The sequence below is a fragment of the Macaca fascicularis genome, chromosome 11 (genome assembly GCF_037993035.2).
Source record: "Macaca fascicularis isolate 582-1 chromosome 11, T2T-MFA8v1.1".
In the NCBI taxonomy this organism is placed as follows: Eukaryota; Metazoa; Chordata; class Mammalia; order Primates; family Cercopithecidae; genus Macaca; species Macaca fascicularis.
The window spans coordinates 131,660,906-131,936,227 of NC_088385.1; the positions used below are offsets into that span (position 1 = coordinate 131,660,906).

The window sequence follows — 275,322 nt, forward strand, 5'->3', positions numbered from 1 at the left end:
GCTATCAGGGACTGAAAGTGGGAAGCACCTGGATCCAACTGTGCCTGAAGCTTCCCTGAGGTTTTTTAGTTACTTGAACTATTTGTGCTAAATGCAGGAGGCAGAGGGAGTCTGTCCATTGCAACCAAGAGACCTAAGATAGCAACCCTCCTGAAACACAGACTCTCAGACAGGATCTCCCTGGAATCAGATCTCTTCCACCCACTAGGTCTCTCATCCATGTAGGTGAGGACAGGTCCAAAGCCAGCCAACAGGAGGCCAGAGAAATGGAATGGGAGACCCGGGTCAGACTCAGTGTAGGGGCAAGGGCCAGGCAGGAGCCTGGGAGAGGCTGTCCTGTGTCACCCTGAAGGGAGAGTGGGCGGCTCCCAGTCCCTTCCTGAGCGGTCAGTGGCTCTCGCGGGTGAAAGAGCGGCAGCTTTGCAGATAAACGCTGCCCAGCACAGCCCAGCTCTGATCTGGGTCACTTCTCAGAGGCAGGCGCACCCCCCAACGGCCGTCCCCCACAGTAACCTGAGCCTCCGGACCTCGGTTTCCGGAGGAACATCACGGTCTCTCTCGGAGGGAATGCCTGCTAGCCGCACGCAGAACCAAATGTGCTGATAAACCTAGGCCAGGTTGAGCAAGCCCAGGCTGCTCCCGCCAGGCCAGAAAAAAGAGGCATTGTCTGCAGCCAGGAGCCACCACATGGGCTGTACCCATGGGCATGTCTTGGGGCCATCTGTGCTGGGCCTTCAGTTTCCTGGGTTGTAAAACAAGTGGCTGCTCCAGGCCTTGGGGGCGGCCAAGGCTTCAATCTGGAGCAGGTGGCGACCCACTGGAGCAGGTGGCGACCCCAAGCCCCCACCCCCCCCACAGGCACTGATGTACCCCAGCTCCACTTCTCCTCCCGACCTCCATGGGGCCATGTGCTTGTTACAGCTCCCATTTCCCAGGCAGAAGACTGAGGCTCTTTGCACAGGCAGAAGCAGGTCAGTGGGAAGATGAGCAAACGCCACTTCCATCTTCCAGGCTGCCGCCCTGACCAGCCACGGGAGGGGACGCCTCACAGCCACTGGTGCAGCCAGTCCCCAACACAGCACTTGGTGGCACCAGCTCCTTCCATCACAGCGACCCTGTGAGGGATTCTGTTATCATTCCCATTCTACAGCTGGAGAGACTGTTGCACAGAGAGGCTGAGCAACTTGCCCAAGGTCACACAGCCAGCAAGGGCACAGGTTGGATGCAAACCCAGGCGAGCCACCTCCTGTGTCCGGCTCACCCACTGTGTCCTGGGACGCTGTCACCGGCATACCCACGCCTCTTGCTCAGCCTGGAGGAGACTGTAGTCTCTCCCACCAGGCTGGAGCCAGGCCTTGCAGACCTCCCGTCCCATATCCCTGCTCACGAGACCAGGCCAGGTCCTGCCAGCCAGAGGTGCCCATGGGTCGCGCAGACAGGCTGTGGGCATCTCCATGTCCACTTGAGAGTCTGCTGCACACCGTCCACCCTGGGCCCAAGAGGAGAAGAAAGGCCACATCCTCACCTCCCGCACAGCCTCAGCTCCGCGACCTCCCTCATCAGAACCCGGAATCTGGACTCCAACCCTTGCTGCTTCACTTCCTCTCCCCCCACAACCCCGAACACAAGATCCAGGAAGCAAGAGTCATACCTTTGTGTCCCCCAGAGTCCCAGCACACTGCACACGGCAGGCGCTCAATAAATGCTTGCTGAATGCATGAACATCCTAAGAGCAAAATCACAGACGTGGCGCTGAAGCGCAAAGACCAGTTTGCAAACAGAGAGACTGAGGCCGAGAGCACACACGGGGTGTGCTTAAAGCCCAGATTTCAGGGTGCCACCTATACCGGGCCAGGTCCATCAAAGGCAGCCAAGTGTCCCAAATATCAGGTAACTGACCCTAAGTCCACACAGCCGGCCGGCTCCACTCCAGGTCTCCATGTGGCCAAGAACTCTGATCCCCACTCCTGGAAGCCCCAGTGCCAGCCCCAGTGCCAGCCCCCGTGGCGAGACTATAAGGCCGTCACTGCCACTAAGGAATTGTGTGGCCTCCGCCAAGTAGCCTGCCCTCTCTGGGCCTAGTTTCTCCATTTGTCAAGGGCACCTGGCAAACCCGGGGCTTGCTGGGGAATGAGTGCAACCCAGGTTCTGCAGGAGTCACTAGATGTGTGTGAAGAGTGTCCGGGGCCTGGGGCGAAGCCAGGGTAGAACCTGAGAGCCTCCTGCCTCTGGGTCCTGTCCCCTTAGCAAGGCTGTCTGAGGGGACTTCGAACAGCAGGTGGCAGGTGGGGTCTAGGGCCCTGTGGATTTGGTTCTCGGCAAGAAAGGCAGGTTCAAGCAAGGCCTGCTTCCTGGAAAGTCCGGACTCCCTGGATGGGGCTTCCTGCGCTCCCAGGCACAAAGGGGTTCTCGGCCACCCAAACTTGTCCTGCACCCTCAGGCTTGGAGTGGGGAACAGTACCAACCCCCGCCAGGGCCAGGTCCCCCACCTCCAGAGACTGGCGTCGCCAGCTGTGTTCACTTCCCAGGGCTGCCATAAAAATGACCTCAAACCAGGAGGCTTAAAACAACACTGATTTATTTATTTATTTTTTTTTATTATTTTTTGACAGGGTCTCACTCTGTGGTCCAGGCTGGAGTGCAGTGGCACAATCATGGCTCGCTGTAGCCTTGACCTCCCAGGCTCAATTGATCCTCCTGCCTCAGTGTGGGACTACAGCCATGCTGCCACCATGTCCGGCTCATTTTTGTGCTTTTTTGTAGACAGGGTCTCGCCATGTTGCCCAGGCTGATCTTGAAATCCTGGGCTCAAGTGATGCGCCCACCTTGGCCTCCCAAAGTGCTGGGACTGCAGGTGTGAGCCATCAACCAACAGCAATTTATTTTCTAACAGTTCTGGAGGCCAGAAGTCCAAAATCAAGGCGTCAGCAGGGCCCCACTCCCTCCAGAAGCTCAAAGGGAGGCTCCTTCCTGCCTCTTCCAGATGCTGGTGGCTCCAGGCATTCCTTGGCTTGTGGCTTCAGCCCTCCAATCTCTGCCTTCGTCTTCTTGTAGCTCCGGTAGTCTTGCTGTCGCCTCTTCTGTCTCTTCTAAGGACACCGGTCTTTGGATTCAGGGCCCACCTGGGTAACCCAGGATAAGCTCATCTCAGAACACATCTGCACAGACCCTTTTATCAAATACGGTCTCTCTTTGACAGGGGCTGGGTTACCAGGACATGGACCTACTTCTGGGGGGATCACCACTTACCCCACTCCACCAGCCCCCGCCTTCTCTGACATTGTCCTTTTCCTGAAACCTCACTCCCTGCCTAGCTCTGAGTCCAAGCCCCAGCGGAACCCCATGAAGCAGAGGAGGAAACGGAGGCACGGGGAGTTCAGCTGATGCCCAGGGGACAAAGTGGGGACAAGGTTTGAACCTGGCTTTCCGAGTGGCCCCAACACAGTAGCCGCTGGGCATGGGCCTCCCTCCCGTTTACAGGAAACAAGGGACTCTCACGCCCACGCCTCTCAGCTAAGGGCCAAGCTGGCAGTGAGTCACCCCCACTCCACAGGCCAATGAGAGGCTTGAAGCAACTCATCAGGGGGGACCAGACAAACGGTGGGGCCAGGGAGGGCTTCCTGGAGCCTCAGCTTGCTCCAGTGTCAACAGGGGAGCAAATCCCACCTCCCGCTGCTCTCTCGGGAGGATTCAACGAGACCCTGGAAGGAGACAGCTTGGCACATGGGTCCCTGGCAATCACCACCTCCCTGGTTATTAGCAGGCCTGGCCCGACCCACACAGCTGCCCACCCAGCCTCTGACCCCAGCCACAGAAAGGGCCCATTATGACATCACAGGCCAGGAATGATGTTACTGCCCTGGGAAGGAGGCTGGCCCCAGGAACAAAGGGCTCATTGTCATGCAAATGAACGACTCCGGAGGAAGGGGGCGGTTCCTCCACTCTGGGGTGCCCCTCCTGCCCTCTAACTTCTAAGCCACACTGGAAACCAACCCCCCAACCTTCAGAAGTGTGGGCATCTCTGGGCCTCTGCTCTGGGCTAAATGAGGCATTCTCTCAGCCTGGGAAATGGGACCCTCCCAGTTCTGAGCCAGATGCCCAGAAAACAGGACCGCCTCGGAAGACAGGAATAGTATGAGGGACTTCTGGGGATGAGAGAGGGGGATCCCCTTAGCATGCTAGGCATGACCCTGAGCAAAGAAGCAACTGCCTTGGAAATGCCATTCACTTGGTAATACTGCAGGTCTGCAGCTGTGTGTCTTTGAGCAAGCTGCCTACCCTCTCTGTGCCTTATCAGGAGAGGGTGACTCTGCCCACCTTACAAGGCTATGGGAAGGACACAGTGAACTAAGGTATGTGGAATGCTCACCTCGCCTGGGTCCTCAGCACACAAGGCTGAGGCTGTCGGCACCCCTCCCCCACTCCCCGTGCCTACGGCACCCCTGGGTTCCTTCTCATGGCCGTATCTAGGAGGGGTAGGCTCTCTTGGGATGCTTGGTGGGTACCCCAGGGGCAGTCAGAGAAAAAGCGTGAGAACTTTTCCCGGTTTTCCAAATCGTCCCCAAAATGCAGGGCCTCCTTCCCCAGAGAGGCCCCATTTATGGGGAGGGGACAGGCTGAGGCCCCGTGGGGGACACTGAGTCAGGCACAACTGTCTCCTAAGTGCCTGCTACATACCCAGTGCTGGGGACACAGCAGTGACCAAGGTGAACAAAATCCTGGATGGAGGGGTGCTGGAGTGTGAATGTCTATGTCCCCCCAAAATCTGTATGTTGAGACCTAATCATCATGGGACAGTGTCAGAGCACGGGGCCTCTGGGAGGTGACGAGCTGTCACGAGTGGTATTGGTGCCCCCAGAAAGCCACCGTGCCCTCTGCCTGGGAGAAGCCACCACCTATGAACCAGGGAACGGGCCCTCCTCCCATGTGACACCAAATCCGCCAGCCTCTGGGTCTCGGGCGTCCAGCCTCCAAAACTGTGAGCAGTAAAGTTCTCTTGCTTGTGAGCCACCCGGTCCAAATAGACTAAAATAAGGTGGGGACGGGGTGACGGGCAGACAGCAGAACCCGGTGGCGACGGTGTTACACGGAGCAGTGAAGGTGTCACAGGGAGTCACAACCTGACATCAGGCCTCTCTCAGGAGGCACCATTAGCAGAGGCCTAAATCAGGGAGGCTGAAGGTCTCAGGAAAGGGTGTTCCCAGAAGAGGTTACAGCCAGGCCGGGTGTGGTGGCACAGGCCTGTAATCCCAGCACTTTGGGAGGCCGAGGTGGGTGGATCACTTGAGGTCAGGAGTTCAAGACTAGCCTGGCCAACATGGCAAAACCCTGTGTCTACTCAAAATATAAAAATCAGGCATGGTGGTGCACGCCTGTAGTCCCAGCTACTCGGGAGGCTGAGGCAGGAGAATCACTTGAACCTGAAAGAAAGGTGGCCACAGCTCTGCAGTCCAGCCTGGGGGAAAGAGTAAGCCTTTGTCTCAAAAAAAAGAGGTTACAGTCAGTGCAAAGGTCCTGAGGCAGGCTCATGATCAGGGGCCCCAAAGAACAGCAAAGAGGCTCATGAGGCTAGATGCCCCCACACCCTATTCCACCCCTGTCCCTCCAGACCCTAAGCTACGACGGGACACAAGCCTCCACCACGCCACTGTGATGACAGGAACACCCTTACAGCAGCTCAGTCCTGGGGCCCCCACAGGCCCTGCAGGTACCACCTGTCCCCCAGCCTGGGATGCTCTGGAGCCCTCTGTGATCCTCAGGCACAAAGCAAACCCCGCCTGGACCCCCTGGGATGTCCAAGGGACCAAACTCAGTTACAGGCCAGCTTCATGGGGGAGTCCTCTACCAAAAATACAAATATTAGCTGGGCTTGGTCGCATGTGCCTATAGTCCCAGCAACTTGGGAGGCTGTGACAGGAGAATCGCTTGAACCCAGGAGGCAGAGGTTGCAGTGAGCTGAGATCGCGCCACTGCACTGCACTCCAGACTGGGTGATGGAATGAGACTCAGTTTCAAAAAAGGAGAAAAAAAAAAAAATCTCAAGATCCCAGGATCCTGTGTGCCCTTCACCCAGCCTCCCCCAAGAATAACATCCTGAGACAACGACAATTCATCATCCGTATCATAACCGGGAAGGCAGCATGGATACAGCCAGCCATATGCAGATCTGCAGCAGTGTCCAATGCACTCACTTGTGTGTGTGTGTGCGTGTGCATGTGCGCGTGTATCTGTGTGGGTGTCTGCATGAGAGTATGGGTGTGTGTGTGCGAGTGTGAGTGTGCGTATGACTGTGAGTGTGCATGTGAGTATGCGTGTGCATGTTCGCGAGCGTGTGTGTATGCGTGCGCATGTTCGTGTGACTGTGTGTGTATGGTGTGCATGTTCGCGAGTGTGCGTGTGAGTATACGTGCGGGTATGTGCATGTGTGTGTGCATGTGAGTGTGAGTGTGCATGTATTTAGTTCTATGTGTTCTTATCACACGTGCAGACTCCAGTGATCACAACCGGTCCATGCCGAGCTGCCTCGTCACAAAGGCCCTGTGCTGACTTCTGTTCTGAACCTTCCTTACCCAGGACTCTTCTCCACTGGGTAGGAAAATCGAGTCCCTGAGGACTCTGGCAAAGGTCAGGGGCAGCCACAACACAGCTCTGTGGCCAACCCAAGTGGACACCAAGGCCTTGGGGGTGACAAGGGGACACGTATGACCACCCCCCCCTTCAGAGGCCACTCTTGAGGTCCCAGGAGAGGCTCCACGACAATGAGACAACAGGCAGCTGGCACGGGGGGCCTGGACACCCGGGGAACTCCCGCTGGCTCCTGCTGGCCCAAGAGCGGAGGCCCTAAGCCAGTCACTGGCCCAGCATCCGGTGTCACTTACAAACACAGGACGGCTGCCACCTTCCGCAGGAGAACTAGCCCTCCCGCCCCAGCCCCAGGCCATACCACTGTGGGGGTTGCCTGGCCCAGGGCTGGCACGGAGGGGCTCAGGCTGAGTGGGAGATGGGGCAGAACAGGCAGGCATGGGGGGAGACCTGGGGACCCCAAACAAAGGCAGAGCCTGGGAAGCACCCACCCGGCCTACCTCCCATTATCTGGGCCCGGGTTTCTATAAAACAGGAGAGCTCTCTGCAGAGAACAAAAGAAAACTGGACGGAACTCGAACGTAAATCCAACCTTGTGGTTACAATTACAGAGGCCCACCCAGGCCAGCACTGCGCGGACCCCTTCAGGCTTCTCTCGGGCTCTCCCAAGACATACTGGCAGGCTGCAGTGCTACCACTGTGGTAAGGGACAAGGAAACTGAGGCTCGGTGGGATTCCAGGACTTGCCCAAGGTCACACCATCCTTGAGGGGTCGAGCTGGCACTGGAACCTCAATCCGGCCACTACAACTTCATAAACACCATCGCCCTGAGATGCCAAAATCCCAGGGCCGCCCCCGCCCCCAGACCAGGTGCGTGTATTGTTAGCATCGAGAAAACAACTTCAGCGCCAGTGAATTATCGACTGTGAGCCTATTATGAACCAGAAGGCAGGTTTCATTCACTCCCTTAAGCCATACAGCCTATGAGGTGGGGAAAGATGCAACATCCATTTGCCAGATGGGAAAACTGAGGCTCAGAGACAGTAAGTTACTTGCCCAAGGTCACACAGCCAGGAAGCATCCAACCAGGACAGGAACCCAGGCAGTCTGCACCGAGTTCCCCCCAAAACTGCAGCTCCTTCTCCCGTCAGTCTCATGCTTGTGTAGACCCCACTGTTGCCCCATTTTACAGACGAGGAAATTGAGGTCTGCAAAGGGGAGGCGACATGCCCAAGGTCACACAGCACAGAAAGGACGGAACCAGGACTCAAACCCAGGTCTGTGGCAAAGGAGCAACACTGCCTGGAAGCCCAGCCCTCTCCCCTCCCCAGCCTGGGCTCGGAGGTCCCCAGGAGCCATTCCCGCCACCTCCCTGCGGCCGCAGCGCACCCAGACCTCGGGACAAATCGCTCCCTCATTCCCCCAGCTTGCAACTAAAGGCTCCTTGTGAGCTCGGGAAGCCCTTCCAACTTTCCAGTGTTTATCCCGGCTGCTCACTGCCAAGTCCCTGGGCAAGCCTGGGCCGGTGGCGCTGATTTCAAACCAGACACGGGCACCGAGCCAAGCGCCACCTCGGTGGGGAGCCGGGCGCCGGGGCCGGGCTGCAGCACTGCCTGCACCTGGCTCTCCCCTGCCTGAGCCCACCCCGGCGCCCCAGGGCAGAGCCTCGGGAGCACCCACCATCACACACCCTCCTGAAGTCAACTCCGGAACAGAAGCCCCCTGAGTCCCCAAGGCTCGCCATGCTCCCCGGCAGGGACACCGGATGTGCACCGAGGCTCCGGGAGAGGAGCCTGGTGCCCCCCCAGGTCCCCTCCCACGCGGGCTGGCCAAGAAGCCTCTCCCCGGCCGGCCGGGCCAGCGCCTCGGAGCGCTCTTTTCTGTGCCTGCAGCAACTTTGTCCGATAAGACAGCCCTGCCCACCATCCCGCTGAGCTCAGGGCCGACAACACTGTGCTGCCAGGGGAGGGTCCGGCCGCCCCCACTGGCTGACCTGCAGCCACTCGGCCCCCAGCCCTGGCCACCACCTCCAGCGACAGAACTGGGGCTCTTTCCAGATGAATTCCTTGGCCCCCAACTAGCGCCCCCTGCACAGAGCCTGCAGGCCACAGCCCTCCACCCCAGTCTGTGCCCACCTCCCCCGGCCAGAGTGACCCGGCCACACTGTGCCTCCCCTGCGCACACCAAGCCTGGCGACTTCTCTTACCCGAGCACATGACCAACCTCGCTCACGTCAGCTCCAAACACAACTTGAAGTAACTCTCCCACAAGAAAAAAAAAAGAAAAAGAAAAAGAAAAAGTGCCAGCCAGCGGGCCAGCGGAGTCCACACACACAGGCTGTGCTGCCGGCTTCCAGGAGGCACACCGCAGCCAACATCAGACCCATCCTTCCCCCAGGATGACACCCGCAGAGGGGCGGCCCCAGAGGGCGGCCTCACCTTCCCGCGAGACTACAGCTCCCATCCCGGCCCGGGAGGCCCTGCGGGGCCAGGCCAGGCCCCCCAGGCTTCCAGCCCGATGCCCCCCAAACCCGGGCAGGCCAAGGACCACTAGCGACAAGAGCGGGGCCGCCTGACCCCACGGCTGGGACGCGAACGAGACGTCGGGCCTCCAGCGGTCCGTTCTCGCCTCTGCCACTCCGGGCCTATAAACACAGAGAATTACATAAGTCCACTCCTCTTGTTTGGAAGCCAAAAGTACGAGCTTTTTCTCCCAGCCTTGGCAGTAAGTAATAATTCCTCATTGCCATGGTAACCCTGGCGGGCTTCCAGCCGACACTCGGGAGCTGAAACACTGTGAGGCCTTTTTATAGCTCGGCTAGAAAAACCTCTTCACTCTTCGCTCGCTGGCAGGCGAAAGCGAGCTCCAGCCCCGCTTCTCCCCCTTTAACCCGCTTCCTCCCAGCCTGGACTGTCCAGCCTCGGGCCGCACCTGCACCTCCACCCTGCGCGCGGCTCTGGCGCCCTGGCTGAGGCCTGGCTCGGGACCGGCTCGGAACCGGCTCGGAACCCAGGCCTCGGCCCACCCCTCCCCCGTCCTCCGTCCTGAGGGCCAGATGGCCAGAGGGGCAGGCTCTCCCTTGCAAATATTTCTGTCCTTCTTTTAATCCTAGGAAAAGAAAGCTTGACCCCCTCACACTGGCATTCTGATCTAGGGTCATCTCGGTGACAGGCCTAGAAAAGAAGACATGGCCAAATAATACACACACACACAGGCCAACAACGATGGCTTGGTAGTCAGCCAGGAGTCTGAACCTTGGCTGCAATTAGCTGTGTGACTCAGAGACAAGTCTGAGCTTCTCTGGGTGTCAACTTTCCATCCGTAGAAGGGGCAGGCTGAGCTCTGCTTCTCCAAGCACTCTGGAAAGCAGAGACGAGGTGCCAGGGGAAGCTGCTGGAGCTCCCAGGAGGCAGAGGAGGCTCCACGAGGGTCTCCAGATTCACTTCCCTGCCCCTAGCAGCCAAGAGTTGGGCCTAAGAATGTGTCCCTGGACAGCAGCCCAAATGATGACAAGGGTCCCGGGGTGCAGACACGGGGAAGGCACCCCTGGCAGGAGCATGGCAGATGTGAAAGTCTGGAGGCTGGACCATGCACGGTGTGTTGTCAAAGCAGAGAAGAGGCTGGCATGGCCAGGGTGCAGGGGCGAGACGGGGAGAGTATGACGATGAGGTCAGGGAGCTAATAGGAGTGGAGCGGAAGTGGTCAGATGGACTCTGGGCCTGGCCTTCGACTCCAACAATAACACTGTCATCCTTTGTACTCTCAGGAGCGTCTTGAGAGTAATAATATTAATAACAATAACAGTGGCCACGCACACAGAGCCCAGCAGCTTTGACTGTGTGCCCAGCACTGTGCTAAGCGGGTCCCCTGGTTCACCAGCTGGCCTCACACCACCGCGGCAAAGGCAGGTATGCCCCTGAGCCGCCATACACAGACGGAGCAGGAGGCAGGCCCAGAGAAGGTAAGGGACTTGCCCAAGGTCAACAGCTAGTAGCTGAGCTGGGACTTGAACTGGGCAAGCCTGGCTTGTCTCCGTCATCCACATGGTAATTCAGCCACAAGGAGTCACAGAAGTGTTTTAGCACCAGATTTGCCTGTGACACGGGCCCGTGGCCACTGGACCGACAGGGGGCCCAGACTGGCCACGAGGGGATGAGTGTGGTGGCTGCGGAGGCCCCTGGAAGCCAGATGTCTCCTGTGAACAGCTGGCCCTCCAGACTTCCCCAGGAAACACCCTGGGGGTTTTCCAGAGACCTGCCCCAAAGCCAAAGGTGGGATTCTGCTACTCTTAAGCCTTCTTTTATAGGTAGGGAAACTGAGGCACAGGAAGGCATGGGCATATTTGTAACCCAAAGATCCAGCACCGTCTTCCCACCCAGACCATCGCCGAGACCAGGCGGAACCATGAAACCCAGGAGCGGCCAAACTGGCCCCATGCAAACACCACCAGGAAGCGGTGCCTGAGAGCAGCCGAGTCAGGCCTCACCACCTCCTTTTGTTCGTTTTTGTTTGTTTTGGACACAGACCTGCATCCAGACCTTTGCCAAAGGCTGGCCCTGGAATCTGCAGTAACTCCTCCCACCCCCTCAGAGCGACTGTGTGCTATGGGCAGGTTTGACACTGGGCCGTGTCTCTTCAGGGCCACTCGTTCTGCTTCCCGTGTCTTCCCCGCCAGATGCTGGGCAGCAAGTCGTTTGTTGAGTGACTTAATGAAGACCACAAATCATCAAACACCAGAAACAGCCACAGGCAGCAACCCCCAGACAGAGCCTGTGGCCAAAACCAAGCTCGTATTCAGAATAAGCCAGCGTTTGGTTATCTGCTCAGCAGGAGAACTCCCTATCACGCAAGCCTCCAACGGCGACCACCCCTCCATACTTTGAAAAGCATCCCCTGGCCAAAATCTGCTGACAGGCCACTTCCTGGAGCCCGTCTGCTGAGCAGAGCTTTGACCGTGGGAAAGACCAGTGAAGACCCCCCAGAATATGATTCACCGCGGGCCACAGGGGCCGGGGCGGTGGGCCAAAGGGGGTCTGGAAAGGGGCAGGGGGCCCTTAAGCTGAGTGGCCCCAGGCAAGGCCCCCAGCCTCTTGAGGCATCAGAAGGCTCGGCTGGCGAATGGGGGAGCTCCTGCCTGCTGCCTCTCTCGGGACCCAGGTCAACAGGAACTACATGTGCAGGGCGCAGGGGGGAAGTGGGGGCCAGAACTCTGAGGGCCAGATTCAGACCCACAGCCGCAGCTACAGTTCAGCATCCAGTTCCAGCTGGAAGAGACCCCCCACTCGCTTCCTCCCCACGCACTGCTGCTTCCTGGCCAGGCACAGAGATACGAGTGGAGCAGGGTGGGGGCAGGAGAAAGAGAGAGCATCGTGAGCCAGACACGTCTGCCTATCTGCACCTCCTCAATCCCGGGCACCAGGGCTCCGTGACCTGGGCAGCCTCAGTTTCCTCATCTGAAAAGCCACCTAGATATCAAATGGTTCTATTGATGTATGCCACACAATGGAATTCCGCCATATAAAGGAATGAAGGACTGACACCATTCAACACGGATCAACCTCAAACACATTGTGCAGAATGAAAGAAGCCAAAACCCACAGTGTATGATTCCGTCCATGAGAAATACCCAAAATAGGTAAGTCCACAGAGGCAGAAGGCAGACTGGTGGCTGCCAGGGGCTGCGGGGAGGCGGCAACGTGGAGTGACCCCACCGGTACGGACTTCCTTTTGGGGTGATGAGGACATTTTCTGGATAGAGGGGGTGGGTGTACAACACTGTGATTGCGCTAAAAACTCATGAACTGTTCACATTAAAATGGCAAATTATATGTGATGTGAAGTTCACCTCAATTAAAAATAAATAGGCCGGGTGCAGTGGATCGCTTGAGGCCAGAAGCTCAAGACCAGCCTGGCTAACACGGCAAAAGCCCTTCTCTACTAAAAATACAAAATTCAGTCAGGCGTGGTGGCGCATGCCCCTAATCCCAGCTACTCAGGAGGCTGAGGTAAGAGAATCGCTTGAATCGGGAGGCAGAGGCTGCAGTGAGCCAAGATCATGCCACTGCACTCCAGCCTGGGCGACAGAGCGAGGCTCCGTCTCAAATAAATAAATAAATTAAAAGATGGTGTTGTTGAATGCACGCCACTCCAGCCCAGTTTACCGACTTCCTGAAAGCCACATCCAACTCCCAGCTGGTAGGAGTTCCTCACCCAGGCCTGGAGCTATCAGGCATTCTAGAAGCATCTGCTGAGCCCCTACTGTATGTGCTGAGCACTGGAAATATGGTAGTGAACAAGACAAAGTCACATTTTACATTTTAATTTTTAAATATATGAGTGACTAAAATAAAATTCACAACTGCATTCGTTTCCTGTGGCTGCTATAACAAATTATTACAAATTGGGTGGCTGAAACCAGTGACCTATCCTCTCACAGTTCTGGAGGCCAGAAGTCCAAGCTCAAGGTGTCACCAGGGCCACACGCCCTCCAAAGACTCTGCAGGGGGAGCCTTCTCTGTGTCTTCCAGTTCCCAGTGGCCCCTGGTGTTCCTTCCGTCTTCACGTGGACTTCTCCGCTGTGTGTCTTCTCTTAGAACACTTGTCATTGGATTGAGGGCCCATCCTATTCCAGGATGACCTCATCTCCAGACCCTTACCTTAGTTACATCTGCGAAGACCTGTGGTCCAAATAAGGCCAAGGTCATATTCACGGTTTCCAAGTGGACCTACGTTTCATGGGCCACAACTCAACCCACTACCAAAGCCACGACCTCAAAGTGGCAGCAATCGCATGCCCAGAAACACCTTTGGTGCCCCTCTCCTTTCCCGCTAGTTCCAGAAAACTGGCTGGAAGCTGCAGAGGAGAGCTCTGGGGATCTCCAGGATGGCCCCAGGGCCCCCATACAGCCCACAGAGCTGGAAACAGACCTGAGAGGTCCCACAGCCACCCTCTCCCCGCCTGAGCCTGCTAAAAACTAACCCTGAGGAACCCAAATCCCCTTCCCTGTGGCAGGCATCCACGAGCCAGCCACTTGTGGGCGGCTTGAGGAAAGGGGCCTGCCTCGTGGATGGCGAGGCCAGACACAGGCCATCACCTCTGCCCCCAAATAAAGACACTCCCCAGACCAAAATGCATCCTATTTCCCCATCCAGGCCCGGGATTCTTCTCCACAAAAGCATCAAAATGAAGCCCTGACCACGCTGGCTAAGGGAAGCCAACGGGACTCCAGGGCTGTTTTTCTGCATGTTGTTTTTATTTTTGAAAGGGGCCGCCCCCACCCACAGCAGCTGTGAGCTGGCAGCTGGCAGAGTTAATTGCTCACTCAAGACTCACTTCCAACTGCAACACCATCCGGCACGCCAGGATAGATACCACGGGCACCCGGCAACTGGCAAGGACGGCTGGGGGCAGGGGGCAGGGGGCAGGTGGCTGCCTGTTCAGGGGCTCCTGGGAACCCACACCCCGGCAGCAGAGGCAGCGGCACAGGAAAGAGGAGTGCCCAGGAATGCTCCAGGCCAGCCGCTGGATCCCAGGGACCCAATCTGGGAAGGACACATCGCACCGGCTGGCATCACTCAAGCTCTCAATGTGCCAGGGTCAGTGGGCTTCACGGGGCCTCCACTGTGCCTTACAACTGGGGTGTCCAGTCTTTTGGCTTCAATGGGCCACACTAAAAGAACTGTCTTGGATCACACATAACACTAACATTAATGATAGCTGATGAACTTAAAAAAAATCAAAAAACAATCTCATGCTTTAAGAAAGTTTACAAATTTGTGTTGGGCTGCATTTAAAACCGTCCTGAGCCGCAGGTTGGACGAGCTTGCCTTACAACAATCCTATGGGGTGCTGTTATACCCATTCCATTAATACATACTGGGAAACTGAGGCAGAGAGCAGTGAAGTGACTTGCCCAAGGGGACGGGGCTAGGAAGTGGCAATGTCGGTATTTGAACCCAGGGAGTGTGAAACCTCAGTCTATGACACTAACCACTAGACTATACTGTCTCCAAGAATGTCAGGCCCCACTGGAGACATGGTATTGTTCTCTGAGAACTGCTGTGGCCGTGGGCCTTGACTTTCAGAAATGGCATCTCCAATGGTGTCAGACATGACTTCTCAAGACTTGGGACCTTCCCGGACAGCCCATGGGACATTCTACCCAGATCACAGTGGGGACAAAATACTTTACAAGTCACTGCTAAGAAGAGGCTATAAAATGGTGACAGCCAGTTGTGGCCATGAAGAAAACTTGTTCTGGCCGATACAATGATTTTTAAAAACTGGGCCATTCTTTATAAAATCCAGATTTCCAGCTTCTCTTGGAAATCCATCAAAATATCTAGCATGCCAGTTAGCCACAATCCCCACCTCTCCCTTTTGACCTGCACTGACTCACTCCTTTCCTCCCTGTGTCTGAGTTTGGGACATCCCCTTATCCCTACTTTGGCCACCTCCTCTTGCTGTTGTAAACAGTGGAACAAATGTTGAAGACCTCACTCAAACAAGAGAAAGGAGTATCCCTCCTGGGATGCCAGGTGACTCTCTTCTCTTTGGCTGGCTGGGCTGGGCTGGTGGCATGATCCTGTCTGAGAACAAGGCCCGCATGGAAGGTGGCACAGCTGAGGCAAAGCCAGCTCCCAGAGGCATTGTCTGAACACCTGGATCCAGCCATGCCTGAACATGTCCTACCCTGGCCACTCTGAGGACCCATCAACTCCCCATCATGGCCTAACTGGACTGGAGTGTGTCTCTGCCACAACTCAGGAGCCCTAACTAACTGCTCCTAATTAATCACCCCCATGTCTCCCCTTGAATGACTTGCCCCTGGACCCCTGGCCTGATGGAAGACTAATTCAGCTCTTGCTTCACCCAGGTGAATGCCTGAACCTCGTCCTCACAACCCTCACCACCCGCGATAGCACTTGCTTGTTTAACTGACACTCTCCCTCTGGATACTAAACTCAAAGGCACAGGCAATGTCCAACTTCTAAACCGTTCTCATCCCAGTGACCCACGTGAGTCCGGAACATGCCACGTGCCCAATACATGTAAATTAAAACCATGTAAATACATGTAAATTAACTGTGGAGCAAAAGAACAAAAGGGAAAGGCAAAAGTCATTAAACTTGACTTCTGCCTTAAATGTGAAAAACAGCCCACCCCCGGAGGTCTGCAGAACAGTCTCAGATCCAGGGAAGCCCTCCTGGGGACCCCCTGCTCTGCTCCAGCCATTAGAGTGGGAAACTGAGGCACAGAGCCCCAATCAGCATGCCCGAAACATGGTGGCCGGAGGGCCTTTGCGCCTGCTGTTCCCTCACCCCCTTCCTTTCACATAGCGGGTGCCTCTTTATTGTCCAGGGCCCAGCTCAGATGTCACCTCCTCAGAAGCTACCCTGGAATTCTCACCTAAAATGAGTTCCCCGAAACTGAAGTCACTCCTACCTCCCCACCCTGTATTATTTCACAGGCAGCATTTTCTTGCCTTGCAAAATCCTGTTTGTTTTTCGGCACTGCCCATCTCCCCATCAGCCTGTGTGATCCACAAGGCAAAGCCCTGCATCTTGTTTGCTGTGTTTGCCATCCCCCCGACCCAGAGGAGGCCGTGGGGACACCGATCTGGCTGCAGGGAGGCAGGAAGCAGATGTCCCACGTCCTGACCATCCCACACTGCCCAGAGCAGCTGCTCGTGCCTGAGGGCCCTACGTGGCACATGGAGGCTGTCCCACAGCTGGCGTGGCCCTGCCAAGAGATCCAGTCTGGCTGTGGCAGTGACTGGCGTACCCACAGGGCAGAGGGAGGGTTGCAGGTGGCAACTGCACTATCCACACAATGAAAAGCAGCTGCCTTGGGGTCAGGCGTTCTGGGTTCACATCCTAGCTCTGCCAGCTGGGCGACCTTCGGCAAGTCCCTTAACCTCTCTTTGCCCTCAGCCCCCTTACCTAGAAAACAGGGCTGATCATAATAGCACCTACCTTCTAAGGCTGCTGCAAAGAGTACATGCGTGTATGTATGGGGTGCATGTTAGAAATTGTAGTTAATGTTAATAATAATAATACTGGCAACTCACACACAGCACTAAGGCAAGAAAAGGATCAGGAAATGTTAGCTTTTATAGTAAATATGGTATTTGCTCTGTGCCAGGTCCCGTATGAAGCACCCCACAACCCTGAAGTCAGCACCAGGGGAATGTGCGAACTCCCACTCCCATCCAAGCCACGGCCCAGAAACGCAGGCCCTGTCTGGCTGCACAAGTACACCATGGAAAGCAAAGGGTGTTCCCTCCCTGGGCCCCCGGGGGCGGCCCAGACATCCCAAGGGTTCAGGCCCCACTGCCTCATACAGGACCTGGAGTCTGGAGATACGGAGAGGCACCACGGAGGGAACAGGTGTGGGCTCTGGCTGGGCACCCTGGGGCTGCGTGGACAGCGGACGAGGACAAGACTGCCCCTAGCCACCCCCATCCTCTGTCCACGCCCGGCACATGCTCAGGTCCTGAGGAGCAACCATGAGGGTGGGGCAGAGCTGGTCTCTTCTCCCCACCGGACAGACAGGACGCTAACCAGTCAGCCACGGCAAGGACCCCAGCAAAGCCAGCCTGGGGTGCACACAGCTCCCTGCACTTCTCGGACAGGACAGGCAGCCCCCTCCACATCAGGGACACGAGGTGGCCCCCGTTCCCCAAACCAGGCAGTAAGAGACAGCTAGAACACTAGCTCCACCACCTCCCAGCTGTGTAGTCTCACTCATGCCCCTCCACCTCCCCGAGCCTCAGTTTCTCCATCTGTACTATGGGTCTAAGGACCATTATCACAGGCAGGACAGAGAGTCTCCCAAGAGCCAGCCAATCAGGGCCCCTGAAAGAGAAAGAGAAGATCTGGAAAGAAGCTATTTTAATTTCAGCAAATGGGCTTGCTTTGTCATTAGTGAAACACGATTTTATTTTACGGTTCAGAATGGCATCTGTTTATGGCAGTCATGGAAGAGATGACGAGATCTTTTCAGCAGTGGAACCTCAGGAGGCCTCGGGCCATCCTGATTCAGCAAATCCCTCAACAGGCCACGCTGAAGGGTAGATGGCAAACACGGCGCCGTGCACAGACGTGGCCACAGCGCACACAGCGTGCCCTGGATAGCGAGGCGGGAAGGACACCGGCTGGGGCAGACGACCTGAGTGCAAAGTTCACTGGCTGTGTGACCTCGGGCAAGACGCGGAACCTCTCTGTGCCTCAGTTTCCTCATATGTAAAGAGGCAATGATGATAACCCCTACTTTACAAGAGCTTTTAGGTGATGAAATAATTACTTTATTTATTTATTTATTTTTTTTTTTTGAGACGCAGTCTCGCTCTGTCGCCCAGGCTGGAGTGCAGTGGCACAATCTCGGCTCACTGCAAGCTCCACCTCCTGGTTTCATGCCATTCTCCTGCCTCGGCCTCCTGAGTAGCTGGGACTACAGGCGCCCACCACCACACCCGGCTAATTTTTTGTATTTTTTTTTTAGTAGAGACAGGGTTTCACTGTGTTAGTCAGGATGGTCTCTATCTCCTGACCTTGTGATCCGCCCGCCTCGGCCTCCCAAAGTGCTAGGATTACAGGCCCAAGCCACCGCGCCCGGCCCTTTTTTTTTTTTTTTTTTTGAGGTGGAGTCTTGCTCCGTTGCCCAGGCTGGAGTGCAGTGGCACGGTCTCACCTCACTGCAGTCTCTGCCTCCTGGGTTCAAACAATTCTCCCCAGTAGTTGGGATTACAGGCGCCCGCCACCACGCCCGGCTAATTCTTCTGTTTTTATTAGAGACGGGGTTTCACCATGTTGGCTAGGCTGGTCTCGAACTCCTGACCTCAGATGATCCTCCTGCCTCAGCCTTCCAAAGTGCTGGGATTACAGACGTGAGCCACTGCGCCCAGTCAATTAAATAAATTATAACATGTAAAGTGTGACACAATGACGATCACAAACCCTGTTAGGACTGTTGCTGTCACTGCCATCAGGTGCTCCCACTTCGAAGCTCCAGTAGGTTTATAAACCCAACGGCAGCGTAAAGACGGGTCCACCTGGATCCCTGGGACTTTGCACTCAGGTTGTCTGCCCTGGCCCGCATCCTCCCCGCCTCGCCCTCTAGGGGGTGCTGTGTGTGCTGTGGCCGCATCTGTGCGGGGCACCGTGTTGGTCATCTACCCTTCAGCGTGGCCTGTTGAGGGATTTGCTGAATCAGGATGGCCCGAGGCCTCCTGAGGTTTCACTGCCGAAAAGACCTCGTCATCCCTTCCATGACTGCCATAAACAGGCAGACTGGGGAAATAACCCACTAGGGACCGACCCCCCCCGACCCCCGTACCACCACCACCACCACCACCACCAAGGCTCTCTGGGAGCCCCTACAGCACGCCTCCCCACCTCCTCCCTCCGGAGACCGCCCCCCGCCCCGCCCCCGTACCACCACCACCACCACCACCACCACCAAGGTTCTCTGGGAGCCCCCAACAGCACACCTCTCCACCTCCTCCCTCCAGAGACCGCCCCCCCTCCTGTACCACCACCACCACCACCAAGGCTCTCTGGGAGCCCCTACAGCACACCTCTCCACCTCCTCCCTCCAGAGACCGCCCCCCCTCCTGTACCACCACCACCACCACCAAGGCTCTCTGGGAGCCCCTACAGCACGCCTCTCCACTTCCTCCCTCCAGCTGGGGTGGGGATGACTATGAGACACATGTCAGAGCCGAAGATTAAAAACAAGTACAATGATCGGGCAGGCATCCATCCACAATGATGAATCTGATGTAATTAGGCACCCCGCTAACTTCATTACTTATTTATTTACGGGATTGCTTATTTAATTTACGGGCCTCCTTCCCCGAAAAGTCATCTTAGCTGACACCCCTCAGGCAAGGAAAAAGGAGAAGGAGGCCCCCTCTTTCATCCCAGCCCATTCCTGGGCTTCCATGTGTCATGCTCCTCCCTTGCCCCAAAATAGCTCCCCGGAAGGCAGGTGTGGTTTTGCCCAAGACAACAGGATTGAGCAAGGAAGACCCTGGGCAGAGCCAACGCCTGACACTCACAGCGCCCAGTGCCCAAGCACAGTGCGTGACCCGGAAGGCACAGCGTCGCCGCCACACCCTCATCTCGCCAGCAGAGGAAACTCCAGGAAAAAGACGGGTGGTCCTGGCCCCAACCAGCCACCAATTCTTGGCATGACCCTCTGGACTGGCAAACACATCACTGCAACAAACGGAGCTGGCGACTCCCAGCCTGAAGGAGGGGAAGGGCATGCGACTCGGAGTCATGAGTTTCATTTCTTGTCGGAATGGAAGTCACCTGACCTGTCAGAGCCTCAGTTTCCTCATCTGTAAGATGAGTGTTAAGAACAACACTGCCAGGCATGGTGGCTCATGCCTGTAATCCCAGCACTTTGGGAGGCCGATTACCTGAGGTCAGGAGTTTGAGACCAGCCTGGCCAACACAGAGAAACCCCGTCTCTACTAAAAATACAAAATTAGCTGGGCGTGATGGCACATGCCTATAATTCCAGCTACTCAGGAGGCTGAGGCAGAAGAATCACTTGAACCTGGGAGGCAGAGGTTGCGCTGAGCCAGGATCGCGCCATTGCACTCCAGCCTGGGCAACAAGAGCGAAACTCCGACTCAAAAAAAAGAGAACAACACTCACTAATCCTAGCACTTTGGGAGGCCAAGGCAAGGGGATGATCTGAGGTCAGGAGTTCAAGAACAGCCTGGCCAACATGGCAAAACCCCATCTCTACTAAAAAAAAAAAAATACAAAAAGTAGCCAGACATGGTGGTGCATGCCTGTAATCCCAGCTACTTGGGAGGCTGAAGCAGGAGAATTGCTTGAACCCAGGAGACAGAGGTTGCAGTGAGTTGAGATGGCACCACTGCACTCCAGCCTGGGCGACACAGCAAGACTCTGCCTCAAAAAAAAAAGACAAAAAAAAAAACAAAACAAAAAAAGAACAACACTCACAGCTAACTAACCCCAAAAACCCCAACTGGTGCTATCCAGCGCTGCACTGTGGTCTCAACCACTGCAATTGGAAGAGAAGCAGTCAGTCAGGAGCATAAAGACTAGAAAGGAAAAGACAAAGCTAGCGCTGGCAGACATGTGATTATCTCCCACCATCCAGGAGATCCCACCAGCTGGCCGAACACATAAAATCAAAACACAGAACCACAGCTTTGCCCAAAAGGCAGCAAAAGCTGAAAAACGTAATCAAAAGTGCATTAGGGTCTCCTGGAACGGCTAACATTAAAAGATTGACAGTAGCAAGTGCTGGCAAGGATGTGGAGCAACTGGAACTCTCATCCACTGCAGGTGGGCATGCAAAATGGGACAGCCACTTTAGAAAACAGCTGGTGGTTTCTTGTAAACTAAAATAACACATTTACCACGTGACCTAGCAACCCAACACTTAGATATTCACACAAGAGAAAAGAAAACATGTTCACACAAAGACTTACACAAGAGTGTTCAGAGCAGCTTTATTCCCAATAGCCAAAAACTGGAAACTTCGATGTCCATCAACTGATTAATGGATAAACTGTAATATATCCACACAATGGAATATTACTTAGCCATAAGAGAGAATGAATTGATACATGAGCAACATGGGTTATGCAGAGTGAAAGAAGCGAGACACAAAGAAGTACATACCTGGTGATAATTTTATTAAAAACTTCTAGAAGAGTTAAAAGCTTCTATAACAGCAGATCGGTGGGTACCTCTAGTCAGGGGCAGGGAGGGGGCGCTCGAGATTTAGTGTCAAGGGACTGGCGGGGATTTAGGGGGGACAGAAACACTTTATTTTGATTGTGGAGGTGATACAAATGTTTACATTTGCCAAAACTCATGCATTGAACCCTTAAAATGGGTGCATCATTATAGGTTAATTACATCTCAATGAAGATGATCCTAAGTGTAACAGGGAAAGAGATGCACATATTAACACTACTCACTCCATTCCCAGTGCCCGGGGACTATTTCCTCCCTTCTAAATCAGTCTGCTGGTTCCTAAACTGGCCCTCAAGTTTCCCAAAGGCCCCTGATGTATGAGCATTGGACAGTTTGGGTCCGGGTTGAACCCCAGCTTTGTCCTATGCTAGCTACGTCATTTAGGGCACTGCGGCCCTTAGGGCAAATCACTTTGCCTCTCTGCCCCTCAGTTTCCCCCTCTACAAAAGCAAGGTGAGAATACCACACTCCTCAGAAAACTGCAAGTAAAATGAACCAAAGTGAACGTACCAAGTGCAGGACCCAGTATACACCAGGGGCTTCATTATTGCTGCTGCCAAGTGACAAATTGTCAAGCACCAGGCCCAGTGTGGACAGAGCTGGCCAGGATTCTTGTAACTATGACAAACACAACACACTTCCCCACCCCACCAGACAAGGCTCAAGGCTCTGGGCACAGATAGCTGCCCCCAGGCCCCGAGGACTCAGGCCGGGGCATTTAACTGATGCCTGCTGTCCACCCAGGACACGGTTCCTGGGCTCCACCCAACCCGCCCCTCCCAGGGAAGCAGGGACAAAAGGATGGGGCCCTGTGGGGACGGCTGGCCCTGAGGACAACATGGGCACATGCGAGGTCATTTCAGAGAAGGGTGTCTGGGAGGCATCCACCAACTCATGCTGAACAAGAGTCCAGCCAGAGCCCACCCATTTATAAAAGAAAATGATAATAATAATAGAAGGACAGGGAGGGGGCTGCAGGGATGGGGGCTCTGCACCAGCTCCCGCGGGCCTGTCCAGGACTCCTGCTCCCCTCTGAGTGATGGCGGGGCAGGCGCCTGGAGCCAACAGCAGGAGGGGCATCCCCCGGGCCCGATTAGCGGGCGGCCGCAGGCACACACGCTCAACTGTCAGCCTCCTCCTCTCAGCCCGCCATCACAGGCACCATTAATTGCTGTCATTTGAGGGTGGCCTGTGGGGAGAAGGAGGGAGGAGGAGAAGGAGGGGTAGGGAGCAGGAAGGAAGGGGGAGGGGAGGAAGGAATTGCAGGGAGCCCCTGCCCAGGGCTGAGCATCCAGGCTGAGAAGGAGAGGGAGGAGGATGGCAGACAGGGAAGGGCGGGGGGACCTCCACTGCTCTCCTCCCCACCCAAGAAGGGCCCAGGGCCCCGTCCAACTGGGGATAAGGCTGGTCCTCTCAGAGCCCCCAAGAGGCAAGATCCCACTGGGCCAGGGCCCTAGAACCTCCCCACACACACCTTTGGTGTCCCTGATCACCCGCCCAGGGTACCCAGAGACCCCAGCCCCCACCCACACCTGACCCCTCACCCCAATGTATAGACGATCCCAGACGCCCACCTCCCCACCCCACTCCCAGCTGAAGAATCACTCACAGAGCTTTGAGTCATGGGGAACCCACTTTCGGGGCCAGGGGCTCCCGCAGCCCCCTTCTAAGGTCCTAGGTCCGCAGGGAAGAGTGCTGCTGGGAGCCTGGGGCCAAGCCCTCCCTCTGCTACTGCACCCTAGCGACACCACATTGCCTCCCTGTGCCTCAGTTTCCTCATCTGGAGGATGGGGATAAGGAGGCTGCCCACCTCCAGGGTCGCTCTGAGATTTAAGGAGGTAATTCCATAAAGTGTTTAACCGGGGGCTGACATACGTGCATGCATAGCCAGTGTTGGCCCCGACGTCTGTCCCCTCTTATCTCCCCCATCCCCCCTTCTACCATCAGGGTTCTTCCGCAGAAAAGGCTGCACCCCCCCCCACGCCCAGCATGGAGGGTCCCAGAGGCACCCCACAGAGCTGCCAAGTGGGTGTGGCGGCGCAGGGCATCCGGGCAGCGTCTGTCCTCTGCGAGGGGAGCACAGAGCATCTGCCTGCCTCAATGTGCCCCCATGGCCCCGCTCCCACTCACCCCTGCTGGCCCCCAGACAGGCCTTGCCTTCAGGCTGAGGAGCCACTTGGGTCCTGCAAGGGGGCTCCTGGGAGCATCAGGTTCCCTCAGCAGGGGAGAAGGAGGCCCCACTCCACCGTCTGTCTGCCTTCCCGGCCTCCCTCAGATGTGATGGATCGCCCCGGCGGAGGAAGCTAAGTGCTTGCAGACAAAAAGCCCTTTTATCGTCCTCGGGTGGGCCACTGGCATGACAAGCAGATAACTCAGCCACAGGAGGAAGGCTCCCCATTAGGCCGGAGATGGAGACGCCGATGGATGGGGGACAGAGAGGCAGAGGAGGAGGAGGCCAGGAAAAACAGCCCAGGCCAGGCCACTTTCCTTCCAACTTCAAAGCCCCCTGAGCCTAGGCAGAAAGCCCTGCTGAGCTCATCACCTTGTGGGGGACAGCCACCATCCCACTCCTCCTTCCGCCTTCCCTCCAAATCCCACTACTCCTTCCCCTACCTCCAAACTCCACTCCTCCTTCCCCCACCTCCAAACTCCACTCCTCCTTCCCCCACCTCCAAACTCCACTCCTCCTTCCCCCACCTCCAAACTCCACTCCTCCTTCCCCCACCTCCAAATCCCACTCCTCCTTCCCCCTTCCCTCCAAATCCCACTCCTCCTTCCCCCATCCCTCCAAATCCCACCACTCCTTCCCCCACCTCCAAATCCCACTCCTCCTTCCCCCCACCTCCAAATCCCACTCCTCCTTCCCCCCACCTCCAAATCCCACTTCTCCTTCCCCCTTCCCTCCAAATCCCACCACTCCTTCCCCTACCTCCAAACCCCACTCCTCCTTCCCCCACCTCCAAACCCCACTCCTCCTTCCCCCACCTCCAAACTCCACTCCTCCTTCCCCCACCTCCAAACCCCACTCCTCCTTCCCCCCACCTCCAAATCCCACTCCTCCTTCCCCCACCTCCAAATCCCACTCCTCCTTCCCCCACCTCCAAATCCCACTCCTGCTTCCCCCTTCCCTCCAAATCCCACCACTCCTTCCCCTACCTCCAAACTCCACTCCTCCTTCCCCCACCTCCAAACCCCACTCCTCCTTCCCCCCACCTCCAAATCCCACTCCTCCTTCCCCCCTCCCTCCAAATCCCACTCCTCCTTCCCCCTTGCCTCCAAATCCCACCACTCCTTCCCCCTTCCCTCCAAATCCCACTCCTCCTTCCCCCACCTCCAAACTCCACTCCTCCTTCCCCCCACCTCCAAATCCCACTCCTCCTTCCCCCACCTCCAAATCCCACTCCTCCTTCCCCCACCTCCAAATCCCACTCCTGCTTCCCCCTTCCCTCCAAATCCCACCACTCCTTCCCCTACCTCCAAACTCCACTCCTCCTTCCCCCACCTCCACACCCCACTCCTCCTTCCCCCCACCTCCAAATCCCACTCCTCCTTCCCCCCTCCCTCCAAATCCCACTCCTCCTTCCCCCTTGCCTCCAAATCCCACTCCTGTTTCCCCACTCCCTCCAAGATGAACCCGGTTGTGAGGCCCAGGGCTTAGGGCCCAAGGCCCAGCCCCAGGAAGCAGATGACCTTCAGGGCTGATCTCCCCTCCTGCCCAGTGGGAGGTCCCCAAAGGCTCAGGACAAAGGAAAGAGGCCTCCCCCAGGTAAACTCCCCCCAGGTAACTCAGAATCCCACAACCCGAGAGGCCCATTCTAAGCCACTTCGGTGCCTTGGCAGGGCTGTTCCCTCGGCCTGAGACACCCTTCCCCCAGATACCTACGTGCTCCCTTCCTCCCCTCCTAGAGGTCTTTGCTCAAGGGCCAGCTTCCCAGGGAGGCCCACCCTGACCCCCACTTTGAAACTGCAACCCCCAGCCCACCCACACGCTCCCCAGACCCCTTCACGGCTTGTTCCTCAGCCCGGTGCTAGACCCGCTAAGCGTCGGACTTACTGACTTTCGGTCATGGTCTGTCTCCGGGCTGCACACCCAGGCTGTGTGGTGTCATCCAAGCTCATCCAACCCCAGCCCAGGACGCCTTTGAATGTGGCCTGACACACATTTGTAAACTTTCTGAAAACATTATGAGACCTTTCTGTGATTTATTTTTTTTTTTTAGCTCATCAGCTATCATTAGTGCTAGTGTATTTTCTGAGTAGCCCAAGACAATTGTTCTTCCAATGTGGCTCAGGGAAGCCAAAAGATTGGACAACGCTGGTGTAGCCTGTGGTTCCCAGGCTACCTGTACGGTGTGCGGCTGGACTGACTCCCACAGGCAGCTGAAACCCAGTGGTACACTGTGTATCCAAAGGAACAGTAATAGAAAGGAATAATTCAAAGGAATAGAAAAGAAACAGTAAAAATGTGGTATTGTCCGGGCATGGTGGCTTACACCTGTTATCCAAGCACTTTGGGAGGCCGAGGCAGGAGGATCACTTGAGGTCAGGAGTTCGAGACCAGCCTGGCCAACATGGCGAAACCCCGTCTCTACTAAAAATACAAAAATTAGCCAGGTATGGTGGCACACACCTGTAATCCCAGCTATTAAGGAGGCTGAGGCAGGAGAATAGCTTGAACCTGGGAGGCAGAGGTTGCAGTGAGCCAAGATCATGCCATTGCACTCCAGCCTGGGCAACAGAGCAATAACTCTGTCTCAAAAAAAAAAAAAAGTGACATTATAATCTTATGGGACCACTGTCATATATGCAGTCCACCATTGACCAAAACATCGTTATGCAGCACATGACTGTATTTGGAACAAGAATGAAATCTCCCGACAGCAGCCTGTGATGAGCCAGAACACGCTGTGTGCCCGCCGTGTGCCCGAGCCTCCACGTGCACGAGCCCGGCAATGCCCTTGGCGACCGTCTGCCTGGCTGGGAAATGAGCACTCCAGGAAAAACCTGCTGGATTCCCTGGGAAGGGTGAGAAGGGGTTCTTTGCTTCTGGCTCTTTGCTTTCAGCTGAAAGATCTGGGACAGGTGACCAAGCTGTGCCTCAGTTTCCTCACGTGTAAAATGAGGCTAAGCACCCATTCTGGAGTGTTGCTGGGAGGGTCACGAAATGGTGTGACATGTGAAAAGCACGACCTGTGATTATGACTCGTGAGGCACCTTCTCGGGCCAGGCACTGCTCTCTATGAGCGTTAATCATCACAGCAACCCTACAAGGGGAAACTGTTATTGCTCTCCAGTCTACAGATGGAGAGACAGAGATACAGAGAGATGAAGCAACCTGGCCCCGGTGCCCAGCACAGAAGTAGCAGTGACAAGACTGGGACCCAGGCCACCTCTTTGCCTGCTGGGTGCTGGGCGCAGGGACCACAGTGGTGGTTCAGCCTGAGGGCTTCCTCCGGCACCCAACACCCAAACACCTGGGCCCATCCACAGGCGCCACCCTGGCCAAACCTGCAGGCCCACCACCAAAGCACAAAAGCAATATGACCGAGAACCCCGGAGCCCAGGGAAACCCACCCTCCTGACACTGACACTGTCAGAGACCCTCCCATCTCTCAGGCGCCATCAAAAAATCACTGCACCAACTCAGCCAGGAAACAGCCTGTCCCCGGGGGACCCCGCAAACTGCCCTAGTTGCTCGCTGCACTGGACAGCTCTGACATGCCAGACCCCACACGCCCCCCGAGGCCCCCACCACACACTCCAGGCCGAACCTGGCTCCGGGTAATTCCAGACCCCCTTCCCACGAGAAGGTCCAGGCAGGATGAACCTCCTGGGGACACCAAGTGGAGACAGACATGAACCTACCAGAAACTGCCTCCAGCAAGGCTGTGTCCTCAAAGACGCAGGGAGACCTGTGGAGAAAACATGGGTTTCGTTACCTGACATCGCATGTATGGGGTTTGGCGTGACGACATCAATGTGCAGGGAAAAAAGACCATGTCTGCCGTCGGGGCCCATGCGTCGTAAGCACCGGGCCAAGTATTTCTCCATGACAACCCTGTGAGGCAGGTACTGCTACCTATTTGACAGAGGGAGGCTGAGGCTCAGACAATCAAATCTCATGCCCAAGTTCTCAGAGCCGGGAAGTGACAAAGCTGTGATTTGATCCCAGATTGTGGATTTAAAGGCAGTCCACACCCTGGCAAGACCACCAAGGGGTCCAGGGCCCCATGGCCAGGCTACTGGGAAACTGCCCCATTACCTACCCAGAGGACCCCACAAACAGGCAGATGGGTCGACCGACACCTGAAGGATGGTGTCGGGGGACGGGGTGTCTACTATTCTCATACAAGAATTTATTTTTGTGTTTGGTTGGTATTTTGGAGTGTTTTTGTTTTTGTTTTGGATACAGTCTTGCTCTGTCACTCAGGCTGGGGTGCAGTGGTGCAATCATGGCTCCCTGCAGCCTCAACCTAAGGCAATCCTCCCACCTACGGCTCCTAAGTAGCTGGGACTACAGGTGCTTGCCACCATGCCCAGCTAATTTTTGTATTTTTTTGTAGAGACAGGGTCTCACCATGTTGCCCAGGCTGGTTTCAAACTCCTGGGCTCAAGCAATCCTCCTGCCTTGGCCTCCCAAAATGCTGGGATTACAGGTGTGAGCCACTGTGCCCAGCCTCATTTAAGAATTTCTGAGTTACCATACAAAGTCAAAAATAGTGAAATGACAGCTAGTATCCAGAATACAGAGGGGACACCCACAAATCAATATGAGCCAGTCAACCCAGCAGCAGACAGGCAAAAGACAACACAGACACTTTCACCAAAGAGTATATACACATGGCCAATGAGACACAAAAAGATGCCCAATGTCATCAGTCCTTAAGAGAGGGCAGTTAACACCACGAAAGACCACTGCTCACCCATGCGGATGGCAAACATGAAACAGACAACATCAAGTGCTGGTGAGAAGAAGGAGCGCCTGGAACCCTCACCCGTTGCCGACGGGATGCAAAATGGAGCAACTACTTTGCAAAAACAGTTTGGCCGTTTCTTATAGTTAAACACATGCTTGCCGTATGACCCAGTAATTCAACTCCTAGGTCTTTATCAGACAGACATGAAAACAGCCACACAGACTCACGCACAAATGTTCACTGAAGCTTTATGCACAATCGCAGAACAACTGAAAACAACCCAACGGTCCATCGACAGGTGAATGGATAAACAAACAGTGGTGCATCCACACCACATGACTCTGCAATCAAGAAGAACAAAGTGCAGATACACAGAACCAAGGGGAGGAATCTGAGACTCAGGCTGTGTCCAAGAAGCCAGATTTAAGGCTGCAGACTCTGTGGTTCCATGATAGGATTCTGGGGAAGACAAAACAACTTTCACATTTGTACAGAGGCCTGCAGAGGTCGTCAAATACAACAAAAAGAATGTCATTCCCACAAAAGTTAGGACGCCAATCACCTCTGGGGAGAAAGCAGCCCGTGGCTACAAGGTGATCCCTTTATAATTGTTCGCTAATTTGCACCGAGGGGTTTATGCATTCTTTATCGTGTTAACTTCTGCATGAAAAGAACAAGTAAAAAATAGTACAGCGGGCAGAGCACTGGACAGGGTCAATCTCAAGTGGGCCTCTGGGAAACCCGTTCTCCACCCCGTGCCGAAGCTGAGGGATGGGGACTGGCGGGGCCAGGGCTGCCCACTCCCACAAGGCCGGGGGCAGTTGTGTGTAGTGCTCAAGCTCTGAAGCCAGGCTCCCCAGGTGCCAATCTGGCCTCTACCCCCTCCTAGCTCCTAGCTGTGCAACTTGGAATGAGCAACTTCACCCCTCTGAGCCTCAGATTGCCCGTCTCTAAAATGGAAATGATGATTTAAACAACGCTGACCCCACAGGAATGCTGTGAGCGTGAAGTGCCCTCAGCGCCAGTGTGTGCCACTTCGAGTGCTCAGCTCTTGCTGGACATGGCTCCTACCCCCACCAGGGGCTGGCAGCCAAGCTCCTAGAGGCCAGCCCTCTCCAGCGCCTGGCAGGCCCTCAGGCCCCAAGGAGGGAGCCTTTGAAAGGGCAGCTGCGGGCAGCTCACAGGGGGACAAGCCAGCGGCTTCTTTCCTGCCCTTTTTTCTTTTTTAAGCGCTTTTTTCACTACGATGCCCCCAGGCTTGGCACTCGGTCCTGCCATCTGCGTCAGCTCCAGAGACTGGCCCTGCGGGAAGGCTGGAAACAGGGAGGGCCCGGGCACATCTTCACAGCCGCCCTCCCCAGCTCCCGGAAGCCTCGGTGGCCAGACACCTGCAGCACGTCCCGTCATGGGCTAGGACAGAGCCAGGCCTGGCAGGCGCTCTCCCCGGGCACCAAGAAGCTCTCAACCTCCACCTGGGAGGGACAGCTGGGAGATCAGACCCCAGCTTCTCCTAACCTGCTCCCAACCCCAGCCAGCTCAGCCTGCAATCCCCAAGAGACAGAGTCCCAGGGTGTCCCGGTGGCATGGGGTCAAGGCCAGTGGCGGCTGGCCCCAGGGTCACATTGTCGAGGGGAAACAGGGAATTTCCCAGCAGTGATGGAGTGACACATAGGTCCAAAGAGAGGTTCCCAATTTAGAAAACTCAGCAGGGACTTCCCAGGAGAGGCAACCTGTCACACTGGCCAGAATCCAGAGAGATGACTGAGGGGCCAAGGGGCAGCGAGCGCTGGGCTGAGGTGGGAAGGAACCCAGGGCCCAGGCTGGAGCAGAGCCCGCGGGAGAGGAAGAGAGGGGAGGGCTGGAGGCAGCAGGGGCGGGTCACGCAGGGTTCTGCAGACGGGTTTTCTCTCCAAAGCAGAGCACCTTAGGAGAGTTATGAAGGCTGCAGAGGGGCAAGGTCCCACTCCAAAGTGGAGATGCATCCGGCTGTGGAGCGCGGGTGAGGGCGGAAGCCACAGCCAAGGGAGAGGTCACTGTGCCAGTCCGGGCGAGTGATGTGGTGGGCAGCCCAGGCTGGGCGCAGCGAGGTGGGAGAGGGGCCGGCAGGGAGAGCATTCCACATTAGAGTCCGAAAGGCAGGCAAGGGATGGTGAGAATCAGAGGCCCGCTCCTCCCCTCCGACCCTGGGCAGAGCTGGTGGGGGAGGGAAGGAGAGGGTGACAACATCCACTTCCTGCACAGGACCCTTTCAGGGACGCGGTCATCCCGTGCTCCTGGCCAGGAAACTGCTGCTCTGAGGGAGGACTCACCCAAGGCTACACGGCAAGGAAGGGAGTGAGCGGGGATCCAAATCCAGGGCCAAGTGCTTGAGCCATGGGGAGCCAGGGCACCAGGGCACCAGGGCACAGGGCTGGCAGCGTGGCCCAGGCTGCCCGCGAGCGGCCAGGGCGTGCGCAGTGTGGGCCGCAGTGTGGACCAGGCCCCGTGCCTCCCTGGCTGCCGCACCTGTCAGGGCTTCCCAGGCCAGGCGTCTCCCAGCTCAGCCCCGCAGCGGTGGGTCTCACTCACTGTCTCACGCTTCCCTGTGCTCACAGCCGCCACTCACTTCAAGGCCACAGTAGAACTTGCTCACTCTGCTGCACTCACATTCACACGTTCACACCTGGTTCACGCTCACCGGCTCGGGGCCACCCACACACATTCCAGCTCAGGCCCAGGTCCACTGGCCAGCTCTGCGGGCCCTCCCCGCGCGGCGTCCCCTCCACCTCCTATACGCTCACTGGCCCCCAGCAAGCTCCCATGCTCCCCCTCACTCACCCTCACCTTCCCAGGCTGGGGGAACCTGGGCACCCACCTTCCTCTGAAGCAGAAGGCTCAGTCCACCCGCAGCTGTAGGAAGGGCCAGGCCTCCATCCTCGCACCCCTGGGGCTGGCCAGGCTCGTCTCCCAGCAAAGCAGATGCATGGGGAGGAGCAAGGACCAGTTCCAAGGCTCTCCTCTGCCAAGCCCACTGTGACCACTCATGGCCCACAGGCTGAGACTTGCCCCCACCTGCCACCGCCCCCCTTGTCAGCTCCCAAACAAGCCCTATAAGGCCCACCTCCTGGCATTGGCTTTTGCCCTCAACTCCACCAAACACACCCTCACCTTGCTCTCTACCCTGCTGGAATCATCGCAAGCACCATCTTTTCCTCCTCCAGGAAGCCTGCCTGGCTCACCCCAGCCACAGAGGCCAACCTGACTCATCCATTCGCCACACTCAGAGATGGGAAGCCACCACTGAAGGCCACACAGCTGCAAGAGACGGAGCCAGCGACATGCAAACCCAGAGGCAGCTTCAACATGCCTCGACCAGGACACCATCAACCTTCAGTCGCTCAACAAACAGAAGGGACAGACCCCCTGTTACCCGCCAGGTACAGGGGCGTGACTGTAAACACAAAAGATGAGGGCCTTAGGGCCCGAGGTCACACATACCCACACCCGAACGCCCTCCAGTACATCCATAAATGAGCAAGATGATTGTAAAGAGTGGCCCCTGGAGTGACGGACACAAACCATGGCAACCCTGCAGTGGTGGGAGGGAGGGCAGGGGGGGGCAGAGGGGGCCTCCTGCAGGAGGAGACCCTGGAGCCAAGCACAGAACAGCTTGGCTGTCCATAAGGAAGGAAAAAAGAGCACTCCAGGCAGAAGGCACAGCTTATGCAAAGGCCCAGGGGCAGGAACCAGCTCAGAGGATTAGAGAAGCTGGGGCAGCCAGAGGGCTGGGGAGTGGAGAGCTGGAGAGGGCTGGGGAGTAGAGCTGGAGGGGGATGGAGGTGGAGAGCTGGAGAGGGATGGGGAGTAGAACTGGAGGGGGATGGAGGTGGAGAGCTGGAGAGGGATGGGGAGTAGAGCTGGAGGAGGATGGGGAGTGGAGATGGAGGGGATGGGGGTGGAGATGGAAGGGGATGGGGTGGACATGGAGGGGGATGGGAAGTGAAGAGCTGGAGGGGGATGGGGAGTGGAGCTGGAGGGGGATGGGGAGTGGAGATGGAAGGGGATGGGGAGTGGAGATGGAAGGGGATGGGGAGTGGAGATGGAGAGGGCGGGGAGTGGAGATGGAGGGGGATGGGGAATGGAGATGGATGGGGATGGGGAGTGGAGATGGAGGGGGATGGGGGAGGAGACATAGGGGGATAGGGAGTGAAGAGATGGAGGGGGATGGGGAGTAGAGAGCTGGAGGGGGATCTGGGGTGAAGAGCTAGAGGAAGATGGGGAGTGGAGATGGAGGGGGATGGGGGTGGAGATGAAAGGGGATGGGGAGTGGAGATGGAGAGGGATGGGGTAGAGAGCTGGAGGGGGATGGGGAGTGGAGCTGGAGGGGAATGCGGAGTGGAACTGGAGGGGGATGGAGGTGGAGATGGAGGGAGATGGGGAGGGGAGATGGGGAGAGGAGATGGAAGGGGCTAGGGATGGAGAGCTGGAGGGGTATGGGGAGTGGAGCTGGAGGGGTATGGGGAGTGGAGATGGAGGGGGATGGAGAGTGGAGATGGAGGGGGATGGGGAGTGGAAAGCTGAAGGGGGAGGGGGTGGAGAGCTAGAGGGGGATGGGGACTGGAGATGGAGGGGGATGGGGACTGGAGATGGAGGGGGATGGGCAGTGGAGATGGAAGGGGATGGGGAGGAGATGGAGGGGGATGGGGGAGGAGATGGAGTGGGGTGGGGAGCAGAGAGCTGGAGAGGGATGGGGAGTAAAGATAGAGAGGGATGGGGAGTGGTGATGGGGGGGTATGGGGAGTGGAGATTGAAGGGGATGGGGAGTGGAGATGGAGCGGGTGGGGAGTGGAGATGGAGGGGAGTGGGGATGGAGCTGGAGGAGGAAGGAGAGTGGAGCTGGAGGGGGATGGGGAGTGGGGAGCTGGAGGGGGAGGCGGTGGAGAGCTGAAGGGGGATGGGGAGTGGAGAGTTAGAGGGGGATGGGGAGTGGAGAGCTAGAGGGGGAGGGGGAGTGGAGAGCTAAAGGGGGAGGGGGTGGAGAGCTGGAGGGGGATGGGTGCTGTGTTCCTGGCCACAGGAGGGGAGCCACGTGCTCCAATGGAACACATAACTGAGTAGGAACAGTGTGGGGCAGGGCCAGCGAGGACGCCTTTGGGTCAATCCCTGAGGGCTCCATGGAGGCATCAACCTCTTGCCCTCTCCAGACCCAGCCTCAACCTCTTCCTGCATGGAGGATCAGAACTGTGGGGCTCCAGCTTGGTGTCTGGACTCTGGCACCTTTCCCACCAGACCTGCGGCAGCCACAGGAACAGGGTGGGCCATTGCCTCGGGGCTCCTGTGCCTCCAGGACCCATGATTACTCAAGCCCAGGGCTCAGTACAAATCCTCCCTTTCAGCCCAGCCTCCCCTGAGCAGTGGCTACACCGGCCATAACAGCCACACCCTCAGCACGGCCACAGGAGGGGCATCTTCCAGAAGGGAGAAGAACCCACAGTGCCCACAGAGACGGGCGAGGTGGGCGACAGCAGCCAGGCTCCACTCCAGGCCACCTCTGTACTGGGCACCGAGGCCAAGATGCTCAGTGCCCGCCCCAGGCCCTAGGAACCTGCCAGGCCAGCATGAGCCAGCCTCAGGGCATGCTCTGCAGAAGCTCTAAACTGGACCCTGCAGACCCACAGATCAGACCCTGGCCCTCAAGGGGCAGGCATGACCCCCAGAAGCCTTCCCTGCAGGGTGGAGTTTGGGAACTTCCGGCACAGCACAACCCCGGTGCCCTGAGACGTGGAGGCGGCTCACCACCCTCCCAGGGCTGGCCAGGGTCCACCAGGTACATCTTCCCACACGGGGTGAACAAGGAGCCTCCCCTGTCCCCTGCAGTGGTGTCACCTGGTCTCCGTTCCTGTGGTAGCCAGCAGCCCAGACAGCCAGAGCGGGAGGGAGGCAGGCTCTGCAGTCCTTCCATTGAGAACCCACGGGGATATTTTGTTTTCCTTCTCCAGTGACAGCCGAGGCAGCCCGCCCCAAGCCAGTTCTCCTGGAAGCTGCGGAGGCAGCCACCCAGAGTTCACCAAGGTCTCAGTCCCCTCTGGACTGCAACAGCCAAGGGCGGGGGAGTGGGCGAAGATGAGGGTCACAGCCTCTCTCCCTCCCATCCCTCCTCCACCAGCCAGGGCAAGGGCCGCCAGACCAAGGCCAAGGGGGCCGGCAGCAAGGATGTGAGTGATCAGGGCCTGCAGTGGGACCAGCAGGGGGGTGGGGATGGGCCGAAGCCCCGTCCAGAGGGGGACTGAGGAGAAATCCTGTGCCCTGCCCGGGAACACATCCCAGTCCCAGGGCCACCTGTCTGCTCCCAACAGGGGAGGCTGCAGTGACACCAAGCACAGCGACTGGGGAGGAGCCACTGCAAAAATCATGACAGCGATCATCACAATAACAAGAACAGCCCTCACTTCCTGCCAGGCCACGTGCATCTCCACTGCCCGGACCCCATTTGAGGGGTGGGGAGACAGACACACACGGGGTCACCTGCTCCAGCTCAAACAGCCAGCGAGGGGCCGGCAGGTAGGACCCCGAGCGTCTGACCCTCTGCTCTGGGCCGCTCCATTCTCCACCCCGACAGCGCCCTGGATTTAGCAGGGCCTAGGCTTCCCAGAAACCTCGCCGCCCATCTCCTCGCTGCGGGGTGTGGGGCCACCTTGGAGACAGCAGCCAGCAGGAGCAATTAGAGGCCAGGAAGCAGCCAGGGTATCGACTGCTTTCGGGAGGGAAGGGGGACGCGGGCTCTGTCGGGGTGGCAGCAGCCTGGCTCACGGCCAAGCACGGGCCACGACATGGCAGGGAGCGCAGCCCAGGCCCGGAGGCCACGGAGGCCCCACGCGGCAGCACAGGGAGGCCATCTGTCCATCCACCTGTCTGTCCAGTCCCATCACCCTCATGGGCACCGACAGCCCCGAGGGGCCTGAAGCTCAGGGTTTCACTGCCTCCTCACAATGCTCAGCCCCTTACGATGATTAGCTCGTTTAAGTATTACAACCGCCCCACATCCTGCCCCTGTGCAGATGGAGGCAGTGAGGCAAGAAAGCCCTCCCAGAGAGTTCCCAGGACGGGGGTCCACACTCAGCGTCAGCCAGCACCAACGACGCCGCCTCTGCCCGGCACCCCCCGCCCGAGGAGCCCCAGCAGGGGGGAGATGAGAAGGGCCTCTATGGCAAGGGTGCACCGGGGACTGCTGGATGAGACGGAAGCTTCGGCCCCACAGTGACCCTGTCTGTAAAAGAGGAACATCACAACACCTGCCTCACAGTATGTTGTAAATTAACTCAGGTTTAGCCCCACAGACAGGCAGAGCAAGTGCCCCAGAATGTCAGTTGCTGGCTTCTCCCAGAGAGGCTGCCCGACCTGGGGGCCCCCGAATCTGCAGCCGAATAGAAAAACCACTGTGGACCCTCCCCAGCCTCTGCCCCAGGCTCCCCACCCAGGAGCAAGGTCTGGCCGTTAGAGGCTCCCTGGAGGGCGGGGGCACCATCCGCCAAGAGCAATTAATTGCTAGGTCAAGAGATGGTGAAAGAGATTTGTTACGAGGGCCTGGGGACATTCAGGGTGGGAGGGTGGCCCACACTGATTCAGTCGCCCCACCTTCCACCTCACAAGCAGGCTCTGCCCCCACCCCCAGGGACATCCTCCTCTGCCTCCACACCAGCCCCGACCCAGGGTAGGTCAAGGACGTAGCCCCAGCACCCGTGACCCGCTCCCAAGAGGGACCTGCTTCCATCATTCAGCCGGTGCCCACACACAGGAGGGGACAGCCAGGCACGAGTGGGGCTGACATACAGTCCCCGGGGGGCCTCAAATGGGCCTGAGACCCAGATCAAATCCCTGAGCCATGGCATCCTGGCAGGAGACCGCGACCCCTGTGTGTGCTGCTTCACTTCTCAGAGGCAGTTTCCTCGGTGGTGAAAGGAGGCGATGACATTAGGCTAAAATCAGGCTGGCTCCCACTCCAGCCCTAGTGCTGTCATTTTTTAAAGCCTGAGGAAGGTGCCTTGCTTCTCGGAACCTCAATGTGCCCATCTGTAAAACGGGGATGATGCCAGGGACTACTCTGAAGAGAAACTTACAGTCTGGCACCCAGCAGTGCTCAGTTGAAGCTCACCATCGGGATTCACCAGGCCACCTCCCCAGGACCCCTTGCCAGCCTGCAACCCTACTGAGACACCAACCAATGCCCCCAGCACCTCGAACACCCAAAAGCAGAGCCCCCTGGAGGCCATGATGAGAGGACTGGATGAATGAGCCCACCTTCCCTGCCTCCCACCTCCACAGCAGGCCCAGGGGAAACATAGGCTTTGGTGACCACGAGGCGGGGGCCAGAGGTCAGTGACAACAGAAGCCCCCAGAGACAAGGCAGCCCCCCACCCAGATCCTCCATGGGCGGGGCTCTGCAGGAGCCTCTGGTCTGGAGGGGTCCGAGGCACAGGTTTCCCCATGAGTCCCCACCAGCTTTCGGCCCCTGGTGTCCACACCCAATCCCTCCACACCAACCCACCGACACACGGGGCCCCTTGAAGCCCCCACCACACAGATGGGAAAACCAAGGCCCAAGGACGCCAGGCAAGGGGAGCTCAGCCCAGGATCTTTCTCACATCCCAGTGAGCTCAGCTCAGCTCAGCAGGTGCTCAGAAGCCCAAGTGGCCCAGCTGGGGTCGGGGCCCTGAGTCAGAGCAAGAAACGCAGCAGAAACTGAAACAGCCCAGTGGCCCCACACGCGCCACAGAGTGAGCCACGCTCATTCCCTGCGCTGCCCCGTGCTGGGAAGTTCCTGCTTCTGTGGCCAGGGTGGGGGTGGGGGATGAGTGGCGTGGAACAGCCTTTCGGCCTGGGGACCCTCTCTGGACCCGGCAGATGAGCCAAGTTCCATGCACACAGGCAGAGCTGTGAACTGGCCCCACCCCAGAGTCTCCGTGTCACCCGGGACACATGCAAAGCCACACACTACCAAGGGCAGCAGTTTAGGGGTATGCGTAGGGACAACACAGAGAGGCAGGAGAGAACCATCCCAGGCATAGGCTGTTTCTGCTCCCTGGCAGGGCTCAGCCTGCAGCAAGGCCACAGAGCGCAGGTCTTGTGATCTCAGGATAGGGTCTGAGACCCGGGTTCAAACCCCAGCTGTGCTGCTTTCTAGCTCTGTGACCCTGAGCATGTGACTTAACCCTTCTGAGCCTGTTTCCTCACCTGTAAAATAGAAACTCAGCTCACAGGGCTGACTCAGAGGCTCAGTGAGCAAATGCCTGCCAACAGTAACAGTGAATGCCCAGCATACAGTAAGGGCTTAATAAATATGTACAGCAGTCCCTGCTTAGCCGCGGGAGCTTTCCGAAGTTTCAGTATGGTGGTCTGAAAACATTAAACGGAAAATTCCACAAGTAAACAACTCATCCATTTTTGGGTTTTGTTTGTTTTTTTTGTGTGTGTGTGTTTTTTTTTCTTGCTCTATTGTATAGGCTGGAATGCAGTGGTGCAATCTTGGCTCACTGCAGCCTCCGTCTCCACCTCCTGGGTTCAAGTGATTCTCCTGCCTCAGCCTCCTGAGTATCTGGGATTACAGGCATCCGCCACCATGCCCAGTTAATTTTTTTATTTTTAGTATAGTCAGGGTTTCACCATGTTGGCCAGGCTGGTCTCAAACTCCTGGCCTCAAGCGATCCACCCACTTTGGCCTCCCAAAGTGCTGGGGTTACAGGCATGAGCCACCACACCTGGCCTTTCCTATTTTATTATTAGTTATGGTTGTTAATCTCTCACTGTGCCTAATTTGTAAAGAAAACCTTGTCACAGGTCTATACATGTAGGAAAAGATGGAGTGTATATAGGGTTCCATACTGTCTGCAGCTTCAGGCATCCACTGGGGATCTTAGAATATATTCCCCAAGATTAAGGGGAGACTAGTCCATCTTTTTCAGTTCCCACATTTTTCAAATGGAGATGAAATTCACATAACATAAAATTAACCACCATAAAGTAGGCAGCTCTGACATTTAGGACATTCCCAGTGCTATGCAACCATCACCTCTATCTAATTACAAAACATTTTTATCACCCTAAAAGGAGACCCCATCAACATGGAGTAGGTTCTCCCCAGGTCCCCTCCTTCCAGCCTCTGGCAACCACCAATCTGCTTTCCGTCTCTGTGGGTTTGCCGGTTCTGGGCATTTCATGAAGGTGGAATCGTACACTATGTGGCCTTGTGTGTCTGGCTTCTTTCACTCAGCATCATGGTTTCAAGGTTCACCCACAGTGTAGCACACATCCGTACTTCATTCCTTTTCATGGCTGAATAATATTCCATTGTGTGGAGAGGCCAATCATATATTTTTATATGAGAAACGTGTGTTATAAAGAATACATATTCATATATAACAACATATATATAAATGCACATACAGAATGAGATTTAATTCTAAAATTTGTAAGGTTATAAAATAACCGTAAGAACTATGATGATTTGGAATCTGGTGAAGGAGCCAGCCAGCGGGAGAGAGCGGCCTGGGGTGGCCAGGCAGGTCCCCTCCTGTGGGAACTCTCCTCCGCTCTAACTCCCCTCCACATCACATCAGGCCTCCTCAACGTGCACTGAGCTGAGACCTGAATGGCAGCAAGGAGCCAGCTGTATCGATATGCAGGGAACAGCATTCCAGGTGGGTGGAACAACAAACACGAAGGCCCAGAGGCAGATGCAGTCGGTGAGGGCTGAGGAACTCCTAGGCAGCCTCTGAATTTATTCTCAGAGCAGTGGGAAGAGAATGGAGAGCATCGGGCCAGAGGCTTAAGAGTCTCATGGTCCTTCTGATGGGATCCCTCTGGCTGCAACTCAGAGACCAGACAAGCGGGACCAGAGTAGACTGGGGACCTGGAAGAGGCTACTGTAGTCATCCAAGCCAGACGGTGACAGGGTGGGGGGTCCATCATGGTGCCTGGTCTGCCATTCTTTTCTTTTTGTCATTATTATTGATATGAAAACAGAGGGTCTCAATGGCAATGCTGTTACCCCCCCAAACATAGTTACCGTTTATTATTATTGTTCCATCTCACAATAACAGCATATTATCTTTACTGTTCCTGTTATTTTTATCTGTGCTGTTAGGGCGGGCTGGGGGAGGGTCTCCATGGCAGGGTCCCTACCCCAGGGATGTTTCTGGCTGCCCCATGACTGGCTCATGGCCTTTGGGACAGTCCCACTCCATAAAAGTCACCCTTCCTACACAATTTTCAAAGACCTGGCCATTCACAAAAACCCGCCAGAACCAGTCCAAATACTAGCTGTTTCTTAAATGTCACTCTCCTCTCCCTCCAGCACCGCAGGGCTCTGATCTGCTTTCTCACGAATCCACGCTTACTCATTCTGAGTGGGAGCCAGCCACTCCTCCCTCTCGTTTCCCCTTACCCGACGGTTGGGGCACCGCACAGATTTTTGCTGTTGTTAATTCTGAGCCGAGTCTGTATTAAGGAAGAATTTCAGTGCCCAGGAGTAGAGGGGATTTTCCAAGTCTATGGGGTAAATATTGTCGGGGTGGTTGGGATGCGGTGTGGCGCTGAGCCAGGGAGCTAACCTCTCTGAGCCTTCGTGCTTGCCTGGCAATGACGACAGCTGCTGGATCACGAGATCACTGAGAGGATCAGATGAATTCACGCGGCATGTGCAGGCACTGAGACGGGCAGCATGCAGCTAAGGGGCTGGCGGTGGGAGGGGCAGGGCCGTGGCTGGAGGAGAAAATCCCACACTCCCCGCTTGGCTGGGTGACCCACTGCCCGCCTGGCTTTTGAGGAGATAAGCTGCCTGCTCAGGTTCATGTTCGGTATCAAATGAACCCACTTAATCCCCTTAGTGATCTCTGCTGCGCTGGCTCCTTGGGGGCCTGGGGAGGAAGGCAACTGAGCCCCCTGGAGTAGAGACCCCACCGCGAGGCCAGGCACAGAGAAGGCGCCAAGGGCTTCTGCCCCAGCACCAGGGCACAGCAGGCTGAGGGAGCCCCAGGACAGAAGTGGGCACACATCATGGGCTCACCATCACAGTCGCAGTGACTCCTGACTCCCCACTGCAACCCAGAAGGTAAATGCTATTATGAACGCCCTTCTCCAGCTGGGGAAACCAAGGCCCAGAAAGAAAACAGCCCACCCGAAGGTGACAGAGCTCCTCGCCGGATCACCAGCAACCCATCAAGATAACCTTATCCCATTTCACAGAGGGAGAGAGGGCGGCAGGAACGGGGCCTTAAGTCACCACCCCATCCCACTGGGAAGGCAGGGGTGGACGGGCAGAGTCACGCCTGCCTAGGGGAAGTACACACTAGGTACTTACGGGAAGTAGTGAGTGAACAAAATCTACACGCTGGGCGCGGGCTCCAAGGAAAACACCTTCACGGGACCTTTCTCCCCTCCCAAGGTCCCTCTCTAAGATCCTGTATCGCAGGGGTCCTGGCGGGAGTGACTGTGACCCCCAGAGGGACAGTAGGCAAAGTCTGGAGGCATTTCTGGCTGTAGCAAAGGGGGCTGAGGTGCCACTGGGGTCTGATGGGTGGAGGCAGGGTGTTGCTAAGCATTCTGCAGCAGCCAGAGCATTCCCTGCAATAGAGAATGACCCAGCCCCCCAAAACTCGAACAGTGCCCAGCCTGAGAACCCTGCCGTCCTTACCAAATGCATGAGAGGGTCAGTTGGGCACCTACTGTGTGCAGGGCCCCCATGCAGGACACAGTCAAGAAGACGAGGTCACAGAGCTCAGAGAGGTAAGGCTTCCTGCCCCACCTAATGGAAGGAAGGCAGAGGCGGGACCTGAACCCAGGTCCCACTGACTCACAGCCCCACCCCAGCTGCCAAATACCTGCCCCATCCTTCAGGAGTCTAACCTACTGGGTCTAGAGTGGGGGCTCCGGAATCTGTATATTTCATAGCCCCTTCCCCCTACAGCCACTGGCAGGGGGAGGATGGTGAACGCGGGAGGACGCTCAACAGGGGGAGGACAGTGAACAGGGCGAGGACAGTGAACAGGGGGAGGACAGTGAACAGGGGGAGGACAGTGAACAGGGGGAGGACAGTGAACAGGGGGAGGACAGTGAACAGGGGGAGGACAGTGAACAGGGGGAGGACAGTGAACAGGGGGAGGACAGTGAACAGGGCGAGGACAGTGAACAGGGCGAGGACAGTGAACAGGGGGAGGACAGTGAACAGGGGGAGGACAGTGAACAGGGGGAGGACAGTGAACAGGGGGAGGACAGTGAACAGGGCGAGGACAGTGAACAGGGGGAGGACAGTGAACAGGGGGAGGACAGTGAACAGGGGGAGGACAGTGAACAGAGTGAGGACAGTGAACAGGGGGAGGACAGTGAACAGGGGGAGGACAGTGAACAGGGGGAGGACAGCTCTGTTCCTTTTCATCAGAATCTACACTGGCCAGGAGGCTGGCAGTCTGTCTCTGGGGGGTAGGAACGTGGTTGTATTTTTTTATGTGCAAGCTTTTCGTTCCTTAATTTTCCAGCTTATAGAGAACATATTTGTTCTGCTTCTAAAAACCAAAAACAGTCTTTTATGTAAAGCAGCTGCCAAACCACATGCCCAGACTGGCCCTGGGTGGCTCCACTAGGACCTGGCAGGGAGGGACCCACACCTCAATGGAGAGAGGACTGACCCAGCAAAGCCCCCATGAAGCACCCCTGGCACCACCAGGAGAAGCCCGGAGCTGGCAAATCCACTCACCACAGCACCCAGGCACCCAGAGGTGCTCGCTAGAAAGTCTCCGGCAGCCCCTTCCCACAGCAAGTACCTGATCAACCCAAGTAGCTTTCCCCAGGAAACACACCAAGCACATGTCACATCCCCATGACAAAATACTATAAGAAGTTAAAATTAGCCAACTGGATCCAACTGCACCAGCACATGGTGAAAACCTGTAATCATACAGATAAAAATAATGATAGCTAAAGCCACAGTTCTGGATGCTGTGTCTATTACCCTTCTAATTCTCAAAACAATCCTAGAAGGTGAGGACTACTTAGGTCCTCATTTCACATATTAGGAAACTGAGGCAGAGTCATGTGATAAGCTGCATGAGAACACAGTGTCTAGAACCACACAGGTCTGCCGCTCGTCTAGCCGAGAAAACTACTGCACCAAATTATATACAAAGCTGTCAATACTCGACTACTTTTGACCTACAAAACTAGCAGTCATACAGCTCCCCCAGTAGCAGAGAGGAGAGCAGCACGCGCAGATCCATGTGTCCACAGACAAGGCAGGTTCCCAGGCCATGCGGCGATACACAGGGGCTCCTGGAAAAGCCCAGGCCCCAGTGAGAGGCGGTGGCCTTCAGGAAGGCGACTCCCGTGATTTGAAAGTCACCTGTCATTTTTTCTCTTTTAACAAAAAGCCACCTTAGCTTACAGCCCCGAGTTTGGCGTCCTGGGCTAAGGCTCGACTGGCCTGGTCTCCCTCTCTCCTCTCTTCCCTGGCCGCCTCTTTGCCCCCAAGACCCCACACAGTCCGTGACAAGCCGGCAGTCCTCCTCAGGGCCTGGAACCTGGAGTCTCTTCCAGCAGCCCAGGAGAACCTCTCCCCACTAAGGATCCAGTTTCACTTAATTGCAGGCTTCAGGTTTCTGCATGCAGGCCCAGAGGCCTGGGGGCAGGAGGCGCAGGCCGTTGTCTTCCTCTTTTTAATAAGCTGGAAGGCAGCAGCATGTGCCCTGCTGTTCTGAGAATCCGGAACACCTGCCCCTTGGGAAAGGCCGAGCTCCAAGAGCCCACGTGGGAGACCCAGCCAGGAGAAATCAACTGTGGTTTGTCATGGGACATGCTGGGGACACATTTTTTTTCTGGACAACCATTGGGACCAGGTACCCCAACTGGATTTAAGGGATTAAAAAAAAGAAAAAGAAAAAAGGGGCTGGGTGCAGTGGTTCACACCTGTAACCACAGCACTCTGGGAGGCCAAGGCAGGAGGATCTCCTGAGCTCAGGAGTTCAAGACCAGCCCGGGAAACATAACGACACCTCATCTTTACTAAAAATCAAAACAATTAGCCTAGCCGAGCGTGTTGACATATGCCTGTAGTCCCGGCTACCCAGGAGGCTGAGATGGGAGGATTGCTTGAGCCTGGCAGGTCAAGACTCCAGTGAGCTGCGATTGCACCACTGGACTCCAACTTGGGCAACAGATTGCAAGACCCTGTCTAAAAAAAAAACAAAACAAAACCATGAAAGAAAAGAAAAGAAAAAAGAAAGCACAAATGTCTCTGTGCCTCTCTGTGTGTTTCTTTTGCATTTTGGTTTTTCCCCAGCACAACCCTTTACAGTTTGCAGGTTTCTCTCTTCACTCTGTGCTCTTCAGCCACAGTCCCCAGGTCAAGGTCAAGAAACTGAGGGTCACTTAATTCCAAGGTCACCCACGGTAGGAAAGCAGCCATTGTCTCCATGGCCACATCACCCACGGCCCTGTTCCCGGTTGCTGGTTCACCCCACAGGCTCTGTGGGGACAGCAAGCGTCCTCTACCCCTGTGACAATGACCACAAACTCGGTGACTTACAACAGAACAAGTTTTTGGGGGGTTTGGGGTTTCTTTTTTTTGGTTTCTTGAGACAGGGTCTCACTTGGTCACCTGGGCTGGAGTGCAGTGGCACGATCACAGCTCATTGCAGCCTCCAACTCCAGAGCTCAAGTGATCCTCCCATCTCAGTCCCCTGATTAGCTGGGACCACAAGTACTAGCTGGGACCTAGCTAGTTTTCTGTATTTTTTGTAGAGACAGGGGGGTCCCACTGTGTTGCCCAGGCTGGTCTTGAACTCCTGGCCTCAAGCGATCTCCCACCTCGGCCTCCCAAAGTGCTGGGACTACAGGCGTGAGCCACCGTGTCCGGCCAGCATGAGTTTATTACTTTACAGTTTTGGAGGTCCGAGGTCTGAAATGGATCTAACAGAGCTAACACCAAGGTATTAGTAGGGCCACGTCCAGTCTGAAGACTCTAGGGGAGAACCTGTCCATCACCCTTTATGGCTTCTAGCAGCTGCCTGCACTCCTTGGCTCATGGCCCCTTCCCCATCCTCAAAGCCAGCAGTGCAGCATCTTCAAATCTCTCTGACTCTGACCTCCTGCCTCCTTGTTATAAAGACCATTGTGATTACATCCAGCCCGAGCAGATAATCTAGGATAATCTCCCATCTCAAGGTCAGCTGGTTAGCAGCCTTAATTCCATCTGCCACCTTAAATCCCCTTTGTGGCATAAAATAATATATTCACAGCTTCTGGGAATTAGGACATCGTGCGGCTTAACACAGGCTTCAAAAACAAAAATCTTTAGGCCTCTAGGGAACTCCCAAGGCCCCACCCCACAGATCCTGAACTCCCACCAGGGTCCACGTGCCTCAGTCTCTCCACTGCTACACAGCATGGGCGAGTATGCCCAGTGCCAGCACCTGTATGTGAATACACGTCCCCAGCAGTGCAGAGTCCAGCGTCTGATGAAAACGTGATCGGACAGAGCGCTGTGGCCTATCACTAGAGACGTCCCTCTCCAGATTAACAACAAAGAATTTATCAATACTTTTTTTTTTTTTTTTTTTTTTTTTTTTTTGAGACGGAGTCTCACGCTGTTGCCCAGGCTGGAGTGCAGTGGCGCGATCTCGGCTCACTGCAAGCTCCGCCTCCCGGGTTCCCGCCATTCTCCTGCCTCAGCCTCCTGAGTAGCTGGGACTACAGGCGCCCGCCACCGCGCCCGGCTAATTTTTTGTATTTTTAGTAGAGACGGGGTTTCACTGTGGTCTCGATCTCCTGACCTTGTGATCCGCCCGCCTCGGCCTCCCAAAGTGCTGGGATTACAGGCTTGAGCCACCGCGCCCGGCCTTATCAATACTTTTGAGCAACGTTTTTTTCCTGACCAGTCACGAATGGCCCGATTGTACAGCCCATGCTCTAGTAAGATCCATAAGAAATCCCCCCACTGCTGAAACCCACGCTTCCCCTGCATGCCAGGTTGCAGAAGGCTTTGCAGGGTACAGCTGAGCTGCTGCGGGGCACCCACAGGAGGAGACGTCCAAGAGCCCGAGCAGCATGTGCCCCCACTGTGCAGGTGGTGTCCCTCCAAATGGGGAGTGGGGGAGCTGGGGAAACAGAGGCCACCCAAAGCTGCTCAGAATGTCCTTGGCATGGTCAGCACCCTCCCCTGCAGCTCCCGGTGACTATGCTCTCACAAACCCCCACTCAGGAGCCAGCGCCCCGGGGCAGGCCAAAAAGGAACAGGGCGAGCCCTGCCCCACAAGCACATAATGGCATGAGCGACATGAACCCTCGAGATGCTTAAAGACGACCGAGGGCACGACAAAACACCTTCCTTGCTTCAAAGCCCTTTTGCGTCTCTTTCCTGCCAGAGGTGCCGCGAGGTGGCATCGCTTCCATTTCACAGGTCCCAGAGACGCTGTGCAAAAAGTCACACAGCAACCCAGCATGGCCCACCTCCCAGTCCGGTGCCCTCCAGGCAGTTCCACATCGTTATGGCCCTCCAGCTTCCCACCGCCCAGCTGGGCATCCAGACAGGAATATCTCCTATGGGAAGCTCCCCTCCCCAGGTTCCCTCGGTGCCCCCTCCCACTCAGCTCCCCTCTCTCCAAGGCAAAAGTCAGGCGCCCCCTTCTCAATGTCAAACCTCATGCTGCGCCCTCCGCACCTCCAAGCACCCAAAGGCACTCCTTACGGCACCGCGAGCACAGAGGCGGCCTGGACTCACGGACAGGGGCTGTGACACAGAGAGGGCAGCGAGAGCCTGAAGGTCACACAGCAAACCAGAAAGCACACACCCGACGCACAGCACGCTTCCACTTCCACGTTCCCACTGAGGGCCGCACAGTTCCGGGAGGCGCTGCGGCAAGGGGGCAGCGCCCAGGGCCCAGGTGCCGGGAGATGCAGCTTCCTGCCCGCCGCTGCAGCTGCTATTTATAGCCGAGCAGGGAGAAGCCAAGACAGCCAGGGTCAGCTTCCTGCACGGCAGAGCCGGCCGCAGCCTGGGAGCCTTCGAGGGTGACCCAGAGGGGAATGGGCTGGGTCAGGGCAGACATGGGCTTTGATGTCCAGGATTGGGCACATGGTGGACCCAGGACTGTCCCCGGTCACTCCCAAGGGCCACAGTCCAGGGCAAAGGGATGAAAGCACAGAATGGACCCTGCCCATGACAGTTGCCCACCAAGCATGGAGCTTAGGAGCTGTGTGTCCTAATCCAATGATATCACCACTCTGTGCCTCAGTGTCCCCATCTGTAAACAGGGAAACTAACAGTTCTGGCCACACTGGGTTATTGTGAAGCTTAGATGAGCTAAGCCAGGTGGTGAAAAGCAAGCTTGCCTGCATCCTGCCAGCTCAGGGCCCTCTCTGGAGCACCCTCACCTCTGCCCCTCCCTGCTCAGACACCAGACAGCAATGCTGGGGCAGGGGGCACCCCTGCACCAGGACACGTGCGAAGCAGCAGCTCTCTCTACTATACCCTCCAGTGTGTGCACAGCTTACAAAGCCCAGGGAGCCCGAGCAAGTGGCAGGCACGGGGGCATCCCAACCAAGCCCCAGGACACAGCGGTGACAACGTCCACAGGATGTGTACATGCACGGGTGTCATCGCCATAGCAGTCCCAAGTGTCCACTCCCCTACACACCGGGGACTGCAGTTACCCCCATTCTACAGATGCGAAACAGTGACAGAAAGAACTACGCTGAAGAAACGCAGAGCGGCCCCCTACCCAGAGTTCGCCGAGGTCTCCTACCTTGGCCGAGGTCTCCTATCTTGGCCGAGGTCTCCTATCTTGGCCGAGGTCTCCTATCTTGCCAAACAGCAGAGAAGTCTTGCTGGCCCTGGGAATCCGCCCAGAAAGCTTGCAGTGGGTTTGGACCCCCCAGAACTTACTTGGTTCCTTGGGGAGAGGAGCAAGGCCAGGAAGGATCCGCCTCAGGCCACCCATCCATGGGAACTCGGGTTTAAAGTCCCTCCCTGGTCCCTGGGGTCGCCTGGTTGTGATGCCTCAACTTCCTCCAAAAATTGGCAAAGGGAACACCCACACGGCAAACTGAAAACAGTAAGCACTAGCCCAGCCCACACGGAAGGCTTCTCTGTGCTCCCAGCGCCAGGCAATAAGCACCTTCATGTAGGACCTCACAAAATGCTCAAGACAACCTTGAGAAACGAGGAATCTGATTATGCCAACTTTATGGATGGCGAAATGGAGGCATGAACGCTGAATTAGGCAAAACTTGGTTCTTCCACACCCTGGCCGCTCTGGGCCTCTCTGGGCTTACGTTCACCCGTGGAGCTCAGGGGCCAAGTGCAGTGCTAGCAAGGGGTGGTCACAGCCACCAAGGGAGGGACAGAGAGGGAATGACCACAGACTCAGTGACTTGGAGGCTCTGCGGGAGCAGAAGGGGGCCACGGGCAAGGGAGGGTACAGGTGTTAGGCACAGGGATGAATGGATGGATGACCTGGGACCCCCGACGGGCACCAGGGCACGAGGTGAGGACATGCCCAGCCACAGCCCAATACTCAACACATCCACGAGGTACACACGATGTACCCAGCACTGCTCTAGTACCTGGGAGACAGACAGACATCCCCACCCTTGTGGAATGTCCATTCTCACAGGGATGACAGACAACAGCAAGATGACAAACGTGTGAAACCATCATCAGAAGATGGCACAATGGGAAACAAGTGAGGGAGGGAGGGGAGAGGGTGCAATTTTCAATATGAAAATATCAGGCCAGGCGTGGTGGCTCATGCCCATAATCCCAGCGCTTTGGGAGGCCAAGGCAGGTGGATCACCTGAGGCAGGTGGATCACCTACTAAAAATACAAAAATTAGCCCTGCGTGGTGGTATGCGCCTATAATCCCAGTTACTCAGGAGGCTGAGGCAGGAGAACTGCTTTAACTCAAGAGGCAGAGGTTGCAGTGTGCAGAGATCACACCACTGCACTCCAGTCTGGGCAACAAAGCAAGACTCTGTCTCAAAAAAACAAACAAACAAACAAACAAAAAATTCAAGAAAAATGTCAAAGGAATGAGACAAGGTCTGCGGACACTGGGAAAGAGTGCTCCAGCAGGGCGAGTGCAAAGGCCTGCCTGGTGCATTTCAGGAGAAACAGCGAGGCCGGTGTGGCTGAAACAGAGTGAGCAAGGGGAGCAGATTGCAGAGGACAGGCCACGCGGGGGCAGAGGGCAGAGCCTCAAGGCCCAGTTAGGGAATCGGCTTTCAGAGCGGCAGCGGGACTGTCCTGCCCTGGGTTTTGCTGCCCTGGATTTTCCAGGCCTGTCCCTGGCTGCCGCGTGGGGTATGGGTCTCAGGGTGACCAGTGAAGAGACAGTTGTGCTGGGAGCCGTGTTCGCTTCTAGAACTGCTATAAACAAAGCCCCACACACCGGGGACTTAAAACAACCCACTGTTACTTTCTCACAGTTCGGGAGGCCAGAGGTTCAGAATCAAAGTGTTGGCAGGGTGGCTCCTTCCGGAGGCTCCGTGGGGGCGTGTCCCGAGCCTCCTCCCAGCGGTCCCTGACACTTCTTGGCATCCAGCCACATCGCTCCAGTCTCTGCCTCCATTGTCGCACAGCCTTCTCCTCTGTGTCTTTTTGTCCTCTTATAAGGACACAGGCCACTGGATTTAGGGCCCAGCCTGCTCCAGGATGACCTCTTCCTAATTAAACGCATCCACAAAGACCTTGTTTCCAAATAAGGTCACAGCCTGAGGTTCCGGGAGGAACATGAATGGGTGGGAAGGTGGCAGGGGCACTGTCCAACACCATGCAGCAGCCTAGGCCAGGACACGATAGTGACAGAGGATGCGAAATGGTTAAAAAATATCCAGGAGGGTGGCAGATGGCGTGGGTGGGTGGCGTGGCAGGTTAAAGCAAGTGTCTCCCAACTTCTCCCGCTTGCCTTCCTCCCCTGGTTTACCCAGCAGTGGGCATCACCCAAGAGCCACTGCCACACAGAATCCCTCCCAAATCCTGACCCTGTGGACCTGGCCAAGCCCCCAGGACCCTGGAAAGGCCCCCTGACTCCTGCCAGGCTCCAGAGGGCAACATCCCCTGCAGGCCCCCATGCTGATAGGCCTGGCCCAGCCTAGAGCTGCATCCTGACCCCACCCTACCCCGCAGGCTCTCCTCTTTAGCCTCAGGAGCAGGGCTGGCACCAGGCAGGTTCCCATGGTCACAGAGACGCTGTAGCCACACTGGGGCCCCAGCTCCCCGAGGGTCTCAGCAGGCACCGCAGAGTTCAGTGTGAGGACAAACAGAGTCCTTCGAGGCCCTCCCCTGTGGGTCTGGCCTCTGGGACTAATGACTTAAGAGCATCCCCAGACAGATCCCCTGGGTCACAAAGAAAAATCAACTGCCCCACCCACCCCGCCTCAGACCTGGCCCGATGTTTCCCCAGCCCCACCATAGAATTGTGGGGAGCGGGCCAGGGAAGGCCACAGGTGGGCAGACGGGGGCATACAGACCTCCCTGGCAGTAAGAAAGATTCTGATTTTTGTTCAAGAAATGGAGGGAAGCCCTGCAGGCTGATGAGGTCAAGTCACTCTAGCTGCTGTGGCTCCACTGGGCTGCCTGCAGAGAGGGGACTGTGGGTACAAGATGGCGGCCAGAGAGCAGGCAGGAGGCGACTGCAGTCCCAGGTGGGCCGTCGAGAGGGGGCTAGGACCACGTCCCTCACTCCAGGAGGATGCCCAGAACAGGGGCCTGAGGGCTGCAGGGGTCAATGGTCCACTTTTGCATAGGTGGGATCCAAGGTCCCTTTGGGACATCCCTGAGCAATGGCAAGGAGACTGCTGGGTCCACCTCCCTGACCCTGGGGTCAGTGCCGTGGGCCCATGAGTGACAGACAGGAAGGGGGGGGCACGACACGGTCTTCAGGGACAACCGCACCCCAACGGACCCCTGAATGCCTTTCACTTCACAGCCTGTGAGGCCATGTGTCGCTCATCACCCCATTTCACCACTATGCAAACTGAGGAACTCTGCATGGAGCCTTTGTTATTGTCCAAGGCCAGGTCACTCAGACCTGTGGGTCCCTCCAGGTCCACTCATCAGCCCTAAAATGCAAACACAGGCCACGGAAAATCAAGTGAACCCTGGGAGACAAGAGACGAGAGGGCCTCCGGACCCCAGAAGAGACTGACCCCCAGGAGCTGCCCAGCCCGCATGCACACACGCACAGACATGTGCAGGCTAGTGGTGACTTGTCACCTAGGTCTGGTCCACAATTCCACCTCCAACAGCCCACCCTTTGACTTACCTTCCCCCCCCCACTTCCTTTCCAGATGCAAAGAAAGGTCAGCAGGAGAAAGCAGGGGGCCTGAAGCATCAGCCACAAATCCAGGTTGGAACCAGATGGCCCAGAGGTCCCTTGACTTCAGACGCACTTGCAATATTGCCTCCTGAGGTCTCTGGGTACCACAGTGCTGAGCTCCCCACCTCCAGGGCATTCCCTCAGGTCAAGCAGTTCTCAAGGCCCCCATGGGCTCTCAAATGGGAAGTCTTTCACCATCCAAGTCACTCACTGTCATCTTCCCAACTCGGACCCCAAAACCGTGCTCAGTTCTCACCCAGGGTCTGACCTTGGTTAAGACACTCCACAGCACCAGCCTTTGGTTTCCTCCTATGGAATGTTGGTGCAGGGGATGGTGCATGAAAGCATCTTGCAAAGTGTTTTCTTTTGCTTTGCTCCTGCCTGACCCATTCTGCCCCTCAAGAACTGAGGCACTTTCAGGAATGTGTAAGGTAAGATAAAAATCAGAAAGCATGGTCAGGGAAAAGGGAAAAAAATCAGAGATAAACAAATCCAAAATCAGGATGAAGTAGATAAAGCCAAAACATAAACCAGTGATTGCAGAAGGCAGGCGGCAAATTTGGCTCTGAGCTTCCTAGTAGCCAAAGCAAAGAAGGAAACAAGATGGATTATGGCTTTGGAAAATTGTGAAAACGATGCCGTGCCACAGAGTAGGTGCTACAGCAACTATATACCACTCTAAAGAAGGCATTACAGTCTCAGTCATCATTTAAGAGGTCAAAAAATTGTGCCAAAAATCAGGCCAACTGCTTGCTGCCTTAACCATCCCCCTTTTCCTATTGCATTCTACAAGAGCAAATTATAACCATGAGCATCAGCGTAACTCAGCAAGAACAGTAGCCCAGGCTAGAAGGAGGGGTTTTAGGGCCTACTTGGAATGACCTTCAAACTCACACCCCTCTCTGGGCCATAGTTTCCTCAACAGGGAAACCATGCAAGGCTACACTGAGGTTCAAAACAGTGAGGTAGCATATTAGGGATTGGCAAACATCTTCTGTAAAGGGCCAGAGAGTAAATATTTTAGGCTCTGTAGGCCTTCCAGCCTCTGTCACAACTACTCAACTTTGCAAACGTTGTACCCAAAAGCAGCCACAGACAACATGTAAATGAGTGAGCGTGGCTGCGTTCCAACAAAACTTTATTTATGGACACCAAAATTTGCATTTCATATGATTTCACATGTCATAAAATATTATTCTTCTTTCGACTTTTTTCAACCATTAAAAAATGGAGAAACCATTCTCAGCTTGTGCACCATTTAGAAACAGGCGGCAGGCTGGCCGGATCTGGCCCAAGGGCCATAGTTTGCCAACTCTTGCTTTCTACGTTCCACAGTCGGCTCCGAGACATAGTATCACATAGGATGTGACTATGACGGCAAAAATCAGACCTGAATATATGGCGTGATACCACTTGCGTGTTTGTTTTTAAAGGGAACGCACACATACAGTCCATTTAAGGCCGACATATGCCGAGAGCATCTCGGAGGAAACTCAGGCGCTGGAAGCTGTGACTGCCTTGGGGAACAGAAACCGGGAGGCCAGGAACCCAGGGAGACTTCTACGCAATGTGTTAATTTTCTTTTTTACAAGTCAATGCATTTTCTTTCATTTAAAAAAATAAGCTTTTATAAAGCCCAAAGCAACTGGCAGAGTTTTGAATGCATTAGTTTTTGTTTTTCTACATTCTTCCCAAGAAGTATAAAAAGCAACATTATCCCCAAAAATGTTAATCAAAGAAGTCCATGATGTATTAACTTGTATCACAAAAAAATAAGTATGATCCTCCTTAGAGAAAGCAGGTGGGTGTCTTCTGTAGGTACCTGCTCGTGCAGACAAGATACCAACAAGGGTGGCCGGGGGATCGTCGCTGCTAACCTAGGATTCCTCTGGGTCCGGCTGGGTCAGCCCCCATGAATCTGCACAAAGCTTTTTCCACATGAGCTCAGCACCGGGAGGTAAGAATTGCCCACACTTCACAGCGACCTGGAGCTGTCTCCTGCGCTCGAGGAGTGACAGCTAAGGAAGGATGTGGGAAGACAGCTCCATATAGTAGGAGTCACTATGGCCACACTGCCCAATAGGGTCAGTGGCCACCAGCCACAAGTGGCTACTCAAATTTATTAAAAACTAAAATTTCATCCCCCGGTTGTGGCACTGGCCTCACTTCAAGCTGTGACTGCCTTGGGGGAACAGAAACCAGGAGGGCTGGAATGGAAGGAGACTCCCCCAACACCTCTGGGCAGTTTTAATGCCCAATGCCCCACATGGTTCTTGGTTATGGTACTGGCATACCTAGAACGTTCTCACCACGGCAAAGTTCTATTGGACTGCCCTACCCCAGAGGCTAGTGGGAGAGGAAGAGGGGGAAGACAGTGAGATGTGGGAAGAGGAAGGGGACCAACCCAGAGGGCACTCCGGGCTAGGTTTGGGAAAAAGGACTGCTGAAAGGGGAAGATCCTCCAGGATGGCACCATGCAGAGAAAACACACATGAAAAGGGAAAACAATCAGGCCGGCCTCAGTGGCTCATGCCTGGAATCCCAGTGCTTTGGGAGGCTGAGGCGGGAGGATCACTTGAGCCCAGGAGTTCAAGACCAGCCCGGGCAACATAGAGAGACCCCACCTTTATAACAAATTTTAAAATTAGCCAGGCATGTTGGTGCACACCTGTCATCTCAGCTACTTGGGAGGCTGAGGCGGGAGGTTCATTTGAGCCCAGGAGTTCATGGCTGCAATGAGCTGTGATGGTACCACTGCACTCCAACCTGGGTGACACTACCTCAAAAAAAGTTGGGGTGCAGGTGGGGCATTGGGGAAGGAATCAGATACCAAGAGCCCAGGCCCTGCTCTGAAACACAGAATATGACTTCACCCACCCCTGTGCCTTCGGGTTAAGTAGCCATTAGCCATAGCCACAGGTGGCTATTTAAATTTAAGTAAATTAAAATTAAATAAAATGGCCAGTTCAGCTGCTCAGTGGCAGGGACCCACTTTTCAAGTGCTCCCGAGTGACAGACACCTAGTGGCTAAAGCACGGGACAGTGCAGCCGCATCATCTCCCATCACCGCAGGAGTTCCCAGACAGCCCGTCTCAGGCTGCCCTCTAAGGCTGGCATTATTTTCTTTCCCTCCCTTTTAAGAATCAGGAAACCAAGGCCACGAGGTCAGAGGCTTCACTCAAGTTCTTAATAAATGGAAGCACGATTCGAACCCTGCTCCTTTCTTGAGTAACCAGGAGCAGAGGGGAAGCTCAGCCCTCCCCCAGGCCGCCTTCCCAGTCCTCCCCACGGCCTTCGCCCACTCTCCAGGCTGCCCATGACCTCGAAGCACTCCGAGTGCCTTACAGACACTAAGTGATTAAAGACTAATGGAAAACCTCAACCTTCAAGGGCAGAGGGAGGGAGCTGAGCACATTTGTGAAACACCAACGACCAACGGGAGAGGAGGCCACCGTCTCCAAAGGGCAACAAGCTGAAGCCTGGGGCTCTGGAAAAGAGACGAGTCCATTAGAGGATCCTTCCCAGCAGCTTTTAACAGGGAGGAATGGGTGATATCGGAGCAGCCTGTAGGTGAGGACCTGGGTTCACACAGCAAATTCTATAGCAAGTCTTTGCTCTCCAAAGGATGAGCCAAAATGGACACAGCAGCTCCTGCGACACACAGGAGCTCATTTTATCTCACAACCATAAAGTCAGAAGCAGCAGCAACATCCCCATTTGAGAGAGGAGCAAACTAAGGCTCACAATAGGTAAGTAACTCATTCACAGTTGGAAGCTGCAGAGCTGAGCAGCAAACTCAATATTCATGCCCTTTGCCCCTGAAGGCTCCCCGCTATGGCACAGCTGGCCAGCAATGTGCCCATTTTGCAGATGAGGGCCCCTAAACCCTGAGAGCAAGGGGCACTCACCTGGACCCACTGCTTGTAAATGGCCAAGCTGGAACTTGCAATGCTAAATCGGCGGCTCCCTGGGATGGCAGATAAAACACTCCCAGATTGTCCTCTAGTATCTGTTTAGGACAATTCTTTCTAGATTTATAAACCAAAAGCTCCTTCCTCAATCAAGGCTAGCGGGAGCCAAGTGGGTAGGGCAGTGTGGAAGTGCCCAGGTTCAAAAGCCTCACTCTGCTCTAAAATAGACATGATAATAACAATGATGCTAAGTTCATTCATCATAAGCACAGGCCCCTCCACTGTGCAACCTCGGGCGAGCCTGGACCTGTGCCCTCATCTGTAAAATGGGAATGAAGCCGCCATCCGCTCCAGGGCCTCGCTGAGCAGAAGCCCTCCGGCTACACAGTACCCCAGGGTGATGCCCGGGCCTACGGGCACTCCAGGCCACAGAGCTCTGCTGCAGCAGCTTTCTGGAGCACCATGCTAAATAATTCAAAACCATGTTTTCATTTCAAAATAAACACAGCAGTGTCGACAAGGCGAATGCCAAATTTGCATGAATGTTTAGGATAAAATGAGACCTCAAAGAAATGCCAGGCCCTATCCTTCTCCCCAAAGCCTGGGGAGAACGAGTTCTCAGTCTCCTGCCCACCCCAGGACAAAGATCCGTAGGTGCTGCTCCAAGAAGAAACATCATTTCTTTCCTCATATCCTCTATGGCAGCTCTGCAAAGCAGGCCTGCAGTAAATTCCTGCTGCACTAACATGACTGTGAATAATCCCGGGTCTTAATTCGTAGTTCCACATCCACGCTGTGTGACCTTGGGCAAGGCACTTAACCTCTCTGTGCCTCAAGTTCACCATCTATAAAATAAGATAATAAAAGCACCAACTCATAGAGGGGTTATGAAGAGTAAACAAGTGGATTTGTGTAGAGCACAGTTCCTGGCACACAGTAGGTGTTGGTGCTTATTACTAGTGTATGATTCATAGCCTTTTCCAGCATGGAGGCTGAGAGTTTCCCAGATGGGTTGTAAAGTCAGTTCCCTGGCTCCAAGCTCCCTCAAAAGATGCCCAGCCGGCCTTTCCCAAGCATCACTTCCCTGGGGACCCCACGCACCCACCTAGGGACAGAGACCTTCTGTCACCCTTGGCCTGGGCCTAAAAAACCTGGCTCTCCCCAGGCAGCAACCCAAGCTTGGGACCCTCCTTGCCCCTCCCCTGGGCACCCCGGGCAGGAGTTACCAGCTCCCACTGGCAGTTCCCCAGTCTCAGAAGTGTCACCTGGGGAGGCTGCTGTTTAGTGTTTGAGATCTGAAGAGGAAACACAGAAGGGAAAACACACACACACAAATAAAAGCTCTCAACCCCCCACCACGGTCAGAGGCAGCATTTGTGGGGCTTTTCAGTTCAGACAGCGTCGGGAGGAAAGGCTGAGAGCCTGTCTCCTCTGCCTTAAAATCTCCCTTCCTACAGACAGGACCCCAGGAGAACCCTCTGGCTGGGTTCTGCGTAGGTACCACCCCCGCCTCCCATCTCAGAGTGAAGCACCAACTTCTCCACCTACACTCTCAGACGGGGGTTGGGAACACAGAACTATGAATGCGCCCCCTCTCAGCCAGGGGGAAACTGGGCCAGGCAGCCTCCACACCTAGCATGAATGGCAGACGCTGGGGGCCAGGACTCCTGGGGCTGCCTTCCAACTCCCTCGGTGGGTGTCTGCGCTGCCAGCGCCCCCTGCCCCCCACCCGCAGGCCCGGAGAACAATCAAGCCCTTCCCAGCCCAGGGCTTCCATGCAGTAAATTCGTGTTTGCAGAGCTCTGGGAAATCTTTAGGAGGTGGCATGAGTATTATTAATTGGGGAAAAAGAACAGATTATGCCAAATAAATCCTTCCCACGTAACCGAACCCTATCCGAGAGGGGGAGGGGGAGCGCGCAGCCCCAGGAGGGGTCTCCATCCCTCACCAGGGCCTGACAGCCACATTACCATTTACATGGATTTATCAATAGTATTGATCCCTAGCAGCGTAAATAGCTCAGTGGGAAGAGGCCAGGGCTGGGGCCCGCTGTGCTCCCGCCCCCATGTCTGGGCACCGGCACCACAGATTCCCCCGGCACCCGCTGGCGGTGGCAGCAGCGAATTTCCAAGCAGGGCCATGGCAGGCGGCTCAGGGAAGCCAGACAGGGCCTGGGATGCCCTCGCAGCCGCGCTGCCGACTCGCCAGTTACCGCTGGCTCCACCCCCCACCCTCCCCCCACCCCCAGCTCTACTGGGCCTGTCTCAGTCTTTGCATCTGTTCAATGGGTGGGGGCACTTGCCCTTCTCCATCCTCTCCGGACAAGCAGAGGGGGGTGGGAAAAGGCCCCCTCCCTCCCCCAGATCTCCCCAGTGTCCAACCCCAGGCAAAGGTAAGGTGGCCCCTTTTCACAGGGCTTCCAGAGCACGTTGGATTAAAGGCCAAATCGTATAACCCAGGAATAATAATACCGACACAGCAGTCATAGTAACACATACAAGTACCAAGGGATTCTTATGGCCGGATGGTCAGCTCTCACAACCACCCTGTGAACTCAGCACCATTTTCACCCTCATTTTGCAGATGGGAAACCTGACAGGCACAGAGAGGTTAAGTATCTGTCCAGGGACACACTGCCAGGAAAGTGGCAAAAGTCAGATTCAAATCCAAGGAGCTGAGGTGCAGAGTGGGCCATCCCACCTCACTGCTGCTTCACATGGCTCGGCCCCTCCCCAGCACTCCCAAAAGAGGCCACCCACGAGGTACACAGAGGGCCGCTGATATCAAAGCTGCCGCAGGGACCCAGACCTGGCTGAAAAGGGGCAAAGTCAAGGCCACCGGTAACACATCTCAACGCGCCCAGAACTCCCCCACCCAGCCCACAGGGTCCTCCCTTTCTCCCCTCCTCCCCTCTTCCCTTCCTCCAAATCTGCAAAAAGGAAAAAAATAATAATAATCATAATAAAACCAGTTCTCACCAACGGGGGAGAGGAGGAGGGGGAGGAAGGGAGGAGGCTGAGCCGACAGAACAGATCCGCCCCCGCTGCCTGCACCAGACCCTCGGAGAGCCGGAGCGCGCGACAGGCGGCGGGAGGACACTCGCTTCCAAAAAAATAAACCTCCAATGTAAAAATAACGCCGGGCGCCCCACGCTAATTGGGCCCGGGCGACAGCAGCTCCCAGGTAGAGCGTGTCTCTCCCTCCCGCCCGCCGTGCCCTCCCACCCTCGGCTTGCTCCTCCCGCAAGTGTCTGGGGCGGGGAGGGCGCACCCCACGGGTGCCCTCACTCCCCGCAGGCCTATGAGGAAGCTGCCCTCAACACAAGGGCCTGGGGCTTCCCAGTCCTGCCCAAGTGGGATCAGCTCTGAATTCCAACTTCGCAAAGTAGTGGCATCCCAAGTATCCGCACAGCCTGGGGGAGGGACCAGGAGGCGGCCCAATGAGGCGTCACCAGCCACGGGAGGCAGGCCCAGACACCAGGAACACCGGCCCGCGGGGGAGGGGGACCAGGGGCACCTCTCCCGAGGGACCCCGCCCAGCGCCCCGTGGCCCCACGCCCAGGAGGGACAAGGCTGGCTCTCCCCCTCGGCTAGTGGGAGACCCCCATGCGCCCCTCCACAACAGCCAGGCCAGGGAGCTAGGGGGGCCATCTCCAAGGGCTTTCAAACCCGCGCTGCCCAATGGAAAATAAGGCACAGTGTCGCCCCCCCAGGTCCGGGGCTGCACCGGGGACAAGGGACGCTTGGCGGCCAAGTACCCAGAGCCGCCGCACACAGTGGGGGGCCGCTCTCTGCATTTCCAGCGCGCCCCCCGCCCACCCCAACGCCACTTCCCTCCTTCCCGCCCCCTCGCTGGGGAGCTGGAGTTCCCCTAAGTTCCCCGGCGCCCCCGAGCACGCGGGCCGCAGTGTCGGCGGGGCGCCTCGCTCCCCAGCAGGCCACCCCCCGAGAGCGCCAACTCGGGAGCGCAGGGGCCCCGCCAACTCAGCCGCGTGCGCCGCCCGATCCTCCCCGGATCCCCCGGAAGCGCGTCCCGCGCCTCCCCCCCGCCCTCCGCGGGGACCCTCGGCCCCAACTCACCTCGCCGAGGTGGCAGCGGTGGCGCCCGGGCTTGGGGCGCGCTCGGGCCGCCGGGGCGCTCAGGCAAGTGGCGGTGCCGATCGGGCTGGGGGCGCGCAGCAGGCCCGGCCTCGGGTCGGGACGCGATCCTCCCGCCGCCGCCTCTTAGGGCGCCGGCCCTGGGTCCCCGGCCCGCAAGTTGGCGCGCATCGCGGAGCGCAGGGCGCGGGCGCAGGGCGCAGGGCTCGGGCGGGGCGCGGGCGGACGCGGGGCTCCGGTGCGGCCCGGCCTGCCCGCGGCTCCGCGCTCCCCGGCGGCCGCGGCGGCGGTGGCGGCGGCGGCGGCGGCGGCGGCGGCGGGAGGGGGAGGAGGGGGCGGGGCGGGAGCCCGGGAGGCGGTGGCTCGGCCTCCCTGCTCCCGGCTCCCCGCCCGCAGCGACGCGCCCCGGCCCGGCCCCCTCTGGCTCCTTAAAGGGCCCGCGCCGCCCCTCCAGGCCCTGCGCGTCCCCACTCGCGCGCCCACGCCGCCACACACACAGACACGCACGCACACACTTGGGCGCGACGCCGAGTTTCTTTTTGGCAGCTCCCCGAGGAGGAAGGAGGGGGGAAGCGCCTCCCAGCCTGCCCCTCCCTCTTCTCCTGCGGGCCCGCGGGCCCTCCTCCTCCTCCCCAGCGCCAGTACCTCCGGAATCGCGTTTCACCTATTAAATTATAACTCTAGAGTGGCCGCTGGATGGGGAGGGGGCGCGCAGGGAGGGCCCCACACAGGGCCTTTTAGGAGCAAGCACGGTGGGGCACTTGGGGATGGGAGTAGACAGTAGTGCACAGAGCCCTCTCCAGGCAGGAACACGCTGGGCCGACCCAGCCGGGGTGAACACACTGCAGACTCACCACCCACCACGGACCTGAGATGTCAGATCTCAGACAGAAAAATACTGGGACACCCACGCGAGTTCACAGCACCCCGGAGGGCACAGACGCTAGAATGCCAGTTTCCTGAGGGCAGAGATCTATTTTGTTCACTGCCCTATCGCAGTAGGGACCCACGAATGTGTTGTTGAGTGAACTCCCACTTGGGGACATTCAGGGACACAAATGCAGAGACAATGCAACGAGCCTGTGTCCCCCACCCCCCCCCCCCCCCACACACACACACAAACAGACACACACTTCCCAGAGCGTGCCCCTGGGAGCCACACATGCCCGGCCTGCACAAGCATGCAGTCACAGCCGGCACACATGTGCTCGCTCCCCCACGCACAGGCAGACACTCTGCTCTAGCAGGAGCCTGGCCCCGCTGGCCGCCCTGACAACCCAGTGTCCTCATTTACCCCCTCCTCCCACCCCCTCCAGGTTTGCCCTCTCCAACCAGGGGAGATCTCTTTGAACAGCAGAGGGCACTGGGAGCCCCGGGGCCTGGAGCCTCCCTCCCTTCCTTCTCTTCTGCTTTCTCCTAAGATGCTGGAGAGTTTGAATTTTTTTTTTTTTTTCAGTTCAACTTTCCTTTTTTGGAGTGACGTCTCAGCAGATTCAGTTCTGCCATCTGGCAACATCTGAGAACCCCCAGGGAGAGCGGGGAATGGCTGCGGTGAGGAGGCAGCCGCGCGGTTTCCAGAGGCCGGCGCGCCTCCCGCCTCCGCCAGGATGCTGGGGTTGCCGGGCTCCCCTGCAGCCAGATCCCTCTCTGCCCCCTCGGGCTTTTAGTTATGGAATTTTGGGGGGCTGGAAGGGGCCTCTGGGGCTGACAATGTCTGGAAAAAGGGAAGTGGGTGTGGAGGGGAGCAGTTTGCAGACTGAAACAGGAGGGGTCACAGGTCAGTGTCCACCCCCTCCTTGTTTTGGCCCCACCAGCTCCAGTTCTGCCCAGCCAGTTCGTCCAAATCCACAGGCAAAAAGCTGGAGCCACAGAAGGAAGGCCTGACCCCCGCCCCACTTCCCCCACCAAGGGTCTGGAAGAGGGAAGCGAGGCAGGGGAGCTACTCTGCCAGCCCCAGGCCGCCTGGCAGCCCTCCTGTCACCTGAAAACCCTCTGTGAATTTGCATTTCCATGAGATTCAACTCTATTTGAAGCTGGAGGTGGGGCATTTGGGGTGTCTTCAGGGGGTCTCCCAGCTTCTGCCTCTCAAGGGCTCTCTGAAGGCATAGAAGCGGGGCAAGTAGGGGGTCTGTCAGCTTTGTAATGTCCCAAGCGTCACCTGAAAACCCCACACAGGAAGCCTGATCAACTCAAGCGCCAATGTGCTCTGGCCCGACCATGTCACAGATGGCAAGACTGAGGCCAGGAGAAGGGGCGGCATTTGTCCGGAAAGGGATTGGCCCTTTCCTGTCTGCTCCTGTTTCCTGGCTGTGGGTTGGGTTATTAATCTCACCCTCCCAGACGGCGGGGAGCAACACTAGCACTGAGCAAGCACTTACCGTGAGGGAAGCGAGGGTCCTGGTCACAAGTAGAGAAACAGGCCTGGAGAGATGAAGAACCTGACTTGCCAGCCTCCAGCAGCAGCCCGTGATTCCAAATGAGTGCTGGGAATCTGCACTTTGGGGAGGTCTCAGCGGAGCCCGCCCCCTCCCCCAATCACAGACTGGCACCCTAGTTTGCTACTCTGCTACTGGGCTCTGAGTGACAGTCCATGAGCGACTAATGGGAACAGTAGCTTTAAAAAACGGCCAAAGAACACTGAACACAAACAACCTCCCCGGGGGCCCCCTGGACTGTGAGTTAGTAACAGTAACAGCTAAGAGCTTCCCAAACATCTCAATTGCCTTTGTGAGTAAAAGACTTTCAAGGTACCTATTTTACAGGAGGGGAGACGGAGGCTGAGTTAGGAAGTCACCATGGACACTGAGAAGTATGTTGTATGTGTGGCAGGCCAGGCTGCAGCTGGCTGGAGCATGCTGTATATACATCCAGGGGGCTCCTGTCCAGTTGGCGCCAAATTCTGCCCCTTGGGCTTTGTCTCTACATTCTCCCATCCAATCATTCAACCATTCCTTCCTAAAGACTCCCTGCAATCATTCAACCATTCCTTTCTAAGTACTTGGCAAAATAGTCCAGCTCATCCCTGCCTCAACACCTTTGCACTTGCTGTGCCATCTGCCTGAGACTGTCATCTTCTGTCTTCAGGTCCCAGCTCCTTAGAGAGTCCCTTGCAGCGGGGCACAGTGGCTCATGCCTGTAATCTCAGCACTTTGGGGGACCGAGGCGGGTGGATCACCTGAGGTCCTTGGCATATTTTAGGATCAAGCCATTGGTTCCTCTGGGTAGATGGGACTCCCAGGAGCTTGAGGTGGCAGTGAGCTGTGATTACACCGTTGCACTCCAGCCTGGATGACAGAGCAAGACCCTGTCTCTAAAATATGTTTCATTTGGGCCAGGCGCAGTGGCTCACGGCTGTAATCCCAGCACTTTGGGAGGCTGAGGTGGGCGAATCACCTGATGTCAGGAGTTTGAGACCAGCCTGGCCAACATGGTGCAACTCCATCTCTACTAAAAGTACAAAAATTACCAGGTGTGGTGATGCATGCCTGTAATCCCAGCTACTCGGGAGGCTGAGACAGGAGAATTGCTTGAACCCAGGAGGCGGAGGTTGCAGTGAGCTGAGATCATGCCACTGCACTCCAGGCTGGGCAACAGAGTGAGACTCCATCAAAAAAAAAAAAAAAGTTGTATTCGTTAGCCTGATACCCAAGAGATGCCCATTCAGGCTAATCAAGTTCACATGGTCAATCATGGTATCAGATCAAATTCCAGCCACTCCTGGAAAAAATTTCCCACCTTCAAGGCAGGCCTAGAGGAACAAGGCATCTATAGGGTCAGGACTGAAGCTGGGGGACACGGTGCCCTGAGCAGCTTTGACGCTGGCTACCCCAAGAGCCCTGAACTGACTGCTGGATCGTACCCAAGGGGCCTATGTCACACTATCTATCAGTAACAACCCAGAAGACACCCAAATGAGTATTCCTGGGGCCAAGCCTCACATGCACACCTAGAACTGTGTCCTTGTAGACAAATCTTATCTATATTTTTCTTACTTTTGACGTGCTTTGAAGCAGAAGTTGCAAACTGGACCGATCACCTGAGGTCAGGAGTTCAAGCCCAGCCTGGCAAACATGGCGAAAACTTGTCTCTACTAAAAATACAAAAATTACCCAGGCATGGTGGTGCATACCTGTAATCCCAGCTACTCAGGAGGGTGAGGCAGGAGAATGGCTTGAACCTGGGAGGTGGTGCTTGCAGTAAGCCGATATCATGCTACTGCCCTCCAGCCTGGGCGACACAGTGAGACTCCATCCCCCCAAAAAAATAGAAAGAAAGAGAGAGAAAAAGAAAAGCCCACAGGACCTGGCAGAACAGCCAGCCCAGAACTGGAGGAGAGGGTGAGATACGCCCGGGCAGGGCCCTTGGCACACCCCGCACCTGTCCCAAGGCATTTTTATCTTATTTTTTAGAGACAGGGTCTCACTCTGTCACCCAGGCTGGAGTACAATGGCATGATCACAGGTCACGGCAACCTCGAGCTCCTGGACTCAAGTGATCCTCCTGCCTTGGCCTCCCAAAGTGTTGGGATTAGGCTCAGCCACCCTTCTTTAAAACACAACAGCCACCAAACCAAATACTAAATGCCTCCTGCAGGGAAGCGGGTGGACAATCAGCTGGAGCAGGCCTGTTTGTGACCCCTGCAAAGCGTTAGTTCTCCAAGCCAGTTTTCCACTCAGCTGTGGGTAGTTCCCACCCAACATGGAAGGATCGGTAGGGGTGGGAAGTTAGAACCTTCCTCAATTGTAAAGGGACCCTCTTCCAAAGATGTAGGCAGGAAGGTGCACTGAAGGCCCTGACTTCACCACAGTGCAATACATCAATGGAGCAAAATGGCACACTGTTGACCCTGCCACCCCAAGAGCACTGGGCTGCCCATCACAGAGGACAAGCAAGGGGCCTGTGTCACACCGTCAGCAACAACCCAAAGGACACCCAAATGAAGAGCGTGCCTGGGGACAAGCTATGCAGGAGGAGAAGCCTGGTTTCAATGATGGCATCACGGTTTTTTGGTTTTTTGCTTTTTGTTCTTTGTTTTTGAGATGGAGTCTGTCTCTGTCACCCAGGATGGAGTGCAGCGGCAAAATCTCAGCTCACTGCGACCTCTGCCTCCCGGGTTCAAGCGACTCCTCTGCCTCAGCCTCCCCAGTAGCTGGGACTATAGGCATGCACCACCACACCCGGCTAATTTTTGTATTTTTAGTAGAGACGGGGTTTCACCATGTTGGCCAGGCTGGTCTCAAACTCCTGACCTCAGGTGATCCACCCACCTCGGCCTCCCAAAGTGCTGAGATTACAGGCATGAGCCACAGTGTCTGGCCCACAGTTTTATTCAATATGTAGTTATTAAGCACTTACTGTATGCTGGGCATGGTGGGATCAAGCAGTGAAGGAGACCACCCTTTATAGCCACAGGGAGATGACGCTCAAAAAGGAAGTTATCATCAATCTCTTGTGCTAAGCAAGGACCCTCCCTGGACATAAAGAACAGGCCCTGAAGCCAGCCCTTTAAAGGCTAAGAAAAACCCCCTGGCATTCAAAGCAAAGTGAAAGTTCAGAACATGGGGGATTGGCAGGGGACAGGATCTCTTGGCCCTTGTCCTTTCTGCACAGAGGAGTCCAGGGGCCCTTCTGATCTCACAGTCCTGCAGAAACCTCACTGAGGATGTCACTCAGAGTCTCCCCAGCCAGCCCCCACTCATGCTTGCTGCGAGAAACTGCAATGTCACCCCCAGCTTCCCCTGCTCCTTTATTGAAGACACTGTTTACATTTCAGAAAGAATGGAGCTGGGAACAAACTCAGGCCCCCCTCTGATAGGCCCGATGATCTCTGAAGATCAGCAGCTCACTTTCTCCCAGGGGCTCCCCCTCGTTTCTGGGGTGTTGTCCCACCAGGGCATCTGCTTGAGTCTTTGCTCTCAGGCACCGTGGGTAGGAACACAGGAGGGCCCCATCTGGGGGGCAATCCAGTGAGGATGATATGGTCCCTGCAGTCTTGCTCTCCTGAATGGCCGCCGTGGGGCTGGCTAGGTGGATCCTGCCATTTCTCCAATGGGACAACCCGCAGCTGTGAACAAGCTTGAGAACAAGCTGTACAGTTCTGTTCCCGTGGAGGCAGACCTGCCAGATACATTGTTTAGCGCAAAAGCACGTGCAGTGCTCGGTGTGCAGTATGGTACCTTTTGTGCAGAAAAGTGGGGAGGAGTAAGTATGCTTAGGCTGCCCAGCTACGCATGATACTTTTTTGCGTGTATTAATGGGGTACTAGTGCAATGTTGCTACATTGTTATATTGCACTGTGGTGAAGGCAAGGTGTTAGGATGCACCCATCACGGGAGCAGTGTGCCTTGTGTCCACCAAGCAACCTCTCACCATCTAACCCCCTCCCATGTCCCCATGCCTCTCAGTCTCCAATTCCATCATTCCACTCTCTGCTTCCATGTGTACACATTGTTTAGCTCCCACTTGTAAGTGAAAACGTGCAGTATTTGTCTTTTTTTTTTTTTTTAAGACAATCTCACTTTGTCACTCAGGCTGGAGTGCAGTAGTGTGATCTCAGCTCACTGCAACCTCTGCCTCCTGGGTTCAAGCAATTCTGCTGCCTCAGCCCCCGGAGTAGCTGGGACATCACCATGCCCAGGTAAGTTTTGTATTTTTAGTAGAGATGCGTTTCACCATGTTGGCCAGGCTGGTCTCAAACTCCTGGCCTCAACCAATCTGCCCGCCTTGGCCTCCCAAAGTGCCTGGGATTCCAGGCATGGCCCACTGCGCCCAGCCAGTATTTGTCTTTCTGTGTCTGAGTCATTTCACTTAAGATAATGGACTCCAGTTCTATCCGCATTGCTGCAAAAGACAGGATTTCATTCTTTCTTACAACTAAATAGTGTTCCATGGTATACAGGTACCACACTTGCTTTATCCAGTCCTTCACTGATGGACACTTAGATTGATTCCGTATCTTATATGCATGAAGACTTCTGCAAGGAGATTAATTCAGGAGTGCCCACTGTGTGTGAGGCACCACACTATGTGTGTGAGATACAGCAGTGAACGAGATAGGCAGTCTCTGCCTCCATGGAGCTGACGTTCTAAAGAGAAGGATGCATAATTAAAACTTAATGAAGTCCAGGCGCGGTGGCTCACGCCTGTAATCCCAGCACTTTGGGAGGCCGAGGCTGGCGGATCACGAGGTCAGGAGATCGAGACCATCCTGGCTAACATGGTGAAACCCCGTCTCTACTAAAAGATACAAAAAACTAGCCGAGCGAGTTGGCGGGCGCCTGTAGTCCCAGCTACTCGGGAGGCTGAGGCAGGAGAATGGCGTAAACCTGGGAGGCGGAGCTTGCAGTGAGCTGAGATCCGGCCACTGCACTCCAGCCTGGGCGACAGAGCGAGACTCCGTCTCAAAAAAAAAAGAAAAAAAAAAATCTCAATGAATATATCATTCCCTGGGCTAGATAAGTGCTCTGCGAGAAATAAATCAGGAAAGGAAGGCCGGGCACTGTGGCTCACGCCTGGAATCCCAGCACTTTGGGAGGCCGAGGTGGGTGGATCACCTGAGGTCAGGAGTTTGAGACCAGCCTGGCCAACATGGTGAAACCACCTGTCTACCAAAAATACAAAAATTAGCTGGACGTGGTAGTAGGCGCCTGTAATTCCAGCTGCTTGGGAGGCTGAGGCAGAAGAATCGCTTCACCCGAGAGGCAGAGGTTGCAGTGAGCTGAGATCGCGCCTCTGTACTCCAGCCTGGGTGACAGAGTGAGACTCAGTCTCAAAAAGATAATGAGTAAATCAGGAAAGGAAGATAGTGTGTACGGGTGTGGGAGGCCAGGGGAGGAATAGTGAAGTATCTGGGAGAAGGTAGAACAGGCAGAGGGAACCACTGGTGCAAAGGCCCTGGGGTGGGAACCTGCCTGGTGTATTCCAGGAACAGCAAAGAGGCCAATATGAGAACAGTGGATGGAGTGGGCAGTTCGGGGAGGGACATGTGGCAGGAGCCAGGAGGAGGTTGGGGAGGACACAGGACAAATTGACAGCAGAAGATGCCTCTGGGTGGGGGCTGGAGGAGGATGTGACAAGGGCGGGTGCAGGGGACGCCCTGGGAAATGGGGGTTGAGGCAGAGGGTCACTTGCTCTGACCATGTCCTGTGTGAAATGTTTACAGATGGAAAATGTTTCTTGCTTTGTTTTTCAGCTTGGACATCTGGTTTTGGACATCCCTGCATGCACTTCTGGAGTCTTTCGAGATTCAAAGAGGTCTCCTTTCCAGCATCTTTGCACCACATTTGCTCCTTCTCAGCCTCCCTGGGAATGTTAGGAACTAGCCCCTGGGTGGCCTCGCCTCCTGCCTGGGCCTGGAAAGCCAACCCCCCCCGCCCCCGCCATCCCTTCTTCCCAGGGCCCAGACGCGCACGGATGCACACACAGATGGTGAAGAGTCTGCACTGCAGCAGTGACCGTCGCTGCATCCGACTCTGAAGCAGCCCTGGCCCAGACTGCCCGGCTCAGACCCGGGCCGAGGAGAGATCAGAACCCAGAGGCCCGTCCACAGCGGGTGAGACCTGAGGTCTTAGAACTGAGCTTGTGTGTGCCTCCTGGCTTCCCCCTGGCTTCTGCCTGACTGAGCCAGTCATACTGGAACTCTCATTTTAAAAATGAATGCTGCTGGTCCCCCTGGCTCAGAAGGGTCCTCCAGGCCTCTCTGGTGCCTGCCAGAATTCCAGAATTATTGTAAGCTGAGCATTGCATGTGAAAAGTTTACAGGACTCTAAAATCCCAGGGGGAGGGTCCCTCTAGCAAATTAAAGTGGAAAGGATCCACAGATTCGAATCCGACAGATCTGGGTTCACCTCCAAACTCAGCTATCTCGTTGAGTCAATCAACAAACATGTATTCTGTTGGTCCTGGGTCCCACAGTGAATGAGACTCAACAAGGAGGCAGCTCTCTGGAGGGCAGAGTGAGAGACACCTGGCTGGGCCTGCTCCATGTGTCTCCCACTCCTCCTGGTCTGTCTTCCTGAACAGCACAAGCCAACAACCATGGCTCTGTATGGATTCTGGGTCCAGCAACCCATTTATCACACTCAAATTCAGGACCAAGTCCACGGGGTGGAGAGAGGGTCTGCAGCAGTCCCTGGGCCGGGTGGACTGCAGCAGGGGGGCAGACACTGTGGGGACAGAGTCTCATTTGGAGGGTGGCTTCCCACATGGGGTGGGGCAGCAGCTCCCTGGCAGCCCAGGCCTGTGACATCACTGAGCATCCTGCCAGGAGGCTCCACCTCAACGGCTCAGGCCCTAGCACCCTGCAGGAAGCCCTCCAAACACCCAGGGCAGATCCTCTTCCCTGCAAGACTGAGGCAGTCACACAAGCAAAGGAAGGAAGCATCGTCAAGGCTGGCGATGGGGGCCCAAAAGGATAGGGGCCAGGAGCGCCGGAGGGCACGGGGAGGAGAGGTTTGAGATTAGGTGATGCAGGAGGGTCTCCCTGAGGAGGTGATATTTAAGATGGAGGCGGCCGGGGATGAGGGAACAGCATTCTAGGTGGGAGAAACAGCAGATGCAAAGGCCACACCATGGGAAGTGACTCGATGTGTCTGAAGAATGGATAGAACGCTGGTGTGGCTGGAGTGTGAGAAGGGGCAAGTCACTCGATCTCTTTGAGCCTCAGTTTTCCTCATCTGTAAAATGGGGCTGGACTCCCTGCCTGGCCGAATGCACAAGAAATCAAATTAATGTGTAATGGTGTGCTGTTGTTTCAGGTGTTGTTGAGAGGAGAGGAAAGCAGAGGGTGGCTGGGGAAGGCCTCTCAGGGGAGGTGACAATGGGGCACAGACCTGAATGAAAGAGAGTGACAGCCACGAGGATGTCCACAGAAAGGACGTTTGGGGCAGGGGGCATGGCAAGTGCAAAGGCCCTCAGGTAGGATGCATGAGCTCGGCAAACACGTGTGTCCTTGCAAGCCACAACACGGAGCCCACCCTTCCCCTGAAAGCACTGGGAGACCCTGACGGGTTTCAGCAGGACCGTGGTCAGGTCTGGGGCATGTTTCAGAATGGGGATCCCTGAGAGGCAGGAAGGCCGGGTGGAAGGTTGTGGCAATGAGAAATGACGAGTGCCAAGGCAGGGGCAGTGCAGTGGGGGGAGGAAATGGGCGCTGTGGAGGGTAGGCAGGCAAGGTGCAGGGAATCCAGTGCCCCAAGCCCCAGGAGGAGGGGCCGGCAGGGGCTGGGCCGAGACAAGCCTGGGCAGGGAAAAGGGAAGGGAGCCCGTTTGTGCCTGTAAATCAATTTGCTCCAGCAGCACTGTGGAAGAAAAATGCCACGCGTGTCCCCATGGGGTGGAAAGGCATACTTCAACCTTGGGGTGCATCCTGGTCTCAAGGCCTCTGGGGGCCAAGTCAAGCCGATGAAGTGTGCACAATGCGGGTGGATCAGGCCTGGCAGGCTCCAAGGCAACCTCTCCAAAGCGGCCCTTCCCACCTTCCCCATACCTCAGTTTCCTTTCTGTTATATGGGTGTCCTATGAGCCCCTTCCTCATGGGGTGGCCGTTAGAATTAAATGGGATCCTGGGTGTAAAGCCCTAGCACGGTGCCAGGTCATATAGATGTCAGCCACAAGGGGAGGTGTGGGCATGGGCCGGGAGAAACCCGGGATGACTTCATGGCAAAGGCAGGACTGGTACTGAGACTGGCTAACCACTGCTAAGGCTGCCTGGGCTATTACAACCTGCCAAGCTCATGCTCGAACTTCTGGAATCTGCAAGAACCTTTGGAGGGAGACACGGTTATCAGCCGCATGGTATTACTCTCCTATCATAGCTATAACGAAGTAAGCCAGACATGGTGGTTGGAAACAGTACAGATTCATTACCTTACAGTTCTGGAGGTCGGCAGTCTGAAGTGGGTCCTGGAGAGAGAGAATCAAGGTGCCAGCAGGGCTGTGTTCCTCTTGGAGGCTCTGAGGGAGAATCTATTTCCTCACCTTTTCCAGCTGCCAGAGACTGGTGGCCTCGCCTCACTCCAATCTCTTCTTCCATCGCTGCATCTCCTCCCCAACTCTGACCTCCTGCCTCCCTCTCACAAGGAAGCTTGTGATTACACTGGGCCCACCCGGATAATCCAGGATCATCTCCCATCTCAAAATCCTTTACTTAATCACATCTGCAAAGCCCCCTTGCCATGTAAGGTAGCAGATTCACAGATTCTAGGGATAGGATGGGGACATCTCTGGGGCTATTACTCCACCCAGCAGATCCATCTCATGCATAAGAAAATAAAGGTGAGAAGCCAGAGGGAAAGCTTGAGATCACCTGACTCAAGAGGGGAGCGCTGGCTTTGAACCCAGTCTGTACAACTTCAAAGCCTGCAGTCACCATCATTTCAGGATTCCCGCTTTTCCGTGCGTATTGTCTGAACTTGCGTTTGGGGGCGTCAGCCACTGCCTCATCAGTTCATCTTAATTAAGCACCTATTGTGTACCAGGCAGTGTTCCAGGCACCAGGGATACAGTGGCCACCAAGCCAGGAGAACTTCCCTGTCTGCACTACGCTCACAGTCACTCAATCATATCCATTATGAGGCAAGTCACAGAAACCTCAGCTCAAATCAGCTTAAGCAATGAGGTTATTTATTATTTCACATAGCAAGACATTAGGAGGAAGGGTGGTTCTGGGTTTGGTTAGATTGAGTGCCATTGTCAGGATCTCCTTGTTCTTTCCATCTTTCTGGTTTCCTCCCCTCAGATTAGTTCTCATCCCAAAATTCTTCATGACCACAAGATAGCTGCCACTGCTCCAGCTAATATATCCAGGCACAACATTCAGTGCATGAAGAACAAGAGCCCTTTCCCTAAAGCCCACTGCAGCCCTTTACTCATATCTCATTGGCCAGAATTGGGTCCCATGCCCACAGCTTTACTAGTCTCTGGCAAAGGAAACAGAATCACATTAATTGCCTGGGACCAATCTGGATATTCCCCTAGAGCTAAAGATGTATCCCCCTTTTCTGAGTCTCCTGGAGAGGCACAAGCCTCTCCCTGAAATCAGGGTTCCCACAGCAAGACAGAAGGGAATAATTGCTTTGGCAGTAAATGGCCTGGGTTCAAATCCTAGCTCTGCCATATTGCCTGTGAGTAGCTCTCTGGGCTTCAGTTTCCTTATCTGTAAAATGCGTATAGTAGCAGGACCTGGTTCATGGGGTTGTGGTGAGAATAAAATGAGTCAACATGTGCAAAGTCCAGTGTGTGCAAAGCCCAGCTGTCAACAAGGCCCAGCTGTCATTATTTTTCCTGGGGTCCTTCTCCGAGGGCAGGGCCCACAGCATGAATTCTCCTTCCATTGCCTGGACTGTAGAAGACTTTTTGTCAGTGTCCCTCCACACCAAAAGGAAAATATGCTCACAACGACCGCATTCCAAGATCCCCATCCTAAAGGCTAGTTGGGGGAGGACTTGGGTGAGCCCTCTGCTCAGTGCCAATGGGGAGTTCCCATAGGTGGCCCAGGAAGGATATGCCCAGAACAACAATAGTTTGGAAGTGCTCACTAGGACTTGGGTGCTGGGCTAAGTGCTTGGCACAAGGGACCTCTCTCAGCCCTGTCCTGTCAGCTGCCATCAACAGTGAGGAAACAGAGACTCAGAAAAATAGAGCAGCATGGCCTGCGTTACCCAGAGCAGGAGTGGAGGAAGCAAGTAGTATCTGAACCCAGGTCTGGTGGGCCCCAAGGTTCAGCTCATGGATGGGTTCATGCACCCCACATGAGGATTTAAACATCAGGCTATAGTAGGTGAACATATATGGCCTCTCCCACATACCGAAGGCCAAGAAGCACATGAAAAGATGTCCAGCTGCTTTAGTTATTAGAGAAATGCAAATCAAAACCCCAGTGAGATAGCACTTCACCCAACTAGGATGACTTTAATTCTATTTATTTATTTATTTATTTATTATTTTTTTTGAGACAGAGTCTTGATCCATCACCAGGTTGGAGTGCAGTGGTGCGATCTCGGCTCACTGCAACCTCTGCCTCCCAGGTTGAAGAGATTCTTCTGCCTCAGCCTCCTGAGTAGCTGGGTCTGCAGGTGCCCGCAACCACACCTGGCTAAATTTTGTTGTATTTTTAGTAGAGATGGGGTTTCACCATGTTGGCCAGGATGGTCTCAATCTCTTAACCTTGTGCTCTGCCTGCCTCAGCCTCCCAAAGTGCTGGGGTTACAGGTGTGAGCGACCGCACCCAGCTTAATTCTTTTTAAAAGGGAAAATAACAAGTGTTGATGAAGATGTGGAGGAACTGGAACGTTTGTGCATTTCTGGTGGGACTGTAAAACTCAGCCACTGTGGGAACAAGTGTGGCTGCTCCTCGAAAATTGAAACATAGAATCACCTTATCCAGGAACTCCACTCTTCCTGGGTATGTACCCAAGAGAACTGATAACAGGGCCTCAAACAGTTACTCATACCTCAACGATCATGGCAGCATTATTCACCATGGCAGAAGGGAAATGTCCATCGAGAAATGAATGGATACACAAATTGGGGTCCATCCACACAATGGGATATGATTCAGCCACAAAAAGAAATGAAATGCTGACCCATGCTACGACACACATGAGCCTCAAAAATATGACGAGTGAAAGAAGCCAGACACAAAGGCCACACCCCGCATGATTCCATGTACATGAAATATGCAGAATAGGTGAACCCATAAAGACAGAAAGGAGATTCACGGCTACCAGCGGCTGGGGATGAGGGAGTGACTGTTAATTGGCACAAGGGCATTTTAGGAAAGTGAAAATGTTCTGGAACTAGATAGCAGTGGTGTTTGCATGGCATCGTGAAGGTACCTAATGTCAGTGAACAGAATACTTTAAAATGGTAAAGTGGTTGATTTTATATTATGTATATTTACCACAATTTATAAAGGAAGGAAGGAAGGAAGGAAGGAAGGAAGGAAGGAAGGAAGGAAGGAAGGAAGGAAGGAGGAGGAGGTAGGAGGGAGGAAAAGAGGGAGGAAGGAAGCAGGGAAGGGAAGGGAAAGTAGACGGAGGTAGGAGGGAGCAAGGGAGGAAAGAAGGAGGCTTCTCTTGCAGGAATCAGGATCTTGCCATGCTGGGCTTTCGCTGATCACAGCAACCCCCGCCCAGCATTTCTGGCCCCAGTAAGCTTCTGGCATTTCCAAAGGTGGCAGGAGACTGGGCAGCTAGCATAGCAGGAGGGAACATCGCACTCTGCCCTCCCCACTCCAAGCCCCCTGGCCTGGCCCTGCCCACAGGATAAAGAGGGAAGCTCCAGGCTGCTGCTGCTGGTGTTGCTGCTGCTGTGGCTGCCATCCCTCCTCCCTAAGCCTGGGCCCCAGGCCCTGGGCACACCTCCCTTCCTCGCTCTGCCAGGGCCCATGACCCCCTTCTGTCCTTTCAGGATTTTGCAGGAAGTGGAAGAGGCATGTAGAAGGTGCCAGAGGACAGACAGGAAGCCAAGTGAGTCTCCCTCAAGGACAGGGAAGAGAGACTGCCCCGAAGGCTCAGTGGGGAGGGGTGACCGAGGCCTGAGGTGGATCCTGCCCTGGGGAGCTGCTGCGGGGGCCTGGGGTTCCTGCTGCGCCCCGGCTTGGATGAATATGCAGCTGGAGGCGTGAACTCAGGTTTCCCTCCCGTCTCCCTGGGCTCCCTTAGCCTCTCTGCCTGCTTCTTGGGCATCTTCCCACCCTGGAAAGGTGGCACCCCAGGGCTCAGGTGTTCTTCCTGACTCCTGTCTGTGCACAGGCGCCCGTCTGTGTCCACGTCTGCGTCCATCCTGGAGCTTAAGTCTCATCATCATGGGGATGGATGATTTTAGAACCCCAGTTGCAGCCCGGGCTCCTCTCGGGAACTCCGGACTCCAGATCCAACCATGGACAGGCCCACTCGCCTTGTCTGGTCAACAGGTGATGTGAACTCACCATGACCCAAATCACCCCTGACCCCTCACAGCCTTCCCTGTCTCAGGGGAGGGCAGCTCCGTCCTTTCTGACAATCAGGCCCAGGACCTGGAGTCGGGAGGGGCCGGTCTGGGAAGCGGGCTTCAGGTCACTCCAGGGACGACATGGGCCAGTAGCAGGCCCTGAGAGGAGCTAGAGAAGGCCAGGCCATTGGCGCATCACGGGACGCAGGGACAGGGCAGGAGAGTCCTCGCCAGGCTCCAGGCCCCTCCATGAGGCCTCTGTAAGCCATCTTCTCACTTTCTTGGATGCACACGAGTTTTTAATCTTGATGCAGTCCAATTTCCCTATTTCTTCTGTATGGTGGATATTGTTGATTCCGTTTCAGAAATGAGGGAACTCAGGGTCAGAAAGGCAAAGGGACTTTTTCCAGGATCACAAAGCTCAAAAGTGATCCACTTGGGATTAGAACCCTCATTTGTCTGTAAAACCCGAGACACCAGGAGCATCAGTGAAGGTGCTTTGGGCTGCAGGTGACAGAAACACCCAGCCCACATGGCTTTAACAATGAGACCTACGCCTCCCCATCAGGAATACCAGGGGCAGGGGGCTCCAGCAGCTCAGTGACATCATCAAGGACCCAGGTTCTTTCCTTCTCTTTGATCTGCCATCTTCAGTGCTGTCCCCACCTGCAGGCCAGGGGGCAAAAGGGAGGAGCATTTCCCGGAGTCACCTCCAGATAGTGAATCCGTGAAATAACAGAGACCCTCCCGGACCATGGCTGTCCCCAGGAGAAAGGCTTATTCAGATGTCCTGCCCAGAAGACTTTCCCCACATCTTACTGGCCTGAATCGAGTCACATGCCCACTCCTGAACCAATCCCAGCACAGGGAGAATGGCTCACTCTCAGACCAATCAGGGCCCTCCCTGGAGTCGGTCGGGGCCCAGGGAGGCTCCCAGCAGGGTGAGAGAGGCCGAAACCCAACAAAATCAGGATCTGTCCTGATTATCTCCTCCTCCAGTCTTTCCAGAAGTGCGACATCCACACTGCTGGTAGCACCTGAGGTGATTGTCAGTGACGAACTTTTTCATAGGTTTTGGATGAATCCTTTTAATAGTCATTAGTTTTTATCATAGTTATTCGGTTGGTGCAAAAGTAATGGCAGTTTTTGCAATTACCTTTTTTTTTTTGAAACCGAGTCTCACTCTGTTACCCAGGCTGGAGTGCAATGGCGAGATCTTGGCTCACTGCAACCTCCATCTCCTGGGTTCAAGAGATTCTCCCGCCTCAGCCTACTGCCTTAGCCTCCCGAGTAACTGTGCCACCATGCCCGGGTAAGTTTTGTATTTTTGTAGAGACGAGGTTTCACTATGTTAGCCAGGCTGGTCTTGAACCCCTGTCTTGAGGTAATCTGCCCACCTCAGCCTCCTAAAATGCTGGGATTACAGGCGTGAGCCACCGTGCCCGGCCGTAATTACTTTTAATGGCAAAAAACCGCAATTACTTTTGCACCAACCTTAATATTATAATCTTTTATTTGTGGCAAGTGGTACTAATTTTCCTTTTTCTCATTTTTCTTTCTTTCTTTTCTGACAGGATTTCATTCCGTCACCCAGGCTGGAGTGCTGTGGCGCCACCATAGCTCACTGCAACCTTGATCTGCTGGGTCAAAGTCATCCTCCTGCCTCAGCCTCCTAAGTAGCTGTGACTACAGATGCAAGCCTGCATGCCCAGCTGATTAATTTTTTTTATTTTTTATTTTTTGGTAGAGATAGTGTTGCCTAGGCTATTCTCGAACTCCTGGGCTCAAGTGATCCTCCTGCCTCAGCCTCCCCAAGCATTAAGATTATAGGCATGAGCCACTGTGCCTAGCCTAATTTTTCTTTAATGATAGCTATATAATTTCCTTTTAAAAATAAGTTTAGGGCAAACAAAGATAAATCCTCACTCACTCACTTGGGAGTGTGAAATGGTCGAACCACTTTGGAAAACTGTGTCTACTATGTCTGAACATATGCCACTCGATGACTGGCCAGTTTCAATCCTGTAATGCTAGCACTTTGGAAGGCCGAGGTGGGCACATTGCTTGAGCCCAAGAGTTCGAAAACAGTCTAGACAACATGGCAGGGTTTTGTAGAACCCCGTTCCTACAAAAAACACAAAACATTAGCTGGGCACCTGTAGTCCTAGCTACTCAGGAGGCTGAGGTGAGAGGATCAGTTGAGCCAGGAGGTTGAGGCTGCAGTGAGCCATGATCGTGCCACTGCACTCAGCCTGGATGACAGAGCAAGACTTTGTCTAAAAACAAACAAACAAACAACAATAACAGCAAAAACCATTGGTAAGGGAGTGGGCACAGGGCTACTCAGAACACTCCAGAATGCAGACTCCCCAGATGCTCATCAACATAGATGGATAGGCTGGATTCGGTGGCTCATGCCTGTAATCCCAGCGCTTTGGGAGGCCAAGGAGGGCATATCACTTGAAGTCAGGAGTTGGAGACCAGCCTGGCCAATATAGAGAATCCCCATCTCTATTAAAAATACAAAAATTAGCCGGGCGTGGTGGTGCACACATGTAATCCCAGCTACTCAGGGGGAGGCTGAGGCAGGAGAATCGCTTGAACCCTGGAGGTGGAGGTTGCAGTGAGCTGAGATAGTACCACTGCACTCCAGCCTGGGTGACGGAGGGAAACTCCATCTAAAAAATAAATAAATAAATAAAAATTTTAAAAAATAGATGGATAAATAAACTGTGTTCTTTATGCCATGGAATCCTATTCAGCAATGAAAAAGAACAAACAACCTCTGCCATAACAACATGGATGAAAGCAGCCACAAGAGTCCAAACTGTAAGAACCTATGGATCTAAATCCCAAAGCAGGCAAAACTGATCTGCAGTTAGAAGTCTTGCTAGTGTTAGCCGGGCACAGTGGCTCACACCTGTAATCCCAGCACTTTGGGAGGCCGAAGCCGGCAGATCACCTGACGTCAGGAGTTTGAGACCAGCCTGGCCAACATGGCGAAACCCCGTCTCTACTAAAAGTATAAAAATTAGCCAGGTATGGTAGTGGACACCTGTAGTCCCAGTTACTCAGGAAGCTGAGGCAGGGAGACTCGCTTGAACCCGGGAGGTGGTGGAGGTTGCAGTGAGTGGGGATCGTGTCACTGCATTTCAGCCTGGGTGACAGAGCAAGACCCAGTCTCAAAAAAAAAAAAAAAAAAAAAAGGCTAGTACTGGCCCTTTGGGGTTAGTGACTGAAAAGCAGTCTAGGTTAGGGGATCTTAAGGGGACATCTGGGAATGTTGTGTTTCTTGAATTGAGTCCTGGTCACACAGGTGTGATCATTTCATGAAAATCCTTTAAGCCATACACTTCAGACCTGTACACTTTTCTGCATGCATACCATACTTTAAGAAAAACTGTTTTAAAGTGAAGTGATTTTGAGAAAAATGCCAGCCAAGCAACAGACCCGGCAGTGCACGGGTGTGTGGACGTGCGAAGGGGCTTCAGGAGTGACTGGAATCGGGACGCTGCCTATCCCATCATTATTGTCATGCCTATTTTTGGTGGTTGGAATCGCATGAGCAGCAGACACCTGTTGTTGATTTTGCAGACTCAGAAGAGGCTTGGAGAGCGGGTGCGGCAAAGAGAGCACTGTTTGCTTAGAGATGATTTCATAGAGTGCTGGATGGAAAGAAATCTGTCCTCAGTTGCTGGGGTGGCCTCTTGACACCCCCGCTCCTTGGAACAGCCTGGAGAAGACCCCACCCAGTCTCAGCAAGTATAAGGTGTGTCTACCCTGCCACTCTCCACCCCAGGAGCAGGCATTGCTATTCCATCCCATTACTCTTGTCCATTGATTCCAGATAAAGGCTTTAATTCTTTGAAACCAAGTGTCTAAGGCAATTGGTGCCAAAGGTTGAAGCTATTACGGTTTTTTTTGTTTTGTTTTGTTTTGTTTTTCTGAGACAGGGTCTCATTCTGTTGTCCAGGTTGGTGTGCAGTGGCGCCATCTCAGCTCACTGCAACCTCTGCCTCCTGGGCTCGAGCAATTCTCCTGCTTCAGCATCCCAAGTAACTGAGACTACAGGCATGTGCCACCATCGCTGGCTAATTTTTATGTTTTTTGTAGAGACAGGGTTTTGCTATGTTGGCCAGGCTGGTTTTGAACTCTTGGACTCAAGCAATCCTCCCACCTCAGCCTCCCCAGGTGCTGGGATTACAGGTGTGAGCCGCCACACCCGGCAGCAGCTAATAATTGATGACACTTGCTTTACATTCCAGACCTAAATGTCTTCACCTGCCTTCATTGGGAGGGTGCTGAGCCATGGGTCCCACCTCTGCCAGAGGCACACCTAGGAGACTCCCCATGTCCAGCTGAGAAGAGGGGACAGCTCCTGTGTGACACCAGCTCACACTGCTGCATGCTTCCTGGACACCATCTCTTTGACCTTGGTCGCACCTGCCTAGCCTGCAGCTGGCTTCTCTGACCTCCAGCTCTTCCTCTCTTTCTCCCCTCGGCAATATCAAAGTCTCAAGAACACAGCCCTCACTTCTAGACAGAAAGGCCTCGCCAGGACCCACCTGTGGCCCAGGTGTGACCTCATGTACAAACACATCTCCCAAAATCACCATCTTGTTGTCATGGATCCTAGTACCATCCATGAGTTAACTCTCATTTCTGTGTTAACGGGGGGTGCAGCACATTTTGGTGCGGATTCATTGTGGCTTTGGGGTGCCATCTGGGACTCTCCTCCATGCACAATGTGTGCATACTTCATCAAATCAGATTAGGCTTGTTTTGGCCTGGCCAGTGTCCGTTCCTTCTTTTCCAGATAATAGCATCTCAGTTTTCCACAGGGAACCTTTCCTCTCCCACTCGCTAAATGAAATCATATCTGACATGACTTGTATGGAGGATATGACCCAACCCAGCAGAAACATGGTAACTGGCATAAGATCCAGTTGGGCTGATCAGAGTTGGCCCAGACAACTGAGCTATCAGTCAGGAGGTGGCCCCTTTCTGCTGTTGCCAAAGTGATAAGAGGTCATCTAAGAGCTGTTGGGACCATCTTTCCTCCATTTGAGGAAATCCAGCCCTAGAATGAAGCCAACACGAGGAAAAGCAGATCCAACATACAACAGGCTACAGGTTCCCAGTGAGCTCATTTAAGCATCTGGATCCAGCCATGCCTGAAATCCTAAACTACCCAACATTTCTACTTAAGACTATTTGAATTGGATTCCTTTCCCCTGCCACCAAAAGATGAAACCAAGTGTCTAAGGCAATTGGTGCCAAAGGTTGAAGCTAATTAATACAAGTTATTAAGATAAGTCTGAGCAGCCTACAAATAGACAAACAATTATTAGGGGAAAATTCCTAAGACATGTGGAATAGGAGTAATAGTGCTGGATAATGCAGACGCTAGCAACACAAGGGAAATAATCAAATAATTGATCACAATTCCCACTCTAAAGATACTGAAACCGGGCGCGGTGGCTCAAGCCTGTAATCCCAGCACTTTGGGAGGCCGAGACGGGTGGATCACAAGGTCAGGAGATCGAGACCATCCTGGCTAACATGGTGAAACACCGTCTCTACTAAAGAATACAAAAAAAAAAAAAAAGATACTGAAACCACAATCCTACTTCTCTTTCAGGAGGGCAGGGTCCTAAGTGGCCATCTGGTCTACCAGGGTGGTCTCCCCATGAAAACAGGAAATTGACATTAGTCGGCATGGGGTAGTTTAGAGAACCTGTGTTAGCTTCTTATGATAATCATATTTTCTTCTAAACAGTCACAAGCCATCTGTGTAATGCTCTGTTCCAGAATTCTGCGAAGAACTCTTGCTGTCAGACATACCCCATCTGGGGTTTCCAGAATCCATATCATTTTCCCTTTTGGAAAATTGGGGCCCTTGCCCATCTTCAGGCTTTACTTACTTTCCAGTAATTTCTCCTGGGTCCTCTTTCACTGTCTCCTGGCCAACCATGAATTCAATTCTCTCTTTAGAACGTCTCTTCCTCCCGTGGGATTTGAAAGAACATTTGTCCTCAGCGGCAAAGGCAGGGCTTCATCAAAGATGAGTGACTCAGTGCTTTTCCTGCTGTCTGGCCACATGATCCACATGCCCGCGAAGGGGACGTGTCTTGAACATGTCGTGATTTCCCCTGAATTTCTTATGTTATTCTTTTAAAATTCATCTGGGGAGCTTACTCCTTTTTTTTTTTTTTTTGACAGCGGCTCTCTCTGTCACCCAGGCTGGCGTGCAGTGTAGTGGTGCCATCCTAGCTCACTGCAGCCTTGACCTTCTGGGTTTCAAGTGATCCTCCCACCTCAGCCTCCCAAATAACTGGGACCCCAGGCACCTGCTACCACACCTGGCTCATTTTAAAATTTTTTTGTAGAGACAGGGTCTCAATATGATGCCCAGGCAGGTCTCCAATCCCTGGGCTCAAGTGATCCTCCCATCCTGGCCTCCCAAAGTGCTGGGATTACAATAGTGAGCCACTTCACCTGGCCCTTATTCCATTTTTAAAGTAATACATGCATAGGACAAAATAAGCCCCAAGATGACCCACACAATATACAATAAGCAAAGTCTCCCTTCCCGATCTCCAGCTGCTAGTTCCCATCACCAAGGACAGCCATAGTTATCAACTTTTCCTTCCAGAGATACTTTGTGCATATAACAGGATACATGTATGTACATATATGTGTTTGTATGCATATATGTACTGCCTTTTGTGTGTGTGTGTGTGTGTGGTATAATACACATAACATAAAATTGATCATTAGTGACGTCTAATACATTCACAATCATCGCCGTATCTAGTTCTAGAACATTTTTTTTTTGAGACAGAGTCTCACTCTGTTGCCCAGGCTGGAGTGCAGTGGTGTGATCTTGGCTCACTGCAACCTCTGCCTTCTGAGTTCAAGTAATTCTCGTGCCTCAGTCTCCTGAGTAGCTAGGACTACAGGCGAATGCCAGCATGCCCAGCTAATTTTTGTATTTTTTGTAGAGACGGGTTTCACCATGTTGTCTGGGCTAGTCTTGAATTCCTGACCTCAGGTGACCCACCCGCCTCGGCCTCCCAAAGTGCTGGGATTACAGGCATGAGCCACTGCGCCCTGGCCTAAAATATTTTCATTACCAAAAAGGAATTTTTCATTCCAAAAAGGAAACCTGTACCCGTTAAGCAGCATCTCCATATCTCCCCAGCCCCTCTCCAGCCCCTGGCAATCACCAGTCTACTTTCTGTCTCTATGGATTTGTCTATTCTATAAATTTTGTAAAAATGGATTCATACAGGCCGGGCGCAGTGGCTCAAGCCTGTAATCCCAGCACTTTGGGAGGCCGAGACGGGCGGATCACGAGGTCAGGAGATCGAGACCATCCTGGCTAACACGATGAAACCCCGTCTCTACTAAAAAATACAAAAAACTAGCCGGGCGCAGTGGCGGGCGCCTGTAGTCCCAGCTACTCTGGAGGCTGAGGCAGGAGAATGGCGTAAACCCGGGAGGCGGAGCTTGCAGTGAGCTGAGATCCGGCCACTGCACTCCAGCCTGGGTGACAGAGCGAGACTCCGTCTCAAAAAAAAAAAAAAAAAAATGGATTCATACAATATTTGTTTTTCTATATGTGGCTTCCTTCATTTAGTGTAATATTTTCAAGGTTCGTCCGTGTTGTAGCTTGCATCAGGGCTTCATTCCTTGTTATGGCCAAAAAATACCCCATTGTATGGATAGAACACATTTTGTTGACCCACTCATCTGTTGATGGACATTTGGGTTGTTCCCACCTTTTGACTATTGTGAGCAGTGTTGCTGTGAACATTTATGTGCAAGTATTTGTTTGAGTACTTGTGTTCAATTCTTCTGGGTATAGCCCCAGGAGCGGAATTGCTAGGTCATAGAGTCATTCTATGTTAACATTTTGAGGAGCCACCAGGCTGTTTTCCACAGCGGCTGCTGCACCATTTATATTCCTACCAGCAATGCATGAAGGTTGCAATTTCTCCACATCCTCACCAACACTTGTTATTTTCTGTGTTTTCTTTTTCTTTTTCTTTTCTTTTTTTCTTTTCTTTCTTTTTTTTTTTTTTTTTTTTTTAGATGGAGTCTTACTCTGTCACCCAGGCTGGAGTGCAGTTGCACGATCTCGGCTCACTGCAAGCTGCTCCTCCCAGGTTCATGTCATTCTCCTGCCTCAGCCTCCCGAATAGCTGGGACTATAGGTGCCCGCCACCACGCCCAGCTAATTTCTTTCTGTACTTTTAGTAGAGATGGGGTTTCACGGTGTTAGCCAGGATGATCTCAATTTCCTGACCTCATGATCCACCTGCCTCAGCCTCCCAAAGTGCTGAGATTAGAGGCGTGAGCCACTGCACCTGGTCTGTTGTTTCAAATTATTATTATAACCATCCTTCCTAATGGGTATGAAGTGGTATCTCATTATCGTTTGATTTGCATTTTCCTGACAATGAATGACATCTACCTTTTTTATACAAACACAACCTACTATACACCCCATTTTGCCTCTTGAATATTCACTAAGCAATCAGTATTGGAGCTTGTTCCATATCAGTTTATGTAGAATCCATACTTTTTTTTTTTTTTGAGACCATTGTAGTCCCCTGGATGGATAGACCCTAACTCAGCAGCTAGCCCTGGACTGATGGTGATGCAGAGTGCACCCGTCTTCTTGTCCCTCTCAATGCTGTAGTGACTATCTCTGTCTTTGTGCACATTCCCCTGATCTGCATTTCTCTCGAGAAGTCAAGGGCAGTCCCCTCTTTGATAATTTCCATCTGTCAGAGGCCTTCATCTCAGTCTCCATGGTTGGCGATAAGAACACAGCCACTACCCCACACAACAAACATCCCTGACATTTCTTTTTTTTTCTTTTCCTTTTTCTTATTCTTTTTTTTTTTTTTTTTTTTTTTTGAGACAGAGTCTTGCTCTGTCACCAAGGCTGGAGTACAGTGGGGCAATCTTGCTCACTGCAGTCTCTGCCTCTTGAGTTCAAGCGATTCTTGTGCCTCAGCCTCCCGAGTAGCTGGGATTACAGGCGTCCACTACAACACCCAGCTAATTTTTGTATTTTTAGTAGAGACGGTGCCCTGAAAAAACTCAGAGCAACTCAGCTCTGCTGCAGAGCAAGCCGGCACCAGTCCTACCACACCCATGTTGGCCAGGCTGGTCTCGAACTCCTGGCCTCAAGTGATCCACCGCCTCGGCCTCCCAAAGTGCTGGGATTACAGTATGAGCCACCGCACCCAGCCCATCCCTGACATTTCTGAGCCCTCACTCTCTTCCAGGCACTTAGGCTTCCTGCTTTATTCCATTCACTTCCCCAAATGATTCTTCGGGGTATCTTTTCTTCCATCTTTCACGGAAGAGTCCCTTGGCCAAAGTTTCTCAGGGCTGGTGGGGGCGGCAGGATTCAGCCCTGGCTTGGCCCGACTCCAAGGCCATATCCTCTGCCTCTGGACTGCTCTCTTGCTTGGGAACTTGGGGTGTCTGCAGACGGGTGACCCATCATCCCAGCTGTTTGCCTAGGACTGAGGGTCTTCCCAGGATACAGAACCTTCAGTGCTAAATCCTGGAAAGTCCCGGGCAATCAGGACGCGTTGGTCACCATGGTCTGGAAAGCCTTCTAGCTTTTGTGTTGGGGATGTGTCACCCTGAGTCATTTCTGCCATCCGTCCTTCCTCTGTTGGCAAAAGTCCCAGCCCAAGGGCCTTGGTGGGACTTGAACTGCCCAACTTGGCCTCCTGTTCCCTCCCCACACTCTGACCTGCGCAACCTCTACCCCCAGTCTCCCCTCTCCTTCCACACCGCCCCAGCGGGGCACCAGAACCAGCAGCCCCTGCCAAAGGCCCGGCCATCAGCAAAGAAAACGTGCATCCAGGCCAAACCACCAAAGCCACTGAGTCAAAAAATTGGAGAAAAAGTCCGCCTCCCGTCTCCTCGGGCACCTCAATTTTCTATAGCTCCTCCTGCGTTTGTCACACATGTCAGGATGGAAGAAAGCATGCAGGGGCCAGGAGTTCAAAGGTATCTGTCTGGGCATTTGTGCCAGGGCAAAGCGACCAGGCAACTCAGCTCTGCCGCAGAGCAAGCCGGCACCAGCTCTACCACACCCGTAATAATTCACGGTTGCTCGTTCAGATGGCACTTGGGGCTCCAATCTGATCTCTCCTCGCACCTCTGATCTTCCAGCGCCATAATTAGCTTCTTACCACCCACCTTGTGCTAACAACCTTCCGCTTTATTACTGCGAAAGACATTCAAGAGAACACATAGACCATAGCCCATCATCCATTTGTAACCTTGAGTATTTTTTTTTTCAGAGCACCCAGCAAAGATGTAAGTCAAGAGAATTCTCACCCCCATCCCTCATCATTCTCACTCTTCCGAGACAAGTGTCGCGATGTGGTGGCTGACACTTCCCTTTTTAACAGGCACGGTCTCAGTTCTGCTGGCTCTCAGGCCAGAAGAAGCCGAGGGCGCCGAGTGGGCAGAAGGGGCCCCAGGAAGCCCCTCAGAGGATGGGAAGTGGCAGGGGACAGGGCCACAGGGCTTGCTGTGGCCCGGTGTGACCTCCTTTTCCTCTTGTCTTGACCAGGACAGCCGTGTTCGGAGGCAGGTTCATCTGGAGGATCAGGCTTGCAGCAGATCCTGCTGTTTCTCCACCCACCCGCCTTTCCCTCTCCTTATTTCCGATGAAGAGCCTGCCTCTCGCCCTGAGGTTGAACATTCCAGCTCCTTACTCTCCCCGGCAGGAAGCCCCAATTCTGCCCTGCACTGGTTGGCTGGGCACCCTCATACCCAGCTGAGCCTGCACCCCCGGGGCCTGGGCCATTCTGCTGCTATGTCTTGCACCCTCAACTTCCTTTGAGGGTTGACTGTGGGCCCCTGTGACTCCTCCCTCCTTGCCTGGAGTTTACCTACCTAGGCCAGCCGCCTGGCAAGGACTGGCTGGTTCGAGGCCCCAAAGCCTGGCCCTCGCTTCACGGTGGGACTGTCTGGGCTGTCACTGATGCCCCAGAGCTCCCGAGGGATCCGTTGCCTGGCTTTTTACCCCCGACCCCGCCCTGCTTCCCCACTCCCTTCCCACCTGTCCCAGACCACTGCCTTCCTAATAAATGGCTTGTACAGAAATCCTTGCCTCAGGCTGTGCCTCGGAGGAGCCTGACCGCATGCATTCTTTGTGTGGAGAGATCCCCTGGGACCTCGTTTTGTGCCATGGGACCTAACAGGAGTCTGGGGAACGTTTTTCTCTCCCTGATTAAAGAGTGAGGCATGCAGGGAAGGTTTTCCCACTTCTTTTTCCAGCCTCAAACACAATCAAATGAAGCAGTTGACCCCGGTGGCCATTTTGGATGAGGAGGGAACATGGCCAGTGACACCAGAGGGAAGGGTCTTGGTCTTTGCTGATGGCATCAAGCAGCCAATCCTGCAGCTGCCTATACATAGGCCTTTGCCTCTGTGAGATGATGGTGATGATGATGATGATGATGATGATGGAGACAGGGTCTCACTCTGTTGCCCAGGCAGAAGGGTAGCGATGCAGTCATAACTCACTGCAGCCTAAACCTCTTGGTCTCTAGTGATCCTCCTGCCTCAGCCTCCTGAGCAGCTGAGACCACAGGTGGCATGCCACCACACTCAGCTAATTTTGATAGAGATGGGGTCTTGCTATATTGCCTAGACTGGTCTCAAGCCTGGGGTCAAGTGATGCTCCCACCTTGACCTCCCAAAGTGCTGGGGTTACAGGCTCGAGCCATGTGCCTTGCCCTTTGTAAGATTATAATGAATCCTTCTTTGGAATCTTCTGATCAGAAAGTTGTGTCTTACTGTGGAACTTTCCTTCCCTAAGAGGCATGGCGTTTAACCAGACTCTCAGGCATGGCTCCTTCCTCCTGGCTGAATTTGATTTGGAGCAGATGTTTACCCTCATTCTGGCCAATGACATGTGAAAGTCATCTCCTGAGGCCTTCTGGTGAAAACGTCTTTGTTCTATAGGACTCTGACCCTGGGTGTGTGACAGCCGCCTCCCCAAGGAGAATGCCACCACTCAGCCTTTGCACAGATGGAGCCAGAGCCCGGCCACCATGCCCGGGACCCACTGGGCCCAGACTTCTTGCCATGTGTGCCAATAATTTGCCTATCAACGAAGCCTATTCGATTTGGGTTTTCCATGACTCCCAACCAAGGCATTTTAGCTGATAAGTGAGGGAGGCTCTGGGTGCCCCTCTGGACCCTTGGGAGAAACACAAAGATGAATGGGAATTTTTCACCTCTTAGAGCATGCTATGTAGCAGCCGCTATCGAGCACCTCATATTCATTGCTGTTCATCTTCACAACAGCCCTGTAAGGTTGGATGAAACAACCCACTTAATAGCTGTGAAGACAAAGGCCCAGAGAGGGTAAGTCACTTGCCCAGGGTCACACAGCTTGTGAGTGGCTGACCTCAGAAACCAGATTCTCAACTGCAAGTCGTGCCCCTGGGGAGCTTCTGGCCTGGCTTAAGAGACTAGTGCATAGAGCAGGATGGAGGGCTTGGAGGAGGGGCCAGAAGGGAGGCAGGGAGATGGCATGTGACGTGCTCCAGGCCCAGAGTCGGATGGGCTTACACTGCTCACTGTGTGACCTTGAGCAAGTGGCTTTACCTCTCTGTGAGACAGCTTCCTTTTGAGTGAAATAGACCAATGGTGCCTGCTGAGCAGGTTAAGCCAAACGAGAAGCCACAGCTGGAGGTGCTCTGCAAGCTGTCAAGGGCTGTGCACAGGTCAGCAGCACCCATCATTGCAGGCCTCCATTGGGAGGCTGAGGTGGGAGGGTTGCTTGAGCCAGCCTGGGTAACATAGCGAGACCCCATCTCTATGAACAATTTTAAAACTTTGCTAGGCTATGGTGGTGCACCTGTACTCCCAGCTACTCAGGAGGGTAAGGTGGGAGGAAAGAAGAAAGGGAGGGAGGGAGGGAAGGAGGGAGGACTGGCCATGGTTTCCACTCCTCTATGACCCTGGGAAAGAAGCCCTCGGGTCTGACATGGCTCCTCTTGGTCTTGTCAGTTTTCACAAGCACTAAGCAACTTCTGCTGGATTGGTTTTGCTTATTACTATCATATTTTAAGCATCCCCCAAGGAACCAAGAATTGCATCAAGATCACTCATGCACCTGCCTCCAAGGTTTACCAAAAGTCTACTCCGCCAGAATAGCCTTGGATACATGTTTAAAGCAACCACACATTACTGATGGCCCCCCGCCTCTGATGCGTCCCCTCCCTCCACAGACATGACCACCATCCTGAGATTCCAGTGTAAATTTCCCTCCAGTGGATGAGGCTTTTGCTCCATTTGAATGCATCCATTTGCAGTCCAAGGCATAATTTCATATGTTTTAAAGCCTGACCTAAATGGTATACTACTGCATAAATTATTTTGTAATTGGTATTTTATGTCTGTTACTGTTTTTGCGGCAAGCGACATTGATAAGCATGGATCGAGTTCATTCATCTCCACTGCTGTATTGTATTCCATTAGCTGAACAAGTCACAATTCATTCACCCATCTGTTGATGGACATGTGAATCACGCTCAATTTTTCCCAATTACAAACAAGGCTACAATGAAAACTTGTGCACGCCTCTTTAGGCACTTCCCGGAGAATTCTCTTCAACTCAATGTTTCTTTCCCTAATGAATGTTTGAAATGTCTCCTCTACTATCCTGAAATGCGATTCGTGACTGATAGGAGCTACTTATACATTGTGCTGCCAAAAAATACACGCACACACACACACACACACTATGATCTATCTGTAATGTTAAAGAAAGTCATTTGTAACACAATAATATAATAATATGTATTGGCTGGGCACGTGATTCATCTCTGCAATCCCAGCACTTTGGGAGGCCCAGGAGGGAGGATCACTTGAGACCAGGAGCTTGAGACCAGCCTGGCCAGCATAGTGAGACTCCATCTTTACAAAAAATTTAAAAATTAGCTGGGTGGGGTGGTGCACACTTGCGGTTCCAGCTACTTGGGAGGCTGAGGTGGGTGGACTACTTGAGCATGGGAGGTCAAGGCTGTAGTGAGCCATGATCACGCCACTGTACTCTAGCCTGGGTGACGGAGCAAGAACCTGTCTCAAAATAATAATGTGTATTTCCGTAAGTATATGCTCAAATGCAACTATTCTGGATAACAAGTCATCAGATGTTTTCATGTTTGCACCTCTGAATAGAATTACCATGAGTGGCACAGATAATGTGCAGACTGGCACAGGTGAGTGTTGTTGGCGGTTCATTGGTGATGTGGTTTGCCCAAATGGTGCCCAGCTCTTGGCATAGCTCTGGGCAAAACTGAGTACATTCCTCTCTCAATTTACACGTTCATTCTATTCCTGGAAAACCCAGTGCTCAACAAATACCTTGTCAAAAAATATTTTTGGTTTATTTATGCAACCGAGCTAGGTTCTAGATCTGGCTTATTACAAACAGTGTCTTCACCAAAAAATGATGAGTGGAGATTTGAAAAATGGCATAAATGATAAGACCATTTTTTATTTTAGGGGAGGTTTAGCACTCCTATCCCCCAGCCACTAAAAGCCCTCAGTGCCACTGGTTATGGCAAAAAACAAAAGCATCCCACAAATTCACAAAATGCTGCTGCTGAGGGGCCTTGCGAAGTTCAGTGCAGCAGGCAATTGCTGGACTGTGGTCCCCATGGTCCTTACATATCCTAAGTCCAGGCTCACGGGGCACAGTTGAGGAGCTGCTTCTGGGGGCTACAAACTCAGGGTCCAGAAGAGTTTCCCAGAGCCCAGTGGAGAGCACAGTGTTGGAGACAACGGCCAGAAAGAGCCTATGCTTTGCCTTCCTCTGGAGAACCTGTGCCAACCCCAGCCAGACTCTCAGGGCCTGGGAGCTGGAACCCACTTTATAGGACGGGACCATATTCAAGGAGCTTTGGATGGAGGGCTTGTTCTGTGAAGCAGAAATTAGTAGTACACAGGCATTTTTAGGAGTCTTTTTTTAAAGTTGGGTTTTGATTTCCATTTCCCTAATGATTGAGCTTTTCTTCATATGCTTGTTGGCTGCATGTATATCTTTTTTTTTTTTTTTTTTTTTTTTTTGAGAAGGGTCTGTTCATGTCCTTTGCCCATTTTTTAGTGGGGGTTGTTTGTTTTTTTGCTTGTTGATTTGTTTAAGCTCCTTATAGATTCTGGATATTAGATCTTTGTCGGATGCAGTTTGTGAATATTTTCTCCCATTCTACTGGTTGTCTGTTTACTCTGTTGATAGTTTCTTTTGCTGTGCAGAAGCTCTTTAGTTTAATTAGGTCCTGCTTGTCAATTATTGTTTGTGTTGCAATTTGAGTCTTCATCAAATACTTTTGAGGCCAGGTGTGGTGGCTGGCACCCGTAATCCCAGCACTTTGGGAGGCTGAGGCCGGCAGATCACTTGGGGCCAGGAGTTTGAGACCAGCCTCGCCAACATGGCGAAACCCGGTCTCTACTGAAAATACAAAAATTAGCCAAGTGTGGTGGTGCATGCCTGTAATCCCAGCTACTCGGGAGGCTGAGGAATGAGAGTCACTTGAATCCAGGAGGTGGAGGTTGCAGTGAGCTGAGATTGCACCATTGCACTCCAGTCTGTGCGACAGAGCAAGGCTCTGTCCAAAAAAAAAAAAAAAAAAAAAGTTAAAAAAAAAAAAAAAGACTTTTGAAGTCTTCATCATGAAGTCTTTGCCAAGTCCAATGTCCACAATGGTATTTCCTGGGTTTCCTTCTAGGGTTTTTATAGTTTTAGGTTTTGCAGAATGGCTATTATTAAAAAGTAAAAAAATAACAGATGTTGGCAAGGTTGCAGAGAAAAGGGAACACTTATACCCTGCTGGTGGGAATGTAAATTAGTTCAGCTACTGTGGAAAGCAGTGTGGAGATTTCTCAAAGAACTTAAAATAGAACTACCATTCAACCCAGCAATTCCATTACTGGGTATATACCCAAAGGAATATAACTTGTTCTACTGTACAGACACATGCCTGTGTATGCTCATCACAGCACCATTCACAATCACAGACATGGCATCAACCTAGATGCCCATCAGTGGTAGACTGGGTAAAGAAAACATGGTACATATACACCATGGAATACCATGCAGCCATAAAAAAGAACAAAATCATGTCCTTTGCAGCAACATGGATGGAGCTGGAGGCCATTATGCTAAGCGAATTAATGTAGGAACAGAAAACCAAATACTGCATGTTCTCACCTGTAAGTGGGGACTAACATTGAGTACACATGGATACAAAGACAGGAACAACTGACCCTGTGGCCTACATGAGGATGTAGGGCAGGAGGAGGGTGAGGATCAAAAAACTACCTATCGGGTTCTATGCTTATTACCTGGGTCACAAAATTATCTGTACACCAAACCCCGAGACACAACATTTACCCATGTAACAAACCTGCGCGTGTACCCCTCGAACCTAAAATAAAAGTTGGAAAGATAAAGAAAAACTGTCTAGCCTGTATAAAGAAAAACACATGAGTCCCTAGTGCATGTGTGGCTTGATAAATTGTTAAAGTTGTGTAATCCCCACTCTAGTCATGATGTGAGCCATTTCTAGCATCCTAGGAGGCTCCCTCCTGCCCCGTGTGGTCTACCCTGCCCTTGCCACAACTCCCAACGACTGATTTCTCATCTGATTTCTCTCTTGATAGCTTAGATTTGTTTGTCTTAGAACGTCACAGAATTGGAACCACCATTGGATTGTTGGGGTAGTATGCATTGCTTTAGATCTGGCTTATTTCACCCAGCATGATGTTTTTGAGATGCATCAAAAACATAATGAATCAGTAGTTCATCACAATAAACTGCTGATACGTGTTGCACATATCAGTAGCTCATTACTTCTGATTGCTGAACAGTATTCTGTGTTATTTGCCACATTGTGGTTATTCATTCACCATTGATGGGAATGTGGGCTGTTTCCAGTTTGGGCAATCATGAGTAATGCTGCTATGAACTTTTGCATCTAATTCTCTCTGTGAGCATATGTTTCCCTTTCTCTTGAATACAGGCCTAGGAGGTGAAGAGCTGGGTCATGTTGTAAGTGTTTGTTTAACAATATAAGAAACTACCATCTTTCAAGGCCGGCTTGGTCATTTGCATCCCACCAGCAGTGTGTGGGATTTGCAGTTGCCCTGCATCCTCCCCAGCACTTAGTATTACCAGCCTTTCTAATGCCAGCCTCTTTCATTGGTGTGTTGTGTTTTCTCGCTGTGCTTTTATTTTCCTTGAGGGATAATGAGATTGACATGCCTGGATTTTAGAGGTGACAAGCTCCCTGCATCATCAGGCCTGTCAGCTAAATCTCTTTAATGCAAGCCTCAGAGGGATCCCTCAGCCCACCCTGAGCTTGGGATGACAAGGCCTTCCTGCTCAGCAAGCCCCCTGAGGCCAGAGAGGAGTCCCTCCTGGCAGCTGGGGCCTGGGCCAGTATACCCCCCACAGTGTTAAGATGGAGGAGGCCATAGGCTGGGGTCTTGCACTGACCCAGGAACCCCATCCCCTGCAGTGGATAGGTGTCACAGTAAGTAGCCTGTGCTTGGGGACCAGCCCTAGGATAGAGTACCCACTGCCATTCCCAAGTGTGGGACTTTGGACAAAGAACATTCTCTCTGACCTCAATTTCCTCATCTGTAAACTAAGGATTATAATAGAACCCATCTCAGTGGGACATGGTACAAAGCATCTACCCTGCTGTGTGGTGCTGAGAGAGTGCTCAAGACATGGAAGCCACATGAATTCCACTCCCTCAACAAATAGCAGCATACCTCTCTGAATATAAGGTGAGCTCTCTGAACCCGTGAAAGTTTCCCTCAGAAAAACAGGATTAACCTGATATTTCAGTCCTTACAAAGCTTCTTTTCTCTTGATTCTCTCATTAACTTATTTTTTAACTTATTTATTATTATTATTATTTTTGGGTGTGGGGGACAGGGTCTCACTCTTTTGCCCAGGCTGGAGTGCAGTGGCACGAACCTGGCTAAGTGCAGCCTTGACCTCCCGGGCTCACGCAGTCCTCTCCCTCAGCCTCCTGAGTAGTTGGGACTACAGGTGCATGCCACAACCCCTGGTTAATTTTTGTATTTTTTGTAAAGACAGGGTTTCACCATGTTGCTCAGGCTGGTCTCAAACTCCTGAGCTCAAGAAATCTGCCCACCTCAGCCTCCCAAAGTGCTGGGATTACAGGTATGAGCCACCACACCTGGGCCATCTTTTTATTTTTAAAAAACATCAAAGCCTGCTTTAGAACAACTTAAACAAGCATTGAATCCCTTGGAGGGCTTATGAAAAGGGACACTGGTGGGCCCCTCTCCTGAGTGTCCGATTCAGCAGGTGTGGGGGGCTGAAAAGTCTCATTTCCAGCAAGTTCCCAGGCATGGCTGATGTTGCTAACTCAGAGACCACACTTTGGGAACAACTGGTTTGTCATATCAAAATTAGCCTTGTGGATCTCAGCCCGCCTCGATAATTTTTAGAAATACAAATGTCTCCCTCTAAGATTTTTGATTTTGCTGATGTAGGGGTGAAACCTAGAACCATCTCTGTATGTTAAAATCTCCCCCAGGTGATTCTAAATATGGCCAGGTGAGAACTCCGGTCTTATCCTGAAACAATCTCAAACTATGCGGCCTGGGATTTCTATATTTCTATAAGTCTCATCTCGGAATCTTTTTTTTTTTTTTTTTTTGAGACAGAGTCTTGCTCTGTTGCCAGCCTGGAGTACAGTGGCGTGATCTCAGCTCACTGCAACCTCCACCTCCCTGGTTCAAGCGATTCTCCTGCCTTAGCCTCCCGATTAGCAGGGATTACAGGCATGTGCCACCACACCCGGCTAATTTTTCTATTTTTAGTAGAGACGGGGTTTCACTATGTTGGCCAGAACGGTCTCGATCTCCTGACCTCGTGACCTGCCCAAGTCGGCCTCCCAAAGTGCTGGGATTACAAGCGTGAGCCACCGCGCCCGGCCTCGGAATTATTTATACAGAGACAGTCAAGAAATGTCCTCAGATTTAGCCATTATTCCGGGGGTGTGACTTCGCGTTCATACGTATTGGATATCACTCTAAACAACCCTTTTAAAGATTGCTTTAAAAAGTAACACAGTATGTGGTTACTTGCTGGAACTCATCAATAATATACACCCACGAAACAAATGAAACAACCGATGTCCTAATTTATGCAAAAGGATATTTGTGGCCTGGGATAAAATTTCCAGTAGCTGCGTCACAGGCAGATTCAAAAAATGCCATGTCTCCAAAGTTCTAGACATGAGGGGAACAGATGGGGCCTACCAAACGCTGTTTGATGACTCAAAGACACCGTGTCAAAGACACAGGCGGAGAGTTGGGAGAACATGATTTTATGAATGTAAGAACGGAACACAAAGAAATGTGTCTTAATGTGCTGTGTTACGTATGTCATATGTGACTTTCTTTTTTTTGAGACGGAGTCTTGCTCTGTTGCCCAGGCTGGAGTGCAGTGGCGTGATCTCAGTCTTGGCTCACTGCAACCTCTGCCTCCCAGGTTCAAGCCTCCCAAGTAGCTGGGATGACAGGCAGGCACCACCACGCCCAGCTAATTTTTGTATTTTTAGTAGAGATGGGGTTTCGCATGTTGGCCAGGCTGGTCTCGAACACCTGACCTCAAGCAATCTGCTAGCCTCAGCCTCCAAAAGTGCTGGGATTACAGGCATGAGCCACTGCACCCGGCTACGTGTGACTTTTTAATTCATTGTTTTTTACAGACAGGGTCTGGCTGTGTTGCCCAGGCTGGAGTGCAGTGAAGATCACAGCTCTGTGAAGCCTCATCCTCCTGTGCTCAAGCAACCTTCCCACCTTAGCCTCTCTGGTATCTGAAACCACAGGTGCACGCTGCCACTACGCCTCCTTTTTTTTTTTTTTTTTTTTTTGGTAGAGATGGAGGGCTCCCTATGTTGCCCAATCTTGTACTCCTGGCCTCAAGCGATCCTCCCACCTCAGCCTCCCAAACTGCTGGGATTACCCGTATGAACCACCGTGCCCAGCCAACATACGACTTTAAATAGGCATAAACAGGCATGTGTAACTCTACCACTACTACAAATGTGCAAGTGAACTCTGGACTGTTTATACGCCCCCACCCAGAGTTTTCTATGTAAGTTTACCAAAAACATTGAGGGAGATACGTTCCCATTGGTGAAAAGGGGGGGCGTTGGCTAACATTTAGGGATACGTCACAGTTCGGGCAGCACAAAGATAAGCAAGACAGGAGAGGTCTCTGCCTCCAGGAAGCTGACGTTAGAGAGAGAGACAGTGAATAAAAAATATGATGCTGAAGGCCACGAGGAAAGATAGAGCCAAAGGAAGAGGGTGAAGGAGCCTCAGGGAGGGGCTGCAACATGGGGACATTTGCAGTATTCGGACAGAGACCAGAATAAGGAGAGGAGCTGAGCCTGTGAGTGTCTTGGAGAAGAGAAGACTACAGAGGTTCCAAGGTCAGAACAAGCTTGCAATGTCCAGGAAACGACAAGGAGGCCCGTGAGGCCAGAGCACAGTGGGAGGTGGGGACAGTGGCAGTGGCCAGGTCTCAGAGGGCCTGGGAGGCTGGACAGGGAGGTGGGTTTTATTTCTTCCCATGGATCTGGTGTGGTACCTTTGGGCTGGGTGGGAGGTAACTGCTCATCATTCTACATCTGGGACCTCTGTCTGTAGCTGGGTCCCATGTGCCCCTCCAGCATTCTTAGGGCCTCCGGGAGGGAAATGTTAATGCTTCCTCTTCTCCATCTGCCTCCTACCCTTCTGTCTCCACTGAGGAGCAGCCAGGGCAGGGAGGGGCCGCAGCAGGCCCCAGAGGATGAGGACATGTCTTCCCAGTGCCATCTGCACAATACAACTCAATTCTGGGAATGAGCATTTATTTAGCACCTCTTGGATGCAAGTCACTGACTGCAGCTTGACACCACAGCCAGCCAGGCACTCAACACTGCTTGTTGAGGCCAAAGTGAAGATCCCCCCAACAATAGTCTTTTGTATTTTTTATTTTTTATTTTTGTATTTTTTCCTGAGCCTGCCACACCAAGGGCCCCAGAGTCAGGGACCACGTTTGATTCGATGCTCTTCTGTTCTCATCTGGAAATTCTTCACCATTTTTGAGCACAGGATTCTGTGTTTCCATTTTGCACCAGGTCCTGCATATTACGTAGGGGCCTTGGCGGGGGCTCCATTCTAGATGCACACCCAGGGGCTCTGGCAGCCGGTGGGGACTGGAAATGGGGCCTCCACTCAAGTCCCAGGTGCTCTGGCCTGCAGACCACCCCAGTCTTGGCCAGAGCCCCTGAAAGCACTCAGGCCCCTCTGTGGCCTGTGGAAGGACCTCTGCAGACACCAGCGCTGCTCGCGGCAGACAGCCGTGAGGAGATGTCTGGTTTTGATTAAATGTCCAGAGCCACTCATTAACTTGCACAGACAGACTCAGAAGCCACTCGCTCTAAAACCTGCCTGCCATGGCAGCCCATCCTGCAGGCCCTTCCGTGCCACCTGCAGTTCCTGCTGGAAACCAGGAGGCCCTGGTTTGGGGGCCGTGGACCCTGAGGCAGGGGGATGGCCAGGGTCACCTAACCCAGTGACTCGAGTCCTCCAAAGCATGTACCTCTTATCATCCATGGTGCGAGGGCTTCCCTGCCCTGCTGTCTCCACTCCCAGCTGGGTTCAGGGGCTGTGGTCTTCCTGGCACAATTTCAAAACATCTAAGAGGGCCTCATTCCCAAAGCACTGTTCCCTGCCTTGGCCTCTGTCTCTGAAATTCCACCATCAGGGCCAGTCTTTTTACTGTACTTTGGGTGAAATTTATAGCTGGAATTACTTTGCATTTATCATGACAGTGTTTGCAGTGATTTATTTCCAAGTCTGTCCCCTCCCCAAGCCACAGCTCTTGAAGGCAAAGTCCATGCCCCGTACATTCATTCTTCAAGAAATCTGTTCCTGGGTGCCCACTGTGTGCCTGGCATCAGCTGGTGTGAGGAATCTCACTGTTTTTCAGTCCCTAACACTAGGCACAGGGCCTACCCTGGCTGGGGCCCTTTGCATATTTGCTGAATGAATGAGTATGTGAGAAAATGAAGAGTATTGCTCACATTTCTTGAGCACTTACTATAGGTGCCAGGCTCTGTTTTAATCAATTTGTGTGTGTTTCCTTTTTTTTTTTTTTTTTTTTTGAGACGGAGTCTCGCTCTGCCGCCCAGGCTGGAGTGCAGTGGCCGGATCTCAGCTCACTGCAAGCTCCGCCTCCCGGGTTCACGCCATTCTCCTGCCTCAGCCTCCCGAGTAGCTGGGACTACAGGCGCCCGCCACCTCGCCCGGCTAGTTTTTTGTATTTTTTTTTTAAGTAGAGACGGGGTTTCACCGTGTTAGCCAGGATGGTCTCGATCTCCTGACCTCGTGATCCGCCCGTCTCGGCCTCCCAAAGTGCTGGGATTACAGGCTTGAGCCACCGCGCCCGGCCTGTGTATTTCCTTGTTCTACTCTCCTAACACCCTTGAGTTGGGTGTTACTGTCATCCCCCTTTTACGGAGGAGGAGACTTCGGCACTCAGTAAGGACACGTAACCAAGAGGGCTGACAAGAAGCATGCCCAGATACACAGGCGTCCCCGTAAGCCAGAAACCAGCACATTCGCAGGCAGGCAGAGCTCAGAGCCAAATTAGTCAAATATCTTGAAATGATGTTTATTTCTCCTCTAGTTCTCGAGTTCTAATGACTGTTTATTCTTACAAACATCTAATTTGTGTGCTCAGCCTCCCAGTTAGAGTGTAGTGCCAAGCGGCTCAGGCTTTCTCTCTTTGGTGGGATATCATACCCCCGCTCCTTGCTTTTTTTTTTAAATAAAAGATTCCTCAGAGCCCGGTATCTTGTTGGCATCTCACAGGTGGGAGGCGCTTTCCTCCACAGCTTCTGGTGCCTTGCCAGGCCAACTGGAGGCCAACTGGAGGAGTGTGAGGGTTGCCTGCAAAGATGGCTGCCAGCAGTGCTCTCCTCTCTGCAGGGGCCTGCAACCCCTCCCATGGGAGGTGGAGTCTGTGTCCCCGCCCCTTGAAACTGGGCAGACTCTGAATCCTCTGACCCCCAGGATGCTGTGGAGGTGACTCCCTGCAGTTCTGGACTAAGCCTTATGAGACCTGGCGACTTCTGTTTTCTCTCTCTTGGAATCCAACTGGCCCGCAAAGTAGCTTAGGCCAGATTCTAGAAGAAGGAGAGACCGCAGGGACAGAGTGAAGCCTGGGAGATGAGTTACAAGGGGAGAGAAAGGAGTGTACCCAGCTCCAGTGCTAAACAATATGGGCGACACCATGCTGGGCCACCCAGCCCCAGCTGAGCCCCCCAGATAACACATGTGGCTGGGGGGGACCACCACACAGCCAGGTCCTGCCCAAATTGCAGAATTCTGAGCAAATAAGTGGCAGCTGTTGTTTTAAGTTGTTAAGTTTGGGTCTGTTTTGTTAAGCAGTGAAAGGCAGCTGGAGTTAGAGCGGCTCCAGAGGTCAGGAAACAGGGGAGAGGTGTGCCTGGCCCCTGCTTCTGCTCTTGCCTTGCCTTGAGGGGCAGGGGGCAGGTGTCAGTCCTACAAACAGCATCTCCCCTCTTCCCTCCTCTTCCCCACCCCCTGGGAGTAGCCTGCTTATTTTCCCAACAGGTGTTAAAATAACGACCTTTGGGCTAAAAAGGAAGCTGTGTGTGTGTGTGATAAGAGGGTCTGGCTGCCTGAACCGGAAGGAGGGAGCGAAGGAAGTGAGGTGGGGACAGAGGTCTTGGGGAGAGTTGGCACTGCGGGGAGAAGGCTTTCAGCTGGATTGGGGTGGGTCAGGGCTTCTTTCTCCCCATGTCCTGCAGAACTTGGCTTCGTTCTTTTCTTTACAAGTAAGGTTTGCAGGAAGAATGCGCCCAAGAGCCACAGCCGTCCCCTGCCCGGGTGCTCGCCCTTTGCCTGTGCCCTCCTCCCCTTCACTTGGCCTGGGGCGCTGTCTCCCTGCTGTCCTGGGTTAAACTGTGTCCCCTCCAAAAAGATAAGTGGAAATCTTAACTCCCAAACCTCACAATGTGACCTGATTTGGAAACAGGGTCATTGTAGATGTAATTTGTTAATATGAGGTCTTGCTGGACTAGGGCGGGCCTAAATCCGGTATGACCAGTGCCCTTATAAAAAGAGGACAGGGACACACGGGAAAGTCACGTGATGACGGCGGCACTGGGAGATGCAGCCACAAGCCAAGGCATGCCAGGGGCTGCTGGCTGCTGTGGGAGGCTGGGAGGGAGGCGAGGAAAGAGCCCACTGGAGTTCAGAGGGTGCACAGCCCTGCCCAGACCTTGATCTTGGACTTCTGGTGAGGGAATAAGACGTCTGTTTTTTGAAGCCACCCAGTTTGTGACGCCCAGTGACAGCAGCCTAAGGACACTAATATATCCCTGTTGTGCCCAGGCCTCATCACTGTGGACTTCAGCAAGTGCTTTTACTTCACCTTCAAAACGGAATACTTCCCAAATCTGCCCTTCTCAGGCCAGGCACGGCGGCTCATGCCTGTGATCCCAGAGCTTTGGGAGGCCGAGGCAGGCAGATCACTTGAGGTCGGGTGTTTGAGACCCGCCTGGGCAATATGGTGAAACCCTGTCTCTACTAAAAATACAAAAATTAGCCAGTTGTGGTGGCGGGCGCCTGCAATCCCAGCTACTCAGGAGGCTGGGGCAGGAGAATCGCTTGAAACCGGGAGGCAGAGTTTGGAATGAGCTGAAATCGTGCCACTACACTCCAGTCTGGGCAACAGAGCAACACTCTGTCTCAAAAAAACACAGTGAAACAAAACCAAATCTGCTCTCCTCTACTCTTCCAGGGAACACCCTGGTCAGAGCCCCTGCCCTCGCTTGCCTAGATGGTTGCAGGTGCCCCCCGCCTAACCCACACAGTTCTCCTAACTCACTGTGCCCCTCTGGCCCCCAGCAGCCAAAGGGGTCTCTTCAAAACCTACATCAGGCCGTCCCCATACCCCTAAAGGTGTCCTATCCTGCTCCCAATAAAACCCCAATTCCTTTGAAGAAGGCCCCCATGACCTGGCCCCTTCCAGCCCCTGTGATCTCTCTCCTACCACCACGTCACTCCAACCCACTGCTTCTCCAACACACCAAAAACAGTCCCACCTCAGGGCCTTGGCACATACTGGTCCCCCAGCCTGGAACCCTCCTCCTCACATTTCCACATGGCTCCAACTCTCTCTTTATTCACGTCTTTGCTCAAAAGTCACCCTCAAAGAAGCCTTCCCTGACCACCCGCAATGAAATCGCCACACCTCGCCTTCCTTCCCCACCCCACGTCATCTCCCTCCACCCACTTTGGAAGATGATCATGTCCGTGGCAGAGTTACCTTACAACCCACACCCTTCTCACAGGCTCTCTTTGAAGCAGCCGTTCCATTTCTAGGAAGCGATTCTGCAGAGGTGCTGGCTTGGGGTGCAGAGGCACGGACAGGCCAGGATGTGCCTGGCAGCGTCACTACCGCAGCAAAAGCCGAAAGCCAAGCTCCGTGTCCATCGCGAGGGCACTGGGTTTGTGGCTATGCAGCCGTGACAAAGGATGAAGCCATCCCGTGGCCAGGGCGCAGAGTGACCTCCCAGATCTACGTTTCATGTGGCATTTCTGCCATGTATTTTTAAACCCAGGGATAATGTGTGTGTAGTAAAGGTCGTGAGGTCATTTGTCTTTGGTGTCTAGCTCGACAGATTTGGAAAAAACTGACCCTTTTAAAAAGCAAACTTTATTTTTCAGAACAGCTTTAGACTCATAAAAAAATTGTGAAGACAGAACAGTCACCCCATACTCCACGCCCAGTTTACCCTATTGTTAGCATCTGACATTAGTATGATACATTGTTTAGAATTTTGTAGGGGAGGAGACAGTGTCTTGTTCTATTACCCAGGCTGGAGTGCAGTGGTGCAAACATGGCTCACTGCAGCCTCAACCTCCCAGGCTCAAGCAATACTTCCGCTCCAGCCTCCCAAGTAGCTGGGACTACAGGTGCATGCCACCATGCCTCACTAATTCTTTTTTTTTTTTTTTTGAGACGGAGTCTCGCTCTGTCGCCCAGGCTGGAGTTCAGTGGCCAGATCTGAGCTCACAGCAAGCTCCGCCTTCCGGGTTCACGCCATTCTCCTGCCTCAGCCTCCCGAGTAACTGGGACTACAGGCGCCCACCACCTTGCCCCGCTAGTTTTTTGTATTTTTTAGTAGAGCTGGGATTTCACCATGTTAGCCAGGATGGTCTCGATCTCCTGACCTCATGATCCACCCGTCTCGGCCTCCCAAAGTGCTGGGATTACAGGCTTGAGCCACCGCGCCCGGCCCACTAATTCTTTTTGTTGTTGTTAGAGACAGGGTTTCATTCTGTTGCCTAAACTGGTCTGGAACTCCTGGGCTCAAGCGATCCTCCCGCCTTGGCCTTCCAAAGTGCTGGTATTACAGGCGTGAGTCACTGCACCTGGCTCATTTTTCACAATTAAGGAACCAGTGTGGATACATTAGTATCAACTGACATCTGCCTGTTTCAATCCCATTTCTTCCCCACGACCCCAGGTGGCATCTGTCCTTGGTCTTCTTGGGGCTCCTCAGGCCTGTGACAGTTTCTCAGACTCCCCTTGGTTTTGATTTGAGGACCTTGAGAGTTTTGAGGCACGTGACCTTGACAGTTTCGAGGCACGTGACCTTGACAGTTTCAAGGCACGTGACCTTGACAGTTTTGAGGCTCGCTGGGCAGGGAGCTCGCAGGATGCGCCTGCATTGGGATTAGTCTGATGTTTTTCTCATGATGAGACTGGGGTGACAGTTTGAGAGAATTTTTCGAGCCCAGTGGGTGCAGGAGACCCAGGAAGCCCCCTCCCGCTGATCTTTTGAGGAATATGTATTTCTATCTGTGCATTTCAGCTTGTGTGTTCCTAAGCCACTCCTGGAAGGACACACAGACACTGGGGACTGAAGATGCTTCTGGGGCAGGCACATGGGCCCCTGAAGACAAAGTAGGAGAGACGCAGGCTTTGCAATGTGTGCCCCATTGGTACCAATTGAAAAAGTTATTTAACCACATGTATATGAGACTGAAATGTGTGTGTACATTTTAAAATAAACCAAAACGTGCTTCCTGTTCTGCGGCCTCTGCCCCTCCCCTCGGCAGCCCTGAGGCTTGGCCGGGTTCCAGGAGGAAGGCACGGGGAACAGGTTGGCCCAGTCAGCTGGCTGGGACTTCAAAGGAAAGCGCCCCTGGGGCCCACCTGGGGGCAGAGGAGCACCTCCCACAGAGGGAAGGAAATGTCAGCCCTGGGGCGACCTCAGAACATCTGCAGGGATAGGGGTGTGTCAGGCCACCTGGGCAAGCGCTTTACCTCTCTGTGCCTCGGTTTGCTCATCTGGGAATTGGGGATGTTGGGAGCACCTGAGTCCCAGCACTGCTGTGAGGGTGAACGTGATGGTGAACGCCAAGGGCTTAGCTGAGCTTTCACGCATGCTCTTCACACCAAGAATAAAATCAAGCCCCACACCCACCCCCAGCCCGCAGAGTCCTATGTGAGTGAGCCCTGCCCACTTCTCAGACCTCATCTCTTTCCCTGCTTCCTCACCACCCAGGTCCAGCCACACTGGGCTCTGAGCTGTTCCCACCCCACGACCATTGCACCAGCTGTGCCCACCACAGGAGCATTTCCCCTGGACACCCACATGGCTTCCTGGCAGGTCTTTTTGGCTGGATAAGGACCCAGTTCCCTACTGAACTGGACATTTCGCCACCTGCGTTCTTGAACCCTGACGAGGTTTAAGGCAGATATGGGCACAGGCAGATGGGGGGCGTCAGTGCATGGGAGTGTGTAAGGGTCTGCCTGGGAGGCTAGCCTCAGAGGCTCCAGGAGACAAATTTTCTCTCCTTGAGGGAGCCCCTGGGGGTGGGAAGGTCCCTGGTCCTTCAGTCCTGAAACTCAGCTGTAGAGTGGGTGAGGACAGGATTGGCAGAGGGATAGGACTGGGGTCCTGGAGGACGGAGGGGAAGACCCCAGACAGGGGGCCACAAGCTAAATCTAGTAGAGGGGCCCAGACCCTGACAACATAAGGTCACAGCTATCCAGGGCCCACCATGGAGTCCCCACTCCCCTCTTACCAGCTCAACCTCTCTACAAAGCCTCAGTTTCCCTCCTCTGTGCCTGGAACAGCTGTTGCAGGAGCTGTGAGGCAGGGATGGGGGGATTGAGGAAGGTACCCAAGGCTGGGAAGTTGAGGCTGGCAGCCGAGACAACTGAGGCGTGAGGAGCACAGCTCCGTGCCCAGGCAGCTGCAGGAAAATAGCAAGGACCATTTGCGGGGAGTCCCCAGTCTGTCTAAGTGACAGATGTTGTTCCGAGAAGAGCCTCTCTACCCAGGATGCTGAGCTCCACAGGATGCCTACAGCAGGGCTGGCCTGGGAAGTTGTGCAGATTCAGCACTGCACAATTTTGGAGACCCAAGGTTCCAGAGAGGCTTCCTGGGAGGGGGGCTCAGGACAAGTCATTTGGCCCCCGCTTTGTCTCCCTTCCATCTGAAAGCTCGGTTGCAACAATGCCAGCCTCCCAAGGCTGACCTGATGCCGCGAAGTGATGCTGAGTTAGCACTGCCGTTGCTGAGGCTCACAGCTAAGTAAAAAAAAGAAAAAGGAAAAAGGCAGAGTTTTTTAAAAGCTGCCATCAGCACAGGGCGCCCAAGCTGCCCCTGCCTCGCCGTGAGCTTTGGAGGGATGGGTGCAGGGCCATAAGCATCATGTCGGGCCATGGCTCGGACTGGCGCCAGCCTCCTGGGTGAATCCCGGCACTGCCACTTCGCAGGTGTGCGGCCCCAGGTAAGTCAGATAACCTCTGTGGTCTCAATTTCTCTTGGTGTAAGTGGGATTAATAACAGAGCTTGCCTCCCCATGGTTTATGTCGGGACTCCTGCTCTCCAGGCCTGTGGGGTGCATCTGGCTGTGTCTGTGTGAGTGCAAATCTGCTAGTGTCTGGGAAGGCGCATGTGAGTTTGGGCATGCCCAGCCATCCCATCTCCTGTCTTCTGGGCAGTCTGGAAGGCTGCCTGGAGGTGGTGGCAGTAGCCAGCTTTCCTGTGGTTCCCAGGAATATGTTGTGTTTGGCTGAGCCAAACAAAGCCAAGGCACTGTCACCTGCCCTTGGGGGGGATTAGGGACCTTCTATAATTTCCAATCTATTTGATTCCTGTGGTTCTGATCACATATAGCAAGGGTTTGTCCCCAAAATGCGTACAGATCTGTTTGGTTCTGGGCTTTGGGCAGTGAGCTGTGCAAACTGCTTAGCAGGTACCAAGTGCTGCGCGAGTGTTGGCGTGGGACCTCCCTGGGAGTTTGCAGGTTGGGCCATGCCTGGTGCCCATTGGGTGTTCCCCTGTGTCTGGCGGCTCCCACCACACTGGCCCTGGCTGCCTGGCAATCTCCCCTCTGCCTCCCATACTGGCCGGCTCTCTTTCCTGGGGCCTCTCTCTAGGTGTTTGCCGGTTATAAACTCTTTGCAGAACATTAAAGCAAATAGGAGCAGCCCAAACCCCACCAGGGAAGAGAAAGTCCCTCCCAGCACCATCCCAGCACCAGCCCAGCGCCACCCCAGCACCATCCCAGCGCCACCCCAGCGTGGTGCTGCCCACGCTGCCCCTGGGGCCTGCCTCTGGGAGGCATGGGGTCTCCTGTGTGTTGGTGAGCTCCAGGACATTCATGTCCAGGCCTGGGGGCCAAGGGCAGGGGTGGGCCCAGAGGGTGCATTGGACTCTCCGAAGTGCTGGGGAGGTCCTGTATCCCCTTCCACAGGCAGGTGACAGTGCCACAGCCTTGGCCTGAAACAGCCCAGCTCCAGTGGAATAGGTCCCTGAGAACCATGGGACAACTGGCTGCTGCCTCCTCCTCCAGGCAGTCCTCCAGCAAGTCTGATGGAGAAGGAAAGGGTGAGGCAGCCTGGGTGTGCCCACACACACACCCTTACACACAACTGTTACACTCACATACCCTCATAGACACTTGCAGAATGGTACAAACTCACACAGACACACCCACATGCACCCCCTCACATTCACACATATAGGTTCACAATCACTTACACACTCCCTTACAGACACACACAGAGTGATACACATCTTTGGAGACACACTCCAGGCAGAGATGCACTCACTCTTACACACACATACAGACACCTTCAGACAGATGCTCACACACAACACCCACTCACACCCAGAGACACATGCTCCCCTGAGCACACACAGCCCACACTCACACCGACTCACAGTCACCGAGACAGACTGTCCCGCGGACCCCCCGGGATGGGTTGCCAGATCTAGCAAATAAAGACATAAGCCCCTTGGGCTGACCCTGACAAATGATTCTTCAGTGTAAGTACATCCCGTGCAGTATCTGGGTGCCCTGCATTTTATCTGCAAGCCCAGCTCAGGGGTGCTAGCGCAGATTCACGCTCAGACACCCACAGACTCACTCTGGCAGCCACACAGACATCACCCTGTGGAGGGACTTAGCACCCAGAGAGCCCTGCCTTCTGACTCCCAGCCCCTCTCCAAGCCCAGGACAGCAACATTCTCTTCACCCGTTCCTGCTTATGAAAATAGCCTATGACGGGGAGAGTGGGGCTCCCCGAGACCTGGGCGTGCTCCTAGTGGAAGAGGTATCCCTGATAGTCGCCTCGCCAGGTGGTTATAAGAGCATCCATTTTCCAGGTAAGAAAACTAAGGCTCAGATGATGATGCAGCCTCTCTGAGGCACACAAAGCAAGGCCATGTTCTTTCCCCAGCTTTCGCCATGGAAACCATTTGGGAGTAAGGACCAAGTTGTCCTTGGAGGGCCCCACTGAATAGCCTGGGCTCAGGGTTGGGGCCTCTTTTTATCGACAGGTGAATTTCACAGTCAGAATTTCTTTTTTTTTTTTTTTTTTTTTTTTTTTTTTTGAGACGGAGTCTCGCTCTGTCACCTGGGCTGGAGTGCAGTGGCCGGATCTCAGCTCACTGCAAGCTCCGCCTCCCGGGTTCACGCCATTCTCCTGCCTCAGCCTCCTGTGTAGCTGGGACTACAGGCGCCCGCCACCTCGCCCGGCTAGCTTTTTGTATTTTTTAGTAGAGACGGGGTTTCACCGTGTTAGCCAGGATGGTCTCGATCTCCTGACCTTGTGATCCGCCCGTCTCAGCCTCCCAAAGTGCTGGGATTACAGGCTTGAGCCACCGCGCCCGGCTCACAGTCAGAATTTCTTGCAGAGTTCTGAAAGTTATCCAACCCTGACTCCCAGCAATTCTGATTCAGAGCAAGGCCAAGAAATGTGCATTTATAAAAACCACACTAGAAGATTCTGATGGATGCTCCTGGTTAAGAGCCACTGTGCTATCTTCAGCCAGAAAACACTAGCTCAAGGACAAAAAATCCACAGCACACGTACCCACACTCCTCACCCATGCCCGTGGCAGACATCACTAATCAATCATGATCATCTTTCTTGCCAAACTCAGGCCCAGCCTCAGAATCTGTCCCAGCTCAGGGCTCCAGGAAGCGAGTAAGTGGAGTGGTTTCTATCCTGGTACTAATCAGCAGGTTTAGGATTTCATCACTGTGTCCCACTCATGAGCTTCTGGACAATGTTACTTGGCAAGGTCCCTCCCTGCCTTCACTTTTTTCAAAAACCAAACATAGTAACAATATAGTAACAGCTAACATTTCCTGCTGGGTTACTATGCACCAGGCATGGTGGCGCATGCCTGTAATCCCAGCTATTTGGGAGGCTGAGGCAGGAGAATCGCTTGAACCCAGGAGGTGGAGCTTGCAGTGAGCCGAGATCATGCCACTGCACTCCAGCCTGGGCGACAGAGCAAGACTCCATCTTAAAAAAAAAAAAAAAAGTCAAGGAATAAAAGAATGGCTACTCTACAGACAGAGCAGCCCAGGGCTGCTGGTTGCCCATTTTTATGATTCTTTCTTTTTATTGTTTTTTGCTTTTTGTTTTGTGTGTTTTTTGAGACCGAGTCTTGCTCTTGTCACCTAGACTGGAGTGCAATGGCTTGATCTCAGCTCCCTGCAACCTCTGCCTCCCAGGTTCAAGCGATTCTCCTGCCTCAGCCTCCCAAGTAGCTGGGATTACAGGCATGCGCCACCATGTCTGGCTAATTTTGTATTTTTAGTAGAGACAGAGTTTCACCATGTAAGTCAAGCTGGTCTGAAACTCCTGATCTCAAGTGATCCATCTGCCTCGGCTTCCCAAAGTGCTGGGATTACAGGTGTGAGCCACCACGCCCGACTTTATGGTTATTTATTGATGATATGCTAAAGAAGGGGTGGATTATTCATGCCTCTCCTTTTTAGCCCACTTCCTGAAGTTGAAACTGGCATTAGTGGGAGTGTAGCAGTGAGGACGACCAGAGGTCACTCTCGTGGCCATGTTGGTTTTGATGGGTTTCCACTGGCTTCTTTTTATTTTTTTATTTTTTTATTTTTTGAGACGGAGTCTTGCTCTGTCCCCCTGGCTGGAGTGCAGTGGTGCCATCTCGGCTCACTACAAGCTCCGCCTCACAGGATCACGCCATTCTCCCGCCTCAGCCTCCTGAGTAGCTGGGACTACAGGTGCCTGCCACTGCGCCCAGCTAATTTTTTGTATTCTTAGTAGAGACGGGGTTTCACCGTGGTCTCGATCTCCTGACCTTGTGATCCGCCCGCCTCGGCCTCCCAAAGTGCTGGGATTACAGGCGTGAGCCACCGCGCCCGGCTTCCACTGGCTTCTTTACTGCAACCTGTTTTATCAGCAACATCTTTATGACCTGTATCTTGCGCTGACCTCCTGTCTCATCCCATTCCTTGGAATGGCTCAGCCATCTGGGAATGCAGCCCAGTAGCTTTCAGCCTCATTTTACCTAGCTCCATTCAAGATAGAGTTGCTCTGGTTCAAACACCTCTGACACATCCTTGGGTAGTTTCCACATCGGGCTATTGAATGATGCTGCTGTAACCATCGGTGCACAGATTGCTGCTTGCATCCAGGGCTGCTGTCAGATTTTGGCTGGGGACCGTAGCCAGGCTGGTGCCGACGGTGCGGGAACATCAATAAGTGGGTGGATGTGTGCTGCTCCTCACACTTTCATTCTCAAGGATGATTCCTTGTCTGTTTCATGAAAGTCATTGATTTGTTCAAAGGAGATCTGTTGAGCCCAGTTTCCCCTTTTGAAATGCAGTTTGTGAAACTGAAACGCACTTATCCGGGCAAGGGCAGACCTTGTCGAATGGGAAGCAGAGCTTACTTCTCCCTTGTTTCAATCCTTCCCGTCCCTTCCCTTTGCTCTTAGAACAAAATCTAGACTCCCCTGGCAGCCTACGTAGCCCTGCATCTCGACCTCCGCCCTCCCCTCCCGCCTCACCCCTACTCACACTTCTTCTACCCCTCCACACCTGCCTTCTTGTTCCTTGAACACGCCAAGCCCATTCCAGCCCTGGAGCCTTTGCACATGTAGTTCCTCTGCCTGCCTCGCTCATCCCCCTGGTTTGCTCATGGCTGCCTTCTCAGAAAGTGCTTCCCAGCACCCCCTGCCCCTGGCGCTAAAGTCACAGTCACCTCTTGCAGTCACTCCTTAGCCCTCGCCTGGGTTTCATGACTGCATAGCACTGCTCACAAATGCAATTCTCATGTCCCTCTCCTCGATGACAGGGAGCACAGGGGCCTTACCTCTTGTCCCCTGCTCTCACCCCAGTACCTGGCCTTTAGTTGGAGGTCAGTGACTTGGTTGAATGAATAAGTGATCCCCTAATGCGAGGTTGCAAGGGAGGTATTAAGATCTGCATGTTTCACATAGAGACACTGAGGCTCAGGGTCACAGCAGGTAAACAGAGGCTCCGGCGTTGAAACCCGGGTCACCTGCCCTCTCCCAGCCCAGTGCTCTCTTGGGGAACAGGGTGAAGCTCAGGAGGAGCCCCCCAACCCCGGCGTGCCCCCATTTTGCCTCCTCAGAAGACCCTGCAGCTGGCCTTTCCTGGGAGGCGCAGAGCCCACAGAGCCCAATTGTGGTGGCAGAAATAGCCTGCCCTTGGGCTGCGCTGGCTCCGATCCCAGCGAGGTGGTGACTGTCACTCTCCATAGAAGAGGATGCCTCTTGCCATGGCAACGGGGATGTCACCAGGGATGTGTTTGCCCGTGCACAAAAGGGGGTGTCGGGGAAACACCCACATTCTGGCGGCAGAAACACAGTGCATGGCGTCGCTCCCCGTCTGGGGACGGCTGCTGGGAGGTGACCGAGCCTCCCTGGGCAGCCAGGGCCCTTCGCAGCCCTCTTGCTTGCCTTCCAAAGAGCTATGGCTGTTTTCTCTCCTCCCCTGCAATGGAGAAGGAAGAGGGCGCATCGCTGGAGGCATCTGCTCTGTGCCTGTGCAGTTCTGGTCGCGTTCACGCCCCTTCGATTCACACCCATTGCACAAATGGGGAGACTGAGGCAATGAGAGGCCCGAGGAGACTTGCCCAAGACCTGCAGGCTCCGTCAGGTGCAGGGTCACCGGTGTGGCTCCAGAGGCAGGGCTGGCTGGGGTTGGAATCCGTGCCTTCCCACTCATCAGCTCTGTGTCCTTGGGCAAGTCACTGTCGCCTCTGAGCCTCAGTGTTCTCGTCTGTAAAACAGGGACAACGGCAGTTTCCAGAGCTGTTGCTCACCTTTTTTTTTGTTGTTATTGTTAAGTATGCCATCCAGGTGTTTTCAAGATATTCAGAAAAATACGATTCGTTGGGATATTGCGCAACTGTCATCACTACCTACTTCCAGATCATCTCCATCACCCCCAAAGGAAACGCCACACGCATTCACAGTCACCCCGTTCCCACCTCCCCCAGCCCCTGGCAACCACCAGCCCACATTCTATCTCTATGAATTTGCGTATTCTGAACATTTCATATAAATAGAATCGTACACGAGACCTTTTGTGTCTGACTTCTTTCGCCTTCATCGTGCTTGAGGTTCCTCCATGCCACAGCGTGAGCCAGGGCTGCGTTCCACCTTCCGGCTGGATCACACTCCACCCCGTGGACAGACCACATGGTATTCACCCATCATCAGCTCATGGGCGCCTGGGTTGCTTTGACCTGTGGCTCCTGCGAACAATGCTGCTGTGAACATGTGTTTGTGAGTTGTTGGCTCTTGCGAACAACGCTGCTGTGAACATGCGTTTGTGAGTTGTTGGCTCTTGCGAACAATGCTGCTGTGAACATGCAAGTTGTGAGTTTCCGTGTGGACATATGTTCCCATTTCTCTTAGGTAGACTCTCTGGAGTGAAATGACTGGATCATACAGTAGGTCTAGGTTAAACTTTTTAAGAAACCGCTGAACTGGCCTGGCACGGTGGCTCACACCTATAATCCCAGCACTTTGGGAGGCCGAAGTGGGTGGATCATTTGGGGTCAGGAGTTCAAGACCAACCTGGCCAACATGGTGAAACCCCGTCTCTACTAAAAATACAAAAATTAGCTGGGCGGTAGTGGGGCACACCTGTAATCACAGCTACTCGGGAGGCTGAGGCAGGAGAATCACTTGAGCCTGGGAGGCAGAGGTTTTGGTGAGCCGAGATTGTGCCACTGCACTCCAGCCTCGGTAACAGAGCGAGATCCTGTCTCAAAAACAAAGAAAAGAAAGAAACTGCTGAACTGTTTTCCAAATCTTGCATCCCCAAGACAGGGGGTGAGAGTTCCAGTAACTCAATATTTTTACCAATATAATGCCCAGCACACCACCGTCGTTCCATCAGAGAAGGTGCTTTTGAAGATGCTGAAAGTCATAAAAGATCCCATACACGATTCACAGCAGCCCACAGATGGATGCAACTCAAGTATCCAGTGATAGACTATGGGTAAACAAAAGGTGGTGTAGCCATACTGTGGAATACGATGCAGCCATGAAAAAGGAAGGAAATTCTGACACAGGCTACAACATGGATCAGCCTTGAGGACACTGTGCTGACTGAAATAAGCCAGCCGCAAAGGGACAAATACTGTACAATTCAATTTATATACAGGTTGGACTAGTCCAACCTTAGACTAGTCAAATCCATAGAGACAGAAAGTAGAATGGTGAGAGCCACGGGGCTGGCGGGAGCCAGGTGGGGAGTTGGTGTTTAATGGAGACATCTTCAGTTTGGGAAGATGAAAAAATTCTGGAAATGGATGGTAGCGGATGCACAACAATGTGACTGTACTTAATGCCGCCAAACTGTATACTTAAAATTGTTAAAATGGTAAATTTTATTATATATATATATTATCACAATAAGAAAATGCGGCATCCTTATTTTCCACTCCAGTGAACTGTTGTTTAGTTCAAACCCCCAGTCTACCACGTAGTGGGAACCACATTCCCCCCTCTGGGCCTAGTAATCCAGGGAAGGCCTGTGATCCACCTCTGGCCAGAAACATGAGGGAAGTATGCTGGCAGCTCCTGGGGAAAAGGTTTCACTAGAAAATGAGAAGGTTACAGGGAGAGAGGTTTGGTCCCTTTTGCCTCCTTCCCACCTCACCTTCCTGCCTGCCTTTGGATGTCATTGTGGGATGAAGTGATGTCTGCAGCTGTGGCAGCCATCATGCCACCATGAGGAGAGGGCCAAGAGAATTGCAGAGATGCTGGCCCTATATCCTGACACTGAGGAACTAGCGAACCCCTCTGGGCACTGTCTGCTTCTCAGTGTCCTCTGAAATAAACAGTGAATGACCTTATGCTTTATGCCACTGTTAGCCAAGGTTTTTGTTACTTGTAACCAAGTGGCTCCCTAATGGATTCAATACACTCCTGCTTCAGGAACACAGGCTTCCTATGACCCTCAGACGTGCCTGCTCAGGCCTTGCCTCAGGGCCTTTGCACCTGCACCTGCTCAGGCCTTGCCTCAGGGCCTTTGCACCTGCACCTGCTCAGGTCCTGCCTCACGGTCTTTGCACCTGCACCTGCTCAGGTCCTGCCTCATGGTCTTTGCACCTGCACCTGCTCAGGTCCTGCCTCACGGTCTTTGCACCTGCACCTGCTCAGGTCCTGCCCCATGGTCTTTGCACTCGCAGTTCTTGCCTGATATGCTCTTCCCCAGCTCTTGGCTTGGCTCCAGTCTGACAGGATCACCAACAGACCAAGTGATATAGGGTTTGGGACAAGAGCTTTTTTTTTTCTTCTTTGACATAGGGCATCACTCTTTCACCCTGGCTGGAGTGCACTGGCACAGTCACAGCTCCCTGCAGCCTCAGACTCCTGGACTCCAGCAGTCCTCCTGCCTCAGCCTCTCAAGTAGCCAGGACCACAGGCACACAACCATGCCTGGCCAATTTTTAAAAATTTTTCTGTAAAGACAGGGTCTCACTATGCTGCCCAGGCTGATATTACATTCCAGGCCTTAAGCAACCCTCCTGCCTCAGGCTCTCAAAGTGCTGAGATTACAGGTGTGAGCCATTGACAACAGGCTTTGGATCCACCATGCCTGGGTTTGTATCTCAGCTCCTGACAGCTGCGTGGCTATGGCCTCTGGCCGCAGGCTTGCTAACTGCCGGATGAAGACAGTAGTGCTCTGTGCTTTGTAAAGTAGATGGTGTGAGGCTAAATGCATTATGGGATGTAGGCATGTGCCTGGGACACAGTAAGAGATTAACCAGTCTCTTTCATGGGACTCAGGATGACCCTTCTGCTGGGGAACAGTGAATCATGGCCTGCTGCGGGGCTCTGTCTGGGTGGAGGCTGGCTGGCCCCGCCACAGTCCCAGGGGCTGTGCCACTTTTCCGGCTGACTGACACGGAGGCTGCAGAGGCCTTGGGCTGCCGTCTGGGGAAGAGACATTGATCCAAGGTTGATTTGGGATTTTACCTTCCCTTTCCTCTTAACAGAAGCGCAGAGTGTTTCCTTCAAGCAGGCTCACCAGTTCTCAGCCCAGGCGCGACCTCCCAGCCGGAGAGGAGTCAAGCGTTCCTCTGCTGAGTTCAAGGTCGGCCCCTCCGCGTCGCCAGCGCTCCGGATCCCCTGGAGTGAACCTGAGTCCCAGCGTTGCAGGAAGGTCGTGGTACGCGGGAGGGAGGCTGCCTGCCAGGAGGACAGGCAGAGGCGGGATTTGGGCAGGATCGCCTACCGAGGTGCCCACTGCCCTCGGGAATCTAAGAGCAAACAGACAAGACAACCTTGCCGGTGGCCACTAGCCTAGGGTCCCCTGAGGGAGTGCAGGGCAGGCGGTGGCAACTTCGATTTCACTAGCAAGGCTGAGCTCTTCTCCCAGCTGTCCAGAAACTGGGCCACCAACCTTAAATCCATTCCCCAGGCACCTCCCAGAGGCCCAGAGAGATTCGGGGAGGATCTTGGAGGCAGTCGCAATGCCCCCACAGAAGTGGGAAGTTCCGGTGGCCTGCTCCGTGAAATCAGGGCAAGTTGGCTCCTTGGCAAGATGGCAAAGCCCTGTGGCAATGAGGACTGTGGGCCCCACCCTGCCTTGTCCACCTGGCCTTCTTCAGTCTCTTCCACTCCCACCCCCAGCCCAGCCACTCTGTGCCGTCCTCTCTTAGGACTTCTAAGACCAACGTCCCTTTCACTCCATCCTCTAGGATGTGATTCTGAGCAACGTTTCCACCCTAAGGAGTGGGGGCCTCTGCTTCTTCTTTAAATAATGAAGTCAAATCCTAATGCAATATGGGGAAAAACAAGGATGTGGGAAATCCTGGGGCCCCCAGAGAACGGAGAGGTGTGGCAGGACCCCCATAGTGGAGGGTATTGAATGCCGAGCAGAAGCCCCTGGATTGAGTTGGGAGGCAGTGGTGAGCCACACACAAGCTTCACCCTCTGCTCTAGGGACACAGGCTTCCTACAACTCTCAGATGTGCCTGCTCAGGCCTTGCCTCAGGGCCTTCGCGCCTGCACCTGCTCGGGTCCTGCCTCACGGTCTTTGTACTCGCAGTTCTTGTGAGTTCTATGCTCTTCCCCAGCTCTTGGCTTGGCTCCAGTCTGACAGGATCACCTCCTCAAACAAGGCATCCCCAGCAGCCTTTCCAAAGTGGCCCTACCCTTCTCCGCTCTTCCTCATCATCTCATTTCACTGAGTTCGTGTCGTCTCTCACTGCCTGGGATGGCCTTGCCTGTCTGTCTCTGCCCTATCTCCTTTCTGTTATAACCCAGCTCGTAGGACAATAGGATGAACAAATGACGGAGTGAATGAATGATGGAGCTGGGTTTGGGGGTTAATCATAGCAACATGCACGGCAATGTCTGGAGCCTGCAGGATGCCCTCCCCTCCCCCAAAGTCCCTGCCTATTCACACCCTGGGGGCCACTCCCCTGAGGCCCCAGTGTCTGCTTCTGCCCACACTCCAGCTGGGCGGTTCGCTGATGGCCCTGTGCCGGGAACTCCCGTTTCTGAGCAAACCCTGTTGTGGTGCTCCCTGCCAGGAGCAGGCAGGAGCTGCAAGGACCCTTCTAAAGGGGCAGGAGGTCAGGATGGGAGGCAGGCATGCTCTTAGCTTCCCACTGGAGAACATTTCAGGGAAGCGACTTTTTGCCTGGAATGCCAAGAGCAGCCCCTCGTCAGAGGCACCAGGGCACCATGGGTCATTGTGCACTGTGAGGTGAGGCCCTGGGGCTGCCTGCAACACCAGTCAGACCCCTCGCCAGCCAGGACAGGAGAGAAGCCTGCAGGCTGGCAGGCTTAGCTAGGAAACGCACTGAGAGGAACCTTCAGAGCTGGAGGGATGACACAGAAGTCCCCAGTGGTCAGCAGCTGGCCATAGGAAGGACCCAGGCCTGCAGGAGAAGTGGGACGGGGTGGTCTAAGTCCTTGTAACAGATGGCATTTTCCAGAGACAGCCTCTGCAATCTCTCCCATCCCACAAGATATTCTTCCCATACGACCTTTCCCTCCCACTGCTGGAGGGCGGGGCTTATGTTCTCTCCCTCCTGAATCTGAGCATGTTCATGACTCACTCATAACTAACAGAATGTGGCAGAAGAGATGCTGCGTGACATCCAAGGCTAGGTCACAGAAGGTGATGCAGGTGCATTTGTGCTATAGCCCTGAGATGCTGTGTAAGCATCTGACTGTCCAGGGCCGCCATGTTACGAGGAAGTCCAAGGAGCCTGAAAGGAGGCTGTGGGTTGGTGTGGCAGACAGTCCAGATAGGTCCCAGCCCCCAGCCAGCTCCAACTGCCAAACAGGCACTTCCAGAAGGCCCTGGCATCCTGGAACAGAGACAAGACATCTGTGCTGTGCCTTGTGTGATTCTGAGCCATAGGATCTGTGAGCATTACACGATGGCTGCTGGGCACCCTAACGTTTTGGGGGGTTTCCTTACACAGCACAAGTACCCTGGCAACTCTGGCTCCGCCTCTGGCCGGGCGTTCTCACTGGGCTCCCTGCCTTCCTCCACCCACCCAGCCAGCAGGTCAGGCCCTCCTCTGTTTAGAACTCCTCAGTGTCAGCCTGGCTTTGCTGCTTTCCCTAGGGGCAGGAAATGAGCCTTTCATCAAATTTCATAACAAGGCTCTTTGCCGCCCTCTCACCCACCCGGTGAGAGAATTAAATCTCAGAGAGGTTCCAAGAGGCCACCTTTTCTGCCCAAGGTTGAAATGACCAGAGTAGACTTAAGCCTTGTATGGTACAGGCTTCTGTGGCCTTTCATTGTTGCTGGTCATTGCAGATGACAATCACAGCCACATGAGCACACAGCAGCAGCAATGACATAGACGTCCCGCCGTGGCAGCCGCTAGATATGCACTTCTCATGCGCCTCATCTGCCTACGCTCATGGTCCACACTGATGTGGGTCTTGGAGGCAATCCCTTACCAAGTGTAGGCAAGGGAGTCTGCAATAGTCAGGAAAGGCCAGGTTATACTGTGGTAACAAACAACCCCGTGATTTCAACAGCTCAACATGCAGAGGTTTCTTGTCACTCACACTGTATGTCCATTGTAGGCGGGCCTGGGCTCTGCTCCATGTTGTCCTCACAGCAGGACCCAGCCACCTGCTGGAACATCACTGGCCACTGTGACAGAAGGAAAGAGAGCTCTGGAAAGTCTTGCACTGGCCAGTGTGTGCCCAGCCTGGATCCATCACTTCCACTCACACTCATGCAGTCCCCCCTACCCACCAAGGGTGGGGAAGTGCCCGGAAAAGAACTGGAACACTGATGAACAGCCCCGTGATGGTCTGCCAAGGCACAGTGGCTGCTTCCTGGCTCCGGCATCCCCAAGGCCTCAACCAGCTGTTCCTCCCTCCCCACCCCCACACCCCGCCCAGCTCTGCCATCTCCCCCTGGTGCACTAGGAAGGAGGGGCACTCGCCTTCACAGAACCCATCTGTGGTAGGCAGACTAACAGCCCCCCAAAAATGTCCATATCCCACTCCCCAGAACCTGAGTGCATTGCCAGGGCCACCGTGACAAAGCACCACAGACGGGTTGGGGTTAGAGCAGGTGGGGAATGCTAAACAACCGAAATGCCTTCTGAGTCTAGAAGTCTAAGATCAAGGTGTCAGCAGGGTTGGTTCACTCCAAGGCCTCTCTCCTTGGCTTGCAGATGGCCGTCTTCTCCGTGTCTTCACACGGACTTTTCTGGGTATGCCTATGCCCTCATCTCCTCTTCTCATAAGGACACCAAAGCAGGGCATGATGGCACATGCCTGTAATCCCAGCACTTTGGGAGGCTGAAGTGGGAAGATCACTTGAGTCCAAAAGTTCAAGACTAGCCTGGATAACATAGCAAGATCCCATCTCTTTAAAATGTTTTTTAAAAAATTAGATGTGGTAGTGTGTGCTTATAGTCCCCAGCTATTCAGGATGCTGAGGTAGGAGGATTGCTTGAATCCAGGGGTTCAAGGCTGCAGTGTGCTGTGGTGGTGCCACTGCACTCCAGGCTGGGCCATGGAGTGAGACCCTGACTCAAAAAAAAGGACACCAGGACTATTGGAGTAGGGCTCAACTTAACGAACCCATGTTAACGTCATCACCTCTTTAGAGACTTGGTCCTCGAATACAGTTCCGTTGTGAGATACTGGGGCGTGAGAGCTTTAGGATGTGAGTTTGGAGTGGGAGACACGATTCAACACACGGTAAAGGGGCTCACGGTGAAGGGGCTCACGGTGAAGGGGCTCCTGCAGATGGGATGAAGTTATGGATTTTGCCATGGGGAGATTATCTTGGATGATCGAGGGGCCCAATATCATCGCAAAGATCCTTATAGGAGGGAGGCAGGAGGGTCAGAATAGGAGAAGGTGGAAGAGAAGAACAGATAGTGGAAACAGAAGTCAGGGCGATTCGGCCACCAGCCAAGGAGTGTGGCAGCCTCAAGAAGTTGCAAGAGGAAAGGGAATGGAGCCTGCTCTGGACCCTCCAGAAGGAACCAGCCCTGCCAGTGCCCTGACCTCAGCTCCATAAGATCCACTGGGAACTTCTGCCCTCCAGAACGGGGAGATAACAATTTTGTGTTGCTTTACGCCTCTATGTTTGTGGCGATTTGTTCCAGCAGCAATAGGAAACTGACACATCCAAATGCCTGCCTTTACAGAAAGCTTCCGAACCCACTCTTGCCTTGGTTGGCAAACTTCTGCCCTCCACACTCCTCCTCCTCTGTGCTGGGTGGGGACAACTCCTTCACTGGGGTCAGGTTGCCCCAGAGCCTGTCTCCTGGACTTGCAGGCTTTTCCCTTCAACCTCAGCACCTCGAGGGCCAGAGGCCACCACCTCTTCCCTGCAGTGGGGAAGAGCCAGCCTGCAGGGTGGATCCTAAATACAATAGGTCTGTGACCACACATGGCCCCACCCCGGGGGCCCAGGCCCTGCTGACCTTCCCACCCCGGGTCACACCCAGCTGCTTCCTCAAAGCCACAGTCCCTTCCTCCAGCCCAGCCTTTGCCCTGGCCCTTTCCTCTTCTGCTCCTGGTGCGCCTGACTCATCCAGCCAGTTCCAGCTCAGAAATCTCCTGGGGGAGCCTGGTCCAGCCCCGTTCCATTCACCCCGCCCTGCCGGCTTCATTTCATTTCATGCACTCAGTAGACAGGCACCGGCTCTCCTCTGTTCTCCTCTGAAAGGCACAGGCATAGTCCTCACCTCAGGACCTCTGGAAGCTGACAATTGGTCGGTGGGAGCGGGGTAGGGGATTGCGGCGGGGAGCCTATGACATGTTTTAATGAAGTGTAGACATTTTAAATATACAATTCAAGACTTTTAAAAAAATCTTATGTACATATGTTTTTAGAGACAGGGTCTCACGCTGTGGCCCAGGTTGGAGTGCAGTGACACCTTCGTAACTCACTGCAGCCTCGAACGCCTGAGCTAAAGCAATCCTCCCGCCTCAGCCTCCCAGCCTCCCAAGCAGCTGGCACTGCAGATGTGCACCATCATACTCAGCTAATTTAAAAAAATTTTTTTAGAGATGGAGTCTTGCTGTGTTGCCTTGGCTGGTCTCAAACTTTTGGGCTAACACAATCCTCCCACCTCAGGCTCCCAAGGCATTGAAATCACAGGCATGAGCCACTGCCCCCAGCCGTGGGACTTCTGATGAACCTGTGCCATGCAGCCATCACACCCATCAACACGGAGGCCTTTTCCCGCATCCCCAAGCTCCCTTCCCAGCCAGTCGCTCCCACCCCCACCCTCGATCGGCCTGAAATGTGAGGGGAGCTTTATCCTTTCAGGAGTTTGCTCTTGATGGAATCCTGCGCCGAGAACTCTCCAGGCCTGGCTTCCTTCCCTTTGCACAGGGCCCAGCAAAATACAGGTCCCCAGGGCCAGATCTGGCCTGCTGCCTGGTTTGTAGGACCTGCAGGCCAAGAATGGTTTTTACTTTTGTTTGTTATGTTTTAAAAAATAATGAATAGACTTTTTAAAATACAGTTTTTTGTTTACAGAAAAATTGAGTAGACAGTGTAGAGAATTCCACATGCACGCACACTCAGTTTCCCACCCTGGTACACAGTTTCCCCTGTTATTCATATCTTGCATTTGTGTGGTACACTTGTTACAATTAATGAATCAATATTGATACAGTACTATGAACTATAGTCCCTAGTTTACACTGGGGGTCACTCTTGGAGTTGTAGAGTTGTATAGGTTTTAAGAAATGTACCGTCCGGGCGCAGTGGCTCATGCCTGTAATCCCAGCACTTTGGGAGGCCGAGGCGGGCAGATCACGAGGTCAGGAGTTCGAGACCAGCCTGACCAACATAGTGAAACCCCTTCTCTACTAAAAATACAAAACTTAGCTGGGTGTGGTGCGGGCGCCTGTAATTCCAGCTACTCGGGAGGCTGAGGCAAGAGAATCGCTTGAACCCGGGAAGCAGAGGTTGCAATGAGCTGAGACCTCGCCACTGTACTCTAGCCTGGGTGACAGAGCGAGAGTCTGTCTCGAAAAAAAAAATAAAAATAAAAATAAATGTACCATGACATAGTCACCATTTAAGTATCATGCAGAGATTCACTGCCCTAAAAGCCCTCTGGGCTCCATCTTTTCATCCCTCTCTCCCTCTCCCCAGTCCCCTGGCAGCCACTGATCTTTCTCCTGTCTCTATAGTTTTGCCTTTTCCAGAATGTCATACAGTTGGAATCATAGCATGCAGCCTTTCAGAATGGCCTCTTTCACTTAGTAATATGCATTTAAGTTTCTTCCATGTCTTTTGGGGGCTTGCGAGCTCACATCTTTTTATCACTGAGTAATAGTCCACTGTCTGGATGTGCCACAGTTTGTTCATTCAGTCATCTTTTTTTTAAAAAAAATTTTATTTATGTATTTCTTTTTCAGATGGAGTCTCGCTCTGTCACCCAGGCTGGAGTGCAGTGGCATGATCTCGGCTCACTTCAACCTCCGCCTCCTGGGTTCAAGCGATTCTCCTGCCTCAGCCTCCAAGTAGCTGGGATTACAAGTGCGTACCACCACTCCCAGTTAATTTTTGTATTTTTAGTAGAGGCGGAGTTTCACCATGTTGCCCAGGCTGGTCTCAAACTCCTGGCCTGAAGGGATCCACCTGCCTCGGCCTCCCAAAGTGCTGGGATTACAGGCATGAGCCACTGGGCTCCAACCCTATTCAGCTGTTGAAGAGCACCTTGTGGCTTCCAGTTTCCGGCGATCATGACCATAGCTGCTATGAACATCCATGTGCAGGTTTCTGCATGGCCGTGTGTTTTCAAATCACTTTGGTAAATACCTGGAAGCGTGATTGCTGGATAGTACACTAAGACCATGGCTAGCTTTCTAAGAAACCAGCAAACTGTCTTCCACAGTTGTTTAACCATTCTACATTCCCACCAGCAGTGAAGGAGCGTTCCTGGGCTTTTGCATTTTATAGTGGTTGAAAAAAACAAAAGAAGAATATTTCATGACACATACAAATGATATGAGATTTAACTTTTAGTGGCCATAAATAGAGTTTTATTTGTTTGTTTTGAGACAGAATCTCACTTTGGCACCCAAGCTGGAGTGCAGTGGTGTGAACATTGGCTCACTGCAGCCTCGACCTCCTGGGCTCAAGCAATCCTACCTCAGCCTCCTGAATAGCTGGGACTATAGGCATGTGCCAACATACCTGGCTAATTTTGTATTTTTTTGTAGAGACAGGGTCTCTATGTTACCCAGGCTGGTCTCAAACTCCTGGGCTCAAGCAACCTTCCCACCTTGGCTTCCCAAAGTGCTGGGATTATAGGCGTAAGTTGCCGCCCCCGGCCATAAATAAAGTTTTATTAGGACACAGCCATGCTCATTCATCTGTGTATTGGGTATGGCTGCTTTCATGCTACACAGGTAGAGTTGAGAGGCTTAAAAAAGAGACTGGAGGCCTGCAAAGCCAAAGATGTTTGACTCAGCCCTTTGTTTTTGGGGGGCTGTGTTTGTTTGTTTGTGACAGAGTCTCACTCTGTCACCCAGGCTGGGGTGCAGTGGCACGATTTTGGCTCACTATAACCTCCACCTCCCAGGTTCAAGTAATTCTGTTGCCTCAGCCTCCCAAGTAGCTGGTATTACAGGTACCTGCCACTACGCCTGGCTAAGTTTTGTATTTTTAGTAGAGACAGGGTTTCACCATGTTAGCCAGGCTGGTCTTGAACTCCTGAACTCCAGTGATCCACCCGCCTCGACCTCTGAAAGTGTTGGGATTACAGGTATGAGCCACTGCGCCCCGGGCTGACCCAGCCCTTTGGATAGAAGAGCTGTGCCAGCCCCTGCCTCAGCATGGTGGTTCTGGGAGTCATCCACGGCGCTGTGTGTATCAATGGGTTATCCCTTTCTAGTGCTGAGTGGGACTCCATGGCATGGCTACACAACCATGTATCTGTTCAGCTGATGGACATTTGGGCTGTTCCCAGTTTTTAGCTATTATGAATAAAGCTGCTAGGAGCGTTTGTCTGCTGGAATATGTAGGGCACGTGCCTTTGCTTCTCTTGGGTGAATACCTAGGAGTGGAATTGCTAGGTCAGGACGCGCCACGTTGCACTTCGTGTCATATTATCATGTCTCGAGGATACTATTTCTAACCAGTGCCCTTTTATCCCAGGAATTATTTGCCCCCTTCCCCATGCCTTCTGCCAAACTAGACTGTGTGCCATCCATTGCCCAGGGGAGGAAAAGTAGGCGAGAAAAGCATAACAAATGTTACTCAGTTTCAGAAGCCAGCGCTTTCGAATTCCAAGAATCTGGGCTTTTGAGCTGCAAAACCTCAGCCAGGAAGAGTTCCAGATATCAATTTTATGGCAAAAACAATAGATTTGGGGGTGGGGGGGAAGGGATATGTGTAACGATGAAAGAGCCAGACTGCAGGCGGAGAGGATGGCTTTCCTGGGCTGGGTGAGAGAAGCAGGCTGTGGGCAGAGACCACTCGCCTCCATCAGAATCTGCTCTCCTCTCCTTTGGGAAAACAGCAAGACAGAGTTTCCCAGCCTCCTGCGCCGTTAGCAGTGGCCATGGGGCCAAGCTCTGGGCAATGGAAATTGAGTGAAGTGACGTGGGCCCCTTGCAGGCCTGACCCTCCAAGCCTCCCCTGTGTGTTCCTGGGTCCCTTCCTTTTCCACCAAGTGGAAGCTGTTACAGCATTGAAGCTCTGGGGCGTGGTGGGACCCCAGGATGGCAGGAACCCTCCTCTACCCAAACGCCCACGCTGACCATCAACTGTTACACAGGGAAGAGACTCTGCTGTGTTAAGCCACCAGAGTGAGCCTCTGTACATCAAGGTACTGAACCTAAATCTCACTGGGTCAGATGGGAAACGTTGAGAGGGTGTAGCCACGTTTCGCTTCCAGCAATTATAGCTCTGTGGGAATGTGAGAGGCGTGTGAACCAGAGCAGCTCCATCTTGAACAGGGGCTGGGTAAAATGAGGCCGAGACCTACTAGGCTGCATTCCCAGACAGTGAAGGCATTCTAAGTCACAGGATGAGATAGGAGGTCAGGACAAGATACAGGTCATAAAGACCTTGCTGCTAAAACAGTTTGCAGTAAAGAAGTCCGCAGAGATCACGAGGTCAGGAGATCGAGACCATCCTGGCTGACACGGTGAAACCCCGTCTCTACTAAAAAATACAGAAAACTAGCCGGGCGAGGTGGCGGGCGCCTGTAGTCCCAGCTACTGGGGAGGCTGAGGCAGGAGAATGGCGGGAACCCGGGAGGCAGAGCTTGCAGTGAGTTGAGATCCGGCCACTGCACTCCAGCCTGGGCGGCAGAGCGAGACTCCGTCTCAAAAAAAAAAAAAAAAAAAAAAGGAAAGAAAAAAGAAGTCCGCAGAAACCCACCAAAACCAAGATGACCACGAGAGTGACCTCTGGTCGTCCTCACTGCTACACTCCCATCAGTGCCCTGACAGTTTACAAACGCCATGGCAACATCAGGAAGTCACCCTGTATGGTCTAAAAAGGGGAGACATGAATAATCCACCCCTTGTTTAGCATATCATCAAGAAATAACCATAAAAATGGGCAACCAGCAGCCCTCAGGGTGCTCCGTCTATGGAGTAGTCATCCTTTTATTCCTCTACTTGCCTAATAAACTTGCATTTGCTTTGAACTGTGGACTCACCCTGAATGCTTTCTTGCACGAGATCCAAGAACCCTCTCTTGGGGTCTGAATTGGGACCCCTTTCCTGTAACAGGAATATGGACCAATGTGGCCAGAAACCCTGAGTTTCCCAGAAAAGCTGGAAGTTTAGATGCAAAACATCCTCCTTGTTAAATGGTGACAACTCATTCAAATGGTATAAAATAGGCCAGGCATGGTGGCTCATGCCTGTAATCCCAGCACTTTGGGAGGCCAAGGTGGGAGGATCACTTGAGGTCAGGAGTTCGAGACCAGCATGGCCAACATGGTGAAACCCCATCTCTACTAAAATTACAAAAATTAGCTGGGTGTGGTGGCGCATAACTGTAATCCCGGCTACTTGGGAGGCTGAGGCAGGAGAATCACTTGAACCGGGGATGCGGAAGTTGTAGTGAGCCGAGACTGCACCACTGCACTCCAGCCTAGGTGACAGAGTAAGACTCTGTCTCAAAAAAAAAAAAAAAGGTATAAAATGGATTGTGCTGGCTCAATTCAACACATCAAGGGCTGGATTTGCCTCTGAGTCCCCAGTTTGTAACCTCTCTCCATTTATTTAGTTAGTAAGCATTTACTGGGTGCTTACTATGTGCCACGCACAATTCTAGGCCCTGGACAAAACAGATAAGGCACCTGGAAAGAGGGTGGGGGAAGAGGAATTCCCCAGCAGGGACTCCCAGGGATGGAGGTGATGGGCAGTCTCGGCCGTGGGGCGCCCCTCTGCCATGCGAACCCCCACACCGCCCTGGGTTGGTGGACAGGGCTGCGGGGCCCTTTTGTTCTCACCCAGTCTCTCTGTACTATGCAAACCTCCCTCTCCTGGAGCTAAGGGGCTCTGCTGGGCAGCCCAGAAGCCTCTAGGCCTTTCCAGAGATTTACTGGGAAAAACTTTCCCTTGCTATTGCTCAGAAACATTAAACTCCCAGCCGCTCGCTAATTACTGTGCCCTTGAGCAAAAATGTTAATCTAAAAAACATAAAATTATAATGACTTTCTTGACATAATTGGAACAAACAAGATGAGCAGGCAGGCAGCAAGCAGCAGGGGCGCTGGCATCAGCACCCCACCACCTTGCTGGCCTGGGGGCAGGGAACACACCTGGGTGGGAGGGGCAGGGCCCCCCCGCCACCGCAGGCAAGACTCATGGCCTTGCCAGGGGGCTGAGCGGTTCAGTTGGGTCTGCTCTGGCTTTGACTGAAGACTCATCCTAGATCTTGGCATGGGGACAGCCAGCCTGGGTGGGAATCCTGCCTCTTATTGTGGGTCCCCAGGACAGTGATTTCCCTCTCTGTTCGCCCATTCCCTCATCCATGAAATGGGGCTAACAGCGTGTCCAGCACCTAGAGTTCTCCACGTCATCTGCTTGTAAATGCTGAGCTTAACCCACAGCAAGCACTCAGCAAACAATTACTGCTGTGAGTGAAGCAAATCTCCTCCAGGCCCATCTGAGGTGAGAGGAGAGGCTGGGGAGAGGGAGGACACCCTTCCAGCACACCCTGGTCCTTCCTCCCCCTCCTCTCTTTGCACAGGCCTGTCCCATGCCCAGCTTTAGCCGTTAGGCCCTTATTTGAGAGGAAGCTCCCACACTCCTGCCTGGCTGGCTGGCTGAGCAACCAGTGAGTTGGATTCCAGAGATCCCGGAGCCTGCGAGGAGGAGGAAGAGGAGGAGGACACAGAGGCTGGGGATCACATGATAAAAGATGCCCAAGAGACTTCATAAACGAACAGCCCACCCCTTCTTGTCTCAGTTGATAAGATGGTGGGTGAGTGGGGCCAGCTCAGGGCTCATGCATTCATCCCCAGAACCCCTGCCCATACCCCGAGAGCTCACACACCCACACCCAGACCTGTGTGCTTATGCACACACTTCTAGAGCTCTCACACACAAACACCCACACCCAGACCTGTGTGCTTATGCACACACCCATACCTGTGCACACACCCCCAGAGCTCATACTCACCCACCCAGACCTGTACATACCCCCAGAGCCCAAGCACACACCCCAGATCTCACACACACAGCCCAGAGCCCACACACACACTCCAGAGTCCACAAACACACCCCAGAGCCCACACACACACACCAGAGCCCAAGCACACACCCCAGATCTCACACACACACACACCCCAGAGCCCATGCACACACCCCAGAACCTCTTGTGGCCGCCCTTTGCCTGGAGCTCTCTGATTGGATAGTTATAACTGTTAGTATGCTTTGGGCTGCAAGTAACAGAAAACTTAACTCAAAAATGGCTTTAACCAGGGGTCAACAAACTGCTGCTTATGGTCTGGCTCCTTTTTTTTGTTAATGAGGGTTTATAGGAACACAGTTTCTATAGAACCCATCCATTTCTATTGCTGATGGCTGCTTTCACACTACAACGGCAAGTTAAGTCATTGCAATAGAGACCATGTGATCTGGAAAGCCTAAAATATTTAATGTCTGCCCTTTACAGAAAATTTTCATCAACCTCTGGCTTAGCAATAAGGAAGACATATTACTTCATATGATGAATGCTCAGAATGAAGGTGGCATATTAGTTATCTCTGACTACACAACAAATCACCCCCAAACTTGGAGGATTAAAGCAACAAGAATCATTCCCTACCTCACGGTTTCTGGGGGTAAGATCTCGGGAGTGGTTTCACAGGGTGGTTTGAGCTCTGGATCTCTTGGAGGGTGCAGTCAGAGGGGCTGGTGGCTGGCAGTGTCAATCTAGCTGCCGTCTTCATTTATAGTCTGACACCTGGGCTGGGCAGACTCAAACAGCTGGTCCTCCCTGGGCGTCGCTCTCCTGCTTGTGTGTTCATTTCAGCATGGTGGCTTCAGGAAAGCCAGACGTCTTTACTGCAGTTCATGGGGGTCCCTTGAGCGTGTCCCAAGATAGATCCAAGGCGAGGCCATATCACTTTTTTTTTTTGAGACGGAGTGTCACTCACTCTGTCACCCAGGCTGGAGAGCAGTGGTGCCACCTCAGCTCACTGCAACCTGCGCCTCCCAGGCTCAAGCAATTATCTTGCTTCAGCCTCTCGGGTAGCTGGGATAACAGGTGCATGCCACCACACACCTGGCTAATTTTTGTATTTTTAGTAGAGACAAAGTTTCACTCTGTTGGCCAGGCTGGTCTCAAACTCCTGACCTCAAGTGATCTGCTTGCCTCAGTCTCCCAAAGTGCTGGGATTACAGGCGTGAGCCACCGTGCCTGGCCATATCACTTTTAATGACCAAGCCTCAGAACTCGTGCAGACACTTCCACCACACCCAGTGGTTGAGGTTATCACAAAAGTCCATCCAGGTTCAAGAGGAGGAGACCAAGACCCACCTGTTGAGTTCTTCAACCTCACCAAGAATCCAGGACCCTTTCACCTTTCTGCTCTGCTGACTTTGCTCTGTGCCCCGTGGTTACAAAATGGCTGTTGCAGATTCGACATTTTAGGCAGACACAGCAATGTCCAGTGGAAGAAGAGAGAACTGCCATGATGTCTCATTTGTCTCCAGTATTTTTACTGAAATACAAAATACAGCCTGGGTGCGGTGGCTCACACCTGTAATCCCAGCACTTTGGGAGGCCAAGGCAGACGGATCACTGGAGTTCAGGAGTTCAAGACCAGCCTGGCCAACATGGTGAAACCCCATCTCTACTAAAAATACAAAAATTAGCCGGATGTGGCGGCACACGCCTGTAGTCATGGCTACTCGGCAGGCTGAGGCAGGAGAATCACTTGAACCAGGGAGGCAGAGGTTGCAATGAGATGAGATCGAGCCACTGCACTACAGCCTGGGTGACAGAGTGAGACTCCATCTCAAAAAAAAAAAAAAAAAAAAAAGTGCATAGATCATAAGTGCACAGAGCAATGCATTTCCAAAGGTAAGCACGTCCGTGTAGCCAACTCCCAGATGAACATGACCAGAAAAGAAGCACCCAGAAACCCCTCTGCTCCCCCTCAGCCACTACCTTTGCCACGATGGCCGAATCTTGGCTGTCTGTGCTTTCGATAGAAATGGAACCCTACACACGTGTGCTTGTGTGCCTAGCTTTTCTTGCTGATGTGCCTACCTGCTTTTCTTGCCCTCACTACATTATGAACTTCCTCATACAAACACTACGCAGTTGAGTACAGCTGCAGGTAGCTCTTTTTCATTGCCACATAACGTTTCACTGTGAGACAGCTGATTTATTTATCCATTCTCCTGTTGATAGACATCTGGGTTGTTTGGCAATTATGATGAAGGCTGCAGTTAATGTCCTCCTCGTGTGTGTCTTGTTTTAGATGTATAGACGCACTGGCTGTATCACAAGGAATGAAATTGCGGGGTCAAAGAGTAGACAAAGTTCAGATGTAGTAGGAACTTCCTGTTTCCAAAGTGGCTGACAATGTCCCTGGCTCCAAGCTTGGAAACCCAGCCCCCCATACTGGGACACTCACACTGTGCACAGTCTCCTGCCCCAGGGTCAGAACCACTCCCACCTGTTGCTTTCTGCCTTCTGTGGCCCTGAGATGGTACTTCCAAGATGAGCTGTCAATACCAAACCTTGTCACCTCCCAAGACAACAGGGCTGTCAATGACATCATCTCAACAACAGAATTTCTAACTTGCAGGTTTTAAAAGGGGGTTAGCTTTTAGGACCATAAAAATGTGCTTATTGCAAAATATTGGCAAAACTTACAAGTTTAAAGAAGGAAATAAAAATAAAGATCTGTCCCCTCATTCTGGTCTAACAACCTCCACATGTAACCACCCGTGGTGTTCACCTTGCCCGCTGCCTAGACAGAGCCAATTCATCAAGACAGGGGAATTGCAATAGAGAAAGAGTAATCCATGTAGAGCTGGCTGTGCAGGAGACTGGAGTTTTACCATTACTCAAATCAGTCTCCCCGAGCATTCAGTGAGCAGAGCTTTTCAGGATAACTTGGTGGGTGGGGAGAAGCCAGTAAGCCAGGAGTGCTGGTTGGTCAGAGATGAAATCACAGTGAGCCAGGAGTGCTGATTGGTCAGGGATGAAATTGTGGGGAGCTGAAGCTATCTTCTTGAGCTGAGTCAGTCCCTGGGTGGGGGCCACAAGATCAGACCAGCCAATTTATCAATCTGGGTGGTGCCAGCTGAGCCATCAAGTGCAGGATCTGCAGAATATCTCAAGCACTGATCTTAGGAGCAGTTTATGGAGGGTCAGAATCTTGTAGTCTTCAGCTGCGTGACTCCTAAACCATAATTTTTTTTAATCCTGTGGCTAATGTTAGTCCTATAAAGGCAATCTAGTTCCCAGGCAAGGAGGAGGTCTGTTTTGGGAAAGGGCTGTTACCGTCTTTGTTTAAACTCTAAACTAAGTTTCTCCCAAAGTTAGCTCAGCCTAAGCCCAAGAACGAACAAGGACAGGTTGGAGGTTAGAAGCAAGATGGAGTTGGTTCAGTTAGATCTCTTTCACTGTCTCAGTCATAATTCCACAAAGGCGGTTTCACACTGACATTTTAGTGCATTTCCTTCCCATCTTTTTTCTCCTCACATATAGACACACGATTGCAGCTAACTTTTATAACATATTATGTTCCAGGCACTACTTTTTTTTTTTTTGAGACGGAGTCTGGCTCTGTCGCCCAGGCTGGAGTGCAGTGGCTAGATCTCGGCTCACTGCAAGCTCCGCCTCCCGGGTTCACGCCATTCTCCTGCCTCAGCCTCCCGAGTAGCTGGGACTACAGGCGCCCGCCACCTCGCCCGGCTAGTTTTTTTTTTTTTATTTTTTGAGTAGAGATGGGGTTTCGCCGTGTTAGCCAGGATGGTCTCGATCTCCTGACCTCGTGATCCGCCCGTCTCGGCCTCCCAAAGTGCTGGGATTACAGGCTTGAGCCACCGCGCCCGGCCTAGGCACTACTTTTTTTAACCCATTTAATTTATATCAACTTATTTATTTTTTCATAACACTCCATTCAAATGACTACTACTATTATTATTATTATGAATTTTTTTTGAGACAGGGTCTTGCTGTTACCCAGGCTGGAGTGCAGTGGTGTGATCTCGGCTCACTGCAACCTCCGCCTCCTAGGTTCAAGCAAATCTTGTGCCTCAGCCTCTTTAGTAGCTGGGATTACGTGTGCCCACCGCCATGCCTGGCTAATTTTTTATTTTTACTAGAGACGAAGTTTCACTTTGTTGGCCAGATTGGTCTCAAACTCCTGACCTCAAGTGATATGCCCACCTTGGCCTCCCAAAGTGCTGTGATTAGAGATGTGAGCCACCGTGCCTGGCCCAAATGACTACTATTGTTATTCTCACTTTACAGATGAGGAAAAAGAGGCTCAGAGAGGTGGTGACTTGCCTAAGGTCACACAGCTCTAGAGCAACGATTTTGCTTTTAACAACTGCACGGTACGTCCCTCCAGTCTTGTTCTTACTCACCTGGAATCAGGAAGATGGAGAACAGCATTGATCATGGGTTTAGGAGTCACAGCTTTAGAGCCTTGGAGGTGCCCAACTTCCCAGATCCCCAGGCTCAGGCTCCAAGGGTGCCTCCTGCTCTCTGTTCACGTGTCTGACTCTGGGGGGCCTAGCCCCAGGACACTGATCATGGGGAACCACCTGACCTCCTCGCCACCCCCACCCCTGTCCCAGTGCCCCAGCAGAAAGGAGCCAGGTTGGGCATTTACCTGTCCACAGCCAGGTGCCTTCCAGCTCAGCCGCTGAAGATAAAAATCTATTAGCTGCCAAGAGGATTGCTGGGAAAAGCCAAGCCATGATTCATAGGGTAATAAATAGAAAGACAGTCCCAGCCCCGGGGCTGCGTCTTCCTTGCATGCTGACCCTGCATCTGTGGCACTTCCCAGCCACCCCAGGGGCACGCTGGCACCTGAGGTAGGCTGTGGTAGGCTCACTCTTGTGCTCTAAGAGCTGGCCTCCCGGAAACCACGGGGGAGTCTCTGGTGCGTCTACAGGAGACCTGCCCCGCCCAGCGCCCACGTTCCTTCACTCCCAGGTCAGCATCCCGGGGCCTCCGTGTCCTTGTCTGGACAGTGGGTGTAAAGAAGCCACATTTCATCACAACAAAGCCACCACTGATGTCAGCTGCACCATGTTTTGTCCTGTTATGGTCTGAATGTTTGTGTCCCCAACATATGTTGAAATCCCAACTCCTAAGTTGATGGGTTAAGGAGATGGCGCCTTTGTGGGGGTGATTCAGTCATGAGGATGAGCCTTCATGAGTGGGATTAGTGCCCTTATAACAGAGGACCTCATGAGCCCCCCGTCCCTTCCACCGCGTGAGGACACATGGGAAGACGGCCATCCATAAGCCAGAAAACGAACCCTTCCCGGACACTCAATCTGCTTTGATCTCAGACTTCCCAGCCTCCAAAACTGCGACAAATAAGTTTCTACTGTTCATGAGCCACCCAGTCTATGGTATTTTGTTGTAGTGACCTCCAGGACGTCCCTAGGAGTTGGTGCTGCCAACTGGTGTTAAAAAGAATTAAGACAAAAGTGAAGGATGGGGAAGAGCCAGCCAAGCAGACATCTGGGGGAAAGGCGTGCCAGGCCGGGGGACAGCAAGGGCAAAGCCCTGCGGCCGAAACAAGTCAGTGTGTCCGAAGCACAGAGGGAAAGCTGCTGGGAACGGAGCAGAAGGGATAGAAGAGAGGTCACTGAGAAGAGGGAGGGGTGGGTGGGGCCTAGAAAGTCATGGTAATTCATGCAGATTGCTTCTAGAAGCAACGAGAGCCTCTGGAAATTGAAGGCAAGGCTGCGCATTGTCTCATAGATGATGGCCAGTGTCACTTGGGCTGTCCTCTGGGGATCTGACTGCAGGAGGCAAGGATGGCACCAACTCCTAGGGGCGTCCTGGAGGTCGCTGTCACCACAGTGGGCCTGTGGTGAGTGCTCAGCTCACGATGGTGGATATTGCTGTGATATCATTGTTGCCAGCAGGCCCTTTCCACATGCCAGTGGAGGCTCATCCCAAATCTCATCCCCCAAAGCTCAGAATCTGGGAAGAGTAAGACACTTTAATTCCTCCAAGTAAGGGGGCCCAGGTCTGAGACCCAAAGAAGACTCTGGGACCTCAGGGGAGGAGGGGGTCAGCTGGGACCACCCCACTCTAACACTCCTTCCCATACCTTGAAATGCACCTCAGGCCCAGAAGGACTAGCTGAGTTGACATCCCCAGTTCACCCCAGGCCTTTCGACGCCTAGAAAAGCTACCCATCTGTCTGCCAAAATCTCTGCATCTCCTCAGCCAGGCAACTCCCAACCCATTTACCAACTGGAAAGGATCCTTGGCCCCAGCTACTGTATCCTGCTCGGAACTCTCAGTGAATCTTGGCTGCAACTGCCCCCTACTTGACGTCTGCGAGTGAATATTCCATGTGGCCCCCATTGAGTTTCCCCAGGTCAGAGACTGCTGAAACTTGCAGGAAACGCTGAGATGGCCAAGCTCAGGGTTGGCGAATGCATAGCACTTTCCCTGCCTACACCCAGGCAGACATCAGAAATCAATCCCAGCTCTCTCTCCCACTGAGCTTGAGCATTGCCTGAGAATCCTCAGCCTAGACTTTCATGCAATCTAGGAATTGGCGCAGGATTAAAGCTCCTGGCTGTGCCCAGTCTGGCACAAAGCCCTCATTTCATAAGTGGGGAAACTGACGCCCAGTAACAGGAAGGGACTAAGATTCAGGCTCCTTGACTTCCAGCCAACAGTCTGCTTCCTCAAGGGCAAAGGGACATCTATCATTTATGTTCCCCCTGCAGGATGTGGTGAAGAGGTAGTGTACAAAAGATACTTGTTCAATGAATAACAAGAATGAAACAAACCAAAAACAAGGAAAGAAAGAAGAGCGTTTTAGCTGCAATAGGTAAAAACTGGTTTGGGTGTGAGAAAGAAATCCATGATATCGTGTTGCTAGACGTTTAGAAAAGTTGCTAAGGGAAATTTTTAGAGTGTCTTTCCTTGCAGAACTTTAAAAATAGTCCTGAAAAAAAAAAGTAGTCCTGATTAAGTGCCCGTCTGCCTGGGAGCCTCCTGCGGAATGCTGGGTGTGTTATTCACTCATAGTTGACAAGTGTTTGTTGAACATCAACTATATGCTGAGCATAAATCAGTCATTGAATTAAAAAGCAAAAATAACAGCTAGAATCTGTATCTCTCTGAGTTAGAGATCTTTGGCTGCAAGCAACAGAAACCAAGTCCAAAACTCAAGCACAAAGAGGGTTTGGGGAAGGAAAGAGGATGACTCACAAAAATGACAGAACAGCTCAACTCGGCTCGCCTGGGCACTCACTGCCTGTGGCATGAATCATCTCCCTGCTATTTCTTCATATTCTCCCAGATTCAAAAACTGGGTAAGAGAAGCTGCTGGCCTCACTTGGGTCAACTCTTGATCAGGAGAAGGTGGGTTTCCTTGATTGGCAGCTCTTTGTTTTAGCCCAGGTTACCTGGAGCACAGAGGCTGAGGCAGGGCTTCCTGGCTAATGCTATTCTGATGGGGTGCAAGCTTAGGATGGCAAGAGTGAGAGCAAAGGGACAAACGAGGCGACGAGCTACTGAGATGGCCATGGTATCACATCAAGCACAGCTGGGCAGTGGGTCACATGAGACTGTGCTAGCTTCCACCCACCTCCTACGTCTCATGGGTCAGAGCTCTGGGAAAGCCAGAGCCAACATTCCACAGCCCAGAGCTTCATCTGCTCCAGAAGGGCGAGGGAAACAGTGCCTCCATGGGCTGGGTCAAACCAAGCCTGGGAACTAAATGACTGCATGGCTCCTTCTTGGTGGGTGTATTAGTTATCCACTGCCACGTAACAAAATATCCTGAAACCAACCATAAACGTGCATGATCTCACACGGTTTCTGTGGGTCAGAAACTGTGGGTCAGGGATTGGAGAGCAGTCTAGCTGGGCGGCTCTGCTTCAGGGTCTCTCATGAGGGTACGATCAGGGTATCAGCTGGGGCTGCAATCGTCTCAACGCCTCATTGAGGCAGAGAGACCCATTTCCAAGATGGCGCACACACGTGGCTGCCGGCAGGTGTACTCATCAGCTCGGACCGTCGTCACAAAACACCACAGGCTGTGTGGCTTCAGCAACAGACCTTTATTTTCTCACAGTTCTGGGGGCTGAAAACTCCAAGATCAAGGGTTAGCAGGTTTGGTTTTTCCTTCTGGGGCCATGAATGTGTTCTGGAGCTAGCTCGTGACGATCTGGAAGTCCCCAAGTACATGGTGGAGGCACTTAATGTCACTGAGTTGTAGACTTTCAGGTGGTTAAGATGGAGAATTTTATATCATGTATATTTTCACACGCACACATGCACACACACACGCACACACACACGCACATAGACACACATGCACACACGCTCACACACACACGCACACACACATGCATGCGTGCGCACACACACACTGGGGATCATGTCCCAGCTCTGTCGCTAAATGATTTTGTCTTTGAAAAGGTCACTTTCTCTCCCTGGCCTTGGTTTCTCTCCTCCCACTCTCCAGTCTCCTGATGAGCCTCCCATTGGCCAAACCCAACAATGAGCCAGAGCACAAGGGGACCAGGGTCAGTCCCTGGGTGTCACAGATCTGGCGGACAAGATTGGAGAGTGGCTTGGACAAGCAAGCTTACAGGGGAACCACCATATTACCCTAGAAATAACAGGCCAAGAAGAGAAGCGACCTCTTCTGGTGTTTGATTTGCTTGCCTCTGGCTAAGTGGCTGTTTCCTTAGCCCCTAGCTCCCTCCTTGCCCAGAGAGAGGCTTCCTGCAAAGTGCTGAGCCAGCCCCACCCTGCCAGATGCCAACAGGAATTTCTTAAGCGTGTGTGCCATGCCAGCTCCATTCTCAGCACCACACCCACTGCCAGCCTCTACAGTCCTTGTCTTGGCTTCCGGCTGTGTAGGGGAGGGTCCCAGCACTGCCTGTTCCCCCTAGGGAGGCTCCAGCCCATCGCAGTTAAACCTCATCTTACCAACTTTTGGGTCTTAAGGCTCTTCACTCAGGATCCAGCACAAGTCAGTCAGTAATTCATTCAACAAACCTTCACATTGCAAAGTGCCCAAGATGTAGGGGTGTTGGGCAGAAGGGAGGTTCCAGCCTTTGAGGAGCTCCCAGTTCTGCAAGGAGGACAGAGAAGCAAACACCCCATCCCAGGCAGAGCAACAATATTTAAAAATAAATAATTAGCATTGGTTGCACATGGTGGCTCACAATTATAATCTCAGCACTTTGGGAGGCCAAGGCAGGACAGTGTGAGGCCAGAAGTTTGAGACCAGCCTGGGCAACATAGCAAAACCCTGTCTCTACTAAAACAAATGAACGAACAAACAGACAAGCTCAGCTGGGCATGGTGGTGCATGCCTGTGGTCCCAGCTACTCGGGAGGCTGAGGCAGGAGGATCACTTGAGCCCAGGAGGTCAAGGCTGCAATGAGCCGAGATCGTGCCACTGCACTCCAGCCTGGGCGATAGAGCAAGACCCTATCTCTAACAATAAAAATAAAAAATAATAGTTCAAGCTGAGGCTCCCTGAGTGCCTGCTGCACACCAGGCTGCTTACCTGTGCCAGCCCCCTTCATTCTGGGGATCGTACAGTTGTCACGCCCACTGCTCTGGTCTGGGTGTTTGGGGTGCAGCAAAAATGCACGTGTTGGAGCCTAGCACCCAACATGATATTAATATTAATAGTATCAAGAGGGGTCTTTGGGGGAATGGTTAAATCTTCAGTGCCCTGCCCTCACTAATGGGATCGGGGCTCTTATAAAAGAGGTTGAAGGGGTGGGCATGGTGGCTTACACCTATAATCCCAACACTTTGGGAGGCCAAGGCAGGTGGATCACCTGAGGTCAGGATTTTGAGACCAGTCTGGCCAACATGGCGAAACCCCATCTCTACTAAAAATACAAAAATTAGCCAGGCATGGTGGCAGGCACCTATAAGCCCAGCTACTTGGGAGGCTAAGGCAGGAGAAATGTTTGAATCTGGTGAGGCAGAGTTGCAGTGAGCCAAGATCATGCCACTGTACTCCAGCCTGGGCAAAAGAGTGAAATTCTATCTCAAAAAAAAAAAAAGGTTGAAAAGAGAGCCCCAGTCCCCTTGCCCTTCTGCTTTCCACCATGTGAGGACACAGAAAGTGCCATCTATGAAGCAAAGAGTGGTCTTCACCAGACACAGAACCTGCTGGCACCCGGAACTTGGCCTCCCTGCTGGCACCCGGAACTTGGCCTCGCCAGCCTCCAGAACTATGAGGAATACATTTCTATTATTTCTAAATTACCCAGTCTAAGATACTTTGTGATCAAAGCCAGAATGGACCAAGACACCCACTTTACAGATGAAGAGACTGAGGCACAGAGAGGATAAGTAACCTGCTCACGGCCATATTGCCAAGCAATGGCAGTGCCAGGGTTCCAACCCAGGACCTGGGTTTCCGACCTGTGCTCACCAGCACGATCTGCTGCTGCCACGGTGATTCCAGCGAGGTGGGGAACCACAAGAGGAGGAGACCCATGCCCGACGGATGGGCAAAAATTAGAGGCCAGCACCATCAAGAGCTGGCGGCACTGCAGAGAACCAGGGGTTCTTACTGAACCTGCTCTGCCATTTTGGACATCAGTGCAATATTACGTACTGAAGATCGTCCTATCCCATGAGCCAGCAATCCCACTCCTTGCCATATATTCCCCAGAGAAATGAAATCATATGCCCACACCAAGATGAATGCTCATGGCCGCTTTATCTGTAGCAGCCAGGAACTGGAAAAAGAATAAAAAGCCCAACAATCCACGGATGTCCATCCGCAGGTGAAAAGATGAGCAAATCGCAGGACAGCCGTAAGACGGAGCCTCAGCAACTAAAGGAAATACAAGACTGATACACACACGAATGTGGATCTCATGTGAACGGAAAGCCAGACATGGTGCAGTGGCTCATGCCTGTAAGCCCAGCACTTTGGGAGGCTGAGGTAGGAGGATCGCTTAAGCGCAGGAGTTTGAGACCAGCCTGGACAACACAGCAAGATCCCATCTCTACAAAAAATACAAAAGTTAGCCAGGCATCATGGCACATGCCCGTGGTCCCAGCTATTTGGGAGGCCGAGGCAGGAGGATGGCTTGAGCCCAGGAGTTCGAGACTGCAGTAAGCTGTGATTGTGCCACTGCACTCCAGCCTGGGCAACAGAGTGAGACCCTGTATCTAAAACAAAATAAAATAACAAAAACAAGAATGCACTATATGATTCCTTTTATTTATTTATTTATTTATTTTTGAGACAGAGTCTCACTTTGTTGCCCAGCCTGCAGTGCAGTGGCGTGATCTCAGCTTACTGCAACCTCCGCCGTGCCACCTCCTTCAAATGATTCTCCTGCCTCAGCCTCCTGAGTAGCTGGGATTACAGGCATGTGTCACCACATCCAGCTAATTTTTGTATTTTTAGTAGAGGCGGAGTTTCTACTAAAAATAGTAGTAGAATGTTGGTCAGGCTGGTCTCGAACTCCTGACCTCAGGTGATCCACCTGCATCAGCCTCCCAAAGTGCTGGGATTACAGGTGTGAGCCATTGTGCCCGGCCTGATTCCTTTTTTTATTCCTAGAAGAGGCAAAACTAATCTGTAGTGTTAAGGGTGCACACCTGGGTGGAAAACCTCTAGGGAGAGACAGGGAAGGGGCTACCACAAGGGGCAGGGGCATGGTTGGCCCCTGGGGAGGAGGGGGAGGGTAGTGGGAAGGGGCACACAGTGGGGGTACAGGGAGAGTCTCAAGGGGGCCATGTTCTGCTTCTTGCCCTGGGCGCTGGGAACGGGGGTTAGCTACCCGAGCGTGTTTTCCACTGACACCGGTGCACTTTGCTCTCTGTGGTCTATTTTAGAAGCAGAAACCCAGGGACTTTGGCCCTTGGCATTCATTAGGCAATTGGCTTTTTTTGGGAGGGGGGAGAGGGTCTCACTCTGTCACCCAGGATGGAGTGCAGTGGCACAGTCTCAGCTCACTGCAACCTCCCTCTCCTGGGTTCAAGAATTCTCCTGCCTCAGCCTTTCAAGTAGCAGAGATTACAGGCACCTGTCACCACACCTGGCTAATTTTTGTATTTTTGGTAGAGATGGGGTTTCACCATGTTGGCCAGGCTAGTCTCAAACTCCTGGCCTCAAGCAAGCCACCTGCCTCAGCCTCCCAAAGTGCTGGAATTATAGGTGTGAGCCACTGCGTCCAGCTATGGAACTTTTTAATTTAGTCCTTACTATGTGCAGGTGCTGAGGCTAAGGTATTAGGGACACAGGGAGAGCAAAAAAGATGTGACCTCCATCCTCAAGGGGCTCATGGACAAGCAGGAGAGATGGACATTAAACAGATAAACACACGTGATTGCAGCTTCATGACAGCTGCTCCAAGTCAATGAGGGAGCTTTGGGACGGGCTGCACATCCTCCTTACAGGGAGATCTGTTTGAATGGGTCAAAGAGAAATAGTGGCCAACACTTCTCTCTCCTCCCCCACGATTGTATATTCTATATACTTTCCTTAATTCCATTCTTATCAGCAGCTCTGTGAAGAAGATATTGTCCCTATTCCCATTTTACAGATGGAACTGAAGCAGAGAAAGCTCACGTTGCTTGTCCAAAGTTACCCAGTTCAAGTGGCAGAGCTGGGATTTGAACCCAGGTGGTCCAGCTCCAAAAGCCCTAAGCCTGACTCTCATCTGCCCCAGAGGGAGTGGCCTGGGGAGGCTGAAATGAGTAGGATGCACGAGGCCAGTGTCATGGACTGGACGTGACCCCCAAGACGTCTAGTTGAGATCCCAGCCCCCACGTGAGTGTTACTAGGATGGAGGTTTTGGTGAGGTGATTGGATAAAAGTCATGAGGGCGGAGCCCCCAGGATGGGCTTAATGTCCTTATAAGATCCAGCACCTCCACTCTCTTTAGGGGCACGCACTGGTGAAAGGTAGGGGGAGCACACAGGGAAAGATGCCATCTGCAAGCCAGGATGCGAGACCTCACCAGAATCCAGCGCTTTTGGTACCCTGATCTCACACTTCCAGCCTCCAGAACGGTGAGAAATAAACAACTGTTGTTTGAGCCTCCCAGCTGATGGTATTTTACCACAGCAGCCCAAGCTAAGACAGCCGGGAAAGCAGGGACTAGCAGGGAATAGCATTGCCCTGGAGGGACCAGCATGTGCTAAGGCCCAAGCTGCAAGCAGCCAGGGTGGGGGAGGGGCTAAAGACTGAGCACAGTGCGGGAGGCGGGGGGTGGGGGGCAGACAGGGGTCCCCACTCAGCCCCAGGGGGCCAAATGCGGATCTTTGAAGCTGCCCTTGATCCCAGCCCCGCTGCAAGTCAGGTGCCATGAAAGTTCCCTGGCCGCTGCCCGCATGAAATGGAGTCATATGTAGTTGATTCTCACCTGCATGGAATTCTTTCCCCTTCTCCTTTAAGTCCTAAGGAACAGGCTTCAAACACGACGTCGTGAAAAACCTAATTGCAATTGTACTGGCCTAAGAGGCCCCAAAACCTCCTGCTTCACGGAACATCTGTGGGTGCACACAGAGCCCTTCCTGCAACGTGCCTTGGGCGCTTCCCTAGTCTCCAGGGCCCCCGAGGGGCCCCGCCTACCAGAATCGGGGTGTCTACCTCGCCCACCCCAGCCTCCTGCCTGTGGAGGGAGCAGCAGCTTCACGTTCACACCCCAAACTCCACAACCCCTAATTAGACACAGGCACCTCGCGAGCGGAGATGGTGGGTGAGGTTCCTGTTTAGTGAAAGTGTCATTTCATTTCTCTCCCTGCTTTTGAAACTCGCTGCTGGTAACACAGATCGGAAAAAAGAGAACGCCCACAGAAACCTGAGCGCGGGGGCAGGGTGGGCGCGAAGCAGCGAGTACACACACACACACACACACACACACACACACACACGCCGCGTGCTCACGTGGCTGGGCTCCCCACGCAGACACACACCGCTCCCCTGCCTGGGCGGAGTGCCGGGGCTCAGGAACCAGACATCCCGGATTCAAATCCTGGCTCATGCAAGTGGACTCAGCCACTCTCAGCCTGCAGTTCCCCAACTGTAAAGTAAGGAAGACTATTTAGAATGCCCCCCCCCCCAACTCTTCTACCTGGCTCTGTGTCCCCTGGGGCTGACCCACATAGGCTGGTCAACAGACTCCGACCTGCCCGCCTCTGGCTGAGGCTGACCAATGGGAGGTACCTGCAGCAGATGGAGGGCAGACAGGAGGAAGTAGGGGCACTCATCCCCCAGCTCTTGCCCTCCAGGGCTGAGTTTTAGGAGTGTCTGTGTCCCTCTCCTGACATCACAGCTCCTTTGGGCAGCCTCTTTTTATTTTTCTTTTTGAGGCAGGGTGTCACTCTGTAGCCCAGGCTGGAGAGCCGTGGTGCCATCGTAGCTCACTGCAGCTTCAACCTCCCAGGTTCAAGCAGCCGTCTCACCTCAGCCTCCCCAGTAGCTGGGACCACAGGTGCACACCGCCACACTTGGCTATTTTTTTTATTTTTTTAAATTTTTTTTTGTAGAAACAGTATCTCAATATGTTGCCCAGGCTTGTCTCAAACTCCTGGGCTCAAGTGATCCTCCACTTTGGCCTCCCAAAGTGCTGGGATTACAGGTGTGAGCCACTGCGCCTGGCCTAGCCTGTTCTTGCAACTGCCTGTTGCTGCTGTAACAAATGGCTGCAGACACAGTGACTTCAGGGCACACATTTATCATTTCCCAGCTCTGGAGGGCAGAAGTCCTACATGTGTCTCACTGGGTTAAAATCAAGGCATCAGCAGGTGTGCTCCCTCTGGAGGCTCTAGGGAAGAACCCATTCCTTGCCTTTTCCGGCTTGTGGGGGACACCTGCCCTCCTTGGATTATGGTCCCTTCCTCTGACTTCAAGGCTGGCAGTGCAGCATCTTCAAATCTCTCTGACTCTGACCTCCTCCTTCCACTATTGAGGACCCCAGTGATGAAATTGAGCCTACCCAGGTAACCCAGGATAATCTCATCTCCGGGCCAGCTGATTCGCACTCTCAATTCCAGCCGCCTCCCTAGTTCTCCTCGCAGTGTAACCTGGCATAGTCGCAGGTTCCAGAAATCAGGATGTGGACATCTTTGCAGACCATTATCCTGCTTCCCACCTGACCCTCACTGGTTCTAGGCTCTATCCACTCTCCTGCTCCTTCAGGATTAGGAATACTAAGGGGGTCCCATGGTGCCACCCTCTGGGTGCCACACACCCCCCTACTGTTTCCATAAATCCTGCCCACCCCCCCATAATCATCCCTTCATTTCATCACCTCAATGGCCCCCATTTGAGCTGTCACCTGCAGGGACCTAATTAGTGCAGATAGTGAGATACTTGCCTTTTCCAGCTGAGGAATAAAGGACACATCACACATACCTGCCAGCCCCTCACGCTGGTGCCTGGCACATGGTAAATGCTCAGCCACCTTTACAATCATAGTGTTTTCTTTCTCTCACTAGATGCAGGCCCCCTTGTAAGTGGGAACTATGTACTGTTCTATCATTTTTACTAGCCTTTGGCCTAGCTGCTGACAAAGAATTTCTAATCAATTATTCATTCAACAAACATTTACTGAGCCCCAGCTAGACTCTGGAAGACAGAAATGAGATGATCTGACGCCAACAGCAAACCTGCCCTCAGGAAGCTTCAAATCTAGTGAGGGAGACGACATTTATATCAGTCATCATACAAACACACAATTACAAGATCACATCTCCTCCCAGATTCTCATGGAGGGCCTCCTCTGGACCAGCCATGGCACTGGGCTTATCAGGAGTACAGAAGTGAGGGAGGTATAATCCCTGCCCTCAAGATGTTGATAATCCCATAAGGAAACAATTTGTGACTGGTGAAACAATCCCATAAGGAAACAATAAGTGCTATGCAACAAGGACAATAGTAGCCAGCACTGTGCAGTGTCCACGGGTTCGCTCAGGCAAGCCTCATTTAAGCCTAGGCAGTGCAGAGTGAACTCAGCAGGCTGGGTGTCCAAACCCTGCACATTCCAAAGAAAAGAATGGACCTTGAACAGCTCTGGACATAACCTCTACACCCTTGGAATATCATGCCTGATATGAGAGTATTTGTATCTGAGCCAGGGCCACACCACATGGTTGATGCTAACGACCTGATTATATTGAATGCCTGTTTTCATTTGCCTGGGTCCCTAAGCCACACAGAATATTTGACCACTGCAGGGGCTGGAGAGTGAGTAACTGAGGTCAGCTATGTGGATGCTCCATGCCTATGTGCCTGAACCCCAATAAAAACCCTGGACACTGAGGCTCAGGCAAGCTTCTCTGGTTGGCAATATGTTGTGTGTGTCGTCACACAGTTTCTGGAAGAGATAAGTGCTGTTCACACAACTCTACTGGGAGAAGATAGCTGGGAGCTTGTGCCTGGCTTCTCCTAGCCACTGCCTTGCACACCTTTTCCCTCTGCTAATTCCTGTCTGTGTCCTTTTGCTGTAATAAACCATAGCTACAAGTATGATAGCTTTCTGAGTTCTGTGAGTCCTTCCAGCAAGTCCCTGAACCTGAGGGTGGCCTGGGGGACCCCTGACACAACCCTATATGGCCCCTATATATAGTTTTTGAGACAAGGTCTCACTCTGTCACCCAGGCTGGAGTGCTGCAATACAATCATGACTCACTGAAACCTTAGCCTCCTGGGCTTAGGTGATTCTCCCACCTCAGCCTCCCAAGTAGCTGGGACAACAGGTGCATGCCCCACAGCTGACTAATTTTTGTATTATTTTTGTAGAAACAGGGTTTCACCATGTTGCCCAAGCTGGTCTCAAACTCCTGGGCTAAAGCAATCCACCCACCTTGGCCTCCCAAAGTGCTAGGATTACAGGCATGAGCCACCATGCCTGGTCCACTATGAGACCCCTATTTTATAATCAGGGAAATCAGGGCTGGGAGCAGTGGCTTACGCTTATAATCCCAGCACTTTGGGAGGCTGAGGTGGGTGGATCATGAGGTCAGGAGTTCGAGATCAGCCTGGCCAGCACAGTTAAACCCTATCTTTACTAAAAATACAAAAATCAGCTGGGCATGGTGGCAGGCACCTGTAGTCCCAGCTACTTGGGAGGCTGAGGCAGGAGAATCACTTGAACCCAGGAGGTGGAGGTTGCAGTGAGCTGAGACTGTGCCACTATACTCCAGCCTGAGTGACAGAGTGAGACTCCAGCTCAAAAACAAACAAAAACAAAAACAAACAAACAAAAACAATCTGGGAAATCAAAGCCAAATGGTTTAAATTATGGCCCCATGGTCACATAGGAAGCAGCAGAGATGGGGTTTGAATTCAGGCAGCCAGGCTTGCAATCTGGCCTTGCCGTACCACTGGGTGCTAACAGACTGTGGTCAGAAAAAAGGAGGGTCCAGGCTGCCTGAGGCATTGGGAGTCACTTGGTAGGTGTGGGAGGATTAATTTGAAGAGGACCCTAAAAATCAATAGTTACACTTTTTTTCCTAATCATAGGTAAAATAGGTATTCTTTATTGGAAAAAAAAAAAAAAACAAGCAATAAAGAAGTTGTGTTTGGCACAAAATGGACCCCTCTCTTAATTTGAATTCCAAAGACACCAACAGCCTGGAGTGTGTCCTTCAGTACCTTTCTCTACATGCAAACATGTACCTGAGGTAAAGCACCATATTACTTCCTATTACTGATGTAACAAGTGATCATAAACGTAGCAGCTGAAACAACACCAATTTATTCTCTTACTGTCTGGAAGTCAGAAGTCCGAGATCGCTTTCGTTGAACTACGCAAGACATCAGCAGGACTGGTTCCTTCTGGAGGGGAAGCGTTTCTTTGTGTTTTCTGGCTTTGGAGGTGCCTGCATTCCTGCTCTCGTGAGCCCGTCCTCACATCCCTACAAACTCTTGCTTGCAGAGGTCACAGCTTCTGCTTTGTCTTCTGTAGTCAAATCTCCCTCTTATAAGGACACTTGTGACTATGTTTAGGGCCCAGGATCATCTCCCCCTCCCAAGATCTGTAACTGAATCCTGTCTGTGAAGTTTCTTGTGCCATGTAAGGTTTCGGGGATCAGGACATGGATGTCTTTGGGGACAGGATTCTGCCCACCCCATACTCTGTCTGCAGCCCCCCCCTTGCCTTTCCCACCCACCCCCTTCGTCAGCTTCTCTGTGCCAGCGTGAGCGGACCTGCCTCGTCCTTTCCACTGGATGAGCCCTTACACAGCAGCTGCCTGTTAAAGGCAGGGTCAGCTGTGTTGACAGGGAAACGGGTCAGAGTTCTGACTCCCTCCCCTGGGAGCTGAGAGGAAGGAGCTGGCTGGTCCCTGCAGGCCAGGAGACACTGAGAAAGAGCTCTGGAAAGGAGTGAGCCATCCTATGGCCAAAACCTCCCCTAGAGGCACTTCCAAGTTTCCCAGGTTCCCCAAGTCAGAGATGGCTGGTGCAACGTGTGAATTGACACCAAAGCTGGGACCTGGGGACAAAGGCGGCCTAAACGTGGAGGCCAGAATGCACTGCGAAAAAGCATCCTTATTTTGAGGTGATAGCCATGTACAGACCAGTGGGTATCCAAAGGGACCTGCTTAAAACTTAATAGCTTCCTTAGCCTTTACACTCACATTTCCACACTTGTCCTCATGCTGCATGCACAGGTTATGCTTTGCTCCTCCAGGGTCCCCCTGCCCATGCACCAGGCCTGTTTAGTTTATATTCTTGTTACTTAGTTTGTTCTCTCTTGACCTTCCAGGCCCCTGTCTAACAGATGGGTTATTTTATACATCAAAATGGAGGTTCAGAGAGGCAAATTGAAAGAGGTTCAGAGAGGTTAGGCAACTTGCTCAAGGGCACACAGCCAGGAAGTTGCAGATCTGGTTTCAGATACACTGCCTCAGTTCCCTATCAGAGAGCTCTCTGGTGAGGACCAGAGATTAAACTAGATCCTAGGGAAGTCCAGATGTGAACTAGTGACCTCTGTCATTCTTCTGCTATCAGCAGAGGGTCCTGGGCTCAGGGTTGGACCCCCATTTGGCTACCTCCAGATTGATCTCCAGCTGGGAGGCAGAGTGTCCCACCCATCCAAGGTCACCAGGGTCATGCCTGTCTAGACAAGATGTGAAATGTCCCCTTCCTCTTAGCCCCACGTTTGCCCGTGGCCTGAGCTGCCTCCCACGTCTGCTGGGGAAGTCACATCCTTAGAGCCCTGGGGTGGGCACATGAGGTCATCCTGGCAGGCTCGAGCCAGCCCGTGCCTCCCCCACCCGCCCCTGCAGCTGCCTGGCCCACCCCACAGAGGGATCCATTCTGACCCTGTTGGGTTTTGGGGAGAAAAGGCTAAAACCAGCTCCTAGGATGGGAGACTTGGGAGCTTTAGTCAAACCATCCCTTTTCCTCTCCCATCCCAGACCTGGGGGAGAGACTAGGGGTGCCATGAGGGCAGAGTGACCAACTCCATCCAGGTTTGCCTGGGACTATCCCAGTCTTAGCACCATGAGTCCTGTGTCCCAGGAACACCCTAGTCTGGGGCTCACGGAGGCAGCTGTGGACCCACCCATACGGGGTTGTGGAGTTTCTCTTCTATTCCTGCTGCGAAAAGGCCTGTCCACCAGCCTTACACCCTTGCAACCCGCTGGTGTTTCTGCGAAGGGTGGAGTGGGGAAAAGCGTATGTGTCTGCTCGTCTGTGTAGCCTTGTGCCAACACTGACACCCCAACCTCAGTTTTGTCTTCTGGAGAATGGGGATAAGGATGCTACCCTCCTGGCAGAGCTGCTGAGAGGCTTAAAGGAGGGAGAGATTGTAAGTGGCCAGCAAGGGAGAGCTTTTATAAGGAACGGCACACAGGGGAGACGTCGGGCAAAGCAGAGTGAGTGCTGGGGACATTCTGCAAGCAGAGGTGGCCACGGGCAGGGGCGGGTGCTGGTTGTGTGCCCAGAGTGTGCCAGGCCCACATGGGCTGTGCTCTCGGTTCACCCTCAGAACTACCTAGGAGGGGACCCGTGTAGTTCATGAATGTCATTATCCCCATTTTATGGATAAAGAAACCGAGGCTCTGGGGGCAGCCAGCAAGGGGCAAACCCCTGCCCCCACCTCGCAGCAGCTGTCTTTGCAGACAGGAGCCTGCAGCGCAGGGGAGAGAAGGGACCCGTTTTTCCTGTCTGTTGCCCTGTCCTCACCCAGAGACCCAGAGGTGCCTGCGGGGCCCCAGAGCCAGGATGCCCTCCCCGACTCTGCCACCCACACCAGTGACTCCATCTTGGAGGTGGGAGCTTGTTTCCTCCTCTATAAAATGGGAATGAGGCCACTGAAGCAGTCGAAGGGAAGTTTCAATGACCACCCGTGGCCAGCGCCGAGCCACCCAGGCTGGGCAGTGGCCAGGGTTGGAATCCTGATGATCCTGGGGACCTAAGGACACCTGCAGGGGACTGCAGATCCCCCACAAACTCCCAGCTGGGTGGGGCGTCTCTCTGTGCTCCCCAAATCATGGGCCACATTGTTCTGAGCTGTAACTCCCTGCTTACTCCTTGCTACACGCCTGTCTCCCTCCCTGCTGGGTTGCTGCAGGCAGGTGCTTATCCAGGAGTTGGAGTCCAGGCCTTCACCTCCTGGAGCCCTGTTCCCACCCTGGAGCAGTGGGGACAGAGCAGGTGCCCCCTCTCACACCATGTCCTGGATGACTCCCTAGACCAGGGATTCTCAAAGTGAGGTCCAAGACTCCTGGAGGGATCCACGGAGTCCCCCTTTTCCTTCCCTACGTCTCTGTGAGTTTTCTTCATGTCCTTCAACCAAAACGCCAAGTCACACCAGACCGGATGCAGAAGCAGATTTGGGAATCCAGCTCTCTTCTAAGAGACTGGACATGAAAGAGGTTTGTAAAAATGTGAAACATACAATGCCACTCTTCTCACGATTTCTTTATGTTTGGGAAAAAATGTTATCTTTCTTAAAATATATTACTTATATTAACATATTAAGGAGTATATAATTGTTCTTTTAAAATAAATGCATGTTTTGAAATTTTATCAGTGTTAATCTCTAATGCAGTAAATACTGATAAATAGAACCCACATAAACAAAAGCCCTTTGGAGTCCTCAATAATTTTTTTTCTTTTTTTTTTTTTTGAGACGGAGTCTCGCTCTGTCACCCGGGCTGGAGTGCAGTGGCCGGATCTCAGCTCACTGCAAGCTCCGCCTCCCGGGTTTATGCCATTCTCCTGCCTCAGCCTCCCGGTCCTCAATAATTTTTAAGGGTGTCGTAGGGTCTAGGGGCCAAAAAGTCTGGGAACTGCTCCCTTAAACATCAATCTTACTTTGATCCTTAAATTAAAACAGCTAACAGCAGCTGGGCACAGTGGCTCACGCCTGGAATTCCAGTACTTTGGGAGGCCAAGGCGGGCGGATCACCTGAGATCAGGAGTTGGAGACCAGCCTGGCCAACATGGTGAAACCCCGTCTCTACTAAAAATACAGAAATTAGTTGGGCGTGGTGATACACACCTGTAATCCCAGCTACCTGGGAGGCTGAGGCAGGAGAATCGCTTGAACCCAGGAGGCGGAGGTTGCAGTGAGCCGAGATCGTGCCTCTGCACTCCAGCCTGGGTGACACAGTGAGAATTCGTCTCCAAAAAAAAAAAAAAATTAGCGACGAGTTACTTTGCACTTTCTATGCACCTGGCGTTTGTCTGAACCTTGTGCATAGATAGTTGTACATAGACATGCACATAGATATTAATTTAACAGCACAAGAACCCTCTGAGGTGGGTTTTAATTACCCCATTTTATATATGGGGAACTCAGGCTCCAAGACGGGACACCCCTTGCCCACCAGGGGCCACTGCCTCTGGGGAAGCCCCCCACTGGGACCCTCAAAGTCTGGTTCCAGGGTGGCTGAGAATCTAGGACAAACCACCTGGAATCCTCCAAGTTGGCCTGCACCGTGGAAAATCCCCTGAGGCTCACTGGTCCAGACTACCTTGGGGAACCCCAAACCCTGGCATGTCTAGTCACTTGCTCTGAAGGAAGCCTGGCTACCGCTCACTCACCCACCTCCAGCCACACTGGACCTCCGGCTTTTCCGTGCTGCTCTTTGGACACCCAAACTGTGCCAGCCTCGGGGTTTGTGCACCTGCTGTTCCCTCCCGCCGGAATGCCTTTCATTCACGTGGGGCCCGTCATCATCCCTGGCCTCATGTAAAACAGCAGCACCCTCTCCCACCCTTCTTCCCTTCCACCCTTTCGCTGCTCTATATTTCCTGTGTGACACTCAGCACCATGGGACATTGTGTCATGGATGCACTTGTTCAGGGGCTTAGCGTCTGTCTCCCTGTGGGAATCTAAACCTGGTAAAAGCCCAGGCACAGCAACAGGTCCCAACATGGTGGCCTCAGTGAGTGGATGGGCAGGAGACGGGGACAGGAGAGTCATGTCTGGCTACAGGGACGCCCACCCACCTCCTCCAGCCTGGCTGACCGGCACCGTGTTGGCCTGCTGCCTAGACTTGCCAGATCTTTCGATTTTTCAAAAGAAGCTGAACATCCAGATTTTTATGTAAAATCTCCTCGTTTTTTTTTTTTTCACTAGCAACTTATTCAAATTAACAAAAAGAAAAAAAAAACAGCTTGGTGAGCCAAACCTTATGTAGATAAACTAAGTTTGGCTAATCAGACTTGCCTTGCCTTCTAAGGGGAGGTGACATTTGAACAAGACTGGAAAGCCTTCAGAGCTAGGCACAGGCCAAGCAGGGGAGGAGGAGAACAGGGTTGTGCCAGGCCAGCTGGGGCTGGGTTGTGGGGAGCATTTGAGAGGTCCGCACTCCGAAGACAGGCCTGTCACCCTTCCCCTTGGCTTCGGAAGTCTCCCCACCTCCCCACCGACCCCAGGCCCAGCTGGCTGCAAGCCATACACTTGAAGCATATGCGTGGAGTGTTTTTGAGAAACGGAACACACAATACATCGCAAATAAGGCTGCTCCTCCGTCTGGCTGGGACACGTCTCCACGCTCCGCCAGATGGTCCCCGGCCGCCTCCCCAGCTGAGGCCGGGGCTTTGTGAGGTTGCATTCTGCGTAGAGGCTCCTCTCCATCCTGCAATAGGATGCTGGGAAGCTCTTTCCCCGGGGTGGCCGGGAGGATTTTTCTTGGCCCACAGACAGGAAGGCTGATTCAGCCGGGAACCTTCTTCTGCATTCAGAACCCTCACAGCTCCATCCTACTCCATCCTCCTCCATCCCCCGCCCACCACGCTCCATCCCCTGCCAGCCCCCATGACCCTGAGCCCCAATGCGCTGGCGTTTATTGCTAATTGTTTTCAGACAGATGGTGTGGCTCAGAGTCTAATTCCCCAGGCTAGGGGGCGGGGACGCTAGAGGAGAAGGCCGTGACCTTGACCGCTTGCATTCTTGAAGAAAATGTTTAGCCTGGCCTGGGAGGCGGGGCGGGGAGCAGTGACGATGGCAAGGGCTTGCAGAGGGGAAGTTTCAGGGCTTTGAGAAGGGAACAGGGGAGTAGGAGGAGGCTTTGAAATGTGGGAACCAACCCTGGAGCCCCAAGGGCTGATAAAGCTGGCTGGAGAATGGCCCCCCCTTCAGGAAGCCCTCTGGGATTGAAGCCTGCGAGGCAGGGAGAATTCCTCCTACAGGGTTGAATTTAGGGATGTGGAGAGTAGGGGATTTGTGGGGAGGGTGGAAGACCTCTCCACAATTTAATAAGGAGCCTCACTTTTTTTGGGGGGGGGACAGAGTCTCACTCTGTCGCCAGGCTAGAGTGCAGTGGCGTGATCTCGGCTCACTGCAATCCCCGACTCCCTGGTTCAAGCAATTCTCCTGCCTCAGTCTACTGAGTAGCTGGGATAACAGGCATGCACCACCAAGCCCAGCTAATTTTTGTACTTTTATAGAGACAGGGTTTCACCATGTTGAACAGGATGGTCTCGATCTCCTGATCTCGTGATCCGCCCGCCTTGGCCTCCCAAAGTGTTGTGATTACAGGTGTGAGTCACCGCGCCCGGCCAGGAGCCTCCCATTTTAATGTAATTTCAACATGATCTGAAGGCTTACAGAGCCACCAGCATTTCAATAGATCCCATGAGTCTGCCAAGCTGAATGAAGACCCCAAATTACAGACGAGAAAAAGAGGTGACCTCTGAGGTTAGATGACTTGCCTTAGGTCACACAGTCCACAAAGATCCTTTGAGCTCTCACTCTGTGCCTGGTGGGAACACAGCCACGGCAGAGGACAGGACTGACAAAGTCCGTGTTCACAGACTGCATAGGTTTGCACAGGTTTGTGAGAGGAGACGGACACAACTACAAAGGAATACGTTCAGAAACGGAAAGGACTAGAAAGAGAATAAACTAGGGAACGGGGTAGTCAGGGACCTCTGGAGAAGATCAGAGACGGCTTCTCCGAGGAGGCACGCTCAAATGTCGAGCCTTGAAGGCAGAGTTGGAACAAACTGTGTCTACATCTCAAAACAGAGAGAAAGCCAGTGCAACGGCCCTGGGGTATGGACGAGCTTGTGTCCAAGGAGGGGAAGCATGGCCCTGGAAGCCATGATGGGGTGTATACAGAGCTGAGATTGTAAAGCCCCTTCACCAACGTCATTGAACACCAAATGCACCCACGACTAGAGGGCGAGCATCAGCATGATACCAAAACAGCAGGTTGGTCAACATCAGGTTATTTCAACTGGCTTTCTTTGTAAGGGTTAAAGCAGAGGGGACTTCTTCATGCTGGCTCAGGTTGACTGGGCCCTCCTCGATGGGTTGCTGTGAATCTCCAGTCTATTAGAAAAGTTGCCCCCATTTCTTCTATTCCTGTTTTCTTTTTCCTTTCTTTTTTGTTTTTAGTGACAGGGTCTCTGTCACCCAGGCTGGGCTGCAGTGGCACAATCATAGCTCACTGCAGCCTCAACCTCCTAGGCTCAAGTGATCCTCCCGTCTCAGCCTCCTGAGTATCTGGGACTACAGGTGTGCAATGCCGTGCCTGGGTAATTTTTATTTATTTATTTTTTGCTTTGTCTTGTAGAGATAAGGTCTCATTATGTTGCCCAGGCTGGTCTCAAACTCCTAACCTCAAGCAATCCTCCTGCCTTGGCCTCCCAAAGTGCTGAGATTACAGACACGTAAGCCACTGCGCCCAGCCCAAACTGCCCCCATTTCCAGGCTGTTTAATTACGCAGCACCTGCAGGAATGGCTCCGTTCTTGGTCCGCTGGGGCCTAGCAAAGGAGCTCAGTCCAAAACAAGGGCCTCGTATAAATTTTATTTACCAGCTATGGAGGAAAATAAAGCAAGGAGGGTGGGAGAAATCAGGGGGATTCAGGTGTGACCTTAAATAGGAAGGTCAGGGAAGGGCTCCTGAAAAAGCAGAAAACAATGGAGGAAAGACCTGAAGGCGATGAGGAAGTGAGGCAGGCTGGAATGACGGAAGGAAGGAAGGGACTGATATGAGGTCCCTGGAGCAGCCAGATTCACAGAGACAGAAATTCTTTATGAATCTGGCTATTCCAGGGGCTTCACATCAGTGGAATCTGACATATTTGTCCTTTTATAACTGACTTATTCTACTCAGTATGTCCTCAAGCTTCATCCACATTGTAGCCTGTGTCAGAATGTCCTTCCTTTTGAAGGCTGAGCAATATTCCATTCTTTCTGGAAGGAAGGGCCTTCCAGAAAGAGGGAGCAGCTGGTGCGCAAAGGCCCTGGGGAAGGTGTGTGCTTGGTATGTGTAAGGAGGCCAGAGCAGATGAGGGAGAGGAGGAGGCACTGAGCTCCGGGACACAGCACAGGGTGAGGGAGTAGGCCCCGCAGGGCATCGTGGGTTGTGGTAAGCCTGGCTTTTCCTCCAGGGACAAGGGAAATTGTTACAGGTGTTTGAGCAGAGGAGTGGCACGTCTTGACTTAGGTCTAGCAGGATCCCTTTGGCTGCCAACTGGAGAATCAGCTGTGGGAATGATGGCTGAGAGGCCATCGAGGAGACCACTGCACCCATCCAAGCCAGAGATGATGCTAGCTGGAACCAGGGGAGGCAGTGGACTGGAGAGAAGTGGTCAGAGCCATGACAGATTTTTTAAAATTGTAGTAAAATACACAGAACATAAAATATATCATCATAACTCTTTTCAAGCATACAGTTCAGTGGCATGAAGGGCCTTCCCACTGTTCTGCAGCCATCATCACCACCTGTCTACAGAACTTTTTCATCTCCCCCAATTAAAACTGTCTCCATGGCTGGGTGCGGTGGCTCACACCTGTAATCCCAGCACTTTGGGAGGCTGAGGCGGGCGGATTATGAGGTCAGGAGGGTCAGGAGATCAAGGCCATCCTGGCTAACACGGTGAAACTCCATCTCTACTAAAAATACAAAAACTTAGCCGGGTGTGGTGGCGGGCGCCTATAGTCCCAGTTACTCGGGCGGCTGAGGCAGGAGAACAGCGTGAACTCGGAAGCCGGAGCTTGCAGTGAGCCAAGATCGTGCCACTGCACTCCAGCCTGGACAACAGAGTGAGACTCCATCTAAAAAAAAGAAAAAAAACCTGTCTTCATGAAACACAGCCCTGGCACCCACCATTCTACCTTCTGTCTCTATGAATCTGGCTACTCCAGGAAGCTCATATCAGTGCAAACTGACAGTATTTGTCCTTTTATGACAGGCTTATTCTACTTACTATAATGTCTTCAAGATTCATCCACAATGTAGCCTATGTCAGAATGTCCTTCCTTTTCAAGGCTGAGTAATACTCCGTTGTATGGATAGACCGTATTTTGCTTAACCATCATCCATTGACAGACACTCTGGTTGCTTCCACCTTTTGGCCGTTGTGAACAGTGCTGCTGTGAACGTGGGTGTGCAAACATCTCTCCTACTCCTTGAGGATGGATTTTTAAGGTATGGGCAATAAGATTCGCTGATGGTGCAGATCCAGGAGCATGAGAAAAAGAGGCGTCAATGTGGACCGAAATCAGCTCAGCTCCTGCCCCACCCTGTCTTGATGGGCAAAAGGCCATTCCACCTCTGGCATTCTAGGACATTCTTTTGAGACATTTCATAGCATGGCCTCAGCTCCTGATCCCTCATCTCTGCCATTTCAACCTCGCAGGGGCTCAACTTCCCTTCTCTTCTGCCAAGCCTCCCAGGTCAGCATCTGCCCGCCTTCATTTCTCAGACAGGCAGACCATCTCAGTCAGTGCATGCTATCAGCCTCCTTGTCACTGTTGTCCTCCCACTGCACCTCAGTAGGCTCAGATGAATGAGACACGAGGCTCTTGAGTGTGCTAGAACTCAGCTGAATTTCTGCTTTTAGTCCCATTCAGCAGAAACAGAGCCTTGCTTAGTCTTGAGCTTTTGCTCTCTTCTTCCACTCTGCCCAGGGATTGACGCTACTCATGGCACTCCTAGGCAGTGAGTTTGTGGACCTCCTTGGGCCAAGAGTCCCCACCCATGTCCCTGAGATGCCTATGGTCTCATCTGCCTTTAGGTCTTGGTCTGGTTCCAATGACACTGGCCTCTCTTCTGCTCCCCAAACATACTGAGTGAGTGCCTACCCCAGGGCCTTTGCACTTACCATTCTGGTCCTTGCCCACTTTCCTCTTCATTTTGCCACCCCTACTCACCCAGCAGGTTCCAGCTTCAACCTCCCTGCCTCAGAAACCTCCTCTATGCCCCCTGAAGCCAGGCTCCCAGTCAGCTCCCCCCATACCTCCCTGGAAACTTTCCTTTCCTGATACTTGTCCCATTGGGAGAGAGAGACAGGAGGGGGCAGTGGTTAACACAAGGATTGAAGTCAGACTGCCTGGGTCCAGATCCTGGCTCTCACTGAAAAGCAGAGTGACCTTGACCAAATCATGGAATTCTCCCATCCTCATTCATAAAATGAGGATAATCATGATCCCCATGCACAGGGTTGTGTGGGCCCCACACAAAGTGTGCCGTGAATAATTGTTGCTCTGTGGAATTCCTTGCTCACTGACATCTTCCCCACCTGGTGGTAACTCAGAGGAGAGAGGCACTGGGTCTGCCCCGGGGTGCAGGTGTACCTGATGTGCTCTCCAGATCAGGACCAGCAGGGTAGATGGATGGACAGATGGATGTTCTAACTCTGAGTCCACGCAGCAACCTCCTCCTCCTCCCCGGTGCCGGCACCACCTCCATCCAGCCCCTCCCCGCCCTCCTGCCACTGGGGGCTCACCTGACCCAGCCCCCACCTCCCCAGCCTCCTGTATCCACTCAAGTGCAATTAAGCCAAACTTTTGATTTAAGATATTTATAAAGGCACTAAGAATGTCCTCTAATATCAGCTTATATATTTTTAATCTGCCATTAAAGTGATTTAAAACGGAGCTCCGATGGATGGGCGTGATGAAAATTAAAAGTCTCCATCACCTTGTGTCTGGCTGCAGCGCCCCAGCCGACAAGGACACAGTGGGGCGGGGGCACCCCACCCCGCCAAATTAAGGGGAAACACAGCCTTGCCTGCTCTTCTCCAGGGCTGGGGCAGCCAGGGAGACGCGGTGTCATTAAGTAGTGAGCGCAAAGGGCGGCAGTGTCTGCAGAAGGAGCCACGCGGCCGCCCTTAATGAACGGTGACATCTGCTCAGCTCTTTAATTAACGAGCCCCCATGCACTGTGGCAGGACACAGGACCACGTCCTCTGTGCTTGCAGGAAAGAAAAAAAAAAAAAAAAGCCAGGCAGGGAGATGACTACAAATATGCAGAATGATTTTTTTTTCCTGCCTGCTTTTAGAAACTGGAGAATGGAACCCAGCTGCGACTGTTCCCTCTGCAAGGCCATTTCCCGGGACTGGGTTCCTGAGGAGCCTGGTGGGTGAAGGCGCTCTCACCCCATGCCCGGTGTTCAACCTTTTCTTCACCCTTCTCCCACCCCCGGCCTCTTCACACACAAGTCTGAAATAAATGAAGGCAGCCAGAGCACAGGGGTCTGAGCTTCCCCCAGGCCTGGGATGAAAAGCCATGAATCAGCCCTGTGTTAAATTTCCCCATCATAAATTCACTCATCCACAACTGCATCCCAGCTTCCTCCATGACAACAGGCTGCCACCCACAAAGACACCAAGCGGGGGCTGTGAGAGATTCCAGATCTCACAACAAGGATAAGGGCCCAGAACAAGGGCCACTAGTGGCCATCCAGGGCTTAACCTCTAAGACATTGCGTCTTCCCATTTTCATGCTGGAGGCAGGGTTTACAGAGAGCCAGGCTGCAGTGGGGAGATTTTGACCTGAGGACCAGAGGCCCAAATCTCTGGTTTGTAACATCTCAAAAAACTTGGCCCTTGTGGCTTAATGGCCCAAAAGGTAGCTCTGGAAGAGCCCTGCCCCAACCCCAAATACATCAGCTACAGGTTTTTGTTTTTTTCCAGAACCTTCTAGAGTTTTCTATAATTCAACTAAATTTCTGCTTTGTGTCCCATTCAGTGGAAAACAGAAACTTGGCAAGTCTAGTGTTTTCCCACTCTTAGCCTACTCTGCCTAGGGATTCAGTCTAGCTGTAGCCTTCCTGTAAAATGAGTCTGTGGACCTTCTTAGATCAAGGGTCACCACAGATGCCCCCAAGATGCCCATGGTCTCATCTGCCCTTAGGCCTTGGTCTAGCTCCAGCTACACTGGCCTCTTTTCTGCTCCCCAAACATACTGAGTGAGTGCTCACAGTCACAGGCACTTATTTAGCACTTACTGTATGCCTGGCTCTCTGCAAAGTGGTTTATATGCAGTAGCTCTCACACCAACCCTATGAAGAAAGGACTATCACCAATGCCACTTTACAGAAGCAATTCTTCTGAGGAACACCAAGAGACAGTGTAGACAAGCTGAGAGTTATGTGCCTGAAGAGTGAGATAGTTGGGGTATTTATCTACCCAACCTCCACGTGTCATCGGTTGAAGGTGTTAAACTCTCCAGCAGTCTCTCCTGAGGAGGCTTAGTGAGCACCAACAGCACCTACTCTCCTCCCTCCCTGCACTTTCCTGTCTGGAATGTTCTGGAACTTTGGCAGCCATGTTGGCATTACAGAGAAAGGTATAAGAACTGCTGAGGCCCTGACATGGCCTGGTTTCCAAAACAGCTTTTGCCAGGCTTCTTTAAATATCCAATTCTACTTGCTCATTGCTGATATGTAGGAAAGCAATTGACTTTTGTGTATTTACCTTGTATCCTGCAACCTTGCTATAATCACTTATTCATTCTAGTGTTTTTTTGTCATTGTTTTGAATCTTTGGGATTTTCTAAACAGTTGTGTTATCTGTGAAGAAAGTTTTATTTCTTCCTTCTCAATCTGTATACCTTTTCTTACTTGTCTTATTGCATTAGCTATGATTTCCAGTATGACCTTGAAAAGGAGTGGTGAGAGTGAATGTCCTTGCCTTGTTCCTGACCTTAGGAGGAAAGAACCTAGTCTCTCACCATTGAGATGTTAGCTATTGGATTATCGTAAATGTTCTTTATCAGTTGAAGTTCCTCTTTACTCCTAGTTTGCTGGGAGTTTTTGTCGGGGATAGGTGTTGGAGTTTGCCAAATGCTTTTTCTGCATCTATTGATGTGATCATATGATTTTTAGCCAGGTTTCTTTTTAGAAGAGGAAAACAAAACTCCCATTTTGTTCAGGCCACCGATAGTTAAGCTTTCTGCAACTTGCAGGCAACAGGCATCCCTAACGGATATGAGGAGTTACAGGAAGGAAGGAAATGGATGATATGGGTCTGGGCTGCCTTTTCAATAAATGTCCTTGTGACTGAGATATTGGGTACATTAGTCTCCCCTGGCTGCCGTTAACAAAGTACCACAAATGGGGCGGCTTACACAACAGAAATGTATTCTCTCACAGTTCTGCAGGCCAGAAGTCTGAGATCAAAGGGCCAGCAGGGTTGGTTCATTCCATGAGAATCTGTTCCTGGCCTCTCCCCTAGCTTCTGGTGCTTTGCTGGCAATCTTTGGCATCCCTTGGCTGGTGGATACGTCACCCTGATTTCTGCTTTCATTTTCCCATGGCATTCTTCCTGTGTGTGTCTGTGTCCAAAGTTCCCCGCTTTAGAAGGGCACAGTCATATTGGATGAGGGATCCCCTTATTCCAGTATGACCTCATCTGAACTAATTCCATCTGCAGGGACCCTACTTCCCAAATAAGGTTGCATTCTGAGGCACTGAGGGTGAAGTTAGGACTTCAGCACATGAATTGTGGGGAATGCAACAGGGTCTATAACATCAGGTTAGGGAAAGTTTTCTTTTTATGATCAGGAGTCTTGAGGGCACTTATGGCCATCAGAAAGGTCTAGTTGGGAAGGAAGAAAGGAAAATCCATTGTGTGTAGTTTCTGAGGGACTGGCAAGAGTGAGAGCCCCAGCCCAGAATGAGTGACTGGCCTTTCCTGGCCAACCACCGGGATGCACACGGGGTCCCTGTGTGAGGACTCCTCCTTCCTGAGCAGCCTCCATCTCGGGCGGTGGGCCCGGGGCCAGGGGGCAGGCAGTGGAGGGGGCCCCCACGCCACGTTTTGTGGCTGAGCTGAGGCTTCTGCCCTCGCAGCTGGGCTGACCTCCTGCAGGCCGGCCTCAGTCTAAACAAGGGCTGAGTGTGTTTTTCTAGGCGAGAATTGGGCTGGGGTTTGCCCGGGAGCCTGGTTCAGACAGGAGCCCTTTGAAGGCAGGATGAATTGAGACAATGTCTCCTTCCAGCTGAGGGCAGGCAGCGGGCAGGAGCAGCCTTCCAGAGGGCCTCTTGTCCAGGGATGAGGAGAGGGTGGGAAGGGGAGCTTAGCCTCTGGGCCACCATTGGGCCTGAATGACCTCGTCACCTAACAATCCAGTAACTGAGGCAGTGACGGATTCTCGCAGCCTTTGCCAAAGCCAGCCTTGTGCAGGAGCAAGTGACAGGAGGTGGTCCCAGACAAGTATCTCTTTTATTTTCAATAATTATGCACGTATTTAATGTATACTAGAAAAATATAGTTAGCCCATCCCATTAATGGTGTCCCAGGTTGCATTGCTTCATGCAAGGTGACATTTCAAAATTTAAAAAGGAGGTTACTGGAAACTACTTGTATGCCCATCAGCGGTGAATGGATAAGTGAATTGTGGTACATCCTTACAGTGGAAAACTACACAGCAATGAAAAAGCCCATCCTGATCCGCACACCAGCATGGAGCCACAGCTACTGCATGGGCTGGTGACAGGTCCTGCTCTTAAAAGAGGGAGAGGCTGAGCACGGACCCAGCACGTGGGCCCAGCACTGATGCTGTTCCAAGGCTCCACCCCTCCCTGGCCTGTCTCTATATCAAGCCAGTTGTCCCCCAAAATGTGCCTAATCACTTCTTATCTCACTGTTGCAATTCTGGTTCAGATGACCTCACTTCTTACTTGGCTCCCCTGGCCCAGCCTATTGCCTCTTCACACACTGCACTTCCACACTGCACAGATTCATCTTCCTAAACTGCTGCTCTGATTGAGACTCCCCTGACCCCACTGCCATGACTCAAGCACCTTCTATGGCTCCCTATTACCCAGAAAATAAATATCAAACTCCTCAGTGTGTTGTTTCACAATCCCAGGACCTTCTGAGCTGGCTTCAGTCGTATGTGGTATACCAGCCACAGCAGTGAATTGGCTACTTCCTCACTGTGTCCCACAAGTTCTCTCCTCTTGATCTTCTCCTTCTACCTGGGATACCTTTTCTATAACCTCAACTCTAGAAGTCTCTTTTCTTCTGAAGGTGCAGCTTTAAATGCTACTTCCTCCTTGCTAGTGAGAATGAAACACATCTCTTTCCTCGTTTTTCTGCCTGTCTCTCCAAGAACGCCCTTATCATTTTTCTTGGACCATGGTGATTTGACTCCCAATCTCAGGGGATCAAGATTTTAGAACAGTCACTCCAAAAGAGCAATGCTTAACCCAGAGGAACGAGGCTCTGATGGTGACATTTTAGGCACCCATGCCTGGTAGAAGAAGGCACCATGTTGATCAGGGAGCCCCTTCCCTGGAAAGCACCTACACCAAAGGCCACAGACTCCAGCAATTGGAGTCTGAGAAGAGACGCTATGAGCTTATATCACGGAGGTTGTCTTGGAAAAGGGATAATTGATCTGGGCCTTGAAGGTAGATGGCACTCAGGGAAGTGGCATGGTTCTGGGGAAAGAATTTAGAATTTGTGGACTCAGATAGGCTGGGCTCAAATTCCCTTTCTGCATGGTTTGTTTTTTTTTTTTTTTTTTTTGAGACATGGTCTTGTTCTGTCACCCAGCCTAGAATGCAGTGGTGCAATCATAGCTCACTGCAGCCTCAACCTCCCTAGGCTCAAGTGAGTCTCCCACTTCAGCCTCCCAGGTTGCTGAAACTACAGGCACAGGCCACACACCCACTTAATTTTTTGTTTCTGTATTTTGTAGAGATGGGGTTTTTTCATGTTGCCTAGGCTGCTCTCGAACTCCTTGGCTCAGGCGATCCTCCTGCCTCAGCCTTGCAAAGTGCTGGGATTAGACTTTGGCTATCACAGAAGCCCCAACTCAAATTGCCCTCAGCTAAAAGGAAAAGTTATTAGCTCTTGTAATGGTAAATTCCAAGGTAGTGCTGGCCTCAGGTATGGCTGAGTCCAGGGACCCAAGCAATGGCCTCGGAACACATGGCTGTTTGTGTCCCTGTTGGCTTCCTCCTCAGTCATGTCCTGCCTTCACCACGGAAATGCCATCCAAGCAGGCACAGTTAAATATACTTAATCAGTCCAGATTCTCACTTCCCAACTGTTTCTGCAACAGTCCTGGGATACCTCTTACTGGACAAAATTGGGTCATCCAATGACCCCTGAACCAATCACTGAGGCAGAGGTTTGGAAATTTTGGATAGGCTGAGCCTTAGTCACATGCCCATCTCTGGACCAATGGGGAGATCCAGTTCAACACAAACCACATGGTCTGAGATGAGAGAAGGGCTGTCTCCAAGTAAACTAGAGGGGCCGTGACCAGAAGGGGCAACTGATGTCCAATAAAGTTACCGAACAACTGCGGGACCTTGTACAGGTACCTTATGCATTCTGATGCTCAGAGCCCTTGTTTGTAAGGTGGGAAAATGACAGACCCACCCAAGGGGAGCTGTAGCTAGTTGTGTGATGATGGTCGTGAAGACATCTGGCACACTATCGGAGCCTAATAATGGCTCGCAGATTCAGAAGCTGGGCTGCAATTAGAGCAGATAAGCAGGAAGGATGGAAGTATCTGTGTTTTCCAAGATGGCTACAAATTCTCCCATCCCACTGGCTCTTTTTACATGTGAGGTGGGCACTCCTGTTATTGGAGCTGGGAGTTATGTCCCTCCCCTTGCCCAGGGCTGAGACTGCAGTGGAAGGGAAACTGGGTGATTTCTGAGGCTGTTACAGGAGGTGTAATGGCTTCCTCCTGGCCCTCTTGGGACACTTTTTTTCTGGAGCACCATGTTGTAAGGAAGCCCAAGCCACACGTGGAGGCTCTGGCCCCAGCTGAGGTTCCACCTGACAGTCACTATCAACTGCCAGACATGTGGGTTGAGATAACCTTAGCCCCAGTCCATGTGTGACTGCAACCACAGGAGAGGCCCCACACCAGAACCATCTGGCTGAGCCCAGTCAACCCCGGAACCATGACATAACAATAACATCATTGCTATTGTTTTATGCTGCTAAGTTTTGGGGTAACTCCTTATACAGCAACAGATACCTGGAAAGGGGAACATGGAAGGATTGTATGCAGAGGCTATGGTGGGAGGCTATGGTGGCCTGATTTTATCACAGGATTTGTCTCCAAATCTCACTGGTTCACATGCCAGGTAATCCTAGTCTGTACAAAAGAGAAAAAGAAGAGGCTGTGCCCGAGCTCCCTGAACCACACACAGCCCTGTGCCCACTTCAGCCCTGGGCGGAAGTGGACTCATTCACATCATCAGGTCCTGGCTGTGAATTTCCCAGGACAAAGGGGTGGCCCCACAGCTGTCGGGGCAAACCTCCTTCGGTGCCTTCCAACAGCTCAGGCCAGCCCAGTTCTCACTGACTTGTGGATGGAACGTGTCACCTTCAGAGGAAGGGGGCAACATAAACCTTTGAAGGTGAGTTTGCTAAATGCTTGCATAGCGAGGCCCCTGCACCTCCCTTTGCTGAGACTAGGGGAGGCTGAATGGCACCAGTCCCTATCTCTCAGCCCTGCTCAACCCCGCTCAGCCCCATCCTTCTAGCTCAGTCCTGTGGGACCACCCCATCCTTGGGCAGCCCAGCTACACCAGCAGGTCACCGAATGTGGATTGTACCCAGGTGGTGTCTACACAGATCAGAAGGTAGTTCAGATAATGGGATCCTTTGAAGCAGACGATGAAACATTCCACTCCAGACCTCAAACACCCAGGTGGCTGCCTGCCCCGGGCATTCAGGCGTCACTGCGTGGCTCCCGCCCCACCTCCTTGAACCACCCATGGGAACAGCCTCTGCCTTCTCCTTGCTGAACTGCTATTTGCCCACTTTAAAAACAACTCCTCACTTTCTCTAGGCAAATAAATGGACTTAAAGAGGAAAGCTTCGATCACCCCATAATCGGAAAGCTGATATCACTTGCTGGAAGAGAAGGTGATGGCGAAAGTGAACACAGAGAAACAAAAGGTGTCACCCAAGTCTGGTTTCTGTCCTGCTGCCTGAGGAAGGTTTTAAATGGAAACCGTTTCCGGCTGTTGTGAAGGAAGTCCTGCCAACCTCACTCAGTGAGGTGTCAAAGACATCTCAGCACCCGTGGAGAGTTTCTCCCTGGAGTTGGTGGAAGAACAGGAAAAAAAAAAAAAAGGAGTGGTTTTCTTGCTGTTTGATATTATTTAATGCTGTGCCTACATCCATTCCCGGTCTTCCTAACCACTTGGCGGAAACCCCAAATTAAGATGATAGGAAATGCTTGCACAGGGCTTGGGTACCTCCGAGAGCATTATATGCACTATCTCATTTAATCCTCATGGTAGATACGGTTATCAGTATCACATGGGGCACAAAGAAGTTAAGTAGCGCATCTGAGGTCACACAGCCAGTGAGTGGTGAAGCTGGGATTTGAACCCAGTTCTCTTGCTTGAGTCTGTGCTCCTAACCATGCAGCATGCTGAGAAGCACAGGTTTACACCCATCAGGTCCTAGACAACTGCCCAGAGTCTCTGTACTAGAGTGAAAAATGCCCTCAGCCCACAATTTATGTCACTCCCCGGTACCTACGAATGTGACCTCTGGAAATAGGGTCCTTGCAGATGTGATCAAATGAAGATGAAGTCATACTGGATTGGAGTGGGTCCTTATAAGGAGGAGGAAGTTTGGACAGAGACATGCAGGGAAAAGCCACGCGACCACAGAGGCAGAGATTAGAGTGTGGCAGCCATGGCTAAGGACTGCCAAGAATGCTGGCAACTACCAGAAGCCGGAAGGGGCCGGGAAGTATCCTCCCTGACAGCCTTCAGAGAGCGCGTGGCCCTGCCGCCACCCAGATGGTGAGGGAACACGATTCCTGTTGTTTTTAGCCACAAAGTTTAGGATGTTTTTTCCCAGCAGTGGCAGAAAACTAACAGTCTTCTTGGCCTGTGTTTGGGGGGACATGTCTCCCACAGGAACAAGTGCCCCCTGGGAAGGGGTCTGGAGTTAGCTGAACTGCAGGAAATCTGTTGTTTTTTTCTTGGAAAAGCTGAATTTTCACCTTTCCCCATCTGCTCAGAGATCTTCAGGGACAGCCTTACCTTCCCATTGGCTTCTGTTGCTGTGTTACTTTGGCCAAGTGACTTAACCTCTCTGAATCCCATAGTGGATTTTGCAAGCAAATAGGCGGTATGAGTTTGTTCTCACACTGCTAGAAAGATATGCCTGAGACTGGGTAATTTATAAAGGAAAGAGGTTTAATTGACTCACCGTTCTGCATGGCTGGGGAGGACTCAGGAAACTTAGCGTCCTGGCAGAAGGCAAAGGGGAAGCATGACACCTTCCTCACAAGGCGGCAGGAAAGAGAATGAACGCGGTGGCAACTACCAAACACTTATGAAACCATCAGATCTCATGAGAACTCACTCACTCTCACGAGAACAGCATGGGGGAAACCGCCCCCATGATTCAATGACCTCCACCTGGGCTCTCTCCTGACACGTGGGGATTATGGGGATTACAATTCAAGATGAGATTTTGGGTTGGGAGGCAAAGCCTAACCGTATCATAGACCTAGAACACCTGCCCCAGGGAGGCAGCTGTTATATCTCCGTGGATTAAGATTTCAGGAACTTTTATGGAATTGCCAAATGTTTTCTTTAAGTTGGGCTAAGGATATGGTATCTAAAGCTTTTTTTTTTTTTTTTTTTTTTTTTTTTTTTTGTCTCATCATCATCTGAAATTCTCTTATTTATTGGTTTGTTTGTTTAGAGTCTGTCTAGGCCCATGTTGGCTGATGGAGCTTTCTGTGATGATAGAAATATGGCTATCAGGCACTTGAAACGCGGCTGGTACCACTAAGGAACTGAATTTGTAATTTTATTTAATCCAAATGTAAATAGATACATGGATTGGTTTCCTGTAGCTGGTGTAACAAATGATTTTAAAAGTAGTGGCTTAACACATTTTATTCTCTTATAGTTCTCAGGTCACAGGTCTGCAGTGGGTCACACCTCAAAGCAAGGTGTTGGCGAGGCTGCATTTATTCCTGGAGGCTCCAGGAGAGCCTCTGTTTCCTTGTCTTTTCCAGCTTCTAGAAATCTTCTGCATTCCTTGGCTTGTGGCCTCACATCATTCTGACATCTGCTTCCATGGTCACATCTCCTTCTCTGACTCTGACTCTCCTGCCTCCCTCTTATAACGATCCTTGTGATGACCTTGGGCCCACCCAGATCATCCAGGAACATCTTCTCCCATCTCAGATTCTTAATTTAATCACATCTGTAGAGCCCCCTTTGCGGTATCAGGACACATATTCACAGGTCCCAGGGCTTAGGACCTGGACATGCTGTGGGCCATGGTTCCATCTCCTGCTGCGTGGGGCTAGGGGCTACCGTATCCAACAGACAGATCCAGACTGGACTGTCATTTCCTAGGGAAACTGCTTCTGTCTTAATCGCCATTGTGCCCTGTGTCAGGCACACAGTAGGTGCTCAATTAATGTGTTCAATTAATGAAATTTGAACATTGCTTCTACAACATGTTTGCTGAACAACATGTTGGGTTTAAATTCTGAGTCTGAGCTAAATTTTGCAAATTGGAGACAGTTGTCATGCTGCCTTTAGCCTGGGCCTTGGGCGCTGGTTCTGTTCCGTTGTGCTGTGTGACTTTAAGCAAGCCTCTGCGCCTCTCCAGGCATCAGCTTCCCCATCTGTACAACGAGCCAGGAGGGAGGAAGCCAGACGCTGTGAACCACCTGCAAACAGCCTCGTGGGGGCAGAGAAAACTGGGACGCAGAAGCCATGGGGCTGGTCCATGGGCAAGGCCTTGAGGGAGGCGAGCAGTCCACCCCAAAAGTAAAAGCATATTTCAGAAAAATGGTGTGGGAGACCAGGAGGGAGACCTTCTGAGCCATCTGGGGGAAAGAACTTGGGGGCCTGGACTGGGGTTAGAATCAGTGACTTCCAATGCTCTGCCTCTGCCTGGATAGTTCTCCCAAGCCATCTCTGACTCTACACATCCTTCGAGACCCAGTTCAAATGGCCCTTTCTTAAGGAAACCTTCCTTGACTCCCCCAACCCACCTCTGACCCACAGGAAGAGCTCAGGGTCTCCGGGCCTCCACAGAAGCTGTGCCGCCCCCATCGCAGTCCAGAGATGTTAAATGGCTTGCCCCAAGTCACATAGGCCAGTGAGTGGCAGAGCTGGGATGTGAACCCAGGTGATCTGGCTCTAACATCTGTGCTCTTCCTGGGCTATGTGTGCACATTCACCACACGCACACATGCATACATGCACACAGCACACACACAAAACACAGGCACATCCCTCATCACACACACAGACCTGCACATGAACACAGACACAGACATTCACCCTAATACATGTACCTGCACACACACAGTCATCCTAATACACACACGTACCTGCACACACACACTCATCCTAATACACACACGTACCTGCACACACACATTCATCCTAATACACACACGTACCTGCACACACACACTCATCCTAATACACACACGTACCTGCACACACACATTCATCCTAATACACACACGTACCTGCACACACACACTCATCCTAATACACACACGTACCTGCACACACACATTCATCCTAATACACACACGTACCTGCACACACACATTCATCCTAATACACACACGTACCTCCACACGCACATTCATCCTAATACACACATGTACCTGCACACACACATTCATCCTAATACACGCATGTACCTGCACACACACATTCATCCTAATACACACACGTACCTGCACACACACATTCATCCTAATACACACACGTACCTGCACACGCACATTCATCCTAATACACACATGTACCTGCACACACACATTCATCCTAATACACGCATGTACCTGCACACACACAGTCATCCTAATACATGTACCTGCACACACACATTCATCCTAATACACACATATACCTACACACATACACTCATCCTAATATGCACATGTACCTGCACACACACACACACTCATCCTAATACACACATGTACCTGCACACGCACATTCATCCTAATACACGCATGTACCTGCACACACACAGTCATCCTAATACATGTACCTGCACACACACACACACATCCTAATACACACATATACCTACACACATACACTCATCCTAATATGCACATGTACCTGCACACATACACTCATCCTAATACACACATGTACCTGCACACACACAGTCATCCTAATACACGCATGTACCTGCACACACACACTCATCCTAATACACACATGTACCTGCACACACACACTCATCCTAATACACACATGTACCTGCACACACACATTCATCCTAATACACACATGTACCTGCACACACACACACACACACACACACACACATCCTAATACACACATATACCTACACACATACACTCATCCTAATACGCACATGTACCTGCACACACACATTCATCCTAATACACACATGTACCTGCACACACACACACACACACATTCATCCTAATACACACATGTACCTGCACACACACATTCATCCTAATACACACATGTATCTGCACACACACACACATTCATCCTAATACACACATGTATCTGCACACACACACACATTCATCCTAATACACACATGTACCTGCACACACACATTCATCCTAATACACACATGTACCTGCACACACACATTCATCCTAATACATGCATATACCTGCACACACAGTCATCCTAATACACACATGTACCTGCACACACACATTCATCCTAATACACACATGTACCTGCACACACACATTCATCCTAATACATGCATATACCTGCACACACATTCATCCTAATACACGCATGTACCTGCACACACAGTCATCCTAATACACACATATACCTACACACATACACTCATCCTAATACACACATGTACCTGCACACATACACTCATCCTAATACACACATGTACCTGCACACACACACACACATTCATCCTAATACACACATGTACCTGCACACACACACTCATCCTAATACATGTACCTGCACACACACACACACATCCTAATACACACATATACCTACACACACACACATTCATCCCAATACACACATGTACCTGCACACACACATTCATCCTAATACACACATATACCTACACACATACACTCATCCTAATACACACATGTACCTACACACATACACTCATCCTAATACGCACATGTACCTGCACACACACACACACTCATCCTAATACACGCATGTATCTGCACACACACACTCATCCTAATACACACATGTACCTGCACACACACACACTCATTCTAATACATGTACCTGCACACACACACACACACACACATCCTAATACACACATATACCTACACACACACACATTCATCCCAATACACACATGTACCTGCACACACACATTCATCCTAATACACACATATACCTACACACATACACTCATCCTAATACACACATGTACCTGCACATGCACATGAGGTACACATCCTTAAAGACATGAATATACATGCACATGCATGCACATATCCACATTGCCCCACAGACACAACACACATGCATATCCAGCTACACGCACCTATATGTACATGCACACACAGACACCTCTGCACTAACACAGACTCCGCCTCACACCCATTACAGCCACACCCCACACAGCCATGCATACACACATGGGCACACACTTGTGCATGCATATTCCTTCACACATTCATGTACACATGCATATATACATTCACCCCACACACATATACATATGTGCATGGCATATGACACATGGCATATTCATTCACACATCCTACACTTGCCCACACATCCATATACACACACGTATGCACACATGCACATAAGTACACATATATATACACATGACATATACACAAAACATACTTTTTTCTTGAGACAAGGTCTCACTTTGTTGCCCAGGCTGGAGTGCAGTGGCACAATCACAGCTCACTGCAGCCTCGACCTCCTGGGCTCAAGCGATCCTCCCACCTCAGCCTCCTGAGTAGGCAGGACTACAGGTGCACACCACCATGCCTGGCTAATTTAATTTTTGTAGAGTCTGGGTCTCACTGTGTTGCCCAGGTTGGTCTCAAACTCCTGGCCTCAAGCAATCTTCCTGCCTTGCCTTCCCAAAGCACTGGAATTACAGGTGTGAGACACTGTGCCTGGTTCCACACTCATATTCTTTTGTACATGTGACCACGTGACACATATGTATGCATATATGTGCACACACACATCTAGACCAGATGCTGGCCTCCTAGCATAAGCTTATTCACTTGCACACACACATATTAACTACTGGCCCAGCACACACACACCCACAGGTGTGCACACACAGACGTGTGTGAAGACCACTCATGCACACACCTTGTGTAGGGGCTATACCTAAATGTAAAATCTGTGGAAACACCACTGGAGCAGCATTCATAGGCACATAAAACACGTGTGTGTCCAAATATTCACATGTACTATGCACTCAGTCACAAACAGAAAACCATGGAACTGCAATATGTGAACCAGGAAATCTCCTCATTCTCTTTTCCTCTCTGCATGCCCAGATATGCATGTGCACACACAAGACATGCCCAGATCCTTCTGCTCCCACTGCCTGTCCCCTATGCCCTCCCTCCCCACCCTCTCCTCTATGCACTCAGTGTATTGGTGAGGCCTAGGGGCAGAGAGCAACGCCCTCTGGTCCTGGATGACCTCAAGGAAGAGGAACGGAGCAGCTGCCTGGCCTCGCCTGCTGGGAAGGGGGACAGCGGGCAGCACAGTGGGAGTTCTGGGAGGACAGCGGATTCCAACCCCAGCCCTGGGCTCGACCCCACCTGGCCTGACCCTGGACACCCTGATCACACTCTTCCTAACGCCTGCCCACCATGCTGGGTGCTGGGGCCAGATGCAGACCCAACACACTCCAAGGTATGCAGAGGAGACCCAGAAGCTGGGGAAGAGTATGGATCCTTTGCTTCACCCTGAAGCCCCCCGTCTGGCCATGCTGAGCAGACAGGAAGATGACAGCACAGTGTAGGCTGGTGGGGGGACGCCTGCCCGTCCAGCCTCCTACGCAGCAGATGGCCAGCCATCTGCAGGCCCCCTCCTCCTCCTCTCTCCCTCCCTCCTCCCAGCGTGGCCAGGCCTGGTGCTGGGGCGAGGCTGCTCGAGGCTGGCAGAGCGTGTTGGAGCCATGTGCTGCCTGGCGGGCAGGCAGGCGGGCAGGCAGTCAGGCAGGCTGGGAGGCTGCTGCTCCGAGAAAGGCATCCAAACACACAGGCAGGCACGGCCTTCTGCGCTGCCCCACCCCTCTCCCCATACTGTGTGCACCTCTGTTCCGGGATATTCTGGGGCTTCAGGAACAGAACAGTCCTTCATCCCAACAGTCATTCATTCAACAAACACTAAGTGCTTACTAAGTGCTAGGTACTGGAGATACAGGAATGAACAAAACAAATATTTGTTGAGCACCTACTATGGGCCAGACACATTTTCGAGAACAATTGATACAGCTGTGAGCTAAAGGAATATACATTAGATGCCTGCCCTGTGTCAGGCACTAGGCTGATGACAGCAGTGACAGGATAAATGCTTAGTGAGCACCTACTGAATGCCAGGAGCTGGTCTGGGCACTGGGAATACAGCAGTGAACAAATTATTTGTTGAGCACCTACTGTGTGCCACACACATTTCTAGGTCCAGAGGCTAGAAGAGCAAGCAATAGCATTATTTATTGCACACCTACTATGCACCAGGCTGTATGCTTTCTGGGCACTGGGGATAGAGCAGTGAATTTATTGAGCACCTACTGTACGCCAGACACATTTGTAGGCACTGGGGATAGAACAGTGAGCAAAATAATTATTTGTTGAGTACCTACTGTATGCCAGGCCCTGGGTGGTGACCAAGAAAGTCACTGTCCCCATCCTCTCTCAGTCTCCTGGGTGAGCAGCAGTGACTACCTGATGCCTCAGGCAGAACTAAGGCTGGCGGGGGGAAAGGATAGTGGCATTCTTACTGGCTTCATTATTTTAGACGGGTGCAGTCAGGGAAGGCCCCTCTGAGGAGGTGTCTTGGAGCAGAGACCTGGGTGAAATGAGGAGGCCACCCTGAGGATACTGGGGAGGAAGGATGTTCCTGGCAGCGGGAACAGCCAGGGTGAAGTTTCCAAAGGGAGAAAGTGCTTGGTGTGCCCTAAACGGCCCAGAGGCCCCTGCCAGGGGAAGGGGAGGAAACTGGTGGGAGATGAGGGGTGGGGTAGGACCCTGGTGAGTAGTCTGGGGAAACTGAGGCCTGGGAGGAGGCCCCAAGGGTTGCCAGTGGAGTGTGGGGGGTACCATGAGCATGTAATTATGACAATGACCTTGGGTGCAGGAAGCTTTCCCTGGGCCCAACCTCTGCCGAAGGGGGTATCAGCATTTGACCCACTGACCCTGGGATGCCAACCCCGTAATGATGCCCATTTCACAGGCAGGAAGACAGGACATGGAGGTCAGCTCGGATGAGAAAGCAAGAACTGGGGCCTGCCTCTGGTTGGGTGCTCCTGATCCATCCAAGGGCAGGCCAGGGAGACAGGTTCTCTCAGCCCACGCGGGCACCACTGCCGTGTCCCCACCAGGCCACGGACAGCTGGGCTCCCTGTTAGCTCCAACTGAGCGGTGGCCTCTGAAGGCAATGTCCCCGGCCGACCCTCTGCTGGCGCCTGAAGCTGTCAGCCTTGATTCCCGGCGGGCTTAGTCACCCCATACAAGTGACATTTATTTATTCCCTCACACGGGAGCGTGGAGAGAATTAATTATTTAGCACCGAGGAAGCACTTTGAACATGAAAGTGCTGAGGAGGGCCTGACATTACAGAGAATAATGTTTCCTCCTCGCTACGCCCGCGGCTCCGGATGGCAGAGCCATCAACCCCCAGGGTCCCACGATGGGGGCGGAACCCCCACCAACCCGCTGTGCCAGGAGGCAGGGGAAAAAGGCTCTGAACTTAGAAATTTCTCTTCTGTAAAAGGAGGGAAGATAGTGAAGGAAAGAGGGAGGGAGGGAGGCAGGGAGCGGTGGAGAGGGAGGAAGGGAGGAAGAAAAGGAAAGGAGACAAGAAAGGAGGAAGGTTTCACGCACATCTTCCAGCCACTGCACACGGGGGAGCTGGAGGCAGAGCAGAACTGAGTCACGAGGACATCATTATGGCTCAAAAAGCATTTTCTCTCCGCTATTTCCCAAGGTCTTCAAAACACGGGGGCGCTGTCAGCACAGACCCATATCACAACAAGGAAACTGAGGCTCAGAGAAGAACAGCACCTTGCTTGAGGTTGTACAGTTTGGCCACAGTAGCTGGGAACTAAATCTGTGTGTGCGCTTGTGTGTATATGTGGGCATGTGTGTGTGCGTGTGTGTGTGCGGGCATGTGTGTGCGTGTGTATGTGGGTATTTGTGTATGTGTGAGTATGTGTGCAGGCCTGTGTGTGTGTGTGTGTGTGTGTGCAGGTGTGTGTGTGCAGGCCTGTGTGTGCATGTGTGTTATGTGCGCATGCACACCTGTGTGTCGGGGTAACCCTGTCTGAATGCAGCTGCCAAGGTTCTCACCTATGGCAGGACATGTCCCCAGGCCCCTGCTCCCCAGGCACCGGAATCCCCAGGGTGCATGACAATGGCCACACCACAGCAGCAGCCAGCAGAGACCCTGGGGTCAGCCCTGGACGCTGAGCCTCTCTCCCTCCTACCGCTCCGAGGATTCCCACGTTGGGGCTTCCCCCAGCCTGCCCGCCACCTCGGGGCAGAGGCAGGGAGGAGAGATCTGGGTGGGGAGCAAGGGATAGGGGGAGTAAGAAACAGTCTGGCAGGGAGTTGGAAGTTCAAAGTTTGATTTGACTCCATATTTACCCAAAGGAAATCCATCAGGCTGGAAATAGACAGCTGGAGCCAGAAGCACCGAGTTTGCCGTCCCTGCAGGTTCCACGGTCTCTGCTCCTCTCTTCAGAGAGAAAAAGGCTGGCGGACGCGCTCAAGCCCCGTCTAAGTCAGAACCAGGACACCCCAGCAGAAGAGGAGACATAGAGGTCACGGGGGTGTCCCCGTGCTTCCTCCTGCCCTGCAGCCCCAGCTGCATCTGATTCGCCTCCACTCACCCCGGTGGCCAGAACCATGCCTGCATTCAATAGGCGCCCTGGGACCTGAATGTTATCTGAGGGCCCCTGTAAAATGAAATAGAAAAGAACTGGGGGAAGCAGAGGCCTTGCTTAGGCAGGTACATAACCTGTGGTGCCTCCGTTTCCCTATCTGTAAAATAGAAGCAAAAGTGATGGAACCGCATTATAGATGGGAGTAGCCTAGCGCTTATTCCCAAGGGGCTTTAAACAGCACCTGGCCTGTGTTAAGTACTTGTTCAGTCCAAGCTATCATCAGGGACCAACACTGGGCATATCGCCTGACAGATGCTTGATCTTCACAGCAACCTACGTGCAGGTCCTTGTGAGCCCATTGTACTTATTTAAGAGACAGGATCTCACTCTGTCACCCAGGCTGGAGTGCGGTGGCATGATCACGGCACTGCAGTCTTGACCTTCTGGGCTCAAGCGATCCTCCCATCTCAGTCTCCCAAGTACCCGGGACTACAGGCACACACCACCATGCCCAGCTAACAGTTTTATAATTTGTAGAGACTGGGTCTTGCTATGTTGCTCAGGCTGGTCTCAAACTCCTGGCCTCACGCAATCCTCCTGCCTCAGCCTCCCAAAGCTGTTTTGTTATTATTACTGTTCAGATGATGACACTGAGGCCCAGATAAATAAAGTAACTTGCTCAAGGCCACCCAGCTAGAAAGTGCCTGGGCTGGATTCAAGCCTGTCACCCCGCCCCTGCCTCCTGGATAGACAAATGGCTTAGACAAGAGGGCAGGGGGCTCCCTGGTGGGAGGGGGCTGACCTCGAGGACCCCCAGTTCAGACTGTGGGAGTCTCTTGATGCTAATCAGGCCCCTGGGGGTGGCCTTGAGGCTTCCCTGCACGGCCGCCCTCAGAGAGCATAACTGAATGCTGTGTGCTTTGAACCAGAAAATGCTCCCGGCTATAAATTAGGGGACTGCCCATGGGCACAAGGCCCTGCAGCCACCTCTGCTGCCCTGGGCCAGGACGGTGGAGGCCCCCCAGGCTCCCTGGACAGCTGGGAAGCCCACTAGAGGCTGCTGCCATGGCGACGGTGCCGGCTGCCCTCACTCTGCGTGGGCCACATCCTGCCTCTCCCGGGACGAAGTGGACTGGGGCTCAGCCAGCCGCCTCTCCCTCCTCCTCCTCCCTCCCCTGGGGTCATCTGGGGGTCCCAAGGGCTGCCCGCCCATCTGCAACCCGGCGGGGCAAAGCCAGCTCAAAGACGCCCCTCTCTTAATAATGACGAGCATTGAGCACTTAGCCCCTTATGAGTATTGGTGGCTTAACTCACAATAGGTGAAAAGACTGAGGCCCACAGAGGCAGCATTGCTTGCCCAGGGTCACCGGACTAGGCAAGAGCAAAGATGGGGTTCCAAGCTGGGGTTTCTGACCCCAGAGCTCCATTGCAGAGTACAGTGCAATGGCAAAGACATGACCTCAGGAGCAAGATAAGCTGTGTGACCCTGGACAAGTTACTCAGCCTCTCTGGGCTTGGGCGTCCCCTTGGGCAAAATGGGATAAGAGTGCCTGCTTCCTAGGGTCCTCAGGAGGATTCCATCTGTTAATGCATGTACAACACTCACAGCAGGAACATACACCGAGCAGCTGCTGGGTCTTGGCCTCACTGTCTCCCAGAAACGGGTCCTGGGATGAGGTTTGTAGACACATGCTTCAGGGCAGGCTGCACAGGGGAGATGGGACAGGGCAGGGAAGGAAGCCAAGCCCAGGTGTCACTCAAGCCAACATCCCAGCCTCAGCCAGATCTGGGTCTGAGGAACACCCAGTTTGTCCTGCCCCAAGGCAAGGGCTCAGACTCACAGTGGTCACCCAGGGGCTGCCCCAGGGAATGATAGCCGCCAGGCGGGTCAGCTGCCTGGACATGGGGCCAAAGCACCGCCAGCAGCCTGGGAGCAGTGCCCAGAGCGAGGTGAACGTACAGGCAGTTAGGAGTGAACTGGAGAGAAGGGACACAGAAGCGTCATTGAGAGGCCCGGGGCACGCGGGGGCGGAATCCTGACAGTAAGCCTCACACTGCCCGAGTTCCAGGTTGTTATTTTAGGGTTTACTGCCTACAAACTTCAACTCTGCAACACACCCATCTGACCAGTGGAATTGCCCTTGTTTTACACATGGAAGGTCAGTGTTTGGCCAAAGCGACAGGGCTTGGGGCAGGGAGCCAAATCTCTAGGCTCCAGGTCAGTTTTCCACTGCCCCTGTGGCCGGGGCGTGGTGGCCGCGTGCAGGGCCCGTAGGAGAGGGTTCTGACTTGCACAGGAGGCCATGAGTGGCTCGAGGGCCTGGAGCACCCGGAGCAGGTTGTAGCAGTCAGGATGCCTTGGGTAGCAAGTTAGAGAAAAATCCCAATTCCAACAGCTTTCATGATGAATGTGGATTCTCCCCCATGAGAGGAGGTCCCGGAGCAAAGGAGCTACATAGCTGGGTGACTCAGCAGCTCATTAGTGGCCTCTGCACCAGGTGCTTCTTCCTCTCTCTCCTGCCACCCCTCAGTGTTGGGACTCCCTTCATGGCCCCAAGATGGCTGCAGCAGATCCGGTCATCACATCCCAACAGGACAGAGTGCAGCCAAAGATAAGGCAGCCATCTCTTCCCCACTTTTTGTTTTTTGTTTGTTTGTCTGTTAGTTTTGTTTTTGAGACAGTCTTACTCTGTCACCCAGCTGGAGGGCAGTGACTCAATCTCGGCTCATGGCAACCTCTGCCTCCTCAGCCTCCCTGCCTTCTCCTGCCTCAGCCTCCTGAGTAGCTAGGATTACAGACGTTCACCACCATGCCCAGCTAATTTTTATATTTTTAGTAGAGATGGGGTTTCACCATGTTGCCCAGACTGGTCTCGAACTTCTGACCTCAGGCAATCTGCCCACCTCAACCTCCCAAAGTGCTGGGATTACAGGCGTGAGCCCCCGCATCTGACCTGGTTCTCTCTTTTTGAAAAGCAGGTAGGCTGGGCATGGTGGCTCAGACCTGTAATCCCAGCACTTTGGGAGGCCAAGAAGGATGGAGTGCTTGAACCTGGAAGTTCAAGATCAACCTGGGCAACGTGGCAAAAACCGTCTCTACCAAAAGCAATATAAAAATTAGCCAAGAATGGTGACACATACCTGTAGTCCCAGCTACTCAGGAGACCCGATCTAGAAAAAAATAAATAGGTAACAGCAGGTAAGCATTCCCTCTAACTCCCCCAGCGCAGTCCCCTCCACACTGCACTGGCTAGGGTTAGGCCACATGAATACCTAGGAAGGGGCATGGGGTGGCCATGACTGGCTTAGCCCAGGGTCAGCAAATGGTGGCTCACGGGCCCCAAGCCTGTTTTCGTAAATAAAGATTTATTGGTGCCCAGCCACATCCTTTTTTTTTTTTTTTTTTTTGAGACTGAGTCTTGCTCTGTCACCCAGGCTGGCATGCAGTGGCACGATCTTGGCTCACTGCAACCTCTGCCTCCTATGTTCAAGCGATTCTCCTGCCTCAGCCTCCTGAGTGGCTGGGATTGTAGGCACAAACCACCATGCCCAGCTAATTTTTAAATTTTTTGTAGAGATGAGGATCTTGCTGTGTTGCCAAGGCTGGTCTTGAACTCCGGGCCCAAGCGATCCTCCTGCCTCAGCCTCCCAACCATATTGTCTGTGGTTGCTTTTGTGTGACAGAAGCAGAGCTGAGGAGTGACCGCAGAGACTGCCCAAAAAGCCTAGAAGAATGACTTGACCCTTTACAGAGAAAAAGTTTGCTGACCCCTGGCTAGACTAACTGGGATCTACCCCTGACCTGGATTGAGTCATTTCCCCCCGAGGGATGAATGAACACTATGACAGTCTCTGAGCCCTGTAGAAGTGGGGGCGGGGGCTGGCCTGGCCGCTACCAGTCATCCTTCAAAGTTTTACTACTCAAAGCGTGGCCCCCAGGCCAGCAGCATCTGCCCCACATGGCCGCCGGGTCTTGGTTCCCACCCCAGCCCTATGAAATCAGAACCTGCATCCTAACCAGACCCCCAGGGAACGTTACCCGGTTAGTGCAGCGCGTTAGCTTCTCGGGTTGTTGTAACCAGGTACCACGAACCGGGTGGCTTAAAACCACAGGTCTGGAGGCCAGCAGGCTGCATTCCAGGTGCCAGTAGGGCCCCGCTGCCTCCAAAGACTCTGGGGCAGGATTCTTCCCTGCCCCTTACAGCTCCTAGTGGTTCTTGCGACCCTTGGCCTTCCTGGCTTTACAGATGGGTCACTCCAGCCTCGCCTCTGCCTCCATGTAGTCTCTGCGTGTCTCCCTGTTTCCTATGCGGGCTTCAGTCATCTTGGAGTCCACCCTAATGACCTCATCTCAGCTTGATCACATCTGCAAAGATCCTATTTCCAAATAAAGTCATATCCACAGCTGCCAGGGGTTAGGACCCGAACATGTGTTTTGGGGAAACATGACCCCACCTGTGACATGTGAGTAGTCCCACCGCACACCACACATGGGTGAAATGGGACACACGTGCTTGTGCTTTTGGGGAGGACAGGGCTGGCGGAGGGGCAGCTCCAGCTTCCCTGCCTTCTCAGGCTCCCAGAGCGGCCCTCCTGGGAAACAGCACGCTGGAAGCTTCGTGAACACAGCTGGCCCAAGGCTGGCTCAGGAGGTCATCTCTACCCCTCATCTCCCACCAGGCCTGAGCTGCTCCTGGGGACTCCCGGGTTGAACCGTGAGTGTCCTCAGCAGGTCTGGCACTGGGTGAGGCGTGCCCCTCTGCACTGGCACCCTGAGAGGGCTCGCCTTCTAACATTCGGTACCCTGAGCCAAGCACTGGGACTCAGCCCACTTCTCATCTCCAAACCCTGCTCCGGGCTTCTGCTCCCCAGCTGTGGCCGAGTGACAGGTGGGCCCAGCCCCTGCACTGACTGCATGACCAGAAGCACCGCCTTCTCAGTGAAATTGAAAATGCCCAGCAAGTGCACCCTGAGCAAACCTCTTTGCTTTGCACGTACCTGGTGCTTAAAACTCACGTGCTCAATATACGAGGAAGTAAATGCCGGAATCCAGATTCCTCATAGCGACTGACAAGGCCCAGCGTGATCTAGCCTGCCCTCCTTACCAACCTCATTCCCGCTGTTTTCCTCCTAAACCTCTAGCTTCCAGTTCCATGTCAAGCCTACTACAGGGCCTTTGCACCTGCCGTGCCCTCTGCTGGAAGGCTCCTCCCCACAGACATGCCCATGGCTGGTTCTCTTACTTGATTTAGGTTCCTGTGCAGGTGATGTTACCTCTTCAGAGGTAAACCCCACCCCCTCACCCCCTCACTTTCTATCCAATCAATTTTAACATCTGTGTAAAACACTCACAACTGCCTCCAATCCTCACGTTCATTTATTTATCTACCTGCCACGTCCTGAGTGTGTGGAATGGTGCCGGGCACACAGTAGGTGTGCAGTGAAAACATGCTACTGAACTGAGAGAGTTCCCTTCTCACCCCCAATCCGCTGAGCTCTTAGTAAACACTCAGGAGCCTCCAGGCCCCTGTATTAAAGGCCTGGCCAGCCTCGCCCTGCTGCGGAATTTTCCAGATGGGGCTGTTTCTTTGTGTGTCAACAGAGTGCTTAATCTCTGCTCATCATGCCGGGCAGGAAGGAGCGTGCTTCACTGAGGAACTTCTGTCTCAGCCACCAGGTAACGTGAGTGGGGCCTCGGGTGGGGGGCAGCATGTCTCCCCACCCCGGCCTTGATAAATGTCCAGGGGCCCTTCTAGCCTCCGCCAGGCAGCTGCCTCTGACCACAGCCTCCGCCGCAGAGCTGAGCTACCCACGTGTGCTCACTCCGAACCTGCAAGCCAGCCCCTGAGGGGGTGTGTGAGGGGTCAGGGTCTTAAAAACTTCCTGCATATTTTCCCTTTAGAAATAGCATCCTTAACTTTCTTTTTTTTTACTTGTTAAAAATGTACTCATGTAATCCACATGCACTAGCTGTGAGAAATTCCGTAACATCTTTTGGAAAGAGATCCTCGCCCCCTGAGGCTGTCCCCATGGCACAGATGATAAGCACAGTCAACGAGGCTGGGCGCCTGTACTTCACAAACTTTGCGGGGTCCACAGCAACCCTCTAAGGCTTTTACTTTTATCATCCTCATTCCACAGACAGGGAAACTGAGGCTCAGAGAGGGACAGGGCCAGCAGCCAGCACATGTTGGAGGGAGGTCAAGCCGCTGTGGCTTTGATCAAAGTGGTCACAGGACTACTATGCCATATCCCACCTCTTTGTAGAAGAGGTCTTGATTTCATTTTTAAATTTTTGTGTTGCTATTTCTGTTTTGGACCATTTTCTGTGTATTGTTCTGTGACTTGATTTTTTCATTTAACATGTCTGAGACGTCAATTCATGCTGGACACACAGAGGTCACCTCATTCTTTTTTTTTTCTTTTGAGATGGAGTTGTGCTCTGTCACCCAGGCTGGAGTGCAATGACAGGATCTCAGCTCACTGCAACCTCTGTTTCCTGGGTTCAAGCAATTCTCCTGCCTTAGCCTCCTGAGTAGCTGGGATTACAGGCACACGCCACCATGCCTGGCTAATTTTCGTATTTTTGGTAGAGACAGGGTTCCCCGTATTGGCCAGGCTGGTCTCGAACTTTTGACCTCAAGTGATCCACCCGCCTTAGCCTTCCACAGTGCTGGGATGACAGGCGTGGCCAGTCACCTCATTCTTTTTAACACCTGTTTCATAGCCTCTGACACACAGCACAGAGCCATTATAATTGTTGGAGTCAAAACGGTTCATGCCTGATCATCTTGCATTCTCCGGACATAATTCATTTTAATGTGCACTACAGTCTATATGTGATGCAGTGAGCACTTTTGGGAAAACCAGTCAGACCTGGGCTGGTTGGTCAGGAGAAGGTCTGAAGTGCCCTGTCTGGCCAAGTCTGAGATTGTGGTGGTAGAGAAAGTGAAAGCAGGCTCCAGCACCGAGGTCCAGAATGTTCCCAGCTCTGAGGCCATGAAGGTAAAGCACTTCTTTCTTTGGGCGTCTGCATATCCAAGGACTCCAGAGTATCAAACCTTCAAAGCACTGTGGCTCATTCCCTGAACGATGGTGCCAGGTAATTCACAAAGCAACCCTCTGCACAAGTTTGCTCCGGTCTCCGAAGCAAGTCCTACTCAGGGTCTCCCCAGAGCAGAGGAAGAGAAGCCAGGCCTCTCTCCACTTCAGGCAGTAGATGCTTTTGGGGGGCTGGCATAAAGGGAGTAGGGAGGGCATGAGTTGTCACAAAGTCAAAATGAAACTGCTAACAACACAGCTCCGTCTCCCAAGAGTGACTCACCCGGTGAAAACCGGAATATTGTTCCGAGTGTCAAAATCTGCAGAACAGCCTCCAGGATCTGGGTCTTATCCAGCTTAAATGAGCCAAAACATTCCTGCATCTTCCTGGGGTTCCTGGTGAAGGGCGTATTGTCTTTTCCCTTTAGCCCTTGTTTTGGAAAGCTCTGAAGAGGCACCCAGGAGGTCAGCAGACAGCAGCCTAGCCGCTTCTTCTCCAGGACAGCACTGGGACGGCTTTGAAATGCCTCCCAGTGCTTGCCTTCTGCGATCCCCAAACCTATGCTGCTGGCATGCTGGCTGCCACAGAGCGTGGAGAACACCAGGACCCTGGTGGGAGGCAGAAAAAACGCTGCTTAGGAGAATCATCACCCCACCTCGCGCTGGAGGGCCAGGCACGGCAGAGTTTATCATCGTTAGGAGCGAGTTAACTTGGAACAGGGGAGAAATGCTTTTAGAGTAATTGTATTAGCCCTGGATTCCGGAATGCCTTTTCCATTCTTTTAAGGAACAATCTGTGCAACCTTGTGCCCTCTGTAGAGAGGGGAGACTGACGGGTTTGTAGGTGGAGAAAAGGGTGAGACATTTTTAGCTCCCAGTTTTATTCATGAGAAAATTTGCCAGGTGATCCTGGAGCGTGACAGGTCGTCTTGTGCAGTTTGCCAGGGCTCCGTGGTGCTCCTGGGTACGCTTTGGGTGCATATGTGAATCCACAGTGAGCCACAGGCAAAGCAGGACAATTGGACCTGGGTCAGTCTTTAGCGCTGATGGGGACTGAGAGAACAGGGAGAGGAATGACAGCAGCTAACATTTATCTAATGCTTCCTGTGGGCTGGACGAGGTCCCGAGCACTTTGCGTGTATAACATTTAACTCGGATGATGACCCAACAAGGGAAGTACTGATATGATCTCCATTTTACAGACAGGGGAGGCGAGGCACAGAAAGGTTAAGTAACTTGCCCAAGGTCACACAGCTAGAAAATTGCCCGCCTAGGGCACCCCAGCTCCGTGGCAGTGAAATGATTGCAGTCGTGATAGTCAGGATGACATCACTCCCTATCCTCGTCTGATGAGTCCCCGTGGGGGATCTTGGAAGGCTTCTTACAGGAAGTGGAGACAGACTCCAAGGTGAGGTTTTCCTTGAAGGAAGCGTGGGATTCTAACTAGCAACTGGGGCAGAAACAGCATTCAGTGTGGCAGGATGGGCGGGTACGGAGGCTGGGAGGAGGGAAAGGGGCTGCTGGTGAGAAAACTGTGGGGCCAGAGCTTGGTGTGGGTGAAAACCCAAGCATACAGTCAGTGTTCAATAAATGGCAGCTTGGACATTATGGAGTCCAGGAGGCAGTATCTCGGCCGCTCCTTCCTGGCTGGGATCCAGCATCCAGCACCCTCAGTGATTCCCAGGAGCCATGGCCCAGCCCCAGGGCAGGGTCCTGATTGGTCCAAGATGATCACACCCCTAACCAGAGATTGGTCTAGTCATGGTCATGTGACACAGTTTGACCAACTGCTGGCAAAAATCTAGGAATGCTTTTTCTCACCCTCGAAAAGCAGCTCTCCTTCCAAGAAGGCCCTTGTGTGAGTTAGCTATTGCTGCCTAACAAAATGCCCCACACTTAGCCTCTGGGAACGATGATGTATTTTCTCAGCTTCTGTGGGTCTGGAATCTCAGGGAGGCACTTCCTGGGAAGTTCTAGCACAGGGTCTCCCACGAAGTCTCCAGCAGTGGAAAGGTCAGCTCGGGTTCCCGTCATCTGAAGGTTCCTGTTCAGCCTTTCTCCCTCCATCTGAAAGGCTTCCGAGGTCGGCTCGCCCAGTCCCAGCCTGCGGGGCACAGAACCTTGGGTTTTCCTGACACACGAGTTCCAGCTCAAACATCACCGCCTCTGAGAAGCCTTCCGAGATCATCTTATAAAAAGTGGCCCCCTCCCTGTCCTGCCAGTGAGTCTGCACCCCGTCCCCACCCGCCTTACTGCCTCCGGGCCTGAGGTTCTCTCTCTACTGTTTGCCTTTTTTCCCCTCCTTTTATAATTTACGTCTCTGTTGGTCTCCCTACCCTCTCACTGAAATGTACACTCCGTGACAGTCCCGACATTGCCTGTCTTGTCGTCTGCTAGATTTCCCAGAGTTTAGCATAGAGCCTGTATGTAGTAGGTGCTCAATTAAAGATATGTCTATATTGAATGAATGCATGAATGAATAAATGAATGAGTGGATATTCGGCAGCTGTAGAAGTGGTCTAGGACATCAGGCAACCCTGAAGAACCAAGGAAGAGGTTAATAACTCTGACACTGTGTGTGTGTGTGTGTGTGTGTGTGTGTGTGTGTGTGTGTGTGTGTGTATCTGTCTTTCTCTCGCCTCTTCCTCTCTACCCCATCTCTCTATCTCCTCTGTCTCTTTCTGTCCCTCCCTGACACCCCCTGCCATCAGCCTTCCTGCTGCAGCACACACACCCTCTTCCTCCAGCTGCCTGCATCCAGGTCCCCTCCCTAAGTCTCACTTTCAAAGCCCCCAGATTCAACCTTCTCTGCTTTATTTCCAGACTGGCTTCTCCAGCCCTACCCCCACCTCCTCCATCCTGTGCCTGCCAGCTCTGGGAGGTCACCTGCAGAACAAAAATGACAAGGGATTGGGAGTCAGGCAGATCTGGCCCGTGTTGAGGACTTCCCAGTCATATGACCTCAGGGAAGTCACCTCCCTGTTCTGAGCCCCAGTTTCCTCATCTGTACAATAGCGCAGTGAGACCACTCAGCCTAAAGAGCGCATCACCTCCCTGACCGTGAACATGGGGTTACTTTAGGGATAGAGGGATGCCGGGGCTGCCTGTGACAATCCCCGCACCTCCCATTCCCCGGAAGCCCACAGCGACTTCAGTTCTCTCGAGTTTGCCGGGCAGCCGCCCTCCTCTGCAGTTCCTCCCCAGAGAGTGTGGATGCTTAAACGGCCAATATTTCCCCTGGCTCAGCACAAAGCACCGTCATTGCAGGGCAGCCAGGAAGGGCTGTTAGCTTGATTGGGTTCTTTTTCATCTCCACATCAGCTGTTAAGCAGCTCAGCTCATGCAGGGGAAACTGCCTCTCGACTGCCCAGTGCTGGCGTGGGGCTTGGAGGAGTCATTAAGAAACAGCAAGAATGTGGCCCCATTGCACACCCTCCAGAGGCCAAACTCTTGAAGTACCCCCTCTCCCAGCTCAAAGCCAGCAATAGCTTTGTATTCCCACCCCAGGCATCCATCCAGAGCCCCTCCTCCTCCCTCTATGTGCCGAAGGGTTCCCTCAACAGGACCCCACCCCCCCGTTTCCTCCCAGAGCTCTCCTTTCTATTTGAGGAAGAGGATTTTTTTTCGAAAGTCCTCCTGATGTGCTGGAGGTAGGGGAATGGTTACTTTCAAACGCATTGATAACTGCGTCTGCTTCCTAAGGGAAGTGACATAACTCATTCCAATGGGAACATGAATTCCTACATCATCCCCCTCTAGTAACAACAAATATAACAAGACAGGTATGGTGCTGAGTGTTTTCCACAAATGCACTCAAGTAAGCCTCAGGGTAACCCTAAGAAAAATGCATTAGCCGCATTCCCATTTTACAGACCAGGTTACAGAAGCACAGAGAGGGTGAGTAATGTGCTTGAGGTCACACAGCCAGTGAAGGGAGGGGCTGCCATTGGAACTCAGACCTTCTGGCTCCCTGAGCCTGCTCACAAAGGGGAAGGGAAAAGTGGACAAGGCCCAAAGCCAGTTCCTCTGTGAGGCCAGGGCATGCGGAAGGAACAGGGGCCATCTCCTCAGCAGGACACCATAATAAGGCTTTGGAAATGTGAGGGGAGCCCAAGCTTGGGAGGGGCCTGGATAGGAAAGTTTGGGAAGTAGAGTTTCCTGGAGAGGCTGAGAGGAAGGAACTGGAAAACAGGAAAGTTGGAGAATCTAAAAAAAAAAAAAAAAAAAAAGGCGGAGCAGTGTGGTGCTGTGAAACCACTCCATTCTCCCCAAATTTTAACAAAGTCTGATGCACCCAGAAATGATCCAGGCTAGGGGAGGGGGAAGAGGAATGACAGAGCGGTGGGTAGCCAGAGATGAAAACCCAGCTTTTAGAATTTTATCATTTTGGGCCGGGCATGGTGGTTCATGTGTGTAATCCCAGCACTTTGGGAGGCCAGGCAGGTGGATCACCTGAGGTCAGGAGTTCAATACCAGCCTGGCCAATGTGGTGAAACCCCATCTCTACTAAAAATACAAAAATTAGCCAGGCTGGTGGCACGCACCTGTAATTCCAGCTACTTGAGAGGCTGAGGCATGAGGATCGCTTGAACCCGGGAGTAGGCAGAGGCTGCAGTGAGCCGAGATCACACCACTTCATTGCAGCCTGGACGACAGAGCAAGACCACATCTAAAAAAAAAAAAAAAAAAAAAAGGAAGAAATTTGTCATTTTGTATAACTAAAAAGTCTGGGGGGACTTCAAGCATGGCTTGATTCAGGGGCTCAATGCACACCACCATCAGTCCTTCTGTATCTTGGTGCTGCTTTCCTCTAGGCTGGATTGTCTCTCAGGCAGGTCTGGGCACATCCCACCAGCACAGCAAATCTGCCAAAAGAGACCTTCTTTCCCAAGTGGTTCCAGCAAAAGTCTCAGGGAAGGTTCTCATTGGCCTGGCCTGGTCACATGACTATCCCTGAACCAATTGCCATGGTGATGGAGCAGAGTCTGCCCCACCCAAACTACATGGGTGAAGAGAAGGAAAGGATTCTTCCCCAAAGGGACATGCAAGGGGGACTTTCCTCCCAGAAGGAAAGAGCCTGGACAAGGAGGGCCTCAGACATCTGCTGCAGGGCTGAGTTCCCTGTCTGGGGCCATGAGGTGAGGAGAAGGGAGGAAAGCACAGTTGTAGGACAGAGTCCACCAGTGAGGCTGGGAGGTTCTGAGCCAGAGCTCAACACCTCAAAGGATGAAGCTGCACTGCCCCAGCTGTCCATGCTCACCTGGAACAGAAATCCTGCCCAGGGCACTGGGCTATCTGCAGAATGGGCAAGAAGAGAGATGCCTAGAAAGCAGAGAACAGAGAGGCTGAATAGTAACCTGCCTCAGCTTCCCTTTCTGTAAGATGGGTTCAAAAACAGCACCAAGCTCACAGGGCTGTGAAGAGGAAAGGGGTAGATAGCTATAAAGCGCTCAGGACGGTGACATAGGAAACACGCAATGGACATCTAATTCTTTGCCAACCCGACCACACAGAACTGCCATGATCCCACTGCTGTACTTCTGCCTAAGCCTCTTCCTCTGCCACCTTCTCAGCCACATTTGGTCCTCCTCCGTGAAGCCTTCCTGGAATTCCCAGTGCACTCTGGCCAGACCCCTAGAGCCCCACAGCCCTGGATGTGAGCCCTGGCTCTGCTCCTCCACCCTGAGAAGGTGGCTTCACCTCTCTGAGCCAACTTTCTCTTCTGGAAAATGTGGATAATTAAAAGCATCTGGGCGGGTACTAGTGCACCCCGAGCAACACCGAGAGGCTGTGGTTTCTCTGGAGCTGGGGTCCCCTCCCTGGCATCTCTCAGTGCCTTGGGGAAACCGTGTCTATGATGCCGAAAGACTCAGATTGGAGTACTCAAGATTCAGAGTGGGCCCAAGGTCTCCCCCAATCGGCTGTGTGGCACTGAGTAAGTCACTTTCCCTCTCTGAGCCTCAGTTTCCCCATGGTAATCCCTTCCTCATAGAGCAGCTTTGAAGCTGGCAGGAGCCTCTGACGCAGTGCCTGAGACAGGCAGATATTCCATCAATGGGCATTCTCTTTTCCCCTGGCTACCGGCACAAATGCCACCTTCTCTGAGCAGTCTTCCCTGATTGCCCAGCTGCAGTGAACTCTTGGCCTAGCCTCTTGTCTGCATGGTGAGCTCCTTGGAAGCTCAGATCAGGCTGCTGGTACCTTTAGGGTCTCCAGGACCTGGCACATTCCCTGTAAATAGTATTCTGGAGATTTTGAGATTGATGACAATGATAATGACGATTTTTAAAATGTCATTTGAGACCTCCTGGGTCTCCTTAATCTTTCTCCCGCTTTAATGTTAGTTTAACTTGACTCGAAGTTGTCTTCAGATTCTCTTTTGCGAGGATGCAAGTATAAACAAAGTTATAAATCCTGCATCTGCTCAGAGCCAGCTCTGCCAGGCAAGCTCCTGTGTGCCAGTCTCAAGTGGAATCTTACCTTCAATGATGAGGCTTCAAGGGTTTCATGGCCTGTGAGGCTGTTGGCAGTGGGACACACCGATGACCACTTCTTGTCATAGTTTCGTATTTATTTTAACGAGAAATTGCATTTGGCCGCATATATCAGAAAACCCAAATAACAGTGGCTTACTCAAATAAGAGGTTTCTGTTTCCCTCTTAACAAGACATCTGGAGGTGGCCTGTTCAAGGCTGGGAAGGCAGCCCCACCATGCCATGAATACCCAGGCCCTTTTCTACCCCTTTAATCCTCATAGTCACCTATGGTCACAAAGTGGCTGCTGTACCTCCAGCATTGCATCTAGATTCCAGGCAGGAAGAGAAAAAAGAGAAAAGGGCAAAAGACCTGCACTAGCTTCCTGCACTGCTGCCCACCCACCCTTCACCTTTTAAAGAGCTTTTACGGAAGCCCCACCCAAGGACATCCATTTACATCTTATTGGCAAGAGCTGTGTCACACAGCAACCCTTACTTGTAGAGGAAGCTAGAAAAGGTGGGATTCAAACCAGGTGCACTACTGTCTTGAACAAAATTAGGATTTCATTAGTAAGGAAGGTGGGGGGAGAGTGGATGTTGAGAAGGCATCCAGTAGCATGGACCACACATAACCCAAACCTATGATTTTGCTGGAATTCTTACTTAGACCAGTGGTTCTCACACTTGAGAATGTGTCCAAATCTCCTAGAGAACACAGGTAGCTGCCCCCCAAGCCCGGAATGCCCGACTCAGTGAGTCCAGGCTGGGCCTGAGTTTACATCTCCGACAAGCTCCCAGGTGAGGCTGAGGCTGCTGGTGTGGCACCACACTTTGAGAACTGTTGGCTCTCGGCATGGCTCAAGTTGGTACTTGAGTAAAACCATGTGAGTTGAATTTAGAAGGAGAAGAATACAGTAGTTTAGATGCATTATCAGTTAGGATCCCAATAGAAAACAGAGGAGGGTACACTGACACAGGACATGGAGAAGCACTAACTAATCAACTAACTATCTGCAAAGGTGTGAGCAGGGGGTAGAGAAGCTCCTCCCCTCCAGGTAGCAATAGTGAGGAGCTGTCACCACACCTGAAGGTAAATTACCAGAACATGAAGAGGGTGGCTGTAAGAGAACACCACCCCATAGGAGCCCTATCCTTTGTAAGAGGGGTGCAGCCAACCTTAGACGTTGCAGAGAGGAACTGGGGCTGTAAACACTTCCAGGCCTCTTTCTCTTCCTGCCACCAGCCTCTAGCTGGACACCCAAGGGCTGGAAGCCAACAGGCCATCCTAGATGAACAGAGTGATTATTGGGCCTGGGGAGACACACTGAAGATGTCCAGCACAGACAGAAAATATCATGACACCAGGATATCCCTGAGCAACTGTTCGGCAAACAACAATTTAAAGCAGGCAACTCAGCCAGCTCATTCGTTCATTCATTCAATTATTCACTGGAGCACCTGCTACGTACCACGCACTTACTGGGTGCCAGGGATTAAGAGATGAATTAATCATGACCCCAGTTCAGAGAGCTGCCATCTGCTGAGGTCCAAGGCACTGTGGTGGTGGGTAGGTGGGATCATCTTCCCCAACCCCTGCCATAGCCCACCCAGCCAGACTCACGGTGCCTGCCACAGATCTCATCTGCTTGTCACTCGAATTCCACTGTGATTTAATCTGTCATTAAAGTTTAACTGTGGGGAAAAGACTGTAAAAAAAGTCACCCGCTCCATCACAAATCAAAATGTTATTATGTACTAAAACAGGGGCTGTGGGAACAAGTTGACGGGATTTGGCTGGGATTAGGGACAAAGTGAATCTAAACCACTGGGTGCCCACGTGTCCCCCTGGTAAGACCCTGTAAACCTTTATGCATATAGACTTCTATTGGCGAACTGTCGATTATGATATTTGTTTTCCTGGGCTGCAAACAAAACCTCAACCCTCAGCGGCCCCCTCGCTGCCGCGTCAGCCACACACAAAATGTCTCCAGGCTCCACAGCCAATAACAAAAATGATGAAGAATCTGATGCAGACGTGGATAATTGCTCTGGCTTCCTCTTGTGAATTTAAATAGCTTTCTTGAATTACTGCTTTTGACAAGATCAATAAAATTGAGCTATGGCTGTATCAGGCCTTTCAGCAAATACATAGGAAGCTGGGCTCCTGGGGCTGACTGTTCGACAGTGACCCCAGCTCTCCCAGCAGGCGGGCGAGGGGCTTGGGGGCGTGCATGGAGTGAGGTCAGGGATGGGCTGGACGGGCCAGTACAGGAAAAACACACAAACCCCAAGATCCTGGCTATGGCTGGGTGGGCGTCTCACACTTGTAATGTCAGCATTTTGGGAGGCCGAGGCAGGAGGATTGCTTAAGCCCAGAAGTTCAAGACTAGCCTGGGCAACATAGTGAGACCCTGTCTACATAACTTTTAAAAATTTAGCTGGGTGTGGTGGTGCACACCTGTAGTCCTGGCTACTAGGGAGGCTGAGGCAGGAGGATCCCTTGAGCCCCAGAGGTCAAGGTTGCAGTGAGCTATGATCATGCCACTACACTCTAGCCTATGCGACAGGGCAATACCCTGTCTCTAAAAAAACAAAAACAGACCGGGCACAGTGGCTCACGTCTATAATCCTAGTATTTTGGAAGGCAGAGGCAGGTGGATCACTTGAGGCCAGGAGTTTGAGACCAGTCTGACCAACATGGTGAAAACCCGTCTCTACTAAAACTACAAAAATTAACTGGGTGTGGCAGCAGGTGCCTGTAATCCCAGCTACTTGGGAGGCTGAAGCAGGAGAATCGCTTGAACCCAGGGTGTGGAGGTTGCAGTGAGCCAACATCATGCCACTGCACTCCAGCCTGGGCAACAGAGTGACTCTGTCTCAAAAAGATAAATAAATAATAAAAAACCAAAACCAAACAAACAAAAAACTAGCTCCCAATTGCCCTCACTTTCCCTGTATCCCTTCCCCCAAAGTTAATTAAGCAAAACTTACCCATATCCTCTGCTTCCTAAAATGACAGGTGGCCAGTGAGGGAACTCAGTCCATGCTGGGTATTAAAGGGAGGCACTCAGCACACAGTCCCCACCTTCCAGGAATCTCATCTGCACTATAACCGAGGCCTCCTGGACACAGACTCCCATCGAAGGAGGTGGCTCAGGGATGGGATTCACATCTCAAGACCACAGATTCCCTCTAGCAGCGTGGCTTTTAGATAGTGGAAAGGTATCAAGATAGAATAGTTTTTACCAGGTAATATTCACACAACATAGAATTAACCCTTTTAGCATGTAGAGTTCAGTGTTATTTAGTCCATTCACGATGTTGTCCACCTGCCACTTTTATCTAGTTCCAAGCCATTTTCCTCCCCCAGCCTGTGCAGCTTTGGACGCTTGATGCTCAGCCTCTGTGAGCCTCAGTTTCCTCATCCATGCAGTGGGAATTGACTGCACCTGCCTCACAGGCTGCTGTGAAGATTATGTAGGGAAACAGGGGAGGTGTTTCACCCAGTGCAGGCCCTTGGGGAGTTTACCAGGGTGAATATCATCCCTGTTCTCCAAATCCATGTCCACCCTGAACCTGTGTAGGTGATCTTATCTGGAAACAGGGTTTTGCAGATGGAACCAAGTTAAGATGAGGTCACAGTGGAGTAGGCGAGCCCTAAATGAAGTGACTGGTGTCCTTGTAAAAACAGATGACGCACAAAGGACAGCCAGACAGTGACGCAGCTGCGTCAAGGAAGGAAGGTCCGGGGTTGCAGGCAGCTGCTAGGAGCTGGAAGGGGAGGAAAGCACCGCCCTGTGGACACCTTGATTTCTGACTTGTGGCGTCCAGAACACTGAGAGAATGCATTTCTGTTGTTTTAAGCCACCCAGCTTGTGGCTTAATTAGTTCCGCCAGCCCTAGCCAACAAATAAAGGGAGGCTTCCACAAGTGGGAGATGGTCTCATGGCTACCGGAGGTATTCAGTGCCCTGACTGGCCGGGAAGGCAGGCTGGGGCAGGGGACCCAAGGAGGCTGAGTGGCTGGGGAGAAAGCCCTGGCAGGCTCACAGGGCAGCCCCCCACTCTCCAAGTGTCAGCTCCACAGCCGGCTCCCAGGGTGCACCCCGTATTCTCATACCCCAAACCGTTCCCCTCAGGTACAGGATCAGCTGGGGGCTGTCATGGCCCACGGCAGTTTCCATTGTCTGGAAAACACGCACCTTGCAGCCTCAGGCTCATTGCTTTTGATTATACACCCCTTCTCTTCTCTCTTTTTTCATTTTTATTTTTATTTAGAGATGGAGTCTCACTCTATCACCCAGGCTGGAGTGCAGTGGTGCATTCATAGCTCACTGCAGCCTTGACCTCCTGGGCTCAAGCGATCCTCCTGCCTCAGCCTCCCGAGTAGCTGGGACTGTAGGCATGTGCCACCACGCTCAGCTAATTTTTGTATATTTTTTGTAGAGATGGGGTCTCACTATGTTTGTTGCCCAGGCTGGTTCTGAACTCCTGGTCAAGTGATCCTCTCACCTCAGCCTCCCAAATTGCTAGGATTACATGTGTGAGCCACTGCACCTGGTTGGAAGCATAATCTTTAAGGAATGGTGGTAAGAGGGAGAGTGCTTGAGGCGTGGTTGGAGGGCAAACCAACAGAGGAAGAAGTATGTGACAGTCTGGCAGATGGGAGACCTGGGAGCGGATCCCTGGGAGCTGTCCAAGGTGTAAGCGTGAGTGGCAAATGTTGTGCTGGCCAGGACGTGCTGGGCGAGGCGTCCCAGGGGCATCGCAGGACCAAACCTCCCCTTCAGCTTCTCAGGCCTCACAGAGGGCTCAGGTCTCAGTTAAGGACCAGCTTTGGTGAGTTGGGGTTAGGGTCAGAAGTGGGCATCGAATAAGGGCCAGTCATAGGCTAAGTTGAGGTGTAGGGCTGGGGTGATGAGAGAATATCATTTGCGGGTCTTCAGACCTCTAGACTGAAATGCCAGGTGCAGAAGGAGAGGTGAGTTGTTTTTTAGAGGAGCTGAGCACAGGTGTCACCTGTCCCTGCTGGAAGCCATTAGCTGGCCTCTTTAGATACAGGTGGAGGCTCCTGGGGCAGAACACCAACATGTCAATCAACATTATTCTTAAGAGGGGCATGGGTCACCTGAAATTAGAGACTCCCCTGGGGAAGACCATGCAGCAAGCGATTCCACTCAAAACCCCCTTACAGCCCAGCCACCCATGAATGAGAGGCTCTCCCCTGAAATGCTTGGTACTCCAGGAGCAAATGCCACTAAAACTTCTACCTGATCTCCCTCTGAGGTAGAAGGCAGGACTCCGCTCAAGGCAGAGCTCAGTCACTGGACCAAATTGAAGACTAGCTAAAATAGGGGCAGGGCAGAAGCAACTTTCTGTAAGACACACCCACCAGTGTGCCATATCAGTTTACTATTGCCATGGCAACACCTGGAAGTTATCACCCCTTTCCATGGCCATGACCTGATGACTCAGAAGTTATCACCCTTTTTCTAGAATTGTCTGTATAACCCACCCCTTAATTGCATATAATTAGGAGTGGGTGTAAAGGAGACTGCAGGGCAGCCTCTGAGCTGCTGCTCTGGGCACACCGCCTGACCTCCTGGTGCTTCTGCTGCTGCCCTGCACTGTGGCTGCAATCAAAGTTGTTAACACCACCAGCTTGCCCTTGAATTCTTTCCTGGGTGAAGCAAGAACCCTCCCAGGCTAAGCCCTGATTCTGGGGCTGGTCTGCCCTGCATGCATCACCTTAACCCCGAACTGGGGCTCTAGGAATTCCTGTTTCCATCAGCAACAGTCATTTTCCCCAGAGAGCCCAAAGCAGACCGAAAGAGGCAAAGCAAAGGGGAAAAAACAAGCCCACTGCGTTTGCAATGTCATTCTGCTCATTTCCATCAGGTAAAATCAATATCAAAAGCCCCCAAGGGACACTGGGGAGATGTGGGCTGCCTTGTGGGGAACAGCAGTTCAGGCTTCCCCTCCAGTAGGTTGATGCAGATCGCAGGAGGATGATGAACCCTGCTGAGGACAGATCAAAAGATGCTGTCTCATTATGGGGCTTCCAGATCATGGCAGATTACCCTTATGTCTGCCTTAACCCATATATATATATAGACGGAATCTCACTCTGTCACCCAGTCTGGAGTGCAATGGCGTGGTCTTGGCTCACTGCAACCTCCACCTCCTGGGTTCAAGTGATTCTCATATTTTAGCCTCCTGAGTAGCTGAGATTACAAGCATGAGCCCACATGTCCAGCTAATTTTTGTTTGTTTAGTTATTTATTTATTTAGACAGTCTCACTCTGTTGCCCGGGCTGGAGTGCACTGGTGATCTCAGCTCACTGCAACCTCTGTCTCCTGGGTTCAAGCAATTCTCCTGCCTCAGCCTCCCGAGTAGCTGGGATTACAGGAGCCCACCACTACACCCAGCTAATTTTTTGTATTTTTAGTAGAGATGGGGTTTCACCATGTTGGCCAGGCTTGTCTTGAACTCCTGACCTCATGATTTGCCCGCCTCGGCCTCCCAAAGTGCTGGGATTACAGGCGTGAGCCATGGCACCCGGCCAATTTTTGTGTTTTTAATAGAGACGGGGTTTCACCATGTTGGCCAGGCTGGTCTCAAACTCCTGGCCTCAAGTGATCCGCCCGCCTCAGCCTCCCGAAGTGTTGGGATTACAGGCGTGAGCCACAGCATCCAGCCTGCCTTAAGCCATATTTTACATGATTGCTAAGGGCTGGGTGTCTGGAGATGGGGTGACATGCAGCCAGGTTAGAGACCTGCCTCTTTCAACCAAGTTCTGTTGTGCCCAAGTGCACAAGGCACCCCTCGGCCTTCATTCCCTTGGAAGTCTTTGGCTGCATAAATGTTATCACAAACCTGGGTTCCTGACGGGGGTAGATACCAGCCTGAACCATGCACGAGGCCTGACAGCTCTCAGAAGAAGGCTGGTTTGAATTTCTGAAGCCAAACCAAACACTGGCTCAAAAATGTTTTCTTATTATCTCATTCCCTGACTACGGAACAATCAGCCCATTGAAAAACCACAAGCCCGCCCAAGTTTTAAATTAAACCTCTTGAGTTTTCCCTCTGAGAGCAGATAAAATCCTTCCAGCTTATGTTTTAAGGAAAGAATTTGGGGTGTGTGTGTATGTGCGCGCGCGCGCGTGTGTGTGTATTTCCCCTAAACTCATGTTCTTTTGTTGGGTTCCTCAGCACTCTGTTGAAATATTTCACTTGAGGACATCATTACATTTCATGGATGTTGATGTATCCTTCCAGGAGCAGCTACTCCATGGCTGCTTGGATTTTAGAATGCAGCTCTTTTGGGAAGGAAGAGATAAGTCCCCTTCCAAGAAGTAACCTTCCCAGAGTGGCCTTGAAGGGCTCAGCTGAGATTCTTACAACAGGCAGTCAGTCCCCACCCATGTATTTGTTCATTAGATGCCGACCGTAGGCTCTGGAAATCCACCATGTGAACAATCTCAAGTTGTACGCTGGCAAGGAGATTGAGAAGACAGAGAGGGTTTTGTTCCTTGGCTGGCGTCAGAAGAAGCCTAAGCTGTACTCTTGGCCCCACTCAGAGCAGCTGGGCTAATGCTGGCCCGTGTCTTTGCCTCTCAGCATCTTAGTTGCCTTATCCCTAAAGGAGGAATGCGCATAGGAGCCCCTACTGCGGAATTCCCAACAGCGAAAGCCTGCGAAGATGCTACTACTATACTGTCGTGTAGTCATTCAACAAACATTTGCTGAGCACCTACTGTGTGCTGGATTCTGTTTTAGGCACTTGGGAGACAGCAGGGAACTAGACAAGCAGCATCCCTGCCTGCCTGGCGCTAACGTTCCGGAAGGTGGAAAAACTCATGTCTTTCGAAAGCTAGGAATCGTTTCTGATTTTGTTTTGGAAGTGGCATTGGGCTTTTTATGGTGCCTGGTATGTAATAGGTTGTTGATTTTTTTCTCTTTAATGAATGGTGAATAACCCACACCATGAGGAAAGGGCTTGGAGATAGCATGTACTTAGGGGAGGGTGGGATTCTGGGTGCTGGAGGTTGCTGTCCTATACCTCCTGGGCACTGGTAATACTGGGGCCCCCATGTAGCACCCTGGGCCCATCTGAGACCTCCCTGACCACCCTTCCTGAGAACAGTGAACATAGAGGCCAAGCCGCCCCAGGTAGAGCCTGAACTCTGCAATCAGTGACAAAAACCAGGCTTTACAGTGAGGGCAGAGCTTAGCGACATGGAGCAGATTCTCCATTCAATCCCAAAGGGATTTCGTGCACATCGGAGTGTGTGGAAAACGCTTACAAACTGAGATGTTCCATACACAAGCCCAGGTGTCTCGCTTCCCCTGAAGCATCAGAAATTCTGCCACACTGGGTGGCACTCCTGCCTGGCACTGCTGGGCTAGGGCCAAGTGGATGTGGCCTCTGTTCCACCATCCACACCCCTTGTGTATGCGCAATGTGGCCACATTTTCAACCCCTGGTTTAAATGAAGCAAGTCGGGAATTTTTATTTATTTATTTTTTATTTTTTTATTTTGAGATGGAGTCTCACTCTGTCGCCCAGAGCAGAGTGCAGTGGTGCAATCTCAGCTCACTGCAACCTCCGCCTCCCGGGTTCAAGCGATTCTTCTGCCTCAGCCTCCCGAGTAGCTGGGGCCACAGGAGCCCACCACCATGCCCATCAGGCCAGTGTCACAGCTAATTTTTGTATTTTTAGTGGAGACGGGGTTTCGCCATGTTGGCCAGGCTGGTCTCAATCTCCTGACCTCAAGTAATCTGCCGATCTCGGCCTCCCAAAGTGCTGGGATTACAGGCATGAGCCGCCGCACCCGGCCGCAAGTAAGAGTTCCGATGAGGACATGAGTGGAACGTTAAGTGAAAAGGACTTTCTCCAGCCTGGTGACTGCAGGTGTGGTGGGGGAGGAGGGGTGAAGGGAGACCAGGTTAGGAAACCAGGTAGTCAGCAGTCCAAATCCTGGCTCTCCCACTCGTTGACCTTGGAAGTGTGCTTAGCATCTCTGAACCTCAGTTTCCTCATCTTGAATATGCGGAGCTGTGTCCTGCAAGGTTGTTGCAAGGCTGGCTGAATGTAAAGGGCCTCCTGTGTGCCAGGCATGGCTAGGGGGCAGGGACACAAAGGACTAGACAGGGGGTTGGAGGCTCAAAACCTACAGAGGCAAGACAGGCAGTGTCAACAAGCAGAGTGGCCAGGGCATGGCAATAGGGACCGGAAGGGAGTGGAGCGCAGTGACCGTGACGAAGGGAGTGCCTGCCACATCTAAAGGCCAGTTCCAACAATTGTCACATAAGAATGTAGGGCCCGGGGTCACCAGATCTGGTTACTTACTTGTTTTATTTATTTATTTTTAGACAAGGTCTTACTCATTCTGTCACCCAGGCTGGAATGCAGTGGCATGATCACATCTCACTGCAGCCTCAACCTCCCAGCCTCAAGCAATCCTCCTACCTCAGCCTACTGAGTAGCTGGGACCTCAGGCGCATGACACCACACCTGGTTAATTTTTGTTTTGTTTTGTTTTTTGTAGAGTAGAGGTCTCGCTATGTTGCCCAGGCTGGTCTCAAACTCCTGGGTTCAGGTGATCCTCCTGCCTCAGCCTCCCAAAGAGCTGGGATTACAGGCGTGAGCCACCATGCCCAGCCCAGATCTGATTTTTTAACAGAGCCCAGATTTTTAATGTGAAATATCCTAACTTTTAAATGATGCCAGTTAATGTTTTTAAAAATAATGAATCTCTGTGCAAGAGCAGCTAAGCACATTTGTGGCCCACCAGTGGACGAACTCTGAGTCAGACATGGTGGCAGCCAGGGAGGGGCTCCTGCTCTCACTGAGTTTGCAGGCCCCGGGGGAACTGGCTGTGAGGAAGCCAGTTCTCAGCTCTGGAGTGACCATGTGTGGTGGGGAAGCACTGCGGGCTGGGCGAGCGCGTTCTTCCCGGAGGAGGATTCGGCTCCACACTGACAGCTGAGTGTGGGGTGAAGGGGAGCGGGCAGGAGGCTGGGGAAGGTCAGGCCCTGCAGAGGAAATGGCTTCAGCAAAGGCTCGGCAGAGGGACTTGGCCCCGGCCATCTGCGCATCCAAAGGGCATCCAGCGTATCCCTTGGCAACACAAGGAGCAGTTACTCCATCCCTCACTCAGTGGAAAAGAAGGGCAGCCCCTTCTTGATAACTCTGTGCCATGCTCGGGAATCGCCAGCCAGAGTGTCAGTGAGTAGAGGGCAGGTCAGGCTGGCCCAGGGTCCCTGGCCCCATGTACTGGCTGGAAACTGGAGCCTGGGGACCCTCCTGGGGGACCTCTCTGTGCCTGCCATTGTCCACCCCAGTCTTAGCTCCTAGCCCTGCCTGGCCCACTCTTTCCTGAAGGAGGGAACCTGGAAACGCACTTCAGATTCCTCGGTGCTTATGTACTGTTTGGGGCGAGGCCTGGCACATTCCAGAACAAATGGAATTAGCAGGCAGTGACGGGGGAGGAAGCTCCATAGGGAGGAGGCAGGGTAGAGGCAGCAGAGGGAGGCCGCTGGTCTGGGCTTTGCTCCTCCTGGCGGGGTCTGCATGGAGCTCCGACCCTCAGTCTTCCTCTCCCCAACCTCTACTGTTCCAGATCACCATGGGGTCTGAGAGAGGGGCTCTTAGTCAGCAGGAAATCCTCCACGGTCAAAGCCAAGGTTAAAGCGACTTCCATGTGAGCATTTTCTTCCTACCCGGCACCGGTTTGCGATGAACAGACAGCAAAGGTTCTGTCGCAACCAGAGGTGGTTTGGAGGCAGAGCTGGAGGGGACCCACTGGGTTCCAAATGTTCTCTTGGAACAACTGCCACTTAGGAGCCCAAAACCTTCTCTGGCAGACTCTCCATTGAGAACGTTCATATCCAGGACTGTGCATACAGTCAGTGCTCAATAAATGCACTTTTTTTTTCAAAGGGCCGGGTGTCACAACTCATACCTGTAATCTCGGTGCTCTGGGAGGCCAAGGCAGGAGGATCACTTGAAGCCAGGAGTTCAGGACCAGCCTGGGCAACATGGCAAGACCCTGTCTCTAAAAAATAAAAATTGGGCACAGTGGCTCATGCCTGTAATCCCAGTACTTTGGGAGGCCAAGGAGGGCGGATTACCTGAGGCCAGGAGCTCGAGACCAGCCTGGGCAACATGGTAAAACCCCCATCTCTACTAAAAAATACAAAAATTAGCCAGGCATGGTGGCGGGCACCTGTAATCCCAGCTACTTAGGAGGCTGAGGCAGGAGAATCCCTTGAACCCAGGAGGTGGAGGTTGTGGTGAGCTTGGATCACATCATGGTATTTCAGCCCCAGGTGACAAGCAAGACTCTATCTCAAAAAAAAATTAATTAAAATTAAAATTAAAAATGTATTTTAAGAAGATTATCTGAAGAGGGACAGACTGAGTTTCCTTTCTGAGGTGGCGCTCCCCACCCTCCCAGCCCGTGGGACCTGCACACCCTCAGCCAGTCTCTCTCCAAAGACTACCCAGAAGGAAAAATATTAATATGTTCAAACACTAATCAAATCTGGATAATTTCACTAGAAACCTTTCCATAATTTCATCAGCGTTAAAGGATTACAATAGCAACAAATTAAACCAACGGGCATGAATTTAGTTGCTCAAGAGGAAAATGTAGCTTGATTTAGAAACGGATGTTACAGTTTATTAACCAATCTAAATTAATTCGATTTTGAGCCACTGTTAAATATACATTAGGATGTATCACCCAATAGCACAGCTGACAGGGGGAAAGAGAGGAGAGAAAGGAAAGCAAGGGAGGCTGATAGGAGCTTATTGCCTACGCAAAAAACAGTTTGTTAATTCTGAGGCATGGGGCTGGGTGTCCAAAATTAGAGAAGGGAGTACCAGAGAAGACTCAGAGTAGCGAGGATTACAAACTCAACTGAAGCTGCCTTAAGCCAAAGGGAGGATTTATTTATTTATTTATTTATTTTGAGACGGAGTCTCGCTCTGTCGCCCAGGCTGGAGTGCACTGGCCGGATCTCAGCTCACTGCAAGCTCCGCCTCCCGGGTTCACGCCATTCTCCTGCCTCAGCCTCCCGAGTAGCTGGGACTACAGGCACCCGCCACCTCGCCCGGCTAAGTTTTTGTATTTTTTTTTAGTAGAGATGGGGTTTCACCGTGTCAGCCAGGATGGTCTCGATCTCCTGACCTCGTGATCCGCCCGTCTCGGCCTCCCAAAGTGCTGGGATTACAGGCTTGAGCCACCGCGCCCGGCCGGGAGGATTTATTATCTCGGTATCTGAAACTATCAGGGCAGAGGTAGCTTCAGGTACAGCTGGATCCAGGTGCTCCGGGTCAATAGACCCTGGCCTTTTTCTATTTATTAGTCTATTTTTTCCACTTAGACTTTACTCTCAAGCAGGATCTTCCTACCTGGAGGTAGGATGACCACCACTAGCTCTAAGTCTTCATTCTATTGTCCCAGCCCCTTGCAGAAAGAGAGCTTCTCTGATACTCCTGGTCCCATGCTGAATTTCAGGTGAAGCTCTCAGTGGCCTAGCCGAGGTCATGAACCACTCTGATGAGCCATGCTTGGGTCCCTTACCCATCCTTGAGCTGGGGAGGAGGGGAGGATGGTCAGCTTGGCCTGCGGCAGGTGGTCTGAGAGCAGGAGGGAAGCTGGTACCAGCAACAGGAGAACGGATGCTGCCCACACAGGAGCAGGAACTGTGGACTCCCAGAGGGACCAGGCCTGTACCAAGCCCCGAGAGACAAAGGGACATGTGGGAGTCACATGGCTCATCTGGGACTCCCTGCCAGCTAGGGACTGTTTCTACCTTCCCAGTTTTCTTATTTGATGTGAGAGCTGAATAATGACATCCCCTAATGCCTAAAGGCTGAACAATGACACCCATGTTCTAACGCCTGGAATCTGAGTATGTGACCTCACCTAGCAAAAGGGACTTTGCAGATGCCATTCCGTTAAGGATCTTGAGATGGGGAGATGACCCTGGGTTATCCAGATGGGTCAGTGGAATCACACAGGGCCCTTAAAAAGGGAGGCAGTTCAGAGGGGACAGAATGGGGTAAAAGCCCAAGGAATGCAGGCGGCCTCAGGAGCTGGGAGAAGCAAGGAACAGATCCTCCCCTGGAGCTTCTGGAAGGAACCACCCTGTCAACCCTTTGTTTTAATCCCATGAGACTCATTTTAGACTTCTGACCTCCGTAAGTGTAAGAGAATAAATGGGTGTCGTTTTAAGCCACTAAGTCTGTGGCAATTTGTCACAGCAGCAATAGGAAACAAATACATTTGTACAAGACCATGTACCCGCCTCGGGCAGGAGGCCAACATACCACAGCGTAGAGAAAGTTTCAAGGACAACAGCGAGAAAAAGATTTTTGTGTTGCAACAATTTCAGATGTATTTATTTATTTTTATGTTTTTGAGACAGGGTTTCACTTTGTCACCCAGGCTAGAGTGCAGTGGCGCAATCACGGCTCCCTGCGGCCTCAACCTCCTGGGCTCACATGATCCTCCTGCCTCAGATCCCCAATCAGGTGGAACTACAGACACATGCCACCGTGCCCAGCTAATTTTTGTATTTTTTGTAGAGATAGGGTTTCACCATGTTGCCCAGGGTGGTCTCAAAGTCCTGAGCTGAATTCCTGAGCTGAAGCGATCCACCTGCCTTAGCCTCCCAAAGTGCTAGGATTTCAGGCATGAGCCACCGCACTCGGCCCACAGTTTCAGATTTATTATGATACAGAATGCAAAACTGCTTGGATCGTTATCCTACCTCAAAGAACTCTTAGGCCTGTACAAAGACTGTTTCCAACCCTGTCTTCCCGCACAGGAGTGCCACCAGCAAATAACTAACATAGTAGTTACTTTGTATACTAGCAAATAACATATTCATGGGCACATGTGGTGGCCTTGAAAGTGGCCCCCTCAGGGCATGTATGGCAGATACCAGGCTCTGAATCACCTGTACCTGTGCTGTGCCAAGCTCCCCATGGGTGCTTCCTGCCACTGAGCAAGCAGGACGGGAAATAAATGCAGGTCCATCCCAGCGCCATGCGGGACCCTCCGGGAGGGGATCTTGGTCTCAGGACTCCCCATTGGCCGGGACAAAAACCTTAGAACTATCTGCAGCCTGAAGCTCCTCCTACTCCAACCTCATTCCCTCCCTCTCTCCTGCACAGGGGCAGGCCCAGCGCCACGGCTTGAAGGCTCTCCCTTTCCCCTCCCTGTTCCTTTTCCCCTCAGGGCCCTTTCCCCTAGTCAGCCTCCTGCATGTCTAATCTCACTGGGCATCTGCTTCTTGGGGGTCACAAACTGACTCCCACCATGTGGGAATTAGAAAAAAGAGGCCCCAGGCTGGGTGCGGTGGCTCAGGCCCATAATCCCAGCATTTGGGGACGCCAAGAGTCGGGAGGATCTCTTGAGCCCAGGACATCAAGACCAGCCTGGGCAACAGAGCAAGACCCCATCTCTACAAAAAGAATTTAAAAACTAGGTGGGTGTGGTGGCACATACCTGTAATCCCAGCTACGAGGGAGGCTGAGGCAGGAGGATCACCTGAGCCTGGGAGGTTGAGGCTACAGCAAGCCATGATTGCACCACTGCACTCCAGCCTGAATGACAGGGCAAGGCCAAGTAGAAAGAAAAAGAGCAAAGAAAGGAAGAGAAAAAGAAAAGAAAAAGAAAAGAAAAAGGAGCCCCTTGGGTGGATACATTATGAAAATCAGTTCTTCTCCCAGGATGAGTAGTCAAGCATGGCCTGGGATCACCCCCCACTGCCTCTTCAGTGAGTGCCTTTGCACAGTGCACAACACACACACTGTGCTTGGACTGTGCTGACTCCTCAGGCGGTACCTGTGACTCCTGGGTTATAGGGAGATTTTGTGGGGACATGAGTATAAGGCAGGCCAGGAAGATCCCCCCTCACTATTCAGGCCTGTGCCTGCCCCCCATATGGCTACAGTCCAGTGATGCTGCATCGTGGCCACTCCCTCTGGCTAGCCCTGGAGGTTTCTACCTTGCCCCAGTCCCCACCCAGCTCATGCTACCCCCTTACCTGCTGGGACCCTAGGGCTTTAGAGCTCACCCCACCCTGTGCTGACTCTGGCTGAGCAATCAACTTGCTGTGTGATCTTGGTCCAGCCACTGCCCCTTTCTGAGCCCAGCTCTCCTGTTCCTGAAACAGGGAGTACAGGCTCCTCTCCTCTTCAATGGCCCTCCAGGCTCCTGTGCTCTGACAGACTGTGGGAAGATGGAGAGGGAGATAAAGAGAAAATAGTTCTGCTTAATTGCCTCATTAAGCGCTCCTTGTTGGAAAGCCAGAATTGGAGGCCTCCTCTGTTTCATCGCCTGCCTGTACCTCCTCCCCGCCCCCCAGCTGAATGAGGCAGCTGAATGCGGAGCGGCGAGGGTCGGGGTCTAGAGAAGGATCCTTAGGAAGGGGCAAGATTTTGGCTAAGCCCCAGCCCAGTGAGCCCACGTCTGTTTCATAGCTTCACTAGTCAGGATTCCACTGGGCTGCATGTAACAGAACCCGGCCACATAGTGCTTAAATAAGAGTGGGATTTCTAGGCTGGGTGCGGTGGCTCACACCTGTAATCCCAGCACTTTGGGAGGCCAAGGCGGGCAGTTCACAAGGTCGGGAGATCGAGACCATCCTGGCTAACACTATGAAACCCCATCTCTACAAAAAATACAAAACATTTAGCCGGGCATGGTGGCGGGCGCCTGTAGTCCCAGCTACTCGGGAGGCTGAGGCAGGAGAATGGCGTGAACCCGGGAGGCAGAGCTGAGCGCAGATCATGCCACTGCACTCCAGCCTGGGTGACAGAGTGAGACTTGTCTCAAAAAAACAAAAACAAAAAAAAAAAGTAGGATTTCTGGCTGGGTGTGGTGGCTCATGCCTGTAATCCCAGCACTTTGGGAGGCCAAGGGAGGTGGATCACCTGAGGTTAGGAGTTCGAGACCAGCCTGACCAGTATAGTGAAACCCCATCTCTACTAAAAATACAAAAATTACCCGGTTGTGGTGGTAGGCGCCTGTGGTCCCAGGTACTCGGGAGGCTGAGACAGGAGATTTACTTGAACCCGGGAGGCGGAGGTTGCAGTGAGCCGAGATTGCACCACTGCACTCCAGCCTGGGCGACAGAGCAAACTCAACAACAACAAAAAAAAGAGTGGGATTTCTGTTCTTCCTGTGTAATAATAATGACAGCAAATGCCGTGGAAGTGCCTGTCGTGTGCCCGTGCCCAGAACCATTCTAAGTGTGGTGCGTGTGTCAACTCATAATGACCCCCTGTGCTGGGGTGAAGAGCATTCCCCCCAAAATTCATGTCCACCAGGTACTGTGATTGTGGCCTGATTGGAAATAAGGTCTTTGCAGGTGTCACCAAGTTAAGATAAGGTCCTGCTGAATTAAGGTAGGTCTTGATCCAATGACTGGTGTCCTCATAAAAGGACGGAAATTTCACCACAGACACACGCGGACAAGGCCGTGTGACAACAGAGGCAGAGACTGGAGTGATCCACCTACTAGCCAGGGAACACCCAGGATGGGCCACAACCTCCCGATGCCCGTAGAGAGGAGTGGAACAGATTCTCACTCAGCAACTGCAGAGGAAGCCAGCCCACCGCAACCGCGATTTCCAACATCCAGCCTCCGGAACTAGGGGAGCACATCTCTGTTGTTGTGAGATAGGTAAAGTCATCACCCCCATTTTACAGAGGGGGAAACCGAGGCATGGGGAGGGTGAGTAACTGGCGTGAAATCACAAAGCTGTAAGTGGCAGAGCCAGGATTTACTCCCGGCCTATTTGACTCCACCTGGAAGGGTTCCTGCCGGGGAGATGGTTACAAGGAAACACATCACAGGGACATGGCCGTGAACCTCTTTGGGGTAATGTGTGGGAGCTGCAGGGTGTGGCTGCTGAGACACAAGGATTCATCTACATTCCCCTACAACGTGGGTAACCCACAATGGACCACAGGACCCAGGTCTCTTATGTGATTGAATGACCCAGCCTGGTGTGGAGGAGTAAACCCAGGTGACCGAAGCACCAGTGGTAACCAGGTTGGGTGGGATTTAGCAGGCCAGAGCCCCACAATGGAATGACCCCCATGGACTGTGCCTGGAAGTAGGGTGGGAGGTGGGACTCAGACACCAGACCAAAGTGAGGGCTAGCTGAAACAGGTCTGGGTGGAAGTAGGTTTCCATAAGCCACGCCTACCACTGGCCAGGTCAGTTTGCTGTTGCCATGGCAACCACCAAATGACCCGGAAGTTAACACCCTCATCCAAGAAATTTCTGCATAAGCCGCCCCTTAATTTGCATATACTTACAAGTGGGTATAACTGAGTGCGGCACTGCCTCGGAGCAGCCATTCTGGGCACACTGCCTGTGGGGTGGCAGGACCTCTGCTGCAGGGATGCTTCAGTAACAGTTGCCGTCCATCACCACTGGCTTGCCCTTGAATTCTTGCCCTTGAATTCTTGCCCTTGAAGCCAAGAATCCTCCCTGGCTCAGCCTCGGGTGTGGGGCTCGCCTGACCTGCCCCGTTGGGAAGCCCCAGCGCTGGAGACTACACCCCAGCTGCTGTGAGTGCCCTGTGCTCAAAGAATGAGGGTGAGATGAGCTCAGCCCCACTGGGCTCCTACAGGGCAGGCGCTTTGCTCCGAAGCCCCCTCCCCAGCTTGCTCCCTCCTCTGTTTCTTGCTCTGTGAAACAGGGCTTAAGGGCTGCTCCCCTGCCCCACCTCACAGGCAACACTCTCCGGGCACTTCTGTGTGCCAGACACGGTGGTGGTGGTGGCAGTGCCTGACCTTCATAACCATGTCTGAGCATGTAGTCCTGGGGTGTTCAGGACATCCCCAGTGCTGTGCAGCCCTCACCATCCTCAGCCGCAGAACCCTTTTCATCTTCCCAAACCCAACGGCAAGAAATGAGGGGGCTGGACTGGGGGCTGCGCAGCTGACAGGTGCCACCATGAGGGAACTCCTTTCTGCTTATTGTCCTGCCTGCTGCCGGTGGGAGGACTCTCTCATGCATCCCTGGGGCTCACACCCCACTCTGGGGACCTCTGCTCTGTTTTTTGTTTGAAAAGCAAAAGCCAGGAAGTGATGTGAAAGAGATTTGTAACACGTCTCTTCCCCGAGACAAGTAGCATAGAACCAACCACATACTTGAATAGGGGTCTATCTGATGGTGTAAAGAGGGGAGGGAAAAAGAGAGTGCTATTAACATCTCAATCACTGCATCAAACTAACCTACCGATGCACAGTGGAAACCTATGCAGCCATCATAACCAGGTTTGGGAGAAAAAGCCGAGGCTTATATTAGATACAGCATTATAAAGTTAAAGGAAGAAATCAAATAAAAATGTACACATAGTGTGGTCATACAACCAAGGCAAAAAGAAAACCAGCAATTATATACAGACAGAAGCCTGGACGAAATAATACCCAGATGTTAACATGGATTGTCCACAGGGCATGAAACTCTGGAAACATTTTTTCCATCTCTGCTTTTTAATTTTCTCTCTTTTCTGTTTAAGTAGGATGAGTATTGCTTTTACCCAGAGGGGGAAGTCGTGTTAAAAAGTGGAAGATCCTGAAACTCTTTCCATAAGGCCCCGAGGTGACGGAGCAAAACCCTAGAAATAAGGCAAAACCTGCTTTGCAGCAACCCACCGGCTTCTGTCGATGGCGACTTTCCCATTTCCAGGGATGTGCGGCTTGTGTCCTGTCCGGGGTGCCCATGCTGTTTCCTTCCTGAAGGTGCAAGGCAATTGCCAGGGATGTGAAGGGGCCAGGGTCTCAGTGTCACTCTGGTTCCCATGTGTAAAGTGCCTCACTCAGGTTACAAACTCAGCAGAGAGCGCCTGCCCCTGCCCCATCTCAGGGTTCCTCAGACCTCTGGCATCTGGGCACCCCTACACCTTTGCCATGTGTACGCCTCTCTCCTACGCCGAGTTACTTAACTTTTTCTAAGCTGGCCCGATTAGTTTTACTTCAATACATTTACTATTAATAAGAAGAAATTTGCCCCTTCTGCGTTCACCAAAAGGTATATACAAGAATGTTTCTAGAAACTTTATTTGCAGTTGTCCATTACAGGAAACAACTCCCAAATCCATCCAAAGATGGCCAAGTGAGCTGTGGTCTGTTCACACTGAGGGAGGTTATGTGGCAACAGTAAAGAACGCGGCACAAGGCCGGGCGCGGTGGCTCACGCCTGTAATCCCAGCACTTTGGGAGGCCGAGACGGGCGGATCACGAGGTCAGGAGATCGAGACCATCCTGGCTAACACGGTGAAACCCCGTCTCTACTAAAAAAAAAAATACAAAAAAAAACTAGCCGGGCGAGGTGGCGGGCGCCTATAGTCCCAGCTACTCGGGAGGCTGAGGCAGGAGAATGGCGTGAACCCGGGAGGCGGAGCTTGCAGTGAGCTGAGATCCGGCCACTGCACTCCAGCCCGGGTGACAGAGCGAGACTCCGTCTCAAAAAAAAAAAAAAAAAAAAAAGAACGCGGCACAGACACGCACGTGAATGAGTCTCGTGGACACCGTGGGGAGCCACAGACGCCGGCCGCAGAAGCGCACAGGCCGCATGGTTCAGTGTGTGTGAAATTACAGGAGAAATTCCCTTATAGGGAGAGAAGTCAAAATAGCAGGGACCCCAGCAGGGGTGGGTGCTACTGACTGGGATATGGCAGGGGGACACGCCTTCTAGGGGAGCCTTCTTGGGGCTGGAGATGTGCTTTATCCTGATTTGGGTAGCAGTTTCCTGGGTACACACACTGAAAACGCATCAAGCTGTACATTTCAGATCAGTTCCCTTTACACTCTGAGAAATAGATGATGATGATGATGATGATTGATAGATAGATAGATAGATAGATAGATAGATAGATAGATAGATAGACAGACAGACAGATAGATAGAGAGAGATGTTTCAGCAGAAATAAGAAAGTTAAGAAATAGGCCAGGCGCCTGTAATCCCAGAACTTTGGGAGGCCTTTGGGAGGCCTTTGGGAGGCCAAGGTGGGCAGATCACTTGAGGCCAGGAGTTTGAGAAGAGCCTGGCCAACATGGTGAAACCCTGTCTCTACTAAAAATATAAAAATTAGTCGGGTGTGGCAGCGCATGCCTGTAATCCCAGCTACTTAGGAGGCTGAAGCAGGAGATTGGACCTGGGAGGCGGAAGTTATAGTGAACCGGGATCATGCCATTGCACTCCAGCCTGGGCAACAGAGCCAGACTGTCTCAAACAAACAAAACAAAACAGTTAAGAAGAGAGAAAGGGAGGGAGGGAGGGAGGGAGGTGGAGATAAAAGAGGGAAGGAAAGAAGGAAGGAAGGAAGGAAGGAAGGAAGGAAGGAAGGAAGGAAGGAAGGAAGGACGGACGGACGGACGGACGGAAGGACGGACGGACGGACGGAAGGAAGGAAGGAAGGAAGGTCTCATTTGCTAAGGTCCTAAGTGCTGGATCCCGTGAAACAGTGGTTTCGTAGTTGTCTTGAGAGAGGAGGGCAGCTTCAGTCTTCAGTGGGAGTTTTGCTGCCTCTCGGCAGTGTTTATTGAGGATGGAGCTGAGCTAGGCATAGGCCTAACCTCTTGGCCACCCGTTGGGACAGCTGCAACTTTTAGCAGAGGCATCATTGACTTCCTCTGAGCAACAGCTCTGAGAGTGATTAGCAGGAGGCACAGCTGGGACCCAGCCACTGGGCTGCAAGCTTGTGACTGTCGCCCCTGCTCCCCAACTCAGTGGTCTCCCCCAAGTACCACCTTCCTTTCATAGCATGAATCTTTCAAAGACTGCCCTAGTCCTAGCAGAGGACCATGTGCTGGGCAAAGCAGACTTGCCCTAATGAAACTTTACAATCACAGGCCCCAGATCCTCCACTGGGCTCCAGGGTGGCAGGGAGGTGGTGGAACAGCAACACACTGGGACCCTTCCTTGGGAGGAGGGCTCCCCACCCCCACAGCACTGTAAGCAGAGATTGCTCTAGTCCAATCACCAATCACTCCTTCTCCCTTAGTACTAGAAACCCTGGCTTTTAGCTGGGCACATTGGTGACAGGACTAACAATGCATTTCCCAGACTCCCTTGCAGCTAGATATGGCCAATACCATGCCCATATGGCTGTGCCCAACACAGGCTACCAGCATGGAAGTGGAAGTGTCCTTAAAGGGAGGGAGAGCCATCCACTCCCAGCCCTCCTCCTTTCTGTTGGCCAGAATTCAGATATGATGGCTGGAACTGGAGCAGCCATTTTATTTATTTATTTATTTATTTATTTATTTATTTGAGACAGTCTTACTCTGTTGCCCAGGCTGGAGTACAGTGGTGTGATCATAGCTCACTGCAGCCTCTACCTCCCGGGCTCAAGCAATCCTCCTGCTTCAGCCTCTCGAGTAGCTGGGACTACAGGTGTGCGCCACCATACCCAGCTAATTTTTAAACATGTTTTGTAAAGACAGTGTCTCATTATTTTGCCTAGGCTGGTCTGGACCTCCTGGGCTCAGGCGACTCTCCCACCTTGGCCTCCCAGAGCTCTGAGATTACAGGCGAGAGCCACCGTGCCCTGTTGGAATGGCTGTTTTAGGCCACGAGATGGAAGTGATGACTCCCATTGGATTTTGTCTCTCTGTGGGAAGGAAACTCATAACTTATTTAAACCACCATTATTTTGGGTTCTCTGTCATTCACTGCCAAATGTCCTCCTAACTCATGATAGCCGCAAAGCTAAGCAATGGATTCTTGGGACATGGGGCGGCCTCTAAGTTACCTTGTTCTAGTTGGGGGAAAGCGGCCTTTTACAGGGCTGATACCAAGGCCGGAGCACTGATCACAGAGGAGGCACCTGGGCTGACAAGGGGACCGCTCTGCTTGTGTATTCTGAACACACGTGTTAAGTCCAAACGGTGTGATTCCAATAACTCTTACCTTTCAAGCATTACCCACTTTGAGGAGAAATAATTCAAATAACAAACTAGACCCCTGCAGTTATGACACCAGTCCTGTTCCAAACCTGCTTCCTCAACAGCTTTTAAATTCAAAACTATTTCAAACGCACAAAGTGTGCAGTTAATAATGTAACTGATTGCACATGTCCAACCACCTGGATTAACAGGATATTAACATTTCGCCAAATTTCCTTGAGGTCTCTCATTCTAAAGAAACAAAAAGTCACAGGGCTGGGCATGGTGACTCATGCCTGTAATCCCAGCACTTTGGGAGGCCGAGACGGGCGGATCACGAGGTCAGGAGTTTGAGACCATCCTGGCTAACACAGTGAAACCCCGTCTCTACTAAAAATACAAAAACTTAGCCAGGCGAGGTGGCAGGCGCCTGTAGTCCCAGCTACTCGGGAGGCTGAGGCAGGAGAATGGCGTGAACCCGGGAGGCGGAGCTTGCAGTGAGCTGAGATCCGGCCACTGCACTCCAGCCTGGGTGACAGAGCGAGACTCCGTCTCAAAAAAAAAAAAAAAAAAAAAAAAAAAAAAAAAATTAGCCGGGTGTAGTGATACGCTCCTGTAGTCCCAGCTACTTGGGAGGCTGAGGCAGGAGAGTCACTTGAACCCAGGACACGGAGGTTGCAGTGAGCCAAGATTGCGCCACTGCACTCCAGCCTGGGCGACGGAGCGAGATTCTGTCTCAAAAAAGAAAAAGGAAAAAGAAACAAAAGTTCACAGAACCAGCTAAGATTCACCTCTTTCTTTGCACACACAGCATCCCTCCCCTCCACCCCTCCCTCCCTCACTCCTGTGCATGTCTCAACCCTTCCACAATTGTCTCCATCAACAATAGATCGTGCTGTAAAAAACCACTTTCTCGTTCTAACTGGTTAAACTCATTCTTTCAAATACTTGCTGATACCTGGTTGATGTTATCACTTCACAATTTATCTAGGACGACCAGACCCCCTGGAAGTCGCCGTGTCTTTAGGGAGCTTTTTTTTTTTTTTTTTTTACCACCAATATTGCCTAAAGACAGATGTGCTACTTTGCCTTTTTCTAGTACATATTACAATAAATGTGTGACTATGCAAATTAAAAGACAAAAGTTGAACGGTGCACCAGTTAAAACTGTCCTGGGTACCACCCAGAGAACACTAACTCTCCAGTCCCAGGAGAGCTAGGTTCTGTGACCCCACCTTCCTCCACAGGCCAGCCAAACCAGAACATTCCAGACACTTCTGACTGTACCCTGCAACAGTAATAATAAATTTTGAGCGCCGATGCTCATGATATAAATATTTCTGACTTGTAAATTGTGGACATGCCTCGACATTCCTTAGCTGTTTTCTTCCTACTTAGCTAGCCTTCTCCCTACAGGGGGATTTTTAAGCCACATGTCCATTTTGTGAGGATGACTTTTTTTAAAAAATATTTTATTAAAAACATTTTTTTCACTCTGTTGCCCAGGCTAGAATGCAGTGGCACAATCACAGCTCACTGCAGCCTTGAACTCCTGGGTGCAAGAGATCTTCCCATCTCAGCCTCCCAAGTATAATAGATGGGACTATAGGCATATGCCACCACACCTGGCTAATTTTTTGGAGAGACAAGGTCCCACTATGTTGGTCAAGCTGGTCTTGAACTCCTGGCCCCAAACAATCTTCCTGCCTTGGCCTCCCATAGTGCTGGAATTACAGGCGTGAGCCACTGCACTGGGCCTGAGGGTTATTTTAGTTAACACTGGGTGCCCTCGTCCTTAGAGCCACTGGGCCAGTCAGATCACACTGCAATGCACTGCTATTTGCTGACAAGTACTGAGGACACCACCCCCAGGCCAGGTGCTCATGGAGGGAAAATACGAGCAAATAAACAGCAAGCACATACTGAGCAGGGGCTATGCACTCGGGCCCGTTCTAAGCACTTTACACCAGCTAGCTTATTTAATCCCTGCCGCAGCCCAGGAGGCTGTTATCCCATTTTAGGACTGAAGTTCAGAAAGGGTGAGAAACCTGGCCAAGGTCCCAGAGCTGTCACAGACAGCTGCCTGCTCCTTGTGTCCTCCCAGGGCAGAAACAGGGCTTGGAGAGCTCTCTGGGGTCCCTTTCATAAGGGACTGTTCCCATCAGGAGAGATCTGCTCTCATGACCTAGCCACCCCTCAAAGGCCCTGCCCTCTAAGGCCATCGCATGGGGGCCAGGGTCTCAACATATGCATTTGTTGGGAGAGGTTGCACAAACATTCAGTCTTTTGCACATATTGTATCAAAAATATGTAACTTTAGGGTGGGCGTGGTGGCTCACACCTGTGATCCCAGCATTTTGGAAGGCCAAGGCAGGAAGATTGCTTGAGGCCAGGGGTTCAAGATCAGCCTGGGAAACATAGTAAAACCCCCATCTCTAAAAAAAATAAAAATAAAAATAAATAATTAATTAGCTGGAAATAGTAGCACACACCTAGAGCCCCAGAGGATCACTTGAATGCAGGAATTCGAGGCTGCAATGAGCTATGATTGTGCCACTGCACTCCAGCCTGGGCAACGGAGCAAGACCTTGCATCAAAAAAAAAAAAAAAAAGTAAGTTTAATTGGCAATATCAAGTGTTGATGAGGATTTACAGGTGGGAGAGTAAATTGTTACAACCATTTTGGAAAACTGTCACCAGCTACTGAATCTAAGAATAGGGCTACTCTGTGGTCCAGCAATCCCGTTCCCAGATACACTCCCAAGAAAAACGTCCATCCGCTCTAGAATGAAAAACAAACGATGATCTCTTCACGTAATTCCATGTAATTGAAAACCGCACAGAAATTAGCAAGCACGAACTGCAGCTTCCGGACAGCACGGCGAGAGCGACCCTCACTGGTGAGGATATGCAGATGAGGCCAGACACCGGGAGCGGGGGTGAGAGTTCACGCACTGTGTGAGGCTCGGGAACAGCAGAGAGGGTCTGTGGGGATAGAGTCTCTATCATGGTTACCCCTGGAGGATGGGAATCGACTCCGCAGGGCACGTGGGAACTCTTGGGTGATAGAAATCTTCCACGTCCTGGTCTGAGTGCTAACGCCAAGGTGGAAACATGCAGACGTCTGTCATAAGCCATCACTCACGGAAGATTTCTGCACCTTACCATGCATCCATGCATTCCATGCATTGCTCATCTGTATAATTTTTTTTTTTTTTTTAAAGACAGAGTTTCGCTCTGTTGCCCAGGGTGGAGTACAGTGGTGCGATCTCAACTTACTGCAACCTCCGTCTCCAGGCTTCAAGTGATTCTCCTGCCTCAGCCTCCCAAGTAGCTGGGATTACAGGTGGCCAACACCACGCCTGGCTAAATTTTGCATTTCTAATAGAGACGGGGTTTTGCCGTGTTGGCCAGGCTGGTCTAGTACCCCTGGCCTCAGATGATCTGCCCTCCTCGGCCTCCCAAAGTGCTAGGATTACAAGCGTGAGCCACCTCACCCAGCCCATAGACTTTTTTTAATGTGTAACTTTGGCCACTAGAATCTCTGTCAGTGTGTTGAGATGCTCACATTAAGAGGGGCGTGATTTAGCTGGGTGCAGTACCTCAAGCCTGTATTCCCAGTGCTTTGGGAGGCTGACAGGTGGGAAGATCGCTTGAGGCTAGGAGTTCAAGACCAGCCTGGGCAACACAGTGAGACCCGTCTCTCCAAAAAATAAAATTAATTAGCTGGGCATAGTGGCACGCACCTGTGGTCCCAGCTATTAGAGAGGCTGAGGATAGCTTGAACCCAGGAGTTTGAGGCTGCTGTGAGTTACGATCATGCCACTGCACTCCAGGCAGGGTGACAGTGAGACCCTGTATCTAAAAAATTAAATTTTTTTATTTTTTATTTTTTGAAACAGAATCTCACTCTGTCACCCAGGCTGGAGTGCAGTGGTGCGATCTCAGCTCACTGCAACATCTGCCTCTCGGGTTCAAGCGATTCTCCTGCCTCAGCCTCCTAAATAGCGAGATTATAGGCACCCGCCCCCACACCCAGCTCATTTTTGTATTTTTAGTAGAGACAGGGTTTCACCACGTTGGCCAGGTTGGTCTCAAACTCCTGACCTCAAGTGATCTGCCTACCTCAACCTCCCAAAGTGCTGGAATTTAAAATTATTTTTTATTGTAAAAAAGAGGGACACGAGAGAATGGACCCAATTGTGGAAACTGCATGCTTATGTCCTCACCCTCACTAGTTGAGCGCAATTGCTTGGCCACTGCCTGTGTGTCGAAGTTTCTCTCTCTCCAAGGACGCAGAGCTGAATAAGTGTGAGTCACCTGTGTTTGACAGGTGTCCAGCTCATCATTTAGACAGGCCACGCCTCCCGACTGGGAGGTGCCAGGCGTGGAGCAGCTCTGCATCCCTGTCTCTGCTCTGCCGCTCGCAAGCTCTGTGACCTTGGGGAATTCACTCAACGTTCCTGAGCCTCAATTTCCTTCCCTGTAGAACGGGGATGACAGCAGCAGTGACATCGCAGTTTCAGCGAGAATTCCAAGAGATCGTACGTGCATGCCTGCCACAGCCCCAGCACGTGCTAGTCATTCATCCCATGCATATTTATTGAGCCTGACTCTGTGTCAGGAAGGCTGGGTCCAGCTGTGAGCAAAACAAACACAGCCCCAGGCCTTGGGTGCTTTCTAGTGGGGAGCAGACAAGAGACCCGAGAAGTCAGTGCATGCTGGGGATATCAGAAGGTGAGAAGTACTGGGGGTAGCAAAGCAGGGAAGGCAGGAGGAACGGGGAAATGCAGGGCACTCCTGGCACCACCCGGATTCCCCTGCTGGCCCCCTTCCACCCTGAGCACCGCCGGGGGCGACTGCCTTCATCCAAGTGGAACTTCTCCCAGGTCACAGCCAGTGATCCAAACGGACTGGCCCGGGGAGCAGGATGGAGGGGAGGGCGGAAGCCTGGCGCCCTGAGAGGAAGGATAGGAAAGAGTCTGGTGCACAGGCATTTGCAGCAGCTCCAGTCACAACGGCCAAAAGGTGGGAACAGCCCAAGTGCCCATCAGCAGATGACGAATAAGCACACGGGGGGCCTCCATGCAGGGGATATTGTTGGGCCGTGAAGAGGAATGACGCTGCTGTGAACTCAAGTTGCTCTGAAAAGCAAAGTCTATTCAAAATGAAAATGCAGCCGGGTGCAGCAGGAAGGAAGAAAATTCTGACTCAGGCTCCAACGTGGATGAACTTTGAAGACACGATGCTAAGTGAAAGTAGCCAAGTGCATGATTCCAGTTAAATAAAGTGCCTAGAGCAGGCAGAATCACAGAGACAGGCAGTAGGTGAGCGCTTACCAGGGGCTGGGGGACAGGAATGGGAGTTATTGCTTAATGGGGACAGAGTCTGCCTGGGGTGATGAAAACCTTTTGGAACGAGAGAGTGGTGATGGTCAAGCAACACTGTGAATGTCCTTAATGCCACTGAATTGTACCTTTAAAAATGGCTACAGTGGTACATTTTACGTTACATGTATTTTACCACAACTGAAAATAAGGCAAGGCTGGATGCACTGGCTCGTGTCTGTAATCCCAGCAGTCTGGGAGGCCAAAGCAGGAGGACTGCTTGAGGCTGGGAGCTAGAGACCAGCCTGAGCAACACAGTGAGACCTAGTCTCCACAAAAAATAAAAAAATTAGCCAGGCACAGTGGTACACTCCTGTAGCCCCAACTACTCAGGAGGCTGAGGCAGGAGAATCACTTGATCCTTGGAGGTGGAGGCTGCAGGGAGCTGTGATGGTGCCACTGCACTCCAGCCTGGGCAAGAGAGTGAAACCCCATCTCAAAAATAAAGTAAAGCAAAAAACAAAACACAAAACACACACACACACACACACACACACACACACACACACACACACACACACACCCTGGTGCAGTTCACACATCAGAGACCCCCGTGGATCTGGGCTGATCCCAGATCCCTCTCCTATAAAAACCTCTCTCTCTGGCTCTGCTTCTGGGACCCTGGATCTAGGTCAGGAGGGTTGTGGTTTAAAACAAGGTGCCAGGGAGGCCTGTCTGTGAAGGTGAATCCTGAACGGGAGCCATCAGCAACTTAATGAGAAATAGATGAAACCCTGTTCTCAGCCAGGCACGATGGCTCACACCTGTAATCCCAGCACTTTGACAGGCGGAGGCGGGCGGATCACTTGAGATCAGGAGTTTGAGGCCAGCCTGGGCAGATGTGGTGAAATCCTGTCTCTACTAAAAATACAAAAATTAGCTGGGTATGGTGGCACGTGCCTGTAATCCCAGCTACTCAGGAGGCTGAGGCACAAGAATCGCTTGAACCTGGGAGACGGAGGTTGCAGTGAGCCAAGATCATGCTACTGCACTGCAGCCTGGGCAACAAGAGTGAGACTCCGTCTAAAAGAAGGGAGGGAAGAAAGGAAGGAAGGAAGGAAGGAAGGAAGGAAAGAAGGAAGGAAGGAAGGAAGGAAGGAAGGAAGGAAGGAAGGAAGGAAGGAAGGAAGGAAGGAAGGAAGGAAAGAGGGAGGGAAGGAAGGAAGGAAAGAAGGAAGGAAGGAAGGAAGGAAGGAAGGAAGGAAGGAAGGAAGGAAAGAGGGAGGGAAGGAAGGAAGGAAGGAAGGAAGGAAGGAAAGAGGGAGGGAGGGAGGGAAGGAAGGAAGGAAGGAAGGAAGGAAGGAAGGAAAGAAGGAAGTCCTGTGCCCGAGACAAGGGGACCGAGGTGCAGAGAGGGGCTTTGCCTAGGCCACAACTGTACAGGGTGAGGGCACAGGGGGCACGCGGGGCACAGACTACAACTCCTGCCTCCCCGTCCCCTTCTCTCCACATGGCAGGCTTGGGCTGGCTGCTTAGGGTTAGAAGCGGAAGCCTCTTTTTTACGGTCCTTCGGAAGCAGCAGAGGATCTGGTTTGAGAGCCAACTGACAGGAACCAATGGCTGGTATACTGAGCCTCAGGACGCTCCTGCTCTGTGGGCCCTGCCCTGAAGGCCTTGGCTTATTAAATCCATAGATCGCCCAGCCTAACACGAGCTCTGACCTCACAGATTGCAGCCACCACGATCTCGCCTGCCGCTCAGCCTTTGCCTGGGAGCTGCCAGGCTCATGTTGCACCCACAGAAGCTGGGAGCCGATTGCAGGGCCCGGCTGGGTGTGGCGGGAAGTCAAATTTTCCTGGTGGCTAGAGAGTGAGTAGTGAGCAGAGTGTCTGGAGACACACATCTCCAGGTTTCATTCTCTGCCCTCGATGCCGGAATAATCACTGTGTACACACAGTGTGGGATCCCAAGCAGTGCTGACTGTGTCCCCTGCTCAAAGGGCTGATGACAGGGATGTTGCATTGAAATAATTATGGCTTCCGCCTGTGAAGAGGTGGGAGGGGAGGAAGAGAGAAGATCCCATTTAGTTATTTACAGTAAACAGCAGGAGTTGGTAAAGAGAACAATCTGCTTTCTTGCAGAGACAAAGCAGCCAACCTTGACTAGGGGGTCTGCAGTGGCTCCGGGAAGACCCCGGCTTCTTCCCCACTAGGAACAAGACTCTTGGTCAGAAGAGGCCAAGAGAGACACAGACCCTGTTCTACCGAGGGCTGCCAAGGGGGTCTGGAGGCTTAGGGGTGTCCCATATAATAGTAGACTGTGGACTGTAAAGGTTTCCATGACGTCTCAAATATCGGCCTCTCTGACCTACTGCTGCAGCTGTTGACAGGAGGAAGTGGGGAGAAGAGAGTATTGTGTCTTGAGTGCTTCCTGTGTGCCCAGCACAGTGCTGGGGGCTTTATTGGATGTCTTTTATGGAGCTCCAGGTGTATGCTCTGACATTCCATAGTTATTTATTGAGCACTTAGTATGTGCTTCTTAACAACCAACACAGAACCTCAATGTGTACAACAATCACTGTGTACTTGGCTGGTGTGTTAGCAGGGCGGCTGGCGCTGGCTGATCCAGGCTGGCTCGCCCACTGGGCTCTGCCCACTTCACCTGGATTCACCCGGCTGCTGCAGGTCGGCCGATCCAGGTGTGGCTCAGCCCCACATGTCTCTCATCCTCTCTGTGGGACCAGTAGCCACTCAGCACATCCTCCTTATGGCAAAGGAGGAGGAGCAAAAAAGCAAACACAGTCAATGGAGGTCTGGGGACCTCCCGTGCTCAGACCCAGCACGCACTCATGTCAGCTTTGTGCTTTTGGTTAAAGCCAAAGTCAAGGGGTAGAAAAACAAACTTCACCTCCACAATGGGAGGAACTGAGAGGCTGCAAGCACAGGGCAGGAGGAAGGATGCGGTCAATTCTGCAATATGGAGCCCTCACATACTGCATGCCAATGAGTGCCACTTGCCCGAAGAGGCCATTGTTTATTAGCCACCAGGTGTGGGTACTCGTTCACGCATTCTGCTAATGTGCACTGAGCACCTCCCAGCACTGTAGCACCGGCACCTGCTAAGTTACAAAACCAGATGAGTCCTGGCCCTCCTGGCTCCCACAGGGTGTGTCCGGGGGGGACTCGAGACATGGTGTCATGCACATGAATGTCAGCTGTGCCCAGTGGCCTGAACAGGAGTTGCTTGTGCTGTGTGTGCCTGCAACAGAGGACCTCACCTAGTCTTGGGGCTCAGGGAGCTTCCCCAAGGACATGGGGATGACGATGGAGCTGGCATTTGAGGGACGAGTGGTAACACCCTCGTGGAGAGAAGGAAAAAGCATCCTCGGCCGAGGGCTCAGCAGGTTCGAAGGCCGTGTGGTGGGAGGTTTGCTTGCAGAGATAAAGAAGGTAGGGGGGCTTAGTGAGCAGTTGTAACACAGGCAACGGACCCTACCCACCAACCCCAGCCATCGCCGCCACTGGCCCCGGGTGCACGGCAATCAGAGCTTTCCAGCTCTAAGGGCCTGCAACCACAACCGAGGCCTTAATCAGAGAAGACATGGCTCTGAAATAGAAAAGCCAATGGCAAAATCAAACTTGATAGGTGTCATGGAATACTAGGCAACCAAAAAAAAAGAATGAAATCATGTCCTTTGCCGGAACATGGATGGAGCTGGAGGCCACTATCCCTTGCAAACTAATGCAGAAACAGAAAACCAAATACTGCATGTTCTCACTTATAAGTGGGAGCTAAATGTTGAGAACACATGGACATACAGAGAGGAACAGGACATTAGGCCCTACCTGAAGGTGGGGGGACAGGAGGAGGGAGAGGAGCAGGAAAAATAACTAATGGGTACTACGCTTAGTGCCCAAGTACTAAGTACGTTAGTATCTAGGTTGGTGCAAAAATAATTGTGGTTTTTGCGTTGTTGAATTTTGCCATTTGGTATTGGAATACATTCTTAAATAAACGTGGTTTTGATATATAATTTTAATGCACATTTCTAGCTTTTTTTGGGTAATGACTTATTATTACTTGCTGTTTGTATTTCTTTTAGACTATGGAAATGATGTTAGACAAAAAGCAAATTTGAGTGATTTTCTTACTCGAGTTCAAAATGGGTCATAAAGCAGCGGAGACAACACGCAACATCAACATCGTGTTTAGCCCTGGAGCTGCTAACGAACGTACAGTGCAGGGTGTAATTACAATCACATCGGAGAAGTGTCCTCAGCACATCGATGAGACACATTGAAAACCGCAGCACCTGCAGCTGGCACTGGCCAACAGAAAGGGCCCAATTCTTCTCCACGACAACGCCTGACTGCACGTCGCACAACCAACGCTTCAAAAGTTGAACTAATTGGGCTACGAAGTTTTGCCTCATCTGCCATATTCACTTGACCTCTCCCCAGCTGACTACCACTTCTTTAAGCATCTCGACAACTTTTTGCAGGGAAAACACTTCCACAACCAGCAGGATGCCGAAGGCGCTTTCCAAGAGCATCGAATCCCAAAGCACAGATTTTTACACTGCAGGAATAAACGAACATTTCTTCTTGGCAAAAATGACTTGATTGTCATCATTCTTATTTTGATTAATAAAGATGTGCCTGGGCCTAGTTATAATGATTTAAAATTCATGGTCCAAAACCGCAATTACTTTTACACCAACCTGCAACCTGTACAACAAACCCCCATGACACAAGTCTACCGACGTAACAAACCTGCACATGCGCCCCTCAACTTAAAATAAAAGGTGTTTTTTTTTTTTTTTTTTTTTTTTTTTTGAGACGGAGTCTTGCTCTGTCGCCCAAGCTGGAGTGCAGTGGCGCGATCCTGGCTCACTGCAAGCTCCGCCTCCTGGGTTCACGCCACTCTCCTGCCCCAGCCTCCTGAGTAGCTGGGACTACAGGCGCCCGCCACCTCGCCCGGCTCATTTTTTGTATTTTTAGTAGAGGCAGGGTTTCACCGTGGTCTCGATCTCCTGAGCTTGTGATTCGCCTGCCTCGGCCTCCCAAAGCGCTGGGATTACAGGCGTGAGCCACCGCGCCCGGCCAACATAAAAGTTTTTAAAAAAGAATAGAGAGGAGCCTATATTTCCACTGACAGGAAGGAGAGGTTAGGGACTAGAAATAATTCTGCACAGGAACAAGAAAGTGAACGCAAGGAAATTTTCAGAGGCAGTCTCTGCCCGAGTCTTTAAAAGTTTTTGTTAGGGGTCATGAAGTTTGAAATGTGTCTTAAGGAGGGATGGATTACTTGGAATAAATTGCCTCTATGAGACAGTGTGATATGAGGGACTGTGGAGAGTCACGTGGCGGCGTGGGAGGAGGAGGAGGGATTAAAATCTACACACAGAGTACAATGTACACAGCTCAGGAGACGGGAACACTAAAAGCTCAGACTTCATCACTGTACAATTCATCCATGTAACTAAAATCCACTTGTACCCCAAAAGCTCCTGAAATTAAAAAAGCAAATTCACAGGTGTCAACTCAGCGACAGAACCTGACATTTTTTTGACAAGCTGACTGCAACGTAGAGCAACTCGTGGAGGTTCTGCTTTTACAGCGTACTGATGGCAGGGCTTCTGCCTCTGCAAGGTGGAGCAGGTGCACTCACGCACTTCTCCGTCTTCCTCCAACAACAGAAACTAAAAGCCGTGAGCGTGGCAGGTGCTTGTTCCGCCCCTCCTCCCATGTGAGAAGCTGCCTCGAGAGCTGCACAGAGGCCCCTCTGTGAAGCCCCTTAGCGACCCCACAAGGAAAATAGCACGACCACCCCATTCTACAGATGGGGCAACTTGAGGCTCAGAGAGAACAGGCGACTCGCCCAGTGTCACACACGGTCTGCCATTGGTTGTAGAGTCAGGATGTGAACCCGAGTTTGTCTCACTCAGAGCCTGCACCCTGAGCTGCCTGCCTCTGCTTCTCAGATTCCAGCCTCAGTTGTGTGAGTCCTGAGCACACTGTAGGTGCTGAACTCATCGCTGAATGCACACATCCGGCAGATGTTTAATGAGCACCTCCTGTGTGCCAGGCAGTGTTCTAGGCACTGAGGATACAGCAGGGAGCAAGACAGACAGCATCCCTGCCCCCACGACACTGGTATTTCTAAGTACCAGGAGAAAACATGCAATATATATAGATATACACACACTATGCCAGACACTGCTAAGTGCTAAGGTCAGAAAATGACGCGGGGGCAGTGGGGATGAGATGCAAGGGGGTGCAATGTTAAGTGCAGTGGCAGGGAAGGCCTCGCTGAGAAAGGAGTCATTGCACCTCCAACAGGGAAGGTTACGAGCAACGGGGCATCCAGGGGAGAGGGAACAGGCAATGCAGAGGTCTGGAGGCCAGACCACGCCTGCAGCGACTTTGAGGAACTGCAAGGAAGCCAGCATGGCTGATGCTAAGTGCGCAAAGAGGTCAATGGTAGGAGATGAGGACACAGAGGACAGATGCTCCAGGAGGCCAGAGTGTGTGGGGTTTTGAGGTCACAGGACTTTGGTGTTTACTCTGGCGGAAGTGGGAGCCACGGCAGGCATTTGAGTAGAGGAGCAGCCTCCTCTGACTTGGGATTTAACAGGATCCCTCTGGCTGCCGTGTTGGAAATAGCCTCAGTGGGGCCAGGGTGGCAGCTGGGAGACCAGGGACCTGGACTACTGTACCCGTCCAGGCAAGCAATGATGGCGGCTGGAACCTGGTCGGGGTGGGGAGAGGTGGAGGTGGTGAGAAGTCTGCAGATTCTGGATGTATTTGGAAGAGAAAAACAGCAGAATTTGCTGGTGAGTCAGACACGGGCATGAGAGAAAAAAAGCAGTCGGATGACTCTGAGGTGTTTAGTCCAGCAACAGGGAGATGAGGTTACCATTCCCAGAGAAGCAGGCAGGGGCGGAGCAGGCCTGAGGTCGATGTTAAACACGGTGGTAAGTCTGAGATGCCCGTGAGCCATCTGCAGCCCGAGCAGCTTTTTCTCTAAGGACACAGCAGCAGAAAATATAACACAGTGTCTGGCTTGAGCTTCTGAAAATCCTCACTCCTCAGGTTTGTTCTCCTCCAGGGATAAAACCAACCCACCGGATCTTTCTCTGCCATCTCTCCTGAGCACGGCGAGCCTCCAACTGGGTCGGCTTCAATCCTCCGGGAAGCTGGCGCCATAAATCACCCGGCGATGATCCCAGGGGCCTCTGAGGACGTCTCCCGGTATGAGGCTCAGACAATAGAAGGGGATTTGGATGAGCTCACCCAGCGGCGGGCACATTAGATTTGCCATAAATTATTACAAGGTTAACAGGAAATCACACAGTGATCTCAGCTGAGCTGTGGAAGGAACAAGGGGAGGGTGCCAGGGGGCCTCACAGCGCCACATACTCCAAGCCATCACCCTGCTCTGCAGTCAGGGCAGTGTGTGTGTCCCAGAACAGATCATCAAATAGTCCTAGCATGAATGAGAAATGGGAAGGTTTTCTTGAGGACATCAGATGTCTTTGCTTAGCAGCTTAAAAGCTGTGTGTCCTTGAGCAAGTTACCTAAACTCTCTGGGCCTCGATTTTCTCATCTGAAAAATGTGGATAATACTTGTTCCTAACACAGCTGGTGAGGATAGCAATTTGCTCCAACTTCCCCCAAACATTTGCTCACCTTCCTGTCTTTTTCCCAGCACACAAAGAATCGCATGTTCTCCAGTCCTTGAATTGAGGTACAGTCATGTGTCTTGGTGTAGTGCATGAAACCCAGATGGAAAAGATATGTTTTAAGAGCCAGTGCGCAATTCACCATGATTCACTTCATTGACTTCCCTTCCTACAACTACTGCAGTTTGCCAAGAGTAGAGCGATCTGTGCCACCCATGAGGGGCAGGACATAACCTGCGATTGTTGTTTGTTAAGCTGGAATTTGGGGGTCATTTGTTAATGCAGCAAGACCTAATCTCTCCTGACTGAAGCCAGATTAAATGAGTTAATACATCTAAAATCCTTAGAGTACTGTCTGGCACAAGGCAGGCACCACAGACTGTTAGCTTTTATTATTGTTTAAACAATCATAAAGATGAAATCAGCAAACCTGGACATGGAGTAGCAGATAGACTCCAGGGAGGCCCCAGTGGCCTCTGCCCCCTGGTGCGCATGCCCTTATTAATCTCCTCCCCTTGATTGTGGGCTAGACCCACATGAGGCTTGCTTCTTGCAAAGGTGATGGAATGTCACTTGCAGGACCTACAATCACAGTGTCTGTCTTGCTAGGAGGCTCTCTCCCTTGCTGGCTCTGAAGTGAGTGGGTGTGTGGGAAGACCCACATAACAGAGAACTGGGGGTGGCCCCCAGCCAACGGCCAGCTAAGAATAGAGGGCAGCCTCTGGCCCAAAGCCAGCGAGAATCTGAGCCCTACAGCCCCACAGCAAGAGTAACCAACTCATTCCAGCCTGCCTGGGCTTTTTCAGCTTTAGCACTGGAGAGTCCCACATCCCTGGAAACTCCCTCCTGGTTTATCCAGGACTATCCTGGTTTTAGGGTTGAAAGGTTGGCATCCCTGGAGCCCTTCAGTGCTGAGCAAACTGGGATGGTCGGTGTATTCGATGGCTAGGGCTGCCGTGACAAGTGCCACAGACGAGGTGGCTAACCAGACAGACGTCTATTTGCTCACAGTTCTAGAGGCTGGAAGCCCTGGATCAAGGTGTGGGCAGTGTTCTTTTCTTCTGAAGTCTCTCTCCTCCACTTGCAGATGGTCATCTTCTCTCTGTGTCTTTACGTGCTCTTTCCTGTGTGTGTGTCCTAATCTTATTTGATAGAATAGTCATAGCAGATTTGGGCCCACTCTAATGACTTTGTTGTTTTTTTTTTTTTTTGAGACGGAGTCTCGCTCTGTCACCCAGCCTGGAGTGCAGTGGCCGGATCTCAGCTCACTGCAAGCTCCGCCTCCCGGGTTCACGCCATTCTCCTGCCTCAGCCTCCCGAGTAGCTGGGACTACAGGCGCCGCCACCTCGCCCGGCTAGTTTTTTGTATTTTTTTAGTAGAGACGGGGTTTCACCGTGTTAGCCAGGATGGTCTCGATCTCCTGACCTCGTGATCCGCCCGTCTCGGCCTCCCAAAGTGCTGGGATTACAGGCTTGAGCCACCGCGCCCGGCCATGACTTTGTTTAACGTAATTACTTCTTTGAAGACCTATCCCTAAATACAGTCACATTCTGAGGTACAGAGTGAGAGTCCATCTCAAAAAAAAAAAAAAAAAAAAGAACAGTGTTCCTCAAAAAGGATTGAAGTGGTGTCCCTTGCTCCACCCCCTCACAGGTCTTCTCAGTGCCTTTAATACATCAATGTACATTGTGCATTTACAAGCAGAGGTGTGAACATGCAGTTTTTCATGGAATCTTCTTCACAGAGCATCTGTGTGCATCAATGAGTATGCTGCTGGGCATCCTGGATTGGCGAAGATGACTGCAGGTGCTCAGAGCCTGGAGTCAAATACACTTGAGGACATCACCTCTGTAACCCTCACCCCTGCCAGCTGCAGTTAGGAGGGAATGGTTATCCTGTGTGGCTGGAAAGAAGATAAAAACTTCAACAAAGGAATTTTGGAGGGGACACAGTTTGGTCCATAAGAACTGGTTCCCCTAATTGACAGCCACAAGAACCTGAATTCTGCTAGCAACCACGTGAGCTTGAAGTAGATCCCTCCCTAGTCAAGCCTTCAGATGAGACCCCATCCCAGCTAACACTTTAATGGCAGCCTTGCAGAGGAACCAGCTAAGCCACGTCCAGTCTCCTGACCCACAGAAACTACAAGATAATAAATGGGTATCCCAGCTACTCAGGAGACTGAGGCAGGAGAATTGCTTGAACCAGGGAGTCGGTGGTTGCGGTGAGCCAAGATAACACCACTGTACTCCAGCCTGGTGACAGAGCAAGACTCAGTCTCAATAAATAAATAAACAAATAAATAAATAAAACTGGGTATCATTTTAAGCTGCTAACTTTGTGACATTTTGTTACACAGCAATGGGTAATGAATGCCTTGAGTCATATCTGTGCACTTGCCCAACCTTGACCATAGTTTTCTGCTGATCCCTGGTACAGAATCTTCTGTTTCCATAGTCACACGATGGTCTTCTGGGAGCACTGGAAGGACCAATGTTACTCTATAGATTCCTCTTCTGTTTCACCTAGTAACTCACTCTTCTGGGCTCTTCATTCTTCCCTCAGGTGGTAGAACATTGTTTTTGTCAAAATACTTTTATACGCTTTACTAATCAATCCATTTCTTGTTGGGTTCTGACAATGTCCCCAGTATGAATGGGTCTTCAAAGTGTTGAGTTTTTATCTTCTTTCCAGCCACACAGGATAACCATTCCCTCCTAACTGCAGCTGGCAGGGGTGAGGGTTACAGAGGTGATGTCCTCAAGTGTATTTGACTCCAGGCTCTGAGCACCTGCAGTCATCTTCCCCAATCCAGGATGCCCAGCAGCATACTCATTGATGCACACAGATGCTCTGTGAAGAAGATTCCATGAAAAACTGCATGTTCACACCTCTGCTTGTAAATGCACAATGTACATTGATGTATTAAAGGCACTGAGAAGACCTGTGAGGGGGTGGAGCAAGGGACACCACTTCAATCCTTTTTGAGGAACACTGTTCTTTTGTTTTTTTTTTTTTTTTTTTTTTTTTTTTGAGATGGACTCTCACTCTGTTGCCCAGGCTGGAGTGCAGTGGCACAATCTTGGCTCACTGCAACCTCCGCCTCCCAGGTTCAAGTGAGTCTCATGCCTCAGCTGAGTAGCTGGAACTACAGGCACATGCCACCATGCCTGGCTAATTTTTGTATTTTTAGTAGAAATGGGATTTTACCATGGTTGACCAGGCTGGTCTCAAACTCTTGGCCTCAAGTGATCCACCTGGCTCGGCCTTCCCAAAATGCTGGGATTATAGCCATGAGCTACCACACCTGGCCAGGGAACACTGTTTTGACCCACTCCGTGACACTAGAGGGTAAGTAGAATTATGCCCATTTTCCAGATGAGGACATTGAAGCACAAGAGTTCTTGTGCCTTACCCAAGGTCACCTTGCTGACAGAGTCAGCCTAAGAGTCAGACCCAGGCTGAAGGACACCAAAGTCTGGACCATTCACTGTCCCATCTGACTCCTGAAAACCAAGCAAGTAATTGAACGAGTCTTTGGTGGATCTTAAGGGGCTGGTTAATGCCAAGAAGTTGTGGAAACCAGGGCAGGGGCAGACCTGAAGGTCAAGTTGATGCTTTTCTGCTGAAAATGCCTCATGGGTGAAATTCCAACCTTCTCCTTTCTCTTTTAAAAATTACCAAAGCATTTATATTTTAACCTATTGTTTTCTTTAAAATTCTAGCATGGAGTGAAGGAACTGACCCCCAGGCTCCAGTGCCTACTGGAATTACACGCACCGCCAAGCTTTTTCCCTGCGATCGTTGGGAGTAGTAACGCTGTTATTAATAATAGCACATTATTAATATAATGTTGTTATTAATATTGTGTTATATATTATATGCTATATTATAACGTTATTAATGTAACGCTGTTATTAATACTAGCACTCAACCCTTGCATGAACATGGGTTACGAGCTACGTAAGCGCAGCTTGGTGGCTTCTCAACGAATCCTAATGAGAACCCTGTGAAGTAAGAACTGTTAACACCCCATTTTGCAGATGAGGAAACTGGGGCACTTGGTGGTTAAATAACTTGTTTGGTGCTGGGTGAGAAGCAAGAGGCAATGTCCTTAGATACATTGGGAGGGAAGTCCGTGAGATTTTATAGAGAATTGCCAAGAGTGTGAGAGAGAATAAACATTGCCAATAGTAACCTTGTCTACCAGTCTTTGGGGTAAAAACAGCAGCTGCTGTTTATTGAGTGCTTACCATGTTTCTGGCACTGCTCTGAGGGCTTTGTTTGTCTGTAGTCATTTCGTCCCCATGACAAACTGGTAAGTGAAGAAACTGACAATGCTCATTGATTATATTAAAGGCACTGATAAGTCCTGATAATCTGAAGAGTGAAGAAATGTTATCATCATCCTCATTTTCTAGGCTAGGAAACTGAGGCACAGAAAGGTGAAGTAGTGTGTCCAAGGCTGCACAGCTAGGAAGTGGCTTAGCTGGGACTCAAGTCCAGAGCCTGTGCTGTGTTCCTAACCCTGCATGCCATCACCTCTCTGGGGCTTACCAGAGGCCGGATGTTGGCATTTTCTTTTTTCTTCCTCTTGTTAGCCTATTTTGCAAAGGCAGACACTGAGACTCAGTGAAGGGTGCAGGTTGTTCAGGCCCCTGCAACAAGTGAGAAGCAGACCACCTCCCCTGGGGCACCAGACGCCAGGACAGAGGTGAGCAGCACTTACCTTCACTTTGCCGCATTCAGCTCGGCAGGACAGGCCCTGGTGGACCCCCCACCCTGTCCAGACCCATTGCCTGGCTCAATAGTAAAATAATGCTGACCCAAAAGATCAGAAGCAGAAGATGGCTTGCTATCCACATCTGCTGCTTACTCAGCATTCTTGCTGAACTTTAAAAAAATCCCTGAGAATGCCAGAACCAGAGCTATAGCTTGCTTAAAATGAAAGAAAAAAAAAAGGAAAAACTGATAATGTGAGGAATCTTTCCTGCAAGCCAGTGCAAATCAAATGGGTTTAAGCAAAGAGGGAGGCTTATTGGCTGAAGTAATTTAAATTCCAGGAATAACATCAGCTTCAGGCATAGCTGGATCCAGGGGCTTAGCTAATGTCATCCGGCTTGGGTCTCTCCTTCCCTCTCTGGCCTGTCCTCTCCTCCATGTTGGTTTTATTCATAGACGCCACATGGTGGCAAGATGGCTGCCAGGAGCTTTATGCCACATCCCCCAGGCATGAGTCCAGCAGGAAAGAGATTCCCTTCAGGGTACTACACACAGCAAATGCGCCAAGATCAACCTTGATTGGCCATCTTAAACCAATTAGGGGACAGCAGTAGGCCAAGTGGCTCAGATCCAAATCACCTGGAGTTGGATGCACCGTCTCTGGACCAAGAGTGGAAGGTTGGATGTCCCATGGAAATCAGGACTTGTTGCCTGAAGGAGGAGGAGCAGAGGCTGTGGAGACAGACTCAGGTACTCACTACACCAAGAAACGAATCAGGCCCTGTGTGCTGGCACCTTCTGTTTGCCCAAGAGATCCCTCTCTTCCTTTCCCCACTGGTCCTCTGCCCCTAAAGCTGACCCCCCAAACCACATCCATAGCCCACTGCTCTCTGTCTCTGGTTGGACTTGGCAGTGGGGCAGCCCGGCAGGACATGAGTGAGGTCAAGGGCTCCCTCAGGCCACTCAAGGGAACCTCTCCTCTCAAGACAGCTCCTGCTACATTCCCTCTCCTCCTGGCTTTCTGGAACTATCCCTTCCCTCCTCCCTTCCAGCCCAGGGGTGGTGGCATCACCTCCATTTCCAGCCCAGAGTTCCTCTATTCCTGCCCACGCTTTTGAAAATAGCCCCTGTATGAAGCCAACCTGGAGTCATACACATGTTACTGTCCCTGCTTTTCCTGAAATCTTGCACCCAGATAGATGCCAGGGAGGAAACCCAGTGCATGCTGGGACGCCCAGATTCTCCCATGATCCCCTAGTGTCAGCCCCTCCCCCACCAGAACCCACCCCCACTGCGCCCTGGCTTCCCCCAAGTCTTAACCACCAGTGAGTTGAGAAGATGAAAAAGTTCTGGAAATGGACGGTGGTGACGGTTGCACAACAATGTGAGTGTGCTTTGTGCTGCCAAATTATACATTTAAAAATGGCTAAAATGGTAAATTTTCTGTGATGTATATATTGCGGTAAGCCACAATTTTTAGCATGTTAAAAACAAAAAAAAAGCCAATAAGCACAAATCCTCATCCAGCCAGTGTCCCAGCTTTTCTCTCTCCCTGCTCCACCTCGGGTATAGCAATTCCTGCTCGGAGAGGAAGCCAAGTCTCCTTTCGATCAATGCGGTATTGACTCGTGTTTCATGAACAAGGACAAAGGCTGATCGCCTTCCAGTGGATCTGAACTTCACACGCCCCCAGGCCTCGGGCACAAATGATGCAAACCATTTCCGCAGCCAAGAGGGAGGAGGCTCAGCAACTGGCCCTGGGTGGGCAGGGGAAAGAAAGGCATTTGGCCAATGCCACCCACTAGGAGCCACTCCGGGGCAGAGATGACAAAGTTCGGAGCAGACGCCCAAGTTCCTCTTTCCAGCACGGGAACTGAGTCACCCTGCCTGTGTCCTCCCAGCAGCTCCGTTCTGCCCGCAGGCTGGGAGTGGCCTGGTTACAAGGCCAGATGCCCACAGTCAGCAAATTAAAGACAGTCCTTTCCACTGGGAAGAACCAAGACTCCCAGGGCACACAGTAGGCCGGGTTCTAGATGCTGACACTAAAAAAGGGAGCTGAGGCCAGGCGCAGTGGCTCATGCCTGTAATCCCAGAACTTTGGGAGGCCAAGGTGGGCAGATCATGAGGTCAGGAGCTCAAGACCTGCCTGGCCAACATGGGGAAACCCTGTCTCTATTAAAACTTACAAAAATTAACCAGGCATGGTGGCAAGTGCCTGTAATCCCAGCTACTCAGGAGGCTGAGGCAGGAGAATCACTTGAGCCTGGGAGGCGGAGGTTGGTTGCAGTGAGCCGAGATGCGCCACTGTACTCCAGCCTGGGTGACAGAATGAGACTGTCTCAAATAAATAAATAAATACATTAATTAAATGAATAAAAAGAAGGAAGCTGAGCCGATCATTCCCTGTCCTCATTGAGTTGATGCTCCAGGGCAGGCTGTCTAGTAGAAACATAACGCCACCCACAGGCAGAATTTAACATTTCCTAGTAGCCACGTTAAAAGGAAGAAAATGTGGCTGGGCGCCTTGACTCAAGCCTGTAATCCCAACACTTTGGCAGGCTAAGGCGGGAGGATTGCTTGAGCCCAGGAATTCAAGACCAGCCTGGGAAACACAGTGAGACCCCATTTCTACAAAACATTTTAAAATTTAGCAGGGCATAGTGACACCTGCACCTGTAGTCCCAGCTACTTGGGAGGCTGAGACAGGAGGATCCCTTGAGCCTGGGAGGTTGAGGCTGCAGTGAGCCCTGATCGTGCTGCCGCCCTCCAGCCTGGGCAACAGAGCAAGACTCTGTCTTGAAAATAATAAATAAATAAAAATAGAACGTGAAAAAAACAGATGAGATTAATTTTAATTTAATCTAATTGATCCAAAATATTATCCTTTCAGCACGCACTCCACATAAAGAATTAATCCCTGAGCTATTTACATGCATTTGTTTCATCCTAACTTTCTGGAACCCACCGTGTATTCCACACTTAGAGCCCATCTCAATGTGGACACTAAATTCTCATCGGAAATATTTGATCTGCATTTTGATTCTGTAAAACTGACAGTTGAAAAGATGCATTAATCTACTGAAGTTGCCCCGTAGAGACTTAAAAGTCTTCCAAGAACTGAGTATCAAAAAAATCATCTTCCTTTAATATTCACATCCACATTGGCAAAACTGCTTCGGTTTTTAATTTTTAATTTAAACTAATTAAAACAAAGATATGAAGACATAAAATTCAGTTCCTCAGTCGCGATAGCCACATTTCAAGCGCCTGATAGCCACACATGACCAGAGGCTATTATTTTGGCCAATGCCGTTTTAAATGGAGGAGACAGGCCAGGTGCGGTGGCTCACGCCTGTAATCCCAGCACTTTGGGAGGCGGAGTCGGGCAGATCACATGAGGCCAGGAATTCAAGACCAGCCTGGCCAACATGATGAAACCCTGTCTCTACTAAAAATACAAAAATTAGCCGAGTGTGGTGGCGGGCGCCTATAATCCCAATTACTCTGGACGCTGAGGCAGGAGAATTGCTTGAACCTGGGAGATGGAGGTTGCAGTGAGCCAAGATTGTACCACTGCACTCCAGTCTGGGCAACAGAGCAAAACTCCATCTCCAAAAAATAAATTAATTAATTAATTAAATGGAGGAGACAATGAAACTATGTGTAAATGGCATCGTTTCATGTCAGCAGAATCCCACAGTAGGTCCTCTTTCCTTTAGCGAATTCATTTAGCGAATTATTTTGAGACACATCCACACTGGGGGTAGGTGTGTGTGCATACATCCACCTGATAGTAAATGCGAAGAAAGAACACAGAAACTAAAGGGAGGTTGGGAGTGCTTTTAGTTAGAGAGGAGATTTGGACAGGCCTCTCGGAAGAGGTGATGTTTGGCAAAGACTTGAAGGCCGTGGAGATCTGAGCCATGTTTGGGTCTGGCAGAAGAGTGTCCCAGGCAGAGGGAACAGCCAGTGCGAAGGCCCTGAGGTGGAAGCATGCCTGGTGTGTTCAGGAAGCAGAGCAGAGGCCGGGTGGGCTGGAGTGGACAGAGGATGGGAGAAGAGATAGGAAAGGAAACCAGAACAGTCCCAGGGCCAGACCCCATGACCTCGTGGGGCTTTGTAAGAACTCGGACTTCTACTCTGAATCCTCTGTCCCCGCCCCCAGTTCATTCCCAAAATGTCCTCTTTTCTTGCCTGGCTCTTCTCTCATTCAGCGTAGGTATCTTTAGAGTCATTTATTGTATTAGTCCATTTTCACGCTGCTGATAAAGACATACCTGAGACTGGGTAATTTATAAAGAAAAGAGGTTTAATGGACTGATGGTTCCATGTGGATGGGGAGGCCTCACAATCATGGCAGAAGGTGAAAGGCACATCTTACATGGTGGCAGACAAGAGAGAGAGCCAAGCAAAATGGGAAACCCCTTATAAACCATCAGATCTCTTGAGACTTACTCACTACCACAAGAATAGCATGGGGAAAACCGGCCCACAATTCAATTCTCTCCCACCGGGTTCCTCCCACAACCTGTGGGAATTATGGGAGCTACAATTCAAGATGAGATTTGGGTGGGGACACAGCCAGACCATATCATTTATGTTGCTGTGCACATCAGTAGTTCATTGTAAGGATATACCACCATGTGCTGACCCACTCGCCTGCTGACAGGGTGTTGGTTTATTTCCAGTTTTTGGCCGTGACAAGAAAGCAGCAATGAACATTTGTGTACAAGTCTCTGTGTCGACAGATGCTGTCATTTCTCTTGGAGGGGGATGGTGGGGTCATACTGGAAGTGTATGATTAACTTAAGAAACTGCCAAACTGTTTTCCAGTGTAGTTACATGATTTCACATTCCCTCCAGCTGTGTGTGAGTTCCAGGCCCTCTGAATTCTCCCGGTGCTGGAGGGCGTCAGTCTTTTTCATTTCAGTCATGCTAGCTGGTGCTGGAGTATCACATTTTGATTTTGGACTGTGAGATCTTTAAGGTCCGGAATATTCATTCATGTTTTCAACAAATATTTACTGAGGACCCATGAAGCACCGGGCACTGTGCCAGGAGCAGAAGCAAGCACAGTCGCTGCTCCTGTGGTATGTCCAGTTTCGGGGTGAGACTGACACTTAACAACTGTGCGGTTACAGGGCCTTTCAGTGCATGAGATGCCAGGAGTCTGTGAGGCAGAGAAGAGTGACCTGTTCTTGTGGAGAGGGAATCAGGGCACGCTCCCCTGAGTAAATGACTTCTTGAGAACTAGTTGGTTGGCCAGGCAGAGTGGCTCACACCTGTAATCCCAGCACTGTGGGAGGCCAAGGCGGGTGGATCACCTGAGGTCAGGAGTTCGAGACCAGCCTGGCCAACATGGTGAAACCTCGTCTCTACTAAAAATACAAGATTAACTGGGCGTAGTGGCACATGCCTGTAGTCCCAGCTACTGGGGAGGCTGAGGCAGGAGAATTGCTTGAACCAGGGAGGTAGCAGAGGTTGCAGTGAGCTGAGATCGCGCCATTGCACTCCAGCCTGGGTGACAGAGTAAGGATTTGTCTCAAAAAAAAAAAGTTAGTTGAGTGGGGAGGAGGCAGGAAAGAGAAGTCCAGGGAGAAGAGATGCCCACACACAGAAGCCATGGATAAATTGGGATCCTTCAGGCTTTGAGTAACAGCTATGAGGAAATGTAATACTTTCATTGCTGTGGATTGAATGTCTGCATCTCTCCCAGATTCCTATATTAAAATCCTAACTCCCAATGGGGTGGTATTAGGAGCTGTCTAATTTGGCGATGATTGCATCATGAAGGTGGCGTCCCCATGAAGGTGATTAGTGCCTGATCTAGTTTGGATATTTTCCCCACCCAAATCTCATGTTGAAATGTACTCCCCGAGGCCGGGTGCGGTGGCTCATGCCTGTAATCCCAACACTTTGGGAGGTCAAGGTGGGTGGGTCACGCCTGTCATCCCAACACTTTGGGAGGTGAAGGTGGGTAGATCACTTGAGTCCAAGAGTTTGACACCAGCTTGGGCAACATGGCGAAACCCTGTCCCTACAAAAAAAAGAATTACAAAACAATAGCCAGGCATGATAGTGCACGCCTGTAGTTCCAGTTACATGGGAGACTGAGGTGGGAGGATCACAGGTGGAGGTCGAAATGAGCTGAGATCACACCACTGCACTCCAGACTGAACAACAGAGTAAGACCCTGTCTCAAAAAAAATAAATAAATATAATCCCAATATTAGAGGTGTGGGCTGGTGGGAGGGATTAGATCATGGAGGTGGATTTCTCATGAATGGTTTGGCACCATCTCCTTGCTGCTGTCCTTGTGACTGTGAGTGAATTTGCACAATCTGATTGTTTAAAAGTGTGTGGTGCCTACCCCACCCCCTTGCTCCCACACTGGCCATGTGATGTGCCGGCTCCCCCTTTGCCTTCTGCCACGATTGGAAGCTTCCTGAGGCTTCCCCAGAAGCAGAACAGATGCCAATGCCATGCTTCCTGTACAGCCTACAAACCGTGAGCCAATTAAGCCTCTTTTCTTCATGTTACCCAGTCTTAGGCATTTCTTTATAGTGACATGAGAATGGCCTCATATACTGCCCTTTTAAAAGAGACCCCAGAGAGTTCCGTTACACCTTCTGCCATGTTAAAACACAGCAAGAAGCCACTATCTATGAACCAGGATGTGGGTCCTCAACAGACATCGAATCTGCCAGTGACTTGGTCTTGGACTTCTCAATCTCCGGAACTGTGAGCAATAAAAAATTTTTTGGCTGGGTGCAGGGCCCACGTGTGTAATCCCAGCATTTTGGGAGGCCAAGGTGGGTGGATCACCTGAGGTCAGGAGTTTGAGACGAGCCTGGCCAACATGGTGAAACCCCATCTCTACTAAAACTACAAAAAAATGAGCCAGGTGTGGTGGCACATGCTTGTAATCCCAGCTACTCAGGAGACTGAGGCAGGAGAATCGCTTGAACTGGGGAGGCTGGGGTTGCAGTGAGCCAAGATCACGCCACCACCCTACAGCCTGGGCAACAAGAGTGAAACTCTGTCTCAAAAAAGAAATTGAGACAAGGTCTCACTCTAGTTGCCCAGGTTGGAGTGCAGTGGCATGACCACAGCTCACTGCAGCCTTGACCTCCCAAGCCCAAGCAATCCTCCCACCTCAGCCTCCCAAGTAGCTGGGACTACAGGTGTGCACCAACGCGCTCAGCTAATATTTTTTGTATGTTTTGTAGAGACAAGGTTTCACCACGTTGCCCAAGCTGGTCTCAAACTCCCGAGCTCAAACAATTTGCCCACCTTGGCCTCCCGAAATGCTGGGATTACAGGTGTGAGCCACCGCACCCAGCCTGAGCAGTAAAGTTCTGTTGTTCATAAGCCACCAGTCTATGGTAATATATAACACAGGGGTCACCAACCTCCGGGCCGTAGACCGGTACCAGTCCATGGCCTGTCAGGAGCTGGGTCACACAGCAGGAGGTGAGCAGCAGGCAAGCGAGCATCACCACCTGAGCTCCACCTCCTGTCAGATCAGTGGCGGCACTAGATTCTCATAGGTGCACAAACCCTATTGTGATCTGCGCATGTGAGGGATCTAGGTTGCCCGCTCCTTACGAGAATCTAATGCCTGGTGGTCTGAGGTGCAAGTTTCATCCTGAAACCATCCTCCCCACCGACAGGCTGTGGAAAAATTGTCTTCCACAGAACTGGTCCCTGGTGCCAAAAAGGCTGGGGACTGCTGGCATAACAGCAGCCTGAACTAAGACACTCATATAACAGAAGGCCTAGGGAAGGGCAGTCTCAGGATGATTTCGACCCCACAATATCATCAAGAGCCTAGGAGCTTCCCAGCTTTCTGCTCCACCATTCTCAGTGGGTCAGCCATGCTTTCTCTCATAGTCATAAAGTGGCTGCTGTGGCTCCAGACAACACACCCTCACCCTCACCCAGTGAGCCAAGCAGGAAGGAAGAGAGGCAGCAAGAGGCACTTTCTTCTCGTTTCTCTCCTATTAAAATCTGCCCCCAGCCGAGTTTCCCTAACATTTTGCTTGCTAGAGCTTGGTCTCATGCCCACCCTAAACCAACAAGAAACAGGATTCCCTTAGATCTATTGTGATCAATTCCCTGGGACAGGGAGACTCATCCCCTAAATAAAATCCAGACCGTTCGAGAGGAAAAGGAGGTAATGCTCGCTAAGTAGCTGACCACCAAGGCCTGCCTGGCTCACAGACTGTTGTTTAATGGAATTGGTGGCTATCTCAGGAATGTCTGGCTTGCTGGCCTGAGAATTCACCCAAAGTGACATGGCAAAAGATGAGAGATGGGCCAGGCAGCCTCGTCCCAAACACCAGGTCTCAGTTCCCAAATGTCCTCTAGGCCCCAAGAGGACCCAATGAGAGTCACAGGTGGGAATAAGGGGTGACCTCCAGGAGCCCTACCCATGAGGCTTCTGAGTGGGGGTCCCAGGCCTCTGCTCCCCACTCCCCACTGAGATATCAGGTGTGGAGCTGGGGCCAGGGGCCGCTCAAATCCACCTTGCCACTGGCCCCAGTCCAGGCAGCCACTGCCATTCAGTCTGAGCACGCTCTCTCACTCTCTTGCTCTCGCTCACTTTTAAAGAACTCTTTTTTTCATTTCCCTGGGGGAAACATCTTAGCAACTCCTGAACCCGGCTCTGAAGATGAAGGGAAGCTTAGAAACAATCCAATAACGGCGCATCCCCTCCCGTCTCCTCCCAGCCGGGGGAGGCCCCTGGGCCTCGCTCCATCTGCGATGCACAATCTGTGATCACCTTCCTTCGTTCAGCCCACCATGTGCCTGGGCCTTCTCTGAGTTCCCAGAAGGTGGTGGGGAACAAACTCCCTCCACCAGAACCGGCGGCCTCCTGGGGAAGGAAAGACAATCAACAAGAAAGCAAATAAATGCAGCAACGGCAGAGAACACTTCGTGCTGTGATGCAGAGTTTGGCTTCTTTACCTGAAGGTCAGAGAAGGCTTCTCTGAGAAGCCGACCTTGAGCTGAAAACTGATGAGGAGCCAGCTCTGCAAAGACGGCAGGAAATGGGTTCAGACGGAGGAACACCAAGTACAGAAACCCTGAAGTGGGAAGGAACCAGGTGGGCTCCAGGAACAGGAAGGGCTGCGTGGCCGGCGAGACGCTGGGTACCTGAGGTCGTGGGCAGATGTGGCTGGGGGTTCTGGCTGTGCTTGGCTCCATGTGGATTTGGTATTAAGTCCAGGTATAGCAAGAGCACATCTTAGGCTTTGCTTGAGAATTTTTACTTTTTTTCCAGAAACCCTGGAGACAGAGCAGTTGAGAAGCTGTTTTTAGGTTTGTTTTGTTTTTTAAAAAATAGAGATGGGGTCTTGCTATGTTGCCCAAGCTGGTCTCGAACTCCTGGCCTCAAGCAATCTTCCTACCTCGGCCTCCCAAAGCACTGAGATTACAGGCGTGAGCCACTGTACCCTGACCAGACCGTACCCGGTCTTTGGCTCAGGAGTTTGGCTCCAACCTTTGATGTTTTCAGGGATGACAATGTGCCCTACTGAAGATTGCCCGTGCCACCGTCCCCTGCAGACACGGGTCGTCAGTGAGTGACAAGCAGAGGTGTCAGGCAGGGCTCTTTGGAAGCATTCCTATTTTATTTTATCTTATTTATTTATTTATTTTGAGACAGAGTTATTTATTTATTTATTTATTATTTATTTATTTATTTTGAGACAGAGTTATTTATTTATTTATTTATTTATTTATTTATTTATTTTGAGACAGAGTCTCACTCTGTCAGCCAGGCTGGAGTGCAGTGGCACGATCTCAGCTCACTGCAACTTCAGCCTCCTGGGCTCAAACAATTCTCCTGCCTCAGCCTTCCGAGTAGCTGGGATTACAGGTGTGCGCCACCACACCTAATTTTTGTATTTTTAGTAGAGACGGGGTTTTACCATGTTGGCAGGCTGGTCTCGAACTCCTAATCTCAAGCAATCCACCCGCCTTGGCCTCCCACAGTGCTGGGATTACAGGCATGAGCCACCGTGTCCGGCCTTCTTTTTATTTTTGAGACAAGATCTCCCTCTGTCCTTCAGACTGGAGTGCAGTGGTGTGACCTCAGCTCACTGCAGCCTTGAGCTCTTGGGCTCAAGAGATCCTCCTATCTCAGCCTCCCGAATAGTTGGGATCACAGGTGTGCGCCACCATGCCTGGCTACTTTTTGTATTTTTTGTAGAGACAGGCTCTCACTACATTGCCCAGGCTGGTCTCAAACTCCTGGACTCAAGTGATTAGCCCACCTCGGCCTCCCAAAGTGCTGGGATTACAGGCACGAGCCACCGCTCCTGGCCAGCGTTCTTTTTCAGAGTCTGGTATAGGGAGGCAGCCTGCGGGGGGCATGGGAGCCCCTGCTTTCCCGCTGGTTGTCACCAGGGCTGGCTCTCGGCTCTCAGGTCCCCGCTTGCAGCACAGGAGCTGACTTCTTCAAAGCCGCCGGGAGCTCCTCTGCTACTGCGACTTCCCCATGGTATCATGCAGTCCTGGGAGTGACTACACCATCACTCTTTTGTCACATGTCATCACCTGATCGAGGGAACAACTATCCCATCGCATTCTCACTCAAGGGAGGGATTATCCCAGGCATGGACACCAGGGCAGAGGGGCTTAGGGGACGCTGCAGGATTCTGCCTACCACAGAAGACAAAGCTTCTGGGCGGGGGGGGCTTGGCCTGGTGCAAATGCTAAACCCAGAGGGGGCCAGTCCAGGGATCGCCCAGAGTTCCTCAGGATGGAGTCCACTGTCTGAGCAGAATCCTCCACTGGGCAATTTACAGCACAAATTGTGAAGTCCTCACCCTGCATGAAGCAGATGCAATCAGGTGATTCGGGAAAGGCTCAGATGAAAGCAGGGACCAGCCAGGAGAAGGCCGGACTCAGGAGCCTGGGGAGGGCCTGGGAGGTGGCCGGCAGCTGCCACTTCACAGAACCAGAAGAGGGAAGGCCCAAGGGTGGAAGAGTCAGGACTAGACTCAGTTGGGTGGGATAGAAAATCCAGTCCCCCAGCAGCACAGAGCCCTTGGGGAATTCCCAGTGGCTGCTGCGGGTAAATAGATAAGAAATCCAGCTGCCCACAGAAGGTGGCCTCTATTTTAGAGATTAAAAAACTAATGCTCAGAGAGGTTAAGTGACTTGCCCAAGGTCACACAGCTGGGAAGTGGGAGAGCTGGGATCTGAACCCCCTTGATTTGACTTTCTGTCACTTGCAAGCAGTAAGTCCTGATTACTATGCCATGTGACCCTTGGCAAACCAGGGAGTGAGTTCCTGAAGCTTTTATTATAGTTTTATGTGTGTGTGTGTGTGTGTGTGTGTGTGTGTGCACGCATGCACACGCACATGTATATGTGCAGGGTTACAACATAAGATGTACTTCTTACCAGGGGTTGTGTTTTAAAATATTTGCAAACAGGCCAGGAGCAGTGGCTTATGCCTGTAATCCCAGCATTTTGGAGGGCCAAGGTGGAAGGATCACTTGAGGTCGGGAGTTTGAGACCAGCCTGGCCAACATGGTGACACCTTGTCTCTACTAAAAATACAAAAATTAGCCAGGCATGGTGGCACATGTCTGTACTCCCAGCTACTTGGGTGACTGAGGTGGGAGGATTGCTTGAACCCAGGAGGCAGAGGTTGTAGTGAGCCAAGATCATGCCACTGCACTCTAGCCTGGATGATAGAATGAGACTCCATCTCAAAAAATTAAAATAAATAAAATACAAAAAAAAAATAATAAATATTTGCGAGCATTGCTTTAAACTCGTGTTCCTCAAAGTGTCCTTCATGGATCAGCAGCCCCAGGTACTCTGGGAGCATGTTGGAAACGCAGTCTCAGGCCCCACCCTAGGCCTGCTGAAGCAGAACTGCATTTTAACAAAATTCTCAGTTGAGCTGTGTGCAGTTTTGAGAAGCTCAGCTCTGGCTAGAACCTAAGCGTGCCCGCAGTGCCTCGGGCTCTGCAAGGAGCTCCAGGGCCCCCCATCATCTCTCAAGGCTCCCCCAGATGTGAGGGAACCTCAGGGCAGTGACAGGAACTGAATCCCCAAACGCTTCCCACCCCGCCGCCCAGCCCTCCCCGCTGCTGCCTCCTGGCACAGCTCTCCCTGGGACTGTGCCCAGGGTTTCCCACTGCCTGGGCCTCTCAATACCTCCTGGGAGCTGAGGCCCACCCGCCCAACTTGCCCCCCAGGGCCACCCAGGACAGGGCCTGGCAAGCTTCCCAGAAGTGGAAGTGACACTTGGTTTAAAGAAACAGACCACGAAAAGGGTGGCGACCAGCTTCTCTCTGCCCTGGCATGAAGGTGTACCCACAAAGAGCTAAGGCAGCAGCAGGAGGGATGGAAGTCAGATAGTTAGACAGCGTGGTGCTGTGGTCACCACCACAATTTCGGACTCCTGTCTTCACCCAGCAGGTCCATGAGAACATTTATCCACCCACCCACGCACCCAACCACCCATGCACCCACGCATCACTCACCCACGCACCCACGCACCCACGCACGCACCCACCCACTTACCCACACATCCACACACCCATCCACCACTTGCTGAGGTCCTCCTGAGAGCTCCAGGGACAGACAGGCAAGCATTCTGCCAGTAACCCGCTGGGTGACTTATGAAGTCGCCAAGGCACCCCGGGCCTCAGTTTTCCCTTTGGTAAAATGTGAGAGTTAAACAAGAGGCCTCCAAAACATTTCACTTTGATCTTTCTTTTGGTATGGCAGTAATAAGGGTGAATGGCATACAGTAAGCGCTCAATGAGTGCCTGTCCATGAACAGACACAGCCCCAATACCACTGTCCATGCCCCCAGTTTTACAGAAGCAGCCCCAGGCCCAGCTCCGTGGTGAGCCAGCGGGATGATCATTCTGCACTGCTTTGCCACAGACTGGCCTTGGTGTGGTCATGTGACTCACTTCTGACCAAGGGGACATCAAAGGAAGTCTGCTGCGACCTCAGGGAAAGATTTTTCTTCCTGATATAAGAGAAACACACAAAGAAGACCTCCTTTCTCCCCACCCAGCCCCTTTCTTCCAGTTTGAGAGGCTGCGGTGTAAAGAATTGATGTCTGGAGCAGCTGCAGCCATGTTGGGACCCTGAGGCAAGAAAGATGGCAGTGTCATAGGCACTGAATGGCCTGGTCTTCGACAACATCACTGAGGGGCTGAGCCACACCTGGAAACTCATACCTCTGGACTTCTTAAGTTAAATGGTCTTGTCATCTACGCCATAGTGTGCTGGGCTTTCTGTTACCTACAGTTGAGGCATGCTAACCAATCCGGTCAGTTCTTCAAAGCCACTTCTTACCCATCTCCCAGAGCTCTGCTCAAACGCCCCTTCCCTGCCAGCACCCGTCCAGACACTCTTGAACTCACCACGGTCCCTGGCAGCACACTGAGCATAGGTGCCATTTAATTTGCCAGGAGAGCTGGGGATAAATCCCTAACCTTAACCCTCTAACGTGGGTCGTGTAGAAGGAAAATCCCATTTTTCTGGTGCCCTCGTCTAAGTCAGAGCCCTGGGCTGGAGAGAGGCTAGGTCTGCATCTGCGCAGTGACTAGAAGGATTCCTAGCCCACCTCAAGGTCAATAGTGATAGCACAGGAAGCCAAACTGCATCAGAATTCCCAGCTAAGGCCAAAGAGCCAAGCAGGCCTCAACCTTGCCATTTCCTAGCTGTGTGCCCTTGGGCAAGTGACTTCACCTCTCTGGGCCTCAGTTTCCCCATCTGTAAAATGGGAACAGTAACACCTCAAAGATCATGATAAGGGCTAAATGGAGGCAATTAAGGGAGCCAGCTAGCCACTCGGAGGCCTATTTCCCGTGGGCAGGAAGCTAGCATGAGGGTGGTTGGGAGGATGACACCCCACTCCTGGAATGTGTGGGAATGAAGCTGTCTGGTAACCAGTGTGAGGCCAGGGTCATCTCACAAACTCTCTACTCTAGATCCAGCTTCCACAGAAAGTTCCAGGACGTGAGCTGTCACTAACCCTTCCCTGGCTGCCACCCAACAGCAAGGTGGCCTACCCCTGTACCTCCCAAGGGCCCGAGGCCGTCCCCAGGCCCCTGCTCAGGACCATGTGCTGGTCAGGCCCCGGCTGTTTCCCCTGCTGTGGGAGGACGAGACAGGCGAGATGACAGGATGGCCTTTTCTATCCAAAGTGTAATCAGACAACCCGCGTACCTGCTCCAACCTCACTATGAGGAGAGGCCGGTGAGTAATAAGATCTGACGTTTCTGGAGCATTGCTACGTGCCAGATGTGTTCTAGCACTTTCTATCAATTTATTTCATCCTCAGAACAATGCTGTGCGGTAAATACTATTATCATCGCCATTTTACAGATTAAGAAACCAAGGCTCGGAGAGGTTAAGTAACTTGCCCAGGGTCACACAGCTAATAGGCAGTGGAGCTGGGCTTTGCAACCATCTGATATGACTTTCTGCCATTGCAGCCAATCAGTCCTGATTAATGTGGCATGTGACCCTGGGCACCTGCTCTGAACCAAACTGGAAGGCGAGCTGGCTGGAGAAGCCCTTTCCTTCTCAACAAACAGGCCAAAGCTCCAGCGCTCCTACTCCAATAGAAACCCCGACAAATGGAGATGGCGGTGGCCAAGGTCAGCAAGAGAAGCAGGCGGCCTGAGCTGGGGGCCCTGGGACCACACACGGAAGGCACCGCCTTGCTTTCTCACCCGGCACCAGCAGCCCCAAGCAGCTTAACCCAGGAGGTCACGCATCTCTTTTGAAGTCCGAGTCACAGGATGAAGATTCCATTTAACGCCCCGATAAAGCAAAACCACTGAGAAAACAAACGAGAGGCTGCCCAGGCACAAGCATGCTCACCCTCCAGGAGCCCCGGAGAGTGCTGGCTGCACGGCAACGGGGCTCCTTCCAAGCCAGCCTTTCGCTCAAGGATGATCCCAGCCCAGGAAGACGCAAGGCTGTGACTATCAGCGCCATTTTACAGGTGCAGAAATGGAGGGCCAGAGAGGTTGCACCACCTACACAAGGTCACATAGCCCATGAATGAGACCGGAAATGGTGAATAAAATTCAGGTCTCCCCATGCCCCCCAGTGCTCTTCCCTCCTTCATCAGAGCCAGGTGAGAGTTCTCCCTCCCCTGCTGCAGAGAGCAGTACTGTTTTGGGGTACACTGCATTCATTTCTCTCTTTTTTTAAGAGACAGGGTCCTGCTCTGTTGCCCAGGCTGGAGTGTGGTCGTGCAATCATAGCTCACCTCAGCCTGGAACTGTCGGGCTCAAGCCATCCTCCCACACTGGCCTCCTAAAGCGCTGAGATCACAGGCGTGAGCCACTGTATGCAGCCTCATTCTCCTTTTCAATGAGGGCATCACTCTGAATTTCCTCCACGCAGTCCAGGATGGTCAGGTGGCCTCCATCCCCTGAAAGGGCAGAGCCTGTGCCCCAGGCCTGGCCAATCAGAGCACTGCTAGCCAGGTGACTGGCTCAAAGACGGCCATGCGACCCGAGCTGGTCCTATCGGGGGGAGGGCTAGGTAATTGTGCCAGAGTTAACCAGGGAGAAAACATTCCATCCCCCCCAGACTGGAACCAAGGGAGATGTGAGTTAACACAACACAAATGTATTATCTCACAGTTCTAGAGGTCAGAAGGCCACAGTAGGCCTCACTGGACTTAAAGCAAGATGTTGGCAAGGCTGTGTTCCTTCTGGAAATTGCAGGGGAGAATCCATTCTGTGCCTTTTCCAGCTTCTAGAGGCTGCCTGTACTCCTAGGCTCATGGCCCCTTCCAGCAAAGCCATCACTCCTGCCTCTGCCTCTGCAGTCACAACTCTCTCTGACTCATGCTTCTCTTTCACTGCTAAGGAACCTTGTGATTACATCACCCTTATGATAATCCAGGAGAAGCCCCCATCTCAAGATATGTAACCTAATTAGATCTACAAGGGCCCTTTTGCCATGTCAGGTAACATATTCACATGTTCCCTGGGATTAGGACATGGACATCTTTGGGGGTGGTTATTCTGCCTACCATAGCAATCAGAACCACAGCAGGCAGGGTGCCAACATGGAGAGAAAGTAAATCCTGGTGAATGTTTTGAGCCCCTGGATCAAGCTATACCTGAAGGTATATACTTAACTTTTCAGTTACATCATGACGATTAAATTTCCTTTTTCCCCCTAAGCTAGTTGGAGGCTTTTGTTTTGCTTTGTTTCGTTTTATCATTTGCAAACAGAGAGCCTGGCTGAATTAACTCCCAATCCATAAAGATTTCACTGTGAGAAATTACCAGCTTGCATGTGTCTCTCACATGAGGCTGAAATCTTGAGAGTAAAGACAATACCTCCTATAACTTTGTCTCATCAGCACCTAGCAAAAGAGGCACTGAGAAAATGTTTGTTGATTGAATAACAATTTACTGACGGAATAAACACCCTCCTACATGCCCTCCCTCAGTGGCCATCATGAGAACAAGAGGGCAGAGAGAAGCCTTGGCAGGATTTCCCAGGGGTGAATGGTAAGCCAGTCATTTCCCTCTGGGGGTGGCAGCTTCCTCAGAGAGAGGTGACCCAGACAGAAGTCCCGGAGAAAGCCTGACTTTCGTAGGCAGTGAGGGGCCCTGCCACCCAGAGCCAGCACTTCCCAGTTGATCCCGGGATGGCAGCTGCAGCGCTCTGCCGACAAATCTTTCTGAGTCATTTCTGGTCAGGAAGCAGCTTGCCATCGGATGAAAGTCACAGTGGCTCCCTCTGCACACCCGGAGGAGGCAGCAGCCTCCTCTTTTCCGCAGCCACAGAGTTCGGTGGCCACGGCCCTGCAAGGAGGGTTTCACGGGGCGAGGAGAGGAGTCAGAAGAGAAGCCTCCCAGGAAGGCCCGTGTGTCCTGGTCCCCAGAACTGAGCTATCATTTTACCCGACGACGAGGTCACTGCCATTCTTGTTCCCACGTACATCTGAGACATGTGGTCTGAGGCAGGCTCCCTGCCTCTCTTCTGCGCCCCACTCCCCAGACACACCTGCCTCTTCTTTTCTGATTTATCCTCTGTGGGCCCCGAAGGGCAGGCCTCACCCCTTGACAGATCCACGCTGAGCCCTGCACTCAGCCCTCCGTGCATTCAGGTACAGCAGTGCGGCAGGCCTTTGCATATGCTGTTCCCTCTAGCTGGCACACTGTTCCCCACACAGTCTAAACTTTAGCTACTGTCACTCATGGATGCTCAAGGACTGAACTGAAACATTGCTTTTTGTTCATGTACTCAACTAGCATTTATCATGATCACTGGTGATACGGATACAGCACTTACAACGTGCCAGGCTCTGTATCATCTATTACAGATACAAACAACAATGTACTCTTCACCAAAAGGCTAAGGTGGGGAAACTGAGGCATGGGTAGTAAGTGACAGACCCAGAATTTGGACCCAGACAGAGCTGCCCCCAAGGGCTGGGTGCTCAATCCTTGGGCCACACCATACAGATTTCCTGGACTCCTGGACTTTAGCCAAGTCCTCCTGCTGTGCCCCCACTCCCCCAACTGCCTGCCAGACCCCATGAGCAGGGGCAGGGGTGGCTGCGTTCACCTCTGACCCCCAGCACCATCACTGAATGGCACGACAATACATAAATGAATGAATGGGCACCCAAGCCTTGGGACCTTGGGCACCTAACAGTCCTGTGCCTCAGTTTCCCCTCTGTGGAATAGGGATAATAATGGTATCGACTCTTGACAAAAGGCATATCTGAGCCCCTCCTCTTAAGGGGAATCCTGACAAGGAATTTGAGTGAGAAATGGGGGGATCTCAAAATACATCAATGATTTCAGTCGCACTGCTCCACAGAGGCCCAGGCATGAGTGACGTTATAAATATTTAATAACTCGATGATCTGGGCTCCTGTCCAATGGAATGAAACCTGGATATAAACACTGGGCACAGTATGCTGATGTGGATCAGTGTGTCTGACCCCTGGGCACCCGCTGGGGACACAGCTCCACCGGGCCCAGTGCTCTGGAGCTCCCGCAGACACCACCTGCCACCATGAGTAAGCCAAGGTGAACAGGCAGCTGTAGGAAGGGCGTCCAGATGGTTGAGTCGCTGGGACCCTTTGCAGACTCCCGAGGGGCAGTGGAGCTGCACAGCCTGGACTCTCCACCCAGGTCAGACGTACTCAGCTCAAGACCCAGCTGGCACTTCCTCCTCACTGGTCTACAGTGCCTGAAATGGGGAGCCTCCCCAACACGGGCAGTGGGTCCTTTTGGAGTGGCCAGAGGGGTCCTGTTAGGGAACCTGTGGATGGCTCGGGATCTTAGAACACTCTGAGCTTGGGGTGCCCAGAGAGCGGACCTTCAGAACCCACGTGACTGTCTCTGCTTGTGACTCCTGACAGCTCCTTAATCCTAAAGAAGCCAGATCCGAATCTTGGCAAATTGTAGCCAGGAGTTCTCAAGCAGCCAGAGAGTGATGGGCGTCCACTGGCAGAGGAAAGATCCAGCTTTAGGAGCAGAACCACGCCTGCGAGCTGGCCCTAGCGAGCTGTGGCCTCTGCTTACACACCTCCAGGGACGGGAGCCCACTCCCTCCTCCGAGGCTCATGGCTCAGGGTCGTGGCCAGAGCCTACCTGTGCAAAGGCGACTCCAGCAGCCACCAGCCCCGCCCAGCTCTGCCCGCACAGCTACAAGGCCATCATCTTGCCCTTTGTCAAGTTTACCATGTCATGTCCCGCCCCCCATTCGCTGAAATCAGCCCCAAATTGCCTGGAAACCCAGACTCAGCACCCCTTCCCCAGCTTTCCTTCTTCATGGAGTTTCTATTTCAGAACAAGGAAACAGATACCCCCAAAACAATTAAAGAAATAAATCTATAATTACAAATTGTACTACGTGCCACGGGGAGAAATGGCAAGAAAGGAGATGGGCTACTTTTAAGGATGAGTTTTGACACAAAAATAGTTCCAGAATATTTCCTGGGTTTGTGAGAACAGGGGTTTCTATCTCACGAAACAGAGAAAAAAGAAAGGAAGGAGGGAGGGAAAAGAAAAGGAAAGAAAGAAAGAGAGAGGAGAAGAAAGGGAGGGAGAGAACCCAGGAAAGAGAAAAGAGCCACTGATTCCCCAGAACCATGGCCTCATCCAGGGGCCAGCACACCGCAGCCGTGAGGCAAATCCAGCTGGTAACAAAGGAGAAGAGTTCACAGGCTGCACACTAAGAATCATTTTTACATTTTTACAATTTTTATTTATTTATTTATTTAAGACAGGGTCTTGCTCTGTTGCCCAGGCTGGAGTGCCGTGGCCCAATCACAGCTCACTTGCAGCCTTGAATTCCGGGGCTCAAGCAATCCTCCCACCTCAGCCTCTCGAGTAGCTGGGTCTACAGGCACATGCCACCACGCCTGGCTAATTTTTGTTTTAAACACTGGGTCTCACTACATTGCCCAGGCTGGTCTCAAACTCCTGGCCTCAGTGATCCTCCCGCATTGACCTCCCAAAGCAATGGGATTACAGGCATGAGCCACCGCACCTGGTCATTCTTTACATTTTAAAAGTTTTTACAAACAAAACAAAAACTAACAAAGAATGTACAACAGAGACCTCGTGACCCACAAAGCCTAAAATATTTACTACCTGGCCCTTGATGGAACACGTTTGCCGTCTCCGAATCCCGCCACTGACTTCTGCCGGGGCCAGCTGTGAAAAGCAGAAAGGGGCAGATCAGACGGCCGAGAATTTTCCATTTCTGCCCACGAGGCCAAGCACCATCCATCACAAACCTCTAAACGCCGAGGCCTGGAAGGTTAAGTGATTTCTGCTCCAGCTCAGTGAGGCGAGGTCAGGGCCGGCCAGAGAACAGATGTCCTCATGCACCAAGGAGAAAGGAGTCATTCCCAGCCTCTACCATTAGCCATTGCTCATCCGGCTGTTTAGGAAGCAGGGGAATTAATTTTGCTTGTTCCACGTGTGGTGTTTTATGAAATAAGGGGAGAGAAAAGGCCTATTTATCAGTCAGGGCTCCCAGCTGCAAGTGACAAAATTCCCAATTCAAAGTGGCTGAAGCGACAGAGAGAGCTTATCAGCTCATGTTACTGAAAAGTCCAGGGGTTGGGTGAGTTTCAGGCACAATTGGATCCAGCGGCTCACAATAGCACCTCCAGGACTCATTCTCTCCATTCCCCTAGGGTTTTTTTGTTGTTGTTTTGTTTTTTTCTTCAGATGTAGTCTCGCTTTTGTAGCCCAGGCTAGAGTGCACTGGCATAGTCTTGGCTCACCTCAACCTCCGCCTCCTGGGTTCAAGCAATACTCCTCCCGAGTAGTTGGGATTACAGGTGCCCACACCACGCCCAGCTAAATTTTGTATTTTTTGGTAGAGACGGGGTCTCGAACTCCTGACCTCAGGTGATCTGCCTGCCTTGGCCTCCCAAAGTGCTGAGATTACAAGCGTGAGCCACCACGCCTGGCCCTCTGGGTTGGTTTTATTCCCAGGCAGGCTCCAGCTTCCTAAGGCAAGAATCTCACCGAGCCCTGACTGCATCATGTGACCCTCCTTTGGACCAATGACTGCAGTCAGAGGATGGGATGACCTGATTGGTCAAGCCTTGGTCATGTGCTCCTCCAGGAGCCAAGGAGGCGGGGTCAGCCCCACCTGAACTACCGATGGTGAGAGACAAAAAGAAGTGTTTCCCGCAACAAGATTCCGGGTCGCCGTTACCATGAGGAACAGATGCTGGGCTGGTAAAAGCAACAGCTGTCCGCAATAGAAGCAAACTCCTATTTCCCAGGCCCCTTGGCTAAGTCTCACCACCACCAATTTTACAGCTGAGTAAACTGAGGTCCTAGAGGTGAAGTCAGTCTCCTTTGGTGATGCAGTCAGCGCCCCAGTCCCAATCTGGGTCTGATTCATGCTCAGGCTGTTCACATGACCAGCGTGTATCTCTAATCCTGCCCTCCAAGAACCCTGCACACAGTTGGTGTGCAATAAATGCACATCACATCGAATTGTTGTTAAGAGTCTGCCCCTGCCCACTGGACCATAAGATGCCTGAGGGCAGAGACCATGTCTGTCTTGTTCACTGTGGCACCCCAACACCCAGCGCCTAGCAGGTGCTCCACCAACGCTTGGTAAATGAATACCCTGGCGCATAGTACGTGCTCCACAAATACTGGACAAACATATGTATCTCTGTGGATGCTCCACAAATACCTGGCGAGTGAATGCAAGTCTGTTTAGTGCCTCACGCACAGTAAGTGCTCCACAAACAGTGGTAAATGAACGGATTCTTAGTGCCTGCACATAGTGGGTGCTTAGTAAATATTTAGTGAATCAATGAGTGGATCTCGATGGGAACCAAGCTGCCTGGATGCTCAAATATTTCCAGATCATTAACAAGATAGAGAGAGGAGAGAGATTAGGGGGCTGGTGGGGGAGGAATGAATGAATGACAGAAACCTTTGCTGGACTTTAGTGCTCAGACAAGGATCCACAATCCTTGCGGCTCCACAGTGAGCGCCAAGGCTGCTTGCAAGGAAAACCCACTTTTGGAAAGGGCGCTGGGTCTTTGTGAGCTAGGAGAGGGGGCGGCGGGGCTGGCAGCAGAGTCAGGAGGAAGGGAGGTCAGCCAGGGCGGGCGAGCAACGGGCCGTGCCAGGGACACTGCGCCCCGGGCAGGGCCTGCTCCCCCTGCCCCGACCTTGCCTCCTGTTCCACAATAGAGCATCCATTGTAAGTGGGTAATTGGGTTCCGGCGCATCCCCTCCCCCGGCTGAGGGTGGAAGCAAAGGGAAACACAGTCTGTTTTCTATTTGTCACGGCTGCCAAGACGCCACTCCCTCCCCCAGCCTCCGCTCTGGCTGGCCCGCTGAGCCACAGCCGCTTCGACATTCCTTGGCCTGGGCTGGGCCTGCATTCAGAGCTGCCCACCCCTGCTGGCTGACCCAAGAGAAACCACGTGACAGGACCTAGAAACAGTCTCAGGGGCCTCCTGGCCTCTTTCCCCAGCCTCCCCCATGGGAAGCCAAAACCACAGCCCTGGCAGGAGTCTTTCCACCCCAAGGAGGACTCACATCCTGGCTCCCTCGCTTTTTAGCTGTGTGACCTTGAGCCAGTCACTCAGCCTCTCTGTGCCTGTTTCCTTCTCTGTAAAATGGGGAGGATAGTAATGATAGAGAGGCGCTCTTGTGTGTTGCATATATTCCTCCAGGCAGAGTCCTGAGCACATAGAAAGGGTCTGGTCGCCATTAGCCGTCTTTTAATTTATTCTTTTAGGGAGTGAGTGGGACCTTTCTGGTTTCGGTGTAATTCACAGAGTTGGGTGTCTCTGTCCCTGAACAATTTGAAGTGGGGGAGACAAGGGCAAACGTTCAGAGGGCCCCGTGCCTGAGCCGCAGGCTGCCTCACTGAGCTGCCCACTGACATGCAGAGGGCCTGTTGGATGCCTCAGGTGCGCGCAGCTCACACTGACCTGACGGGAGACGATCAGGGAGGTGAGAGGAGGAACACACAAAGGAGTCAAAGGTCTGAGGTCTGCCCATGAGGGGCTGGTGACCTATCGTGTTGGGTTAGAAGGCAAACGGGCTCTGCTGACATGTCCCTGCGCCCCTGAGTTCTGTGGGAATTGGGGAAATGCAGCAGGCTCGGAGGAATTCCTGGAGGAGCTGAGCCAGGTTTGAATCTGCCTCTGCTGTGGATCTTGGGCAATGTCTTCACCTCTCTGGGCTTTATGATTTCATCTTTTGGGGACTTCTTCAGGAAAAAGAACAGCACAAGTCAGCCAGGCCTTTAACAGGCAAGGTTAGGGCAATTTCAGAAGAAACCAAGACACCTTGAACTTGGCCTTTGTTGGATGAAATCCCGTGGAGGCCTTGACTTGGATGTTCAGAGTAATCCTGCTTCAGCCCCGCAAAGGACCAGTGTGGGCAGATGTGCACCTGCGGCTCCAACCCCAAGCCCCTCCACACCTTGGGCAATCACTGAACCTCCTCATACTCAGTCTCCGCATCTGTAAAAGCGGACTTCAGAGGCACCAGCGTGAGGGCTTAAGCTAACAGACGTGGTGCACAGCAACTGTTCAATAGATCTTAGCAACTACCCCTAATTCCCAGAAGGCAGAGGCGTCTGAGAAAAGCGGAGGCAACGGACAGCAGAGGCCACAACTTATCTGTGGACAGCAGCGGGGCCCTCACTCCCCTCTTGATCAATAAACTTGGACATGGTAGTAATGGTCCGTATGAGTTCTTTCATGACCTCAGGTGCATAAAATCAGATTAATCATTGTCCTGTGACTCACTCCCGTGGCTGGTGAAGCCTGACCTGTTTTTGTTTTATGGGTTTATTTCTTTATTTCTTTTTTTGCTTTCAAATTTGTTTCACAATATAATGGACACTCATGAAGCTACTACCCCCAATGCAAGAACAGAACATAACTCAGGCAGGGACACATCTGCCCCCAGACTCTCCCCAGAAGTAAGCCCCACTCCTCGATTTAATCAACACATCTTTTGTCCTCACTGTGGGCTTTGGGCATGAGCATGTTTGTGCCTGAACCGGTGCTTCTCACACGACAGTGTGCTCAGTCACTTGGGAGACTGTGGCCCAGCCCAGAGCGTCCAACTCAGCAAGTCTAGGGTAGAGCCTGAGAATGTGCATTGCCAACACATTTCCAGGAGCTGTTGCTGCTGCAGCTCTGGGACCACACACTTTGAGAAGCTCACCCTAAAGAATGTATTACTAGGCCGGGCGTGGTGGCTCACACCTGTAACTCCGTGGGAGGCCAAGGCAGGAGGATCACTTGAGGTCAGGAGTTCGAGACCAGCCTGACCAACATGGTGAAATCCTGTCTCTACTAAAAATACAAAAATTACCTGGGCGTGGTGGTGGGTGCCTATAATCGCAGCTACTCGGGAGGCTGAGGCACACTAATCACTTGAACCCAGGAGGCAGACATTGCAGTGAGCCGAGATGACGCCACTGCACTCCAGCCCGGGTGACAGAGCAAGACTTTCAAAAACAAAAAAAGAATTGATTATCGAGTCGTAGTTGTTTTTAAACTTCCTAGCACAAGGGTCATGGTTTATGTTGTCTTCTGTGACTAGGTTTTTTCTTTTTAACTCTCCACAGACGAGTCTCGATTTTACCTGAATCAAGATTGACTCCGGGCACTTTGGCAGTGTCTGGAGACATTTTTGGCTGTCACAACTGGTGGAGAGGGTGCTGCAGCTCCAGATATGCTGCAAAACATCCCACAGTGCACAGACGGGCCCCATCACGAGGAGTGCTCTGGCCTCCAATGTCCATAGTCCCAAGAGATACGAAGACGCACGTCCACGTAAGAACTTATACACAAATGTGCATAGCAGCGTTATTCGCAATCGCCAAGAAGTGAAAACAGCCCGAATGTCAACCCACTGACGACTCCATAAGCCACACAAGGTCTGTCCATGCAATGGAATATGACCAGCCACAAAACGGATTCAGCACTGACACACGCTGCAAAGTGGACAAACCTCGAAACATGATGCAGAGTGAAAGAAGCTAGACACAGAAGGCCACACAGTGTCCGGTCCCATTTCTATGGAAAGTCCAGACCAGGCAGACCCATAGAGCTGGACGGTAGATTGGTGTCTGCCAGGGGCCGCGGAAGGAAGGAACAGAGGGTGATGGAACAGGGTTTCCTTTGTGCTTTATTTATTTATTTATTTATTTTGAGATGGAGTTTCACTCTTGTTGCCCAGGCTGGAGTGCAGTGGCACAATATCGGCTCACTGCAACCTCCGCCTCCCGGATTCAAGCGATTCTCCTGCCTCAGCCCCCCAAGTAGCTGGGATTACAGGCACGCACCATCACACTCAGCTAATTTTTTTTTTTTTTTTTTTTAGTAGAGACGGGGTTTCACCATGTTAGTCAGGTGGGTCTCGAACTCCTGACCTCAGGTGATCCACCCACCTTAGCCTCTTCAAACTGCTGGGATTACAGGAGTGCGCCACTGCACCCAGCCCTTTTTTTTTTTTTTTTTTTTTTTTGGATAGGGTTTCACTCCCACCACCCACCCTGGAGTGCAGTGGTGTGATCTCAGCTCACTGCAGCCTCCACCTCCTGGGCTCAGGTGATCCTCCTGCCTCAGCCTCCCGAGTGGCTGGGAGCACAGGCACACACCACCATGCCCAGCTAACTTTTGTATTTTTTGTATAGATGGGGTCTCGACATGTTGCCCCAGGTGGTCTTGAACTCCTAAGCTCAAGTGATCCTCCCGCCTAGGCCTCCCAAAATGCTGGGATTACAGGCATGAGCCACCGTGCCTGCCTGGGCTTCCTGTTGAGGCTTGAAGATGCTGCCGCTGCACACATTCTCAGTCATGTCGCCTGGGGCACACGTGCAAGAGTTCTGCCTTGGCGCGTATCGAAGAGAAAAATTACTGAGTCTTAAAGAACAGGAAAGCTTCACTTTACTGGAAAATGTTAGCATCATGTTGAGTACTTGCTACTTGCAGCAGGCACTGGGCTAAACAGCTGCCTATTTTCTCATGGAATTGTCCCCGCACTAGTATTCTTGGGTCCATTTTAGAGATGAAGAAACTGAGACTCAGAGAGGGGGATTCACTGGCCTGGCCCAGAAGTGGCAGAACAGCCTTAAGCTCTTGGCCACTCATCCTACAGCTCAGTCCCGTCACTCCCCTTGGAGCCTGAGAGACAGTTCCCCAAGCAGGCACAGTGCAGGCAGCGGGGCGGGAGGGGGCTTGTCAGAAGCCACGGACTTCCCCCCACCTCTATGGCCTTTGAATAATTCACCAGCCGCTTCCAGCCCAGCCCAGTGATAAACACTTGTTTAGAAAATAACCAAGAGCCTCCAACAGGTTTCCGAGTGTGGCCTGCTGAACTTTCTGGAACCCCTGGCAAGCCTACATCACATATGCCAGCCACCTATGCCCTCAGGTACACAGAGCTGTACAGCACCCCAATGCCTCCTGCCTGCCCTGTGTCCAAACTCCAAAAAATACCTGCACACCCAAGCAGAGAGGAATAGCACAGCCACAGCGCATGAGGGGTCTGCAAACCGAGCACAGCCACAGCGCATGCGGGTCTGCAAACCGCCAACCTGGTTCCCAGCAGAGAGGAGTAGCACAGCCACAGCGCATGAGGGGTCTGCAAACCGAGCACAGCCACAGCGCATGCGGGTCTGCAAACCGCCAACCTGGTTCCCAATGCCAGTGTTACCGTGAACTTGCTGTGTGACTACAGGGCAGTGACCTGACCTCTCTGAGCTCCAGTCTCCTCACTTAATATAAGAGGGATATCAAGGCAATGGACATATGTGTCAGGCTGCAAATCTCAATCTACAAGATACGGCTGATTTTTATTTCTTTCCAATTGACTGGGGGCTGATTCCAAACCCCATCCTCGCAGGATGAAGGAAGATTCTGTCTCAGGATTGAGGCTCCTCCATGCTGGATCGGATCAAAGACCGAATGTCTATGAGGCCCCTCCAGTCACTGGTTCCCCTGGGCACCCTGGAGAGACCTGGGATGGGGAATGGGGACTGTGAAGTGGTCTTTTCTGGGGTGAAGGGGGCAGGACTTGTCTGCCCTGGAACTCTTGGCTTAGGGTGCCCTCTTCCTGGTGCAGGACACAGCTCCCAGACCCCTCACCTCCAGAGCATTGCGGCGGAACCAGGTCACCAGGCCTGCCTCGCTACCCTCTCCCAGCATGCGAACATCTCGCTCTCTCTCTCCATCTCCCTCCAGAACCAGCAACAGCTTTCCTAGCAAGCTCAGGTGTGACCAACGTTCTGCAGGAATAAAACTGGCCGGGCACGCGGCCACAGAGTCTGAGACCTGGAGACCTCGCTCCCGCCTCCCTTGCCTTTGCTGGAATGTGAGTGGAAGTGTCCATACCTGCTTCACGGGCTTCTCCCTCTCCCCGGTTCTGAGAGCTGGAATGTGGGTCTGGTTTTAACACTGCTTCAACCATGCCATGAGGACCATATCCAAGGGGGATGGACAACAGGATGGAAGGGGCTGGGCCCCAGTTACTGTAAGGCAGAGCTCCTGGCCGTCCTGGCAGCCCGCCTCCATCAGCCTTCTTACAGTAGAGAGAAACAAGCTTCTCTCTTGCTTTAGCCAATGTTGCGTTGGGGTTTCTCTTCTCTCTCTCTCTCTCTCTCTCTCTCTCGTTTTGTTTTGTTTTGTTTGTTTTTGAGACAAGGTCTTGCTCTGTCGCCCAGGCTGGAGGTCAATGGCTCTATCATAGCTCACTGCCACCTTGACCTCCTGCCTCAGCCTCCCAAGTAGCTGCGACTGCTGGTGTGTGCCACCATGCCCATGTCCAGCTAATTATTTTTTTATTTTTTGTAGAGACACAATCTCGCTATGGTGCCCAGACTGGTTTCAAATTCCTGGCCTCAAGTGATCCTCCTACCTCAACCTCCCAAAGCTCTGAGATTACAGACATGAGCCACTGTGCCTGGCCTGGAGTTTCTTTGTTACAGCAGCTGAATCTATACCCTGACTAATACATTGAGTTTTCACAAAAGGTCAATATAGATGGACGGTCTTCCAGAAGCTTCTCATCTCTGCCCAGAAAAACAAATATCAAGGAAAGGGCTGGATGTTGCCTTGGAATTGGGGGAGGGAAAGTCACAGGGTGAATAAACACAGATGAATACCTCAGTAAAGAACCTGCTCAGCACACTACCTTCCTTGGAGAGTGGTTTGAAGGACCCCCGGGGACTGATGCACACAAGACAGCCGGCTCCTGAGGCCTGGGGCACAGCGAGTGCCAAGTGCCAGGAAACACTGTGGCCGTGGGGTGGCTGCCCTGAGCCTTGTCAATAGTGAGCACTTTGCTGTGAGCCCCGTCTGGCTTACAATCTGGCATGTGAGCTTGGGCAAGTCATTTCATAGTTGCAACAAATAATTACTGAGCACCTACTGTATGCCAGGCACCAAATAATTACTGAGCATCTACTATATGCCAGTTCTGGAAGCTGGAGACAAAGTGGGGAGTGAGAAATACCTAGTCCCTGCCCTCTCTGACTCAGATTTGACTATCTTGAGATTTGCCAGCCCAGGGGTTCTTTGAGTGCCAGGCTGACCAGCTCCAATGCCCTGCAGCAGGCACTCAAGTTCACAGCAGATGGAGTGACGTGGCAGAGGCACGAGGAGAATGATTAATTTGGCAGCGAAAAACAGAATGGATTCGGCTCAGATGATTACCAGCCCCAGGAGGGACAAGAAAAAAAAACCCTGACTCTACAATGGCTCAGCAGAACTGCTCTCTCTAATAAATAATAATTCTCCAGCTTTCCTGCTAACAGTCACAGGCAGGATTTCTCATCTCTATGCCCGTCCCCCACCAGAAGTCAGGCATGGCCGTGTGGCTTGCCTGGGCCAATGAGATGTCAGCAGAAGTGATGTAAGTTGCATCTAAGAAGAAGCTCTAAGAAGCAGTGCACAACCTGCCTCAAGCCCGATGATGCTCCACATTGCAGAGGCCCCCTCTGCATCCCAGAGTGAGAAGACATGGCACAGAGCCCCTCGCCAACACACAGCAGACACATAGCACGGGTGAGAGACAAACATTGATTGTTAGAAAACCATGAGATTTTGGAGTTGTTCGTTACTGCAACACAACTGAGATGATACTGACTGATACATCTCCCTTTCACAGGTGGGGAAACAAAGTCTGGAAGAGATCATATAGGTTACCCAAAGTCAAACCCAGAGTAGAGGCACAGACAAGACTCAAAGACAGGTCTGCCCTTTGCTGCAACCCTCCATTCTGAACAAACCCAGCCAAGCCCCTCACTGCTAACCACTTCAATTAGAGCCAGTGTCAAGGCCTCCTGGTTTCTAAATGAACAGCCCTGATCATATTCGTTAAAGGCCCTGTCTGCTCAGACTGCTCATTTTATCAGAAACCGCCAACAAGATAAATGGCCCTGTAACTTATTGTTCTGCTGCAAAGCACCTCGCGGCAAGTGGCGGCACAGATGCCAGGAATAAATCACATCTGATCTTCCAAGAGCCAGGCAGCGCACTCATGAGGAGCGTCGGAGTCAGGGGAGGCTGGAGCAGCCCTGGACCTTGGGGGGCTTCACTAAGGATCAGAGAGCTGCAGGGGTCTTTATTAGGGCCCTGGAGCTCTAGAGTATGCATTGTTCTTTTTTATCGGCCCAGCACCTATTTCCCCTTCTTGGGGTTTAATAGCACCCCTTTTTCTTTGGAGAAACCATCTCTTCTCCACTCTCAGTCTGTCTGGTTCCGATGGGGTCATCCCTTATCCCAGTTACAGGGAGGAGCATGAACACGTGACCTACCCTGGCCAATCAGAGCTTCACATCCTTTAGTAGCCATGACTAGCTCAGAGCGGGCAGGTGACCTACACCAGGCTGATGCGACCCAAACCTCAGACTTCTGCTTAAACTCTAGGAAAAGAGGAGTTCTCTCTTCTAACAGGTTGCTGACAGAAGGAACTTTTCCATTGAATTACCTCAGTTTCTAGCACAATTACAGGCACATGGTAGGTGCTTGGTAAAAATGGGCTGGATGAATGAACAATCCACCTGGAGTTAGCACAGCTGGCTTCTTGTGTGGGTGCAGCCACCTGTAACTTCAAGACAGCTTCTTCACCTCTGCAGGTCTCAGTTTTCTTGCCTATAAAAAGGCATTAATGACAGCACTCAGCAGTAGCTGATTGTATCAGTTAGCTCTTGCTGCCTATATGCTGCATAACAAAGGATTCCCACATGCAATCATTCATTATCATTTCCACGTCTGCGAGTTGGCTAGGGGTCACCTGATCCAGGCTGGGCTGGGCTACCCCACCTGTCTGTCTTCCTCCTTGGATCAGTGAGTTAACCCAGGACCTGTTTGTCTCACCCAGCGACAGAGGCACAGCATACATAGTACAAGGTCCCTGAAGGGATAGGGCCAGTACTGGCACAGCCTCATTTCTACTGCCTTCTTTTTTTTTTTTTTTTTTTTGAGACGGAGTTTTGCTCTTGTTGCCCAGGCTGGAGTGCAATAGCATGATCTTGGCTCACCGCAACCTCCACCTCCCAGGTTGAAGCGAATCTCCTGCCTCAGCCTCCCTAGTAGCTGGGATTACAGGCATGTGCCACCATGCCCAGCTAATTTTGTATTTTTAGTAGAGACAGGGTTTCTCCATGTTGGTCAGGCTGGTCTTGAACTCCCGACCTCAGGTGATCCGCCCACCTTGGCCTCCCAAAGTGCTGGGGTTACAGGTGTGAGCTACCATGCCCGGCTCCACTGCCTTCTTACGGCCAGAGCAAGTCACATGGCCAGACCTAAAGTCAAGAGGTGGGGAAATGCACTACACTTCTTTGCCATCTGGTAAAGGGGCAGATGTGGGGGGTGGTGAGGCATTGAGGCTGGCTGTGCACCCCCACAATGCCATTGTCTGTGCCTTGATGTTGACTTGATCCGTGTCCACCTCCTTCTCCACTAGAATAAACCTCCCAGCACCTGGATCTCTGTCTGCTCTGTTCACGGCTGTGTCCCAGCATCTAGAACAGGGCCCAGGACAGGGTCGATGCACAGCAAATCCTTGTGGAAAGCCTGGCCAGCTGCCCCTGGCCTCCCTCTGCTGTGAGGATTGAGCCAGGTCAGGGACCCAGACACGGCATTGGAAGTTATGGAAGCCCCCCAAAGACTCATGGTGCAGACCCCTGCTCTGGCTTTTAAACATCCAGTGGGAATGAATGTCCCATCTCTGACCCTGATAATCAGCAGTGCCAGGGGTGTGGGTGAGTGTTGTCACATCTGGGGAGCGTCCTGCTGGCGCTGGCCATGTTTGCACTCCCTTCTCTCTTTCCTCTGGCCCAGCGGTCCTGGAGCGGCCCCTCACAGCTCACACCCATCCCGTTGGATCAGGAAAGCACAGGTTTAACTCCATGCTGAGGCCACAGACCTCTCTGGGGTGTGCAGGAAGTGGCCTGAAAGGCCGTGGGGAGAGGAACAGCCTGCTGGGGCCGTGTGCATGGCCCAGGGCGCCCGAGGCCCAGCCCTGGCCGGCCTCCCATCCCTGCTCTATGCGGTTTTCCTCTTGCCCTGCTTCCCAGCTCTGAGAAACAGCAAAGTCACCCTCCCCATCTGCCCTGCCCTGGGGGAGCGGCCCCCACCCCCACATCCATCTGGACCTCAGCGTGGCCATCCCTCCCCTGCACAAAGCTCCTCCCAGCCCCAGCACACAGGAAACCTCTCGAGCCTGCCCCCGTGGTGCACACTTCAGCACAAAAGCCTTCCCCCTTTCCAGGCCCAGCCTGAAAGAACCAAATGTTCCTCTATTATGCAAGCTCATTCCTCTCTTCCTGCCGCGGCCGAAATTGCAATCTGTGCGGAGGGGTGGAGGGGGAAGAGCAGGCCTCGGAAAGAGAGAGCTGAACAGCAGCAGAAGGAGCCTCCCTCCCACCCTGCTAAACGCCAACTTAGCACCAGCCCCAACCCCTCGGAGGCCCCAGCGGACACACCAGCAGACGGGATGTAGTGTCAGCACCTGTCACCAAACATGAACCCAGCCGTCCCTGTGGTTTGCCCAGAGGAGAGAAACTCTGGGTGTATCCCCACAGTGAAAAGAACACTGCTGCCAGTCAGCCATCAATGACAGGGCTTTCATTCCAGGGGGCTAGGGCGGTGTCAAAGGCACTGATCACTGGAAAACAACACGTGGGTATTGTGTGTTGAGAGCTGGCTATGCATCAGGCACTGTTGTAAGCACCTTACCCATTTAATCCTCACACTCTACGGACAGGTCTTAGTATCATGCCCATTGCACAGAGGAGGAAACTGAGGCTCACAGTGTGTGGCTTCATGGAGGAAGCATAATCAGGAAGCAGAGGATCTGGGGTCCAAACCAGGCAACCCAACCCCAGATCTGCCACGTAAATAGCTGTTCTGTTAACACTCGGATTGGCATTTGTGTTCCATAGGCCTTTCCTGCAAGCCAAAAAGCCATACTATCTAAGATCCAGCAAACCCACTTCTGGTTTTTATTTATTTATTTGTTTGAGACAGGGTCACACTCTGTTGCCCAGGCTGGAGTGCAGCAGCACGATCATGGCTCACTGCAGCCTTGACCTCCTGGGCTCAAGTGATTCTCCCACCTCTGCCTCCCAAATAGCTGGGACTGCAGGCATGTGCCACCACACCCAGCTAATTTTTAAGTTTTTATTGGAGACAAGGTCTCAAGATGTTGCCCAGGCTGGTCTCGAACTGCTGGGCTCAAGCGTTCCTTCCACATCTGCCTCCCAAAGTGCTGAGATTACAGGTGTGAGTCACCATGCCCAGCGTCCACCTCTGGGTTTATATCCGAAAGAACAGAAAGGAGGGTCTCAAAGAAATATATGCACACTGAAGTTTATAGCAGCCTGATGTGTTGATTCACAAGAGCTCAAAGGTGGAGGCAACCTAAGGGTTTGTGGGTGGGTGGATGGATGGAAGGATGGATGGATGGATGGATGGATGGATGGATGGATGGATGGATGGATGGATGGATGGATGAACAAACTATGGTCCATTCATACTATGGAATATTATTTAGCCAAGAAAAGGAAGGAAACTCTGTCATGTGCTAACCTAATAGATGAACCTTGAGGACATTATGCTAAGTGAAATAAGCCAGTCACAAAACGACAAATACACTTAGAGGAGGTAGCTAGAGTCATCAAATTCATAGAGACAGAAAGTAGAATGGCAATTGCCAGGGGCTAGGGAGAGAGGAGTGAGGAGTTCTTGTTGAATGGGCACAGAGGGACAGAGTTTCAGTTCCGCAAGATGAAAAAGTTCTGGAGATCTGTTGCACAACAATGTGAACATACTCAATGCCCCTGAACTGTACACTTGAAAATGGTTAAGACGGTAAATGTTATGTTAGATGTATTTTGCCACAGTTTTAAAAAGGAGAACACCGTCATTGTTGTCACCATCAGAAGAGTTGCTATGCTTGGACGGCACCTTTTGGACGCCTACTGCACTGTTGTAAGGACTTGACTTAACCTCCCTGGTAGATTGTGTTGATGGCCCCAAGTTTATACCTCACCCTATGTGCATGCCCTTTGCTGTGTAGGTTTGCAATTCTTCTCACCAAAGAGGTAAAGTTACTCCCCCACCCCTTGAATCTGAAATGGCCTTGTGACTGGTGTCAGCTGATAAAAGTAACAATGTGCTAGTGCCAAGGTGGGCCTTGAGAAGCCTGGAGCAACTTCTTGTACTCTTCCACCTCTGCCATCATCTCAGATCCTGCCAAGGCTAGCCAGTTGGAGGAGAGATATGCAGAGCAAAGCAGAGCTGTCCCAGCAATCCCAGCTGAGGCCACCCTGGAGCAACCAACAGCCAGCCACCCCCAGACATGTGAGCCAGCCCAGCTGAGACGGAAGAACCACCCAGCCGAGACAGAGGAACCGCCCAGCCAAGCCCAGCCTCAATCACTGACCTGCAGATGCATGAGCCTAATAAATGCTTATTGTTTGAGGTCACTGATATTTGAGGTGATTTATTATGCAGCATTATTTTGTCAATAGATAACTGATACAAACTCATATAAAAGGCCTCATCTGTTTACTCGCGTATTCAGCCGTTCCAACACAAGCTCGTGAAACACCCACTCTGTATCCAGGGATAGAGCTTCAGGCAAAGCCTTCTTGGAGTCCACAGCTCAGAAGAGAGAGAAAGACTAAGACCCAAGTGCTCACTACAGCGTGATTAAGTGAAGAGCCCAGGCACAGCCTATGGCAAGAGCACACAGCCAAGGCTTGAGAGATCAAGGAAGTCTTCCTGGAGGAGGAGTGATCAAAATAGAGGCCTGAAGAAGAAGTGGGAGAAGACAGATTGGGGGTTGCATCCAGGCAGGAAGAGAAGAAGTCCCAGGTGGAAAAACAAGGATAAATGCTGTGGCTGGCTGGCGGGGAGCCAGTGGATGTCACAGCCTGGCAGCTTGGAAGCATTGCAAGGCCTTGGGGAAATTTGTGCTGGAGCCAGATCATGCAGGGCTCTGTGGCCCCCATTTCAGAGCTGGGACCTTATTCTGAGGGCCTGGGGGATTTTAGCCGGGAGCTACATGAGCAGATTTGCACTTGAGAAAGATCACTGAGGCAGCGGTGCGGAAGAGCTGTCAGCCGAGCATGCAATTAAGCCGGGCGGTGAGAGGCGAGGTCCCTCCTCCACGCTGCAGTGCGGGTGCCCCCATCACCAGGAGTCGCCAGCAGGCGACTGGCTGTCTCCGCTGCCCTTTCCGAGGTTGGCTCCCTCTTGGGCAGCGATGCAGAAACGGAGGTTGACCAAGGGTACGCCACTCCATCATTAGCCCGGCTCCCCAGGGACCCACGCAGTGGCAGGAAGGAGGACTTCTGCCAACTGGCAGCCCTCTCCCTACCCAATCAGAGGGACCGCCAGCTGCAGAAGATGCCCTGCCCAACTGGAGCCACGACGCCCCTGGGGCCACCTTCAACGCATCAGTGGAAAACAAATTTGCTGATCCCAGCCCTGGCCGAGGGCGGCCAGAATCCTCCTGCCAACCCCATCAGCATGTCGCCACCTGGTCAGGCAGCCGGCGCCCCTGCCCCAGCTGGCCTCCCTGCACCGGCGAGACCCCTCATCCGTCAAGCAGGATCATCCCTTGGCATCCATCACTCTGGAGAAGAGAAATAAAGACATTGCCATATCGTTGTCCCAGGATTGATGTCCCCGCTGTGAAAACAAACGTCGCGTCTTCCCGCCAACATTTATTTTTGATAAATGCTGTGACTTTGCCTTGACATTTCAGAAGCAGCAGGAGACCATTACCCAGTGACAATGTTCTATTCCACTGACATTATCTCTTAATTATAATATGCAAGTAATGCTGAAAAAAATGGCCCATAAATAGCTCATTTGGAGTTGCCGCATTCTGCCCTGTCGGGGGACGCTGAACGATTTCATTCAGCACTTGCAAATGAGGGGAGACAAATGGATATCTGGGGACCTTGTGTGTCCTGCCTCCTCAATGACAAAACTTGCAGGGTGGCAGAGAGGTGGCAGGGAGGTGAGGATTCAGGGCATCTGCTGGGCTTCCACCGGTCCCCAGGTTGCCCCTCCCCATCCCCAAAATCGGAGGGCGCTTCACTCCTACCACGAATCAGCAGCCTGCCAACTCCAGTCCTGCAAAAACAGTTTAATATTTAGTGCAGAGGGACAGGTATTGATTTTTTTTAATCAGGAAATTAATTGTGTTAAGAGGCACAGAGGTTGAGGGAAGGGCCACCTGGAAGAAATCCCATTTTGCAACTCATTTGGGTTCTTGAGGGCAGATGAAACAGTCCCCCAAGTTCAGAGAGAACGGGCTTCTAGAAGAGGGTCTGCAGGGACAAGGCAAACAGAGGCTTTGGGATGGCTCAAGAAAGGAACAACGACATCCTGTGTGGAACAGCGGACATGGCTTTTAGAGACTCAGCAGAGGACAGGCGCGGTGGCTCACGTCTATAATCCCAACACTTTGGAAGGCCAAGGTGGGAGGATCTCTTGAGGCCAGGAGTTCGAGACCAGCCTGGGCAACATAGTAAGATTCTATCATCTCTATTTAAAGACAGAGAGAAAGAGAGAAAGCAAGAGGGAGACCCACAGTACAAACGAAAGTCAGCACTAACACTTATGGGAACCGACACTTCTAGGGACAACAAGGGGCAAGTGAATTTGTGCTTTAAAAATCATCATGGCTCCAAACACAGACCAGTAAAAACAAAACCTCCAGGCCAGGGCTTCTCAATCCTGGGCAATTCTGGGGCACAGCTGGCAATGTTTGTAGACACTTTGAGTTGTCACAACTGGGAGTTGGGGTGACCTTGGCACCTTGTGGGCCAGGGATGCTGGTAAACACCCTAGAGCACACAGGGCAGCCCCACAGCCCTGGTGCCAGCAGAGCAGAGGCTAAGTAACCCTGGTCCAAACAGCCACACAGGGAAGTGGTTGATGGGTATTTGGAGAATGTTAGGTGCCTTGGCGTGGTTGAGAAAAGTCTAGAAACACCAGATAGCTGTCAGCTTTGGAAGAAGATGTTTAAATATGAGGCTTTAACATCTGAGGATAGCTGCTAAGGGGATGGAAGACAATCTATGCTTTCCAGACGGGCAGGGGAGGGGAGGAAGGGAGGAGGCCGGCCCCGGCTCCATTGGTTTCACACCAGCCGAAAGGCCAAGAAGGGGAAACGTCTTCCCATGAGCGCTTTGAAGAGGTTCTCCTTCTTCTTCGTTTCACAGATGAGGAAACTAAGGCTCCGGGAAGACCATGTGCCCAGTCGCCATGGTGGTGAGGGCCACCGAGGGGTTCAGCCTTGGAGTCAGACGGCAACCTGGGCTCACAGGCTGGTCACCTTGGGTGAACAGCCTGACTTCTCTGGGCCTTTGCTTCCTCACCTGTAAGTGAAGCTGATAAGCCCACCCTGGAGGCTGCTGCTGGGATGCGCTGGGCTCACAGCATGGAGAGAACACAAGTCAGATGGTTCGAGGCTATCATGAGGGGAACTACCGACCACACAGGCAGGAAGGTGCTGGGACTCAGGGGCCAGAACGGTGGGGAGCTGCTGCCCCCACAGCCACGAAGAGGTGGGGAAAGGAATTTCACCTGCAGGCAGGGGAGAGAGGGAGCCATGGAAGGGCCTCCCAGCAGGGGCTGAGATGTGGGAAGGGGACAGAGCTGGCCCCATGGCCATGGTCACTGCGCACCAGCCACAGCCAGACCCCCGGAAGCAGGGAGGGCTCTAGGGGCTGAATACTCCAGCCTCTCTGCTTCCCACCCAGCCCGATGCCAGAGGCGTATGGAATCCACAGGGTCCCCTTCCCCCTAGAGAGTGTGGAGCAGGCACCGCAGGGGCCTCTGGGAGAATAACCAGCAGCAGGACAAGCACCGCACAGGCGCCAGGAAGGGGAAGGGCGCCAGCCTATGGCTGCAAGAAGCAGCAGGAGCAACGGAGCACAGACCAAAGTCCAGCTCCCCAGGTTCAAGTCCACATCGAGCCCTCCTGGCTCTGTGACCCATGCAAGTGGCTGACCCTCTCTGTGCGTCGGCTGCCTCATCCATATAATGGGGTAAGGCTGGCAATCACCTGTGTGGGCCACTGCGAGCGTGAAATGAGGGAACGCAGGCAGAATGCATAGCAGGGCCCAGCACACAGTAGGTCCTCAACCAGGCAAAAATCATCCAAACCTTCACTTGAGATCAGGAGTTCAAGACCATTCTGGCCAATATGGTGAAACTCTGTCTCTACTAACAATACAAAAATTAGCTGGGCATGGTGGCACATGCCTATAATCCCAGTTCTTGGGAGGCTGAGGCAGGATAATCACTTGAACCTGGGAGGTGGAGGTTGCAGTGAGCCAAGATCGCACCACTGCACTCCAGCCTGGGTGACAGAGCAAGACTCCATCTCAAAAAAATTTAAAAAAAAAAAAAAAAAAAAAAAAACTTCAAACCAGAAAGAAGAATAAAAGATGGCTCCAGTGGGGGCTGGGGGTGGTCTCTGGAAGGGAAGGGGGCTCAGGACACCTCCAGTATTTTCTGTGTATTTTCTTCTCGTTCTCAAGAATGCCATGAGAGCTCAGCCAAGGAGACACTCACAGGCTCTGGGGGAGAGCTGGGTTGGGATCCAAGCAGCCTCATGACCTCACTGTGCAGCTTTCAACAACGCATTCAGCCTCTCTGAGGCTTGGTGTCCTCATCTGTGACACGGGGAGAACGCCTCCTTGAAGAATTTGTGTATAGAGGGAAAGACGCGACAGAAGGCAAGTGCCAAGCACATAAAAGGCACTTGGAAAATGTGAGCGCCCTTTTAGAAATTCCCAATGTTTTTTTTAACCACAGCCCTGGCTGTTGCATCAAAGAGTGGAGAGCTTGGCTGGAAAATGTTACACCTTTAGGTGTTCAGAGATGTGTGGCGACTTCCTCCCCCAGCTTCGTGCGTGTGCGTCTTGTACCAACTCTTTTCAACCCGCTCTGCAGGCAGTCCATGCTGGCCCGGTGCCACCACTGACATCACTGTGGGCAGCCTGGGTTGACCTGGCCTGAAACCCCATAGTCCTCACAGTCTGTCTGCTGCCTTGTCCAAAGGGAGGGGCTCCCCACACCCTGGTTTGTCCGCCACCAGTGGTATCTGCAGATCTGCCTTTCAAGGCACTGTGGCCCCAGAGCAAAGGGAACGGTTCCTTCTTCCTTGGGCACGCAGCTGAGGGCAGAGGATAGCTACTCTGTTGCTGGAAGGGATTTCTATGGCAGCAGAGATTTGGGTCTGTTTTGTTCAATCCTCTACCCCCAGTGCCTAGAACCGAGCCTGGCCAGGAACATGTGTTCCATAAATATCTGCTGAATGAATGAAGAGGAAGCTGCCATTTACCGAGTACTTAGTATGAGGCAGGCACCGTGCTAAGCCCATTCAATGCATCGTTTCATGGACTCCTCCCTGCCCATGCAGAAGGTGTGTCAGTCAGGGAGGTCTAGGTCATGCTGCAGTAACAAATAGCCCCCTGGAGCTCCATAGCTTGAAGTTAAAAAAGTCTGTCTCTTGCTCATGCTGCAGAAGCCAGCTTGGGCTCTGCTCCATGTAGCCCCCATTCTGGGACTCAAGGCGATACATCCACCAATGTCTCAGACATTGCCTGTCACCATGGTGGAAGGAAAGAACTCTGAAGGTTCTTGCACCAGCAACTAAATGCTGCAGCCCAAGAAGTGAGCTGAGTGATTCTTCACTGTCAGCTCATCAGCCAAAATGAGTCACACACCCCGCCCTCCCATCCACAGGCAGGCCAGGAAGTGCCATCCCCCCGTGTGCCCAGAAGGTAAAAGTTAGAACTCCTGGCCACCACAATGTTGTTTTTATTATCCTCATCTTTACTGATGAGGTAGTTGAGGCTCAGAGAAGTTACGTGACTTGCTCAAGGTCACACAGCTAGTGAATCATAGACCCAGGATTCCATCCCAGTTCTCTCTGACTCTAGAAGCTAGTGTCTTAGCTGTTATCATTTGAAGCCCCTCAGTAGGATCTGTTTAGCTCCACTCATGCAAAAAAACACCACATTCAGTGGCTTAGGCTGATGAGGTATAGCCACCCACACACCTCCAGAAAGAGATGGATAGCCACAGACGTTTAGACTCAAGTTACACACCTAGGAGGCAGAGGCAAATACCACCCCACAACTGACAGACTGAGTCCTGGCCAAGACATGTTTCATTTGGCCCATATGATATATTTTTTCTTCTTGAGACATGGTCTAGCTTTGTTGCCCAGGCTGGAGTGCACTGGTGCAATCTCAGCTCACTGCAGCCTCGACCTCCTGGACCCAAGCCATCCTCCCACCTCAGCCTCCCAAGTAGCTGGGACCACAGGTGTGTACCACCATGCCCTGCTAATTTTTGTATTTTTTATAGAGACAGGGTTTTGCCATGTTGCCCAGGCTAGTCTCAAACTCCTGGGCTCAAGAAATTCACCTGCCTTAGCCTTCCCAAAGTGTTGGGATTACAAGCATGAGCCACTGCATTCGGCTGGTCCATACAGTATTATAATTGGAATTTGTTGCCAATAATTAAAACTCAGGAGATTTCACGTTTTAAAAAACCACATTCTCTTGTAAAAAAAAAAAAAAAAAAAAAAAAAAAAAAATAGACGATCTGGCAACATTGGCCTGCATTCCATTGAGGCAGTAATCAGTTCTGCAATCACAGGAAGGCAGCCTGGGCTGGAGTGCAGAGGGAGAGGGTATCATTACCCCAGAACCCAACACACAAAATGCCACTCTCTTTAACCACAGGTCTAACAGCCTCACTTTCACACTTTAACATGTTTAACTTTTCATCATGGTCTTAACAATAATGGCGTTGGCCGGGTGCTGTGGCTCACACTTGTAATCCCAACACTTTGGAGGCCAAGGTGGGTGGATTACTTGAGGCCAGGAGTTCAAGACCAGCCTGGCCAACATGGTAAAACCTCATCTCTACTAAAAATACAAAAAATTAGCCACGTGTGGTGGTGCACACCATTAATCCTAGCTACTCGGGAGGCTGAGGCACAAGAAGAATAACTTGAACCTGGGAGGCAGAGGTTGCAGTAAGCCAAGATCGCACCACTGCACTCCAGCCTGGGTGACAGAATGAGACTCTTTCTCAAAATAATAATAATAATAGTGGTGCCAACAGTGTACCTTTAAAAGTGATGAACAGGTGCCACTTTGGGGAGATAAGGCATTAGCTGTTCCCACACCCACCCCCTTGATCTCTAGCCACGCTTGTGGGCAGGGCATGCCTTTACCCTCTAGCCAGCCACACAAACTACCCTACCTCTCAATGAATAAGCACCTGGTCTGTTGGGCCTATTTACACTGCCTGCCTGGTTCTGTAAGCATTTGAACTTGCCTCCACTGACCCACATGCATCCCTCCATTTACAAAAACTAGTTTTATACAATATACAATAACCACACTACTCCCACGTGCAAGTACGCTCATGATGTGTTTAACAGGGGCACCTGCTGGTGATGTGTGGTATTACAGCTCAGCTCCACTAAACCTTGTAAATACTTAGCTAAACTGGGTCATGGATGTTAGGGTTTGTTCGAAGAGTACTTTATGACACATTTGAAAACCTTCCCAAACTATTTTCAACTGAAAGTGCATAAAATGTTTTTCTTAATGATCCTCATGAGAATCTGAAATTGATGGGGCAGGAATTAGAATTCCTGTTGGACAGAAGTGGACACAGGCACAGAGGGGTCAAAGTGACTTCCCTGAGGGACACAGTGAATCCAATCTTCTTCAGAACACAGCTCTAGCTTCCAAACCCTGCCATCTGCCTAATCTCCAAGGCTGACATCATGAAGGAAACTATGTCCTTCCCTCGAACAGCTGTTACTGCCACAGACAGAGAGACCACAGGGCCAAGCACACCACAGTGCATGACCAGAGATGCCAGTGTTTAATCTCAGAGTCCCTGTTCCCCGAAATGGAAGAAATTCCTGTGGCCCAGAAAAGAACAGATGAGGCTGGTCATAGAAGCAGAGGGAAAATCCCAGAGACCAGAAGGGTGTTGCACAGTTCTGAGAAACCACTGCAAACCCGACCACAAGCCTCAGGCTTAATGCCTTCCATGCCAAGTTGTTCCAATCCATCTGCAGAGATGTTTTCCCAAGGGAGTGGAAGTCCCATTTTGCAATGGAAGCTGAGGAGGTAAGTGAGATCTGGTTTGCAGAAACATGTGCATCATGGCTAGTGTTGCTTAAACATCTGTTCCTGAAAGAGGAGAAGAAAAAAAAAAAAAGCTCCCTCTTAAAAGCCTCCCTCTGCCTCAGTCGCGGACTTCTAAATGCTATCAAGTTTGCTAAGGCTAAGGCTTCATGCAAACGTGTTGTGAAATCTGGAAATACTCATGACTCCAGAGATATTTGGCCTTCACCCTCAGATTCTCCAGCCAGCCTGGCTCCTAAGACTTCAGAGAGGAAAATCAGAGAAACAACCGCCACCAGGGCAGTGCACCTTATTGTTCCCTCAGCCAAACCTCCAGGCTTCTCCCTCCCAGTTCTCCTGCCCTCTCTTTCCTGTTTTGTTGTGGGTTTCAGAGATCCAAGCACTATTTTTAGACATGTTTATTCTTACTCCTCTTCTTTCCCTTCCATTCTCGACCTCTCTGGAATGAGCCTGGATGCTCCCCTGCCAGGGGCTTTTCTGGAGTGATTGGACACATGCTTGGTATGTGGGACCTTTTTCTAGATGGAGCTGGGATTGGATTTGGGGGAAATGGGCCTTGCAACCTCCTTTCCTCTCCCAGGCTCCTCAGAAGCTCCAGAGCCAGGACCTGTGTGCATTCATTGCCATTGCTTGGAGATGATGTTTCTTGCAGTTGGGTTCCCAAGTTCAGTTTCACTTGGGATAAGGGGTAAGATAAAGTGGGATGCCTCAGCCAGCACCCACAGCAAGCTCTGGTTCGCCCTCAATGAGGAGGTATGCAAAGTAGCTGATAAGCATGCATGCCCCCCAACCAGTTGCCAATATTCATATCCAGACTCTGACCCTTTCCATCCATAAGACCTTGGACAATGACCTCGCCTCTCTGTGCCTCAGTTTCCTCATCTGTAAAATGAAGATGATGATGATGATAACAGCACTCACCTGCCATGATGAAAACTAAGTGAGCATATGCCAAGGGTTTAAAATAGTGCATGGCACTTAGAAAGGTTCGATGAATGCTAGCAACAGTCTGTTCCAGGAGAGCAAGCCAGGATGCCAGAGCTGAGCTTGCCTGACTGGGCTGGGAGTGGCCGGCATTGAGATTTTCTTTTTTTTTTTTCTTTCCCTTTTTTTTTTTTTTTTTTTTGGGGGGGGGGGGACAGAGTCTCACTCTGTTGCCCAGGCTGGAGTATAGTGGCACAGTCTCAGCTCACTGCAACCTCCGCCTCCCAGGTTCCAGTGATTCTCCTGCCTCAGCCTCCCCCGTATCTGGGATTACAGGTGCTCACCACCATGCCCAGCTAATTTTTGTATTTTTGGTAGAGAGGAAGTTTCACCATGTTGGCCAGGCTGGTCTTGAACTCCTGGCCTCAGGTGATCCGCCCACCTCGGCCTCCCAAAGTGCCAGGATTAGTGAGCCGCCACGCCTGGCCCCGTGTTGAGATTTTATACCTTCTGGGCATCTGAGGTTTGGATCAGGATTGCCCATCCCTGGGAGACCACAATCAGCCATTTGGTCCGGACTTTGCGTTCACAAGAACACCACAAATCAGATTTTGGAGAAGATCTTGAATGTACTGTCCTAAAGCCCCACACCGCCAATATTAAAAGAACTGTGATAATTTCCCCTTTTTAAATCTTGCCCTCTCTGGACATGGTTCATTAAGAATTTTGCAAGCCCTGTAACTTAACAAAAATATATTGCAGGACTATTTCATGTACGGAAGCTGTTAAATTTTTACATGTAAACATACAAGAGAACATAGTTCTTGCAGCCCTAGTTCATTAGTTTGTCATTTTTTATCTTTGCTCGTACGGACCCTGAAACAACGACGTTTCCCACCCCTGGGACCGCCAAAGAGACCCGGATTGCTGGGGCCTCCGCACCTGGATCGGGGCCGCCCTGCGAGGCTGGACCCACAGCGCCCCCTGGCGGCCATAGTCAGCACGTGCGGCCTCTGGCTGGCCCTGGGCAGGTCTGCAGAACCCTCCCGCAACTACCTCCCCAATCTCGCTACACCCCAGATCATTTATTCTTTAACTCAGCAAAGACTGATTTGCATGCATGCCCCATGAACCATGAAGCCCACATAACTCCGGTGGCTGCCTTCAGCAGCGTAAAGTCTAAAGAGGGAGACTGCGCGACCAAATGTTCGCACACAAATAAAGATCCACCTTGCAAATATAGCCCCACCCCTCAGCCTCCGTCTTCCCATCTGTGAAATGGTCCCCTCAAGACTCCCTGCTGTACAGGCCATTGGAAGCTCCATGAAACATGTGCTCCCCTGAGCATCAAAGGGGCCTGCTGTTATTGGTGCTGTAGCTATGTTGGGATTCCTGGTGGTGCTTTCTCTCTCTGGCCTTTCACATTCCAGACGCCCTGGGGGTGGGTGGATTGGGATAGAGGACGAATCCGGTGTGGGTGACACAAGAACCTCAAGGTGCTGACTCCTCCCTCTGCAGCCCCCACAGGGAGTTCACAGTCATTCAATCCATGCTGAGCTAAGCCTGGGTCTGCACTGGGGGACGGCGACCCTACTTGCTCCCAGCCCCACCTTCTTGCCTCCTTCCTCAGTTAGTGGCACCTCCCTCTGGCTCACACCTGTAATCTCAGCACTTTGGGAGGCTAAGGTGGGCCGATCGCTTGAGGCCAGGAGTTCGAGACCAGCCTGGGCAACACAGTGGGACCCTCTTTCTAAAAATAATAATAATAATAATAATTAATTTTAAAATTAGCCAGGTGTCCTGGCATGTGCCTGTAGACCCAGCTACTCCGAAGGCTGAGGCAGGAGGATCACTTGAGCCCAGGAGTTCGAGGCTACAGTGAACTATGATCACACCGCTGCATTCCAGCCTGGATGACAGAAACCCTGTCTCAAAAACAAATGAAAATGTCCAGGCGCGGTGGCTCACGCCTATAATCCCAACACTTTGAGAGGCCAAGGCGGGCAGATCACAAGGTCAGGAGTTTGAGACCAGCCTGGCCAACAAGGCGAAACCCCATCTCAACTAAAACTACAAAAATTAGGCGGGCGTGGGTGATGGGCACCTGTGATTCCAGCTACTTGGGAGGCTGAGGCAGAAGAATCGCTTGAACCCGGGAGGCAGAGGTTGCAGTGAACCGAGATCACGCCACTGCACTCCAGCCTGGGCGACAGAGCAAGACTCTGTCTCAAAAAATAAAACAAACAACAAACAAACAAAAACAAATGAAAACTAACAAAAAGCGGCCCCTCCCTCCCCTTGGCTGTCAGGCTCAGACACTGGAGAGTCTCACTGGGCGCCTCCTCGCCCCTCACTTCCCACATCCAGTTTAGCACCATGTTCTATGAGCTCCAGCCCCTAAAAATACACCCCGCATCTGTCCCCTCTTCATCCACTGCCCCACCCTGGCCCAGGCCACCACCACCACCTGTCACCAGGAGGAGGGCCACTGCCTCCAGCCGGACCTCCAGCGTCCACGCCTGCCCCCACAGCCTCTCCCACAGCAGAAACAAACAGCAAACGCGGCCCTCCCCGACTGAAAAATCTCCAGTGGTTTCCCACTGTACTTAAAATCCTAACTGCAAGACTCCCCAGCTCCCCACCTCCATCTCCCTCCAACCCCTCCCACTGTGACAGTGTAAAATATTTATTTGGTCTTCTGCCCCTAAAATCCTTGGAATCTCCAAAGTGATGTCCTTTTGTTTGCCAATGACTCACTGGTGGCTGGCAACCCCTAGGCAGCTTCAGGATGGGGACTGGTCTCAGAAAAAACCAAGTCAGTGCTAGAGGGCTGGGACTTTCAGCCCCACCCCAACCTCCAGTGAGGGGAGAGAGGCTGAAGGTCAAACTGATCACCAAGGGCCTGTGGTTTAATCCATCACACCCACGTATACAAAAAACATACACAGAGATAAAGAATGAATAAGACCTACTATTTGATCACACAACAGGGTGACTATAGTCAAGAAAAACTTGATTGCGTATTTTTAAGTTAACTGAAGGAGTGTAATTGGATTGTTTGTAACACAAAGGCTAAATCCTTGAAGGGGTGGATATGCCCTTCCCATGATGTGATTATGTCACATTGCATGCCAGTGTCAACACATCTCATGCACCCCACAAATGTATAACACTATGAACCCACAAAAATTAAAAATTTAAAATAATTTTAAAAATTATGCCCACCTAATGAAACCTCCATAAAAACTGAAGAGGACAGAGTTTTTGAGCATGGGAAGGCTCCTGGAGGGTGGTGCCCTGGAGAGCATAGCAGCTCCACGCCCCTCCCCATGCCCCTCCCCCGTGCCTCTGCCCCATGCCCCTCCCCGTGCCCCTCCCCCGTGCCCCTCCCCCGTGCCGCTCCCTAGCATCTCTTCATCTGTCTCCTTGTAACATCCTTTATAATAAATAAGCTCAGTGCTTCCCTGAGCCCTGTGAGCTGCTCTAGCAAATTAATTGAACTCAAAGACAGGGTCGTGGGAGCCTCCATTTACAGCTGGTCTGTCAGAAGCACAGGTGACGCAACCCAGGGCTTGAGACGGGCATCGGGAGTGAGGGGTCGCCCTGGGGTCTGAACCCTCGACCTGTGGGGTCTGACACTGCCTCCAGGTAGACAGCGGCAGAATTGAGTTGAATCAGAGGGCCCCTGGCTGGCGTCCACTGCAGAATTAGTTGTTCATTTCATCTGTGGTGGGGGAGGCCCCCATATTTGGTCACAGAAGTCTTCTGTGTTGATTGTTTCCGGGCAAACAGAGGAGGAAAAGCAGTTTGCGTTTCTCTCACCCAGGCCCACCCTCTGGGCTCCAGTCACAGCGCACTGTTTCTGTTCTGCATGTCACTACCCCAGGCCCTTTGCACATATACTTCCCGGTTCCTGGAGCGCTCTTCTCCAGATTCCCATGAAGCCTTCAGGAGTCGGCACTTCTCAGAGGAAACTTCTGGAAATGCGCTCTCATCTAAGTAGGCCCCCTGCACAGCACCTCTTCTCCAGCGCACCCCCTGCTTTTCTTTCTGTCCTGGCATTGTTGCTTCCCAGAGTGACCTTACTCATACGTGACCTTACTCATGAGTGACCTTACTCATGCATGACCTCACTCATGCATTTACTTGCCAGCTGTCTCTCCCACTAGAAGGCAAGTTTGTGAGGGCAAGGAGCTTTCTATCTTTGTCCAACTTTGTTGTTGTTTTTCTTTCATTTTCTTTTTTTTTTTTTTTTTTTTTTTTTGAGATGGAGTCTCGCTCTGTCACCCAGGCTGGAGTGCAGTGGTGAGATCTCGGCTCACTGCAACCTCTGCCTCCCGGGTTCAAGCGATTCTTGTGGCTCAGATTACATAGCTGGGATTACAGGCACACACCACCACACCTGGCTAATTTTTGTATTTTCAGTAGAGACGGGGTTTTGCTATGTTGCCCAGGCTGGTCTCAAACTCCTGACCTCAAGCAATCCACCCACCTTGGCCTCCCAAAGTGCTGGGATTACAGGGGTGAGCCACCGCACCCTGTCACCTCTGTAATTCTGAAGCGGATACCCTTGGTGTTTTAAGCAGATTCAAATGAATACTCTTTTAACTGTATTTGCACACCCCTGACTTTGGAGCATTTTTGCATCCAAAACCCAAGACCTGTTGGTCTGCCTTTGAGAGCTGTCCATGACCCTGGGCTGCTAGAGTTCCCTTTGCCCTCCTGGGACACTCCCTGGCCAGGAATCTTGGTCTCAGCGTCTGCTTCTGGGGAACGTAACTGAAGCTGATTCGCAATACATATGAGGGTGTGTGGCGCACAGTGAGCACCCAAACAGCGTTTGCTGAATGAAGGAATGAATGAATTGACCCAGACTTCTCAGAGTTTGACTCTCTCTCAGAGCCCAGCAAGTGCTCTGCACACAGTAGGTGTCTAATAAATACTTGCTGGAGGTTCAGCATTTGAGAGCTTTCATAATCGTCCCAGGCTCTGTACAGAATGCTCACACACCCATTTCTTTTCTTTTCTTTTTTTTTTTTTTCTTCGAGATGGAGTCTCACTCTGTCACTCAGGCTGGAGTACAGTGGGATGATCTTGGCTCTTCGCAACCTCCACCTCCTGGGTTCAAGCGATTCTCCTGCCTCACCCTCCCGCGTAGCTGGAATTACATATGCCTGCCACTACATCCAGCTAATTTTTGTATTTTTAGTAGAGACGGTGTTTCACCATGCTGCCCAGGCTGGTCTCGAACTCCTGGCCTCCCACAGTACTGGGATTATAGGCGAGAGCCACCGCACCCAGCCCTCACACGTCCATTTCGAGTCCACCCTCACAGGGGTTCTCAGAGATTTGTGTAGCAGCAATCTTCACTCCCATCTCATGGGAGGCTCAGTGAGGTTATGAATTGCTTCAAGGCACCCAGCAACTTGAGCAGAGCAGGCAGTAGCACGCAGGTGCTGGGAGCAGGGAGTAGCATGCTAAGGAGAAGCAGACATCGTGTGACCCGGGTCACTCTGTTATAGGGGTGTCACTCTTGTTCCCAAGACCCCAGAGAGAAAGGGTTAAGATCCCTTTGAAAATCTGAAGACTATTGAGGAAACGCTTCCCAGAATAAAACGCCCAGACACACACGTAAAATACAGTATCTAGGGGTCACGGTTCCCGACGCCAGGCTGTGGACCACAGCCTTCCCGGTTTAAAATCAATCCACTCCGTTCTAGGAACTGGGTGATCCGCAGCGTCTCCTAGGCAGCAGCCTCTGGACCACCTGTGTGCACAGCTCGCCCCCCAGTGGCCGAGCTCGGAATCGTCCTGAAGTCTCGCGTCGGCAGCCAGATTGCGGGGGATCGCAGATGGAGAGACAAGTGGGGAGACTTTACCGCCAGGATGGGGAAAAGTCACCCACGATTCAAGCAAAGATGACCTTTGTGACAGATTAACATTTCAGGGTCGCCGCCTGGAGAATGGACGGCTCAGGACACGCGTGGGAGCCGGGAGGCCAGTGGACCAGACTGGCAGAGCCTCAGTGGCTCAGACACAGGGTCCCTGGCCCTGGACCCACCCACGGGGCCGCCACCTCGAGCCCCACGCTGACCCCAAGAGGCATTGTTTTCAGCTGAGGACCCCTGCCCCGGCCCACTCCATTCACACTATCCACTTCACCCATCTCTCCTGGCACATCCCTGCAAAGCAGGTCTGAGTCACCTGCTTTAAAGGGGAGAACACTGGGTCTCCAGACAGGCTGTGTGACTTGTCCAGGGTCCTACAGCTAGTGAGTGGCAGAATTGTCAAGTTGTTTGAGAGGAAGGGCCGCCTCTGCCTGGTCTACAATTGCACCCCCCGCGCCTAGCACGTAGTGGGCAGTGGCTAAATATGTTGAAAGAATGGGTATCTGCGTGAGCCAAGGAGTGCTAATGAATGTGAGTAACTACCCTGGGTAAGAATATTCGTTTCCAGCACAGGGGCAGGTACCGGGATTATGTTGCAGGTCCTTGGGGTTTGGGGTTACAGCAACTGGAATTAGGACTTCTTGTATTCTAGAACATTCTAGTATCAACTGAGATACAAAGTGCCCCAGGAGTCCTGAGATAGGGAAAAAGAGCAAGCAGGAGTGATGGGGGAGGGGTGCCTCCTGGAGGAGGGGGTATGGCTGGAATTGCACCTTCGATGATGGCGAAGACTAAGCGAGGCAGAGAAGGTGGGAAAGGCTATGCAGGGGCGACACAGGCCGAGCAGGACGAAGGGCGCATGGGAGACAATCATGGGATGGTGCCGAGATCGCAGGTAGCAGGCCGCTTTGAGGTACAGGGAGGAACATCCTTAGTAGTTAGGTATTTATTTTAATGGAGATGGGAAAAATATTACTTGCCCAAAGAACCCATAATTTCACAGATACAACTGCCTTCCTTTTAAAATAAAATTCTTTAAGAAAAAAAGTAAGCCAAATTCAAGCAACATAGTAAGTAGTAGAGTCCCGTCACTGGCGGGGGCTGGGGCCTACAGTGAGAGCATGAAAAGAAAATCTCGAAGAGTCAAAGATGCTCAGAGTCAGAGACACTGAAGCTGGACCGGGTGTCCCAAAGCACAGCCCTCCAGCTGTGGGGCAGGCGGTGCTTCCCTTCCCTGAGCCCTGGCTAAGGTCGTTGGCTGGGCTTAAGACCAAGGATGTGTCCAAACATACACCCTACAAAAAAAATCAAACCTCACTCAGAAGCAAGGTGTTCACCCAGTGAGACACACAGGAGGCTAAGTCCCTCAGGAACACACACACACAAGAATGACTTAAGGGCCAGGGCAGTGGCTCATGCCTGTTATCCCAGCACTTTGGGAGGCCGAGGTGGATGGATCGCTTGAGCCTGGGAGTTGGAGATCAGCCTGGGCAACATGGCAAAACCCTATCTCTACAAAAAAAAATACAAAACATTAGCCGGGTGTAGTGGCACAGGCCTATAATCCCAGTTACTTGGGAGGCTGAGGTGAGAGGATCGCCTGAGCCTGGGAGGTCGAGGCTGCAGTGAGCAGTGATTGCACCAGCCTAGGTGACAAAGTGAGACCCTGTCTCAAAAAAAAAAAAAACAAACAGAATGCCTTCTGGGGACTGTCTTTTTTTCTGTTTTATGAGCTTATGAGCAGGTAGACCTGAATGCAAGGGTTAAAAGTGTCTGTGATGTGTCGCATGTGCAGGTTAAGTCAAAATCCTCATCGTGGTTATCAAATAACCAAAGCTGGGCTCAGCTTCCCAGAGGATCAGACACAGGGAGTTTGAAGGGACCGTCCTCGGGGCCTGGACTCTCTCCTGATCTTGTCACTTGCTTGCCAGTCCCCCAGGCAGCTCACAAGACCCCCAACCCCTCCACTCTACAGCCAACAGGCAAAGCCTGCCTGACCCCCCAGCCCCAGTCAGAGGGAACTTCCCGGACACGGGTTTCGAGAACCCGTCTAAAGATTGGGTAAGAAACGCTTTTGCAAGCCGGTGGTTTCCACTTTGCTGCTTTCTACAAATCTGAAGAAAGGTCAAATGGACCTGTCAGCTGGGAGATCAGCGAAAATCGCTTCCAATGACAGATGGCTGCGTGACATTCGCATACTAACCAGGAGTATAAGAATTCCACTCCCGGCGACTTCCTTATGAAAACAAGGCTTCTCTGCACTTGCAGCGACGAAGAATTGATGGTAAAAATTGGTTTCATTCTAGCAATACGTGACAGTCATTCACAGATACATGAATTAATCGGGGGTGGAGAGGAAGTCCCACTCATCTCAGGACAAGAAGTATTTCTAAGCAAATAAAAGCCACAGTGAGAAACCACTATGAAGGGCTGCAGGTTTTTAAAATTGAAAATACCAAGATGCTGGTGAGGATGCAGAGCTGCTGGGAAAGCAGGCTGGTACAGCGACTGTGAAACTGGCAGTCCCCCAAAAGTGAAATGCAGAGCTCCGGTTTGACTCAGCAGCCCCACTCCAAGGTGTACACCCGAGGGACATGAACGTATGCCTTCACACACAGATCTGTACATGAACGTTCACAGCAGCTTTGTTCATAGTGGCTGATATGGTCTGGCTGTGTCCCCGCCCAAATCTCATCTCGAATTGTAGTTCCCATAATTCCCATGTTGTGGGAGGGATCCAGTGGGAGATAATTGAATCGTAGGGGCGGTTTCCCCCATACTGTTCTCCTGGTAGTGAGTAAGTCTCACAAGATCTAATGGTCTGATCGGGGGTTTCCCCTTTCACTTGGCTGTCACTCCCTCTTGTCTGGTCCCATGTAAGACATGACTTTGCTTCTCCTTTGCCTTCCACCATGATTGTGAGGCCTCCCCAGCCATGTGAACTGTGAGTTCATTAAACCTTTTTTCTTTAAAAGTTACCCAGTCGGCCAGGCGCGGTGGCTCAAGCCTGTAATCCCAGCACTTTGGGAGGCCGAGGCGGGCGGATCACAAGGTCAGGAGATCGAGACCACAGTGAAACCCCGTCTCTACTAAAAATACAAAAAAAATTAGCCGGGCGCGGTGGCGGGCGCCTGTAGTCCCAGCTACTCAGGAGGCTGAGGCAGGAGAATGGCGGGAACCCAGGAGGCGGAGCTTGCAGTGAGCCGAGATCGTGCTACTGCACTCCAGCCTGGGCAACAGCGTGAGACTTCGTCTCAAAAATAAATAAATAAATAAATAAATAAATAAATAAATAAATAAATAAAAATAAAAAATAAAAGTTACCCAGTCTTGGGTATGACTTTATCAGCGGCGTGAAAACTGACTACTACAATTGCCGAAGGCTGGAACCACTCTACATGTCCCTCAATAAGTGAACGGCTGAAAATCATTGGTGTGTGCACCCCATGCAGTTCTGCTCAGCAGCGAAAGGAAATGAACTATTGCTACACACGACAACACGCATGCATCTAGAGACAGTGCTGAGTGAAAGAAGCCAGGCTCAGAGGGTTACAGGTTGTAGATGCCATTTAGAACATTCTGGAAAGGTAAAAATAGCTAGTGGCCAAGGGCTAAACATGGGGGCAAGGGACTTCCCTACAAAGTGGGAGGAAGGCAGCACAGGACACAGGCTGGGTGCAGTGGCTCACGCCTGTAATCCCAGCACTTTGGTAGGTTGAGGTGGGAGTAATGCTTGAAGCCAAAAGTTCAAGACCAGCCTGGGCGACACAGCCAGACCCCCATCTCTACAAAAAAAAATTAGCCAGGTGTGGTGGCACACATCTGTGGTCCCAGCTACTTGGAAGGCTAAGTCAGGAGGCTCTCTTGAGCCTGGGAGGTGCAATGAGTAGGCTGCAGTGAGTCAAGATTGAACCACTGCACTCCAGCCTGGGCAACAGAGCGAAACCCTGTCTCAAAAAAAAAAAAAAAAATTATGGGAGCCCACTGTAAAACAAATAAACAAACAAAAAAGAGAAGGCACGAGGAAATCTTGGGGAATAATGAAATTGTTCTGTGTCTTGATTGTAGGGGTAATGACTCAATTCTATCCACGTGTCAAAATTCATGGATTTGTACACACACACAACTCTAATCTGTAAATGAAAAATATATATAAAATGCATACCAAAAGGACATGCATTCCTATAAAATTTTGCTTCGTTGATATGTAACATAAAACATAGTGATATAGTTTTGACCAATCGTGTCCTGAGAGTTGAAAGGCAATCCAGATGGTATAGGCTAAATGTTGTGTTGACCCAGAATTCCTATGTTGAAGCCCTGACCCCCAGTGTGGCTGTGTCTGGAGATGGGGCCTCTAAGAAAATAATTAAATGAGGCCCTGATCCGATAGCATCAGTGTCCTTATAAAAGACACCACAGAGCTCTTGCTGTCCCTCTCTCTTCCCCGCTCCACACCGAGGAAAGGCCGTGTGAGGACACAGAAGGCGGCCGTCTGCAAGCCAGGAAGAGACGCCTCACCAGAACCCAACCCTGCTGGTACCCTGGTCTCAGCCTTCCAGCCTCCAGAGCTGTGAGAAATATAAATGGTTTAAGCAACCTACTGATGGTACTTTTTCTTTTGGAGACAGTGTCTTGCTCTGTCTCGCAGGCTGGAGTGCACTGGCATAATCACAGCTCACTGCAGCCTCAACCTCTTGGCTTCTAGCAATCCTCCTACCTCAGCCTCCTGAG

At 52.2% G+C, this 275,322-nt stretch overlaps 1 protein-coding gene and 2 long non-coding RNA genes across 53 annotated transcripts in view; 1 reads left to right on the plus strand and 2 right to left on the minus strand.

The window, feature by feature from the left end:
* Positions 1-58,906, minus strand: part of NCOR2 (nuclear receptor corepressor 2) — a 242,182-nt gene extending 183,276 nt beyond the window's left edge. For 37 of the 49 annotated variants that reach the window (XM_074008351.1, XM_045366770.3, XM_074008349.1 and 34 more), the window contains exons 1-2: positions 58,580-58,906; positions 27,197-27,243 (exon numbers count right to left, since the gene is read on the minus strand). The gene's annotated coding sequence lies outside the window, so the exon portion shown is untranslated. Of the gene's footprint in view, positions 1-8,789; positions 9,216-27,196; positions 27,244-58,579 lie in introns of those variants that run through there. The other 12 variants (XM_074008372.1, XM_074008371.1, XM_074008347.1 and 9 more) reach the window with 2 other exon arrangements.
* A 52,046-nt stretch (positions 58,907-110,952) lies between these two features.
* LOC135966349 (uncharacterized) lies at positions 110,953-243,095 on the minus strand. Of its 3 annotated transcripts, XR_010579641.2 has the most exons (6): positions 242,346-243,095; positions 242,200-242,262; positions 180,971-181,095; positions 114,538-114,625; positions 113,568-113,822; positions 110,953-111,758 (listed from the first exon to the last, which is right to left on the minus strand). It is a non-coding gene; the product is annotated as an uncharacterized lncRNA (long non-coding RNA). The 3 variants fall into 3 exon arrangements; XR_010579643.2 differs by lacking the exon at positions 113,568-113,822; XR_010579642.2 differs by lacking the exons at positions 110,953-111,758; positions 113,568-113,822; positions 114,538-114,625 and adding an exon at positions 175,678-178,530.
* Positions 174,946-214,772, plus strand: LOC123567607 (uncharacterized). The gene is made up of 2 exons (XR_006690679.2): positions 174,946-175,062; positions 214,261-214,772. It is a non-coding gene; the product is annotated as an uncharacterized lncRNA (long non-coding RNA).
* Positions 243,096-275,322: the final 32,227 nt, after the last annotated feature.